Source organism: Astyanax mexicanus, chromosome 21 (genome assembly GCF_023375975.1).
Source record: "Astyanax mexicanus isolate ESR-SI-001 chromosome 21, AstMex3_surface, whole genome shotgun sequence".
Taxonomy (NCBI): Eukaryota; Metazoa; Chordata; class Actinopteri; order Characiformes; family Acestrorhamphidae; genus Astyanax; species Astyanax mexicanus.
Window position 1 is genome coordinate 16,842,903 of NC_064428.1, and position 243,793 is coordinate 17,086,695.

The window sequence follows — 243,793 nt, forward strand, 5'->3', positions numbered from 1 at the left end:
AGACCAGTGTGGATGTAAGACAGAAAGTGAGAAAAGGGGTTAAAAAGAGAAAGACAGAGAGAGAAAAGAAAATAAGACAAAACAAATGAAAGACAAAAAAGAGGGCGAAACTGGTGGGGGCGCTGGGAATGGAGAAAAGAGATGGAGAAAGAGAAAGAGCGAAACTGAGAGAAATAGAGAGAGACTGAAATAGGGAGAGTAAAAGAGAGAGAGAGACTGTTGGGTAGAACTAAAAAGACCAGTGTGGATGAGTGAAAGGAAGAGAGAGTGAGACTTGGGGGACCAGTGCTGATGCTTGAGAAACTGAGGGAGGTACTGATAGGGAGCAATTGGCTAAGGGGCTAAAGGGGGGACCATTGTGCTTATGAGACATAGAGAAATAAAAAAAGAGAGACCAGTGTGGATGTGAGACAGAGAAAGAGAAAGAATAGGGCTAAAGAAAAGTAAGAGAGAGAGACTGACAGAATATAAGAAAAAGAAAAACAGGCGAGAGACTATGACAGAGGGCGAGACTGGTGGCGGTGGGACAGGTTTAGATAAGTGACAGAGAATAGGAGAACGACTGAGAGAAAGAGATAGATGGAGAGACAGGAAGAAAGAGAGACTGAAAGGAGGAGAGACTGAGGGAAAGAAAGAGTGAGATACAAAGAAAAAGCAGGAGAGAGAGAGAGATAAAGAAAGAGATAAAGAAACAGAGAGAGACTGAGAGAAAAAGAGAGAGAGAGATAGAAATAGTGAATGAGACTAAAAGAGAGAGAGACTGAGAGAAGGAAAGAAAAAGAGAGTGAAAGAAACAGAGAGGTGTGGTGGTAAAGTCAGCTTCAAGTAACCATCACTAAAGAAGCCCTTCAAATTAGCACAAAATATTCCTGAAGGTCACACCAGAACATCAACATTCCTCTGATCCAAATAACAGACCATCATGTGAATATACTCCTCCACTGCACACACACACACCCTGGACTGGACCCTCAGTATAAAGTACCGCGATACCAGTACCCTCACACGTCAGTGGTTGCTAAGGAAAGAAAGGTGTAGGCTTCAGAGGGTAGCCATGGAGACACTGGGTACATCTCAAAATGAGCTGTAGGGAACCAAACAAGTGAACTTTGAAATCTTGAGCTATCTGCATGTAGTTTTATGACTTTCTGATGACTGAGATTCGACCAAAAACATGTTGTGTGTTGTGATGTCAGTGTTTTAAAAAAATAGAAATAGAAAAATACACAGCATGTGGACAAGGACCTAGAATCCAAAACTTTATCTTGATATAGTTTAATATTAAGAGTTTGGTCAAAATTGTTTACCTCAAAAACTGTCATCTCTTAAAGGCACAATAGGTAGGATTTCCTTGATTATTTAACTTTTTAAAGAATGGAAATTACATCTTGAAACTCACTGCAGCACTGCATTGAAGTGTAATAGGAGGAATAGCGGTGCTCTCATGCTGTGCCGGGCTTCTCTGAGCTCAAACCAGTAAGTTGTCCTAGGCGGCCGTGACCAACGCTCGCGAGAACTGCGACCTGCTTTCAGACCTGTATGTACTTCTAACAGTTGTACAAGGACTACAAAAACCCGTTATTTGGAGTTTGTTAATTCTTTACAGAAGCTAACTAGCAGTGATGGGCACAGCAGCTCTTTTAGATGAACTGAATCATTAGAATCCGTTCACTAAAAATATTTGTTCAAAAGATTCGTTCATTCGAACAAATCTTTTGTGCTGTTCGTCTGTGCTGTACCGGAGAAGCTCCAGATGAAGACATATTACAAGTAGATTAGTGGGTACTTCTGTGTTGTAAGAAGCTTAAAATGTTAATAAGCGAGTTAAAAGGTTAAAGGTTAAAACCAGAGTGTAAATATGTGAGGTATAAGTTTAGTTAAAGTGTTTGTTTGCTAAAGCTGTAGGCTAGCAGGCGGAAGCTAGCAGCGATTACCATTTGCGATTAGCATTAAGGATCGGGTTAAATGTGTAAATATATCATGTTAAGTGTAAAATATGGCTGTTTGTAAGCTTAGCTTGCAGTAAATTGCCCCAAACTGAAATATACATTTTAGTCTGGGGCTTTTACTGATACTGTGTTTTTGGTTTAATATTGTTTTAGGCTGTGCTTGTTTTGTGGTGAGGGCTAACAGTGCTACTCTGTAAACACGCTGTTTTACACATGCTTACACATGCAGGTGGATTTTCCACTATTTATGTATTACATAACAGTCTACTGTATATAGTAAAACAAACTATATATATATATATATATATATATATATATATATATATATATATATATATATATATATATATATATATGACAGTGCTGTATACATTTATTACACTCTGTAACTGTAGGGGGAGCCCACGAGCACAAAATCTACCTTGTGGAGCTTTAATTTAAAAAACAATCCAGCAAAAACAGTACAGACATGCAACACAGAGCAATTCCCCCAATCCTAAAAAATGTTACAGAACTTTTTGTTTCATTTTTCATTTTATTCACATTAAAAAAACAAAAAACATAAGAGAGCTTTTTGGAAAAAGCCCACATAAAAACCTAAATTACGTAGCTAGTGCTTTCAGGTGTAACTTGCCAACATCTATTTCAGTAGTTAGTTACCTCTTCAGATGTTTATGGAGTTGATTCATTAGAAGAGTATAGCTTCTTCAATATTGTATAGCTACAGCAACTACAAAGCACTTTTTTCTTGCTGTTGCAAAGGTTAGCAATGGTTAAATAAGCTGTGTTTACCTCTCAATATTTTTACCTCAACTTGCAAAGCATCACAGTGTACAGCAAATGATAATTACCATGCCTGTAAGGTAATTGTTTTTTTTTGTGTCAACTAGCAAAAATTGTTAAATCAGCACTGTTTGTGGTAAATCAATACTGTTGATGTTAATTTGACATTAACAGTGTTGATTAACATTGGCAAATATAGAATCCAATATGACACACAATATGTGTCCTTAAATAACGAGTGTTATTAATACAAGAATATCAAACAGATCTCTTATACAGTATAAGCTTTACTTAAGCTAGACAGTCCTATATTAGCGCCACTAGTGTTTGGACATGGAATTGCATCCATCCAGTACTCTGATCATCGCTCTCAGGCAAAGCACAGATGAGTGACAGGACAGGGCACTTCAGCTGAGGCCAATGCCCCTGTGGCCCTGGTCCTAGAACCACTAGTGTCTACAGCTCAGTAGAAAATAATGCAAAAGTTTTCTTGCTAGTTTGACCACAGAAAAAAGCAAAACCTCAGTACTGGTTGCTTATACTTGTTTTGTAAGACAGAAAGTGGGAAATTGATGTGAGGGCATTTATTTGTATCTATATCATTCTTCTGTAAATGGTCTTCTATTCACAATTATTGATAAATAAAAAAATAAAGGTAAACGCACAATGCCTGTCTCCTAAGGCAACTCATATTTCCATAACAGGCAAAGTCTGGTGGTGATAAAAACACCACATTCTCCTGAAGTCACTGTTGGTTTTATTGTCTGACACTGTCATGCTTTAGAAGATATAAGAAACATATACAATACTGATTAAGTTAAAAGGACATGTATGAAAAATGTGAAAAATAATTAACAACTAAGAATAATCTCTTTCTACAGTAAGAAGGCGTTTTTGAATGATATTCAAATGATTACATCTCATGTTACATATTATGTTCCTTCTTTCATAAGTAGAGGCTCAGGCCTGCTTTGCATATGTGCTGGGCCTGTCTCTCCACGGCCAGTTCATCAACGGGTAGTATGTCCGTTAGAGATATTCACATTGAGATTTAACCGTTCACACCTGCAGTCAGACACCTGATAAGGACTTACTCCCTTTAGTTAACACATTATCGTTAATGTTCAGACCACACAGAACAGCAAGAACAGTGTAGTACACTCGCTGCAATAATAAGGCATTATAGTGGTATTATATTTCAAATTGTTTCATGCATTTTTATAATTTTTGCCTATACAGTATTTACAATCATTTTAGACAATGTAGACTGTACAATGTTTTATTTATTGATCATCCAAAATAAGTTAAAATAAAATCAGAAAAATACAAAAAAGAGAAAAAGATCAGTTTAGTCAATGTTTATCAATGTTGTTCAGAAGGACAAGGTTTATTGAGCTACACATACAGAAGTATAGTGTAACATCCATTCACATTCCATTTTCAAACGGTAGGTCAAGCAAGCAACGCTGGCCTTGGCATAGTATCTGTTTATATTTTCTATCTGTATCAGTTTCATATTGCTAGATTTAATAGGACATTATCAGAACCATGCCTTTTGGCCAACATAACCCTTTTTTATAAAAATAACAAAGTACTCATCATGTTTCATTATTATTCTTTTTAATAATTTTTTCCCTTTTTTATTGTGTCCACCCTAGAGTTGCACACAATTTTTAAGAATTCAGAAACCAATATTTGGTGGAATAACCCTGGTTTTTATCACAGTTTTTATTCATCTTTGCATGTCCTTCTCCACCAGTCTTACACACTGCTTTTGGATAACTTTATGCCACTCCTGGTGCAAAAATTCAAGCTTGATTTGATGGCTTGTGATCATCCATCTTCCTCTTGATTATATTCCAAAGGTTTTCAATTTGGTAAGATCAAGGAAAAACATAATCATTAATCCCCTACATCAAAGAAAACTGGATAAAATGTACAAACAGTACTTTAAAGTGAAGGTTAACATTTCTCTGTTTGCAACAATGTGTTCAGTGTACATTTCACTAAAATGTGTTGTTGCACAGTGCTTGTATGTCATTTAAACCACAATGATGTGTATAAAAACTATATTTAACTTGATTTGACTAAAATGTAAAAGCATACAGATATAATGCTTGTGCGGATTTAAACTGTGATTGGATGTTTAGATTGTGACATCATGTTGATCCATTCTGAAACTAAAGGGAAACCTGAGCTTTGAATGTATCTGTGTTGCTGCAGTAACAGGCCACGCCCTTTTCCTCTTGAGTCATCTGTTAGTGTGAAGTTTGAGGCAGTTGCACAGTAGGGCTGGGTTGGGGAGGAAGTCAGAAGTGCTAGTTAAACTACTCCAGTCTCTCTTTCTGCTGTTAATGTGGGCCATTCTTATACAGGAAAAGGAGAGTAAAAACTACCTAGCCAATGGAGCAGCACTGTAATAATTGCTTTTAGAATTTACATTAATACACAGTGGGCTAATTAACCACTTTTTCACTAGCTCTGATACAAATATAATTTACACAGAAAGTTTAAGCTTTGTGTAAGCTGGAGAGTTTAAGCTAAAGGTTATGACTTTCTAATAGGAATACCAGTTCAGTTCAATATTCATTCAATTAATCAATATAATCCAAGTTTATTTGTTGTTCTTACTTTACATTAACTTCCATTCAAAAATAAGAGCACTGTCCTTTCTACTGTAAAGTCAATATTTTGTAAGTGCACATGTTTGTTGGACATAAAGTATTGATATAAAGTATAAAGCTAAAGCGATGAATGATTCAAAATACATACAGAGATAGTCACAAAAATATTATTAGAAATATATCCATTAAATGGGCTTAATTGTAGTTACGTTTTAAGCATAAACTGTTACCTATCATTTGTAATAGAATAGTTTACTGATTATTGCTTTACTATGTGCAATATCTAAATTTACCATGAATTACACAACCTGTTTACAATGTATACTGTCTACATACAATTTTACTGAACACTGATTACCACAACATATACATACTGGGAACCTTTTTCCTATGGTTTTCTTTATATCCTATAATTAATTTATATTTGCTAATTTTTATATATTTTCTTGTATTTTTATTTTGTATAGCTTTTGTATTTTTCCTGACACTTATGAACTGTCCTCTGTGCTGCTCTAATATAGCTAATATATTCACTGAGGTATTAATACAGGATAATCTTATCTAATTTGATCTTATCTTCAATGTAGCTACATCAGCACTACCCCATTATATTTTCTGAGAGTTTGCTGTAGAAAAAAAATCTTTAAATGGCATGAATCCCTTACATGAGCACACCTTCTTCCTTTTTTAGTCAGCTCTGTGAGTTTACCTGTCGATAGGCAAATGTGTACTGAGGGCGGTGCTCTCACGGGCTGTAAAGCTTTTGATCAATCAGGTTGGAACAAGCCCAAACCCTGCCCATAGTTTGTCTTCAGTGCCTTATAGGGGTTTGTCGTCACTGCGTGCTTACTTACACCAGGGAGGTAAAAAAGGCATAATTGAGGTCTGTTTTGTCTAGCTGAGGTTCCTGTGGGACCAAGCTTTGCCATATAAGGCTGTTTGAGCTGTTTTGAAGACTTTAATTATGTCTAGTTTTAGATTTAATCTATTTAATGTGAGGAATCATCTATGCTTTAATTGAATTTCGAATTTAATACTACACAAGGCCTATGATCACTTTGATATAATGGCTGGGGAGAAGGCATCAAGTAGGTTAGCCTTGGATATGATGGATATGTATTATTGTCAGTAATGGATGTGTGTGTGTATAGGTTTAACTATATATGTAAAGCATATGCCAGAACTTATTATCTTTATTCACTGCTGTTCACAACTGTCAGTTTTATTAATTGTAGGGTACATATTTGGTGCACTGTCTACTGCACTGTTTTACCATCAATGTAAAAAAAAAAAATAGAGAGACTGAGAGAAAGACTAAAAGAGGCAGAGAGAGACACAGAACGAAGGAGACAGAGAATGATAGAGAGAGACCCTGAGACAGAGGGAGAGGGGAAGATAGAGGCACTGAAAGAGAGACTGAGAGAGACAGAGACACTAAAAGATGGAGAGAGGTAGAAAGACTGAGACACTAAAAGATAGAGAGAGGGAGAGACACTGAAAAAAAAGACACTAAGTCTGTGTGTGTGTGTGTGTGTGTGTGTGTGTGTGTGAGAGAGAGAGAGAGAGAGAGAGAGAGAGAGAGAGAGAGAACCCACTCACTTTCTGATTTCCGCTTTGACAAATCATGTGACCTGGGCATTCCGCAGCACTGCACCACGTGACTCGCCCAGCTATGTCCATATTAGGTCATCAGCTGAACAGCTCTTAAAGACACAGGACCTCAGCACACAAAAGAGCAAAGCTGACATGTTTCAGACCAACACCCCACACATATTTCACTTCCAGCTGCAGTAAAGGTGGCAAAAGGGTCCGCCAACACTGTGAATGTGAAAAATGTACATTAAATGCACACTCTCTGATTTTCTGTATGATTTGGGAGATTCGGGAGCTGGGTGACCAGGATGCAGAGGTCATTCAGAAGTCAAGCAGTGTAAGATACTGCATAAGAAACCTCACAGCTTCTCAGGAGAATTAGAAAACGTTCCCAATGTTCCTTCTATGATATATTAGAATTTGATGTTTATGTGTCCACAGTGTAACATCCAGATCATATTTATGACTTTATTTCTTAAGGAAATTACATTTTTAATCTGAGATCAACAATAAGAACCTTATGGACTCCATGAGATCTGCTTGATCAAATGGTTACTAAATAATTGACAGTAGTTTCTGCATTAGGGTTAATTAAAGGATGGCCACCTTCGGTTCAACCGTTCAGTTTAAACAATGCTATCTATTCAGTGAAGCCTCAGAGGGGGTGGAAGTTCAGCTTCCCCTTTCATTTCCAGATTAGTAAAGTAGAGCAACTTCCTGTTTCAGATTTGCCTCATTGTATGATGACCCTTAGAGTCATTCTCTTCTTTTCATATGCCTCTTACTCCCTCCCTCTCTTTGTCAAGGACAGGTCCTTATAAGGCCTTCATTAGTGCTGAGAAATAGATTTTTATCTATTAAATCTATATTGATAGATTTGTAGACCTACACTCAGCTTACAATTAAAAGTGCTACAAAGACCTATGATTGAGATGTAGACGTGTGAACAAAATTTATGTTGGTAAAGAACCTTTAATTTAAGTTAAAGGTTTAGACTTCACTCTCATATGTGTTACAAACATGGTTACTTGTGGTACTTTTATTTTAAAGAGTGGTAGGCCAATTTTTTTCCAGCATCTTTTGGTATTTCTGCGATGGATTGGCAGCCTGTCCACGGTGTATCCTGCCTTCCGCCCGATGCCGGCTGGGATAGGCTTCAGCCCAGAAAATGTTAAGAAAATGTTAAACAGCTCGGCTAACTTAGCTACCCTAGCTCTTGACCAGCATGGGTTAGCTGGTCTGCAATCATGATCAACCTGACCAACCTAAACCACCAGTACAATCATTTTAGCTTGACCAAACAGGTTGACCAGCATGAACAAGTTAGTTGACCATCATGACAGGCATGAACAAAATCAAATACATTGTGCTAATGCTATACTAAGTTACTCAGCTAACTCACCAAAATATGGTATAATTTTCAGCCAATTTGACAATCAAAGACCAGTTTAGATCATGTGAAGCCAGCAAAATTTGGCCTTTAGCAGGATTGTTTTATTATCTTGCATTGGCAACATATTGAATAAATAAATTTCCTGTTCTGACTGCGTTGGCCTCTGAAGGGGCAGTCCAGAGGAAATGCTAATGTTAGCTGTTTCTAAACATGACAGTTTCTTCTCCACTATGCTCTCCTCTGGTATGTGTATAAGTTATCAGATACAACTGACATGCTACAGTAAATTGATCATAAAGTGTTACATTAGTGGACAGTTTGCAAATGCCTACACTTGTATAAGTTATGAGGTTTCATCTTTTACATTATAGACAGCATTAACACACACAGTGGACAGTGCAGTGGATAATAATGCTAATTAATGTTAGTCCCTGTCTAGAGTTGCCCATGCAGACAAACAAATAAATGAAATTACATCCACATTCAGTGCAGGTTTCCCCACACAAATACTGGAACATGACAAAAGTCATGTGATACAATACTAGGTGAAAAACAGGACAAAACTGTCACAAATCCAAATCAAGCTACACTGGGATCATTAAATATTGGTACATAATTCAAATTATCTAAATTATCATCTAATACTTTAATATTTAGAAAATATAGCGATACTGCGATATTGAGTACACTTCCACTCCTAACTACCAGCACACACACTCTCCTATGAAATAGCTCCATATCAGGACAGTGAAGGCCATAAAAAGGCCATCCATGCAAAACAGATTCTAGAATACTTATCATACTTGAGATACACACACACACACACTCTAAAGTAAATGCAAAGAGACGATCCCCATCCTTGGTCATCTTCTGAGTGATTTCATTACAAGGCCATGAGCAGTGAGTGAGTCAGTAATCTCTGTGACTCGCGCAATCATTACTACTGATACTCCCTCCCAGGTAGGAATCTGAAGTGCTCTTTTTAAGCCTGTGAGTCACCGTGCCACGCAAGAACGTGTTTTGGTTCAGGGCATGGAATGTCTTCTTGGGCAGACATCTCCAAACATACAGTATACAGTAAAAAAAAGGGCTCTTTAGATCACTAAAAATGTTCCTGACCTTTAAACATCACTGTTAGAGGCTCTGTACCCTCTGCTTTGAAACGAAACTCTAAAGGTTGAGAACAGTTTCTTTAAATAAGTCTTACTGACCCAAAAAAGGTAGAACTGTAACAGAATACTCACTTTAATCAGTTTAAAAAAGATATCTCAGTACATCTCAGTGTACTTTAAAAAAAAAAAATAAAAAAAAAAATAAAGGATTGATGAATTCAAAATAAAAACTTTATTTCCTTTTTAAGTATACAGTAATCTGTTTTTCATTCTTATTTTCTTTTTTTGCCAGATTTTCATGTGACTCTCATCCTGTGGTTTTCATTTATTGACACCGTTCCAACTCCAGATTATTCGTCCTGATGGTGTGACCTGAACTTGTTTACAGCTTTTTTGATGACATATGCAGTTTCTATGTAGCAACAAGCAATACACTTATAACACAAAGTCATTCAAATTTTGGACAATAGCAACCATATAGCAACAATTTAGCAGGACCATAGCAACCGCTTGAAATACCATAGCAACCATTTAGCAACCGTCTTTAAAAATACCTGCATGTAATCCCACTTTATCTGCACAGCTATTCCATGCTTCCTTTTGAAATGCACTTTTCTAGTTATATTTCTTTTTTGTATTACTTTTCTGCTTTATTTCTTAACTTAGTCTTATTTTTTGTTATCTTACATATGCCACCCTTAAGGTTCTTTGCGTGCTTTCTATTGAAGGCAGTGGTTTTATAAAGAAAAAGAACAATCTGAATGATTTAAAGGGTTTTTTGCCTGGTAAAAGGGTTTTCTTATAGACAAGGGAAACCTGTTATATAACTGTTTAAACTAGCGTGGTTCTAAATATAGCAAGAAAAGGACTTCCACTGCTGTTATAAATATTATAAAAATAAAGAATACATTTGATTCTATATAGAACCCCCTCTGTTTGAAAAGGATGATGTTGGTGCTACATAAATAAAGAACATGTTGCATAAATTAATGATGGGTTATTCATTTTAAAGTTGCTAGGGAAAGAAAACTAAAGAAAACAGAAATTCTTAAATAATACATTCAGAGGATAACGCACTTAAAAATGCATTAAGGAAGATTGCCACAAATTGTCTCCTTCACAAAGTGCTTCCAGCCAGTGACTGTCCAGAGCTTTGGTCATGTTTGGGCATGGCCACTTATCTATGTCATTTATCAGGATTGAGAAGCTGAATTTTTAACAGGCTGCATTCAGACATTCCACACATAGCACGACCACCAAGCCTTGTGTGGTATTACACAAAGACAAATAGTTTAAGACATCTAATTACTCCATTAAAGCATGTTAAGCTTTGTTAATTTTTTAAAGTGTAATTTAATATGAACGCTTTATTGAACTCTTTTATATCACTGGTGTATAATGGGTCAGTTAGGAACCTCACTAAAAAAACATCCACTATAGCAAAGCAGGGGTCACACACTGAGGCCCAGCCAACTGAAAAGCAGTGCTGATTGGCTGCTGGAATCATGTGACCAGCCTAAGGGCATGGATTGTCTGGACTAGCATCTCTTGAAAATCCTTTTCGTCTCTTGTGGACAAACTCATATGGTAAGTATTACTGTGGCTGATTCGACAGTAGTCTGCTCAAATGTGTGCTTTTTTCTTGCGCACAGAAAATGTAAAAATGGTAATGTTAAATAATCGTCTTTCTACATTTTTTTCTGATAGAACCACATGAGCAAGGGGTTACTTTGGAAAACCTTTGTCAAGCACTACAATACAGAGTTACTACATTCACATAAACCACTTACTTAAAAAAATTGCTGAGCTTAAAGGCATCTGGGACAGACTCCCACGTAATGAACATATCTTTGGTTTGAAAATTATATATTATGCCATTTACAAATAAATAGTATATGACAGTGTAATATTAGCTTGATTGAGTATCAATTTTAATAATGTTTGGAATGTTTAAATGTTTCCATTACTTAGTGTTTGTTTGAATGCAGTGCAATGCAAACCATTATTAGGTCACGTATGTCTTTAGAAGGTTTATAGAACTTTATATTTCTTAGGACCTGGTACTCATTTTAAATTAAAGCAATATATCAATAAGATGAATGCATTTTAAATTCATCCCAAAAAAGCCATGTGGAGAAAAGGCAGGCTTTGCTATGGAGGTGGACACACCCACCAGTAAAACAGTAACAATATGTCCACTAACTATAAAAGGCTAAGGACTGAGAATTTTCAAATAATAGCTAATAGAAAGGTCTAATCTTCTGTGATCTTTATAATTGCTGATGCTTGCTTGGCCATCACTCCAATGCATAATAATGTATTTTTTCTAAACATTATTAAGATACCAGCAGTGCATTAATTGTGTGTTTGTGTGTGTGTGTGTGTGTATGGACTGTGCATTAGACAGCAGGTCTTATCCTCTTGCAAATGAGTGCAAGCAGCCACGCCCACGTATTTCAAATCCCAAACTGACCCATATCAGAGACAATGCTGCAGGCAGGCCTGTGTGAATGCCTTTGTTGCACTGTATAGAGCCTGAAAGGCTGAAAAGCACTGCTTAGCTCAAAATAACCCAAAAGAGCTTCACTGCATGAGCTGGTTAGCTGGACGAGCTGCATGTTTTGATGGGACTTTCAGATTAGTGAACCTTTTAGCTAAAGATAAACAAACAGTAAACACATGTGTGAACTTCTTGTAACTGTGGGTCTACAATGATAAAGAATATTAACTAACTAACTTTTATTTCCTGTGGGTACTGGACAGCTATGTGGCTACTATTACAAAATAAAAAAAAGTGATATCTAGATTAGATAACTAACATTAAACATATGGATGGCATAATGTATACCCCAGGTTCCCCTAGGCCTGAGGCTGGCAACATTAACAGTATAAAAATGTTGGCCAACTAACAATTATAAACATAAACGTTGCTCTCTAAACATGTAATATAGTAAAAATGTATAGTAATGTTGATTTCAGTGATTTAATGTAATATATGGTCCATTTCACTCACAGCTCTGTAGTTGCAGTCATATAAATAGATAGATGGCTAAATAGTGAGACTGCAAATTTTTTCAGCCTTTGCTAAGGTTAAAAGGCATGGTCTTTAACATATGTCTTTTTTAAAGTATTCTAGTGTAAAGTTGGCCTAAAACATGTCACCTAAATCATATATTTATTATTAATACATATAAACATAAATATACCGCCTACTTCTGTCACAAATCGTGCTATTTTTCACAGTGTATTTAATAATGCCTCTCCTCACTGCACTTCTGCATCTCACAACTTGAATTTCAAGCAATAAGCTTGAAACACGCCAACTGGGTGACGGCTGGCCAATCAGATCGCTCGAAGCCGAAACGTTACCATATATGGAAGGAGCCGGCCACCGCGCCGGGTATAAAAACTTCAGCCCTCATTATACAGGCTACTCCGAGTTTTCAGTGCACCCGGACAGGAGCAGTTTCTCCCCCTTTTGGTTCCCTGCAAACCGATAAAACACAGGTAAGCAGCTTTTTGTTTGCCGGCTAATACGTTGTAACAACTTGCTACAGCTTATTTGTATATTTTATTTAGACGACTATGTACATTTTTAGGTGGTAAAATTATGTTAGAGAATCACCTTTCTTTGAATGTGAACGCCTAGCTGGCTTAGCTGACCTAACTCCAGCTTTGAGTAACGCCTTGTTCATGAATTTGTTCTGTTATTTTAAATTAAGCTGTTTGACTAGCTAACGTTTTATGTATAGTTAGCTGGTTAACTGACTATCTAAAGGATTAAGTTACAGATTAGCGTTATAAGCTTGTAAATTAACTACCTCGCGTTAACTCGAACCCTTTTGTCTGATGTGTCGAGGTGGCTGACCGTTAGCTTGTATAAGCTAGCTAGCTAAGGTTAGCCCCTCGGGTTAGTCTGCAGCTTCAGTGCATTAAGCCAACTTTGGTCAGCCTAATTAGCTAATGCTAAGCTAGATAACTGCTTTCTATTTTCTAAGTCCTTTAATAAATCATGTATAATTACAGGTTTAGCTAGCTTAACTTTTCGTCCTTTAGCAGAAGTGTTGGCTAGGATAGCTGGGTCACTTCATGCCTTGGTTCTTCTAGTGTAGCACCGTTCTGTTTCAATGGTGGGTGTGGCCACCTCCTTCAGAGGGGAAGCCGGCATCTCCTAGCCTTTTCTTTGAATGAAGGAACTTAACCCTCAAACATGATTTATATATGTTGAGAAAAAAAAACAGCCCCTTCCTTTTTTTTTTAGTAACTTTAGTGGGTCTCTTTTTTTTTCTTTTTTTTTTTTTATTTTTTTTTTTATTATTAATCAAACCCTCTGGGAGCAACTGATTCTGCATGATTGCCTTGTGTTTTGAGAGAATAATGTTCTCCTGTTAGGAAACAACAGCCAAAAAAGACTTTAAAATAGGCCTTTAAATATTTTTTACATATTAAACTGAGGGACGGTGTAAAATCACGTGGTTTGTTGCCTGAGGAAAATCGCTGCCATGCCATAGAGGGTTAAGATAAAGCTTTTTTTTTTTTTTTTTTTTTTTTTTTTTTTTTTTGGACTTGGCAGTGTAGTTTTTAAAGCTGGCCAGGGTTTTTAAGTGTTAATTGGACGCTGAGTTCTAATTTGACTTAACTGAATTAAATTGTGCAGACCAGGCATCTTCCCTTTTTTCTTGTTTTATAAATCTATAAAATAAAACTATGTAGTCTTGGAACCTAATGTACGTTTAATCTGATACTTAAAGATTAAACTAAACTGAGGTTATGCTTGATTGCAGTAAAAGCTTTAGCTTTAACTAGAGAAGGAGGCATATTTCACGTTTGGGATTGTGTAACAATCAGGTTGTTGAAATGGGGAGTGGTCCTGGATGTGCTGGTCTCGTTCTGTAAGCTGAATCGGCAATGGTGAGCAGGCCGAACTTATTGCCTTATAAGGCAATAGTGAGTCTGCCCTGCCACTTCCTTTGTCTCAAATCACTAGGTTTAGGGATGGCGCCTTTGCGCCACCTACTGGCCAACCATAAGCATTACTTCAGAGTGTTTGAGCTTTCAGTGATCTAAGCATGTTTAAGTTGCTGGAGGTGTGTTTCTTAATCCCCTTTTCTCCTTTTTTACACAGCCATGGATGAGGAAATCGCTGCTCTGGTTGTTGACAATGGCTCTGGTATGTGCAAAGCTGGTTTCGCTGGAGATGATGCTCCTCGTGCCGTCTTCCCTTCCATTGTTGGCCGACCCAGGCATCAGGTATGTTGTGCCTTAACAATCTTATTTTGACCAATTTCAATGTGGTGTTTACAAAGGTTTTTTTAAGCTAAATTTTTCAAATTTTAAGAAGTGTTTTTTTTTTTTTTTCTCTCTTAGGGTGTCATGGTAGGCATGGGTCAGAAGGATTCCTATGTGGGAGATGAGGCTCAGAGCAAGAGAGGTATCCTCACCCTGAAGTACCCCATTGAACACGGTATTGTCACAAACTGGGATGACATGGAGAAGATCTGGCACCACACCTTCTACAATGAGCTGCGTGTTGCCCCAGAGGAGCACCCAGTCCTTCTCACAGAGGCTCCCCTGAACCCTAAAGCCAACAGGGAAAAGATGACACAGGTATGCATGCCTTTTGCTAGATCTATCATTGGTAAATAGTAGGCTTTCTGTTTCTCTTCTGTTCATATTTTCATTTCTGTATCTTCCTTCTCAGGCTTTCCATTCTTTGACCTGATCATATTTTCCTTCATATGTAGAAGTCACAGGTTAATTTTATTTCCCCCTCTGCTTGAGATTTACTGCATGAATTGCAGTGTCTTTATCTTAATTTCTTTTCTGGACATCTGTTGCATGATTTTATGTACTAATGACACTTAAGCCTTTGCATTAAAACATTTACTTCCTAATCCTTTTAACTCAGCATACATAGTTTGAAGGGTTAAAAATCTCGTTATGATGCCAGATCAGTAAGTTAAATTTTTCTGTTTTTGTAAATTACAGATCATGTTCGAGACCTTCAACACACCCGCCATGTACGTCGCCATCCAGGCTGTGCTGTCACTGTACGCTTCTGGTCGTACCACAGGTATCGTGATGGATTCCGGTGATGGTGTTACCCACACCGTACCCATCTACGAAGGTTATGCTCTCCCCCATGCCATTCTCCGTCTGGATCTGGCTGGGCGTGATCTGACCGACTACCTGATGAAGATCCTGACAGAGCGTGGTTACAGCTTCACCACAACAGCTGAGAGGGAAATTGTCCGTGACATCAAGGAGAAATTGTGCTATGTGGCTCTGGACTTCGAGCAGGAGATGGGCACTGCTGCTTCATCTTCCTCTCTGGAGAAGAGCTACGAGCTGCCTGATGGTCAGGTCATCACCATTGGCAATGAGCGTTTCCGCTGCCCTGAGGCCCTCTTCCAGCCTTCCTTCTTGGGTAAGTCTTATGGTTCTCAGTTAAATTAAAAAAAAAAAATCCTTAAACACTTAAATTAGAAAAGGGTTTTAATGGAAACTTGTTTCTCTGCATGATAGGAATGGAATCCTGCGGTATCCACGAGACCACCTTCAACTCAATCATGAAGTGTGACGTTGACATCCGTAAGGACCTGTATGCCAACACAGTGCTGTCTGGTGGTACCACCATGTACCCTGGCATTGCTGACCGTATGCAGAAGGAGATCACCTCCCTTGCACCCTCAACTATGAAGATTAAGGTAATTAATTGCATTAGTGTTGAGAAACCACCTGGTACAGGTTATCAATCTTTCAGTGCATGTCTAATTTTCTTTCTCCCCCCTCTTCTGTAGATCATTGCTCCTCCTGAGCGTAAATACTCTGTATGGATCGGTGGCTCCATCTTGGCCTCCCTGTCCACCTTCCAGCAGATGTGGATCAGCAAGCAGGAGTATGATGAGTCTGGCCCTTCCATTGTCCACAGGAAGTGCTTCTAAATGGGACTAAACCACCTCAGCCAGCCATGTGGCTGGCTGATCCTAAAAGAACGACCAACCTTCCCCTCTCAGACAAGACAACATGGGCATGGCTTCTGCTCCGTATGGCGTGCTGCCTCGGTATGAGCAAACTGGAAAGGGGGGTGGTGTCTTACGGGGGAGGAGCTTTCCCCAAGAGGACTCAATGTACATTTCTTCTTTGTCATTCCAAATAGTGTCATGTTTTAATACAGCATCCACCACTTTGCCCCATGTCACAGTGGGAACACATGACCTTGTTAGTGTTGCTTATGTAAATTAAGTACTCTATTACAATGTCTGGTTTTGTTTTTGTACTTCAGCCTTAAACTCGTTCCAGTTCTGTTTGTTATGCAATGGAAGGGAAAAGCTTTACCCATTTGAGTGAAGATCTTGCAGGAGAACTTCCCTGGGGTTTGTGGGTAAGGGGACCACCTGTGGCATGTGAGCCTAGGAGTCTCTACACTGACATGTTGAACCCAATAAAATGTGCACATGTAAAACTCAACAACAGAGTGCTTTCTTTATTTTTTTCCCCCTCAATCACAATGTTTATCTTGCTGCATGGTTAATTAAACTAATGGTATTGAAGCTGTGGTCATAGCTGGCTTCTGTATTATATAATTACAGCAGAAACAAATCTCTACTCTGGCTTGTTAAATTTTAGCTATCATTTACTATTTACAGCTGTGTTCAAATTCCATTTCCACTATTATCACACATTCTGTGCTCTACATATTTGCCCAATATGAAATGTTTATCATGAACACTTGTTCCCAACAAGCTAGTATACCATCTCACATGAAAGGGTTCTTATCCCCCTGATATCCCTTAAATGAATCAATTGATTTGTAATGCTTAAGTTTTAAACATAAACAGCTTGGCCTGAAAAAAGCAGTGCATGTTGAAGTAGAAGTACGTAGCTCTTTTTATCAGAAAATTTACTTTTAAGTCCTGGTTTACTTGCCTTTTTTGTGGCAAGTTCCTAATTATTCAAAATTAACCATTATCAGAGGTTGAAGCTTAAGTCCCTAAAGGGAAACTAACGTGGATGTGGCCAAAATTTACATCAATAATTTTGTTTCAGTTAATGCTAAAACGGTATTGCTATGTATAGTATAAAAGCCACTGCCCTTGCTGAATTTAATCACTCACTGAGCGGGATAGTATAGCACAATATATCAGTATTTAAACACAATATTATGATTAACTACAGGTGGGGGCAGAAGGTGATCAAATTGGCCCTCTGAAGTGCCCCTCTCCTGTCACTCATCTGACCTTTGCCTTATAGGTGGATGCTATAGGTGGAACACTAGTGGTGCTAATGAGCCAATTTGGAATGTCCAGTGTGATTAGTTTATGCAGGAGTGATGTTTCAAACTGAGTTTGTGAAAAAGATTTATTTTTTTTTATTATAAAAAGCTGGATTTTTTCACATGCTGTGTGGTTGAGTATTTGGTCTATGTACAGTAAAAAGTAATTTAAAATACACATGCAGATAATATACATATAAAAGCAAAATCCACAAAACCAAGAAATAAAATGAAAGACTGGCACAATCAAATTGCAGATTCTTGATTCTTAAAATTTTGACTGCAGATGTTTGTGTGTAAAACATTTGGTACAAAATTAATTCCATATATTTTACTGTGTAAGCATTTTAAATTGCTTTCAAATGTTTGAACTTGTTGTGACTAGTGAAATAATATTGGGCCCTGTATGAATATTGTGGCCCCTTGATGGGCTCTTAAAAAATCCTAGATCCACCACTGTGATGCACAGTATTTCTTGTGTTTTACTCACAGACAAAATGCACCAGGAGTGGCTGATTCTTAAACTCACGTTCAAATAATCTTTCATGCATAATACATGATTTATATTATGTTTCCTGCATATCATCCAATTTAATATTTTTTACACACTGTAATTGTACAGTTGGATCTGTGTTCTTTAGACAGTGATAATATACTCAATAAGAATAATGTTGATACAATAATAACATAATTTATTTTCCAGCTCTAGATTGTCTAAATACGTAAAGTAGCTAAGGTAAAGTTTGTTCAGTAAAGTATGTATGGTTTTGGATGTTTCTGTATGGTTTGGGGTATGTGTGAGTCGACTCCCAAGTGCTGTAGAGTAAAGCAGAGAGAGGTAAGTCAGGTAATCAGCTGCATAATTTAGCCAGCCATGATTTAGATAAGATAAGATACTTTTATTGTCATTGCACAGTGTACAACGAAATTTAGCAGCAATCCTTACGGTGCCTGAGCAAAAATAAAATAAAATAAAATAAAATAATAACAGCTCTATGTACAGATACACAAAATTTACAGTGGATGTATGAAAATATAATCAATATAGTAACACGTTTACCCAATAATACAGAAAATACAGTGCGGGAAAATTCCGTTGTGTTGTGACTCACTTCCGTTGTGTTGTGGTTGTATTTGCAGCGTGTTTTGCTATTTGCAGCGCGTTTTTCTAGTTGCAGCGCGTTTTTCTATTTGCTGCGCCTGTGTTGTAATTTTGATGGATGTGTTTTGTGCTTTTGCAGCGCTTTTCAATTTGCACCGCGTTGGGCTTTCTCGGCCACCGTACAAAACACATCCATCAAAATTACAACACAGGCGCAGCAAATAGAAAAACGCGCTGCAAATACAACCACAACACAACGGAAGTGAGTCACAACACAACGGAATTTTCCCGGGGGACCTTAAAAGATGCTGTACCAGCTGTATACAAAGGGCAAACAAGCTTCTGAAAAGTAAGTTATGTTTATTACCTGTGATTACCACGGTTGTGTGCATATTATTAAAAGTTCTGCTTCACAAAATGCCTTGTTTGCCACTTTGTACCTTTGTACCTGCCATTGTCCTTTGTACACATAGTGAAGTCCGAGACGTTACTGAAGACGCAGCTTAGCTGGTACAGCATCTTTTAAGGTCCCCCGGGAAAACTCCGTTGTGTTGTGACTCACTTCCGTTGTGTTGTGGTTCTATTTGCAGCGCGTTTTTCTAGTTGATGCGCCTGTGTTGTAATTTTGATGGATGTGTTTTGTGCTTTTGCAGCGCTTTTCAATTTGCACTGCGTTGGGCTTTCTCGGCCACCGTACATTTCCTAGCCTTTAAAAACGCTTTTACTGTGGTAATTTCTGCCTCTGTAGCGCCCTCTCAGGTTCAGTTGTGACAATCAGCTCTCCCTTCTGCCTTGCCTCTAAACCCATACATCAGTACCTCTCCCAAAATACCTCTCCCTCGCTGAAGGTGGATTTAGCAAAAATCAGGGGGTTTAGTGCCCCTTTAATATAGGAAATAATCGTCAATGTAATTCATTAGCCTTTTTTTTTTTTTTACTTTATTTCATTTTTTATAAATATAGTTTACATTAACATCACTATCATACTAGCAAATGCACATTTTTAGGGTGGTGTACTCGTTTTGACCAATGACTTCTTTCATACAGTCAAACACAGAAAATGTTTTAGACACATCACCAGGTTTAAAGCCAGTTTTAGATGCTGCCTATAAACAAACAAAAGAGAGAGGGTACGTTCAGAAAACGAATACGCACTATGTAGTGTGAGTGTGGATTGAGACGCACCCATGAACACTCGTTCCCCGGAAGCCGGTACGGCTGCAGCACTGTTCCGACAGCGGTCCAGGATGCAGATAATAGATGATTCAGGGAGAGACTAAACACTTCCTTCCTCCGCCGCTAGAGGGAGCCCGCATAAGAGACTAACATGAATGGGACTTAATGGAGCTAAACGGCTAAAAACAAAAAAGCTTCCAATATGTTACTGTTTTCCACAGTAAATGAGTTTCAGGCAGTAAAGGCGCTAGCATTACTGCTAATGTAAGCTGATATACTGACTTTAAAAATGATTATATCTGAATTTGAAAAGCTTTTCTGTCTTCTGTGCTGAAACTTTGAACATTACAGAGCTCCGGAAGGGACACAGTGTATTTTTGTTTACGTTAAAAAATACAAAGTGGTGAGCACCAGATACTATGTGGTGAGCTGCAGATGACTGAAAATGAGTAAAAAGTTTCAGTGTTATTATTATTATTATTATTATTATTATTATTATTAATATTATTATGAACTCTGACTTTCATCAGTTGCTCCATAGGAACCCATTCATTTTGGACACACCCAGCAGCTCCCCCTGGTGGTCAAACTAACCCACCAGAGACTCTGAAGTGGGTGCTCTCCTGTAACAGACACTCTGTGGCCGGGTTAACTGCCGGGTGCATGTGTGTGATGGGGAGCTGAGCGGTTCTGAAGGTCTGGAATGTGTATCAGCTGGTGGATCACAGGCACACGGACAGCATGGACCATCAGATCGAGACGGTAAGATCCAGGGAAGCGGTCTCTGATCCAGCACAGCTGATCTGAAGTCCGGTAGTTAACACCAGACTGCTGGCCTAGCGAATTCACTCACTAACTCTCTTACTGCTGTTTATAACCCAGGGATACAGATCATTACTTACATTATATTTAACATGTGTTCAGTCGGGTTTACAGAGAGACCTGACCAACCTGTTCCACCATCATAACCATCCTGACTGATGATCCGCATGACCAACATCATCCCACTGCTCAACCAGTGTGATCAAGTCTGTTGTCCAGAATGACTGGCCTGAGCTTAACCAGCACGACCAGTATCAACAGTGTGAACCAGCATGGCCAGTACAGCCATCATGATAGACCTGAACATGATAGTCAACCAGCATGACCAACCACCATAATCATGGTTGACCATCATGACTTCAGCTGGATAATCAGTATGACCAAGTCGGTTGACCAGAATGTCACGCCCCACCACTCTGGCCAACCATTGTGACCATTATGAACAGTTTCAACAAGCTGACCAATTGACCATACTTTTAAGCCAGTATAACCATCATGACAAACCTAAACTAGCTTTTTAACCAGTAAAACTATCATTGCTATGGGTGGATAACCAGTATGACCAAGCTATTTGGCCAGTATAATGGTCATGGCAAGCCTGACCAGTATGACCAAGCTTGTTAACCACCATAACCATCATGACCATGTTAGTTGACCAACATGACCACACTGCCAACTAGTATGACCATCATGACAAACTTGATTTGTTTGATAACCTGTTTTAACCAGTTCTCCTCTTTTCTTTCTCTTGCGAATTTCCAGACCCTGTGCTTTTCAGACACAGCACCCCCGTCCCCTGTCACCATCTCAGACTTCTCAGACGAGATTCTGCTGAACATCCTGAGGTACATCCCGAGCCATGACCTGGTGCTGAACGTGAGCCGAGCGTGCAGGAAGCTCCGTACACTGTGTCTGGATAAGAGCCTGACTGCTCACATCAACCTGCACAAGGAGTACACGGTGAGATCTGCAGAGGGTTATTAACTGGAACAGAAGTTCCCATGTGATGAATTTCCAACCTTTACTAGCTTGTGAAACACAGGGGCACCCTGTGATCCAATATAATAATCAATGCAGTCATGGAATTACACCTAACTGTGTAAATGTGCAACACAATAAACACCAAACATGAACCAAAACGTTCATGTGGTCAGACTAAGGCCCAATCCCTTTTTACCCCTTGGCCCTACCACTTACCCCTACCCCTTGTTTTCGATTGTAACCCTTCCTCTTAGAACAGAGTTCTAATGGTCCCTGGAGGAACGTTGTTTCGTTTCACTGTGTACTCTGTATATAGCTGAAATGACAATAAAAACCACTTTGACTTTGACTTTGACTTTGAGTTGCAAGAGGAAGGGGTGAACTCCTTCCCCTAAGAATTGGGACAACCCTTCAAGCACTCGATACGTCATCAGGAGCACTAAAGTTCAGTAACCTAGCTGCTGCTGGTTAACTAGTAAACTTTATGGCGTCGTATGTCTTCAGAAAGGGGGGAGATTGTGCAGAAATGAATGGTCGTTTGTCTATGTCTTAATTTCTCTGTGATGGGGAGCTGAAATTAGCTTTGATTTTATTTTATTCTTCCGTTCCACCTTAAATGCTGCAGCCCCTGCCGTCTTTTGCGCATTTGGTGGAACGGGAAAGTTAGCTAGCTAGCTAGCTACCTTCTAAGACAAACTACTAGCATTTTTTATGCTTGTTATGAAGAATTTGGCCATAAAACATTGAGACTACACATTAAACTATGGCAATATAGTGCTAATCATCACTTATAACAAGGGGTAGAGAGGGGTAGGGGTAATGGGTAGGGCAAAGGGGTGAAATGGCATTTGGCCTAAGACTAAGGGTAAGGCACACTTACAGTTAGCAATTCTGAGCTTAATACAACATTCAACTGTCCATACCAATACAAATTTCGATTCCCATTCCGGCTCTGTATCGCTTTATTTGTTTAAACTTGGCAGCTCAATAGATATAGAAACTCATTTGAGCCAGTTTTTATAAAGCTCTTAAATAATAAGGTATATGGTCTGTGCATTTCAGCTCATGGTTGTGTTTGAGAGAATGTGCAATATAAGTAAGGTCTAGGGTTTTGTATTACAGTCTGTGCTGGGTTAGGGGGAATGTGTAAAATAAGCAAGTTCCAAGGTTAATGCAATATTTCTGATCTGTAAACGTGATGTTGTGTACAGTGTTGTGTGCAAATGTATGTTTTTTAAAAAGTATATTTCATCTTAACTTACTTAATATTAGTATAATTATTATATAATTTTTTTTTATATGAACTCTGTTATTGTCGGTGTTGTGCTTGAGGTGACATTCAAAGGCTGAAATACAGCAAATTGTATTAGAAGAGCAGAAAAATACAAAAATAAACTGAATTTAAATGCATTCCATTTACTAGTGACAGGATGAGCTCATATTCATGGGGATTGGGTACTACAAAACAGAAATAGGGTTTTTGTAGCCCTTTTAAAATCTTGGAACAATAGCACTGAATTTAATTTTAAGATGGTCAGCAGTTCTGTTGGTGACATTCTTGTTGGTACCCTGTCAAGTAACCTGCTGAGGTAGATAGAGGCTAAGTTTATATTTGGTTCAGAAAAAAAACCTGTTTAGAGTAGCTGAAATCCCTGGCCTGAAGATCCTTAGTCCAGCCTAGTGTGTCCATTTGCCTTTATAAAGTCATTAAAGTTCCAGGATAGTAAGGATTAACGTTCTGTTTTTCTTTCAGGCGACAGACGAAGCTGTCAGACATCTTTTGAAAGAGCTCTCCACTGAGATCCAGACTATGAATGTAAGCGGCTGCTATTGGCTTGCCGGCTCCACATTGGACCAGGTGACCCGCTGCAAGTGCTTGGTTCGGCTGGACCTGTCAGGCTGCCGTGTGACTCCTGTGCGTCTGTCTCGCTTGTTGACCTCACTGCAGTGCCTGCGCTCGCTGGCCCTGGACATTGGCCCAAAGTTTGACCTTCAGCAACTGAACGCAGAGGGCAAGGCGGCTCTGGCGCGGCTGCATGAACTGAAGCAAACGCTCCTGACGCCCTCATACGGCGTGGTGCCGTGCTGCAGCGCCTTGCGGAGCCTGCGCCTCTACCTGGAGGCCAGCGAGAGCTGGCAGGAGAGTGGAGCCTGCGCTCAACTAATGGTGGGCCAGAGCAGCGTGCCACATTACCAGAACTTGCGTTGGTTTTCTGCTCGTCTGGCGCCAGGCGAGGTCAACCGCACCCTGCTGGCCCTCTACCTTGCAGTCTTTAGCATGCGCGTGCCAGCGGGCCTCATAGGCTTGGTCCTGTTTGTCCCTGGCCCTGCTCCTCCTCGTCCAGCTGCGGTGGCAGCCCTTACAGAAAGCATGGCCTCTGCTGCAGGGAGCACAGTCCGTGCCCTCCAACTTCCACGGACTTGGCTTGACGGCGCAGGGTTGATGCGGGTCCTGGCTCATGGATGTCCTGCCTACCTGAACTTGTCCCGCTGCTCAGCGCCTGGGTTCAACCCTCTGCACGTGCTGCTGGCCACTGGCCGGGACCTATCACCCCTTCGTAGTCTTAACCTGCGTGGTTGTGGACGAGGAGCACTACCGGAAAACTGCAGCAGAGGGGAGGAGGAGATGGATGCGGAGAGCGTCAAATCACTTATTGAGTGCTGCCCTCGCTTCACACATCTCAACCTGTCTGCCACACACTACCATCACCATGCTCCGGCTGATCAGGATGGTCACCTGTGTGGAGCTCTGGGCCGTTTGACTCACCTCCGCTCGCTGGCCCTCCCTGTGTGCGCACTGGCACAGCGAGCACCAGTGATGGCCAACGAGTCGCACTCTGGTTCAGACCTCTCCTCAGGGTCGCTGCTCCTCGGGCTGAAGAAGAGCCGTCGGATCGGCGTTCCCATCTATCAGCCGGATGTCGGAGCTTTAGGGGAAGTTCGGGAGGAAGCAGCTGCGTCCTGCATCCGGCCGCTGCTGAAGGGCTGCCCACATCTGGTGGAGTTGGAGCTCATAGGTGCCGGCTTCCTCTCGGCCATGCCGCGGAATGAACCGGCCATCCGCAAAGACCCTGCTGCCTGTCCCTGGGCCTGTCAGGTAGGGGCTCCTAATACTTCTCAAATACAGCTTTGGAAAAAATTAAGAGGCCACGTCAGTTTCTGAATTAGTTTCACTCATTTTTCTATTCATAGGTATATGTTTGATTAAAATGAACATTGTTGTTTTATTCTATAAATATTCCTTCCAAATTCCAAATAAAAATATTGTCATTTAGAGCATTTATTTGCAGATAATGATGAGATGCAGCACTTTCAGACCTCTAATAATGGAAAGAAAACAAGAAAAACAAGGGGAATAACCCTGGTTTTTAATCACAGTTTTCATGCATCTTGGCATGTTCTCCTCCACCAGTGCTACACACTGCTTTTGGATAACTTTATGCCACTATTGGTGCAAATTTTAAGCTGTTCAGATTGGTTTGATGGCTTGTGATCATCCATCTTCCTCTTGATTAGTTTTCATTTTGGTCAATTTGGCCTATTTTCCAGATCTTTACACTTCTTGGTCTCCCTGTTTGTCTATATCTCTTAATAAAAAATGTTGAGCTCTGTAGAAACAAAATATCTGTTATGTATAAAATTATAAATTTTGTCCCATGGCGTGGAACTCCTCAGCCTGTTATTATTACAGTAAATTATGTAATTTTAAGAAGACTTTTATCTTGTAACAGAAGTGGCCCTCTCAAAGACTCTGGCCTTTTTTGCCTTCTCTGGTGAACAGTGCTTAAAATCCCAATATTGTCATTACAGTGCCTATTATAAATGTATGTATGTGAAATATTTAGTACACACTATGAATTGTAAAGATGTTAAATTATTTGCTAGGTCGGAGACAGCCAACTGGCAGCCTTGGGCAACCTGAGGTTTCTGCGTCGGCTCACCTTGGCCCACCTGCCAGGGGTCTTAAAGGGGACTGGACTTTTGCAGCTTGTGCAGGGATGTAAGGACCTTCAGATGTTGTCACTGGCCAACCTTGGGTCCATAAAGACTGTAAATTACACACAAGCCCTGCTGGAGGCGTTGAAGCTGTGCACACAGCTCAGGGATTTCAGGTGAATATACTCACTGCATAGTTTTAGTTTACATGACTTTTCTTCTGTAACACAAAGTATTGCATGGATGCCATATAAAACTTTAGATCTTCAAAATAGCAACATTACAGAATTAAATGTTAAAATATTCTGCTTTAATGGAGAATGTGTGAAATGGTCTTGGGTTGTATTGAAACATGAAAGTGAGTACAAACCTTTGTTGAATAGCCCACTTCTGTTTACCCCAGCGTTTCAAAATACTTTTAGTCAATGTTCCCAACAGGCTTACTATTCTAGCATTAGTGTTGCCCACACAAAAAAATAAGGTTTTTACACTATTAACATGCTCAAAGTTGACTGATGAGCACAATCGAATAGGTAGGATAGGAGAACAAATTCCAAAATTTATTCTGTGGAAATGCATGAATTCTAGCTGTTGTTGAAAATATCTCTATAATATTCATGCATTTCCATATAATTGATCTTGCTATCTGTTCTCCTAACCTACCTATTTATTTATGCTAGTGTGTTGATTTATCGTGACTTAATGTAAAGTTGTCTGCATTAGGGGTGGGCGATATGGCCCGATATAACAAAACACTGAGCATTTTATTATTGACAAATTACATATGATATGGAACACCCCTAACTAAGATATTTAAAAAGCATTTTATCAGATTTGTAACAGAATGTCATGATACTAATAATGCATTTCAAATATCTCAATATATACAGAATTAAATATATGATAAAATAAATGATACTGGACAAATATATCATGGGAATATATATATAATGGGAAATGATAACAGTGTGAATTTTTCTTTAGCTAAAAACAGCAACAAGGTAGTACCCTGATGTGATAATTAGGGGTGGTTGATATGGCAGGATATTTCAGAGTATAATATTGTTCACGATAAAAAAAACGATATATAGCATGCCCCTAGTCAGCATCCAGAGAACTACCTGAAGATAATGTGTGTTTAAATAGTGTTTTTAAAAAACTACCTGAAGATGTGTGTAAAAAAAAAATATATATATATTTTTAATAAATCTCTGTGCACTTTCAAAGAGCTCATTGCAGTGTTTTAAATGTCAGGGCCATCAGAATTCTACCAATGAGGTGTGAAGCTACTTTAAGCTTGTTAATGGCATAACAATAGTGATTTATTTGCATGGGCAATTTTATGCCCCTATCACTAGCACTGAAAGCCTGTTGGGAGCGTCGGCACTATATGTCACTAAATGTTGGAGGAGAACAGAGGTGGGCTATTCAACAAAGGTTGCCACATATCATGTTTTACTAAAACCCAAGATTATTTCATACCAGATTTCTCCTTTAAAATATTTTTGCCACATTTATTTTGATCCCTTCATCATCATGCCAGAGAATACAATTCCACATGTCTGCAGCTCAGCGCTGGGGGCTTTATCCCCTTCTAGTCTTACTGACAAGGGAAGACCTTTTGTTAGATGTTGTAGCATTTTTACGAGAAATTGACTGCATTGTAGGTATTGGCAGTACTTTTGTACTGCTGTCAGAAATGTGTGTAAGTTGAAATAGTTAAACACAATCATTAAAGTCCGTAAACATTTGGACACAGAGTGTACGTGAGTGTTCTTTAGCTGAGATTATTCTTTAGCTGTCCAGTAGAGGGGAGCAATGGTTTATTTTTTTGTTTTTATTTTATCTTTGTAACAGTAGAAATTAGGATTGATCTGTGGTCCAGGTGCTGTTTTAATTTAATTATTTTGCACATTATGATGATTGATATTAGTAAATGTTCTATATTTTTAGTTTTTGTTTGTTAAAAGTCTTTGGAGGTTCTGTTCGGCATTTAAAAAGTTTCAAATGAACTTTTATTAAAAAGTTAACATTAGGAAGAGTTCACAATCAGATCCTGGGGTATGGGCTAAGGGTAGGTGTGGGGTATGGGCGATGGGTAGGTGTGGGGTTGGGATAACACAAAACTGATGCACTGCTGATCATGATAGTTTACATTGTATGTATGTGTGGCAGATTTGTTAATTCCAAAGCAAAATATTATTTAAAATGTTCAAAAAGAAGGTACTAAAAATGCAAATTATAAACAAGAGCAGCATTTCTTACATACATTTTGGCTTTTATTTAATTGTAGAGAGTATGAACCCAAGATATTTCATGTTTTATCTGCTAAACTTCATTTCATTTATTATACAATGCTGTGTAAATGTATTTGCCCCGAATAGAATTTTTTTGTTTTTGCTTTTTTATCACACTAAAATAGTTCAGATTATCAAGCGTATTTTAATATCAGAAACATATAACCTGATTAAATATAAAAATCAGTTTTTAAAAGATAATTTTATTTACTAAGAGAAAACATCTATCCAAACAAACCTGGCCCTATGTGAAAAAGTGTTTGCCCCCAGTAACTTGGTTGTTAACCTCCCTGTGCAGTCTCACATAGCTTGTTTTAACACAGAAACACGCAGTCTACAATCTGATATACTCACCTCTAAATGAGTCTAAAGATCTAAAGAGCTAGCGATTAGCACGGTTAGCGGGTAATGCTAATGCTGTTCCAGCACTCCTAGTCTGTTTTTAGCAGTAGGCTACAGGCTGATAATAATACTCACCTCTGAATGGCAAGAGAGCTAGCGGTTAGCGGCTAATGCTTATACTGCTGTAGAACTAAACTGAAACTCCTTTATAATGCTGTATGGTACACCAGATTATAAGGCGCACTGATGATTATTGGGAAAATTAAAGAATTTTAAGTGCGCCTTACAGTGTGAAAAATACAGTATGTTGCTATGATCTTGATGATAGAAGTCTTGTGGAATCCTTGTTTATTTGTGTTAAAACTGTTTTGGCAGCACATTTCTCGCAAATGGTCAAAATGCAAATTGATTGTTGTATATTAAAAAAAATATATATAAATACTAGGTCTGGGTGAACTGATGACAGTAAAAAGCAACATGTCCTTACTCTCTGTGCTTTTTGTGTGATTTTATTACAGACTGGAGCAGCCATACTTCAATGCCAATGCTGCTTTCTTTGAGGCACTCAGTCACTGCCGCCTCCTTCACCGTCTGTGTCTGGTCTCACGCCAAGGAACCTTCCAGCTCCCTGCAGTGCTGACCTTCATGCAGAGCTGCACAGAGGTCATCATGTTTCATATGTTCATGGGCGGGACTCTGGCTGATTGCAAAACGCTGCAGAAGACCCTGGTGGAAGGGTATGTATAAGTCAGCAGGGATTCTGTATTTTCTCTGCACTTTTGCTGAACTTTGTCATTTTGTACAGTAACTGTCTGTACAGTTGTGGTGGAGGAGTATGTTAAAAACAGTAAACCATAGGAAAGTTTAGAGGTTTGAAGCAGGATAGCTGTGATGCTACCTGGGACAGAAGCCAGGATCTGCGGGATTGAAGTAGGTTATAGCGTTAATTTTGTTAACGTGAAAAATGATGAAAAATATTTGTTGACAAATTTTTCATGATGAAAACTAGACGAGATCCAAATAAAAAAAAAAATTAACCAAATTATAAGGCCCATTTTAGGTGATACTAGTAAGAAAATAGGGCCATGTTTCCCTTCTAATTCAACCAAGTAAAAGGAGCGCTGCATATTAATCTACACAGATCTACACAGATTTCTCTCCTGAAAACTGTTTATTTCCGTTTATTTACAGTAAGCTTAGATTTACAATATTTTAGTGCTGTTAGCAGCAGCACTAGCCTTGGTTAGCAGCAGGGCTAGCCAAGTTCAGCTGCTCTACAATGGAAAACAAATCTTGGTGCAAGTGCAAAATGTGAAATAATATCTTAAACAGCAAATCTTATGAGGCATATATCTAAATGTCCACCAAGAGGTTTTGCGCATATTGTCGCTCGGTTAGCTAGCTAGCTACTAGCTAGTTTGATATGTCTCCGATTTAGTTTTAGCAATGTTTAATGTCTAAAGGGGATCTGTGAAATCCATGATCATTAACTAAGGTGTTTAGGTTATATTGGCCACGAACACCTCATAAAAACTTATTTTACATACTATTAGCCTAAGTGGAAATGCACATTAGCCATATGAATTTACTTTACATGCAAGTAACGGATTAGCGCACAGAAGAACCAAGACTTTACGTCTTTTTCCTAACCCTCACTGTTTCTGTTGGAAAACTTTTTAATAGCTAGATTGTTAGCTGTGCTAGATATTTGTTTAAGATTAAAATATTACTGTCATAGTAAAGTTGTTCCACAGCTAACCACCAGTGACTTAACACTTTAACCACTGCTGTTACTGGACTGGATGAGTTTTAGAAATATGGATGTTGAGTAATGAAAGTATAGGCTAATGACAGCCAGTAACATTAGTATAAGCCTGCATCGGCACAGCAGCCAGATTGTAATACCAAAAGCCTGGTAGGTAAAGTTTTATCTAAGAAGCTTAAAGTGGCAGTCCTTATTGTTTTGTTTCTAAACTGAAAGCAGAAGCATTTCTGAGTGGAGAAGGGATAAAATATTGTGTTTAATGGTATCAGTGTGCTGAAATGACCATCCCTACTAAGCCTAATATATTAATTAAAAAAACTGGGGTGTCAGGTTGCTTTTCGCTGGAGTTCTTCTTCTGGCCACGTCATGCGTCTTTATGTACTTACGTCACACGTACAGCCTCTAAAAGAGGATCCGGCTCAGTTTTACCGCTGGTGGAGCAATGGAGACTTCAGAAGAGGAAACTCAGAGCTCAGTAGCTCATTCACTCATAGTAAAACAAAGTGTGTTGTTGAAGTGAAGTTTCTGACTGACCGCTCTCCCTCTCTCTCTCTCTCTCTCTCTCTCTTTCTTTCTCTCTTTCTCTCTAACTGAACATAACCTGGAATCAGATTCATCCGCTCTGAAAGGAGACCGCATCACACCCACCCAGTTTAAAACGATTCTTCCACATGCTCCATGCAATTACCCATTCTCACCAGAGAGGGCCCTAAATCCCGAAACCTCATCAGACATGAGCTCTAATATCATGTCTGTATTTTTTTCTAAAACAGATTTGTTGTTTTGGAAGTGAGAAGAAGTTCACTGGGGAAATCGGTACAAAAGCAGGCTTTCACATGGCATCATGTAGCACATTAACCCACAGATGTTATCCTATATACTTTTGCTTTGCAGAAGCTGGCATCTCAGCAGCTCCCAAAAATGCTGTTGGCATTAAATCTTCCCACCCGTGTCACTCCACAGCCCTCTACTAACAAGTGACTTCTTTTGTTTTCATTCCTTAAGCAGTTCCCTCCTTTTATCTGCAGTTTCTGTTGTCTGATTTTCATTCACATTTCTTTGCTTTTTGGCTACTCAAAACTTTTCCTTTGTTAAAAAAGAAAAACATAAGTTAGGTAACATCATTATGTTATGCTAACTGCTATGTGTTCTCTCTCTTTGTCTTTGTGTAGTCTGTCCGCGTCTCGCCCGGCCCTCAGCGTGGTGGTGCACCCTTTGCTGCACGAGGACCTGGGACGTGTGATCAGGGACACGCCACTCTGCCACCTGGACGAGATCACTCTCTTCAAAAGCCGCGTGGCCGAAGAGCCCACCGCTCTGTACGGGAGAGAGAGATCCCCGGTCTGAGAGCAGATAGTGTCCTGTGCTGGTGGATATTGACTTTCATGCTTCATCAAATATTGTTTACACAGTGTACAGGCAAACGAATGTGTGCAGGGGTTGCAGGGCCATCAGCTGAATGGACAATCATGTGGGAGTCGGTTCCATCCCACTGCATGGCAGCTTTGAAAAACTTCAGGATTACAGAGTGCCAAATATCAAACATAAAATAAAGTTACCTGCTGTATGTTTTTGTGAAGTAAATCCGCATTTCTGTTCTGATGAGGAATTTTTTTTTTTTTTTTTTTATTAATCGTGTTTCAAAATATACACTGGTCTTTTATCCAGACCCAGGAGCCCTTGTTTCATAGGCTTGCTACCTTTGGTGAAGTGTGAACGCTGTTTTTAAGCCAAAAAATGTCCAAATTATTGACCTCATATATTGACCCAATATGTCAGATTAAGCAGTTATCTTCATTTTGTGTCGTACTCGGGGGATTGGCAACACTACACGTTAGTCACCGACCAATCATCGTCCTCGCGTGAGTTCGTAGGTCATCGAGGGGGAGAAGCATAGAATCTGATAATCACGGCTACAGAAGCCCTTTGCGTGATGGTAGTGCTTTTGTGCTGAAAAAAGAAAAGGGAAAAGCGACTGTGGGCTCCTGGGTTCCTGGGTGACCCAAATGGACATTACATGCTTTTTGTACTCCAGAGAGAACGTAAGGTATGGTAAAGATGTAGCTACTTAGGTTTCAGTGCCTGTAAACAGAATATCTCATGAATGAATTAGATTATTAGATGATTATTAGATTATTCTTCTGTTTCTCTGGTCCAGAGAACTGCAGGAGCACTGTCCTGCTTTCTTTTCCCGTGTTTACATCTGTGCCCCACAGAACGCTCTGTCTTCCTATTGGTCAGCGTTAGGGAGCACGTCGCGGAGCAGCATGTCAAATTAGGCGATAAAATACAAAAAATTCTAACATGCTAGTCTTTCCGCCGCTCTTTGACTGTGTCACACTACACGGACCTATGAAGCTCACGACACGGAAATTCGGATCCGACGCACGCAATTTGTCGGCGCCGACAAAATCGGGTCAAAAACGGGCTAAAATTGTGTAGTCTGATCCGGTATTTTAGCATAAAAGCAGGTATTTGTAATGTGTAACAGTGTCCTGTATCATAACTAAACCTCTGTGAAAATCAGGTTTAAATTGGTAGAGTTGTGATTATTATAGGTGTATTTTACCCCCTTCCTAGGTGTAAATTATTGCACTGGGGGCACGTGGTTGACTCCTCCAATATAGCATCAATGATGACACGCCAGGAGGCAGGCTATGCGGCGTCTATGTATGTATGTCTATGCTCATGATCAGTACAGTGATGGCGGCACCCGGAGCTGTATCTAAAGCTACGGGATGTAAATAGATTTTTTTATAAGCTTCTTATTCACTTTTAAAGTCAGGGCTCATCAGATTTTACCAAGGAGGTGTGGAGCAACTTTGAGCCTGGATAACAGTGTAAAAAGCCATATATCAGGGGCAAAATATGCCCCGATACGGCCATTGTAAAGAGTGCTGGGCAAAAAGCACAAAATTACTGGATCTCAGAAAGCTGTAAGAGAGTGGAGGTGGGCTATTTTACAATGGTTAGTACTCTTTATCATTTTACACCACAGTTCTCCTTTAATCCCAAAAGTCTTTGGGATTAATAATAAGCAAATGGACAAACCTTTTCCCCACCATTTTACAAACTTACAAAAAAGTGCCACATGAAATTGTGCTGACCAGAATCAGTCCTGGGTGTGGACTCATTTATTCGGACGTGTAAAAATACCCTTAGACCTGCTAAAAATGAGCTGCACTAGAAAAAAGTAACCAGAGATCAAGAGTGGACGTTTGCCACCAGAGAAAGACAAGACAGTTGCTCCAACAATGTTACCTCAAAAAATGTCCACATTATTAGATAATTATCTCTGTAAACAGAGATGCAGAACTGCACAGAATAGTGATGTGCAGTAGTCGCACTGCAGGATATGGAATGTTAACTATAAATGTAACCTCAATTTCTTAAAAGTAGTGGATCTGTGAAAGTGTAAGTAAATGCATTTCATAAAGCCATGTTTTATTTACAAGACTGAAACATTTACTCCACAATTTTAGGACGTTCTTCTTTTTTGCAAATTGGTGAACCTTTGCCTAATTTACTTATGAGACTCTCTAAGGCTACGTTCACATTAGCAGGCTGAATTGAGTCTAATCTGATTTTTTGCTCAATGAGGCTCGGATCTGATTTTTTTCATGGCTGAGTCAACGTGCCAAATCCGATTTTTTCACATACGATTTGAGTCACTTTCATATGTGGTCCTAAATTGGATGCATATCTTTTTTTATACCCGTAGTGCATGCGTAACAGCAAAAAGACGCATACAGTCTGGTTTAACCATGCAACATGAATGTGAACGTTTGAACTGGAATGTATGCGTCTTTTTGCTTTTACGCATGCACTACGTGCTTCTCTCTTGTACCCTCACATCTCTTGGTGCAGCTGTGCAAAAAAAAAACAGCAAAAGCAAACCGCCTGGCCTTTTTTCACCTCCTCGACCTGAGTATGAGCTTCAGACCAGCTGTTTACCAGTTTCCACTCCAGCAAAAGATGCTCCATATGAGTCGGAAACATTTTTTTAAATGCACTGCCATCAAGTTCATGAAAAGGTAAAATGGTCAGAATATATAATTAAGAGAATTATAAGAAAGTATAAACTAAAAAGGAGGATGTGCTTGTCTTTTAAAGACAAAAAAATAAATGTTACAAAGTAAGATCATCAAATAGCAATGACTAATTAAAACAAGGAGTTTGCACAATCTCCCCGTATCTGTGTGAGTTTCCGCTGGGTGCTCCGGTTTCCTCCCACAGTCCAAAGACGGCACGTTTAGGCTAATTGGATGTCGGATAAAATTGCCCCCTAGGTGTGAGTGAATGTGTTTGTGTGTCTGTCTGCCCTGCGATGGATTGGCGGCCTGTCCAAGGTGTATCCTGCCTTCCGCCCAATGCCGGCTGGGATAGGCTCCAGCCCAGCCTTGCGACCCTTAAGGGATAAAGTGGTTGAAGATGATGATAAATTAAAACAAGAATAACTATCAAAAATTTTAACATTTTAATTTAAGTAATAAAAGACAATTATTATATAAATAATAACAGACAAATGAGTGAATGAATGTATTAAAATTACTAAAATAATAAATAATTAAAACGAAGGAAACAGTAAAATGTATAACATTATAATCTTCATGAAAGCATTTTGAACATGGTTCCCATTATAATTAAAACACACAGTATTATTATTATTATCAGTCTTTTGTTTGTATGAGACATTTTATTTGAAGAGTATGTTTAAATGCGCTAATGGAAAATTTGATCTGAACAAAAATGTGTAGCTTCATCCACATCATTCAGCCCTCTGTTCACAACTCAGGGTCACAAACACTTAATTCTAAAGTGGCGTATTTTCACATACCTTAAGACCGGAGCAGCATATCCTGAAGGATGAGAATGAGAACAGGAGTAAGGAACAAGCAGTCATTGGATGAGACCTCTTTGTTTGTCCAGCAGCGACAGGTAGGAGTTTATTCAAAGCTTCTATTTTTATTCAAAGGATTTTAAAATAACAGTTAGCAAATTTACAAATATTTAACTCTGAAAGACTGTTGAAATTAGAAATTTGCCTCGAGTAAGCAAAGACAGCAGGTGACTGTGACAGTGGTTGTCTTTATTACTAAGATATTAAAAGGGTATTTAGCCACTAATAACCTATGGAGGTGAGAAACTGTATCACTAAGGGAACTCTGAAAGACTGAAGAGAAAATGAGAATTATTAACACAAAAGCTAGCCTCAATATATTACCTTGTAGCTTTAGTATCTTATTCACAATATCTTGTGAACCCAAATTACACTGTTAAAAAAATGAATGAAACTCTTTAATTGCACATCCAATCTTAATGAACAAAATGTTTGATTTAAAAATATTTACTGATATACAGTGCTGTGAAAAAGTATTTGTTACCTACAAACAGATTAACAAGCACATTTTAATATCAGACAAAGATAACCTGAGTAAATATAAAAAGAGTATTTTGAATGATTTGTTTAAGGACAAAAATCTATCCAAACCAATCTAGCCCTGTGTGAAAAAGTGTTCGCTCTCTAAATCTAATATCTTGGTTGTGCCCCTCTTGGCGGCAACAACTGCAATCAAGCTTTACTGATAACGGGCAACAAGTCTCAATTCACATCTCTGTGGAGGAATATTGTTCCACTCTTCTTTACGGAATTGTTTTAATTCAGCTACTTTGGTGGGTTTTTGAGCATAAATTAACTGTTTAAGATCATCCACAGCATCTCAATCAGAAGTTTATTAGGCCACTCCAAAACCTTGATTTTTTTTTCCATCCCGAAGTGAACCTGCTGATGTGTTTTGGATCATTGATCTGCTGCAGAACCCAAGCACGCCTGAGCTTAAAGACACAAACAGATGGCTGGAAATTCTCCTTAAAGATTTCTCTGATAAAAGCAGAATTCATGGTTCCATCAATTATAGCAAGTTGTTCAGGCCCTGAAGTAGCAAAGGAGCTCATGACCATCACACTACCACCACCATGTTTTACATTCAGTATGATGTTCTTTTTCTGAAATTATATGTTAGTTTTTACGTCAGATGTAACGGGAAACACACTTTCTAAAAAGTTCCACTTTTGTCACGTCAGTCCACAGAATACTTTCCCAAATCCTTTTTCACAAATGGGCAGGTTGGCTTCTTTGCATAAATCTGGGCCATTCTTGTTGTTTTATCGATTGAAATATTTTTCACTTCCCAAGTTTGGAAAGCGTTTTTTAAACACATCATTGTGTTTGTCAGTCTCACGTCAGGTTTTCACTCAACATGTAATGGTCAGTGCGAAAGAGCAAACCAAGAGTTGGGTGATGAACGCTACTTCTGGTATAAACTTGTTTCAATATATTTTAGGCTACCAACCACCTATGGCTCCCTGGACTGCATACTCTACAAACATACCTGCTGTCAATGATTGGATGAGATGCAGAGAATGTGTCTGGGAGGAGACACATCACCACATCTACACTGTTCTGCAGACGTTCATGGAGCAGGCAGACAGGTATAGGAGTGCCACCCCCAAGTACTCACCAGGATCAGGTATGGTTGTCTTCTAAGGACTTCAGGCTTGAAGGTTTGTGTTGCAAACTGTTGCCTAAGTAGCTGGGCCCATTTAAGGTTATTTCAGCCATTAATGATGTCACTTATAAGTTGGAACTACCACCCCAGTATCGTGTTTACAACTTATTGTATGTCTTTCTGCTTAAGACTGTAGTTCCCGGTCCCCTGTCTGAGGCACGCCCTGACGTCATGCTGGATTCTCGTAAATGCAATGGAGCTCTCCAGTGCCTCAATGACTGGGAAGGTTACGGGCCAGACGAATGCAGTTGGGTTGCTGCCAGGGATGTGCTGTATCCAGGTCTCGTCGTGGACACGCTCGCTGTCTTGATCGGGCGGCACCCAGACCCAGAGGGCATTCTCAGCGCTCTCTTTCCAGTTTGCTGCCCATACTCCGGGGTGCTGGATCCCTGCTTTTGCGTCCGTCCGGTTCCTCCACTGGTTGTGGACTGGTTCCGTTCTCTCTCCCAGTCCATCAGTTGGTCGTCATCCTCGCCTCAGGCCCACTTTGGTGAGGAGGGGTTTATGTCAGGCCAGCAACTTTCTGGCTGCGTCCAGAAACCCCAAAAGTGTCTCCTTTTTCCTACCGATCCTCCTCCTCTCCTCCATGACCCGGAAACTGATTTCGTGACGCCATCTTGCCGCCTGTCCGAATACCATAGGAGACGAAAGGAGCCGCTTAAAATCCACCTGTAGTAGGCTTCCAACGGAGGTTACATCAGTGTATCCTACTCCGGAAGACTTTTAAGGATTTTCCAATGACATCACTGCATCCACGCCCACAGAGCACGCGAAAATGGGGAAGGCAACGCCCAAATATACGTCATAAACATATTAATTAACTAGGTTCCTTATCTAATTAAACAGCCAGTAAAGCAGTAATATAATTTATAGTTTAGATAAACTGTATGCTCAGTAAAACTATATTTATGACCCTATGTGTATCATTTTATAAATATAAAAACATATATTATTTATAATATATATATATATATATATATATAATTTTAATTAATTCATTTATTTACTTATTTATTTTAACTTAGGGACTGATGAGGAACTGAATCCCTCATAAGGCTGAGGTCAGACAGGGCTGCCAGAGTCACTGGTCAGAGATGCGGCCTAAAATGCGGCTGGGAGTAAACAGGATTTTATTGGAATATCTGAATTTTTAGCTGTGTGTGATAGTAATGTTCTGAAACGTGCTGAAAGTGAGCGTTGTGATTGGCTCAGTTCAACGGTAGTCAACATCCTATATAAAAGGGATCAGCTGTCCCATTTCCCCAATTACAGCTCCTTCCCTCCATTCCTCCTCCTCCTCTCCTCTCCTCGAGTCCTCTACCTTCTTCCGGGGTAGGAGAGGAGGAGTAGGAAAGGAGGAGTAGGAGAGGAGGAGTAGCAAAAGTTTCTGGACGCAGCCTCTGTCTGCCTGCCATGGACTCTGTGACTCAGAACTACACTCCCCAGAATTCCCCTGTGCTCTCTACCCCGGACTCTCTCGGTCACGGGCCACTGCGTCTCATGAACACTCCATCATACAGATTACTCTGATTGTTCTCACCTGTGCTGCTCTTTATAAATACCCCTCATTTCCTTTTCTCTGTGCCTTGAATCTAGTTTCCTAGCGCCTCTCGTGTATAACCTTTGCCTGTTTGTTTACTGACTACTGCCTTAGCTTAGCCCTTCTGTTTAGTATTGTTTTCTGGTTTGGACCCTTACCTGATTTTGGGCCTTGCTCATTGTTAGTCTTGTTGACCTTCTGTGGATGAACTTCAGCCTCAAACACTCTGGTATGTTTTTGGTTTATTTTTCCCTACTGGTTTTCCCTGTAGTATTGTTACCATCTTTAATAAATTATCTGATTCTAATCTGTGTCTCACACATGTCTGGCATTCGTGACATTATTTTTTAGGTCGTTATTTTACCTAATTACCAGCCATACAAACTGTCCTTTTGAGAGATTGTTGCAGGCCAGGAAAGCAGGAATAGATGTACATTAATAAATTAAGTTGTGCAAGCAGAACATGGAATATCTTGGGTGCATACTGTTTGCACTGAAATATCAGTCAAAGGATGTATTAGAATAATTTCAGCTCTTTTTTGCATTATAGTTTCATATTGTTCTTATTTGCTATAGTTCCCATTGTTTTATGATAATCCCATCTTTTCCTGAGAGCACTGAACATGGTCAGATTCATAGATAAAATGTAGAAGAACAGTTGATTTCTAGTTAAGCATATAACTAGTACCCTTTCTTTTGTTAGTTTGAGACATTACATGATATGTCTAAATGACCTGTGAGAAAAACAGAACTTTGCTGAACAACAGAGTGTAGAATCAGCCACAAAATCGTTACTCTTTTCACAAGTTTGTGACCAAGTTCCTCAGCAGGTTTCTCACCACATACCAAACATGTCATTACCAAGAAGCTGCAATCCTTCACATAGATAAGATCTCTGTATATAAAAACATGTTCTGTAACAGGAGAAAGAAAGAGTGCAATCAGTTGCCTTCAGAAGTCACTTAATTAGTTAAGTTAGAGTCCTGCAGCTGTGTGTAATTTAGTCTCAATATAAATACACCTGTTCTGTAAAGACCTCAGTGGTTTGTTACAGAACACTAGTGAACAAACAGCATCATGAAGACAAAGGAACTCACCAGGCAGGTCAGAAATAAAGTGGAGAAGTTTAAAGCAGGGAATGAATGGCCAAGAATGGTCGAATCCTGTTCATGTAGCTTGCCATCAGCTAACGGAGCCCTGAGAGAGCACAACTGGCCTTGCTCTCTCCGGGTGGGTAGATGGCGGTGACTGACTTCACGTGTCGGAAAAGGCATGTGCTAGTCTTCACCTTCCTGGTGTGTTCACTAGGCATAGGGGGAGTCCTAATGAGTGGGTTGGGTAATTGGCCTTGTAAATTAGGGAGAAAATAGCATAAAAATTAGAAATGAAAAAATATATATATAAAAAAAAAAACATGTCCCAAGCTTTGAGCATCCCAGGAGTGCTGTTTAATCCATCATTCAAAAATATATTCTACAACACAAAACCAAAACAGACATGGCATTTGCCCAAACTTACAGATTGGGCAAGGCGAGCACTGGTCAGAGAAACAGCTAAGAGGCTCATGGTCACTCTGAAGGAGCTGCAGAAATCCACAGCTCAGGTGGGAGAATATGTCCACAGTATAAAACTATACATTGTGCTCTCCACAAATCTGGCCTTTATGGAAGAGTGGCAGGAAGCAAAGCATTGTTGAAAAAAAGTCATTAAAAGTGCAGTTTCAGATTCAGATTAGTTTATTTGTCCCCAATTCAAAAGGGCATAGAGAGTAGCTAAGAGAAGGGCACGCAACTCCCTCCAGTAAATAATTCACACAATACACAAACACATTTACAGATACATATGCTCTATTAGATCAATGTTCCAGCGTCAGTTTTTTTGAACAGTCAGTTTTCTAGCATTCAAGAGCTGAACTGCTCTAGGGAGGAAGGTTTTGTTTTCCTCCTCTGCATCTTACAGTAAGGACAACAAAGTCTTCGTCCTGAGGGAAGCCAATGAAATCCAGAAAACAGAATATGAGATGGGTCCATCAAAATCCTGTGGGCCAACCTTACAGTTTGCTGTTTACATAAGGTGGTGAGAGAACAAATAGTTCATTCAATGATCTTAGAGCAGACTTTAACCATGTATATCAGACTATTCTGCACGGTGATGGAGTGAAACCAGGAAATGAGAGAGAAAGTTATATTTTCTAGTGATTGGTGATCCACTTTTTTCAGCTCTGATCCGATTCCGATATATAACTGCTGATACTAATACAAAAACTAATAAAAGGGCTCTTTTAGTTTATTATTAGTACTATGATTAAGGTTAAATAATGAGGCTGAAACAGACCACACAGCCCTTTGAAGAGTAAACACAACTGCATTTAATGTAAGTTATTTATTTGACACCTTTACATACAAACACAATAGTGTTTTTTTATTAAATATTTGAGGGCTCTAGACTAAACTTTTTGCACTGGTTGCACAGGAGACTTTTATTTTGTAGTGTAGTGAATTAGCTGCAATGGCTAACGGCTAACTGGCGATGGTCACTACATTTCCGAGCCGAATTAATCACTATTTTTTAATAACTGATATTCGATGGGGATTATGGCTGTAGTTACTTATTACATTCACAATGCCGGAATGCAGCTGTTGGCCTGATGCTAGCTAGGCTAACAGACTGCAGATGTTAATGGAGATTATCAAACTAAATTAATCACTGTTTTTAACAGAAGATGGGTGTGTTTTTGCTGGTATGTGTTTGTAGATCATGTGGTTTTATGGGATATGTGGATTATGACTACAGTTTACTCCAGTCTGTAGTTAATACCTTTACAACACTAGAATGCTGTCGGTGCTAATGCTAGCTAGGCTAATAGGCTGCTGGTGTTAATCTGTTCACCCCTCGGACGCTGACTGCCTCCGCAAAGCCACCAGCATTGTGGACGACCCCACCCATCCCTCACATGGACTCTTCGCTCTGATGCCGTCCGGCAGAAGATACAGGAGCATCCTAGCCTCCACTACTAGACTCTGCAACAGCTTCATCCACCAGGCAGTCAGACTTCTCAACACACAGAGACAGAGCTGAAGCCACACGCACCCAACACACTCACACAAACTGAACTGAACCTCCCCCCCACCACCACCCTTTACACACAAAGACTGAACTTCACCCACACAGTCATCTACTCAGCACACAGAGACTGAAATGTCTTTATTCCTATCAGCAATATTTGCTGCTACTCTCACAAACTATAAACTCTCTACCTCAGTAACTGCTGTGATTATATTTGTTCTATATGTTACAGTATGTCACACATCTCTGCACCTTATCCTCACTATACACCTTAATATACCGTATCGGTACTGCACTATCCTGTCTTTTAAATTGTCTCGTCTTTTGTATTTATTGTATTTATTGTTATTTAGTGTTATAGATTTTATGTTGCACTGTCGTCACTCTTGCACTTTATGTTGTCTATTGCTTGTTGTTCCATGTTGCACCATGGTTCCGGAGGAACTAATTTTAGTACACTGTGTACCTGTACTCAGATGTAATGACAATAAAAGCCTCTTGACTTGACTTGACTTCTCGCATAGATGATGCACAGGATGCTCATAAATTACACACTGCATGCATACTATATATAAAAAACTAAAACACAACAACAAACACGCTTTACCACAAGTCAGGTGGGAAATCAGCAAGCATGTGGAAAAAGGTGCTCAGGTCAGATGAGAACAAAGTTGATCTTTTTGGCCTAAATATAAAACGCTATATGCAACACTGCCCATTACCCTGAACGCACCATCCCCACTATGAAACATGGTGGTGGCAGCATCATGCTGTGGGGATGCTTTTCTTCAGCAGGGACAGAGAAGTTGCTCAGAGTTGATGAGAAGATGGATGGATGGACCTGGCTGAGTATTGATATAGGGGGGATGAATGCATTTGTATGTCACACTTTTCAGATTTTTATTAGCTTAAAATTTTTAAAACTATGTAGCATTTTTTTCCACTTAACACTTTTGGTTATAAGGTAACAAAATGTAAAAAAAAAAAAAAAAAAAAGAACAGTTGATTTCTAGTTCAGCATAGAACCAGTACCCTTTCTTTTGTTTGTTTGAGACATTTCATGATATGTCTAAATGACACCGTGAGAAAAACAGAACTTTACTGAACAACAGAGTGTAGCTTCAGCCACAAAAATCGCCACTCTTTTCACAAGTTTGTGACCAAGTTCCTCAGCAGGTTTCTCACCACATTAATTAGCAAACATGTCATTACCAAGAAGCTGCAATACTTCACATAGATAAGATCTCTGTATAGAAAAACCTGTTCTGTAACAGGAGAATGAGAGAGTCATAAACAAGAAGTCTTTGGTAAGAACTCTACATATGTCCCAGCAATGACAGGTAGGAATTAAGTTGAATCTATTGCTTTATTGAATTGATTTAAAAATAAAATAAAGTATATATAATAGTTGACAAATTTGACAATGCAATACAATTTTTGACTTTGATTAAGAAATTGGAAAAAAATGCATTAATCAAGAAAAGTAGCAGTACAGATTGTGGACCTGAGAATCTTATGAGCGCTATAAAGCATAATTTTGTGGCCACAATGTAACCTCAATTTCTTGACTGAGAAACAGAATTTTAAATGTAAGAAAAATCAGCAATTATGTAGCTTGTTTTTAATAATGAAATATACCTCAAGTTGGGTTGCTAGAGGCTATTCAGTATTATAGGCACTAAATAGTGATATCTTATTGCATCAAAATATTTTTGGACGGTCTCATGCTTAAATGTACTATCTTGCGGCATTAATACTTTATATATATATATATATATATATATATATATATATATATATATATATATATATATATATATATATATATATATATATGTTGTTTTAAATTAACACTTCATATATTATCTTAAAGCTTTAATATGTTTTCTTATGACCTCCATTAATTATCTGAAAGCTTCAATATGTTTTCTCATATAATTCTCTCCATGTAATATCCTAAAATTTCAAATAGTTTCTTTATTATATTAATCGAAAAAAAAAAAAACCCAAAAAATATAATATATTTAAAACAACGTGATAAATCAAACATCATATGCCTTTGTTTTCTTTTGCTTTTTTTGCTGTACAGGTGCTGGTCAACGAATTAGAATAATTTGAAATAGTGCAATCATGAAATTCTTTGAATGCATTTTTTGTGCAGAAAGCAAATCAGGTGTTCACCGCACCTGTCCTACTCGTTAGACTAATCACAGAACTCGTTACCTGGAAAAAAAATTGCTCAGCTGAGCTTTCCAAAAGGCCCATTTAGGCCATTTAACTGTGACACTGTTGTTTTATTGAATTAGAATAATGGAGAAACCGTTTCATTGAATTAGAATAAATGCTCGAATTTTTGTTTTCTGTGAAGAGTGTTCACTGTGCAGTATAAAGTCAGGGTTGAGTAGAATTTCTAAGTTGTAAAATCAATCATGGGTAAGCAGCGCGACCTCTCAACCGGAATAGTGGCTCAAATTCAAGCCCTTCGCCAACAAGGCTTGACCCAAACTAAAATTGCTGAGCAGCTCGGCATCAGCCAGTCTTCCGTCTGCAAAGCTCTCAAGAAAAACTGCAGCAAGCGCACCAACTGTTCCGGCGTCCGAAAAACTTCTGCTCGCGACAACAAGCAGCTGAGAAAGATCGCAGTCAGCAACCGGTTCAAGTCCACTTCCGAGCTCACCGACTTGTGGAACAAGCAGACCGGCGCTGACGTCTCCAGATCAACCACTTACCGTCGTCTGCGCGAACTCGGCTTCAAATCTCTCGTTCCAGCAGTAAAACCGATGCTGAACAAGAAACAAATGGAGAAGCGGCTGAAGTGGGCCAAAGAACACGGCGAGTGGACTGCTGAAGACTGGCAGAAAGTGGTCTTCAGTGACGAATCACGCTTCTGCATCTCCTTCGGTGACCAAGGTCCTCGTGTCTGGCGTCGTGGTGGCAAAACCTACAACCATGAGTGCGTGAAAAGATCCGTCAAGTTTCCCCAGAGCGTTATGGTCTGGGGATGCATGTCCGCTCGAGGTGTAGGGAAACTCTGCTTCCTCAAGAAGACTGTCAATGCTGCCGTATATCAAGATGTTCTGGAAACGTTCCTGATTCCAACAGTTGAGGAACAGTTCGGCGAAGAAGACTTCATATTTCAACAGGATCTTGCACCGGCTCATGCGGCAAAGTCGACCAAAGATTGGTTCACTAAAAAACAGCTTGAAGTTTTGGCATGGCCGGCCAACTCGCCTGACCTCAATGTCATTGAAAACCTTTGGGCCATCGTCAAGCGGAAAATTCGCAACAGAAAGCCTACTACGCTGGACCAACTGAAGCAGAACATCGCCACTGCCTGGGAAGCTGTGAGTGCGGAAACTTGCGACAAGCTGGTCAAATCGATGCCGCGGAGACTTCAGGCAGTCATACAAGCCAAGGGGGCAGCCACAAAATACTGAGAAAGTGATGATTGTAATTATAATAAAAATTATTCTAATTCAATGAAACGGTTTCTCCATTATTCTAATTCAATAAAACAACAGTGTCACAGTTAAATGGCCTAAATGGGCCTTTTGGAAAGCTCAGCTGAGCAATTTTTTTTCCAGGTAACGAGTTCTGTGATTAATCTAACGAGTAGGACAGGTGCGGTGAACACCTGATTTGCTTTCTGCACAAAAAATGCATTCAAAGAATTTCATGATTGCACTATTTCAAATTATTCTAATTCGTTGACCAGCACCTGTACAGTAAAGCTGTAGTGATATAATTTTTCTTTTCTTTCAGAAGATCACGTTCCTCCCCACATCACACATTTCTCCATCTTCATCATGATCGTCTGTGCAGTGCTGCTGCTGGCTCTCTCTGGATGTTTTGGTGAAGTTGTAGACGACTTTACTCATACGTGCCCTTATTTCTTCGCTGACCCAGGAGGAGTTATGTCTCCTCCAACTGTATTTGCTGGAAATCGGTATCAACAAATCTGCCAAGTTCGCCAAGGCAATTTACACGAATACGCAACCCTTTACGACACAGCAAACAAGATCCCCGTGTACTCAGCCTACAGGTTTGATGGTTTAATGAATTGCAGAAGAAATGAAAGTTGGTTCATTGAACCCCAGGTACGTAAAACAGCTTTATTCATGTCCAGTGCTTTCATACTGAGATGATGATCTATACCCTAAGAGAATGATAGTTTGTCTAGGATACACAGAGAAAATCTGTGTAAAGTGCATAATGACTATTCCTATTTTAAACTAGACAAGTACAATAATAGCCAAGAATATAAGCATAATACAAAATGTGGAATAAGTAAGATAAATTTGGTAAAAACAATAACAGAGTACCAATTAAAATATGCACTTCCGACTGAATATTTTTATATGAATAGTGAAAACTGTTAAAACTATGTGTAAAAAAGAAGAAGCACATAAAGCTCTGGAAAAAAAATAAGAGACCACTTAAAAAATAATTGAGTTTCTTTGATTTTACCAAATTGAAAACCTCTGGAATAAAATCAAGAAGAAGATGGATGATCACAAGCCATCAAACCAGTCTGAGCTGCTTTAATTTTTCCACCAGGAGTAGCATAACATTATCCAAAAGCAGTGTGTAAGACTGGTGGAGGAGAACATGCCGAGATGCATGAAAACTGTGATTAAAAACAGGGTTTTTCCACCAAATATTGATTTCTGAACTCTTAAAACTTTATGAATATGAACTTGTTTTCTTTGCATTATTTGAGGTCTAATTACTTAAACATTACTTTAATAAATATATAAAATATGTGCTTCTTTTTGTCTCTTAATGAATTACTCCAGCTTGAAAACGGAATGGCAAGTCCACGAATGGAAAGTGAAAACAGGTCCATCAACTACCAAAATCAAGCTGTCAATGCAAACTATGAGAAACGAGGATTTGATAAAGGGCACTTGGCTCCAGTCTACCATGCCAGGGACCAGATATGCTCTGATGCCACCTTCACCCTTACCAACGCCGCTCCACAAAACAGTAGTTTCAACCAAGGCCAATGGAGGGTGACGGAGAAGAATGTGGCTACCATTCTGACGCAGATTTGCAGCGGAAATTCTGCTTACATTGTCACTGGAGTGGTTCCTGGCAATAACAGACTGAAAAACAGAGTTAGTATACCCAGTCACTTCTGGACGGCTTACTGCTGCCCAGCCTAAACCAAAAAAAGGTTTCTAAATCGTTGAAGTAAATATGTTGGAAAACATCATAAGCATCAGCTTATTATGCTGTTTTTTTTTTTGCTTCTATAAAAATAAAAAGTGTGTCAACAAGCACTTCATAATCCAGCTTTTAGAAACTGGAGTGTGATGCAATGATGCAATAATATACTAACATACATAATATAAGCACATTAAACTTATTTTCCATGTACATGTTCATTACAGCCATTAAACCCAGCTGAAGTTAAAATAAAGGTTTTGTACATTTGTAAAGTAAAAACCAGGTAAACTCTAACCACAACATAACAGGATGGCTCAAATGAAGGTTCTTCACACTCGCAAACCTCTGTTACACACATTGTTTTTAATGGATCCTAATATAGTTCTTCTAAAGCATTAATTAAATGACCTTTTGCAGCATTTTTATTTTTAAGTGCACTTTCTGAAAAATTAAATGCGTTGATTCATCTTTGCTTTTTGTTCTTTTAAACAACTGTTGCTAATTATTCATTCTTTGTAAGCTGAAGTGTAATTGTTCTTTGTTCTCAATTTGAATCAATAAAGCAATTAAAATGAACCAAATCTTGCTGATCATGTTCTAGAATGACTGCCCGCAGACTCACAAGTCTTGTTGAATTAGGGTAAATACTAGGAACATGCCCCCCCCCACTGTTTGAGCCCTCCTTTAAATTCAGTTATGATCAATGTAGGAAAATACAACACTGTTATCACTAATCTCCCTTGAGGAGGCCACTCCCCCAAGTTGCTGACAGTAGCCAGCCAGGTTTGTGATTCCTGCAGTCCAGAAAACATGATCCTTCAGCCATCACGAAGCCAAGTAATCCATCAAAAAGCCATAAAAGAAAGTATAGAAAGAAAGAGGCAGATAAGATAGATAGCAGTATGTGATCATTTACATTGGATAAATTAGGCCAAAGTGTAAAAATGGTGAGATTTAGCAGCAGGTAGGCTAGCAACAAAGTAGCTACCTGCCTGGCAGTCAATGCTAGTAACAAACTATGGAGTTATATTTAGCTTACAAAATAGGTCAGCAACTAGAAGGCTAACAAAACAACAAAGGGCTAGGCAAAAAGAGTGGTCAAAAACACAACAAAGTTTCTGCAAACGCAAAAGAAACGCAGAGTAGAAGAGCTATAAAAATAGATTCAATACAGGGCAACATGGGACTGAAACAGGGGGCTCTTTATACTAATAGGACCAGATAAAATTGGTTAGAAGGCCGGCGAGTTAGAAAGCTGAAACATCACATGATCAGGCAAGTCTGGAAGGTTAGATGTAGGTGTATCCTGGGAATTAGAGTCTGTAGTGAGTAAATTAGAGTCCGTAGCAGGCCAACAGACAAGAGACATCTTCTCCAAATGACAAGAGCTCAAATGCTGATTACACTGAGTAACACCGGGATTTTTTCTCTCTTTCTGTGCATGTTTCTGCTTTCACTATGGTAGGCACTGTTTCTGTAGGTGTTTGTTCGACAATTATTATGATGTGGTTTGTTGCTGGACGGCTAAGCTTTTACATGAACTTTGATTCAGTGTCAGAATTTACGTACTAACCGTTGCTTATTAACCCCTTAACAGGCCAGGATTTTGTACATATTCTGCCTGACATTACACCCCTAAATCTCAAGGATTTCTATTTAAGCATTACATAAAAGGCTTTAATGTTTGATAGGGAACAGTACTAAAAAAGCATAATTGTAATTGTAATAGAAAATATGAAAAAATATTGAAGTAAATCTGCTAATGTCAGAATATAATGAATACAATAATTTCCTGAACTTCATTTTAAAATCAGTATTTTCAAACAGTTAATTTTCTCCAAACCTTAGTTCTGTAATGTTTGTCTAGTTTTTACGTTTATTTTCAAACATGCAGAATTTTGGCTTGATTCCTGTTACTGATCTGAAATTATTAAGTGAAGTAAAGAGAAAACAGGCAGCTTCTCCAAATGTCCTTTAGGAGATTTCAAAGTCCTCAAATGTCTAGACTGTAAATTTTAATAAAGATATTTTACTGCAAAAAAAAAGGGTTTGTATCAACAACATCTGTAGCCCATATACGGGCCAATGCATTTTAATTAGGTGAGAATAAATAAAGGTAATTTAAAGGTTGTTTTTAAAAGGATACTGGCTCTATACCACACATTTTAATTTTCTTTGGAATCAGCTGTGGCTCCATCATACTGGGGAATATGATCAATTACCAATCTAGTTTAAAAAAAAACATTCAGGAAAAATAAAGATTTTTACTCTTTTGCTCTGACCCTACTGGTGGCAAAGGAAATTTAGAATGCCGACTGTAGAATAAAACAGATTAGGATTTATTTTGTGCATCTATTACATTTCTGTGTTTATAATGTGATTAATGTTTAGTAATAGGGTGTGTGGTATATGGTGTACAAGGTTGTACTGGTGTGGGTTGCCCAATAAAAGTAAAGATAAACATTTCACAAGAAAATGGAACTTAATCTAAGTCTAAAAATTTGTCTGAAAGTAAATGATTTCTCAATAGTTCCTCAACACAAAAAATATACCAGCAAGTTCCTCACCAAGTTTGCATGCCTCTGCAAGTTCCTCATTATTTGCAGGATGAAGGAAATGTTAATGTCTATACACATGCAATGGCTTTTGCAGTGGTGTGAAAAAGTGTTTGCCACCTTCATGATTTCTTATTTTTCCTCTCTGTTTCATATCATCAAATTTAAAATATTAAATTTAAATATTAGTTAAAGACAACACAAGTAAACACAATATGCAGTTTTTGAATAAAGGTTTTCATTATTAAGGAAGAAAGAAATCCAAACCTACATGACCCTCTGTAAAAAAAAGTGTTTAATACATAACTGTGGTTATTGCACTTCAGTGAATCATAGTGTGAGCCACACATGGAAAAACGTGGAACAGTGGTGAACCTTACAAGGACTGGCTGGACTGATCAAAATTACCCCAAGAGCGCAGCAACGACTCATCCAAGAGGTCACAAAAGACCCCACAACAACTTCCAGAGAACTGCAGGCCTCACCTGCCTCAGTTAAGGTCAGCGTTCATGACTCCACCATCAGAAAGAGACTGGGCAAAATGCCCTGCATGGCAGAATTCCTAGACAAAAAACACTGCTGAGCAAAAAGAACATTAAGGCTTTTTAAAATGTTCTCAGAAAACATATTGATGATGTGCAAGTCTTTTGGGAAAACACTCTGTGGACTGACGAGACAAAACACAGCAGCAAGTCCACCTCTGAATGGCTTTAAAAAAAAAAAAAAATGAAGACTTTGGAGTGGCCTAGTCAAAGTCCTGACCTGAATCCGATTGAGATGCTGGAAAATCCTCTAATGTGAAGGAATTACAACAATTCTGTAAAGACGAGTGAACCAAAATTCCTGCATAGACATGTGAAAGCAATTTACTGAAAAGGCTTGATTGCCGTTGTTGCTAATAAGGGTGGCACAACCAGTTATTATTTTTAGGGTCGAACACTTTTTCACACTGGGTCATGTAGATTTGGATTTTTTTCTCCCTTAATGACAAAAACCTTTATTTAAAAATAGCATTTTTGTTTGCTTTCTGTTTGCTGTTATCTTTGATTTAATGTTTATATTATCTAATATTTAAATATGTTTGACAAAAGCAAACAATAAGAAATCATGAAGGGGAAAACACTTTTTCACACCACTGCATATACACATATGCACTAAAAGCAGACAAGAAGAGAACACAAAATGATAAATCATCCATCTAGTACTTAAAAACTGTCATGGAAAATAAAGATTTTACCCAGTAGTGACAAAGGAGATTTAGAATGCCTACTTGTAAAATAAAACAGGTTAGGATTTATGTTGTGCATCTATTACTTTTCTGTGTTTATAATGTGATTAATGTTTAGCAATAGGGTGTGTGGTGTACAAGGATGTACTGATGTGGGTTGCCTAATAAAAAATCCCCCGGTAAGATATTTAAGTAAGCCTAGTTCTAGGTATAAACATTTCAGGGGAAAATGGACTTTAAGTTCCTCAACAGATAAAAACAATACCATCTAGTTCCTCACCAAGTTTGCATGACTCTGCAAGTTTCTCATTAATCACATGGCTTCTAAAACTCTTCATCACTGATGAAGGATATGTTCATGTCTATATATACTCATGCAATGACTTATATATACACGCATGCTCTGAGAGCGGTGAAAAAGAGAACACAGAGCACTCTGGTGGCCCCTCTGCATTGACTCTGCATTCCAGCAGTGACAGGTAGAGATTGAGCTTAATTATTTTATTTGTTCTGCTCTTATGTTTTGTGGCTTATGTATTGTATGTGTATGAAATATGTTAATATTACAGAAGTGTGGAGGACAGGATAGAAGTGACAGGAAATACAAAATTAAATATATTTATTCAACAGTGGGGAAAATAAGTATTTGATACACCGCCAATTGTGCAAATTTCCCCACCTACATCAAATGAAGAGGTCTGAATTTTTTTCATAGGTAAACTTTAACTGACAAAATCCAGAAAACCAAACAGTGATTTTTTAATAATTAATTTGCATTTTATTGCATCATGAAAGTATGTGATGTGAGAGTATGTGATTCAAAATAAAAAACATTGTTTGCAGTTACAGAGGTCAGATGTTTCATATATATATATATATATATATATATATATATATATATATATATATATATATATATATATATATATATATAAAATACAAGAAATTATATTAAAAAATAAATGTAATTTAACAGTGTATATAAGAAGTGATATCTGATATTGCACATAATAGACAGTAAACTGTTCTGTGCATGGTGAAAGCCAATACTGCCCATAGTACAGCAGTAAAGCATTAATCAGTAACACAATGCCAGTCTTATTATAATAGAGTGTATTTATATTTTAATTTAATGTATTTTCCATTCTGCACAAATTACAAATAATACATTTCCTGTGATTCCTTTTGATGCCCAGCAGTTTATTTCTGTCATGCTTTCTATCTCTGCCATTCAAACTATATTTCCCTTTTTTTTTTACATTGCCCATTTTGTTTTGGTGCATTATTGTATGACATGTAACTGCAAATACAGACTGGTAACCAGTATTCAAATTAGGGTACAAATAAATGAGTCAGTTAAGTATCATTATTACCAGGCAAACAGTACACTGTAAAAAAAAAAAAAAAAAAAAAAAAAAAAAATCTGTGGAAAAATAAAATCTGTGATTATTGTTACAGTATATTACAGAATTCTATGAGTTCTAGTTTGTTCTGAGTGAAAGCTAAATTCAGTTTATAATGTAAAACTTTAAACGTCCACAAATGGCATGCTGTACTCCAGCCATGAGTAAACACATGCATGAGTGAACTCATGCTCAGGATTACAGTTTTAACTATGCTCATCTGATCATCTGATGTGTATATTAACCCATTTATTTCCTTTGTACTAAACCTGTTTTATTTACCTTATTTCTTTTAAATAAACAAGTAGCAATTATTAGTGTATTTATATAGTTGCTATATAAGCTATATAAAGTCCTTAGATTCGGTATGTAAGCCCACACATCAGTTCTTCACTCTTAATACAACATTATTGACATAATTATTATCTGTCTTTTAGGCCCTAAAATAGAACCATGTGTGACTTTAATGTATTTCTTATGATCCTAGTCTATGCAAACTAGCTATGGATATTCTGAAGTAAATGTAAAATACACTAATGTCAATGGTTACCAGATAAAATCTGCAAAAAATATAAAACTGTAAACTAAACATTTTTAATAATTACTATCCACAATATTTTATACACTAAAAAATGTAGTAGTGAAGAAGGTTTATTTAAATTTAACAAATGTTTAGAGTTTAAAGAGCTGTTTACACATGGAAATGTGTGAACCTTTGCCTTTAATAAAGAAAATGTGAAGAACTTACTTTTTAGCTCATATAAAACATGCATTTTGTGCATCTGTGCATATCATAGTAAAAAAGTAAAAATTTCTACTCTCAATGACTTTGTTCACATCCCATTGACTCATTACTTATTTACATAATTGTATGAATAATGAATTTTAAATGAGTAATAACCATAAATACATTCATATCATTTATATATTGGTTAAACCATGATCCAATGACTTGTTTATGAAGTAGTGTCTTATAGGTTTCTATAAGAATAGTAATAAGAAAAGTAATATTTATAAATGAATGATCAACAACTCTAAGCAAGATGTAAGACTAACAGATGTCTTAAAAATTATTCTTATAATAAATTGATCCCTATTTCTGTAACAAAAGGTAGAAAATTAATGGGTGCTTTTTATTCGGTCTGTATTGTGAGATATTTGTACGGTGGCCGAGAAAGCCCAGCGCAGTGCAAATTGAAAAGCGCTGCAAAAGCACAAAACACATCCATCAAAATTACAACACAGGTCCCCCGGGAAAATTCCGTTGTGTTGTGACTCACTTCCGTTGTGTTGTGGTTCTATTTGCAGCGCGTTTTTCTTTTTGCAGCGCGTTTTTCTATTTGCTGCGCCTGTGTTGTAATTTTGATGGATGTGTTTTGTGCTTTTGCAGCGCTTTTCAATTTGCACTGCGTTGGGCTTTCTCGGCCACCGTATATTTGTGCTTCTTTTCTGCACATCACAGAAAAAGTGAACAATATTTGTTTCTGTTTTTGTTTTTTTAGAAGATTCCACCCTTTGTCACGTAATACCTTTCTCCATCTTCATCATGACCCTCCTCATGCCAGTGCTGCTGCTGCTGGCTCTCTCTGGATGTTTTAGTGAAGTTGTAAAGGATTTTACTCAGTCATGCCCTCAATTCTTCGCTGACCCAGAAGAAGTTAGGTCTCCTCCAACCATTTTTAAAGATCCACAGTACAAACATATCTGTCAGATTAGAGAAAATAAATATGAATACGCAACCCTGTATGACACGGCAAACAGAATCCCTGTGTACTCAGCCTACAAGTTTCAAGGTTTAATAGATTGTACACAAAGAAATAAACGATGGTTTATTGAACCTCAGGTAAGTTAAAGAGTATTTTATGTTGGGATTGTTTGTATTTTAAACGTACTGTCATGTATATAAATTATATATAATCTTTTGTCATTATTATTTTTTTTTTTGCAGCTTGACGACCCCAATTCAAACAAAAAAAAAATGGAAAGTGATGGCAACAAGGACCAATTACCAAAACAAGCTGTCAACAAAGACTATGAAGGAACACAAGACCATCACTATGACAAAGGGCACCTGGCTCCAGTCCGCCATGCCAGTTCAACAGTATGCTTGGATGCCACCTTCACCCTCACTAATGCTGCTCCACAAAACCGTAATTTCAACAGAGGCATATGGAGTAACACAGAGAGAAATGTAGCTAATATTTTGACACAGGAATGTAAGAATAATGATAGGTACATTGTCACTGGGGTGGTTCCCGGCACTGACAAACTGAAAGAAAGAGTTAGTATACCCAGTCACTTCTGGACCGCTTACTGCTGCTTAGACAACAACCGTAAAGTGATCGCTTCAGGTGCTTTCATAGGGAGAAATGAGCACTCTTCCACTGTGGAAGAAATGTCAGTCACTGAGCTAGACAGGAAGCTTACTGTGGAGTATAGCAAAGGGGAGTTTACTGTTTTTGGTGGAAAGTGTAATAAACCAGATTCTAATAGGTTCAAAGTGGTTCATTCAAACAAGAGGCTACAAAACATATATGAGAGATATAGAAAAGAGAGGCAGAGAAAAAGATTAGTTGGAAAGGCCAATGCTCCTAAGATATATTTTTGTGGAAGGAAACATGAGTGAATTAATGAATTAAAAGTAAGAGTTTAGTTATACAAGCTTTATTTTCTTGTGTCAAGGGAAAATAAACAAAAACATTTGCAAGATATTTCTAGCTGGAAATTAAAATACATATCTTACTTATCTTAGCTTTACATAAATAGATAAGTTGATTGTCTATTTTTGTTCCAATAATGGCAAGAACCACTTAATTCAAAGTGTCTTTGTGAAATATTACCACATTGAGTTAATCATCAATAATTCTTTAAGCTTTTATAATATTTTCTGTATAATCTTAACAAACTAATAATCTCAGAATAACCATATTAGATATTTACAAATGTAAATGACCACCTTCTTGGCCTCAACTTCGTTTTCTATGTTTGTTTTGTTTGTTTGTTTGTTTCATAAAGGTGATTATCAGCTTTAGCCATTTTTCTAAAAAACTGTTTTAATGTTCATTTGTCATTTGCCCAACATGTCAGGACATACTTGCATTGAGATACTCGTGTTAAGGCTTAGCTAATTAAAGCTAACTGACGCTACAACAAGTTACAGAAATATACAGCAATAAATAAACGAAACTGAAGAAAATACAACATACACAGTAATATACAGAACTAAATTTGTAGAATTAAAGAGAAAATATTTTTAAAATACAGAAATACAAAATGTACAAAAAACCTGTCCTAAGAAACAGAACCCTCTACTATATAAAAACATATTGGACAAAAGAATCTGAAAGGAAGAAAAAAGTGTATTTAAATACACCATTGTATAGGCAGACAGCAGCAGCAATAGTAGTAGTAGTAGTAATTGCAGAATAGTGCAGTTTACTTTTTTTGCGCTTAAACTGGTACTGTTCATGACAGTAATAGGATCTTTAAGTAATAAAGTCAAATATGTATTTAAAGTGGTCAGGATTTGTTTAAACGTGGCTAATATTGTCCATCACATTGATACAACATGATACTACACTACGATATGATGTGATACATCGAGTGTTGAACAGTTTGCTGTACAACCAGATCTTTTTGATTTACTATTATTTTTAATTTTTCTATTCTCAATACAGCCCATGTTTTAAGTATGGAGTGTAAGTTTCACTTCATTTATGATGTAACTTAACCAATACATATAAAATACTTACCAGGTCTTACTGTACCTACGTAAATGTAGGTACAAATAAAGAAATGAGGACAACCAGGAACAAGAGAGTAATTGTGTAACAACTGGGTAACTTTCGGACATTTACATGTAATTTCACAATTCGTATGGTACAGTACAATCTCTGTATGAACCAATACACATAAATACTTAACAGGTCTTACTGGTATTTAATTATAGGTACAGCACCAAAAAAGAGGACAACCAGGAACATGTCAGTAACTCCCATTGCAATGCAATTTCCCAATGTATATTAAATACTGTATATTCTAGCAGGCCCGGAAGACTAGAGTAAGAAGAATACTTACCTCCAGAGCAGACAGTTATGAAAGGCTTGTAATATCAAACAATTACATGGTGAATATCAGAAGGCTACCCAATAGTTATTCTTTTGTCCTCAGTTTTATATTTGTACCTACATTAAAGTACATTTAACTTGTTATGTACCATTTTTGCTTAAACAGATCAATAAAGTAACCTAACTGAACAAGAGTGTGATGAGTTACTCTGTTGTTTATTCTGTATCTTCCTCATACAAACACGGCTGAGTGCTGGGTGGTATGACCAAACATATATATATATATATCACGGTACTTTGCAAGATTCTGATGGTTTCACAGTACATCACGGTATTTAAAAATAAAATATTATTTATTTATAGTTTTTTTTCTGCATGACTCTGCTTAAATATAGGTCTGTGACTTACTGTACTTTTAGGAGGTCATATAACATCAATAATTAAAGCTTTAAATTAAGCCTTTGGTTACTATTGGGTTTACTTTGTCCCAAAAAAATAAACAATATATGAGGAAATCAGACTTCATAAGCAGAAAAATAGCTGAAGAATGTAAAACAATACACCTTAAAAAGGGATACGGCAACTATTTTAACATGGGCTTTCACATATTTCTTTAAAGCTCTATAGCGCAAGTAAAACACAAGTTTATTATCAATTTACAATATTTTAGAGTCTTTGAAACATTTAAGATGCTGTTTATCAGAAATCCTTTGGTTCTCCAGGTAAAAATACATTTAGTTCAGTGTGCATCCTTCAAGCAATGAATATATTTAAAAGGCCATAGTAACTCATATTGTAATTAGTAGCAGCAGAAGCTCCTGGAGTTCTGTTCTCATGTTTCTCCAGGTAGACAAAAGCTGTTACTGTGCTATACAAAATACCGGTTCTTAGTTCCCCTACGGTATACCATATGAACTGGTATACCCCCCAGCACTAATGGACATATAAAAAAATGTTTAAATGTTTGTGGACACCATTTCAGTAAATGCATTTATCTATACTTTCGCTAGTAATTTTTTTTTCACAGATGTGTAAATGCACACACATATAAGCCAAAATAATAGGACTCTCTGGGTATATAAACATATGTATACCTATGAAAAAATATACTTAAATATCTGCAGAAATGTGAGGAGTGTGCTCACTTTTGTGATATACTGTATTCTACAACTGCAAACCATGCCAAGACATGTTTGTCCACCCAAACTAAAAGATCAAACAAGGAGAGCAGTGACTCTTCCATGCCTTCAAGGCAAATTTACATGACCATCGATTTTAAAACATCAGTGCAGACATTGACAGTAAAACCAAATATCAACTAAAACTATAATTAAAATTGATTATAGTAGGCTTAACTCTGAGCTGATGTATTTATAAGCTCAAAATATATATTCTCCATCAGTAAACTAAAACACAAGGTTTGTAGACCAAATTTCCATGACTTTTCCAAAACTTTCTGGGTATTTTTATTTTTCCAAACTTATCCAGGCCTGGAAACTGCCATTTTCAAAGTTTTCCAGGTTTTTCATGACCGTATGATCCATCTTTCCAACTTTATTTAGAAATATTCAGTAATCAGATTATTTTTTTCCAAAGTAACTATGCCCAAGTCCATTTCACAGTGCATTCCTCCTTTAATGGACACTAAGATTTGAGAGAAACATATGCATATGATTACTTGAATTTCTCCATAAATTCATGAAATGTGTTCTGATCTTCATCTTCGTCCCAACAATAGACAAACAAAATCTGATTAAACTAATAACACACAAAACATTATCTGTTTTTATTGAACACAACATGTTAACATTCACAGTGCAGAGTGGAAAAAGTATATGAACCTTTGGATTTAATAACTGGTTGATCCTCCTTTTTCAGCAAAAACCTCAACCAAACGTTTCCTGTAGTTGCAGATCAGACCTGCAGAACAGTCAGGAGGAATTTTGGATCATTCCTCTTCACTAAACTGTTTCAGTTCAGCTGAATATTCTTGGGATTTCAACAGTAAGTTGGTATCAAACTGAGAACAATAACCTTTGACTGTTTGTCTGGGTCAGTTTATTTTTAATGTATGATGAAATATTTCAAGTAAAAAGTGAATTGAAAGTAACCTACTGTGACCCATGTGACCATTAAATTCCTCTGAAAGTCAGATTCCTGGAAAGCGCAAATGTGATTACCTAAAGGTCATCATCCGACGATAGAAATGATAAAATGTGAAATCTTTTAAAACCTTTTTTTAACAAACAAACAAACAAACCAATACATGCATTTGTCAGACATTATCTTTGTCTGTTTGAGACAGATTTTAAAATGTTTATTAAATGTAAAAGAGGAACTGAGGAACAGCAGTTTGCAGCTACATCTGCAAAACTTAAGCTCATCCTCACCAAGTTTCTCTTTAGCAAACAAGGTTCCTATCAACAGCTTTTGTGCCACTCAGCAGCTTCTACATTTAGTAGAACACATGGTTTACAGAAACTGTTCTTCAGTGATGACAAATGCATTCCTGTACAATATATACAGCATTTTCATACCTGACCATAAAGCTCTGCACTGGTCCCAGCCGTGACAGGTAAGAGCTGACTGTTATCTTTTTGATATTTTACTATTTACCATTTCGTCTAGAGAGATTATAGAGAGAAATTAACTTCTTAGACATTTTATTTAAAATTTATACATATATAATTTTCACAAAATAACTTAATATGCTGCTTACCCAAAATATTCATTAAAAACCAAAAGAAGTTAAATCAGAATTTAATCCATCTTTACTTTTCAAAGCCTTTTGTGGATTCTGTTTTTGTACCAAATCATGAATAAAAGCATCTGTTTAAATTTACAGCAGAATTTGTTTGCTGTTTTTACAAAATTATTTGCTCTAAAATTCTTCCATCCCAACCTTTTATGGAGTGTGATGCAGGTCTTTTTTCCATACAGTCACAACTTTTTCTAATTTGAATTTATTTTTTACCTAACACAAAAATGTATGCTAAAATTATAATAAAATCATACTATTAAAACAAATGCTAAGCATTATTTTGTTAACTATTTTACAACTATTTAATATTAATATATTTCACAGTTTGTTTTTTGACATTAAAACTAAATCTGACATTTTTTTAATCAATAGCCCACTTCCACTGATGGACAGTAGCCTTATATTATTCTGGGGACCGTTATTGTAAACATTTAACCTTTTTTGAAGCCTGTACTCTAAACTAACACTAACAAATTTTCATTAATTTTATTTACACATTGTAGTATATTTTTTATGAATTTGTGGATTAAAAAATGGCAAACAATGAACTGAATTGGTGTGAATAAAGTTCATAAGGTGGAATATGGACTTCTCTTTGTTGAATCTAGGAAGTGAGACAGTGTTACAACTACAGGTGTAATAAAAAAATAATAATATAATTGAAAAGTTACTTTATTTCAGTAATTTAGTTCTAAATGTGAAACTCTATATATTATATATGCCTATATAATTTTTGTGTTTTGAGATGCATCTGTACCACCACCATGTATTGAAGGACCATTTTCGTCGCTCTCCTGTGAACCACAGACTGTATATGAGAGTAAAAATGTTTAAATGTGAAGCAAATTTATCTCTTATGCCCTCTAGTGGTTAGTTGTGTTTTTAACCACAGCAAAGCCAATGTGAATAAACAAAAAGTTTGTTCACAAATAGAAAGTTACTTTAATGTAATTTAGAATTAATTTCCAGATTTTTTCGTTTGTTGTGCTCTGTCATTTACACAAGCTCCACCCACATCTATCCCCTCCCAGTGTTTTTCTTCATAATAAACATGTTTTATTAGTTGTCTGTTAGTAATAAAAAGAGTGTAAAGTTGAGTTGATTGATAACACTGTTCAAGTTGATAGACAGCTTAATACTAAAAGTGTAATATCATAATCACACAGGAATTTCAGGATGATAAAAAGATGTATATAAATGTTATGTGCTTAGAGACTTGGCCTGCAGCTAATTGAGATTTCACTGTGGGGTAATCAGTTTTTTTTTTTTAATTTCTGATGAAAGTCAATTTTAGTTGCTCTGTTTACTCACAGTATTAGGACAGGTAAAGGGCTTATCATTTAGAAATGTGGGCGGGGTTTAAGTGGTGACGTGGCTGCCCTTGTAAAAGAAAAGTGTATTTAGTATATTTTTAAAAGTATGCTTAACATGGAAAAGTACATACTTTTTTCAAAATTAAAATACGTACTTAAATACATTCTAAATTAACTATTTTGGAACAATTTATGGCAACTTAATTATATATATTTCAGTTATAATTAAGCAACATAAAAGCATTAGGTTGTGCTTTTGAGTGTTTTTTTCTTTCGTAAAACACCTTATTTAATACACTTAATGTATATTGTAAATGTATTACTCTGCGTATGGATAAAATATTGTGTACACCATAATGCTATTGAAAGAAAAATACATTAGAGTGCACTAAGCAGAATTTAATGCCACAACATATATTTTCTATGAACAGAACATATAATTTAAAGCATGTGGCTCTAAAATACATTACCGTATTTTTCGGACTATAAGGCGCACTTAAAAACTTTTAATTTTCACAAAAATTGACAGTGCGTCTTATAATACGGTGCGCCTTTTGTATGGATTTTACTCGTCAGGTTGTAAGGAGCAGTAAACACACACTCCGTGCAGCGTTATAGAGAGTTTCAGTGCTATACAGAGTCCAGAGCCGTGCAGCTCCGAGGCTGAGCAGCAATAGCATTAGCTAGATGCTAACCGCTAAGCTAGCTAGCTTATTCACTGAGATCAGTATTATCTAAATTTTACCCGTCAGGTTGTAAGGAGCAGTAAACACACACTCCGTGCAGCGTTATACAGAGTTTCAGTGCTATACAGAGTCCAGAGCCGTGCAGCTCAGAGGCTGGAGCAGCAAATAGCATTAGCTAGCTTATTCACTGTTCAGAGATCAGTATTATCTAAATTTTACTCGTCAGGTGTAAGGAGCAGTAAACACACACTCCGTGCAGAGCAGCAATAGCATTAGCTAGATGCTAACCGCTTAGCTAGCTAGCTTTTTCACTGTTCAGAGATCAGTATTTTCTAAATTTAGCACTTTTAATACTGCTGGAGCAGTATTATTAGAGTTAGATGCTAATCGCTAAGCGTTCACCGTTCAGAGGTGAGTTATCGGCCTGTAAGTCTGTGCTGCTTTGCCTGGCTAGCATTAGCTAGATGCTAAGCGCTAACTCTCTCAGAGGTGAGTTTTATCAGCCTGTAATCTGCTTGTTTACAGTGTTAAAACAAGCTACGGGGGACGAATCGCTAGCTAATATCTCACTGTCTTACCAGAACACGCAGGATTACTCAGTGTAACGCTGTCGTTTAAGTTTGGGTTAACTTTACTAGTTTAGGTGACTAGCTAGCGTGCTAGCGGATAGCTATGCTAACGCTGGTGCAGCAAGCCTTAGTGGACATCTGGAAATCTAAGCTTACTGTAAATAAACTGAAGCACGTTACTCACCCAAATAAACAGTTTTCAGGAGAGGAATCTGTGTAGATTAATATCCAGCACTCGTTTGACTTTGAAAGAGCTAGATTTATATATACTGAGACGCTCCACCGGCAAGCGACCACCCCCGGTGGGGGAAGGGAAACATGGCGCCACCCCTGTTCACTTTGATATAGGCACCCTTTCTAGTGTCACTTAACGCGCCTTATAATGCGATGCGCCCTATGTATGGAAAAATAGCAGAAAATAGGCGTTCTTTGATAGTGCGTCTTATAATACGGTGCGCCTTATAGTCCGAAAAATACGGTATATGGAAATATAGAAAAAGTATACTCAATGCGTATTTTCATAAAGTACATTGAATTGAAAATGCACTTTTAGTATTCTTTACTTAATTTGAAAATACTTTTAATGCTCTTAAATTTAGTTCCTCTTCAAAAGAGTACGTTCACAAAAAGCTGATAAAAGTGTCACCAATACAATGTTTATTTTAGGCTGTTCAGACAATGTTTTCAATGTGCTCCATGTGACAAAACCTTGTGCTGCGAGACATGAAGTTTTAATGTCATCTTCGCCTTCCACTTCAAAAAGAGGTCTATTTAAGTGTACTTAAGTATACTTCGTTCTTTTAAACTTAAACTAAGCAAGTATCTTTAAAATTTAGTGTTTTGTACTAATCAGTGACATGCTATTTAAACTTAAGTATATTTGGCTTATATTGACAAGTGTACAGAAAAGTCTAGGTATATTTGGCATATACTTGTACTTAATCTTTTGATACAGATATACTTAAAGGTCTCATTCCATTGTTTTTAAATTCATTTTAAAATGTCTAGTTCTGGTATCTAACATGAATGAATACCATGTAAGCTGTTTTTTGTGAAACAAAGTGCTCAGGTGTTTCTATTTAGCCCTGCTTAGGTTGATGCTGAGTTAGTGGTCTCTGAAGAAAGACAGATTTTGGCTCTGGCTCATGAATTTATACATAAATACATGCAAATATATCGCCTCTGATTGGCTAACAGCACTGCAGCAGAGACCGCCTACCAGCCTCCCTCCACAGTCAATTTTACAGCTTTAAAACTCAAAGCACAAAATGTTTTCAGAGATACAGACTTATTTATAAAGATATAGCACTCTGAGTGCTAGGTAAAGTTTACCGTCAAACTTCACTTAACGCCAAACTCGAGCTGCCCCATGGCAAAGAAACCTTATCAACACCAGGAGCAGAGCCCAACACTCTCTCTCTCTCTGCCGAGCCCAGTGCTCTCTCTCCCTGTGGCCGAGAAACATTATCAACGGTGCGAACCGAGCCCAGAATACCCGCCCCGGAGGCAGTACTCTCTTCCCACGGCCGAGAAATGTTATCAACGGTGCCGAGCACGATCTACCACGATCTATGCCCACTTTGACCGGTGTTCTGTCGAGTTGTGCTACCTTGTTAAGTCATGCTCCCATAGTGTATATTTAAGGTCTCGATAAAACATTAAATTTTCCAGAGATCTGATTTAAACCTACAGTTACTTACACATGAAAGCTAATGCTAATTAGCTCAGTAAACAAAAGCTGTAAGCTCCTCCTGTGGGCAGTCCTGAGCCAAGGTGAGACAATGGAGACTGAGAAACAGTTTCATATGCAGCATCATATACAACTCAGAGAGAACTATAGTATTTTACAAAGAACACGAAAAAGTGGATTTTAGCAAAATGAGACATTTAAGAAAAGTATTGAATTAAACTTTTTTCTCTTTCTCTTTGTTTATCTTTCAGATATTCTCTTGCTTGTCAAGTCACACTCTTCCCAGTATTCCAGATCTTCATCATGATCCTCTTCACTCCTGGGCTGCTGCTGCTGCTGCTACTGTTGGCTCTCTCTGGATGTTTCAGCGAAGTTGTAGATGATTTTTTGAATAAGTGCCCTCAGTTCTTCGCTAACCCTGGAAAAACTGTTTGTACTCCAACCGTGTTTCCCGACAAAAATCGTTACAAAAAAATCTGCCAGTCTTTATACGAAGAGCAAGGTGTATATGTATATGAATATGCAACTCTGTATGACACAGCAAACAAGATTCCTGTCTACTCAGCCTACAAGTTTGAAGGTAAAATAGATTGTACAAGAGATGACACCTGGTACTTTGAACCCCAGGTAGGTTAAAGAGCATTGTGCCTATGCAGCTTTCATGTTGCTATCATTTGTCTCTTGAATACACTGTAACGTCTCTTCTTCTTAAATGCTTTCTTGCAGCTTGACAACCCTAAAGCCGAAGGAACAATGAAACGTGACAACAATGCGGACTTGTTATCAAACCAGTCTGTCAGCAAAGACTACATTAAATCTGGCTTTCATAAAGGACACCTGGCTCCAGTCTCACATGCCAGGACCCAGGAATGCTCAGATGCCACTTTTACCCTCACCAACGCCGCTCCACAAAACGGTAGTTTCAACAGTGGAAAATGGAGGGTGACAGAGGCAAAAGTAGCTGAGATTCTGGAAGAGAAGTGCGCAGGAAATTCAAGGTACATTGTTACCGGGGTGGTTCCTGGCACAAAAAAAATCAACAACAGAGTTCGTATCCCCAGTTTCTTCTGGACCGCTTACATCTGCCTAGACAACAACCAGCAAGTGATCACTGCAGGTGCCTTTCTAGGAGAGAACCGAAATGACATCCCGGTCTCAGAGCTTTACATTTCCTCGCTTGAATCAGCTTTAGATTCTCTCTACAAGACACGTTTTTCTATCTTTTGTGGATATCCTAAAGAGATTGAGGGCAGTTTCAGTTCAGCTGAAAATCAGATGCGGCTGCGTGTGCTTTGGTGTCAGAAGTGTTCACCAGCATATAACAGAAAAAAATGTGTCGAAAATGTCCTGCATTCCTTCTTACGTGCTAAAAATAAAAGGTGTGTGGGCAAGAAACTAATACATATACAGTAAGACCCCATCCACACGTATCCAGACATTTATCCATCTACACGTATTAATTTTTTAAAAACTGAGGAATTAGAATCCCTCCATTTAAAATGTCCAAGAAAATGTACCCATCGTCAAAGGAATAGTTTCAAAAATAGCTGCACCCAGTAGGACGTGTAGAATGTGATTTCAGTGCAATTCAGAAGGAATATAAAGGAGATAAAGGTTACCAGGAACAATAAATAATTAAAATAATTTGACTTATATTGGGAACCCTAGATCATATTTACTTGAGTTACACAGAAGTAGTGTGTAATGCATGTGTGACACAAAATGCCAGATCTCTCAGCAATGAGTTGTTGAGGTTCCTAATTGTGTCCTGCGCAGTATTTATGCAGTTCTTGCAGATTTTGCTGTAGGGTAGGGGTGTTGATTACCTGTCAAACAACAATTACAAAGACAAGTACAAATAACAAGCACAAATACTTTGTTACCTTAATTAAGTCAAAATTTTAGTTATCTGTACTTTACAGTAAATATTTTTCAATTGAATTATTACTTCTACTTCTACTACATTTTCACACAATTATCTGAGTGAATCTGATTGTGGTTGGCTGACATGCCTTATTGGTTTATACTATGATCCATCACACCTGCACATGTCCCCCCATTCACGTTGCATTAGGCTGTCAAAGTGCCTGTGACAAAAAAATATCAAATGTAATCTGGCATTGATGATCTTCGCATTGACCATGGTGCCTCCAAACCAAAGTCCTTATAGGCAAGTCAGTTAACATGGTAGCCAACTTTGCAATGGGTTTGATGCTTCTTTCCAGTCACGCAAGACCAGCCCTGCATCAGGACTTTATCCTTGAATGGACGCAATGATTAGCGTTACGAGAAATCACATTTATACTGCAGTTAGTGGCCTCATGCAGACTCCAACAACAGATTTGTTGGTTGTCGCCATTAAGAAAAAAGCAGGACTTGTCATCAAAGGTGACACACTGCTGTTCTACATCAGTCCATGACAGTCTGGTATAAGTACTTACAAAGTTTCACTCCTGTCAGTTGATTCCTTCTGAGTGCAACTATTTTTTTTCTTGATTAGTGTATTTTTGTCCATCCAGAGATGAAAACACTTAAAAAACCATACTAGCCCTCTAAGGGGTGTAGGGGTGTCACGATTCACTAAATCCTCTATTCGATTTTATTTCCAAATTTAGGGTCACAATTCGATTCGATTCTCGATTTTCTTTTTTTTTTTTTTTTTTTTACAGCAGAGAGGCCTATGCCAGTTTTAGATTAGTCTATGGTCAGTCATTGGTTTGATTCATCAAATTTACAATATCTTATTTCAAAAGGTGGTTACAAGTGATCTGTAATACACCACATTAGGCACTAACAGTCAAATTTAATCAATTTAATTAAGATATATTTGTAATGCCATCTAGTGGCTTTTTTTGGTAGCAGCAGTGTGCACATAACAAAATAAATAATACAAAAATACAGGAACTGTCATGTAAAAAATAATAGAACAATTAGAGCCTTAACAAACTGAACTCTATCCTACTATAACAGTTAAACATGAAAAATAAGACTTTAAGACTTTTTCGGTCCCTGAGAATGACAAGTTTCTTACTTTAACAAAGATATAATTTTTTCCATTTATTTATATGTCTAAATCTAAAATGTATTTAAAAATTGGCATATACTTTATAGTTTTATGCATTTTGTAGTGTAGTTTTTGAGTGATAAAAACACCATTTCCAAGTGAACGAGAGACCAAAATGTCTGGATACGTGTGGACTGGTCTGAATATTTCCAGAAAATCATAATCAAATCAATCAGCTTAATCAATTTAAACCAAGAGGTATAAAATTATACAGCTTATTAAACTTTGTACTAAACTATAATCAACACATGGGCTCCTCTAAGTGACTGTCACGATTTTAAGTAACTAATGTCCAATAAGCAAGGGGGGTCTATCCACCTTGTTTTCACATTCCTGCTTTCAAGAGTTCAAGAGAAATGGTTTATTGCCGTATTGTATCAAAGTGAATGCAGTCTGAAGTAGCTCCTGCTGTGGACAGAGATCATGAAAAAGCTAGCTATAGAAACCCAGCATTTTAACAGACCATTTTAATCTGTTATTCAGAGCAAAGCTAGTGTCCATGCTTCCATCCAAACGTCCATACATCTGCTCTTACCAATTCATAGAGGGGAAGCTCAGTAATGATGCTCCACTTAAGCAGACTAGGCTGGAGTTCTTGTGAGTCTTAGTGGAAGATGTGAACCTAAAAGTCATCCTAAACTAGATAATCTAACTAAGCCATTTGTTATATTTTTGTTTTATATTTATGTTAATTTGCTGTGCATCATGACTACCAATGAACATCTCAGCACTGTAAAGGCTTTTTATAAACAATTACAGGGAGATGTTCTAGCTACAGGAACTATACACATTGAATATTTTTTTAATTAGTTTTAATTGTATTTGTTATTAAAATAAGAATAACTGAAGTTCCCAAAAAAAGTGGTGTTTTTTGTTTGATTAACTATGACAACATAAGTCAAAGAGCCTATTCACACAAAGTGTGATTGTTGCAGATGGAAGATGGAACATGCACGTCAAGTTTTAAAATATATTGATGTTTTTCAGAAACTGAAAACGAATATTTTCAGAATTTGTGTTAAAATCAGGCTGACCAATCAGAACTTTGACATCACATCTGCAATCAAACAAATGAGCATCAAAATGCCAACAGAACAGAAAAAATCATCTTGTTTAGAGCAGAGAAATTACAAATAACCAAAAAAAACTATACAGTACTATTCCCTTGCTTGATAATGAGCACTTGTGTGGAGGAGCTAAGAGAGAGCTAAAGAAGACAGGGATCAGAGAACATGAAAGAGCACAGAAAGATTAGATTTAGTTAGATTTGGTCTGATGGTTGCACTACACTAAAACTTATATGACATAAATTCCTTTTAGCCCCCCCAAAAAATCATTATTGGTGTGAAGAGGCATTTATTCTTTTATCTTTTATGTATGTTAATCTTTTTTTTTTTCAAATTAATTGTCATCAAATTAATTGTATTTCTGTTATATTCTTTACTTGTATCATTTTTTCTTCAGCATCAAGAAAACTGTTTTTGTCTGACTATTCTCTGAATAAAGTTTGGACACATTCAATTCTCTTTTTTTTTTCTACATTTGTTGCAGATTAATATTAAAGCTATCAAATCAATGGCATATTAATTTACAGAGTTATGCAGTAAACAAAACATAAAAATAGTCAACAAAACCTTTTTTTATAACTTCTTAAGCTCCAAGCCTAATTTCCGCCTGAAAATACATACCCAAATAAAGCTTTTTACACTAATATTAAATTATTCAGTGAATTTTATTTTTTTAATGAATATTACAAAATTAACTGAAAACACTTAAAAATATACAATTGAACATGTAATATTCAAAATATGGTAAAAACAAGATTTTCAGTGCTTTTCAGATTTTCTAATTTTTAATTTTAAAATGAAATATTTATATGTGTGTTTATATGTGTTTTTACAGTTCTTTATTTAGCTACATGGTGTTTACATTCACCATGTAAAATTATAAACTGCTCTTTCACTGGTTAGATATTATAGTGATCTTCTCCTGGGATATTTATTTTTTTCTCCAAAGGACTGGAAACATTATAAGAACAAAAACTACTAATTTTGGAGTAAATAATGTGTTTCTGTATTCTATAAATCTGCTTAGTGACAGTGTCGGGTTCCAGACCCCGCCCCAGCTCTGACTCCGCCTAACGAGGCACCTGATTGGCCGACAGAGATTCACGTCTTTCTTCAGAGAGAACTCTGTTGTTTCTGCACATGTGCATTAATAAATTGTAAACCCAGACAAACCTTTAAATAAAGCGTTAAATTCGATATTATAAGCACTACTTTGACAAATATGAGGATTACTGGCGAATGCACTGATGGATTTACTTATTTATAGTGATTTTGAAGCAGCAGGGAGAGGTAAGTGCTGGTGGGGGCTGTGTGTGTGTGTGTGTTTACCTCTAGTAATGCAGGGGGATTAACCTTACACAAGCTGCTGTAAAACTGTATAAAACAATCTAAGGCACTCTTCAGGCTATAATTCAGGAACTGTACAGTGAAATGGTTTGCTGTTCCGTAATCCTGAGAGTTAGACAGTTGAATGATGTATAACATGTCCGCATTGGATCAAATATGGACGTACGTAAAAATCAAATATGCAAATTATAAGTAATATTTTTATAAATAGGCATATTTCGCCCTAAATGTTTATTTTCTAAAAGGAAATACAGCTAAATAGGCTAGACAACTGAAAACCACAGATTCTACGCTTCAATATATGGCATATAGTGTGTGTATATATTGAGCCTATAATTATTCATAAACACAGCCAGATATTAATTATTATATTTATCTGGCCCGCGGGTGGGCCAGGGCGCGTTTTAACGTTACAGTAGAAGCGTTTGATTTGATGCCAGTGTTGTCTACTCTCAACGCTCTCTTAGCTCAGCTTGAAACGCACACGTAGCTAAAAGTCGGAAATCTAGGTCCAGAAAATAAAAATCCATCCCAAGGATTAGGTTGAACTAGCTCCAGAGCCAGCCAGGCAATAGGAGCGAAATCCTGGGATGGATCTTTACTTTTTGAACCTAGATTATCCACCTCTACACCTAAACTCATAAAATTAAAAGCTCAAACGCGCTCTCAAAACGAATTTACAATAACATTGAATCCATAGCCTAGACCTAGCAAGCAAACCTCGTCATGTCTTGGTCTGTACCAAGCCATGGCAAACATTACAAATATACCATTAGTGCATCACTAGGTTACTACATCAACATATAACTGTAGGAAACATTCAGTTTACCTCAATATGCTTTTTCAAATTAGATGGTGAACTTCTGAAATCTCGTGCTGCTGAGCTGCATCGCATCTGAAAACCGTAGTTTTTGCATCCAACCATTCCAAGGCTCCTCGCTGGAGAAGGGTAATGCTGCAGGCCGGAGCACCAGTGGGCGTGGCTAAAGGGCGGAGCATGTGTCAATCATTTTTGACTGCAGCCAATCAGATACTACACTTTCGTTGTCAATCACTTTTTATTAAGCCAATCCTCAGACAGACCAAGCTGTCCATCATTTTTTACTGCAGCCAATCACCTTAACAGATCTGTTAAAAGAAGGCGGAAACTGCGGTGCTACCGGTTAAACGTATCGCGATTTAAACTTCTGAACAGCGGTGAAGCTGAATGAGTATAAGTATTTTACACAATACTACATTAACAGTTTAAACACATTTATGTGCTACTGTAGTTAGTTCTGCCTATATGCCGCTCTTAAACAGAAGTAACGAGAAGGGTATAGCTGCAGCCTGGAGCACCTCCAAAGGGAAGGAACATACCTCCAAACAGGCGGAGCCTACCTCCAAGTAGGTTGGTGCTTGGTGTTACGCGGTAGGGTGTTTTTCACGACGTTTTGTGCTTGTAAATAACCCCAAAGGTTAATTAATTAATCTATTTAGTTTATTAAATGTTTATTTATTTTAAAATGCATTTTCTAAGAGTCTAAAAGCATGTTGTGCACATTGCAACCACATTTTATTTATTTAAAACGTTTAAACATTTGCCATGCTGTGAATTTTTTAAATTATAAAATAGTAAATATCTAAATAATAAAGGCAGTTGTTTATTCATAGCCAATAATATTATAAATACATACACACTACACGTATTTTATTATATTGACATTTAAGAAATATAAATAATCATTAATTGTTGACTAATATATTTATTGACATCCATGAGCTTTTTAATCACGGAGGACTTTTTTGTGGCATTTGGCAGAGAAATGGAGCTGTGTTGAGGGAGTTCTCCCTGCCTTACGATGTAGACTTTTATATAATATAATATAATATAATATAATATAATATAATGTGATAGTACATTCTATATAACATTAAATCTGATGTAATAGCATAATAGTCATAATAATAATCACGGAAGACTTTTATTATGACATTCGCCGTAGCCGTGGTGAGAGAGGTCTCGCGCACAAACGCGCTCCCAGTCTCGAGCCGTATACTGTTGGTGGACTTCCCACTTGGAGGTAAGCCCCTCCCCTTTGGAGCTGTGGACCTCCCATTTGGAGGTGCTCCAGTCTGCAGCAATACATATACTTAAGCAATACATACTTGAACTTTCTCACTGGCCCAGTTCTGGAGTTTGACGTGACGTGCAGGTCATGCACAAAATACAAACCAATAGAGGGTCTGAATGGTACATGTTTAATGGTACATGTTTTTTTGTTATCCAACCACAAGCTTTCCGGATGGCGCAATTTATCTGTTTGTTTGTTTTATGTTGCCGGAATGAAATATAAGTAACGAGGCTATTTTATATGTGCGCCTTATAGTTTTTTTTTTATTATTTTAGTTCAGACAGTTTTTTATCCCAGCATTATTTTTTACTCAGTAACGAGGAGTTTTCCAATGTAGCGAAGTAGGTTACTTGTGTCAAAATGTACTTGAGTAAAAGTAAAATTACCTATTTTAAAAACGACTTTAAAAATTACAAATTATTCATAAAATCTACTTAATTACAGTAACGTGAGTAAATGTAATTCGTTACTTTTCACCTCTGACTATACTAGGGTGACCATATTTTTATTTGGGTAAACCAGGACACCTGGCTAAATGACGTCAACACCTAATTTGCATAATACATGTTTTTGAAGCTGTAAAGGATTAAGGTTGTGGAAGTGTAAAAAAGTGAGTAAAAAACACCCTAAATATGTTAGAAATGATACAAATGAACAACTTCTGTTGCTTTTTAAATAGGCCGTCACTTTTTTACAATAACTTAATTTTTACGTGAATTACATAAATGGTTTTTTGCCATGTTCTTAAATGTTATTATAAGAGCAGTAGTTAGACTGAACTGTTATTCCACGTTTTTTTAGTTTTTTTAGTTTTATAAAAAAAATTTTCGTTTGTTTAAGTTTTCTTTATTTTTAAAGCTATCATAGACAAATTGTTCAATGGTTCAATAGATATTTAGCTTTTTACACAGAGGCAGCAGACACTGTGGACGAGGTGAGTGACAGGCTGTGTGGTGAATGAGCTGAGAATACGTGAAATACGGACATGTCCTGGGAAATATGGACGTTTGGTCACCCTACACTATACACCAGTCCTTGAACAAGAAGTAGTCCAACATTACACTCTTATCTAACAGTGTAAAATGATTCAAATGTCTCTCTACAATGGTGTTTCTCAATCCTGGTTTTGGCGCCACCCTGCCTTACATATTTATGAGGTTTAACCCATTTTATCACACCCATGCATCTATGAAAGGGCTGATGAATGAGCTAATTAGTTGAGTAAGGTGTGTTGGCAAAGGGAAAAGCAAAAAGGTGTAGGACAGAGGGTAGGAGGTGGGGCTGCAGGATCAGGATTAAGAAACCGCTCTACAATAAATGTATACTAGACATGAAATAAACAGCCCAACGCAAACTGGCTAAATGGTGTTTATTACATCGAGACAGAACACATCGTCCTCACTTTTTCATAACTTCTGCAGCAGTGCAAACAAATGTGTGAATAAATATGTGAGTGTGTGAAGATTTGGAGTCGAAGGTGTCAAAACCCAGGTGTGTAGCTGTGTAGTGTGAGGGTTGAGTTGAGTTTGAGTGTATGTGTGTGTGGAGAGCGTGAGGTGAGGCTGAAGGTTGAATAGGACACTACAGACCCGAGCATCAGGCCAGCCATGTAGGACACGGTCATGGTGTTCCCTGCAAAAGAATAATAAAAAATCACTGGTTACTCGACCTTGATCATTCAAAGTGGGCTTTTCCAATTCTGCACATATGAGAAGAGAAGATTCTCTTCCACCACAGGAAACTTTAAGACATGTTTCCATTGGAGGAACCAACTATATTGGAACTGAAAGCTGTATTTTTATGTTGCAGTTGAATAATAAGAGTTTAGTAAGTAAGTATCAAACCTTCTTTTGAAAGAAAAATAACCAGCAGAACCAAAGCAGAGCTGTAAATCGGGCCAATCCAAAACAGTGTTTGACATTTATAGCACTGTATGTCTACACAACTGACATTTACATAAACTCCAGCCACTAGGAAAAGCCCTAGTCAAAATGTCATAGCGACTTTAGGAGAAAATGAATATGTATTGTTGATACTGAAGAGCAGCTTATCCACTCTAGACTCTGCTACTTATGGGAATACTAGTGACTATGGTTTATTCTATGCCAAGCTCTGCTAAAGCCAGGGAAGAAAACAAGGATCCATGTTAGTCTAAATGCTAATGCTATCTAACAGTCTTGTACCGTCTATTCTCTCCAATTGTTTGACCATTTAAAAACAATATTGAGTCTCTTAGTTAAACCAAACAGGAACTAAACACACACTACATTGGAAAGCATTGTATTTCTAACCAGTAAGATTCTAGTAAGACTACTAGCTAACCAGACAACCACTTCAGCTCGATGAAAGGACACAACAAAAGGATATAGAACACATATGTAAAGTGCCAGATTGTACGTTTTTGGTGAGAATGTGTAACTGCACCAAGCATACTTAAAATTACTTTTAAAATGTGCATTGTGGGGTAGACTATTCTCTTACAAACTCTTTAATGTTCTAATTCTGTGTTTCTTTGGTTTAACAATGCACAAAAGAGTAGATGAAGACTGAGTTTGCCATTCTGATATCCCAATGTTCGCAGTAGTTCTTTTCTAACTGCCAGTAACCAGGAAAAGTTGCTATAGCCAGAAAAATGGGACCTAACAGACACAGTGTTTTATAGAATGAGTATATAGTGTGTAGCTTTGCAGGAATGGTAGCAGAAACACATTAATGACTCCGGATCAGTAGATGTGAACCTGTCGAGAATAACATAAAATAACATAAAAATGATCAATGCAAATCATACATTTTATCCCATGGAGATCTGGATTTGGAATCATATTCAAAATTAAAGTGGAAAAACAAATAGCAGGCTGATCCAACGTCAGTGGAAATTCCTCAAGACAAGTTAAAGTGAGGCTCAGTAGTGTGTGTGGCCTCCACATGCCTGTATGACCTCCCTACAACACCTGGGGAATCCTGAGGAATCTCCTCCCAGACCTGGATTAAAGTGTCAGTCAACTCCTGGACAGTCTGTGGTGCAGTGTGAAGTTGATGGATGGAACGAGACATGATGTTCCAGATGTGCTGGATTGGACTCAGGTCTGGGGATTGGGCAGGTCAGTCCATAGCATCAATACCTTCATCATGCAGGAACTGACGACACACTTCAGCCACATGAGGTCTAGCATTGTCCAGCATTAGTCTCACAAGGGGTCTAAGGATCTTATCTCGGTACCTAACGGCAGTCAGGGTACCTCTGGCGAGCACATGGGGGTCTGTGCGGCCCCCCAAAGAAATGCCTCCCCATAGCATTACTAACCCACTGCTAAACCAGTCATGCTGGAGGATGTTGCAGCAGCAGATCGTTCTCCAAGGCATCTCCAGACTCAATGTGAACCTGCTCTCATCCATGAAGAGCACAACAGCGAATCTGCCGATCTTGGTTGCCAATCGTCCTGCACATTGTTCGGCTGTAAGCAAAAGCCCCTCTTGTGGACGTCAGGTCCTCATACTACCCTCATGGAGTCTATTTTTAACAGTTTGAGCAGAAACATGGATATTAGTGGCCTGCTGGAGGTCATTTGGCAGGGCATTTGCACTACGGAAAGGTAGCGGTCCTGCTGCTGGGTTGTTGCCCTCCTAGAGCCCTCTCTATGTCTCCTAATGGACAGGCCTGTCTCCTGTTATCTGGTCCATGCTCTGGACACTGTGCTAACAGACACAGCAAACCTTCTTGTCACAGCTTGCATTGATGTGCCATCCTGGATGAGCTGCACTACCTGAGCAACTTCTGTGGGTTGTAGACATCGCCTCAGGCTACCTCTATGGTGAGAGAACTGACAAAATGCAATAGTAACCAAAACATCAGCCAGAAAGGATGAGAACAGAGAAAAGTTCTGTGGTCTCCACCTGCAGAACCACTCCTTTACAGGGGTTGTCTTGCTAATTGCCTCTCATTTCTACCTGTTGTCTGTTCCATTTGCACAACAGCAGGTGAAATGTATTTACAATCAATGTTGCTTCCTTACTGGACAGGTTGATTTCACAGAAGTGTGGTTGACTTGGAGTTACGTTGTGTTGTTTAAGTGTATTTAGCAACACTCAGTAGTAAGAAAAGTGAGTCGTTTTTCAGATGAGCCTAAGAAATTCTGTAGCTCTTCAAAAGGTTCTGGAACCTCTTTGGAGGTATTATCTTTCTTAATGTACCGCTGAACTCACCTGCCAGCTCTCTTTGTTGTGGTGGTACATTCCCCGCTGCCTGGATCATTGGCACAGAGCCCAGATAGCCGTTGCTGATGCCCAGCAGTAGGGAGAAGGCACAGGGCCAGGCTGGGTGAGACAGCAGGGGGTGCTGTGCCGGAGACACACACATCACGAAGAGGGGCAGGAACAGGACACGGACGCAAGAGCACACCAGCAGCTGCACACCACCCCATTCATACGGGCACGCAGCCAGGATCTGACAGAGACACCCAAAAAAAAAAAAAAAAAAAGAAAATGATTAAAGTCCTACCTACTTGTTTTGTCCTCCATCTGTCAGAAGTTTCAAGAAAAAACTTTCCTAACAATGACTATGAACCAAGCCAGAGCTCTAACAATATAAAAAAAGTCTGTTTAGAGTTTAAGGGCCCTATATTACACCCTGCACAAAGCGTGTCACAGTGCTCATTGCTATCTTACACCCCTCCAACAGCCTATTTTCATGGCTTGTGTCTGCATCGTTGAAATAGCAGCAGTAAACCCCTGCTTGTTACATAAACAAGAAAAACCACAGTGCACAAACCCAACTTTTAAATCAACAATAAATAGAAAACTAAATAAAATAGCATTACTATTTCAGTAAATTACCTGCTTGCGCACCTTCACAGCGTGCAATTAATATGCACCTGCCAAAGTCAGAGCGCATCTGCCTCTTAAAGGGAATGGCAAGTGACACACTAATTGTTTTATTTCATGTTACGCCCAAAATACACCCATGAATAATTAAGAAAATTTGTACATGCCTTTTGCGCATTATTGGCTGTTGATTTTTTTTTTTTATTTATCAATTACTAATAGGATAAAAATGAAAAAATGAAAAAGTATGTTGTACTAAATGAAAAAGTACCTTGTACTAATGTTGTATAAGGAACACAAAACCTACCAATATAAATAATATTACTGTTTAATTTCATTTTAATATTATCGTTATTTAATAACACAACAAAGTCTATGGCATGTAAACATACACTGGGCTTTGATTCTCAAACACTTCAACACAACATCAAGAGTCAGAAAAGACTTTAATTGCCGCCGTATTTAAGGTGGAACGAAAAACTTGCTAAAAGCGAGTGAGATATAAATTTACTGAGAATGTGACATCTTGTTTAACTACTCTAGCAGGCTCTAGGGAAATTGAGTGAAAAAAATAGAATTAACTACAACCTTACCATGAATCTCCTTCACCCATAACATAACATGCTTTCAGATTAATGATGCTTTACTGCCACGGCTTTGGTTGGCTTTCTGCCCCACATTAGGGGGTAGCAATTGTACTTATGTGTATAATAACGTAGACCCAACTAATCGATTATTAAATTAGTTGCCAGCCACTGACCCATCTATTTGAGTAAAATTGAACCTTAAATGTGGCTTATTAAATCATGTCTTGATACTGAAACTAAAAAATGATTTTGATAATGTACACATGTTAATTTGTTTATTGCTATTGAATGATGTATATGATGTAATGATGTATATGAATTCTAACTAGTACGTCTTACCAAGGCAATACTTTAATGACTACAGTTGTAATGACTAGTTATAAAAAGTGTGGGTGAGTGGTTTGGAACAAAGCCTATGCTATGCTGAAGCTCCAGACATGTGACATTAAAGCAGAGAAAAGGTGGGCAGCTCTGAGTCTCACTTGTGATGAAATGGGCTGGCACAGACAGCAGGAAGTTGGTGGAGTGGGCGTGAAGGATTGATAATACGTTTTGTACAACTCCAGCTGCAGGAACACCTATAAAATTACCATCTTGTGACTTCATGTCCTGTGTTTGGATAGTTTTAATTATGTCCATAATTCAAGCAAATGTCCAGGACCCACATGCCCTAATGGTTTTAGTTCACTTTGTAGTGTTCACACTAAGAGTGTGTTTTTACTTACTAGCTTTGATTTGTTTAAAATGGATCTTGGTATGATTGCTCTGTAATTGTAAACACTGCCATGTGTTGATATAATATGATATGAACAGAGACAGGTGGGCGTCAGCACGTTTGTAATCAAACTCTGGTGGGGTTTCTTAATACAGTGTAAACGCAATGTGAACCTAATGCATCAAAATAAATTAATAAAGAACATGGTCTCACAATGCTCATGTCTGGCTTTCATACTTTTCAGTCTGGGTCCAAACCAAAGTAGCAGGTATGAAAGGGGCCACAAAGCACGGTCCTTACCAAAGGATCAAAATTTGTTCCAACCAAAATAGGTGGTCTCGGTCCAGATCTACTAAACCATGATCAGGTTTGTCTGCAGTGTGAAACCCTTTTGTAGATAGTTCAGATTTTTAGACCAATTACAGGAAGTAAAGCAACAGGGTACTTGAGACTTACAAAACCAAATTTTACCCACTACAAAAAGACATCTGTTCACCTTTCACTTTCAACCAAAATAGAATGTAGTTTTAACGAACATCACTGACGATGATTTTCAACATCTTTTTTTTTGTATGACAATGTGCTGGGCTGTGCTGGGTTGTGCTGGGCTGTGCTGGGTTGGAGGCATGGTCTCACCTTGCCCACGAAGTCAGCCATGTTAAACAGAGCCATAGTGAGAATGGGTAGCCACTCTCCCAGTGTGTCATTCTGCAGCTCGGACTCCAGCCCCGGGAACAGACACAGGGTTATGAAGTACGTCACAGAGATGGAGAGCATGTAGGGCCAGATCACACGGGCGACTGCACACCTCCGCACCATCACATCTAACAGAGGGAGAGAGGCCATGCATTGTTAACATTCTGAGATCTTCTGCACTGAGATCAGGGTCTCTACATCTGGACTGTGGGTACACTTGCATAAAAAAACACTTTTGGTTAAAAACATATAAATGTTATAGATGTGGAAAGAACCTTTAAAGGTTTTAATCTGTTATCACTGTGTTGTTTTTCCTACAGCACAGGCCTGTCACAATAACTATTTTTGTGTGGACTATATATTGTCCCAAAAATAATTGTGATAAATTATATTACTGTCATTTTAAGACCATTTTACACCACTGTTATGATTAATAACGGATTCGGAGGAAAGCTCAGCGACTCGGTTCTGATACATCAGCTCACAGACGCAGCCTTGTGCTGATCGCCATCACCTTTGAAGTGTTGTGAAGAGAAAGCACCATCTACCCACCCAGATAGAGCAAGGCCATTTGTGCCTTATCTTAGGGCTGATGGTGAAGTACATGAACAGGATTCGAACCAGCGATCTCCTGATCACAGTGGCAGCGCTAATCCTGCTGGACCACTTGGAGCCCAGTAGACACAGTTACTCCAACAAAAGCAGGATAACCTCTTCTTAATAACATTGGCTTTGAAAGAAACAGGTCTACAAATGGAAATAATTAACTGATTTTACTGTAAGCTCTTTATAGTGAATTAATAACAGTGTTTAAAATTCAGGTTTAGAACCATAACAGTGTCACTATTAGTGATGGACCAAATATATTGTTTAACCTTTGATACTGCTCCATGTCCTCTTGGTCTTTGGTTTGGAGACATCAAATCTGACGTACATTCCATCACCATTATTGAGGTTAGCAGCATCGGCTTCAACTGGGGTGCTGGAGATAGGACCATCCTGAAGGGAGAAGAGAGCGAGAGATAGGGAATGGGACTTGTGAGTTGTGCTGATATTAGTGCATCAGGCACTGCAGTGCTGCTGGAGTTTTTAAACAGTGTGTTTGAACACTAATTGTCTCTATTCTATTAGACACTTCTGCCTAAAGCTTCTCCACCTTGTAGATGTAAAGTCAGTATTGGCCATTGTTTACAGGACACTGCCTACAGGATGCAGCCAGCAGCTCATTAGCACTTGGCTAAATATTTATGGTTAATGGATATTTCTAAGAAAGGAGCCCCTAGGAACTTCTAAAAACTTTAAATTACTACTGCACTGTTCAGATTATGTAGTTCAGGAAATAATACTCAAGTATAATCAATCAACTGAGACCCAACCACACCTCAAATCCCACCTATTAATTAGCTCTCAGGTCTAAAATACACTGCAATATGAGCTTATAAATAAAGGTGCTACAAAGAGTTGTTTAAGCGATACAATGGAAGAACGACTTTTTATGTATTGCCCACTATTTAACCACAGTGAATATAATTAATAATCAGTTACAATTGTTCAATGTGGTGCATTTATCCATCTGATTGGCTGCCAAGCAATGTCAAAGCAAATTAAAACATTTACTGAAAACAGTGACTGTGAGAAAGGTCTGTGATTTATAGGTTTATTACACGGATTGGACAATGAAACTGAAACACCTGTCATTATAGTGTGGGAGGTTTCATGGCTAAATTGGAGCAGCCTGGTGGCCAATCTTCATTAATTGCTCATTGCACCAGTAAGAGCAGAGTGTGACGGTTCAGTTAGCAGGGTAAGAGCACAGTTCTGCTCAAAATATTGCAATGCACACAACATTATGGGTGACATAACAGAGGACAAATTGTTGGTGCACGTCTTGCTGGCGCATCTGTGACCAAGACAGCAAATCTTTGGGATGTATCAGGAGCCACGGTATCCAGGGTAATGTCAGCATACCACCAAGAAAGACCAACCACATCCAACAGGATTAACTGTGGATACTGTAAGAGGAAGCTGTCTGAAAGGGATGTTCGGGTGCTAACCCGGATTGTATCCAAAAAACATAAAACCATGGCTGCCCAAATCACAGCAGAATTCAATGTGCACCTCAACTCTCCTGTTTCCACCAGAACTGTCCGTTGGTACAATAAATTACTGTTGTCTAAAACCAGGTGTTTCAGCTTGATTCGCCAACCCCTGTAGATCTTCACGATACCTCATCTTCTGTGCTGGCATCTCTGTGTATCTGATATCTGCTCCTCTGCTGCACTGAAGCTGCACTGATCTGACCGTTGACCCAGGTGTCACCCAGGCGAGCCCTTTCAGTGTGGTGACGTACAAAGCGGGTCCGCCGCACCAGCATGTGCAACAAGAAGCAGAGGGTCTCCATGGAAACGGAAAAGAGGAAAAAAATAATGGTGTTGTTCTTCTCGTTCTCCACCAGCAGCTTGGTGAAGATCCGGCTGAGTGAGACGATCACTCCCGCCGTGCCTGAGCAAATAAACAAATAAACAGTAAATTAAAAAGGCAACACTTCAGGAAACCCACAGTGCCACCACAGAGCAGGTATTATTTGGGTGGTGGGTGGTTATTCTCAGCACTGCAGTGATTAGCACTGTTTAGCATGGTGGTGGTGTATGAGCTGTTGGTATGTGTTGTGCTGGTTTGAGTGAAACGACCCACAACATGATGCTGCCATCCCCGTGTTTCACAGTTGGGATGGTATTCTCAGGTTTGCAGGCTTCTCCCTTCTCCTTCAAATGTAACGTTAGTAACATTTGTAACAGTTCAGTTTTCGTCTCGTCAGACCACAGGACATGTCTCCAAAAATAAAGCTCTTCGATCCTGTGTGCACTTCCAAACATTAATCTGGCGTATTTTATGTTACTTTTGAAGTAATACCTTCTTTATGGCAAAGTGGCTGTTCAGCCCCTGTTGATGATTCACTGTGGATAATGACAAATTCTTACCAGCTTCAGCAGCATCTTTATAGACCGTTTCAGAGGAATATTCATGAGCGTAGGAAGTGACGTAGCTGTTCCTAGGACGCTTCCCTTTAGCGGTAAACAGCGTTCAAAACAGTACACGTAACTTTTTAATTTAACATGACTGCAAACTTCACTTAATCTGAAAGTCACAAACATTAAAAATCAGCTCAAATTGTTCTTTAAACAAGTAAACTATGGAGGACCAAAAATGACATAAGTATAAATAAATGCACATATAAATGTATAAATATCTAAATGAATAAATGAATAAATAAATTAATGTTGAAATTAATAAATATATAAATAAATGCACATATAAATGAATAAATAAATAAATATATAAATAAATACATGCATAAATAATTGTATAGGTAAATAAATTAATTAATAAATACATTTCTTACTTATATATTTATTTATTCATTTATATGTGCATTTATTTATGTCAACATTTATTTATTTATTCATTTATTTATTTCAACATTTATTTATTTATACTTATGTCATTTTTGGTCCTCCATAGTAAACACGCCTGCTTTTGTTTTTCACACTGCTAACCTGCCCTGCAGTTACAATGTCCGCTCACAACTTCTCCCTCCTTCTTATCTATAAACCATGCAGAGTACGTGTTGGACAGCGTTTGACTTGCTCCAACCTCACCATACACTACAGTGATGCCTTCTCTACTATAGGAACAAATATTTCCAACTTTTCCACTGAGAAAGTAAATATATGCGCTCAAACTGCGGTGCCCTTTCACTGCGTCCGTTTCAACAAGGTAGTGATCACATCTGGGTAGGTCACCTCTGGCAAGCGTTTTAAATCAGAGGAAAACTTCCCTCTTAAATCCTTATCAAAAGGATCAGGAAAAGAGGTTTGATCACTTTTTACTAATTTCTGACTGTATGTTTGCTCTGTTTTTGGGAGACTTGCAAAATATGTGCTCGTCATTTTGACAGCTGTATCCTTGAAAATAGCGCCACCGGAAGCGCCGAAGGAACAGACATGCGCAGTAGCTTTGTTATTGTTTTCCCCTCATTGAAACTGTCTATAAGATATTTTGCTTTTGTTCTTGGGTTGATGGACCAAAGCACATTCATTTCTGGTACACAGTACCCATCAGGTTCCTGAGCGGTATGTTGGCTGGACATTCCCATTTTGTTTGTACTCGCGTATATAATTGTTTGTTTAGATGAACGAGACACCTTCAGGCATCTGGAAATTGTACCCAAGGATGAACCAGACTTGTGCAAGTCCACAGTTCTCTTCCTGATATTTTGGCTGATTTCTTTAGACTTTCCCATGATGTTACACAAAGAGGCGGTATGTTTTAGATGTGCCTTAAAAATATGTCCACAGGTGTGTCTCTAATTTATTCAGATGTTGCTAATAAACCTACCAATAGCTTCAAAAGACATGACATCATCATTATATGGGCTGTCCCACATTGTTTAAAGGCGTAGTTAGTTTCTCTCTCTTTCTGATTTATTCTGTTTTTTCATGTCAGACAGTGAGAAACATGCATATGTGTCTTTTTATATCGTGTATGTAAACTTCTGGTTTCATATGTATAGTTGCTATGGTGATACAGAAGTTTCAGCTCACTTTCTCCAGTCATCACACCCTGGGTGTATCGCTTTGGCAGCATTCCGGTGTATCCATAGAAACTGGATTGCTGCACTGCAGAGATCAAAGGTCAAAACAAAAAAGATACATTTAGTTAGCTTTCAGTCCAGATATGGTATATGTTTGTGTGTGTATACAGCTCTGGGAAAAATTAAGAGACCACTTCAGTTTCTGAGTGAGTTTCTCTGATTTTGCTATTTCTAGGTTTATGTTTGAGTAAAATGAACATTGTTTTTTTTTTTCTTTAAACTACAGACAATATTTCTCCCAAATTCCAAATAAAAATATTGTAATTTAGAGCATTTGTTTGAAGAAAATGAGAAATGGCTGAAATTAAAAAAAAGATGCAGAGCTTTCAGACCTCAAATAATGCAAAGAAAAGTTCAGAAAGCATTATTTGGTGGAATAACCCTGGTTTTTAATCACAGATATCATGCATCTTGGCATGTTCTCCTCCACCAGTCTTACACACTGCTTTTGGATAACTTTATGCCAAAATTCAAGCAGTTCAGCTTGGTTTGATGGCTTGTAATCATCCATCATCTTCTTGATTATATTTCAGAGGTTTTCAATTTGGCAAAATCATCAAAGAAACTTATCATTTTTAAGTGGTCTCTTACTTTTTCTAGAGCTGTATATTTGTGTGTTAGTGTTTTTACCTGTACAGCCAAAGGCGACGATGGCAACGGCAGCGAGGGTTATGGCGTAGGATTGCTGTGAATTAAAAAGTTCTAGCCAAACGTCACACACACTCACAAACACCAGAGGGCCCAGTGCAAAGAGATACCCTGCACACAAGCACACACACACACACACACACATAGACAGAGGCAAAATGTCAAGCATTAGTAAGTTATTTCGCAGAAACGCAGCAGAAAATGTCACAACCAGAGAACCAGAGGCAACTCTTAATACGTTAAATAAAAAGCCAATAACCCACAGAAAGGGCATTGTGTGTATTAACCTATACTGTTTTATATGTGTGTGTGTGTGTGTGTGTGTGTGTGTCCTCACCAACACTTATGCGTGTGTGTAAACTCAATCTCTCCACCAGGGCGTTGTTTAGAATGACAGCACCAAGAGCCACCAGTATATACGTCAGACTCATATCAAACACGATAGAGGAGCCTGAGAGAGAGACAGAGAGAAAGAGAGAGAGAGAGAGAGAAAAGAGAGCAAGATAGAGAAAGAGAAAGAGTGTGTGAATGCAGTATAAAGTTTTCTTTAACATACTCTGTGCTTAAAACGATTTGTTAGTGAACAACAGACAACAGATAGATTCTGTCTATCAATCAACAGATACTTGGCATATCAGATTCGCCTTTTTAGCTTAAAACAGGAAATGCTAAGTTAACATTGTTAGAAAACATGGGATCTACACTCACCGGCCACTTTATCAGGTACTGTCCAACTGCTCATTAATGCAAATGTTAAATCAGCCAATAACATGGCAGCAACTCAATGCATTTAGGAATGTAGACATGGCCAAGACGATCTTCTTCAGTTCAAACCGAGCAGCATCAGAATGGGGAAGAAAGGTGAATGAAGTGTTTATGAACGTGGTGGCATGGTTGTTGGTGTCAGATGGACTGGTCTGAGTATTTCAGAAACTGCTGATCTACTGGGATTTTCACACTTAACCATCACTAGGGTTTACAAAGATTTATCCGAAAAAGAGAAAATATCCAGTGAGCGGATACAGTTCTGTGGGAGCAAATGCCTTGTTAATGCCAGAGGTCAGAGGAGAAAGGCCAGGCTGGTTCCTGCTGATAGAACAGCAACAGTAACTCAAATAACCACTCCTAATAACACCTACCTGAGTATTGTTGCTGACCATGTCCCTCCCTTTATGACCACAATGTACCATCTTCTGATGGTTACTTCCAGCAGGATAATGCTCCTGACAATGAGTTCACTGTACTGGAATGTCCTCCACAGTCACCAGATCTTAATACAATAAAGCACCATTGGGATGTGGTGGAACGGGAGATTTGCATCATAGATGTGCAGCCGACAAATCTGCAGCAACCGCATGATGCTCTCATGTCAATATGGATCAGTTTCAGAATGTTTTCAGTACCGTGTTGAATCTGTGCCACAAAGGATTAAGGCAGTTCTGAAGGCAAAAGGGGGTCCAACCCGGTACTTACAAGGTGTACCTAATAAAGTGGCCGGTGAGTGTTAAAAACTTAAAAACTCAAAGTAACACATTAACCTTTTGACAATGTAAAGTTTGTTCAACCTGAAAACTGGAGTGCAAAACATTTGTGGCAGAGCATGGATTTGATACCAAGAAATGAAGTATTGCAGGTGCTAATATGTTCCACTCTTCCTAAAAACACATCTTAAAGTGTACAAAAGTGCAGGGTCATCACTGCTGCATTTTACATTGCAAAATTCTCCACATATTTTCTTTTGGGGACATGTAAAGACTGCAGACAAGCCAGATCAGTACCCATGCTCTTCCCTTCTACATCCATGCCTTTGTCTTATTGAAAAATGCATGGACACAATACACATGTTAATTGTGTGATTGTCCTCCCCAGAAATCTCTTTGAATGTGGTTAACATAAGGCTTCTGTTTTGCACACTAAAGGTTTGAGTGACATTTGTGAATGTAACTGTATTGTAGTTAGTAGTCACCAATTTAAAGTACAGCAATAAGAATAACAGCCATTCTGGTGTATGACATTGCGGTTTTGTGGTTTCATGGTTGTTTTATCATACCGGCAAATTTGCGATGGAGGTAATCCACATCTGTTATGAAGCTATTGTATGGTAGCAGGAAGCCCACGCCAGCCAACAGCATGGCAAAGTAGACGCCATGGTAGCGGTCGTCAGGTATCGGCTCTTCTGAGTCTGAAAAGGGAGATAGATTGGTTTTGATTTAGCAGATTAATAAATCTTGATACATTGTAGGGGCAAACATATTGGAAAGACACTTCTTTATCACTAAGCTTAGATGGCTCATTTAGTCCCATTGCTAGAGGTGTAAAAAACTCCTGTAGGTGGGAAAAGTTATATTTCAATTCAACATCTGAATATTCTTAATCATCAAAAGTTGATTGCTCTTTAAAAGTCATGTGTAAAAGCAATATTATGTATGTATTTTCATATTAATGTCATTAATGTTGCTTTATATTGGTCTCAAATTTTTGTCTTTTATTTATTTATTTAACTTATTGTCAAAAAGCATTGGTTTGTGACAGGCCTAACTATATGTGAAAACATTTTGACTGTGGCATTCATCCATTAAGGCCATCAGGTATAAAGGTCATAAATTCACTAATTAATGGGGCATCTGGACACTTTTGGATTATACTCTTTATGATCACACCAATAAATACATTTCAGATAATCACAGTACACTCATGGCCAAAAATATTGGCGCCCTGCAGTTTTTATTTTTTATATTTTGAAAAAACATCACTTTTCTCAGAACACCGTTGTAGTTACAAACACTTTGGTATTGATTTTTTTTGTTTGTTGAACAACACAACAGATCTGACAAAAAGGTCAAATCATTCTACACAGAGGCAGAATTATTGGTGCCCATAGCTTAATATTTGTTAGCACACCATTTTGAAACAATAGATGATATAAAAGCTTCCTGTTACCATGAATGAGTTCAGAGATGGCTTATAGAGAGCCTGACAATTCCCATTTTCCCATTTATATCATAAAATGACTGTAATGCTTCAGAGTTGGAGGCAGGGTGCAAAAGCAAGTTAGTTTTATTAGTAGCCATACTAAAATCAAACAAATAAAAAAAAACTAAGACTATAAAACAAAAAACAAATACTAAAAAACTAATTACAAAAACAGAAACAGAAATCAACCCAACAAACAAAAAAAATAAAGATAACAAACCATAACAAACCAGTTACATGAAGGAAACAAACAAAGCAGGACAGTGGGGTCAAACAGCACAACAGAGAACAAAGGAAAACATTGGGTATATATACACAGACAAAGAACACCTGGGGAAGATAACGAGGGGGGTGGGTTACAAATGAGTGGTGGGGACATTAATGACAGGGTGGGGCTAAGGCGGAGACAAGAGAGAAACAAAAACAGAGCCATGTACTGCTGAGAACAAGAAGAAGGAGCCTGCAAGTGCTCAGTGAATGGGGTACATGAACCTAACCGCTCAAAATTCAGAAATGGAGGTAAATGAAGCTTAATGGCTGAACGGCTAATAACCGAAATTCAAAATTGTGTCGAACTTGTCCAAGATATTCCTTCAATTTTAGAAAGTAGAGGGAATGCCCTTAAGGGGTGGCATCTCATCAAACATAAAACATAAAACAAACAAAAGCAATTACACAAGTAGCGCTATTTAACACATACACAAGTCATGTCATAACAGGTAAGTAATCAGTAATTTTCTACACATGTATTAACTCATTTCCTTCCTTTTTCAGGTAAACAAGAGCTGAGGGACCCTCTTCCTTCTTGAAGGTGGATCTGTCCAACTAGGAGAAGCAGCCCCAGTTCCCTCTGCCTCAGTTTTGCCCCTCTAACCCTCAGTGCAGCAGCATTAAAAGGTAAGTACAATCTGGTAATGGGCGATGGGGCTTTTATAATAATAAAAAATAACAAATATGAATATTAATATTTTTATAACATTAAAAAAACTTTATTTGAATGTTTCAGAATTACTTTTTAAAATTTATTTATAATTTTTTTTTCCATCTTTTGCACAATTAAGCTAGGCTTGTCCCACCCATACAGCTACTACTGTACTGTATATCCTCCATCACTGGTGATGCCACAACATAAGAAGGGTGAAGCATAGTACATGCGTCCTCCGATACACGTGAATTCATCAACCGCCTCTTTTTGAATTGGCAGTGAGCTCTGAGGAAAGCGCGGCGACTCGTTTCCGATATATCAGCTCACAGATGCCTTGTGCTGATCGACATCACCCAACGAGTGATGAGGGTAAAGAGCTCCGTGTACCCACACAGAGAGAAGGCCAAATTGTGCTTTTGTCAGGGCTTCGGCAGCTGATGGCAAGCTGCATGACCGGGATTCAAACCAGAGATCTCCCGATCATAGTGGCAGTGCTTTACACTGCTGGACCACTCACCCTGCACCGCCCCCCCCCCCCCCCCCCCCCAAAAAAAGGCACTAATCATTAACCAATGATTATTAAATAAAGGTTGCTTTAAGGTTATTTCCCATCATCAACCAAAAAATTACAGTTTATTTATGTTCATTTCTGGATGATTTTTAAATAATTCTTTGTGTCATTGTCCTTTTCATCTCTGCACACATATTGTGACTTACCTCTGCGAATGATCTCCCTTTTCCGGAGGTCTTCATCTGGTAGTTTACTGAAACTGAGATTGGATATCGCACTCCTCTCTCCTCTAGGTCCCAATCTACTCCAATCCTCCGAGTACATCCCTAGAAAGGGACTGTCAGAAAGACATTATACTTTATCATTTGACATTTTATTACATATGCCAAATAAGGTATAAGGCACCATAAGTTGTGAAACTCTCTTGCAGATTACGTCTTCTATGTTCTATGTTCTTCGCTCAAAGAACATGGACTCCAAAAATCACATCAACATTCAATGCAGGAGGCCCCAGACTCTTACCCCACAGGCAGTGCAGTGGTTTTGACTTCCTTTTGCCCTGGGACATAGGCACATTTTAATGATTAATTTTTATTATTTTATCATTTGATACAATAGTAAAATTTACACTATTCATTTTTTTCATGAGATATGTACCAGTGGCGGATTACATTATCAGTCAAAAGTTTGGACACAACTTCTAATTGATTTTTTGTATTTTTATATTTAATTTATCTTCTGCATTGTAGATTAATATTAAAGACATGAAAATAATTAAGGGACACATATGGAATCGGAATTGCGTAGTAAATGCAAAAAAGCGGATTTGGGATGAGCTGGAGCTTTACAGCTTGAAGGAAAAGCAGTAACTATTATTGTTCAGCACCTCAAGGAACTAATTCCTTCAAGCCTCTAAGAAAATTATTCCAGATGACTCTACCTCATAAAGACAATGAGATTAAAATACCAAGAGTGTGCAGATCTGTCCTTAAAGATAAATGTGCTACTTAGAATAATCTAAAATATAAACCATATTCTAGTTTGTTTAACACTTTATTTAATACGGCAACACGTGGAATTATTTTGTATCACTTTAATATCTTCAATATCAAGTTTACTACATAAAAATGATCATGAAAAGAAATAAAACATGTTGAATGAGAAGAGAGCTGTTACCAAACTTTTGACTTGTACCGCATATCTGACCAATGGTACTTATTTTACTCCAATCTTGAATACCCAGAGTGCGTTAATAATACTGAGACATGTTGGACCAATATCTTCTGGTGAAAATGGGGGAAATTCCTGTATTTTTAAATCGTAACTTATATAACAGAAAGAAAATCATACAGCCCTGCTCACGAGGGAGAAGTGTGCGGAGTAAACAGACTAAAGCCTGTCTCTGAAAGAGGAGCTTCAGAATCACTCACCAGTCTGATACAGAGGGATGTAACGACCCTCTCTCACTGCACGAGCAACCATAAACCGCGAGCAGACAACAGGTCTCTTACCTCAGAACCACGACTCAGCTCCTCAGTCCCAACACCCCTCAGTAACCACAGTGAAGGTCAATAGTGCCGTGATTTACTCCCTGCACGACTGAATGTGTGTGGATTCTCTCTCGCGCCTTTGTTACGCTCTCTCTCTCTCTCCCTCCCTTTCTCTTTCTTTCTCTCTCTCTCTCTCTCTCTCTCTCTCTCTCTCTCAGGGCTTAAAGGGACCCTATCCTCTAGTGAAAGGTTATTTGCAGACATGATTACATGTCCAAAATATTGTAAACAGCAGTTTCTTCCCTGATTCATACTGTTTGACATAATTCATTTGTTCATACTGGTTGATGGATTGGCTTTGTTATGCCTGTAATGTTGATTAGTCAGTTTGGTCATGCTGATCATGATGGTAAATAAACCTTGGTCATTCTCGTGGATTGGCTTGGTCATGCAGATCATGTTGGCCACATTGGAACATGCTGGTCAACCAACTTAATCATGATGGTCAGCGACCTTAGACATGTTTGGTCAATCAGCTAGGTCATGATGGTCATGCTGGTCATATTGACCGGGATGTTCAGAAACATTCGTTATGCTCATATGGATTGGTACGTTTAATGCCAGTCATGGTCATGCTGGCCATTATGGTAAATAATCTTGGTCATGCTCATTAATTGGCTTGGTCATGCCAGTCATGTTGGTCATGATGGCTGATCATCTTGGTCATGATGGTCTTACTGGTTATGTTGATCAGCCACATTGGACATGCTGGTTACCATGGTAAATAACTTTGGACATGCTGGTCAACCAACTTAATCACACTGTTCAGCGACCTTGGTCATGTTGGTTAATCAGCTTGGACTTGATGATCATGCTGGTCATATTGTTCTAGATGTTCAGAAAAATTGGTTATGGTCATATTGATTGGTTTCGTTATGCCAGTCATGTCAATCAGTCAGCTTGTAAATAAGTAAATATGGTAAAGATGGTAAAGATGGTAAAAAAGCTTGGTCATGCTCGTGGGTTCGCTTGGTCAAGCCAGTCATGTTGGTCATGATGGTTGAAAAACTTTGTCATGATGGTCATACTGGTTTGGTCAACCACATTGAACATGATTGTTATCATGGTAAATAACCTTGGGCGTGCTGGTCAGCCAACTTAATCATGATTGTCAGTGACCTTGGTAATGTTGGTTAATCAGATTAGCATGCCAGTCATGCTGGCCAATAATCTAATCTAATAAACTTGGTCATGCTAGTCATGTTGGTTTTATTGATCGGGATGTTCAGAAACATGGATTATGCTCATAGATTGGATTGGTCATGCCGTTTATGCTGATCATGATAGTAAATAACCTTGGTCATTTTTGTGGATTGGCTTGGTCATGTTTGCCATAATAGTTGAACATCTTAGTCATGATGGTTTTACTGATTATGTTGGTCAGCCACATTGGTAAATAACCTTGTACTTGCTGATCAACCAACTTAATCATGATGGTCAGCGACCTTGGTCATACTGGTCAATCAGCTGTCATGCCAGTCATGTCAGCCAGCCACCATGGTCACGCTGGTCAATCAGCTTGGTCATGATTGTCTTGCTGGTTTTGTTGATTGAAAAATTTGTTATGCTCATGGATTGGTTTGGTCATGCCAATCATGTTGGTCATGATGGTTGAACATCTTGGTCATGATGGTCATACTGGTTATGTTGGTCAGCAACATTGGATATCATGGTTATCATGGTAAATAACCTTTGTCGTTCTGGCCAACCAACTTAATAATGATGGTCAGCAACCTTGGTCATTTTGGTGAATTAGTTTTTTTTTCATGCCAGTCATGTCATTCAGCCACCATGGTCATGATGGTTATGCTGGTCTGTCATCTTGGTCATGATGCTTGGTCATAATGGTAAACCAGCTTTATCATAATGGTCATGCTGGTCAATCATCTTTGTTAGCCAGTCATGTTGGTTAGTTTCCTTGGTCATGCTGGAGAATTAGCTTGGTCATTTTGGTCATACTGGTCATGCTGCATGTTCTGCCACTTATGTTATCGTGGTCATGCTGATCATACTAGTCATGCTGGTCAGCATGCTTGGTCGTGTTAATCATACTGGTAAACCACCTTTACAAAAATCTGATTTCATGTGGTTTCTGGCTGTCCAGAATATCAAAATAGATCTGGATAGAATCTATTAATAGCAAAAAAAATGTTTTCAGGCTGGCAGTGAGGAAATAGCCTTTGTTCTGTTAAAAGTGATTCTCTATATCTCGTTTGTTGAGGTCCCATTTGTTTATTTTATAGTCTATCTAATGACATTGACGTGTAACTCATGGAGAAAGGTGAAGGCTTTTCCCACTATTCCACTTAGACTAAGTTGAGAAAAGGAAAAAGAAAAAGAGAAAAACACACTCTGAAACATTTGTACACTCAATCAGAACAAATTCGTCTCACGACTAGGCCCCTCGGGTATCTTTGGGTGCTGAAGTAGAAAATAATTTATGGCAGGCAGCTAGTGTCAGAGTCTGTTCAGCCAGCTGCGAAGATAATAGGTTATAATTATGTAGATTTAAGGATGATCATCAGTACTTCAATTAAAGTGAATTAGTCTGCTGATGGAAGACCACTGGGACAGTATGTGGGCACTGATAAGAGGTACAGACCCTCATGATAACTATGTAACACCACATGTATTATGACGGAAAATGTTTGTATCATTTAAAGCAAAACCCATGATCTTCAACAATAAAATCTCACAAAATATGTACCGTACATCTACGTACAATTAAAGTACAACATTTGCACAATGACGCGTATACAGCTCTCTAAACAAAATAAGAGACCACTTCAGTTTCTGAATCTCTGATTTTCTCTATTTATAGGTATATGTTTGAGCAAAATGAACATTGTTGTTTTATTCTATAAACTACAACAACATTTCTCCCAAATTCCCAATAAAAATAGTAATTTAGAGCATTTATTTGCAGAAAATGGGAAATGGCTGAAATAACAAAAAAGATGCAGAACTTTCAGACCTCAAATAATGCAAAGAAAACAAGTTCATATTCATAAAGTTTTAAGAGTTCAGAAATCAATATTTAGTGGAATATCCCTGGTTTTTAATCACAGTTTTCATGCATCTTGGCATGTTCTCCTCCACCAGTCTTACACACTGCTTTTGGATAACTTTATACCACTCCTGGTAGTCAAACAGGATTCTAATAATGACCTGTTAACAAACATAACTTCAGCGTGACTCTTCCTCTAACTTCTTCCTCTGTCTCTTTCTGCTTCTGTAGTTTGTAGGTTCTGTGGTGGGAGATTTGTTTGCCTGCGGGCTGAACGTCCTCAGGAGCTATTGGAAGACTCGGAGCAGAGCTCATAAAAAATCTATTACTTTAATTTGGGTCAGGTTGTAAACCTCATGTTCAGCATTTTACTTCAAAGTTCAGATAAAACTTAAAAGACACTGCATAGAATTTAAACAAGGTTTATTTAACAGACTGCTCTGGGGCTGAAATCTGATTGGCTGAGCCACATTCAAAGCCATGATATACTATTAATAAAAAAGTACTTTGTTGAGATCTTAGAGCAACAAATGTTTTCTTTGAACCAAAATATTTTTTAGGGATGTCCATGCATTTTAAGAAAAGAATGCAAAACCATATGCTGCACACATTACAAATGCATATCTCTGGAAGAAGAGGGTCTAAGTACTGGAGCTGCCTGCCTGAGTTGTCTAATTCAGCAAATAAAACATTTTCTTTTTAAAGAAAACAAAACAAGCACTGGATGTTCATATACACAGATTTCGTCCCTAAAATCTGTATATTTGGGTAAGAAAAGTGCTTCTGTTTATTTACAGTAAGCTAAGATTTCCAGATTTCCACTGGGTGCAGCAGCATTAGCATTAGCAGCTAACTGCTAGTGCTAGCTGCGATTAGTGGCTAATGCTGCCCAAAAGCGCTACACTGAGGAACACTGAGGCAATATAAGCTAGTGGTACATCCTGTGCAGCTTGTTTAAGCACAGTAAATGCACAGGCAACAGTTCAATAATGCTCACCACTAAACAGCGAAAGAGATAGCACTTTTCTCTGTTAGCGGCTAACGCTGCTCCAGCAGTGCTAGTCATGGTTAGCAGCCGGCTATTAGCCAATAATCCTTACCTCTGAACGGTGAAAGAGAAAAATGCAGATTTTATTTATATGGAGCTAAATTAATGGCAAAACTATGTAAATAAAGACAACATATTCTGTAAATACTAAACTGTTTGCAAACAAACAACAAACACAACATATTTTACAAATATAAAACAGGACTATCTAACACACAGTGGTGATGGTTTTGCTGCAAATAGTAATTGTTTTCTAATAAATTGTTGCTAACACACAAATATAAGACATTTTACAAATTAATACATTTTACAAAAACAATTAAATACAACATGATTTTGAAACATTTTGGGGGGCTGGAGCAGGCATCGGGTAGAAGGCAGGATACACCCTGGACAGGCCGCCAATCCATCGCAGGGCAGACAGACACAGACAGACAAACAGACACATTCACTCACACCTAAGGGGCAATTTTCAATCAAGTTCCAATTAGCCTGAACGTGCCGTCTTTGGACTGTGGGAGGAAACTGGAGGAACCCGGAGGAAACCCACGCAGACACAGGGAGAACGTGCAAACTCCGCACAGAAAGACCCGGGTCGCCCCAGCCGGGAATCGAACCCAGGCTGTCTTGCTGTGAGGCGGAAGTGCTACCCACTCACCACTGTGCCGCCTGCACTACATTGTTATGAAGACTAATAATAAAATCTGTTGTATTGTGAAAATTGGTGTGATAAGAGATAAAAACATTTAGTATGAAATATTTGTGTATTTGATGTAATTTTGTCATCCTGCACATTATGAGTGCACCGAAGCACTAACTGTGAGCACTCTTCCTGCACCATATAAGGCCTTTTATTTCTGTCCTTCAGTCACGGCTTCCTCCCCATTTCATCAAAGCGCACACACACACAAACACACACACACACACACACACACACACACACACACAATCTGAATGCTGGGTCTCCATGGTAACCCATGGAGGGGTATTGTGTCAGAGATCTCTCAGGAGATGCTGAGAAAACAAAAAAAATCATGCAGTGTTTGTGTTTGTGTGTGTGTGTGTGTGTGTGTGTGAGAGAGAGAGAGAGAGAGAGAGAGAAAGAGAGAGAGAGAGAGAGAGAGAGAGAGAGAGAGAGAGAGAGACTATCCTTAGGGTCCACATAGAGAATGTTCTGCAATGCAGTCTGAAACAGGAGATTGATATACTTTACTGGGTTAACTGGAAGAAGAATGGGCACACACCCACACCAGTGTTTTTCTCACTAACAGAGCTTCTGAATGTGGGATGTGCTGTTCTGTAATCAGTTAAGCTGCAGAAACAGGAGAAGAAATGGAGTTTCAAGAAAGAATCTTCACTGCACGACTCTGGGCAAGAGAAGGAGAAAAACTCCACAACCACTGCAACAAATATTCCTCTAAAATTACAGTAAAGTGACAGCACTGTACTGTATTTGTACAGGGAATCACAAATTTATTACAGTATTTTTCAGTAGAAAGTAGGGGTGGGTATCGCCCCTGATTTCCCAGTTTGATTCCAACTCACAAAGACCTGATTCGATTCAAAATAAATTAATTTAGGGAAATTTCAGTTACAATAAAAACGTTATTTTGAAAATAAAATGTAACTATACAAGGAACATTGAATCGTCCATTATTAAAATTTTATATTATGAAGACTTAACACAACAGTTATTTTTTTTATTTTAATTCCATTTAATGTAGTATCATGACAGTCTGGAATGGCTACTTTACTCAAATGTTTAGATGTGGATAAAACATAACAGGGTTCTAGAACATAAATGAAGCTTTGGAATCCATCGTTTTCAACAACACTGTATGAACATATATACTGACATTTTAGTTACATAAAACAAAAACATAACATGCTTCATACATTTCTTCTCTTTATTTGCAATTAAGTGTGAAATTTACCCAGACCCACTAGTTTAGAGTTGATACTATAATTAGCATATTGACAGTAAAAAGACAACAAGCAAAATTAATAATATTAAGAGGGAAAACTTTATTAAATTTAAAGGAAAAAGAAGCCGGTCTGAGCGGAGTTCAGCTCCCCCATTATAAGAGCCTCTTCCGTGGCCCGATGATCGCGTTCATCCCTGGGGACAAATCTCAATCAATTAGTTCCTCTTCGTGGAAAACACAATCATAATTCCACTGTTTACACATTAAATAACTCATTTGCACGTTAACCTACGGTTATTTAAATGACATTTGATTACACACACAGAAAAAAACTGACAGCATATGTAACGAATGAATAATTGCATGTAAAATTAACGGTATGCTACTGTTGTAAGACAGTGGTTCTTGAAAATTTCGGAACCCATTAGAATTGTCTATATTTCAAGCTCAAGTTTAAAAAAGTTGGGAAGGGGCAACAAAAAATGCTGAAAAAGTATGAGATGAAACAGCTGGAGAAGCCATTTATAACTTACGTACATGACTTGGGACAAAATTAGCATTATTCTTCATTGCAAATCACTGCATGAGCTCAGGTACACATCATACTCACCATAAATCATTGTCTGTGAACACATTTTTCATGCTGTAATCCAAAAATGCAAGTTAAAGCTTTATCATGCAATAAAAAAGACATCTCAACACCTTCCTGAAACACTCCAGATTGCAGTGCTATTTGAGATGCAGCAACACATGCCCCACAAATGGTACTTTCACCACCATGTTTTATGCTGGAATGCATAGTTTTTCTTTCTTTATATACTGTTCAATAGTTCTCATTTAAACCAAATTGACCTACAGTATTTATGTTTCATCAGTTCACAAAACAGATTTCTGGCTTGTCCATGTGAACTTTTAGCTTTTGCTGGTAAAGCTGTTTATTGGGGTTGGGTTGGACAGTGTGCCTCTTATAACTTTTCAAGGTGACCTTAAAATGAAAATATTAATTTTTGAACTTGTAAAACTTTATGAATATGAACTTGTTTTCTTTGCATTATTTGAGGTCTGAAAGCTCGGCATCTTTTTTGTTATTTCAGCCATTTCTCATTTTCTGTAAATAAATGCTCTAAATGACAATATTTTTATAGGGAATGAGGGAGAAATTTTGTCTGTAGTTTATAGAATAAAACAGCAATGTTCATTTTACTCAAACATATACCTATAAACATAAAAACATAAAAAAAACTATAAATAGCAAAATCGGATAAACTGATTCAGAAGTGGTCTCTTAATTTTTTTTCAGAGCAGTATCTGACTGAGACATATATATATATGTTTTTTTTTTGTCAACGAGTTGATTATGATTATAAAATCGAATAATTATTTACTGTATGTCACACACACACACACACATCAAAGACGTGAAATGTACCCACAATTCTAAATAAACTCCACTAAAAAATATCACAAATCCGTGGTCTATATCTAGCTGTTCTGCTTCACAGAGTCTGTCTAAAGCAGTTAATCAGCACATGGCGGTGAATGAAGCTCTTGCTGTGGAAAACTCTCCACATTCTTCTCCACTGAGAAAAGTCTTCACACCAGATAGTGGCTGTTTCAGTAAATTATTCAGTCATACCCTCCAGTCCTGCTAGAACTGATAATGCACCGACGTCAATGCAAAGCCTGGGCCTTTATACTCCTTCCTTCTCAAATCCCTCACTAGACCCAACACTGCTGCTCTTCAGAGGTCCTACTCAAAACTTATCAAAGTTAAGATTCACTGAATCCATAGAGACATTTCAGAATGTTTAAGATGGGTTATATTGGTTTATTTCATGCTGATGTATTAGTTTCAAATGAATAATTCTTTATCATTTTTTCAGGTTAGGATTGTAGTTAGACTACAGCTTGCTGTTATAATGGGTCATTCAAGTCATCATTAATTTTATTTCATAAAATAACTTTTGTTCACAAAACAATCAAGTATTGTGAGAAGAATTTTGCTCAAATTGTAGTTATTTTTTTGAAGTGACACTTACAGAAAAAATACTATAGTATCACAAGAGTGAATATGCACCAGCACATGTATGGTGTCAACGTCAACGACAAAAGTCAAGGACGCAAAAATCCTAGGTGAAAAAAATTAACCAGCGTGTTTTAACATTTTGCGTGTGTAAATGAACTTCTCGTGAGCACAAATGTGAAAAAAAGGGAATCGTGTGCGCTAAACAGCTTCATTTTTCTCCTCTCGGGTGCTTTTTGGCGCTTGAGTTTTGAAAGGGGTGGTTTTGACACTTTGGGGGCGGGGCCGGGGTCACCTCCCTCAGCGAACGATTTGTGAAGGCTTGGGGCGTGCATGCAGTCATGTCATTCCAAAATCCTTAAAAGTCTTCCTGAGTAGGATGGTCTGATGTATCCTCCGTTTAAAGGATTTTAAGCGGCTTTTTTCGTCTACTACGGTATTCGGACAGGCGGCAAGATGGTATGGAACGCCCTTTGGGTCTTTACGTCTACATTGACGTCCGTGTTAACACGTCCAATTTGAACGTCTTAAGACGGCAAGTCTTACCGTGTTAACACGTTACTTTTGGACGTCTTAAGACGTTTAGATGATAGTACTTCCATACTATTGGTTGCCTCAAATGTACCCACCCCTTGTTGATGTAGGGTTTGCGTTGTGGTCACGTGGGCTCTACGCTGTGGTCACATGTGCTTTATGTTGTGGTCACATGGGCTCTACGTTGTGGTCACATGGGCTCTACGTAGGCTGTTTCTGAGGATACGTATGCATCACATGTCTTATACGCAGCTGTGAAGTTGTAATCGCAATGGTCCATGTGTGCCGGGTGGGTTTATCTGTGAGAGTAATTTGGGGCAAGGTCAGGGTGGGTCTTTGGAGGGGCTTTTTTGCAGTGTTTGGATTCCCCCCCTCAGATGTGAGTGCAGTGGTAGCACCCAATTTTAAAGTTACGTGTTAACGCGGCACATTTTGCCGTCTTAAGACGTTTGGACGTCTTAAGACGTCCAAAAGTAACGTGTTAACACGGTAAGATTTGCCGTCTTAAGACGTTCAAATTGGACGTGTTAACACGGACGTCAATGTAGACGTAAAGACCCAAAGGGCGTTCCATAAGATGGCGTCACAAAGTCAGTTTCCCGGTCACGGAGGAGAGGAGGAGGATTCGTAGGAAAAAGGAGACACTTTTGGGGTTTCTGGACGCAGCCAGGCATGTGGAGGCCACACGCACTACATTTAGCTTGTCTTAAGGAATTTCTACTGAAGTTGGATCAGTCTGTCATTTGATTTTCCACTTTGATTTTGAGTATGATTGATCATTTTATGTTATTTTGTTCTCAACGCAATGCACGGAATATTTTATTTACTGAGATCTAAAATGTTATTTTAGTTTTCCCTTTATTTTTGAGGAGTGTATTTTCCATAATGAAGGGTTGTTGATTGTAGTAACTGTAGCTAGGGGGCAGTATAGAGTGTTCAGACTGATATTACACCCAGAGAAGAGCAGCGCAGTCTACACATGCTCCTGACTGTCTGAGGCTAATCTGTTAGCTAGTTTAGCTAATTCACCCTTTAGAGGACAGTTTGTTAAACGGGTATGATTTCTCTGCGTCCGGGTTATGAGCGGTTGTGTTAATGTATCAGTTTAAAGGCGTTTATTTATCAGGAAACGGATTTATCTGAGGCTGAGCACAGAAATGACTTTACTCCTTTAAATCTCTTCTCCTCCTGACAGAGATTAATATCGTGTTTTAGCGCTTTACGGGGTTGAATAAAGCGGAGTAATGCTACGGTGTGTGTTACTGAGGGCTGTGAGCTGTGCTCATGGTGCTGTCAGGGTCTCAGCTCACTCAGTGTGTTCTCACAAGCCACCGGTTCAGAATCAGGAACAGCAGCAGCAGCAGAGGAGCTGTTACTCCACAACATTCACAAACCCCCATCACAGCCCAAACCCAGGACAATCCAAACAGCAGGACGAGGAAAAGCAGCAGTTTGGAGATTATTCCTCTGATTTCTTCTCCAGAACCACTTTCAGAAAGTCCAGTCCAGAGCAGCAGGAGCTGAAGTATCAGGAAGATGGATCTACAGGAGAGCAGAAGATCAGAAAGTTCAGGTCTAAGACAGGCAGGAGGAACACACCCTACTGGTACTTTCTGCAGTGTAAGAAGCTCATCAAGGAGGACAAGGTTAGTAGGGAAGATAACTCAGATGGTGAGGGCTTAACCCTTTCAGACCTGAGTTATATTCCAGTGAGGGAAAAATATAAAAAATGCTGTTTTCTGCTTGTAATGCACATAAAAGAAGAATCTAACACTCTGATATAAAGTTGGTGGATTATAAATAGGTCCTTTCACATAATTTCTACATATCTTTTGACTTGTCCATCCTAAAACATCAACTTTATCCTTCTTCAACCGTTCTTTAGTAAACGCAACTTGTGTGCTTAGGGTCGTTGTCTTGATGCATGACCCACACTCTCTTGAGTTCAGCTCTTCAGCTCACGGGCAGCTGTTTTGACATTCTTCTATAAAATTTGCTAGTACTGAACCCCCCTCAACACACACCTACAGGGACTGAACTGAACTGAACTTAACCAACTAAAAAAAACAACTGACTCCTGATTCCTGAAAGCCAAATTTCTAACGGTAATTTAGAAATCATTGTTCCAATCCCAGCTCAAATGAGGCAATACAGGGCCAAACGATGATGCAAACAACACTCTTCCACAGAGGATGGATAAGGTTTTTATGCTGGAATGTAGTGTTTTCCTTTTCCCCTCCAAACAAAATAATTCCATCCACAAAATACTGTTCCAATAGTCTTGGTCTATATAATAGTCTAGCCCTGGTTGTCTAGCTTGATCATGTTGGTTATATCTCTCTGTTTCTCTCTCTCTTTAGCTGGCTGAAGCGCTGGCGTTGTTTGAGGGTGATATGCTGAAAGGTGAACGCCTGACGCCTGAAGAGTTTAATTACACTGTACTAATTGGAGGATGTGGAAGAGTTGGCTATGTCAAAAAAGCCTTTCAACTTTACAACAATGTAAGTATTAATATATCAACAATCAAGAAAAACACCACAGGATTCAAAATACCTAGCAACAAGTTAAAGCATTAAGAAAGAACTGCATCAACCATAGAGAAACACCTTAACACTCCTGTTACCCTCAGATTTACTAACACCCTTCATTTTTAGCCCAGCAAATTAAACTTCCAAAACAATGATAAGGGCCTAAGCAGAAGAAAGATTTTTTGAAAATTGCATTATACAATTGCATTTTATTGTGACCTGAATATTTTCCAAAACAAATGTGTACAATATTGATATTCCTTATTTCCTAAACAGCTAAAACAACCTGGGGTCAAATTGACTAGTCACTGTAAATAAACATGCATACATTTATTTTTCTTTACTTGATTCTCCTTGTTTAATTATGAAAAATCAGAAGTTATGAAGAGAAAAAAAAAGTTTCTTTCAGATACCTTAAACACTGACTGGGGTCAAACTGACCACAAAGATCATAAAAGGGTTAAAAATATCATAGGCTGCTGAGTATGTTAGCATCACAGCTAACCCGCTTCATCCCTTCCGGGCTAGCTGCTGAGTCTGTTAACATCGCAGCTAACCCTGTGCCAACCACCATTAGTTTGTGTCTACCTCTGACCCTTTCTTCAAGCAGGAAGGTATCAAAAGCTTTTTTTTCCTCTCTCCATCACTCGCTTTCACCTGTATCCATTGTTTTAAAGTAAAAGTCCTCTGCAGGGTTTATATTGTGATATTATGGCACTTCATAAAATTCTGAATCCAGAATTTTAGTTTTGTAATATTTTTTTTATTTGAAAACTAAGATAACATTACATTTAAGTTTAATTTCTACAGTGGTGAAAAAAAAAATACAATTAATTAATACCCATAATTAATGTAAAAATGTGAGGAGTAACTGTTTAAGACCGCCTGTTGTTTTGTAATGTTAGGTGAATAAAGGTGCATCAAATTTGGCATACAGTTCTAAGAGATATACAGTATTTACAGCATGTTACTGAGTGCTATTCATTACAAGGTGTTTTTAAGTCATTGATTTTCTCAGCTTAAATTTGGTTAAATTGTACAGTCTAAAATACTTTTGTAGCAAAAAGTGATTGCGATTTATTTTGAATAATGTAGCACAGAGTGTGTAATTTTTTTTTCTAGTTTTAACAATTTTTTTTTGTTTAGATGCTTTAATATCACTCTCACTGTGTGGTTCACCTATCCATTCCTTTTGAACCTTTTATTATAATCAACAATTCGTACATTTATTATATGGTGAATTCAATAAAAAAGCAGGCATTAAGTGATATTAGCTAATTTTTTTGGTTAAATGTTCTGCTCAGATGAAAAAGCGAGGCCTAGATCCATCTGACGCCACCTACACTGGCTTGTTCAACGCGTGTGCGCAGTCTCCTTGGAAGCAGTCTGGTCTGGAGCAGGCTCTGAAGCTGCGTCAGGAGCTGCGTCAGAAGAACATTCCACTCAGTACAATTACCCATCATGCCCTGCTCAAGACCATGGCCCTCTGCGGAGACCTGAAGGCTTGCTTTCAAGTGCTGCGGGTACTGTCAGAGAAAGATTTACATATTCCTCCATTGGCTGATTAGAAAACATAACTGTATTATAATATTTTGTTGCTGTGATTTTGTAGGATATGCTTCAGAGCAGACAGGCCGTCACATCGGAGACCTTTCAGTATCTGCTGATGAGCTGCGTGGAGGACAAACAGCAGGGTTTCAGATTAGCACTACAGGTCTGCTTGAACATGCAAACACAAATGTAGACGAAAACATTTGTTTTAATATTAAAATATTTGTTTGCCAGTAAGTGTAATGTCATTGAAAAGTTACTTTATTTCAGTAATTCAGTTCAAAATTGTAAAACTCATTATATAGATGTTTTACACACAGAGTGATCTATTTTAAGTGTTTATTTATTTTATTGTTGATAATTTATGGATTACAGCCAATAAAAACCCAAAAATCAGTGTCTCAGAAAATTTGAATATTATGTAAGACCAATTGGTACTATTGTCAGTGTGGGCAGTGTGTCAAATCCTGCTGGAAAATAAAATCTGCATTTCCATAAAAGATGACAACAGAGGGAAGCATGAAGTGCTGAAAGATAATCTGTAAAAAACCCTGCAGTGACTTTAGACTTGATAAAACCCAGTGGATCAACACCAGCAGATGACATGTCTCTCCAAACCATCACTGATTGGTGGAAACTTCACACTAGACCTCAAGCAGTTTGGACTGTGTGTCTCTCCACTCTTCCTCCAGACTCTGCTCCCTTAATTTACAAATGAAAAGTAAAATTTACTGATGGTCAGTGAAGAGCCATGTTATCTGGCGTTGGTGACAGTCCAGCTCCACTGTTTGTTTGCAGTATTAGCTTAGCATCTTTTGTTTTGTTTGAAACTAAATAAGCACACACTAAATACCACACATATGTTAGTTGATTGATCACTCCTGTTCTTTTGATTATTTTTCACCTATTCCTTTAAAAAGTCAGTCAATGTCTAACTTATACTGGTTTATTCTGCAGGTGTGGCACCAGATGTTAAGAGCTGGCATAAATCCTGATCAGCAGAATTATAACATTCTCCTGCGGGCTGCAAGGGACTGTGGGATAGGTGACCCTGCCTTGGCTTCTTCGTTGCTCCTGCAAGTGCCTGAGGAGGCCGATCCTAAGGTCTCGACTCGGAGAAGAGGGAAAAGATTTAGGTTCAGAGAGACGGAATATTCTCAGCCTTTAGACATTGACGTCTTTGAGAAACACCTGTTGGCTGTGCCAGTCGATTTGAACACACTGGATATGCACTCAGATATCCAGTCACATTCCAAAGATGGCACTTTTGCCCTCTCTGAGGCAGAGACTCTAAATAGGGACGACAGTAATTCTCTAGAGGACGGTCACTTAAAAACACAAATCTCAAATTCTACTCAGCTCATGCCTCTGTCCTCCAGTTTTGATCTTGTGTCTGATCCACCATCAACCTCCCAGAGTTCTTGCCTTCCAAACCTGCTGGACCCCAGCACCTGTCACTCAAATGTAGTCACCTTGGGAACGGTCAGCACTGCATCTGATAGGCTGGCACTGATGGGCAATCAGGAGGGCTTTTTGAAACAAATGGCAAAAGATGGACTGAGCCCCAACATAAAAACTATCACTCTGCTGGCGGACATTGTGGAGCTCAGCAGCCAGTCAGTTCAGAGCCTGATCTCAGTGGCCGCTGAGAGCAGGATAAAGCTGGACGTGGCTTTCTTTAATACATTAATCAGGAACGCTGCTAAATCAGGGGACCTGAATGGAGCAAAGGTAAATTGAAGGTCACTTTATCTGCGTTTTAAATTGGTTTGTGTCAAGATGTATAAATCTGTAGCTAGGAATACATCATTGGTAATAATGTTCAATAATGCCTACTATTTTTATTTCCTGCCAGGCTGTAAAGGCCCTTATGCTTAATAGGAAGATGCATGCCAATGCCCAGACGTTTTGTTGCATTGCATTGGCCTGCAACAAGCAGAAAGATGGACTACAGCTTCTCTCAGACATGCAGGTTTGATTGTCGTTCTGATTATCATAGACTGTTGCAACATAATTAATCATATGTCTATACACTGACTTGTTAAAAGTAATAGGACAGGAACTAGTATTTAGGGCTACAAAAACGAATTGATTCAGTTAGTTGGCTTTACGTTATTATATGAATGTTACAAACTGACATGATTCACAACCTAAAGAGTTTGCAGAAGAATACTCAGATGGAAACTCCTTATTGATTGGAGAGCTCAACGGTGAATGGTAAGAATGGTTGCAGCTAATAGAAAGTGCTATAGTAACTCGGAGAACTACACTGTACAGTTATTAATAGCAGAAAAGCATCTTGAGATACACAACAGGATGCGGATTATTCAGGGTTCCCGCGGGTTCTTAAAAAGTCTTAAAATGTCTTTAATTAATATCTGGGTAATTAAGGTCTGGAATTGTTTTAAATTAACTGTAAATTTGCTGTAGGTATGAAAATTTTAGATGGTGCTTTTAAATCTGATGGAAAATTACAGTGGCCTATCATAAACAACTAATCAGGGAAGACAACTAAGATTAACAAACAAGCTTTACCTAGCTAAAGCGAGCTAGCTAACGTTACCAGGAGTAGGACTAATGTTAGCGGAAAGCCAGCTAACATTAGCAGCAAGTAAGCTAACACACTAACATTAGCAGCAAGCTAACTAAAGTTAGCAGCATGCTAGCTAACATACTAACTTTAGCTAGCTTAAACAAGGATAGAACTAAGGTTAGCAGAGAGCTGGCTAACATTAACAATGAGTTAGCTAACATACTAATGTTTGCAGAAAGTTAGAGGGGAGAGAACTAAAATAATTATGAGTACATTTTAGGTCTTAAATTAGATTTATCTTAAAAAAAGTCTTAAAAATAATTAAATTTGACTTTTAAAATGGTGCAAGAACCGTGTGATGGGCTGTAGATCACATTAAGTTTCACTTCTGTCAGCCAAGAATAGAAAGCTGAAACTGTAGTGACACACAAACACTGGTTAACAGAAGACTGAAGAGTCAGTACTAAAAGAATGAATCTGTTAACAGTCCAAGCTGGTGGAGGTGTGTAGTAATGTGAGGAATGATTACTGGCATGCTTTGGGCTGTTAATGCAGATCAATATTGATATCAAATGCAACAACAAATTTGAGCATCATTGCTGACCATGTGCATCCCTTCATGTCCACAGTTTACCTTCTTCTTATGTCTACTTCCAGGGGGATGATAGTAGAATAGTAGTGAGTTCTGTGAGATCTGTAGCAACTGTGTGATGCAGTCTTGTCGACATGGACTAGATACTTCAAGAAATGCTTACAACATCTTGTGGAAACCATGCCACAGAGAACTAGGTCTAGGCCCTAGACATTCGTTGGATAGTGTTTCTAATAAAGCGCTTAATTAGTGTTCATGTTCATACATGATTGTGATTGTGATGGTTGTTTGTCCTGATTGTTTTCAGGCGAGTGGCATTGAGCCCAATGCTCACGTGTTTAGCGCTCTGATAAGACAAGCATCCAAACGTTTGGACTACGCCTACCTGCACGAACTGCTGCGGCAAATGCACCAACTACAGGTTCCGCCCAATGAGGTGATCATCCGGCAGCTCGAGTACGCTGCACAGTATCCCCCAAGCTTTGATAAGGTCAGTCATCTTTACAGTTCTCACACACATTTATACTCTGTTATAATGATCCAGTCACAGATTCCATCATTTATAAATCCTTTATATTTGAATACATTCATTTTGAACTAGTTTGGACCCAAAATCTTTTAATTTTTACAAAAATCAACAGTGTGCCTTATGAATGAATTCTACCAGTCCTGTTTAAAGGGTACACCAACCCATTGATTTTCAGGGGTACAGTTCTGTTCTTGCTCTATCCATATTCTGTTGGCTTTTAAAGAGATACAGACAGTAGCCTTCATCCTTATCTGTCTCTTTATTTGGGCCATTTCACCAAATGGTTACCAACTAATTCCACACACCAACTTATTCCACACACTATTTCCAATTATGTTATAATCAGCAGATAATAAATTTTTCAAAATGTTGTATTTCTTTTCTTTTTGTGTCTCAAGTTAAAGTCCAAGAACCCGTACCTGGAAAAGATAGACGGTTTCCGAGGTTTCTACAAGGAGTGGCTAAATTTCATGCCAGGCCAGGAGACCCCTCACCCATGGGACAAATACCGCCTCCCCAAATTTGAGGCTGAAGAACCTGGACTCACCTCAGAAAACGAGCCATCTGAAACCAGTCAGAATACTAGTCTGACCAGTCACTAAATCTGTGAATAAGATCATTATAGACCTGAAAGATTGCATTGGGTTAGGGTTAGGACTGTTTTGCTGAATGGCAATGTGTAAATGTTTCAAGTAAGACTGGCTTCTTTTTAAATGTATTAAAGATTTGTGTTAAATCTGGATGTGTTGCTTTTTACTGCAGATTAAATGCAGATTGATTTAACTGGAGGTCTGAATTTTCCTCTAGATTACTGTTTATATTAAGTCAACATTATACACACAAAAAAAAAACAAAATTAAAAACGCAACACTTTTGGTTCGGCTCATATTTCTCATGAGCTGAACTCAAAGATCTAAGACTTTTCCTATGTACAAAAAAGGCCATTTTCTCTCCTATTTTGTTCACAATTGGGTCTAAATCTGTTAGTGAACACTTCTCCTTTGCTGAGATAAACCATCCACCAGTCACAGGTGTGGCATATCAAGATGCAGATTAGACACAGTGATTATTACACAGGTGTTTCATGGGCTGGCCACAGTAAAAGGCCACTCTAAAATGTGCAAGTTTTGAGGGAGTGTTAATAGTGTGTACATTTTTGTTCAGTGTATTTTGATGGAACGTGAAAATATACAGGTAATTAAATAACCAATTAAATTAAACATGCTTAATATGACCAGAGGCATGGAATTAAAAAAATGTCTATTTTGATTTTACATTGACATTATTGTTCAGTACCAGTTAAAAGTTTGGACACACCTTAAATTAAGTGTTTTTTTTATTATTAAAAAAAAAAAATCTTGTAGATTTATACTAAGGTAATCCAAACTATTTTTATTCATAGTTTAAAATAGTTCTAAACACAGCATCAAAAGTCACAATACTTGAAGGTTTTAAGTAAGCTCGCAGTAGCAGTAATGCAGCGCCTCTACTGCCTAAAACCCCTTTAGTGTAGAAAAATAAATTATAAATTAAAATCTCTTCTATTATTTCCGAATTTAAAGGAGAATTCAGAAAATGTAATTAATTATTAATAGAAATTAGAGTTTTAGCCGTTAGGCTCCCTCTAGTGGTCTGCAGTAATATATACTACTGCATCTCCAAAAAATGTAGTTTAAAATGTGAAACTCATATATAGATGTATTACACACAGATTGATCTATTTTAGGAGTTTTTTTTTTCTTTTATTGCTAATGATTGTGGCTTACAGCCAATAAAAACTCAAAAATCAGTGGTTCAGAAAATTAAAATATTATAATAGACCAATTGGTACTTTTGGCAGTGTGGACAGTGTGCCAAATATTACTGGAAAATGAAATCCTCATCTCCATAAAAGTTGTCAGCAGAGGGAAGCATGACATGTCATGCTTCTGGTGGGACATGTCATCTGCTGGTGTTGATCCACTGTGTTATATTAAGTCCAAAGTCCAGTGCAGTGTTTTCCCAGAAAATCTTACAGCACTTCATGCTTCCCCCTGCTGACAACATTTATGGAGATACGGATTTCATTTTCCAGCAGGACTTGGCACACTGCCAAAAGTACTAATTGGTCGTATATAATATTCCGATTTTCTAAAACACTTTTTTGTGGGTTTTCATTAGCTGTAGAGATCACTATGTGTGTAATACATCTATATGATATATGAGTTTCACATTTTGAACTGAATTACTGAAAAAAATAACTTTTTAAATTATATTCTAATTTTTGGGGATGCTCTAGTGCGAATAAACCATACACCGGCTCTGGCGTGGTTACTATGGTTACTACGCTTTTATCGCAGACTGCGCTGGCATTACGCCGTTTCCGTTCTCCTCCGGCTCTAGGAGTTCAGGAAGCGCCAAAGTTTGAAGGGGAAGCGGAGCGGCGCTGCTTGCGGTTATTAGTGTGTTATGAGCGCTGAGGAGCTCTGAGGGGTGCTGGGGGGGTCTCACACGCTCGGAATGAGAGCAGCGCGGATCTGCGGGGGGTTTAGTTTAGTTTAGCAGGGCGACGTTAGAGCTAGACTGGGTTTATCTACTTTATTAAACCTGAAAAAGTTAGCGTTAGCATCTCGGCTAACAGACACACATACACAGCGCTGCGGCTGTAAACAGGGAGCGGCGCTTCACTCCGACTGTTTACAGAGTTACCCGCTTTACTGAGGACTGAACTACAGGTTTGTGTAGTTATTCGTGTAGAAATGGCGCTGAACGCGTCAGTTATTGTTCTGAGCGACAGCGACGACGACGACAACAACTGTACGACGGGCCTCGACGACTCTGTCCTAATCATAGAGGAGAGCGAGAGGAACCGAGGTGAGAAAACGGATAACAGATAACAGTTAACTTTGATAACTAGTTAGCTAGGATAGGTTAACTAGCTAGCGTTAAGTAAGTTATGTTTCACAATATAAAAAACTATAACTACACTGTTTTTCGGTTTCTGTGACCTTTAACTGTTACTGCTTGTCTTGTTTGTTTAGCCAGCCCTGCTAACTAGTGGAAAGCAGGGCTGAGCAGTACATCGTAATTAAATACCGATATATTTTTAAAGACAAGATACAAAAAATACAAATATCGTGATGTCGTAGCTGCTACACAACTTAGTTAGACAACTTAACCAGTTAAAATCCTAAAGAACATGTAAGTAACCGGTTTTTGTGTGTAAAATAGTTTGTTTTCTTAAAACTCAAAATGATTCAGCTAAAAAAGCACAGTGCTTCGATGCACTGCTTTTAAGTCTGAATCAAAAATTAAAAGCCAGGTATTGGTACATTGCACAGTTTTGAAACATGTAGAATCTTTTTTTGCACAGTTTTGAAACATGTAGAATCTTTTTTGCACGTTTTGGTTCACTGTTAACAAAGTGTAAACAGCTGATCTGAGAGTTTTTAGAATATTTTGTCCATAAGAGTTTCTAAACGAGAGTTTAATTTTTTTATATCTGATCTCCGAGCTGTGTTTGTTGTCAACATGACACATGACATTTTAAAATGGATGCAAAGCCTTAAATATTTTTCCAAACCAATTCCTTTATTTGATTCAATCTCCCTAAAGCCCGATTTTGCCATCACTACTACTCAAGTACTTAACGTAAAAGTATAGTGCTGTGTTATGTAGTTATTACAGAAAGTAAGAAATTTATCTAGTTAAATGCAGAACAGTAGCAGCGTGCTCTTCTCATAAGACATGACATCTTAGTTTCTCTGAATAATAAATGTTAATAAATTCACTAGCAATGGCACCAGCAGATATGTACATGTGTAATATCGAATTTCTTCATTGGTCCAGAATTCTTACTTGGTTGCATCCCTACTAGAACTTGGATGCACTTTGGGATGCCTTTGGTATAAACTAAAACAGAATTTGAGAGTCAGGCCCTCTCATTTAACATCAGTGGCTGATCTCTCAAATGCTCTTCAGGGTGAACAGGAAAAAACTAGACAATGACTACATTATTTTTTTCTTAGTTTTTTTCGTTTAAATGTTTGTTTATAACAAAGAATTTGTTGGTTTGCCATATGGGGAAGTAAAACCCAAATAACTTTTGGATGTAATTGTGTTTTCTTTTGTGTCTGGATTTCAGCAGTGCCAGAAGTCCCAAAAAGCAGTGAAATTCTGGATGAAGATGTGACAATAACTTACTCACAGAAAGCACATGTTCTTCCTCATGCAAGATATGACTGTACTATCCCATTCTGGTGAGTCTTATTGAAGTCATCAATAGTTTAGTCAACGCATCTTCATGGCAACAGGCAAGTGAAGAAGGCTGTGAACCGGATTAGTCCTGGCACAATTTAAAAACCTATATATATTTACATATTATAGATCATATAGCTTCACTCCAAATCTCACTCTGTTTATATCTTAATATATTTTAACAACCAAAATACCGTCCAGCCCTAGGCTCACAGAGAGTGTAATCCAATGTATAGACATAAAGCACCTTAAAAAAAACTAAGTTTTGACTGGCAAAAAAATTATTCTTCTAAATTCTAAATTATTATTTATTCAAAAAAATCTCTCTCATAGGTGTAACTGCATGATTTACCATGATATTATTAGTGTTATGAATGCTCAGAAAATTGTAAGCAAATTCTTTGTCGCAATTATTTCTGGAAATATTTAGCTTCCCAAAAAAATGGCAAGCCCAATTAGATTCAGTTACAATAACAGTGGGACAAAACCTCCTGTCAAGACCCTTTCAGAAGAGCTGCTGTCTTTTAAGCATATAACATACACAAGATCTGATTTCTTGTTTGCTTGTTTTCAGTGCTACAGAGGGAGTTACTCTGGGGCCGGAGGAAAATAACGCAGACTACTGTGAGCAGTGCTTCTGCTATGTGTGTGATGAACCGGCATCACAGGTGAGTTTGATCATGGAGGAATAGCTTCAGCTTTTGGGTCTAAAGTGTCTTACACGCTGGTGAGTTTCAAATTTTTTAATTTTTGCATTTTTCGCACTATAAGGCGCGCTATCAGTAAACGTCTATTTTCACGTCTATATATACACATGTGACACTAGTAAGGCACAGGGGTGTCACCATGTTTTCCTTTTAATTTAATTTTAAGTCCACAAAACTGCAATTGTTACAAAAAAAAACTTTATTATTTTTTTTAAGTCAAAAGAGCGCTGATCTTAATCTATATAGATTTCTCACCTGAAAAATGTTTACTTGGGTGAGCAAAGCACTTCTGTTTATTTAAATTAAGCTTAGATTTTCACTATAGCTGGATACAGCAATATTCTCATTAGCAGCTAACCGCTAGTGCTAGCTACCTGATAGCGTAAAGAACCCTCAGTGTTCCGGTAAGCCAAGGTAAAATATTTTCTAGCTGTTCGTCCCAATAATATTTACCCCTGAACAGCAAAAGAGCTAGCGCTTAGCGCGGTTAGTCGGTAATGCTAATGCTGTTCCATCAGTGCTAACCAGATTAGCAGCAGGGTACAGGCAGATAATGCTCACCTCTGAATGATAAATGTTTAGCAGCTAATGCTAATACTGCTAGAGAGCTAATTGAAAAGCTGTACTTTATCAGAGGAACTTTACTGCTCTTTAAAACTTGACTGGTAGAATTCATACATAAGGCTCACCAGATTATACAGGCACTGACAATTTTCAAGAAAATTAAGTGCACCTTATAGTGTGGAAAAAATGGTAACCAAAAAATGCTGACTTTGACAGGAAAGGGTCAGCAGTGAGGATATCTACCATGATAACTGTCTGTATGTACAGTTGTGGTCAAAAGTTTACATACACTTGTAAAAAAACATAATGTTATGGCTGTCTTGAGTTTTCAATAAGTTCTACAACTCTTATTTTTCTGTGATAGAGTGATCGGAACACATACATGTTTGTCACAAAAAACAGTCATAAAATTTGGTTCTTTCATAAATTTATTATGGGTCTGCTGAAAATGTCACCAAATCTGCTGGGTCAAAAATATACATACAGCAACATTAGTATTTGGTTACATGTCCCTTGGCCATTTTCACGGCAACTAGGCGCTTTTGGTAGCCATCCACAAGCTCCTGGCAAGCTTCAGGTCGAATGTTTGACCACTCTTCTTGACAGAATTGGTGCAGTTCAGCTAAATGTGATGGTTTTCTTGCATGAACCCGTTTCTTTAGCACTGTCCACATGTTCTCAATGGGGTTTAAGTCAGGACTTTGGGAAGGCCATTCTAAAACCTTAATTCTAGCCTGGTTTAGCCATTCCTTTACCACTTTTGATGTGTGTTTTGGGTCATTGTCTTGTTGGAACACCCAACTGCGCCCAAGACCCAACCTTCGGGCTGATGGTTTTAAGTTTTCCTGCAGAATTTGGAGGTAATCCTCCTTCTTCATTATCCCATTTACTTTCTGCAAAGAACCAGTTCCACTGGCAGCAAAACATCCCCAGAGCATAATACTACCACCACCATGCTTGACAGTAGGCATGGTGTTCCTGGGATTAAAGGCCTCACCTTTTCTCCTCCAAACATATTGCTGGGTGTTGTGGCCAAACAGCTCAATTTTTGTTTCGTCTGACCAGAGAACTTTCCTCCAGAAGGTTTTATCTTTGTCCATGTGATCAGCAGCAAACTTCAGCCGAGTCTTAAGGTGCCTTTTCTGGAGCAAGGGCTTCTTTCTTGCACGGCAGCCTCTCAGTCCATGGCGATGTAAAACACGCTTGACTGTGGAGACTGACACCTGTGTTCCATCAGCTTCCAAATCCTTGCAGACCTGCTTCTTGGTGATTCTTGGTTGACTCTTGACCATCCTGACCAATCTCCTCTCGGCAGCATGTGATAGCTTGCGTTTTCTTCCTGATCGTGGCAGTGACACAACTGTTCCATGCACTTTATACTTGCGTATAATTGTCTGCACAGTTGCTCTTGGGACCTGTAGCTGCTTTGAAATGGCTCCAAGTGACTTCCCTGACTTGTTCAAGTCAATAATTCGCTTTTTCAGATCCACACTGAGTTCCTTTGACTTTCCTATTGTAGCTTTTGTAGCTGAGTCTAATCACTGGGTCAAATGAGCCCTATTTAAATGGGCTCATGAGAAGTCAACAGCTGTAGTCAATCAGAATCACTTACAAGAAGTGAAGAGGCCATGACATGAAGCTAATTTGATTGACACAACTCGCTACATCACCAAAATTGACAAATTTTGTTGCTGTATGTATATTTTTGACCCAGCACATTTGGTGACATTTTCAGCAGACCCATAATAAATTTATGAAAGAACCAAATTTTATGACTGTTTTTTGTGACAAACATGTATGTGTTCCGATCAATGTATCACAGAAAAATAAGAGTTGTAGAACTTATTGAAAACTCAAGACAGCCATAACATTATGTTTTTTTACAAGTGTATGTAAACTTTTGACCACAACTGTACATGTGGCACTTCTGTATTGCCAGATCAGACTTTGATTCTGTGCCCTGATTTTGTCCACAGTGTAAGTTCTGGACAGTTCCCGGCTTTTGTCACTGCAACGCCCACAAGCGCAGTGTTCACTGGAAATCTCTCAGAGACAAGAATATCCTGGGATACCTCAGTGAGCTCAGCTTCCCCTTCAGTCCACAGGATATGGATTCGGACCTCCAACGTGCCGGTATGTAAAGCTGTGTTGGGAAAACCGCACTACCCCTTACAGCGCCGTTTCCAGTGCGTTCCCCCTGGATTCTTTTAAATGGTTGAGATGAGTAGAGAAGTCAAGAGGAGTCAGGATACCAAAGTCTTCAGCAAACTTAACAGTTTATTTCAGGAGATCTTCCGGGAACAATGCTCCGCTCAGAGAGTCGGGGAGAATGTTTGAAAACCAAAAGACATACACAAGATTATATAGATCATCCCACTATGGTGTGAGTGAAGAAAGCTGGACAGTCCCCCTTGGTCCCATGAACTGTATCTTATCTTAACATGACGCCATGTCTCGCCAGCACCTGCGTCTCCGGTATAATAAATCTATTGTCCTCCCGTCTGGTTCTTGCAACATAAATTCAGTTGAAGTTCCCTTGTTATCTTGGTCTGAGGGGACGGCTCAGCCTTCCTCACTCACTCTCAAGGTCTAACCACGGATGGCTACACACGTGTTATGAAACAGTCCTGTGCAGACTTAATTAAACTATATTTGTTATATGATTCTAAAGAGTACTGTGTCTGTAGAATATGATCACCAACATGAATAAAGATTACCAGGGGCTAAATAATTCCCTTTTGAATACAGGTAACATATTGATTGATTAACATATTGATTAAACCTTATTAAAATCACTAATGGATTACACTGATTGGTTTTTCATTTTGTATGATTATAGAGCAACAATGTTTTAACCCTTAATTGATAGTTTCCATGATTATAAGGCAATGTTATAACCTTTTAATTCTCAACAGCTGATATTTAGTTTTTTCGAAACCTTTTTATTTTTTTTGCAATGTATTTAAAGAACAGGCAATGGAATCTCTTTTACAGATTGTTTTAAATAATCACAGAAAATGAGTATAAAATACTGACATAAAAAGTACAACAATATTATCTTACCTCAGACTTTCAGTGACATTACAGGATAATAAAGTCCCTGGCCTGTGGGGAAAGTAGCTCTTTCTAGTGTAATTATCCCAGTTTTCCTATTTCTAGTGAAGGCTTCCAAACTTTCCATACTTCACACCTAATTCATCATGACACCCTCACTAATAATGCCTTCAAAACATGCCAGTACAGAGATAAAGACTAAATGTAATAGAAATGCTAACAAAGTTGATCTTGTTCATGCAGATGTTGGCCAATGCCGCTTTTACAAAAATGACAATAATCTGCCCGATTAATTGGCCAGCCAATATACTGGTCGATCACTTATTTAGAGTGAGAGAGTTCAGTCAGCTAAACTGTGTATTTCTCTGTGTTGTGTCTCTGAGATAGAAGCCTCCCTACAGCAGTTTGCGTGCAGCCTGGCGTACCAGTACACAGCTTACTTGGCTGACTTTCAAAACATAAACCAAACTATCTGCCCTCACTCGACTGATGGCAGAAGAGCAGAATGTAGGACATGCAATGAACAGAAACAAAAATCTATACAAAACAGGTACGTTTAAAGCTTTGTCTTTTTTGTGGTTAAAATATTTCACTAATGCTATGTACCAGTACAAATACAGTATTGTAAAAACAAGTGTATAAAAATGTTACATGTTAATTGGCTGTTAATTGGTAATAACAAATTATTATAACCCAGATAAAGCCTATTTAACTTTTTCTCAGATTGGCTTATGTTTTTGAATAACATTATGTAACACCAGTCAAGCATAACGTTATGACTTTATGGTTTGTTTTTATACCCATTATATATTTTTTCAGCTTCGCAGAAAATATAGGAGTACTTTGTAGTTCTATAATTATAGACTGTAGTTCTTGTGTATCTCTCCATATACTATACCTCTTTTGCCCTGTTCTTCAGTGGTCATGACTTCACAGGCCAACCGAATAGCAGGTATTATTTGGGTGGTGGGTGGTCTTTAGCACTGCATTAACACTGACTTGGTGGTGGTGGTGTTAGTCTTAGTTATGCTGGTGTAAGTGGATCAGACTACGTGGTTGCTGTCATGATGGAGCTACTACAGAGTTGTGTCTTTTAAGAGTGGACAGTGAGTGGACACTGTGTATAAAAACTCCAGCAGTTAAATAGATTAAGCTAACCAGAGCAAATACCACTGTACACAGAATACATGTCCTTACTAGGGATATAGGGCATCATACGTGTCATGGATTGGATCATGTATTGGTTTTTGAGTCAATGGATCAAATTGTTTTTCAGATCACAGTTGTTGAATGTTCTTGCACCGAGCACAAATTATTAGAGCACTCATTTAACAGATGACAAATTAAGTCAGCAAGTCAAACAGTCTATTTTTATTAGTTACGTTCTGTTTGTTCCACAGTATTCTGTGATAAATTGCAATGATTCACACTTTAAGTTCCTTTTAGTTATGAGGTTTAATTAATATTTTATCATAAATAAAATATAATCTACCTTCTGGACTCAAGTCCAGATTAATCTTGTAGTTTAATTGTCTGTGGTCTGTTTTTTTCTGTGTTTGTAGCTACCTTGGTGTGATGGAACATGTATTTACATATCTGGATGAGGCAATGAAGCATACTCCAAAGACCTGCGTCGTCATGCTGCTCGGTGCAGTCAAGCTTTTCATCTCACACAGAGCACCTGGGTATCTTCCCCACTCACACACACACACACACACACACACACCATTTCAGTTGTATTGTCAGTGCCATACATTTTATGAACAAATTTATGAATAATGTATATAATTGTGTCTGTCCCCAGAAATTCACACTTGGCTGGTGTTGTGTCGGATGTCGTACTGAGTTTGCTTTGGAGGTAACAATCTTGTGGTGATTTATACAGTCATAATGTATGTTTTGTTACATTGTTAGACCTGTTAGCACACTAAAGAACTTTGCTATGTCCCAAACAAGGTCAACAATCAACATTTACACTCCTTTTACATATGAAAATTAATATTTCAGTTTTATATTTTTGTAATCAACCCTTGCTACATATTTCTGTATGTCTTTTATGTTGCTGAGGATTTTAAGTTAAGGGAAGTTGAGAATAAGAAGTGTCAGGAAAAAAATAAACATGACAACGAAGGAGGTTGTTGAATATACTTACTGTATTTTTTGCACTGTAAGACGCACTTAAAATCCTTTAATTGTGCCAAACATCGGCAGTGCGCCTCATAATCCGGTGCACCTTATGTATGAATTTTACCAGTCAAGTTGTAAAGAGCATTAAAGCCACTCCACTGAAGTACAGCATTATACAGGAGTTTCAGTTAAGTTCTCCAGCAGTATTAGCATTAGCCGCTAACTAATAAATAACAACAATAATAATAATAATTCCACACAGATTTTAACAAACTGACCGTGCTAAGCATGATTCTTTTACTGTTGAGAGGTGAGTATACTCACCCAAGTTTTTAGGATATAAATCTGTGTAGATTAACATCCATCGCTTGTTTAACTTTAAAAGAAAATATTTTTTAATTAATTACAGTTTTCTTTTCTTAGCTTAGCTTTACAGGTCTCACCACCCAACGACGAGACCTGCTGAATTAGAATGAAAACATGGTGACACCCCTGTTCCTTACTAGTGTCATATGAAAGCTGCACCTTATGATCCGGTGTGCCTTACAGTGCGAAAAATACAGTACTAAAAAAAGATGAAAGAGGCAGCTGTAAGCTGTCTAAAAGTCTTTCATCTTACATTTCTTTTCGGACAGAGTTTGTTTCTTCTTTGTTGTGTCCATTTGGCAGTGGACATGTTTGGTTTTGACAACTGAGTACACTGCCCCCACAATTTCCGGTGCCACTGCTCCATCCTGTTTATACACATGCTTTCAGAGAATTGGCAAAAATACAGAATAAATGAACAGAGTGAAGAGAAAAAGCTCAGTTTAGCAGTATCACTGTTTAATATTAAGTAAAAATTAGTCTTTAAGCAACAAGACTTTAAAACTTGAATGTTTGTGCAAGGGACACATTTAGACACATTTATTGAAGTAATTCAATGTGCTAATTACTTTTGGGTTTACTGTGTAAAAGCTGTATATCACTTTGTTTTAAGGTAAAATCATGCTAATATCAACCTGTTATATTTTGCTACTGTTGGGTGGTTTGAAGTAGTCAGATCAGGGGTTGTATCTAGAAGAGCAGATAACATTCCTTGGGCATTAGTGGTTTATTTAGCCTATAATTTATGAAATTATGTTTCCTCTCCTGAAATAAAATAAGCCGGTCAGTAAGATTAGTTGTTTTTGTCATGTTATCTTTCCTAATCACAAAGCATTTATTTTTCAGAGTAACCTCAAGGGTGCAGACGCTGTTCGTCAACTCAAATTTTCCTGCCTCCTTCACAAAACAGTTGCAGCAGTTTTTTCTGGCTCTTCCTTTTCCACCTGAATGCAGATGGCTTAAAAACAGGTAAATGTTACTGGCACATACATGCACTAAATTGTCTGTTCATTGACAATCAAATAACCGCAGAGTTACGATTAATGGTCATGTAAACAGCATTTTCTTACATTTCCTATATCACATCTTAGATACATTAAAATGGTTGTAAAGTTATTTTGAGGTACAAATTCTGCATAATATTGCTTAAAATGTTCTAAAGTTTGAAGCTTGAAAGTTTTTTGAGAAAATGTATTTATAATTGTTCTAGGTAGTAGCTTCAAAGTCGTGGTTTTTATTGTCATTTCAGCTATATACAGAGTACACAGTGAAACGAAACAACGTTCCTCCAAGGACCATGGTGCACATAAACACAGTGTAGACGGAACAATAGTGCAACAGTACAAAAGTGCACACAGACAATACAACACAATACAGACAAAGAATAATAAATAACAAAACAGTGTGCAAATTTTGCAGTGTGCAAAAAAGACCAGGTGAGGTAGTAATTACCTCTATTACACAGTGTGCAATAGAGTCCAGTGAGGTAGTAGGTAGCTTATCAATATTGTTAAGGAAGTCATTCTAATTTGTGCATCTGTTGTGTGTATAGTGACGTGTCTAAACCGTTAGGATGGTTGCCTCTAGAGGAAACCGGTGCTCACCACTGCTTACTAAAATTGTCTCTTTTCTTTAAGCATTAGCTTAAAGTTAGCATTTTTCTAAATACTCCCCTTAAACGATCTCGAAATTCAGAGGATTCAGTAATATTTAGGAGGTAAATGTATACAGCATAAAACGTTCAGGGGTCTAAACATATTTGTTTACCACAGAATGTGACAGAGGTCAGTTTTTGAAAAGCCCATTCAAATTCTGTATTTACTTGGACCACTTGAACCCCAAATATGGGCATAAACAACATGACTACAAAATGACGACACGACTTCAGTGGTCTATAAGTTTGCACCTGCACTTTGGCTCACTCCCCATCCAGATCCAAAACCCTTTCACACACACACACACATGCTTGAGAGGCCAGTTTGAGGAGTTTGCACAGAGGACTATGCAGATCAACACCTCTGCTGTATTACAGTTACATTGCATTAACATACAGTGTAAATATCTATAAGGTAACTTATTTTGTTTACCACAATAGAATGAAAATGACTTTTATTATGATAAAATCTGCCACTGGGGATTTTGTATTGACATACACTGTTACACTGTATTTAAGGTCAATTAAAAATAAACTAAACATGCGCTAAAATTAACATTTTGGCCATAACTGAACTAAATGAAACATTCAATAGCAATTACAATACTACAATTTTAAACATATTCTTTAAGCACTAAACATTTATTACCTCAGTAGTGCTACTATAATCATACATTTACCTCATCTGTATCTGTGCTTATCAAGCCACAGCTAGCTAAGATTTACTATGCTATACTTGTTCAGCTCAGATCTTTCAGCTAGAAGGCAGAAAATTTGTGGAGAGTAAACACACACACACACACACACACACACACACACTGAACAATCATTATAAGGAGCATGTGTGCTCTTGAATGCACAATGCTTTAAATCTACAGAGCTGTTCTCTACATGTTTTGTGCTTTTTTTTTTGCAGTGTAAACGTGCTTCCATGGGACGACCCTTTGCTCTCGTCTGTGCTAAAGGGTCAGAATGTCACCGGCGAGAGGCACACCAAAGGCAAAAAAACAGAGATTCTCTTTGAAAGCATTGTAGTGATTCTAGCCAGAGTCTCCATGCTTCAGCATCAAAACAAGTAACTTCATTCTTCTTATCTTGGATTTTTTTTGCTGTCTTTCTGTCTATTTTCCTGTATGTCTTAAATACTTTTGGAATATGATCGGTTTTACAAGGGGATGTGGGAGGAAATTTAATATTATAATTGCCCAAATGAATGAGATTTTAGTTGCAGTTCCATCTAAATTCTGTTGTTAAACATTCTGGGACACTTAGCTGCCAGAATCAGTCTAGAGAATTAACCAATATATATATACATATATATATATATATATATATATATATTTTTTTTTTTCTTCACTTTCTGTTGCCCAATTTATCTTAATATTCCTTAGCTCAAATATAAGAAAACTCATTTTACAAAATATTGAATATATTTTCTTGTATATACAATGCTTATAAAAGTATTAACCTTTTGTTTTTACCCTTTGTTGATTTTTTGATAAAATTATGGTCATTATGTTTTGTCTTTTTTGACGGGATATTTCTACGAAGTTCTGTTACCGTATTTTTTGCATTTCGCACACTATCAATGAATGATTTCCAGAAATCTTAATTGGAGATTAAAATATTAACATCGGATTTCATAAAAATCTGTACTTATAAGTCCAAATAAAATTAAATATGTTTCAGTTATGAAACTTAGAACGCTGGTGACTACCAGTGAAATATTGAATATTTTTTAAAATCATATTACTAGTTAATTATTGTCCATTATGAAATACTTTAAGCCTAAGTCAGCTTTTCTAAATTTCTAAATGGTTACTTTGAATTGTTTAATTGAAATTGTGTTTTGTAGGGATTGATTGACTTAAAATAAATGTGTGCTGTTTCATTTAGGTACCGTGAACTGGCACGCTATCTCAAAGTTGTTAAAAGTGACAGTGCAGCAGTGTAAGTCCTTTTTTACCTCAGTTTTGTCCTTAGTACCTGAGAAACTACTTTGGTCAGTGTTTTGCTATTTTAGCAGTTTTTCCAAACATTGTTTTTTTTGTTTGTTTTTTGTTTTTTTTAAGGCTGCAGATAATGAAAGACTGGATTCCTCTTTGTCTGTGTAAGGTAAGATTTTTTTTTCCCCCCATGGTCCTAATATGACATCTTGAAATCATACTCTAATTAATGACTTCTATATAGCACTCATTAATCTGCTCCTGAAAATATGTGATGTTTAAAACAATGAGTTAAAGCTGGGAAAGGAATATTGCAAAAGAAGCAGTTGAGAAAGTTAGGACAATTAGAGGCAAACATCTTACAGGGCCAGGAGAATTTACCTTACTTTGTGAAAGTGATATTTAGTAGGGATGCACCAAAACATTTTAATTAATTTTGTCAATTTTCTACACTGTACAAATTAAATGGCAGGTAGATAAATCTTAATGTAGAGGAGGAGACAACAGTCCTATGCCTTGTCTTCCCAATGCATATTTCTTCTATTCCTCCAGTACTTTAAGTGAGACTTAGGTGAGAGTATTTTAACCAATCTTATAAAACCTATTTTATAAATTCCAATTACTGAAAATAAAAACAGTTAAAAGTAGTGCTAGACGATTATGGCCTAAAAAAATAATTTCCATTTTTTTTCACAAAAAATCAGATATTTGATTATAATCTTTCCTTAAATATCCAACCAGAACAATACACTTTGTATTAACATGTAAATTGGAATTTGGCACTATTTACATTTGGATACCTTTTGATGATCAAGGGGCAATTCTAAACACATCAGGAGCCACCTCAGTAGAAATCTTCAAGCAAGAGGTGTCAACTGCTCTTTGGCCAGGCTTCAGATTTAATTTAATTAACAACTGATTAATGGTACATTCAACACAATGTCCAACGTTAGGAGCAGAGTGTGCAACGACAATTAGGGTACTCCCTTCAATAGCCTTACAGTAAAAATACAACATCACATCGTTTAAAGACATTTTTACAATACACAATATTTATCACAATTTGTGACTTGCAGACAAATGCAGGTCCACCTCCTTCTGCATATTCTAGTTATCAGTCAAGCCAAGTATTGTAACAGGAAGCAACAGGAACACCCCCTTCTGTGTTTATGCCCTGAAATCTTGTGGTGCAAAGCTGTAAACACTCATTTTTACTGCAGAACACTTTGAGAAAGATTTTCTTTAGAGTTATCAGAGCCTGAAGTGGTGCACTGTTCTACTTTACGTAAACACCTACACAAAAATAATGTTTGTGGATGAGTTGACAGAAGGTCATTTTTGTATCCTCCCCACAAAATTCACAATAACAGATGAACCACAGATTTTCAAGATTTTACATGCCACCGTACACGGTTACTAGTGTTTCAAAGAAGAAGTAATTACAAAACTACAATTAAAAAATAAAAAAGCAACAAAGAACAATACATTTACCTCAGTAGCAGAATTTACACAGAGAAAGTAACATTTTTATTCAACTAAACACTGAGGGTCTTTTTATACATATAAAATGGGGATAATAACTTATTATGCCCATTTTATATGTATAAAATTATATACTAAGTTTACACGCTGCTGATTTTGCAACTTCATCTGTAAGAAAAAAAAACAGAAAATAATATATTTGCATTTTACTGCATGCAATAAATATTTGATATAACAAAAAAACTTAATATTGGGTACAGAAACTTTTGTTTGCAATTACAGAGGTCAGGTGTTTTTGACACAAAATCGACAGTGTATCAAATATATATTTTCTCCAATGTATTTTTTGGAAAATATTCAATGCATCTCAAATGTTGGTCTTTTTTCCCTGATATGTAAAAAAAAAAAAAAAAAAAAAAGACCCTTTGATTGTGTGTATTTGTGTGTCCAGGTTGGCAATTTTGCCGGTGCAGTCGATGCCTTGTTATCCTCTAAGAGCGGCTCTTCATTGGCTGCTTCTAGGCTCAGTCAACCCCAATTTGCTGCTTATCTCAGAATACTGACTTCAGGCCAGGTACCAACACCGCGGCCCCCACAACTCGACTTCACTCCACGTTCTGGAGTCATCCTGAAGAGCCAGCCAGACCCCTTGCTAAGCACTGATTGGACGCCTGTCGGAGGTATAAATTCATGGTGGAAACGTTTCAGCATAGCAGGACTGATTAAAATTAGTGGTAAAAGTTAATAAAGAATTAATCAGATTGATCACAACAATATTCTGTGACTAATTGTGATTAATCACACTTGTTCTTGTATTATGTCACCAGGCTCTGTAAAATGGGTAACATGATTTTTTTTTTTTTTTTTCTTCAGATTATTCACATGTATTGAAGTGTTATTGTTGGCAGCAGTACTTTAAAAATAATCTGCCTTCTGAATGTTTAGCTGTAACAATGGCGTCACTAATGCATCAATTATGCTTAGACACTAATACAGGGTTTATTTGAAAATAGCAATTTCAAGGCCTGGATAAATTTTGGAAAAATAAAAATACCCAGAACGTTTTGGAAAAGTCATGGAAATTTGCAGTACAAACTTTAGTGTTTCTGTTTATTGCCTGAGAAAAGCTATTTTGGTTATAAAATAATGTAATGTTTGGGTAAACCCATTGCATCACTTCACTTTAGCTTTGTTCTACTAGTTGATAACCATATTAAACGTTAAATAGTACAGTAATAAAAAGTCTTCATGACCAAGAAAAACATTGTTTCATATTTTACATTTGTGCCAATATTAAAAGCAAAAAAAAAATGTATAAATGTATAATGTCCGACAGGTTAACTGTGTGATTTGAAATTATTTCTAGTTACTCTCTTATTCTCTTTGTTAGGGAAGCAGGCTTAGAAATCCCAGCCAACATTTTCTCCAACAGCCAAATATGTTTGCCAAATTACATATTTAAAAAAATATATATTTTAAGTTTTAAACTAAAAATTCAATATCATATTCTCTGAAAGTATGAACCACTGTTTACAGGTTAAACATTATAAATGCTTAGCAGCGTATGGAATCAGCTCAAGAGGTAATTCAGCACTAATATTTTAAAGGCCTGGAAAAGTCATGGAAAAAACATGGAAATGTATTAGTTAAAAAGTGTGTTAACCTTCTAATACGTCACAAGGCTCTGTAACTGTATTAAATTACTGCCAAAAAGGCCAACTGCTTTTAGCTTACAGCAGCATGTCCTGTGATTTTAGGAGAGTTCAACCCTCTGAGTCGACTGGAGGTTCTGAAATTTGTTCTGAGAGTTCTGAACTGTAACACTGGAGTCTTTACACATGTAAGTATCAACTGCATGTTTCAGGATGTTTTCTTTTTCATTTGAATCTTATTAATAAAATTAAACCACTGTTATAGAAGTGTTAATTTTAGTTTTTGTTAATGTTTTAATTATTTAGACTATTTCAGATTGTTTATATTTCACCTCCAGTGTCTGAATATTCTTAATCATAAAAGGTTGTTGCTTGTTGAAAATGTGTAACTGGATTATGCTTCTATAATATCATTATATCAGTGGAATAAAATTTCGAATTAGTCTTAAATTTATTTTAGCGTTGTATAATTATAACTAGACCTGTCACAATTACATTATTTAATTTTTCTGCAATGTATGGATGGAAAATGTTTATATGAGCTATCACATTAATGTGATCAAACCGGTATGCCAGTACCAGTCAAAGCTTTAGTGGTTTTCTGCACTGTAGATTGATACTAAAGTCATCCACACTATGAAGGAAAACTTATGGAATTATTTAGTGAACAAAAAGTGGGAAACAAATCAGGATATGTTCTATATTTTAGATTCTGTTAAAGTAGCACCTCTTGCTTAGATGACAGATTTGCTCATCTTGGCTGGATTTTCTCAGTCAGTTTTATGAGGTAGAGTCTGGAGTTCTGGAATTCAGGCTTTCAGTTAACAGCTGAAAGAGTTAATTACTTAACCTCTTAATGCCTCTTAATATGTTTGAGAGCATCAGTTGTAAAGTTGTGAAGAGGTAGAGTTGGTATACAGTGAATAGACCTATTTGAGTATTGGTCTAATCCAAAGCAATTATACCCTTTTGAAGAGATCAAAATATTAATTAATCACATGTTAGGAAATATATACCTTTTTTTCACCTACTGCAGTTCACACTGTGTGTCTGGAGTCTCAGTAATTAAAGCATTGGTCTGGTATTGCATGGCTGACTAAAATACTGTTCACTGTTATATATGTAAACAAACATACAAATACACACAATAGGTTGTATCAATATTGTTAAATATTATTGAGGTAATGTCTGTTTTTGTAAGATAAGTCGATTATTGTAATTATTGTGACAGGGCTATTTGAATTTGTTTTAAATGTGTATTGGGTTTGTTTACACTTGCATTTTTAATGTGGCCTGACCTAATTCTATTATTCAAAATACACAAAGTGGCATCACTGTATTCCATTGATTCCACTGATTTTATATAGTCACTGACACGCAAAAACCTTAAATCTCTAACTTCTTATTTTTGACAATAGTTAAATCATTTTTTTTAATCTTTCTGATCTATTTACTATAAAATTTTGACACAATGTGAATTTCTTAGTTTTACCAGTTCTTTACACTTTGTCAAAACTGTTGAGATATTTATGTGTATTTATGTGAGTCATAATATTTTTTATATGAAACGTGATTTTTTAATTGTCTTGTCTTGTAGCCTGAAAGCTGGGTGAAATTTATGAATATGGCCAGTGCATCCTCAGCTGGCCCAGATGGCGTCAAGGATGGAGTTGCTTTGGCAGAACCCGATATAAACTTTCTATTAGTAAGTTTTGCTTCAGAATTCTTTAAACATTTGCTGTTGAGATAAAATTTAGCTGTGCTGAATTTGTCTTGGATACACACAGTATCAACTGTTACAATACAAATAACAGTGGGCACACAACAATGTACTTAATAAAAAAAAATCTAATATCTTAAAGTATAACATTTGTAAAAGTATTACAGAGTTTAATATTTATATATGAAGAGAACATGTGTCCCTGACTGGTTTTGTATCATTTGTTCTGATTATTTTTGTAATCTGTTCCAGAGAACAAGAGAAATTGCTGATAATATTCTTACTGAACTCACTCGCTCCGCCCGCGTCCAGATCCCTAAAACCTTTCAAGCGGTATGAATTTTTCACAAAATCATAAAAACCTTGTTTTCCATGTGATTTTAGCTAGATTGTGTCCAGATTTAATTTGAAAGGTTTGTCCCTTTTATTGTGTTGTTTTTGCTGCGCTTTTTTTACACTAGTCCTCATTTTGCATTTTCTCATGTCCAGGATTATCCTGACCAGGCCCTATTGCTGTTGGCCACTCAGGCTTTAGCAACACGTATTCTCCACGCTCGGCTGTGCCCCATCCTGAAGGTCATCATGACATTTCAGGTATTCTCTCACTTTTTTTTCTCATTGTGTGTGTTTGTTTTATCTCTTATTTCTCCTGAGAATACTTTTATGCTTTCAGTGTATTTGATATAAGGTCATATTATTTCCCAGACTTATTTCCCAGACTATAGATTCTAACTTATAACTTAACACTAAAGTAGTTGCACGATGCACAGAACGTTCAATGCTATTTCAAGCCTCCTTGATCGTTACATTGAGCGTGGGCTTATTTAAAACAGTGAAATGTTGATTACCGTAATAAAACCAATCAATAAATGTTGAAGTTAACATAACCTTACTAAATGTTCTTCTCGCTATTTATTTTCCTTATTCAGAACTTAATTTCTGCCACTCCTTCAAGTTCATACAGTCAGGCTACCATTACATCTGTGCTACACAGACACAGAAAATATAATAAATCCTCCAAAAAAAGCAGAAAAACTAAACAGAGCTGTAGCTCAATACATCTGCATGGACCAAGTGCATGTATAGGTAATATTCAAATCCCGGTTTTGAATTCTGATACAGCAGTTAGACACAAAGGATGACAATTTTATTGTTGTGTTTTTTGTTTCTTCTTCTAAAAATATTGTTTTAGTATTGAGAATCGTGATAATCTGGTTGGTATTAGTGTCAAAGTTAAAATTCTGGTATTGTGACAACCCTACTTAACACACTAAATTCATAACCCATAATAATAGATCACAGTAAATATAATAAATTATTGTTTACTGATTATTTTTTCCTATCCTGTGAATTTCCTATTTTGCATGGTATTGACATAACAGGACAGTATGAGAATCTCTAAATGTATTTGTGATACATTTTTTTTGTTTTTACAAAATAGAAAATAGTCCACTAGATTTATGGAATTGTGTGTAATTAAATGGTGCAAACACACTATGTATTGCCGCAAAAGTGCAAAAATTTGGTCCCTGTATACAGAATGGTATACAGTTAATTTGCTAAATATATCGTAGTGAGGCATGTGTGACTTTACCCTGATCAACTTTCTTTTACTAAGATTTTGGTAGGTTTTTTATATTGACATGTTTATATTTAAAAGTAAAAGAAACATTTTTAGTTTAATTAAATGTCTTACTTACAGTATCTTAATATGTCACAATATTGTGACCCCTGTATCGTGATGCATATCTGATCACCAGGTTCTTTCCAATACATTTTTAATAGCTGCTGATTAATACATTTTTGCACTTGTATATGATTGTGATAATGTGTGTGTTTCAGCTTAATCCATGGGCGCTGCGTTGGCTGTTCTACAGTCTGACGGTGCGTTCTGGAGTGCTAGATGATCTGCTGTGTGTGGTCGTGGAGGAACTGATGAAGGAACCACAAAACGCCTGCCTGCCGTGAGTGCGCACATACACACACACACACACACACACACACACACACAAAAAAACAAAAAAAAAAAACAAACAAAGTTCTCATGCCTTTTAATGTTCTTGAGCTTGGAACCTTTTTATGTTAACCTGGCTTCTCACAGCCCATTTATATCTTCTCAAAGTCTAAGAAATAGCTCCGGTATTTCACCAGTATCAGTCTGCTTTCAGTTTAGAGTGAGTCATCCTAAAAGTGAGCCAGGTTTACATCAGCACACCCTTAGCCTGGCTTTGCTATCTCTTTGGGTTTAATCAACCAGAAGAGCTAAAGCTACAGCTAAACCTGAAAAGCTAAAGCTAATTTGGCACAGCTAAGGCTAAATCTGCACAGCTAAAGCTCAATCAGAAAGCTAAAGCTAAATCTGCACAGCTAAAGCTAAAGCTAAATTAGCACAGCTAAAGCTAAATCATCACAGCTAAGGTTAAATATGCAAAGCTAAAGCTTTATTAGCACAGCTAAAGCTAAATCTGCACAGCTACAGCTAAATCAGCAGAGCTACAGCTAAATCAGCAGAGCTACAGCTAAATCGGCACAGCTAAATCTAAATCGGCACAGCTAAATCTAAATCGGCACAGCTAAATCTAAATCGGCACAGCTAAAGCTAAATTAGCACCGCTAAGGTTAAATCTACACAGAAAAATCTAAAGCTAAATTAGCACAGCTAATGCTAAATCTGCACAACTAAATTAGCATAGGTAAAGCTAAATCAGCACAGCTAAGGTTAAATCTGCACAGGTTAAGCTAAATTAGCACAGCTAAAGCTAATTCTGCACAGCTAATTAGCACAGCTAAAGCTAAACCAGCACAGCTAATCAGCACAGCTAACTCGGCTCTCGATTGTTCCAGACATTGAGAGACATTGCGCAGATGGGGGCACGGCTGGTGATGTCACAGGTTTTGCATTGTTTAATATATATCCACGAAAAAATTACATTTGAAATGTACAGTTTTTCAAATATCATGCAGCCCTAGTGAGTTCTCAAATGTTTTCCCGGGGGCTTTAATAATGTATTATGTGCATGATTTTTTCTTCTTCTTCTTATTATTTCTCCAGAAAAGAGGACCGATTGGGGCAGTCCTTCATTGCTAGTTTCCTGTGCTTGTTCTTCCTGGAGCGCAGTGTAATCCTCGATCCCCACGAATATCCTGCAAGAACACTGCTTGCTGGTTGGAATGAGTAAGTGCTGAAAACTTTTATTCACCATGATAAAAGCTTCAATAAATCATGTTAATTGTAGGTCATCTCTCAGGTGACCAATAAGGAAACAAACTACAGTAATGAACAGCAACAGTCACGCATTATCATGAACTTAGAATTACTTTGCAGAAGAGTGGGCTTTCTTAATGTTTTTTGTAAGTGTAAAAAAAATTTACAAATCCTCTACAGAGAATGAATCAATATAAAATCGTATGGTGATGAATCTTGTGATTTACAACCCCTAATGTACACACTGCTAGGTTAATTACTGTGATTTTCCAGAAGGTGGTGCCACAGAGAACCTCAAGCTCAGTAAACTTTTGGGTGTTTGCATGGTATTGTGGGAAGTGGAAAATGCATTGTTCATTGTTGTATCTGTAGTTAAAGATATTGAACTGTGTGTATTGTTGTGTGCGTTTTTAACTTGTTTATTTTATTTTATTTTAGTTTGTTTTAGTTTAGTTTATTTTATTAACCTACATGTTTTCTTGTGTACAGATCACACCACCCCTGGCAGCACTTTCTCAGGAAACAGCTTGAGTTCAATGTAAGAAACTTTTACTCTGTACATTACCACATTGCTAGCTACTTAAATTTTCTTAAACTTGCACCCATCATTTAAAATGAAAAAGTTTTTTTTTAATGCCAGTTTGTAGACAACAGATGTAGAAATATAGTACATTACAAACAGAAAATGTTTTACTACCCCTTTTAAATCCCATTCACACCCACCCCAGCCACAACCAACCCACCACACCCACAACCAACCCACCACTTACAGTTCACCTTACCCACAACCATACCTCCCCACCCAACCACGACACGTATACACAATATACACATACAAAAAAACAGACATACTCTATTACTAGAAAATTATCTTGATAAAAGAAGGATCTTCACATCTTTAATTCCGTTCAGCAATATCCTCATTATATCTGGATTTGCTCTATTGACTCTAGCTAAAGATAATTCTAAGTAAAGATTATCTAAAAAGGAATATAACCAGTGTGTAAAAATAAAAGATGGAGAGATGGGCTTATTGGAACATTTGTATCAGTTAATGAAGAGAGAAATCTAAATACTTTAGTACAGAACGCTGATACTTCTGCACAATTAAAAAAATATGCATAAAAGTACCTAAAGTATTATTATTACAGAACATACAGTAGGGATGGATGGTTATTTCCATCAGGTATCTTTTCTGTGGGGTTATATACATTTTATGACATATTGAAATGTGTAAACTGGAGGTTTGGATTGTTAGAAGAAACAGTAATGTTATGACTTATATATTATAACTTTTCAATCTAACTCTATATCACTGAGAGGGAGATTTGCCTCCCAGTCTTTCCTGTTATGTATCTTTGTTTTTATAAAGGGCATAATTTTTCTAGGGGTTTTCTTTATCAATTCTATCATTGGGTGATATTTAACACTGCACCCCATAAAATGTTTTGGGTTTTTAAAGCAGATTTCAATCTAAGATAAATAAAAAAAGAGCATTTTGGAATATTATATCAAGAAATTAAGTCTTGAAAGCTTAAAATGGTTTCTCACTATTAATGTCTTCCAGTACAAAATATACCATGGACCTGTTGTAAATGGTTTATGGTTATGGTTTCAGTGAGTAAATGTCTAATTAACCATAACAGAAAGTCTTTGTCATGTTATGTCCACACCAAGATACCTTTCAACTATCTTAAAAGTTATCAACATACATGTTAGGAAAGATAAAATAGATAATATAGATAAAATAAAAAAGTGTTTTAGGGGTTGAGTGAAAACTAAAAGGAATTTTTCTACCCACAATATTTTAAATACCTAATAAAAAAATTTAATCTGATGAGTGTTGCTTCTGTTTTATACAGGTGGCTCTTCTGACCCCCGACAAACAAAGAATCCTTCATATGATTCGACAGAACCTACAGTGATGTCACCTAGAGTTATTCTCTCTCTCTCTGTTTCTCTCTCTGCACCAGCCAGTGTTGTGTATAAAGTGTTCTTGGGCAGTGTTGAAATTCAGATGCAGTAAATATGACTCAGTTCTTTTTGAAAAGGCTAATGCTGAAACGTTTAGTTTATGTTCTTATCTTTTTGTCACTAACACTTTAAGCTGCACTTTTGGGAATATTGTATCCTTCAAAAGCGTTGGGAATTATTTGTATTGAAATTTTCTTTTTTAAATATAAAGAAGAATAAATAAACCATGTTGCGGCTGCAGACCGCAGTGTTTAGATTTTGTCCCCCTTCTTTTTTTGACCATCAGATTTTTGTGCTCAGTAGACACATCTAACAATGTGTAGTGTGTGTATATAATGTTTCCAGAATGATGAACAAAACTATATCTATACTAGTGTTACATAATAACACAAATAGAATACAGTATGGTAATAACCATATATTTCTTGCTCATTTAATTCTTGTTAAATTACAGTGTTCACAGCGCCCTTTGGGGCATTTTATCCTTTTACTGCTTTTATAAATGTCATTACCAATATAATTAGGGTTTTTTACAAACATATATAAAACATTTGAACAAATTACTACCATTACATTACTTTACAAATAATGTAAAATAAGTTCATAAATATTTTCCTTAATGCAGTTAGTCTAATCTCTGTTGGTAAAATGAAAATTTGCTAATTGATCAGCAGATGTTGTGGGTCATGTGACTGTTCTATGCCAGACCAATCAGTGAGCTCAACCTAAATGATGATTTATTTTTTTATAATTTATATTAAATTTGTAAAACAGTATTTTTAGCCAGCGCCCCTGTAACCGTTTCAATAACCAATCAGCAGAACTGGCTCACAGAATAAAAACCACTGCTCTACAGATAACAGCTTTTATTTTTTTATGTATAATTCTGTAAATAAACTGAAAATTTTGCAGTTCATTAAAATGTTCAGTGAATTTAAAAAATAATAATAAAGGGCATTTTTTTCTCTCTTTTTTTTAGTTTTTGGCCAAAATGTATTGTTTTTTTTCACAGGTTTTAATTTAAGAGATTTTCACTTTTTTTTTTTATTTAAGCAGTATTTTTTTCTTTGCATCAATTTCGGTCCTAAATTTATGTTGTGTGTAAACAATAGACGCAACTCAAAAAAGGTTATTCTAGTTATAAAAATACCTCAGTAGTGCTGCTTAAGTCACATGTGACTTGTATCTTTTACCTTGAAAAACCTTGTAAGTGTTAAGCGTTAAAAGTTTATATTTCAATTAATTCAGTTTTTCATTCAATGTTTCATTTGATTATGAGTATTGCACTCTGATATGCAAGAAGTGAAGAAGGGGGTATGTGATCCTTTTTTTTTTTTTTTTTTTTTTTACTTTTTTGGCTGAATTTTTTTTGTATTTTTTTTTTTAATCCAAACTATTTATAACAGCATAGGCAAGCAATCAGGGTCATTTTCCATCTGTTTAAGTACAAAATCAACACAATTTACTCTGAATCCAAGATGTTCTCAGATAAACACTGCCCCCTGCTGAAATATCTCAATTTAAAAATGTCACTTTAACTGGCAGTTTAAAGTACACAGTAAGAAAAATGGATTTTCAACTCTTTATTAAATATATTTTTCACTTAAAAAAAAAAATACAGATTGAGATTTGACAGTAACATAGTTTCTCACATTTGTATTTGCATGTTACACCACAAGCCTCTTCATACTTTACAGTGCAAGACAAAACCTTTTATACTAGCCATTCTAATATTACATATAAATACTCTTTTCTAGTTGTTTTTAAAGGGCAATGATCTCATATTTTATTGCACATATCCTTTTTTTACCATGAGCCCCTTTTTAGTTCCAAATATTGCGACTCTTTGAATGAATCTAATCGAAGAGTTGAGTACAACGAATGAGTGAATGAGTCTGGATTTAATAAACTCTAAATATTGTGCGGATCTGATTCTCTGCACCATTTTGCTGAAAAAAAAAAAAAAACATTAATTAGCATCGTTTTCATAAACCCTAAAGACAGTTTCAAGACCTCCAGGTTAATCATTTTTGTTTATTCATTCATTCATTTCTCTTTATGTACCAAAAATATTTGGTACATAAGTTGTTGTTTTTTTTTTAAATAATCTTGCAGTCTCTTTTTTGTTGCTATTTTCATACCTGCATGTTTAGTCCAGTTAAACTAGACTAGTTATTTTATTTTTTAAACAACCATTGGCATAATTAGTTTTTTTGCAGACATAAACACAGTAATCACAATAAGTTAAAGTGTATATGGACAAAAAAAAGTGCAGAAATTCATGAAAAGAACACCTATCCAGCGTTAGGAGATAGTGCTTTGGGTTTGTGCTGCAGCCTGTTACAAATCCTACAGTATTTGAAGGAAGAAATGAATTAAAAACAGCAAATTCTTTTAATCTTGTAGGGCGTTTTCACACCTGGAAGTCCAAATAAGGTTGATGAATGTTACATTGTGTACATTTGGTTTCACTGTAGTTCACTGAGCGCACTAAGAGCTTTACTTTGTCCTGTCGTCAGATTTTAGCACAGCGCCCTATCTTTTTGTGAGGTAGGATGGTGGTCATCCAACAGTTTGACCTCACTAATGGTACTGTCACTGACTGTAATGCATGTAATTTACAAGAGCTGACCAAATGGATTGGGCAATGTTTTGATTTCTCTGATTGCAAAACCTGACATGGGTCTTTTTACAATCTGGGTAAAACCTATTTTTGAGAATTGCTGCACAGTCAGCAGTCCCACGTTTGTTTCTGAGTGCTTTTATATTTACTCTGATTGGACTGGATTAATATAGCAGATGTGAAAGTGCCATGAACCACAGTCTGTATCAAAGGACCAGAATTGTATTTGACCAAAGAAAGTGGATGATCAAGAGAAACTAAAAGGGTCTGGTTCAGTTTGCAACACTTTTTTTCCATGGTTTGGACTTTTGAACCAATAACGGGAAGATGAGGCAGGCTAACTATATCCATTAAAAATTGAAGAAGAAAAAAAATGGTGTTTTGTACGTGCATTGTGCAACAGTATGGGTGCAACAGATTATTCTGCTTAATTATTGGTGCCTATATCTACTGTAACTGTAGATTAACCCTTATTTATCATTTTAAATGAAAAAAGGGGAAATCTTTTTACACTCATTCTGCTGCATGAAGCGTGTTCAACACCAGGAACTGGCAACGTTTTACAAAAGCAATCCTCAATGTAAAATGTATAGAAAAACAGCCAGTGTATGTGATGAAGACAGAATATAGGAAAGTTCTTAAGTCTTCTTACACATTAAACTTTAGTGTGAAACTAAAACTAACCGGACTAAATGTACATAAACTTTGGTTCTCATGTGCCTAAAGCCATTTTTTGTAGGTAAAAGGAATAAGCATACTAAGCATAAGCAGCTGACAGTGACTTAGCATTTAGAACAACCCTGAGTAATGCCTGCTGATTATAAAGTGCTGAGTTCACTGTATGACCAGAATTATAATAATAATCCACTGCTATAATACCTCATTATTTCCTTATTAATCAAAAGCAGCAAGGATCACTTTTATCCGCACTTGGAAAAGATCTACACATTCACAAACGTGAGCCAATCCAAGGACCTGGACGCTCTGAGCCAATTCTGCGCCTGCATGTTCTACCCCAAGCACATGTGCACCTGTACTGCCAAAAAAATAAAATAACTAGTTGGAAATGCAGATTTTGGGATTAATCATATTGTTGCTGCTGTACTTTGAACAGTGTATCCTGAACAGCATTGAACTGACTGACCACCAGGTCTTCAGAACAGTAGCACTCAACAAAGGCTACATTTACACTGCAGGTAAAAGTCCCCCAACATTTTTTCTTTTTTTTTATGTGTTCAGTAAGCTGAAATTCAGTGCATACACTATTTGTTGGTTTTCCCCGACACAGATTAACCCTAGTTCTAGACTATATATCTCTTTTAATGGAGAATCTCCATTCACAGTGATGTGACCAACTTCTACATGTCCAAATGTTTGTGGACACCCCTTCTATCAAATTTAGCATAGAGTCACACCCACTGCAGACACAATTGTGCAAATAAAGAGAATAATAGTGCCTGTAGAGAAGTATTGGTAATAGAACAGACTCTGGAATATGGGGGGAAAAACAGCAGTAAAACTGTGTTCCCTGCAGTTATGATAATACTTTATGGATGATATTTCTTTTTGAAACTGTACCATGAAATAGACACTTTTGGTAACCCCTAAGGAATCAGTAGATGCTTTTTTTTTAAAGAGCGAACATGAACATTTTAAATGAAAATTTGAGATGGATTTTTATGGCTATATTGGGCCATAAATAACTGGGATTACTGAATTTTATTGTCCTTTTAAAACCATCGCTTGCAAGCAAGATGCTTAGAGCTACACCAAGTTTAACTGGAGTCACCAGTGAAGCAACAGGAGCTTTATACAGTGTGTAATTTTGATAATGGTAACACATGCAGTCATTTTTCAAATGTAACTTTAGGAGGTCGACACATTTCCTATGCGTATTATTCTGACACGCCAAAAGTCTGTACGTAAATTGATCATGAAACATTAAGCTCAGTGAACGACTTGGGATTGGCCCAACTGTAAAGGCTGTGAGGTGTTAACTTTTTTTGAGTTTAAAGTTTGTCAGAGTGCTCATGGCAAGTGGACATAATTTATCAGATTGAGCAAAACCTGATAGTGGGTGCAGATGGATGGGACACTGCATTTTTTAAGTTTTTTGGACACTTACCATTCTTCAATCCACAGTGTAATTTGTGTACTGGCATTACATCATAGAAGACATTAATTACCATCCACAGTGGACAGCTCAGTGCAGTGGGTGGTAATGATCGTGACCGGCGGAGTCTGGCTCGAACTGTCCATGTGAACAGATAAGTGACTCTCGCAGAAATCACATCGACATTCAATACAGGAGATCCTACACCCTATCCCACAGGTCAGAGCAGCGTTCCACTTATAACCCAAACCCAGGTACTGATATCACTGCCTTAATGTCCTTCCACCACGAAGAAGAAGATGAGCTAGCTCATTGTTTAAATACTGTACTGGCAGTGTAATTGAAGCGGAGGATTTTGGGAGTGCTGCCAGACAGACGCTGAGAGATGAGCTTAGAAAGGAAACGTAATATTTTCAAATCGTCATCATGGAGGTCACAGTGGAAGCGCTCTGCTCTGCTCCTCTTACTGGGACTGCTGGGAAGGTGGAGGCTGTGACAGAAAGTAAGCAGGAACGCTCTGGACACCAGCTTGCTGATTACACTCTGGGCGTACAGGTAATAGGTGGTGCCGTGGACAATCTGACTCCGAGGCTCCATCAGAGGACAGATCAGAGAACCTCTGTAAGCCGGACACCGCAAAGTCCTCTGATCCACATCCAGTATGCTGAGGTACCGGCCGTAACGAATTAGGCAGGGAGGCGTGCTGGAGGATAAAGGTGGTGCCAATCTAAAAAAAAAAAAAACAAATGTAGAGATAAATAGTAAATGGTTAGAATATGTTTTGCACACATTGAAGGTGCATCTAAAAATGTATATCATTAAAAAATGTTCATTTATTTCAGTAAATCAATTCACAGCTATATTTTGCAGTAAGGAAATTTTTAATTTGATACACTGCCGATTTTGCAAGATTTCCCTCTTACAAAGAATGGAGAGGTCCATTGGTGGACTGATTGGTACTTACATAAGTGTAAGCTAAGTCCTGCTGGAAAATGAATTCTACTTCTACTTCAACTTCATAAAGCTTGTCAGCAGAGGGAAGCATGGAGATGCTGGGCTGACACTGGTCTTGATGTAACCCAGTTGACCAACACAAGCAGAAGACATGGATCCCCAAACCATCACTAAATGTTGCATTTAATTCAGAAATCAAGGTCCCAGAGTCTGATCAATCAGTAATGGTTGCCTACTAATTGTAATGGTTGGTTATTTTGAACAGCAACACCAAGGGTGTACCAAAGATAAACACCCAGAATTTAATTCAAATTATCTAAATTAATTGTGTTAACAAAGGCATGGAAGCATATGATAATCAGATTAAATGAACACAATTTTCCAGAGAGAAAACTTCTAAATCCTACCTTGTACACACTATATTTTAAGGAATGTATAATCTAATCTAGAACATCTAAATCTTTCCAACAGCATCAGATAAATGACTTAAGCTGTAGGAACTTATCCAATGTTTTCCCTTTTTATTTGAGATCTGGGAAATCAGCCCACAAGCAGAAACCCTGGTTTTGCGGAGCTGATTCAGCTTTATTACATTAGAGCTGACCTTCCTGAGTAAGAACCACATAAAACCAACACCTTAACAAACATCTAAAAAGAAAAAATTAGATCATGTAGACAGCAGACTTCATTCTCTGGGAACCTTCTCTCAAACAATGAGATTTATTTATCATTTATCCTTCATCCTTAAAGCACTAACTTTTTATAAGCCATTATAGAAAAAGATTTATAGTAATGAAGTAGAACTAAATCTAAAACTACTGCATTTAAGTAATAAACTGCCTTTTTTCCTCTCACTTCCACTTTTATTTCACTACATGTTTTGGATGAGTTTTATACCTTTACCTTTTACACCTTTATGTGCTGCTGTTTTATGCTTTATGATTATAAAAATGTTAAGAATTATTCCAGAGTCACCCACTTTATCACTAAAGCAATAGCGGTAGATGCTCTGCACTGTCACCGGGTTTATTGAAGCTGCTCATCATCAAGTGAATCAAGAGATCAATGTGAATCTTATAAGAAGACCATGCTGCTCCCACTCTGCCTTTCACTCTGAGAACTCTTCACTGATTTCTGTAATAACTACACTAATAAAACAGTACTGTACTTTCAGTACTTGAGTACTACATTTTACAACTCACAATTCTTTCATACTTCCACTTAAGTGTGAAGCTTAAAGAACTCTTTAACTTCTACTTAAGTCTTTTTTTTTTTTTCATAGAGCACTTTTATTTTTACTCAGTCTGGGTTTCTAATACTTTAAACATGTCTGATTATGGATTACAAAACCATTCACTAACAATAACACACCTTATCAGATTCTCCTCATTGACTGGATAACTCTTTAGGTAACAAACTCTTTTGCTAAACTAGGAAAATGTGCTTTTAGCTCAAACTTAAGGTAAGTTTAAATAAAGGTTGATTGATTAACCGTTTGACTTCTTGATTGTCTGATTGATTGACTGATTTTTTTTTAGCACTCTCTGTTGTCCCTGATGTGTGTTACTGCAGTTTAGTGTTAACAGAAACAGACTACCCACTTCTTATCTTTGCTGTTATATCCCTGTAAATAGCTAGAAGGAGCTTGGGAGTGAATCCAAAATGAATGGGGATAAATTGAACTTAATGGCTAAAACACAATTTAAAAATAGACACTATTCATTTGTCCAGGACATTTCTTTAACTGTGTATGATTATTATAAGTATAATTGAATACTTACAAATATATATAAATAGAATATATAAATAGAATACAAATAGAATACTTATATGTATATTTTATTATATATTTTTTCAACAGTAAACTGGTTTTAGGCAGTAAAAAAAAAAACTGCATTACTGCTACTGTGAGCTGATTGACTGGGTGTTGTGATGATGCTGGAGTTTAAAAGGTTTATATCTGGAGTTTAAACGCATGAAATATTATGTCTGCAGTGATAAACATTTGATATTGTTCTGTGTAGGTTTCAGTATAAATATGATCAAATAACTCTGATTTTGATCCATTGAACCCATTAATTTTGGACTCACTCGGGTGCGTCCTCTGGGAATCAAACAAACCCACAACACATTCTCAACTAGGTATTCTAATCTCTGGTGGTACAGTAAAGCAGCGGTTCTTAAACTGTTACAACCAAAAGCCCCCTTTGTGGAGGTAAACACCCCTTTACTCTACCTGCTACAAAAAACAATTGCAGGTTGTGTAACATTTATCTGTGACTGTTTAATCAGCCACTACATATTAAGATATGGGCAAATCTGAAAATTCTAAATAGAAAAGATTCAACCTCTAATATTTTTTATGTGGTCCCCAGTAGTAAATCTACACAAATAAACAATAATGCACAGCAGGTGTCAGCTCAAGTGGTGAGGTTAAGTAACAGCTATAAAGGAAAGTAGAGCAAACGTAAAGACCAATAAAATAAACTGAGACAATAAAAATACAGTATTTTGCACTGAACCTGAGCACACAATGAAATGTTTCAGTTTAGAAGCACAGAAACAGGCAGGTGACTCAATGTTTTCACTCATTTACAGCAGATATTTTTGGAAGGCCAGAAATTGTGAAAATTAAACGTAGAGTTATCAGGTTTATCGTGATAGATCAAACTTTTTTTACCTTAATATTTAGCTTTTATAAATGGGTTAAATAAAAGAATCTGTGTTAGATCGTCAAAATGAAATAATATTTTATTAGTGGTGTTAATTGTTTAAAAATAACTGTACATAAATCACAGCTGTGATCTTCTGTGATCAGAGAGATAGAGGGAAATAGAGAACTTTTATCAATATATCTGTAAGAATAAAATGTAATCTACCTTCTGAACTCTGCCATGTTTAGTTGCTAAATTAAACTGCTATTAAACATCAGCAGGCTCTGTAAAATTAATGACTTATGGGGGGAGGTTGCAGTCAAACTTGGCCACATAAATAATTTATGTAAAAAATACGTATGTAAAAAAGTATGTTTCCAGGTTAATTGCATTCATAAATGTGTTAACGCTGACAGTCCTAAAATAGTTATTGAGACAGGCAAAGTAACTGCATTATGCAATTATCATTTTACAAAAAAATCTTATGATCTTAAAAGGACAATTGTTTTGTTTTGTATTGTTTATCACAATATCTTTCAGCAATATAGAGTCCAAAAAAAAAACTGTTCAACAAAAACTCTACTAAGGTTAATCACCACCAGCAGCCACTTATATATCTTACAAAGCTGTAAATACTGCCCAAAAATCACCAGACATTTATTATCGTCACAGTAAGGAGCTCTACCATTTTTTTTGTATTATAAATTCGTCCACCGTGACCTTGACTGTGACCTTTCCTCATGCCCAAAAAAGCTTTTGATAAATACCAGGCTATTATTTCCTCAGAACATCAACCCAACGTAGATATTGGTTAACAGGTTAGCCAACTACTGATGCTATTTATTTAAAGCTCATAAACAAGAGGTGTGTCAATAAACTGGCAGCAGACAAGCATCCGTAGCATTGCCAAGCTTCTAGGACATGGTGTTACAGGACAATTTAGGAATGCAAAGCTCAGGGGGACACATTTTTCTGGCTTAGAAAGGACTGTTACCTTGTGTCCCCTTGTTGCTCTGGGCTTTAAGCAATACTCAGGCAATATTTCTTATGCTAAAATTATTTATATGAGGGATGAAGCAAAGGCTATGTTCAGACTGCCAGCCCAAAAAACATATTTCGTATACCTACATTGTATCCAGATTGATTTCTGATATTCTGAACAGTCAGACATGACTTGAAATCTAATTTTGGCACATTTTGTGGTTTGAAATGCAATTAGAATCAGATTTTTACAGATGAATCTCAGTCTGGTCACTAACATCAGATTTCAGTGTCACAAGTCAAACAGCAACCTCATCAAATCTAGAGAGATGGAGGTGTGGGGGTCCAAAATGAGCGCCAAAATGATGCCTCATTACCACAGTAGCCCATGCAGATTAATTTTTGATATCCAGACATGTATATCCAGTCCAATCACTTGAAAATAACAGTGTGGACATTTATCTTGACAGATCTGATTTGAAAAACAAATCCGATTGGCCTCCAGTCTGAACATGCTAAACTTTATACACACATGCTTGCAGTAACGCCATTCTTAACGTAAATCTTACCTGTTAAAGCCGATGAGCTTCCAGGTTAGTAAGTCAGAAATCTGCAGAGGCTCTGACGTCCACGGCTGGATACTCTCTTTGTACTTCCCCACATGTGGTGTATAGATTGTCAGTGCTGAGACCAAATGTCTAACAATCGTTTCCTCACTGCCCAGCACCACCAGTGTCCGGCCGCTCAGCAGGCTGTATACTGCATGCACAGCAAATGGAAACTGCCGCAGGAATCGCAGTGCCGCCCGTCCTATCCTGGCACGCTTTCGCCGACTTACACCTGTACACTTCTCCCCATAGACACCTGAAGAGACTGAGGCTGTGGAAGTGAGGCTGAGGTAACTGGTGCAGTCCGACAGGTCATCTTGTAAGAGCTGTAAAGGCCCGTCAACCACAGGAAAAAATGGCCCTGCCATGGCATACAAATCCAGATAGTTGACCTTATTCAGAGCAAAATTTACACAAGCATCAGGTGGGGTTAAAACAAGAGTTGGTGAATCGGGGGTACAAGGTGTGCCCTGGCAGTCTATGTGTAATTTCTTGGGAACTACTTCTCCAGTGCCACAAAGGTTACCATCCACACTTTCGTCCTTCTGACCTGATGTTCTGTCTTTCTCCTTTTCCTCACACTCTGTGGTTTCCTCAGAGATAGCAGAAGGATAGGAAGCCCGCAGATCATCTTGAATGATGGAGTCTGTGATGCTTAGTACCTCAATGCTGTCTTCGCTGTTTGCCCGCTGGGTTGCCACTCTCCGCCTTCGCCCCTCTAAAGCAGGCACGGGGAACGACAGAGGTCTCTGTGGAACTACTTCCACAGGAATGTGAGTTCCCTGAGTTCTAAAGGATTTCTCTGTGCCCAGCACCTCAATACTCTCTCCACTGCTAATACTGTCCTTCATCTGCGAGGAAACTGCCTCTTTGTCATCACAGTCTCCTTCTGCCGGCACATGTTGTGTCATAGGGAGCTCATCACAGCTAGGAGATGCTGGGATGTTGTTGTGCTCAGCTACAGACTGTCCATTGATTGCAACGTCAAGCTTAATTGGTACCATTTCCACACAGGAGGTGTACGACTCCAGGCTTACAGGTTCACTCTGCAGTGGAGAAACAGGCAGGCGCAGCAGTGGTCGCACTTGAGGTCTGTTGAACTGTTGTTCTGACTCAGCAACCAAGTCACATGGATCTTCAAATAGAAAATTAGTGGTTTTGAGATGCTGGAGTAAGTTTTGGGTGAGCTGCCGTGTAAGGAGGTAGCTGTTGTCTCCACGGAAGCTCCTCTCAATAGAGCGGAGCTCTTTCTGAGCTTGCTGGAGAAAATATTCATCACATAGCTCCTCCAAATTCTTAAGACGCTTGTCAAACTGTTTGCAAGAGCTGGAGCTGACCAGCTTTGGAGTGTGTGATGATGTGTAGGTGAAAACGCTGCACTCCACTCCTGGCTCAGGGATTTGCGGGTCCAAGTCAGGTTCCAGAGAGTGAGGTGCGTCGTATGGCTCATATGGAAAAAACTCTGGGTCTCTGAGCTTTCTGGCTGGGTAGGAGGTGACCTGTTTCAAAAGGCTTCTGTGTTCCCGAATGGCTTTTTCTACACTAGCCAGCTCTGCAGCTTTATCAGGCCACCGTAATGAGGTACATCTTAACCTGGAACTTTCTTTTAATATATTTTTTTCTGACAGATCATTCACTTGTCTGGAAGTCACATGCACAAATGAACCATCATCTTCATTTTGCTCTTTGTCAAAATCTGAGCTGCCGTTATTTCGCTCTTCCTCAATTGAAAACACACTTCTGTCTTTCTCTTTCAATTTCTGTTCCACTGTGGTCAGCAACAAACTGCTGTTCCCTTTTTTATCCTGTTTTTCTCTGTTCCATGCAGCTCCATCATTGATTGAGCCTCCATTGATCTCGCTGATGGGTAAACTGTTTAGCCTGTCCCGCTTTATCTCTCGCAGCAATACTAATCTGGTGTACTCTAAGTCTCCTAGCTTTTTGTCCAGTTCGTTGGCGAAGTTCTTCCTGTTTCCAGTCTTAAGACACTCGGACGCCTTGGAGAACTCAGCTGAAAGCTGAGGGAAATGAGTCATGATCTTCTTTTCTTGGGAAGACACGTAGGCCATGCAGAAGGGCCGCACGAAACCACGAGCCTCCAGGTCGTACAGCGTCAGGTGGTGCACATAAGCGTAGGCTCCTTCTCGGGAGTCACCTAGAACCACTTTGGCATCTTCTACAAAGTTCAGCTTGGGACAGCCAGCACCACCAGGGCCTGTGAATGAAGTCTGATAGTCCATTGACATTATCCTGAGAGAGAAGTGATTGAGGTCAAACGACCCACAAACCTTGCTTCCATCAGGAATTGTAAGCACTGGCTGGGGGCCAACCTGTTCGGAAAACTCAGCTATGAGAATGAAATCTTTGTTGAATTTAACTCTGGATGTCCAAGACCAGGGCGAAGATTCACTTGATTGAGGGTATTCAGGGACTGACAGTTCTTCTGGAAGTGCAAATGGATCTGTGGGAGGTTCTCGAAAATCCGTTTCTGTCGTAAACGCCAGCAAATCTGGAGATCCAATCATGGTGGTAGGTATCGCAGTTTTACACACATATATAATGTAATATAATATGAACAGAAAGCATACACGCAAAAGTTCTGTAGGTCTGGTCACCCTCAAAAGGTCCTCATATTTAGGATACTTGCCCGGTCTGCTGACCCACGCCTGGAGGGCTAGTGACTCAGGGTTTCACCCTGTGGTTGACCCAGTATTTGGTGTGCTGTAAGACACAAAAACATCACCTAAAACATCACAGTTTATCCATGTGGAAATGTTTTACAGTCCATTCAATGTTTCTATACACACCCTGAGAGCTGTCAAAACTCCCTCCTACATACCTCCTCCAAACACTTCAGGTCCAAACCAAAGCCATGTCCGTCCTCCTCCAGAAGAGAAGCCCTGAGGCTGTCAGCAGCAGGACAGAACTGAGACTGGCCGTCTGCTCGGGGTTAGGAGAGAGGAAAGGCGGGGGTAACCTTTGCTCATGTTGTCAGGTTTAGTCTGAAGGCTGAAGTAAACACGGCTGAGGGAGAGAGAAGTAAGCAGAGCTGAGACTCCCATAGCTGCTGCCCATGTGACAGGGCTGAGGGGGGCGGGGCCAGAGCGCGCGAGCCATTCCCTCAAACTCGCTGCAGCTCCGTTTCTGAGGGGGAAAAAAAATCACCTCAGAGTCTTTTACCGCCAAAATTCTCCTCAGAAACTACACGAGCTGCTTCAGCGTGATTTAAGTTTGGATAAACGACGTGAACGCGCCTCTTTTCCCTCACTTTTCCGCTTGTGAACGCGCATTTATCAGCAGGAAGATGGGAATGGGGAAGGAAACTCCTGAAAACGAGAAACAAACTCTTAAAAAAGTAGAAAACTGTCTAAAATAAATTAAATCTCATTATTATTACATATTGTTTAACTGGGGAAAATTTGAAGTACTAGATTTAAACAACCCATCACTGATAGCAAAGAACACCTTTTATATTTATTATATACAGCTCTGGAAAAAAATAACAGACCACTTCAGTTTCTGTTCAGTTTCTCTGACTTTGCTTTTTATAGGTATATGTTTGAAAATATGGTCATTTAGAGCATTTATTTGCAGAAAATGAGAAATAGCTAAAAAAAAAAAAAAAAAAAGATACAGAGCTTTCAGACCTCAAATAATGCAAAGAAAACAAGTTCATATTTCTAAAGTTTTAAGAGTTCAGGAATCAATACTTATAATAACCCTGGTTTTCACGCATCTTGTAGTGTTCTCCTCCACCAGTCTTACACACTGCTTTTTGATAACTTTATGCCTTTACTCCTGGTGCAAAACGTCAAGCAGTTCCGCTTGGTTTGATGGCTTTTGATCATCCATCTTCCTTTTGATTATATTCCGGAGGTTTTCAATTTGGTAAAAATAATATAAATAAATAAATAAGTGATCTCTTTTATTTTTCCAGATATGTATATATGTTAAATATTTTATATTACTAATAAAATCTATTCATTTTATATTTAACATTTGTTTAACATTTCCCTTGGCCTCCTTCCTTGGCCTGCCTAAAATGTTTTTGCCTTGAACTTCTGTCTTCTATTGCTAACTTCACATCATTAATTGTAAGTTGCTTTGTATAAAGGCGTCTGCCAAATGTAATGTAATATGTCAAAAGTTTACTAGAACTAGAACACACTACAAGCTAGAAGTACTACCAAACCATAACTACCAAAACAAGGCTATGGAAAGAAAACCGGTGAGTCAGCGTTAGGGTGATCCATGTAATACTTTGAGACGCACCTCTTAACCTCTAACAGGAATTGAAGGATCTGCTGCTGAAGTTATTCTTGATGCCAGACGGACATCTTGTGGAGTTCATTACTCAAGAGGTCAGAGCTCATGCGGCGATACTACATAGTGGGGCCTACTCAACATTAGACATGGTGGTAATGTTATGGCTAATTGGTTTATATTGTTCAGTCCAAACATTGCCCTCAAGACAAAAAATGGTTAATGGACTGCAGTTGCTGGAAACTGGAAACCAGTTCTCAAAGCTTTCAACCTAAACATGTTGTGACTCTGCAGCTAAAAACAGAAACTGCTTGACCAGCAAGACACTTGTACAGACTTGTATGGAATATGTACTTAAAATCTTATCTTTTGCCTTGATCGGTAACATGACATGTAGCAATGACGTAAACTAAAATCAGTTAAAGCATGTGTTAGGTATTGACAGAGTATCCTGCGACAACTATTCATAGCTTTTGTGTAATTCAGTGATTAAGATATAAACAGCGAGTTAATTCAGACATAAGGTTTGGTTTCACAAGCTACAATAAAGTTATAGAACCAACAATAAATACAATCAAGTCTGCTCTGCTCTTTTTATGTACTTTGATCAAAAGTTTACAAGACTGGTTTGAAATCTGAAATTTTCCAAATATTTATAAACTGCAACCATTTGTTCAAGAGATGCAGCAGCCAAAGTTTCAACTTAACTGACCAAGTTATTGTTGTACTATTTTTTTAGCACCATCTATTGTTCAATTGCTGTTAAACTTGGATGCCTTCCACAGAATAACGCCTTTCTTTGGAATGCAGGCAAAACATTCTGATGTTTAGCCATTTATGTTAACTAAGCTCCACATGAAGAAGAGTAAATGGCTTGTAGAGGGTGGGCAACTGGTCTACGGCAGGTAGCAGTAGGTGGATGGTGGGCAGATGGTCAGAGGTCGGTAACAGAAGAGCTCAATGGTTGAACTTCCATCAGTGCCAGTCCAGACACTGGGCAGTCAGTACCTTCTGAAATGATAATGATATATTATTAGTTCTGTTTTGATTCTTGAAGTACAGAAAACATAAAAAGGATTGTTCCTAACAACTTGGAGAGCAAGAAGATAGCAAAGACATAAAAGCACACTAAAACACTGGCATCCATCTGCTCCACTGTTCACAAACATGAGCGATAACAAAAGACGACATATCCAGCATATCAATATACTATAATTCCCTACAGTGACAGAAGAGAACAGTTCTTACTGAAATAAGCTCTTTATTTAGGCACCGTTACACAAAGATGAGGATTGATTATAAATAATTTCACACACCCTCATCAAAATTTTGTATATTCTGACAGACTGTGTCCAACACTCACACATACTCACATCCACCCCTCCACCCAAAACACTATTACCATGACGCTCAGTTTTTCCATTAGAAGAAATACACTCAGTAGTCTGCAGGGAAAAAAAAAAAAAAAAAAAAAAAAAAACATACTTTGACAAAAAACCAAGAAACAAAAAGCCATCCATCAAGTCCATCCAAATAAAATCAGAGAATGAACTGCAGTCTCGCTTTATTGCTTTTTTAAAGTCAAACATGCTTCCAAGAGGAGATGAAGATTCATTCAGTAAAGCTCCCTAATATATATGTGTCAAGCTAAGCATAAAGTGCTGCTGGGTAATTAGAGCTTCATTTATGGCTACAACCAGCCCAGTATAGACCAACAGATTACAGACTGGGGGAAAAGAGAATAGAAAGGAAGAGACACCATACACACAAAGGCCAATCTGCCTGCTGCCACTGATGACATGAGGTTAAAGGGGAATTCCACTGTTTAGCAAAACTTCTACAGAAATAAATGGTAAATAAATTATCAAGAGGTAAAGAAAGTCATTCAGAGTAGGTTTGTGTGAAACACTCAATTATAAATCAAGTAAGAAATTTTACACCTGGTAACTTCATGCAATTAGTATTTGGATTGTATTCAATCAAATGTGTACAGTAATTTTTCAAGAATTCACATGTGAAAACAATGTTTTACACAGACATGCCAAATGCCAAGCCTGTACGGTACGTGGGTGTATGATCCGCACTGAATGCTAGAATGCTAGCTTGCCTGTTTGCATGGACAATTTAAGCCAGAAGCTGCCAATCACGATCATTACCACAAACTATGCTGTCCACTGTGGGTGATAATGCCTTCTATGATTTATTCCAATTATACTGTGGATAGAGGAATATTAAATGTCTGCAGAAATTTGGAATATAAAAATAAATGTTTGAGTTTAGTAAATAATGTTGACCTGCTGTGAGGAGGTTTGCTTCTGAAAACTCCTTTCCAACAGTTATTAATTCAAGAAATGGTTAGAAATGTGCTTAATAAACCATTTCACACCAAATCCACTCTGAAAGACCATTAATGAAATTCCCATTAAATTCAATGTAATGTATATATTCACTTGTGTAACAATACAAATTTAAGGCAATGCAGAACTCACATATACCTGCTAAATAAGTGTCTAGCATTCGTACTTTACCTCGCTCACTGCATAGTTGATAATATAATAACACTATATCAAAGGTTTCTTAAATATGCTTTTCAACAGAAACATGTTGTGCCAGTAACACACTTGGAGCTGGTTCTGGAAAACCCCGGTCCTGCATGTTCTCTGCTATTTTCTGAACTAATCAGCTCCAAACCTCCAAAATGCACAGAGTAGGAGGACTTTATCAGGACTGAGATCTGTCCACTGATTTCGTCACTTGATGAGATTAACACTTAATAGCCTGTGTGTGTCTGTGTGGTAGAACAACACCCATGACCCCCATACACATGATCACTTCATGTGACTCATATGATACAATCCAGATACTAGATGTTAGGCACATGCATTTACATTTATTAGTTTCATGCATCTCCAGCTGATTACTGTGCTGAATGGTGTTTTGGTTTTACTGGGAGGAGATCTGGTTGTCAATTGCATATACTGTACAGTACTATAACATGTGGCTCAAATGTGTATAAGACCACCTCCTAAAGTAGTCTGAGTGATTGGATTTGTATCTGTTTTAAAAGCATCCTGGGTGCATTTATGTGCAATTTAAAAAATTCCACTGACTTTTATGAAACCACACCACAATTAATGAACTAGAGAATTGTTAATAATGCTAATGGATGTCAAAAAGCTTTATGCTTCTAAATGATACATTACTGAGATTGATATTACAAGACATAAATTTACTGTCTAATGACTGACACAGATAGTTTTTAGAGAAGGTTGTGGCCTAAATGCAAAAATGTTTATGTAGATGGTCAGGGTGCAAAAATACACGTACTGCTGGGTTTTATAGTAAATAGCTATATTTGTGTTGTAGTATGGCCCTATTATTTCGATTATTAACACTGACTGAATTAACTGAAATTTAAACTAAAGTTTAAAACAGATTTCAGATATAAAGACAGAAACACAGCAAAACCTAATATTCTAAATGGGGAGACAAAAACAAAAAAAATCAAATCAAGAAAAAAAAAAAAAGAGATTCATGCCAAACTCACTCTGCATGACCATTACCAATTCTACCATTAAATGTGAAAGGAATTTGGATCAGTGGAATTTGACCAAGACACATGGAACATATCATCGCTTTGGAAAACATCTCATTGCTCCTTTTGTATTCAGGAGAAAAGGGAAAGTTTAATGCTAGTTAACATAAAAGATTTTAGTGAAAGCCATTTCAGACCATTTCTGTCGGCCCATTTTCTTAATCGAAAGTCCACACAATGTATAGGGCAGATAAAAATAGGACAATACAACAGCGATGATACAGTTCCATGCATTCTAGTAGTACTCAGGAAGCTCATATTAGCAGTATCTCCGGCTCGCTGACAGCACAGTAGAGCATGAAGCCCATCTCGTCAATGTCGTCCTCACTGAAGCCCTGAAGCAAGTTGACAGCAGGCTTAAAATAACTGGGCAGGACCCCCATCTCCAAGTAGCCGATCAACTCTGTAATGGCTTGCTGGAACCGATCTGCAAAAGCCGATTCGGACCAGTCAGATTCTTTCTCACTCATGTGTAGAATGACATTGCTTAGCTGTGCACCCGTGAGCCTGTGGAGAGCGGGACAGTTCCGGCACACGGCTTTTAACGTTTTGAGGCACTTTCTTCGGACCTCTGATCCTCCACCTGATTGGTCGAGGCTGGCCAATCGGGCCGTTTCGCTGGTGTACAGGCTCTGGTACCACACGTAGTCAAAGGAGCCGGTGATCTCTGGCTGCGCCGCCAACGTCATCTCCCCCAGGCGCACCATCGGCAGCACGCTGATAAACAGCTTCTCCTCGTCGTCGCTGGAGTTCTCGCTCAGGCTGCGGATTTCTAACTTGAGCGCTGGAGAGCCGAGAACTGGCCGGACCTCGCACTCCAGCGTTCCAATCAATGACGGCCAGTTCATTGACTCCATTATGGACTTGCCAAGCTGCTCTGCGACAAGTCGGGATGAAAGGTACCCGCCCAGGAGGTGTCTGTCCCAGTAGCTCCGCCCACGGGGGAAATACTCGAGGTTTTCTCGCCGCACCATGCAGTACTGAGGATGGCCCAAGAAAGTGTCCTCTCCTGCTATGGGGGTCCAGAGACTAGACTCCAGCTGTAAACAGACAGACAGGAGACAGCACAAGATCTATTATTTAGCAACTACTCGAAATTATTCAGTACAACTATAAATTTATTCAGTAACCACCAATTAACTTTACGTATCTGGTATGAACTGTTCAGTATCCAATACAATTTACTTTGTATTCCCCAAAAACTATTTAGTGCCTATTTAGTTAATAACTATGTAGCATCTGCTATGAACGAGTCAGTATCTGCAAAGAGCTAGTCAGCAGATACTGAGTGATTAACAGTGGACACTGATTCATCTATAGCTAACTACTAACTGATTTTTTTTAGCATCCACAAGAATTATTCAGCATTTACTTTATTCAGCATCAGCTAAGAACGATTTAGTATCCACTTTGAACTTTTGAGTATCTACTATAAATTATTCAGTAACTATAATGAATACCTTCGGTTTGAAAGTTAGAGAATACATAAAAATGTATTGTCCTATACCAGGGGTGTCTAATATTATCTGTAAAGTGCCGGTGTGAATTCATGGTTTTCTTTAAATTCAGATGGAGCTCTCCTCATCTCACTCGTGTAATCAGTTAGACTCAGTCTTATGTGGTGTAGCGAACACCTGCAGCCACACCACAGTGTCTAAACAGGTAACATGCTCTCCAAACTTTTCAGTCTAAGGGTCTTAAAGTTAAAACATTTACAGTACCTGCAGCGGAATTAGAAGGCAGGCATGATCTGCTTTGACCACCTGCAGGTCATCGAGCAGCGATCCCCCTAAAGTCATCTCTCCCAGAGGCATGTCGGCGTGTTTTGAGTGCAGGAAGGCGTGGATCTCTGTGGCGATGTCCAGAGCACGCTGCTTAGCCCTGGACACCTCATCAGCGGGCAGACACACGCGCGTACGGTAATACTGCTGCAGGCGGTCTGCAAAGGTCAGCACACACAGGTCCATCCGCCTGCGACGAGGATTGGCTTCAGCCTCATTCTTCTGGGGCTGGGGCAGTGGAGCTGGCTGAGACAAATCTGCTACAATAAAACAAGAACACACACAAAAGCACAAGTCACTCACAGCGTAATTAATAGTAGTAAGAGTGACCACAGCTCCACTGCAGTAAAGAAATTAAATCCTTTAAGACCTATTTAAGTGTTTATGTAATGCTTAAAAAGGTAAATTCAGTTAGTTAGGTATAAAAGACAAGCATTCTTTCAACAGCAGCCAGTATGTGAGGTACCTTTCTTGGTTGCTGCAGTGATCTGTTTCATGACCACGCCCTCAATGCCCTTCCGTAGGAGTTTGGGCGAGGCACCAACCAGACCAAGCTCTTCCCAGCTGTCAGTCATCTTCTTAGCAGGCTTCTCATCATCAGGAGGCCGGCCGGCACGTTCTATCAGCTACAGAATACATTAATAAATACAATTATTTATATATATTTAACAAAAATGTTATATAATACCTACAAAAAAACACTATACAGATCTGACATTCTACACCCATTACCCATTTTATCCAAGCATATATGAGCACTTTGTAGTTCCATAATTATATTCAATTAGTAGTAATTCTGTATCTGTTTCTCTGCATACTTTATTATCCTCCATCCACACTGTTCTTCAGTTCTCTGTCAGAGACAGAGGTTGATCTGTAGCTGCACAGATTAGCCTTAAATCAGTGGTCACAGGATGCTAACTACAGGATGCTGCTGGTGGACTATTCTTTGTCCAGCAGTGACACTGAGGTGTTTAAAAACTCCAGCAGGACTGATGTGTCTGATCTACTAGTACCAGCACAACACATCCTAACACAATAATCACCAACATGTCAGTGTTACTGCACAGTTACTGTTGCAGAACAATGAAGTGCTTCTATGCAGAAGTATGAAGGAGTGGGTGGTTAAAGGTTATTACATGAAATTTCCACTGAGTTAAGAGTCTGGGTTAATTTGTGTCAAAAGCCATATCAGTGTTTGCCTACTGAGTACCTGTTCTATATTTTTATTTCAGAAGTAATTGATTCATTGTGGAACCAGGCTAAAATGTTGACATTGTGTGTAGAAGTGGGACAAATTAGTGATGGGACGATACACTTTTTTCAGCTCCGATCCGATACCGATATAAAACTGATATAAGATTGCCGATACCGATACAAATCCCGATACTTTTAGTTTATTAATAGTACTATGATTAAGGTTAAATAATGAGGCTGAAACAGACCACACAGCCCTTTTAAGAGTATCCACAGATGCATTTAATGTAAATTCATTCAAAAGTCATTTATTTGACACACTTCATATGCAATTACACAATAGTTTCCTTTAAAATAAAATGTTTGAATTTTTGTAAATATAAAAAAAAGTAAAATATTAAATACGTTAAACATTAAATTCAGGGCATTTTTTGCAACGGTTGTGCAGGAGACTTTTATTTTGACAGGTAGCATAGAGGATTAGCTGCAATAGCTAACGGCTAACTGGCGATGCTAACTGTATTTCCGAGCTAAATTAATCACTGTTTTTTAATAACAGATTGATTTCTTAGTGCTGGTTAGGGTTGGTAGGATCTGTGGTTTGATATTAGATGTGGATTATGGCTGTAGTTCACTTAAGATAGTTATTTATTACATTCACAATGCCGGAATGATTTTGCTAGCTAGGCTAACAGACTGCAGATCATAATGGAGATGGCTAACGGCTAAGTGGCAATGCTAACTGTATTTCCGAACTAAATTAATGACTGTTTTTTAATAACAGATGGGTGTGTTTGTGCTGGTTAGTGTTTGTAGATGCTGTGGTTTTATAGGATATGTGGATTATGAATATAGTTTACTCCAGTCTGTAGTTATAATACCTTCACAACACTGGAATGCAGCTGCTGTCAGTTCAGTGCTAGCTAGGCTAACAGACTGCTGGTGTTAATCTGTTTACCTCTCAGACACTGACTTTACGTGTACCGTTCTGCTGTACAGCGTTTCCAAAGTGAAAACTCTCCAGATAATGGACTTTTTTTGTAGATAAACAGTTAAAGTTACTCAGTCAGCCGCAGACTGAAGCTGCTGGGGGTTCAGGGTAAACTGTTAAACTGGAATCCTGATCAGGGATGCGTTTTGTGTTAACGTTATGGCGGATTTATTGTTCAGCTCTAGCTTTGGACTGGAATATGGATCGGTAAGTGGATCGGCAGCGCCCGCCCGATATCCGATTCATCGGATTACGTCAATATCGGCCCCGATACCGATATTGTATCGGATCGGTCCCATCTCTAGGACAAATGCTGCAGGTTTTTGGGAGTAGCAGGTAGAAACTGAACAAATTTGAGCAGGAGCAGGTGGATTATTCAGGAAGAATAAAAAAAATGGTCTCACAGATCTTTAGTAAAAAACAGAACACACTTACACTGTGTAATGCAGATATCTGTGTGTTTTAGGTTTGAGCATTATAGCCTACATATTAAGGTGATTCTTTAGAAATACAAAAGGCCTAAATTAAACAAAAATATTATAAAGCTTGGTAGTTTTAAAGGCAAAGCATCAGCTGAGTGTTTTACACAAAGCATATATATATAGTTTCTACAGTAACAGAAAACCAACTGACACTAAATCAGTGATCAAGAGTCTGTGGGCTAGAGAAATGAAAGCCAGAACATCAGACACACAAACTTTCAAATCCTCTATAGAAAAACATTTTTGCTTCTAATAATTTAACAGCACAGTTTCTATAAACAACAAACTGTGGTTACAAACATATAAAGAGAGATGGGCAAAATAATCATTCATATTAATACATTTCGGAATGGTGATAAACAATGCATTTATGGTGATGATCATCTTCTTTAACTACTTCTCATTTGTTTAGTCCAGTTTGCAGTGACAGTTGGGTAAGCACTAAAGCCAGGTCACCTCTGTCGCTATCAAGCTCTACCAGCAAATGCTAAGGTCTTCCTTATGTCTCCTCCTAGTTGGTCATGCCTCCTCCTACAAGAAGTGCCCAAGAGGCATCCTTATCAGATGAACAAGCCAGTGCCTCAGCTGGCTCCTTCCTCTTAATGAGAACACACTACCCAGGCCCCTCCTGAGACCCTTTCAGATATGAGCGGTAATCAAGGAGTTTTACGGAAATTACCCTGAGGTACCTGACTGTACTGACGTTAAACAGACTTTATAGCTTTGTTTGTGTTTAACAAAGTTTTGAATTTATGATCCTCCTTGTTTGTTGACCAAAAAGCCTTTAATTTCCCTATGATACTCCCAACTCACATGACCTCTGGTTGCAGCCAGACAGTGCTGGGCAAGAGTGTGGTGGTATCACTGACTTCCTGAATTTACATCTGAACATTTCAAAATTACTATTCTTGGACTGAATTTTTCCAACAAAAAAAGCTCCATTCAGAATACTGTCAAGTCCTACTGTCAATGCTTATCTACAATGTGTTTCTGGGGAATAACACAGCCAATAGTCTTTAAATTTCATATTAACCACAAGGTACCGGCCAAACTCCCTCATAAAAACACAGCTAGGAAGTAATCAGTTCACCTTTTTCACAGCTAATGTGGCGATTCCCAGCACTGCAGCCCCGCCTACTCCAAGCACCAGCCTGGCATTTGACAGGAGGAAGTCGATGATGGCAGCGATTCCATCTTCCCCCCGCCTCTTACTTGAATAATACATCCCTCAGCCTGTAGGAGCACAGAAAACACAAACAAGTCAGAAATGTAGAAGTTAAATGATCAGACCTATTTAGAACTAGGTGGGCAGAAGTGTGAAAAGCATGGGGGCCTTTAAATCCCCTATTTCCTACATTTCTCTGCTCATTTCTTTCCACTTTGTGCACTTACATCTGTGTGGAATTATTTAACATAAAAAGTCATCATTTCTTTTAATAATTTCTGGTCTATTTTCATATATAAGGCGCACTGAATTGTAAGATGCATTTTAAGAGACACTATAAGGAACTTCTAATTCAACAGATCTCACCGCTGGGTGGTGGTGGTGGGAGGTTGCTGGCTTGACTAAGTTAAGTAAAGCTAAGCTAAGTAAACAAAACTGTAATAAATAAAGACTTTCTTTTAATGTCAAACGAGAACTGTATGTTAATCTACACAGATTTCTCTCCTATTTGGGGGAGTAAAGCACTTCCATTTATTTACAGTAACCTTAAATTCCCGAAATTCTCCAGCACTAAGGCTGGAGCTTTAGCATAAGCAGCTAATTGCTAGCCCGAGTGTTCCGGTAGGCCAGGGCGATATTAGCTAGCAGTTTGTCCCACTGTTACGACTGGTCTAGGGATATAGGCCAGAAATGTTATAGTGGGGAAATGAGGAGTGTAAAAAGAAGAATTAACAAAAAGAAACACACAAGACAAGGCTCCAAAAACGTTTCAAATATCAAAAGTGTATTAACAATTATTTACAAACAAATAAGCCATCTCTCCAGGGGTAAGCAAGGTCAAAATAATAAACAAAACCCACTCTAACTCTACCCACAATTCTAACTAATCTAACCAAATGAAAAGCAAAGAAAATACAGAAACTAACCCTAACTCCCTAACTAACCATAAACAGGAGAAAATATATGTACAACACAAATGGCACTTACCCCCTTCCGGCACAAACACAGTGAACACAAAGTTAGCTTGTTTTAACACAGTAAATGCGCAGGCTACAGTCTTATATACTCCCCTCTGTATGGCAAAAAAGCTAGCGCAGCGGATAATGCTAATGCTGCTCCAGCAGTACTAGCCGGGGTTAAGAGCAGGCTACAGGCCGATACTACTCACCTCTTAATGGCGACTGAGCTAGTGCAGGTAGTGGGCAATGCTTATGCTGCTCCAGCAGTGCTAGCTGGGGTTAGCAGCAGGCTACAGGTTGATAATATTCACCACTGAATGGATAAATAGTGGTTAGCTGGTAATACTAAAGCTACTCCAGCCTCGGTGCTGAAGAACTAAACTGAAACTCCTGTATAACACTGTACTTCAGCGGAGTGGCCTTACTGCTTCTTACAACCTGACTGGTAAAATTCATTTTAAAAAGGTGCACTGATTAAATTAAAGGATTTTAAGTGCACCTTATAGTGCAAAAAAATACAGTACTATATAATGCTTGAACCTAAATATCATATTCCATGCATTTTTTGGCTTTCAGACAGACTGCCTAAAATGGGACATGCTGGAAAATCAGGGTTAAAAGTGCCTGTCAAAACAAAGCCAAAGAGTGGGTGTGATATCTGCCCTGCAGCTATTGATATGAACTGCTGAGATATGAAGAGTTGAACAGAGTAGAACAGACTGGTACAGAACAAGTTAAGAAAAATAGCATAGACTTGTGAACCACTAAGGCTAGCATAGACTACTGAACAACTAAGGTAAATACTGTCATGGACTACTGAACCTCTTAGGACCTAAAAATCTAGAACCTGAAGGAAAAGGTCATATTTCATGTGCTTTTTAGCATTTACTTTGACAGCTTACATTTTTTTAATCAAATTTGAAATGCCTAGATGAACGTAGAGTAGCAGAGGGAACAATATTCACCTTACAGCTAGTGCTATAAACTTCTAAAACATTACTATAAAAACATATGGACTACTGAACCCCTACCATAAAGACAAGCATAGTCTACCAAACTACTAATGTAGAGGCCAACATAGATTACTGAATTTCTTCTGTAAAAACTAGCTTAGACTACCAAATGACAACTATGGAGCCTAGCCTACAGACTTGCATTGACTACTGAACCACAAGCATAAAGGCTATCAGACTACTACACACTATTGTAAATGCTAACAGACTACTGAACCACAACTGTAAAAACTAGCTTAGACTACTGAACCACAACTCTGAAGCCTTGCATAGAATAATGACCCACTATTGTACAGACATTCACAGACTATTGAACCACTTTCATAAAGGCTAACAGCCTACTAAGCCGCTATCATAAAGGCCAACAGACTACTTAACCATTACTGTACATGCTACTGAACCCCTCTCATAAAGGCCAACAGACTACTGAACCCCTATCATAAAGGTCAACAGATTACTGAGCTATTATTGTACAGACTACTAAACCACTTTTGTAAAGGTTAATAGACTCCTTAAACACTACTGTAAAAACTAGTATAGACTACTGAGTCAATGCTGTAAATCCGATCCTAGAAGACTGAACCATTAAGGTAAAAACTAGCATAGATGACTGAATGTCTATTTTAAAAACTAGCATAGACTACTGAGCCGAGCCTAGCTTAGACTACCAATTCAATACTGTAAAGCTTATCATACACTACTGAATTACTAAGGTAAAAACCGGAATAGATGACTAAACCTCTGACTAACTTAGACTACTGTATCACTAAGGCAAACACAACACACACTATTAAAAATATATTTTTTAAACTGAACTTGTACCTGACTGTCAGACACCCTGACACACCACAAAAAGGGGGTGAGAGTTTATGACAAGTGACTGTACCTTTCAGATTTAGATCCTGCACCTGACACTTGCATGGGGTGAATCAGAAATAGCCATAGTGGATCTCCACCGCACTGCATGCAACATGGACCCAGAGGACATCACCACAGCAAAACGTACTCAGTTTTTCTCAGCAGCTGCTACCCCACCAGAGTTAATTTTAGACTCGTCTCAGCCTACTGACTTTGTTGTAATGTTGCCATGATGAACCTTACATGAGCTGTAGCAAGACATCGGAGTACGGTTCAAAACTTGACCCAAACATTACAACCTGATCAGTAGAGGGGCACACAGGGTTATAGACCTACAGTTTGGACCCATGTTTATACAGACCAGCCAATGTGAGTTGGACAAGCTTTACAAAATACTGACAAAAAATCTAATTTAATCAAACTAAAAAAAATAGCTTATAGTGCACAGGTCAGTTTGTGTGAAAACATTTTAATGCAGAGGGCTGGGTTCCTCTTCATGGCTTAAGCCTGGTCCTGGACTACATTACTTTTTGAATGGAAGGCAAATACAGTACACAAACAGGCTTAATCCCTTTCCAGGAAAGCAGCCCAGAATGTGTTATTCATTTCTTTTCTTTATTTTGTATGTGAACGATCACACTAAGCACCCAGCATAAACCCAAGCATAAAGCCTATTATAGACGACTGCAACACCACTGGAAAGACTAACCTACACTACTGAGTCACTAATGTAAAGACAAGAATATAATACAAAATCAAATACTAGCCAGACTTCTGAATCATTAAATTAAAGCCTAGCAAGGACTTTTAACGATATATGCCTAGTATATATTTTTTAATCAATATTGTTCATGCCTACTGAACCAGTACTTCCACAGCCAAGCACAGACTACTGAATAATTTCTGTAAAGCCCAGCGTACACTACTGAATCATTCTGTAAAGCCTAATATAAACTAATGAATCAGTACTGTAAAGCCTAGCATAGACTACTAAGTAATTTCTGTAAAAACTGACAGACTACAGAATCAGTACGGAATCAACCTTGCATAAGCTACTGAATCAGTACTGTTAAGTCTACAGAATATTCACTGTAAAGCTGAGCACAGACTACAGAATCATTATTGTAAAGCCTAGCATACACTACTCAACTACTGCTCAGTACTGTAAAGCCTAGCATAAACTACTAAATCATTACTGTAAAGCCTAGCATAAACTACTAAATCATTACTGTAAAGCCTAGCAGACTGCTAAAAAAAGAAGACCATAGACTACAGAATCAGAACGGTACTGTAAGGCCTACCACAGACTACAGAATTAACACTGTAAAGTCTGGCATAAACTACTGAATCATTGCTGTAACGCCTAGCATAGACTATTGAATCACTGCTGTACAGACTAGTACAGACTACTGAACCACTATTATAAAGGCTAGCATAGACTACTGAATAGTTTCTGTAAAGCCTAGCATACTGAATATACTACAGAATCAGCACTGTAAAGGCTAGCATAAACTACTGAATCGGTAATGTGGAGCTGAACATAAACTACTGAATAATTTCTGTAAAACCTAGCAAAGACTACAGAATAATTACTGTAAAGCATTGCATAGACTATTAAAACAGTACTATAAATGACTACTGAATCAGCACTTTAAGGCTTAGCATAGAGTAGTAAATAATTTCTAGAAAACCAAGCATAGACTACATAATCATTTCTGTAAAGCCCAGCATAAACCACTGAATCAATTCTGTAAAGCCTGCCATAGATTTCTAAATGATTTCTGTAAAGCCTAGCATACTGAACAGACAACTGAATCAGTTCTGTAAGCCTGCCATAGAATACTAAATCATTTCTGTAAAGCCTAGCATTAACTACTGATTAATTCCTGTAAAGTCTGCCATAGATTACATAATTCCTGTAAAGGCTAGCAAACTGCATAGACTACTGAATCAGTACAGTAAAAGCCTAACCTAGGCTACTGAAGCAGTACTTCAAAGCGTACCAAGTACTACTGAATCGCAGTAAGCCTAGCACAGACTACTGAATAGACTAGTTACTGAATCACTCCAGTGATATCAAGCACAGACTACTGAATCACTGCGGTCTTTGTTATTCAGTTATCTCTGCAGTAGGAAGAGAAGGGTTTATATAAACTAGCTAACACATCTAGCTAAGAATAAGATAGTTAGACAGCTAGCTTAGCTAACGTTATATATATATATATATTTCAGAAGTGCTGTATCAGTCTGATGTAACTTGCTGAGTGGAATATGAAAGGTCTCTCGCTGCGTCAGGCAGGGTTAACGTTACCCAAACTTTTGAATCCAGGAGCTGGTAAGGCGTGAGTTTGTTAGGTTGTTAGCAAGGTTAGGTTAGTTTGATAGCTGAAGAAAGTTTTTTTTAAATCAGACCTCTTAACCCGAGTCTATCTGTAGTCCAAGTTAACCCTAGGACTTTAGTTTAGAGTGTTTTAACCCCAGTTTAACCCCCTCTCTCCGGGTCTGCTCAGCTCGGTCTGCCGTTGTTGTTGTTAGCATTTCGCAGCTAACACGCTAACTATAGCTTAGCGCTAACTAACTGCAGCGCACGCGCCTCTGTTCTGACCTTTAAATTCATATTAAATATCTCTTACCGTCTCTCTCAAACTCCCCCGCCGCTCATACTGAACTGTCCGGCTCTGTATTCACAGGTTAAACTCGTTTAATAGCGCTTTATTTTACTCCTCTACTCCATTCTTTCCGTCGCTCCGGCCACTATTGTGAACTAGCAGAGCGAGCACGCAGGGGCGGGGCTTGGGTGATTGACGAGCGCTTGGGCCAATTGTAGGCCAGGATTGTGACGCAGCCGCTTGTCCTGTTTGGTATCAAGACGTGTAGTACGTGCGTCAGGACTGACCAGTTTTAGTTGAAACACATTACTGTCATTATTCAAGCTTATGTTTTACTGATAACACTCGCTAATATTTTATTTAAATAAAGTATTTTTAAGAAAAATATTTACTATGATAACTAACATGATAAATTAATAATAATAATAATAATAATAATAATAATAATAATAATAATAATAATAAACTAATATAACTTTTTTAATTATTTATATTAACGTTACTTTAAAAGGACAGTCCTTTTTAAGGATTTGGGGATTTTAGTGCCCCCTCTGGTGGGGGCGTGTAATGACACACAGTATGTCAAGTCAAGTTTGTCAATACTGCGTAAAGGGCATACATAAAATTTAAATTACGTTACTCTCCTTCCCAAATATTTACGGAGCCCGTAAGGGACCGTGAATTAAAAAAATAAAAACAGAGCGAACGGTATAGCAGTTCATGCTCACGTTTTCTTTAATTCTACGGAATGATTTGCAATTAATGCTCATGATTTCTTTATTCCGTGCTCAATGTTTCTTTAATTTGAGCAAACGATTTCTTTATTTTAAGCTAACGATTTTTATGTGCACTAAGTCAGGTGACTAAGTCACTAAGCTCAGAGGGAATGGGCTCCCCCGCTGCGAGATGCCTCCTGTGTGGGAAGAGTGCGCGCAGACATTGCGGAGCTTTTTGCAACCAAAGGGACACAAATACAGTCAATTCCAGTAATGAATAAAGGAATGATACTGATGCAGGATGACTGAACCATTCATAGATAGATCCCTGTCACACACTGCATTATATACATTTTTATATAATCTTTACTTTTCAGTGCGCAAGTCTTATAGCTGAATATTTATAAAACAATATTTCTTTACGTTATATTTTTGTTGAAAATAAGAAATTAATAAACACAATTCCACATTGTATCATAGCTTTGATATAGTTTATACAACACGCATGCAGTCAGTCATCTTGCATCGGGGCTCTTATGGGTCAATGAAGGGAAATATAAATAATTTGCTGTAGGAAATTCTGTTTTTTGAGCAAAAAGGAAAACCATGAAAATTATCTAGGGTGCACAGATTGTCCACAGATAACTTCCTCACAGTGCATTACACTAATGCTGGGTAAGACCACATTTTACTCAAGGCTTAAAACCTTTTTGCTGTAAATTTCAAAAGAATCTGCTCCATGCAGCAAGATGCAACAGGATTGGGGGGTTACTTAAAAAAATTTAATCTGTAACTGGAATGTAATCTAATGGATTCTTATATAAAAGTCATCGTAATCCTTTCAATTATGTCGAAATTATTTTTTTCCTTTTTTTAGAACCACATATTTAAATAAAGAGAAAAAACAAAAATACACCAAACAAACCAAACAACACACTAAATAGTCACTATGCCCTCAATACTCCTAAGGTAATGATGGTCAGCACAGGCATCTCTGTCAGTGGATGTATCAAAGCTGGAGATCCATCGCTTAGTCCTCCGACTCCATGGAAAGGCAGTTGCTAGTCTTCACTCTCTTCTTAGTGTTGAAAGTATTGGAAAAAATAAATTAAGCTTACTTGATTAAAAGCCCTATTATTCCTTTAGATATAGAGAGGAACAGCTGGATCAGCTAGCTGTAGTCTTACAACTAGTCTTTACACCAATGCTTCAGCAAAACAACATGTATTTTTTTTGGCTTTTTCTTAGATTTTTAAAAATAGCCACAGCATGCAACAAAGAATAAAACACTCATTTTCTTTTTTTAAACTTTTATATAGCTTCTCTTTAAGTTCATTTCTTCTCAGGCCTGTACACCTTTGATGCAAAAATACACACATGTATACAACAAACCATACCTCTGTCCTTCGAGGCACAATCTCATTCAACACTTTATAGTAGAAATTCGCTACAGGCATGAGGAGCTCATTTGAAAGCAAACTCAGTCTTGCAGGTTTAAAGTCCTTTGTGTCTTTTCATAGCACTCCTCCGTTTTCAGTCTTGCACAAGGGACGTGAAATGAAATGACTACAGAGTCAGTCCAGAAGCCCTGTGGACTTTGAGCTGTGGTGGGGAGGACAAAAAGATTAGGTTGCTGTGAAGAAGAGGTTGCTTTGCTCCTCCTCCTCCTCTACTGCAAATAAATGGAACACATGTTGAATACATGTAAATTCATATATTTAAAAGCTGCTACTGCAAAATGTATATAATTAACTATGAAATAACCTTAAATGGATAAATAGCTTAGTTTAACCATCGTTTCCATGACCACTGGAAAACGAGCGCATCTGTGTGACATACATGGCTACTTGCTTGGTATAGTATAAGCAGCTGTTTCCAAACTCTGATCAAACAAATTTGCCTCAGCTGTCGTTAAAAGGACAAGCTGGACTGCTAGTATACAGTTTCAGACCTCATTCTATGGCTGGACCTTCTCCAAAATGCAAAAAGAAGGAAAACAAAAAACTCAAAAACCAAAAGGAAAAAAATGTGAGAAATAAATAACCACACAAGCGATGCCAAAGCCAAGTGAGGCTATCACAACACTCATTTCTCATGTTTCAGAAACAAATCCTTGCATATATGTCAAGACATATCAGATCATATATGACTTCACATCTTGAAAATTACTTTAACTTGTACTGTTACAGTGGGAGACAAATGAACTAAAATAGTTTTTTTCCCCGTTTTAACACATTCAAATTCAAGACAAAATCATTTTTCTGCCTCAACCGTGGTGTAAGTTCATGCCAAATAGCGTAAGATTACTAAACTTGCTCTTTTCTCATGTCATCACACAATAACAGATAAACGCTAAAAAATCCTGCGTTATAGCAGCCTCAAAAAGCACAAGAATCCATAGACATGTATTTCACAGTCCATGATTTACAAAGCTCTTCTTTTTGTTGGACTGTGTCACTGTAGAGGTCTTCTTATGATGCTTTACAACATCCAAATGGTTGTACGACAAGAAGGCTAGCTGTGACTGAGGCTAAACTGCTCTAGAGCTGAAACTGAAAGGTTCTGTCACGTCTATGCCATTCTTCATCGCACAAACATAAATAAGAATACCCACCCTCACTCCACACTAGAGTAGAATAGCACACGTCCACCATGCTTTCTGTAGCTGTAACCTATTGGTAAGTGTTAGTCTATGGTCTGGGCTTTCCTCGATATCCTTTTGTATTAATACTGCCTCATCCATCATAGTCTGTAGAACAGTCTAAACAAACTGATCAGCTTTTTAAAGGCCTCCTAAAGAAATGTCTCATAGCTTAGAGTAACCACAAAAGTGGCCTTCACCGGCAGCTGTTCTGCAGATCATTTCACTTCATGCAGATTTCACTGACTGACGGTACTGCAGCTCCTCAATGACGTCTCATCTTGACTTGGCGGGAAGGTGTGTCAGCATGTGCATGATGAGAGTGTTTGTAAAGGGACGAGGCCTCCATCCTCCTCCAGGAGTTCTCGGAACCGGAGTTCTCATGCCGATTTTGCCGCGAGGAAAGCGAAAGCCTCTGTTCTTCCTTGTCCATTTCTAATACCCGAGGCCTGAAAGGGAAAAAGAAAGGTGTGCATCAGTTTTGGGAACATAAATCATTAAAAGCTGCCTTAAATGCCATTATTATTTATTTGCCCATGTTCTTGAGCAGATGCAGACCTGTATCCTTAAATCAAGACAACCAAATGATGTGTAGGCACCAAAAAAACATTTATTTAAAATGAGCTAACTAAATTAAGTAAAGCTAAGCTAGATAAAAAGAAAATTCAAATGAGCGCTGGATGTTAATCTACACAGATTTCTCTCCTGAAAACTGTTTTATTTGGGTGAGTAAAGCACTTTCTTTTATTACTGGATAAGCTTAGATTCCCAAATTTCTCCAGTACTAAGGCTGGTGAATCAGCATTAGCGGTTAACTGCTAGCGTGTTGCCACCCGACAGCGATAAACTGAGGAACCCTATGTGCTCCCGTATGCGATATTAGTTAGTGGTTTGTCCTACGTAGCTTGTTTTAACATGGTAAACACACAGACTACAGTCCGATATACTCTCATCTAAATGGCAAAAGAGCTAGCGTGGTTTGTAGCTAATGCTATTGCTGCTCCATCAGTGCAAGCCGGGGTTAGAAGCAGGCTACAGGCCGATAATACTCACCTCTCAATATAGAAATAGTGGTTTGCGGCAGTCTCGGTGCTGGAGAACTAAACTGAAACTACTGTATAACTCTGTACTTCAGCAGAGTGGCTTTACTACTCCTTACAACCTGACTGGTAAAATTCATACACATGGCACACCAGATTATAAGGAGTACTGACCATTTTTTGGGAAAATTAAAGAATTTTATGGGCACCTTACAGTGCCAGAAATACGGTATCCTAATGTTCAATCCACCAACCATCCCAAGCTTCCCCACACAGGCTGCAGTCTGTGTTCCTTTTCTATTCCTTTTTATAAAGCTTTCAAGAGTAGAGGTGATGATACAGGACCTGCTGCTTACTGAAAATCGATAATCTGATAGTAGATCACCTCTGAAAAGCTTTTAAAGCCTTTGTCTGGAAATAATTGCTTGTAAAACACACCATTTCTGACAAGTGAGTGACCCCTTTTGTTTTTTCCTAATTAAGAAGCTTCTGTACTTTCCTGCTTCCTCCAACTGTACTATGGAAAACAATGCATAGGGCATGTGGCTTTAAGTTAAATCTTCATACATTTCAACAAGAGTGCTTTTCACATCTATGCAATTTCGTGTTGTTTTTCCAAAGAACTTTGCCAGAATATTTTGGTTCTGTAAATAGTGTGAAAGTGTAAAGTAAACCCAAGAGAGACAGCAATGTACCTGTGTAATTTGAGATGGTTAATTATACAAAGATCTTAGATGTTTAAAACACGTTTCTGCACATTGGCCAACCTACCCAGCAGACATACATATAGAAGATACACAAAATTCTGACCAATATGATACAGAGGTCTCGATACATTTTAACCCATATTGGTTAAGATGTTCATCCTCCTACCTGTGAGCAGCATCTGGGTCAGCTTTGCGATGGGATCGTTTTGCTTTAAGTTTGTGACGCCTCTCTGGAGGAGGGCTGATGGAAGGGCTCAGAAGACTGGTGTCCAGACGAGGTGCGTTCGGTCTTGTCCTGGAAAGAAAAGCATTGTGGTCAGGACTACACCTCAATCTTCCTTTTTGTAAACATGTTTTTTGAGGTCATGAAGATCCCAAAAAAGATGAAAGGACTGATTGTCTGTTCATCAGTTTTTATTAGTCCAAATATGAGACTACTCCATATGTCTCTGACTAAACCTAAAGATTTGATCAGATCATGTGGAATGTTTTCATTGAGTTTTGGATTTGTTGTGTAAACATAGTAATGGTCACATCGTTCACTACTTACTTCCTGAGGATGATGACCGCTCTCCTCTCCTTGATATCCTGAGGCCGGATGCAGTGAGTGATGTCATCAGCAGCATAACCACTGAAATGGTAAACAAAAACAAGTTAACACCTTAAAATGTCTCTGACCTCCAAACAATAATCCCCATCACAATCCTTCTTCAATCCACAATACTTCTGAAAAGAAAAAGTATTAGGAGATAATATTTTGTTGCCTTTCTTTGCTTTTCCTGGCTGGTACTTTTAACAATTAATTTCCTTACTTTCCAGTGTTTTTTAAATAGTCACCCAAGTCTGATAATTGGGGTTTTGTACTTTTCCAGATCTGGTAATAAGCTCTACAATTATTATTTTTTTTACTTTTCCAGCCATTTTAAGCCCATGAAACCCATTTCTGTATATTAACACTAAGTACAAAATTGAATCAGATAAATTCAGTGAGCATCTCATTAATGTTTTATTTTTATTGTGGGCATGATTGAAACTGTAGAAGACAATTTTTTTAAAGGAGCCAGTTTTATCTCCAGCACTAACCAATTCCTCCTATACTCTGTAAAAATTGTCAGATAATTGATCACAGAATCACACACTGTCCTGTGATGCTCTGAGGATGTTAAGTATGTGTCACTTAGGGACTTAACGAGTTAAAATCACATAGAAAGTGAACTTTACACATCTTTTAGGTTCTGTGATACATACCTTATCATGGGCTCTTTTGAGTTAAAACGTTTAAGGTTAAAAGAGAGTTTATAAAACGTTGAAATATACAGCTCTGGAAAAAAAATTGTTTCTCAGATTTTGCTATTTATAGGTACTTGTTTGAGCAAAATTAATATTGTTGTTTTATTCTATAAACTACTTACAACATTTGTCCCAAATATAAAAAAAATGCCATTTAAGCAGTTAATTGCAGAAAATGATAATTGGATGAAAGAACAGATAAGATGGAGGGCTTTCAGACATCAAATAATGCAAAGAAAACAAGTTCATATTCACTAAGTTAAGAATTAGGGAAATTGGGAATCAAAATTTGGTGAAATAACCATGTTTTTTTATCACAGTTTTCATGCATCTTGGCAAGTTCTCCTCCACTAGTAGAACATCAGCTTGGTTTGATGGCTTGTGATCATTCATCTTCTGAATAAGCTCTCCAATGAATTTCCTAATGTGTCCCTGTCTGGAAATTAGAGTTTGGGAATTCGGTACTTTCCAAATCTAGACATAAACATTGCTGTGTTTATACCTTTCTGTGTCTGTGAGTTTTTCAGGATTTTTAGGTGCTTTCGCAGATCTGAAATGAGTGCCTTTTATTAACTTTGGTACATGTTCAGATATGTGCTGGAACAGAACTTTCCTACTGAAGTTCCTGCAGGTGTGAAGCTGCAGATATCCCCTCACCTGAGCACGGTGACGCTTCCGCGGCGCACAGGGACACTCAGCACGGGCTCGGACACGCGGATGGGCCGAAACTGGAACTTGCAGCCGAAGCAGAGCGCGCTGTCGCTGAAGAAGGACACGGAGACGATGGGCCGCTCAAAGATGTGGATGGGGTCCACGTGCGAGACGATGCAACCGCCCGGCTGGTAATCGTTGATGACGGCGCTGTCCACGAAGCCCTCGGGAATGAGGCCGCGCGCCACCAGGCGGCTGATGACCAGCTCGTGCACCCAGGCGGGGATCTCGTCCACCTCGCCCTTGGAGTAGAGGCGCTCCTGGCCGGGACCGCGCCGCTCGAGCCGCGGCCCGTAGGTGTAGCCCTCCCCGAAGAAGTACTTGTTGCGCAGCGGCGCGCGGTCCACCGTGTGCTCCCGGTACAGCCCCCGCTGCGCGCGCGCCACCACCTCGTCGATCTCGGCCTCGATGCGCGCGCACTCCTCCGCCGTGAACACGGGCGCCTGAGTGATGCCACGCTTCACCTTGCGCGCCTCCGACTCGTGCTCTCTCTCGCGAACGCGCGCCTCCTCCTCGTCCTCCTCTTCCTCGTCCGAGGGCGGTCTCCTCCGGCGCTTCTCCCCGCCGCTCCGAGGCTCCTCCCGGTGCGGAGTCATGGCCTTCAGCTTCTCCCGCAGGTCCGTGAAGCCGCTCACAGACATAGTTATTCTCCCGTCACACCAATGACTTCAAAATCACTCTTCAGGTACCCATGATACGAGTTACCCGTCCTAATTCACCTTAAATCCCACATAAACCACACGTCACACTATATGACCGTGTGGGCAAGTCTTAAAATCAACCTTTACTGCGTATAACCTACAGACTGCACCTGCGTTACACTATATGACAGTCCAAAATCCCTTCTGTGTAATTTGAACAGTACTACACGGCTGTGTCACTATATGACAGTCCAGAAACCGAAATCAAAACTATGGTACACTCCTATATAACACTATATGACTGTCCTAAACGAGCTAACAGTATGTAACATAAACCACAGTAACTACAGTGTTACACAAGGGCAGTTCAAATCTAACTTTATGCCACATAAACTGTGTTGAACTGTCAAGTATCCTAGCCCTAAATTAACTAACTAAATGTTAAAGTAAACACCTAATTACGTTACACCGTATGACACTCCAAAACCAATTACATGGAACATTACCCGTAGTAAACTGTTGTAACACTAGCTAAATAACTTCGAAATCACCCTATGCAACTTAAACCTTATTAAACGCCCATGTCACGTTACACTGTATGACACTCCAAAACAACCAACTAATAGATGGCCACGTTACACTATATGAGACTATAGTCCAAATGCAATTTTAAACTATGCTAAATGCTCTTGTCACACTATAGGACAGTCCAAATAACTACTTGAAATATAAACCTTAGCAGACAGCCACGTTACACTATAGTCCAAAATCACCTCTTTGCATTAGCTAACGTTACTCAGTGTCCCGTTAAACTTGAATCACATCCTAATAAGCTTTGACAAAAATAACTGGCTTTGTGGCTACGTTTCACTCTAAATGTGTCCTTTAAAGCTAAATAAACCGTATGTTGGCTGCAGTGTTACACCCCCCGTCCCTCAGTGCCGCTATCTGCGCGGCTAGCTAAGCTAAGCTAAGCTAACGTGCTAAAGCTCCGGCTGGAGGGACGTGACAGAACTCACGCGCAGCCTCAGCGGCTACCGTTAGCATGTTAGCCGGCCGGCTGGAGGAGAGCCCCGGACCGCAGTTTTTGTTTTAAAGACTTAGATAAAAGTGGGCTGTGTAGACTCGCCTTTCTAAGCGCGTTTAAAACTCGTATTCTCTACTGAAACAACTAAAGCTCAGAGTCGGACAGTCAGACTGGCGAAGTTGTGTTGTTAGCTAAGCTATGCTAACGCTAACTCGGCTAGCGCTAGCGTTCACAGCGGCTAACTCCGGCTCGCTGAGGGAGCAGCAGCGCTGCGGTAGAGCCGCTGTATCAGCCCGCTGCTGAACTGACCGTCTGTTAGAGCTAAATCCGGCAAACAGCAGCTCAACACATCCTCCGTGTAACGATAACGGTAACGTGAAAAACAGCTTTAGAGGAAAATTAACGCCACTGTTTTGTGGTAGTGCGCATGCGCAGACAGGCAAGCCCACGGACCCTCAAGGTCTGCCTGCCTATGGACGCCGTAGAAAATCAGGTCCAGTCCCAAATATCTCCATGCCCCCTACTTAGTGCACTATATACGTATTAACTGCTGCTTTTGCACCGTGACAAGGGGCCGAGGCTGTGTCCCAAACGAAAACTACACAATAATGCTAGGAGTTTAGGAGTATGTGTATAAACTATGTGCATGTACCAGGGGCTGTATGTACTATGTACTTATCTTAATAGTGTAGGCATCGCAAGTTAGTACAATAAGTATTGTTAATTTATAAAATTATAGATGTAGCATTTCACAAAAAAAATGACTGCAACAGTCTTGCATTAAACTAATGAGATGCTTTGACTACAATAAACATTTGTCAGCAAAATTACGGCATTGTTTCCACATCAATGAGTGGCGGTAAGCCATAACTTTGCGGGTAACACAATCAACATGCATTGTGGGACATGTAGTTTTTGGTCAAAAAAACGCTTCTGACCTATTTATTTTAGACACTAAGACCTTTCACGCTCTCGTGGGCCACATAAAAGGGACGCGGAGAGCCACATTTGGCCCGCGGGCCTTGAGTTTGACACGTATGTTCTAAATAAATCAATATAACAATGCAATGTAAAAATCTGTTTTGTACAAACAACAAATAAAGAAATGCTGCTATGTCAAAAACATCCCGAATGCTCTTGCACTACTGCCTGATAATAGTACTCGTACCAGACATATACAGTCAGGCCCATAAATATTTGGGCAGTTAAACAATCTTCATGATTTGTGCTCTGTATGCCACCACACTGGATTTAAAATGAAACAACTGAGATGCAGGTGAAGTGCAAACTTTCAGGTTTAATTAAAGGGATTGCACAAAACTACCCTATAAACTAGCCCATAAAATAGCTTAGGACGTAATTTTTCCAATTAATTTTGAGCTCCTGAAATGAGGAGGCTTTGTAGAAAAATGTCTGCAATTCCTAAACGCTTCATAGGTTATTTATGTTCAGCCATTTTAATTAAACATGAAACTCTACACATTATTCTCATTAGTTTCATTTTAAACCCAGTGTGTTAATCCAAGTAGAAGTGCTTAAGTTACTTAACTTTTGCAAGGTCTTAATTGTAAAATGTAGTACTGAAGTACTGAAAATAAAAGTACAGTACAGTATGTAGTTATTACAGCAAGCAGTGGAAAGTTCTTGGAGTGAAAGGCAGAATGGGAGCAACAAGGTTTTCTTATAAGTTTAGTCTCTTGATTTTCAATCATTGATGAGCAGCTTAATCAAACCCAGTGACAGTGCAAAGCATCTACCTCTCTGGCTTTAGAGATAATGTGAGCTTGGAATGATTTTATTAAAAAAAAATTAAAACTCATCCAAAACATGTATTAAAGTAAAAGTGTAAGTTGGGGAAAATAATACTGAAAATGGCGAAAGATTTTGATGCCCCCCGTGGTGAAAAAGCATCACTTAAGTGCCATCTAGAGTGATGATAAAAGACAAATATCTTTACTGGCTGCTTATCTTGTGGGTAAAAAGCAATAAAGAAATTTTCATGCAATAAATTATGTCCTTCAAATAGACAAAGGTGTTTCTTTAAAAAAAATATTCCCTCCCCTTGAGTCACTGCCACTGGTGTTGACACTTTTTTGAATTCAGACCGACCCCAATTTATACATGTGCACCAAATTCAAACATATATGTAGTGCTATTTTGGCCCCGAAAAATAACAATTGTCTTTAAAATGTCTTAAAAAGTGTTCTTTTATAGCATCAGTCCAAGAACCACCTGAAATACTTTTTAAGAGTGAAGGGGTTAATGCTTACCCACTAAACACATCACAGGATTAATAAATCATATATCATAAACACACTTTTTAGTAAAAAATTATAATTAATTTATTTGATTGCATTTTTTCAATTCACAGATGTAAGTACAGACTTTTACAAAAATAAATAGTAAGTTCAAAATACACAAGTTACAAGAGAGAAAAGCAAAATCTTACATTCATTTTTAATTATCCTGAGTAATACCCTTTTCTTGCTTTGCTTTTCATGAATGTGTCTCTGTGTGTAAACATGTACTAAATTATACAAACATGATGCAAAAACATAAAATTATAACATACATATCTGTGTATAAATTAATACAAAAATATTGTTCATATAAAAGCTGCAGAAAGCCTAAGACTTAAAGACGTTTGCAGATACATACTATAAATGTGGAAAAGTAATCTGATATAATATCTGGTATGTGTGTGAACAGACAGTAATCTGTTATCAAGTGATTTTAGAAATACGGAAGACACAATAGCAGTTTTGATTAAAATACTTCTAAAAACCATTAACTGTGCAAAAATGTATGAAGTCATCCTTTGACATATTTGCACACTTCCATTAAAATCACTAGTGTTTTGCTTGCTCTGATTCACACTGATTCAACAGCTGGTTAGTGAAGATCCACAGTAAAGGCCTCCTCATGGAGGTTTTGAGGAAAAACAGAAACTGGAAACTTTGGAAAACCTATGTTTTCAATTGGTCTGAGGCATTTAATAGACCCAAGCACTTAGACTGTTGCTCCACTCCAGCATAGCTTGTTCTCATAAAGTTTAGAAAACCCTAAATTAGATTTCTGACCTGTTGTCGTGTTGTTGCTAAATCAAACTACAAATTAGCCTCTTCCATGTGACAAGGACTGGCCTCCTCACTGCCTGCTAATGTAATCACAGGGTTAATCACAGGTCCTTTGACATGTTTTTTTTTTTTTTGCTGTATAAACAGGACCAGACACTCCATAACTCTCATCAATGCTCACTCTTTCTGTTTCTATTCTCCCTGTCAGATTCTGCTCTCTTTTTTCTGTTCCCTGTAATTTCCAACCATGTGAGTGCTTATTAAAGAAAGGAAGCTATAGTTCACGGTATTTTGTGGATATAACAAAATACTGTAAATAACTTAAATTGTCATTTCCAAGCATGTCAGCCCTGCCATATATTTTCTTTAACCACTGCATATTTATAGTCATTGTGTTGCTTGAAAGACATTAAAGACTAATTTGCCATTGATGTTTGGTTCCAACCCATTTTTTGATGATCACAGAAAATGCAGTACTGATATTTCACTACTATTTAGTCAAATAGTCAAACTATTTTACCCCTGAGTTTATAAGATTGTAGCAAAAATACTTACACATTATACACACTGATTAGCTGTAACATTAAAACCACTGACAGGGAAAGTGAATAACACAGGTTACAGCAGCAGCTGTTAAGGGGTGAGTACTTCTAGTGCATCTAAAAACGTCATTAAAAGTTAATTTATTTCAGTAATTTAGTTAAAAATGTGAAACTCATATATTATATAGATCTATTACACACAGAGTGATTTAGTTTATTCATTTTATTGTTGATGATTATAGATAGAAAAATCAGATTGGAGAGTCATGCCATCTGCTTGTGTTGGTCCTAAGTCAGTGCAGTGTTTTCCTAGAAAATCTTAAGCACTTCATGCTTCCCTCTGTTGACAACTTTTATGGAGATTTCATTTTCCAGCAGGACTTGACACACTGCCTACACTGCCAAAAGTTCTAATTGTTCTTATACAATATTAAAATTTTCTGAGACACTGATTTAGTTTTTTTTAATTGGCTGTAAGCCAAAATCATCAACAATAAAATAAATAAACACTTAAAATAGATCACTCTGTGTGTAATACATCTATATAATATATAAGTTTCACATTTCCAACTGAATTACTGAAATAATAATAATTTTGGTGCCAGATACCACAGGAAATCTTCTGAGGACATCCTGTGGAGCTCATGCTTTGAATGGTTAGAGATGATCTGGTTGTACAAGGGAGATCTACCAATATTAAACAAGTGGTTTTAATGTTATGGCTGACTGTTATGTTAATGTGATGTATATAAAATGTGTTAGAGGAGGGTGATTTCACTGGGAGGCAGCGTGAGCCTCTTCTGTCGGAGTGACAGCAGATTCTCAATGTGCATGGCCATGACCCGACAAAGCTCCAAACCCTGCAATCAAAACACAACATTAGAAAACAGCAACAACATTACAAAACGTGTAATGAATATGAAACTTTTGGTGCTGGTATTTAACTGTTCTGTTGTGTTAATTTCATGTGTGTGTGGGGGGCATCACCTGCTCCAGCTGTAACTGGGTGACCCTGGGGTTTGTCATCTCCCCTAGCAAGATGTCCACATAAGGGTAGCTTGTTCCTGCAGTAGGCCGCTGGGTGTGTGTTGACTGAACCAGCTTCAGTGGAAACTTCACTAAAACCTCCTACAAACAAACAAAAACTACAGTCACACAATGTTCTCCTAAACAGGATTTGAATTAATCAGGATTTGAGCTAATTGCTACCACAAGTCATGATAATTACTATATTTATAACACTATAAGCAGGTCTTTCTTTCCTGAAAACTGTTTATTTGGGTAAGTAAAGCGCTTTATTTTATTTACAGCAAGCTTAGATTTCCAGATTTCCACTAAAGCTAGCTGTGGTTAGCATCTTATTCTGCCCAATAGCGCTACACTGAGGAACCCCGCGCGTTTTGGTAAGCCAGGGCGATATCAGCTATTCGGGGTTAGCAGCAGGCTACAGGCGGATAATACTCACATCTGAACGTCAAAAGAGCTGGTCCAGCCTCGGTGCTGGAGAACTAAACTTAAACTCCTGTATAACTCTGTACTTTAGCCGAGTGGCTTTATTGCTCCTTACAACCTGACTGTCAAAATTTCTACATAAAATGCACCAGAATATAAGGCGCACTGACAATTTTGAGAGGATTTTAAAAGGGTATAATTGCTTTGTTACTGAATTATTGATGTCAATGGCATATAAATGGTCTTAAAATGACAATAATATTGTTATCTTTATTATTTACCAATATTTGATTTCACATATTCAAAACTTCATATATTTGAATTTCACATGTCTTTATTAGGGGTGTGCCATATCGTATCGTAGGCAATAATATCATCAACATTTTTAATTATTGCGAACGATAAATACCCTGAAATATTGGGCCATATCACCCACCCTTAATTATCACATCAGGGTACTACTTTTTTGCTGTTTTGAACAAAAGAAAAAATCACACTCATTTCCCATTATATATCAACTAGAGACTACTAATCTAATCTAATCTAGAAACTAGATTATATCTGTCCAGAATCATTTATTTTACTTTAATTCTGGATATATGGAGATATTTGGAGTGAATTATTAGTATCATCAAATTGCCCCATAGGTGTGAGTGTGTGAGTGCATGTGTCTGTTTGTCTGTCTGTGTCTGTCTGCCCTGCGATGGATTGGCAGCCTGTCTAGGGTGTATCCTGCCTTCTGCCCGATGCCGGCTGGGATAGGCTCCAGCACCCCCTGCGACCCTTAATGGATAAAGCGGTTGATAATGACTTGACTTGACTTGACTATTAGTATCATGACATTCTGGATCATTGTTTCTGTTATAAATCTGATAAAATTCTGTATTTTTTCATATCTCAGTTAGGGGTGTGCCTCATCATATCGTATGCAATCATAAAATTTTATTTTCATTTTGTTTCAGTAGTGTATTCTTGAAATAACTTTTTAAATTCAGTGTTTTGTCATATCACCAAGAGTATTGTTATTGCTAAAAAAACAGCAAATATCGTGACATTATTTTAGGGCCATATCGCCCTCCCCTAGTCCTTACTGAACTGAGATTTCTATGGTTATATTTCCTCGCTCTGTCTGAACTCAGTTCTGTGTGCTGCATGGTGGGGGTGAAAAAGTGGGGAAAAAGTGGCGATAGTCAGTTATTTTTACACATAAAGAGCTGTAGATTTTGGACCACATGTAGATCAGTTTTGTATAAGTGTAGACAGTTCATACATGAGTGTCTGTATCCAGGAAGTGGAGGCCATTTTGATTGACAGCCAGGATGCAGGGGGTGGGGATTGTGCTGTTGCTGCTACTAAGGATGTAGAAGAAGGACGATCCAAACATGGGGAATGCACACACCAGCCCTAGAACAAAGACAGACACACAGTAATTCATTTAAATTCACTTCCTGTGCAAATAAGAAACAATGAAATGGAAATGTGTTGTCTGCCTAATTATTGAAGACCTTAATAATTAAAGACCTTGGTTTGCCTCCAGGCTATACAATTTTTCTTTACCTTTTTTCAACATTTCTGCATAATTACAGTTTGAGTAAGGCCTGATAGGGGTGCCAGATGGATAGAACATTCTATTTACCAAGTTGTGTGGGCATTTAACATTCCCTGATCCAGAGTGTCACATGTGTATTTAACATTACCACCCACAGTGGACAGTGCAGTGGATGTAAATGATCATGATTGGGGTGTCTTGATCATGTGAACAGACAAGTAACTCTCCCCACACACATTCTTTAGCTTCCAAGGCATATCACAGAGCACAGCCACTTGATATGATCATTGTTCCTGTTCTGTCAGTGTAGGTAATATTTTGTATTTTTCATCTAATTACTTCCTTAAACATGTAAGAGTACATGCTTGTGTGTATGTGTGTGTCTACTGAAGAACGTACCGAGGAACTGTGATCTGGCCTGGTGAGGATTGAGGCTCTGGACGGCGTGAGTGTGCTGCGCCACCAGGTGCAGCCACTGCTGAGGGCCCTGTCTGGTAAACAGCTGGGCTGGGATGTACTCCACTATCTCATGGCTACAGAGAGAAAGGGAGAAAAAGACAGAGAGAGACTAGATAAGCATTGTGTTAGCAAACATGACAAGTTTTTTATAGGGGTTAGAGCAACAAAAAATATAGAAATCTTCCAAACCTTTAGAAGATTTTTTAGAAATCTTTAGAAACATACATTGTGCACCATCTGTAAATAACTGTTTTCAGTCTTTAAGAGAAACTTTACAGTGTTTGACCATGTTTAGCCATTTCTTTAGCAACATGATCTGGTTGTGACACGTCCAAATATTTAGTGTTACCTCACAATCCCACCAAAGAACCCCACGCATGGCGCACCAGCTTGGCCAAGATAGACATAAGCATCTGATTGTTGAATGTTGTCAAGGTTTTAATCAGTCAGTGGCGCACCTGTGTTCTCCACTGCCAAGATAGCTATACTCCAGATGCCCATCAATAAAGATATGTTCCTAAACTCTGTCACTATTTTAACAGCGCAGGTGCAAGGCGTGAAAATATACAGTTGGCGAGGTGTAAGATAACAATGAGCATTGTGACACACCTTGCAAAGAACGTAAGATAGGTCCCAATGTCTCAAAAGCTCACAAACATGAACAGTTTAAATGTGAAGTGTTATAAACATACATAGTCGGTGCATAGAGGCTGTCCTTGGTTCTGTGCTGCAAAGCTGCAAGTTTGGCAATCTGGTTAAACTGCTGCTCGCTGACCTTCCCTGGCGGCAAAACGTTCAGCAAACCCTTCAGATAGTCTGGAAGAACCTGTAAAGATAAACAAATACATTTACTGATATAGTGCTGAAAGAGATGTTTCAGTAAGGAGAGGTGTTTTACTTGAAGAAGGACCAGTGAGTGGATGTACAAGGTTCCTGCTACTAGTGAGTAAAAGCAAGGCTGGTGTTTTTTAACAAAGTGAACAGTGAATGGAATCAGAAGGTACATATTTCTAAAAAGGGTCCAGTAAGTGTTATGTAATTTAAATACATAATGTATTCTTCTAAAGATGGTGATAATGCACGGTTCATACTTGATTGTAGTGAATTGTGACGCTGAGTTCGTTGTCAAACTTGAGGGGTTGAGCCCAAATAACCCGACGGAACCAGAAGCTGTAGTTGCTGTCAATCTGCTCTGCCTCTGTGGCGATGTCCAGGATGTATTCCCTCTTATTCAGAGGCCGCACATTTTGACCTGCAACATGCCGACAAATGTTCGCATGCCACTGTAAGATTTGCCATTCATAAACTGAAATGCGTATGCACTCAAAAGTGATGTGATAGCAACATGTTAATTAATCATGAAGGGAATTAATTCTAGTATTACTGTTTACTTGTTAGGTGTTATCATGTAAACATGGTTGAACTTTGGCCACCATGCTCATGGCAAGGCTACAAAAATCCGATTTTGCTATGAGTTTGAGTGAGACCTGATAGTGGGTGCCAGCTGAATAGGAAATTTACTTTCCAAAGTTGTGTCAGCCTTAAATATTCTATAGTGTCACATACAGTATGGACTTGGAATATGTTTTAGAAGGCATTACCACCCACAGTGAACAGTGAATTACAGGTCAGTCTCATTTAAGCTTTCATGGGATAGAATACTAGTTTCAGTCACATGACTTTTGACATGTCAGTTTATTTTTATTTACGTTAACTGAGTTGTCTGGGTTCAAATGTGTACCTCTGTTTGTAACAATGAAAATGGTGTACTCGTCCATGGCCTCCAGTCTCTGTAAAGACATCTCATAACACAACTCCTCTATGACATCTAGAGCCACCTACAAACACACACAATGCTAATATTAGTACAAACATATTCATATAAAAATATTAACACAAACATGATAGTGTAACAGAGTTGAAATTATGAGTTAATAAAATGATTGAGTTTCACCAGAATGGCTCCAATATTTAAAAAGGGGTTAGAACTTAAAAAAGGATTGTTCTATTGCCTTATAAAAACATGTGGTGTTTTGTTTATGTCATAGATTTATTTAGAAAGGCTTACTTCCTCATTTTGTTTTTCAGACATGTGCATCACATAATCAAGCATTGTAATATAACTCATGCCCTTGGATGTAAAAGTTGACTAAACTTCTCATTTTTTGTTGTATACATTTGGTCTGTTTAGATTTGTCTGATTTCAGGACCACAGAGCAGCTATTATTTTGGTGGTGGTGAGAATTATTCCCAGCACTGCAGTGCCACTGGCATGGTGGTGGTGTATGAGGTATTGCACAAGTGGATTAGACACAGCAGTGCTGCTGGAGGTTTTAAACACTGTATCACTCACTGTCTCTATTCTATTAGACACTCCAAACTAGCTGCTCCACCAGTTTGTATTGGTCATCCTCTAATCCTTCATCAGTGCTCTCAGGACACTTTTTACAGGATGCTGCCCACAGGATGTTGTTGGCTGGATATTTCTGGTTGGAGGACTAGTTCACACTGACAATGACACAAAACTTTACACACAAGACACACTAACACACCACCACCATGTCAGTCTCACTGAAAATTTTGAGAATGACCCTGTCGTCCTGTGGGGTCCTGACTACAGTCAGTAATTATAGAACTACAAAGTGCTCCTATATGCTCAGTGGACCTAAAACATGGACAGTGAGTGTTTAAACAAGGAGGTGGTTTTAATGTTATGGTTGATTGGTGTATGTATTACTACTAGCATAAAGCACAAAGTGAAAAAAATATTTACAGAGCAGGTTTTGATCTTGAGGTGCCGCTCAATTCCTCCAGGGAACAGAAAGAGCTGCCTCTTTGAGCTTCGACCAGCCTGAGGAAACACACAAACACACGGTAGCAAAAATCACATGACTGATCTGTGTACTGAGAGTGTTTGTAGAACATATTTCAGTGGAGTAATAGAGTATTTGCCCTCTTACGGATTTATTTAGTTTTTGCATTTTTGTCATACTTACCTTTTTCATATTAACAAACTTTTATATCAAACAAATATAACCTGAGTAAATATGAAAGCAAATATAAAAAGATTTTTAAACTATGATTACATTTTTTAAGGGAAAAAAACTATCCAAACCAATCTTGTCCTTTGTGAACAAGGGTTTGCCCCTCTATAAATTCACTGTGATTATTCACACTTTTTGTAAAGCTAAGTTCAATTTCACTACTAACCTCAACCAGACCTGATTACTGCCAGACCTGTAGAATCAAGAAATCACTTAAATAGAACCTGTCTGACAACATGAAGCAGATAAAAGATTTAAAAAAGCAGCACATTATGCTGCAATCTGAAGAAATGTAAAACCGATAAGAAAACAAAGTCATTGATCAGTTAAAGACAGTGTTAATGATTCAATAATAAAAAAGATACTGGTCAAAAATGGCCTCCATAGGAGAGTTCCAAGGCAAAAAACACTTCTGACTAAAAAGAACACAACAGCCTATCTCAGATTTGTATGGATTGGTTTGGATAGTATTTTCCCTTTAAAAATTAAATTACCATTTACCATTTCTTTATATTTACTAAGATTATTTTTGTCTGATGTTCAAGTTGATTATTTGATATTGGATAATCTGAAAAATATCAGTGTGACAAAAAGGTTAAAACAAAATAAATCTGTAGAGGGCAAAACCTTTTTCACACCAGTGTATATAAGTGTGTCTGAGTGTTCTGACCATAATAGCTTTGAGTTCCATGCTGCTGGGGAACACGCTCCTCCCACCAAACTGGAAGGTCTTCCTTAGGTTCTGCTCACATGCTTTAGCAATACCTGACAAAAAAAAACACAACACAACACAACACTCAGACTCAGTTCAGTTCCTTCTTCACTGCAGTTCAAAATAATGGAAACATTAGCTGTATTTATATGTAAATAATATGAATAATATAACTGTTTTGGGACAAGCAGTATATATACACTCATCAAAAGGGAGTGTCAGATTGCAATGCAATTCAGAAGGAAGATAAAGGTTACTAGGAACAATAAATAATAGAAATTTAGACTGATATGGGTGATATTTACTGAGCTACACATACAGAAGTATGTATGGCAACATGACAGATGTCTCGGCATAAAGTTGGAGAGGTTCCTAACAGTGTCCTGCGACAATCCATCCCATGCAGCCCGAATATTCCTGCAGATTTTGCATTCAAATAGCATTCCACAAATTTTTAATCAGACATCCTGTTGGAATAGCTGGACTTGACTCTGAGCACAGACTCCGGTGTGCTATTCCACAATACTTCTGTAGGTGTAGCTCCATTAATATTGCCCATATACATCTAAATGTTTAATCATTTATTGTTTAATTGCTCTTTTAACTTCCTTAAAATAGTGTTTCAGTCGTTCCTTTGGCCCAATCTTATTTCCCCATTTAAAGGTGTCCTTCTGCTAAAATCCACAAAAAAACACCACCAGTGAAGTACAACTGAGATAGGTAGGTGTATGTTTAAAACAGTTAAACATACACCTATGTTTAACTGTTATTTAGCTTGCTCTCTTGTGTGAGAAGTCCCGGTCCAGAAAGTTAAAATCCACCCCAGGGTTCCAACTCCCTGGACGGCTCAGCCACCACCCCCCAAAACCCCGGGGTGTATTTTTACTGTCTGGACATGGACTACCCACTTCTGTGTGCAAGTAACTATAGGTTTAAATAGGATCTCCGGAGGATTTGGAGTTTTACAGAGACTCTAAGACTAGGTCAGTGGCTGAACTGCACTTAGCAGGGTATTACACATGTTGTAAAGTAACATATGACACTGCAAAGACCGTTATTTGTGTTAAATGTCTTTATTTTAAAACATTTCTAATTGTTGTCCGTCTCTCTGCCTTGCAGTGCTGTTTTATCCAATCAGAGGTGATAAGTTTCCATGTATGTATATTCATGAGCAAAAGTCGAAATCATATCATTTCTCTCCTCCCCCCCTCACTCCTCCATCAGATTAAAGTAACCTCATTCTGACAGCAACACAAATTCTACCTTGAAATAGAGCTCCTGGACTTTTGTAGGCGTCCTGTAAGAATTTGACCAGGAAAGGTTTCAGCACTTCTGAGCAGCGGCAATATGCTGTGAGAGTGTAGAGCAGACGCCATCCCTTCTGAGAGCTATCACTGAAAGAGAGAGAGAGAGAGAGAGAGATTCACAAACATATATACACATACAGATATATACATACAGATCTCATAGTAAATATTCTTATGTCCAAGGAATAAGAGTATAGTTCACATTATTGTATCTTACGTTTTGGAGCTGGTGTTGGCCGTGATCTGTTTTAAAACTTGGCAGTATGCTTCATCCCTCATCAGCCCGTACTCCCCAATCAACTGTAAAAGTGTAAAATAATTTATTGGTATATCATAAATCAGCATCAGCACTACTTTAAATCTGCTTATTCATTGTTTCTTACCAATTCAGTGTTTTTGGAGTATTTTTGTGATGCTTTGTTGGCATTCAGAGCATTTGTGAGGTCAGGGTTTTGGATGATCACCAACCCACCTTATCTACAACTCCCAAAAGTATTGGATGCATCATCACCCCATACTTCACAGCTGTTAAAGGGCATTGTACCCCTCTAGTCACACATGGCATTAGGCATGGTGCCATTAGGGGAATGTTTATTTGCTTCAGAGAGCCCTATTCTATTGGCAATGCTTTTAAACACAGTGTATATGTGTGTGTGAGTGCATTTGCACATCTATGCTAGCAGCTAAATGCTAAATTCATTAGATTGAATTTCCACAAACACACACTGCAAATATGTATACTAAGTTACATCCATTGCTGCCAATGGCTTGTATATTATAACATCCATAGGCAAGCATTACCAATAGGAAGGGATGGTCTGGAGAAGCAAAGCACTGGCTAGAGGAGTATACAGCCTTCAGAATTATAGTGTAAAGATGTGCAGCTGTGATCTCTGGAGTGATTTAGTTCTATTAAATGTCTTTGGGATGAGTTGAAGTGCAATCAATTCATCAATCAATGTGCTCCAGTGTCTACCCCTCTCAAAAGAGCAGAGACTGTGAGCCCTAGTTTAGTGATCTATAGCATACTGGTCAACTGCAGATCACGCAGCTGGATTAAGGGTGTGTCCATGTGTCTTTCTTATCATGAGGGCACAAAAAATACACCTAGCCCAGCTTGAAATGTACAAAAAAAGGGATGTACTTATTCTCTTAATAAATCATGGGTGTGTTTTGGGTGTGATGTAAAATAATCCAATCAGTGTGTCAGTTGTCATTCCCTCTCTTAAGAGGCAGGTGAGCTCTGACTTTGGCACATTTGTATCTTAACAGTGTGGCACTTTGTAAATGGACAATTGACTGTTGTCTAGGTTCATTTCAGTCAGTGGCGCACCTGTGATTTCTGCCACCAAAATAATAACATGCCAGTAATTTACCTGAACACACCTCACTTCCAGACCACTACACCCATCAGTGTAGATTTATTCCTAAACTCCGACACTATTTTAACAGTGCGAGTGCAAGGCGTGAAAATACACTGTTGATGGTGCTGCTGACCTTGCGCAGGGTGTATGATAGGGCCCTGAATCTCTATTCTCTTGACTTTGGAAGAAGCAGTGGATGAGTAATTGTCCACAAAAGTATCTTTACCTTCAGAAAGGTGCAGAGTACAAAATGTTCCGATTGGCCTCGGAGAGGATGGTCCCCCATGAACTTCATTATGGCTGAGCAGACAAAACAAAAAGTGTTGTCAGACAAGTTCTGACAGAGGGGCAATTACTTTATATATAACTTTTATATTAAATCCAAAGTTGTCTACTTTATAGCAAAAAACATAATAACTACCTTTAACATTGCAATATATTTAAAGGAACTGATCTCTACTCACCCAGGAAGATATCTGAAGCGACTCTGTTCATGTTGGGGTCATTGAACTCAATTAGGGACTCCTGGATCGGGGTCTGAAAAAAAAATGTAAATGGTTGCAATACAGAGCCAAAAAATAAATATTGCCTATAGCAGGGATCGGAAATTAAGTTTGGCTGTGGGCCAGATATTTTCCATTACGTGGCGGGCCACAAAAATTCTGTTTCTGGAAATGTAAAGTGTAATGGGATAGAGTGCTACAGACTAGAAGCTCTCCAGCCCAGAGGGTTGTTGAACCCAATTGCAGAACAGTTGATCTCAAAGCAGGTAAACCCAAGAAGAAAGAAAACAAATATATAATATAATATTATAATGTGTCGTCAGGATTGTGGTCCAATATACTATCGCTGCCCCGGCTAGTGAACTGGGACAAGGCCGGGAAAAACGCCCTTATAAGGAGATAGGGTGATAAACTGAGAACGGGTGAGAACAATAAGTAATATCTGAAGTTATGTTGTTGTGTTTCCTCTAATGTTAGGATTTTTACAGCTGTTGCAGCAGGTCCAAACTGAATCCATTTATTAGAAGGTGTGTCCACAAACATTTGGACATATAGTGTACTTTAAATTAATTTATAGGGATATACATTAATATGCATAAATTAGATTCACAGTTTAAGGTTTGTGTGTGTGTGGGGGTTTCTGTGTTTGTTACCTTGCTGAATTTGACCATTTCTGCTGGATCTTTCCCTTTGCCCTTCTTCGATTTGTCTCTGAATGAATCACTGAATACATGGAATACATAGAAAGATTTAACACAGGCCTATCAACCTTGAGATCTAGATTATACCTATGTTTAGGTTTATGTTTAAAACCTTTTGCTCCCATTCGACTGTCTGAAGTATTTCTTGGCAAACTCCACCATGTTGTACTGACTGTCCAGAAGGATGCTCCCCTCAACTTCAGGATTACCAAAATCACCAAATTCATCGCCCTGTAGTAAGACATGCAGATTGTTAGTAAAATTCTATCTCACCATAGTGATTAACATCTTTTAACACTACAGAACATTTTTGTCTGTAGTAAATCCGTGCTAGAACAGATATTGTTCCTGCACCCTCTACTGCAGCATTTACACACTTACACACAGCATATTGTCACTTTTATCATAATAACTATAAAAAGACACAGAAACAGACCCTTTAGAGAAACTACAGATAAAGCCAGAGAAACTGGAGAAAACTGGTACAGGAAAAGGTCTGGCTGACTCACATGGCAACAGCACCTTTAGCTCAGCTTAATACTGGGCTAAGAGAAAAGTGAAGAGAAGAATTCGAGGTCTGACATGGGGAAGAAGTTAGCTAGCCTATTAATACTGTTTATCATGCTGTTAGCAGTATGTATTACAGATTAACACGCAGACCTCTAGTGTTGGGTCCAGTTCGTGTGCAGCAGCACTGGATGCTACAGCGAGAGCGACAGCTCCTGATGCCACCATTCGGCTCTGTCTGTCCGTCGGTTCACCTTTCCTCTCCACAGGCAGACTCAGAAAATCTGGAGCTGCAACAGGAACAACGCAGTCGGATGGAAACGCACCACTGCGACCCATCACTGCTCCAAACCTCCAGCCTGGAACAAACAAAATTTGGTTAAATAAAATTACACCAATTTTCTGCCAATTTATGTGTTTTAGAGTTAATTTGTGATATTTATAACATTACTTGTAATATTTATGATATATGCATGTGGGTGTATGTGTCGTTTATAAGGCCTATAGAATGCTTACAACACTGCTAATAAATATTTAGACAAAAGTATTAGCTTAAAGCATAGCAACACCTTAGTAATTACATAGCAAAAACATAGCAACAACTTAGCAACCAACTCCAAATGTGTAGCAACAATTTAGCAATCACGAACTCTACCATAGCATCTTCCCAGTAGCTAATTAGTAACCTCATAGCAACCATTTAGCAACATCTTAGCAACCAAGTTCTATACCGTAGCAACATGTTAGCATTAACCTAGCAACAGCTTAGTGTGGGAGCTTATAAATAATTGTCTGATGGTGATTATCCAACATTCTGATTTTCTTGTCACTAAATGCAATTCAATCCTCATAGAAATCACCTTCCCTGGACAGTAGAGACAGTTACCCCAACAAAAACATGAGATTACCCTGGATGGACAGTGTTTTCTCTCTGACTCCCTCTGCTGGCCAACACTCACTTAGTTTTAGCACTTTTGCCATTGCAGATCTTCTACTACACCCATCTGAGGAACTCACAGTAAGCTGTCTTATCTTTCTTAAGTGTAAGAACCTCTTGTGATCACCGTCTTCACTATGAATGCACTAAATATTTGGCAACTACAATTATTTGTCCAGAAAAGACGAAAAAATAAGTAAAAAAGCTAAATAATTTGTACCAATCTGTAATGGTCAGGCAGATCACAGACAGAGATGGCTTCCTGAAGGGGTCATATGCAGAGTCATGTGATTGTGTGGGCTAAATTGTATATTCTGTCAGAATCCGACTCCCCTTCACGTACACACTCCCCCAACAGCAGAATGAGTATGAGAGATTATCCTCAGTTTATTTTTATTTCTGTTTATAAATAAGGGTTTATCTACTGTTACAGTAAATAAATTAATTCCAGCACCAGAAAAGGAAGTTGGATCTCGGCACCAATTCTTCACCGATTCTCTCTGGTTTGTTTAAAGACTGACTCAACTTCCTATAATTATTTCGAAATTTGTGACCCTTTCACACTTAAAAGTACTCCTCTTTGTTAACTAGTTTGTTAACATTAGTGTAGTTAGATGTGCTGGACTATGTAGTAATTGAAATCAGTCTAATCCAGCGCTCTCACTAAGATCCGATACAGTTAAAACATTTGTTTTAGTTTTCTCTGTTATTAAACACGTCTTACCAAAGTCTGCTGTGTCTCTCTTCATTTCCTCCAGGTAGATGACCTTCTTTTTAACCACACATCCATACAACTGACCTAAGGTAAAAAAAAAAAAAAAAAAAACAAGTAAGAGTTTAAATATATTATATTTTATATTTATTATACTATATATTAATCAAGCACTTTCTTTACAGAAGCAGTCAAAAGTTTAACAGTGTGTCTTACCCTCCTCTAATCCGTCCATGGCTTGTAAACGAATGATGTCTCCTTTATGGAAGCTCAGCAGAGCTCGGTCCTCTGTGATATAATTCCTTTCAGCTACAGCATATTCAGAGTCCTGCAGAGAGAAGGAGAACAAGGGGCAAATATTTCTCATTTGTTAAAAAGATATATTAAAGAGTAAAACGTACAGTTTGTTGACATGTACTTAATTGTTTTTAATTATTTGCAGATAATATTATCAATGAATTTGTGATGAAATTCAAACTGAGAAATTGGAGTATGCTCTTTGCATGAATGCAGAAATTCAATGATCAGATTAATGAATAAATGTATGCACTCTGGTAAAATAATAGGGTGGTAAATGTGCTTGTAAAACTGCATCTGAGCATTTTTCTACCAACCAAAATTATTACTAAAATAATTATTAAATAAGCCTGAAGTAACAACTTAAATATTCAATAAATTAATTATATTACATATATAATAGAGGAACATTTGGTTTGTAAAATGGTCTCTACTGTCCAAACATTTGAATGTATTTATTAAAAGGGATGTCCACAACCATATGTAATGTAGGTGCAAGAAACATGACACCTAGTTACTGTTTTCAAGTCTGTAAACTATGCACAAATCAACTATACTTTTTCTGTCTATGGCTGGACTGCAAGAAATGAAAATAGATCACACAAAGTTTAAATGGATTGTGGATATAAAAAAAAAACACTTTAGGTCTGTACAAGGACTAAGGTCTGACTAGTAATAATCCCTGCTATAGATAGTTTAAGCCAGTGGATTATTGAAAATGAAATGAATTGTGGAAAGAAAAAATGAAAGAAAGGAAGGAAGGAGGCAGCAGACCTTCTTGAGCTGGGAGATGAAGAGGTCGACCAAGTGTTTGATCTGTGGAGCTTTAGCTGAGAAGAGGATCAGCTTCTCACTCATCAGGTTAAACTCCAGCATGTTTGGAGATGGGATGGTCACGAATAGAATATCAGTGTAGCTGTGGGACAGAGAGATAGAAAGATGATAACATTAAAGATACATCTTAGTCATGGGTGTAATGATACAGTGTTTTTTTACTGAAATACAACATATGTCTTTGGCACTGTGTAAACAAATATTGGCTTGTTTTCATGTTAATGATCAGACTATCGTCAGTGTGCCTTATAATCCTGTGCACTTTATTAATACATTTTACCAGTCAGGTATTAAGGAGCAGTAAAGCCACTCTGCTGAAGTTCAGTGTTATACAGGAGTTTCAGTGAAGTTTCTCCAGCACCGAGTCTGAAGCAGCATTAGCAATAGGTGCTAACTAGGCTAAGGGCTAGCCCCTATGCTGTTCAGAGGCAAGTATATCGGACTGTATCCTGTGCATTTGCCATGTTTAAACAAGCTCTCATTTGACTTTAAAAGAAAATGTTTTTTTTTTTTTTTATTACAGTTTTGTTTACTTAGCTTACCTTTACTTAACTCTGTAACCCATCCTCCCTAAATTCTAAACCATACAGATGAAGATTATATACAGGCCAACACTTCAGTAGCCTTTAGCCTCTATACTACATATTTCTACATGTAGCATCAATTTCACAAACTCTAAAATCAACCCTGTGTACCTGTAAGGTCGAAGTACTCTGAAGTAATCTGGAGCTGTGGTGCTGCTTTTTACTGTTTTCAGAAGTTTGATACCAGAGTGAGACACCGCCAGCACCTGAACTCCAGTGCCCACACTGCCCTGCAATCCACACACACACACACACACACACACACACACACACACACACACACACATAATGAAATGTTGTGTATGTAAATGTACTAATGACATATGTAAGTTATATTATTACAAAAAATAAGTTGGTAAAAAAATTACAACTAAAAAAAGGCTCTCAGTTAGCCTGTAGATCCAGTACATTCATAGGCAATATGACGGACATATTCCTGGGAAATCCTTGCTGTGTATTTTTGTTCAATTAGTTGATTAGTATCGATTATATTTGTCTTGCCTTCCATTTAGTGTTCCTACTAGTATGACCCCTGATGCAGTGCATGTTTTACTGCATCTTGCCAGCTAAACTTTTAGGGACCTAAACAGATTTTACAGAAGACTTTGATAGTTTATGTACCTATATAAAATTACAACGAATTTTATAGAAGATTTTTACACATGCATGATGTTATTTTTCAGGAAAAATATCAGGACACTTAAATATGTAATCAATGTAAAGATTATCAGAATTCATATACTACTTTGAATTTGATCATATTTTGATCAAAAATGTAATTGATCTATTTTTATTGTGAGAAAGAATGACAGGGATATGTTAATTCTTTAATTTAATAAGTAATAAGTTAATTACTTATGTCATTTGTTTATTTGTCAGTATTTACTTATTTTTATTATTAATATTTATAACATTAATAATACAATAATATTTATAATATTAACATTTATAGTACTGCACAATACTTTGGCCAATCACATGATCAGCCCCTCTTCTATTTGCTCAGTCTTAGTCAGAGTTGCAAGGTTTTTGGGCTACTTTTAATATTTTCCACAGCTGGCAAAAAAACTCCAGTGCAAAATGAAATTTTACTGTGTTGTGAAATGTCTGTGGCAACCATAGATATCAGGCTAGTTTTAGCTTTTGAAGGGCGGGATTTATACAAGATTTTGGGGTGGATAATTTTTGTGAATCTATTAATCCTGCTCCCATAGAACGTCTCTGATGAAGATATAGCTCATGGTAGACTCACTCTCTGCTTTTCTTTATCGCTCTACAGTTAATGAGCTGATGCACAGTGAGTATGAATGTTGTCTTGTCCCTTATCTGGTTTGTGTTAGTCATTTTTGGGGATACAGAGAGTGAGTCGGGTGTGTGAGCCTATTACTCCTCACATTTACCTATCTGCCTGAGACATGAGTGAATGTTTATTTGGGCAGCAATCTGTGGGTAGCTGTTAATTTCACATAAGTACTCACTGAAGCAGGGAAAAGACGAGAAAAATAAATATCCCATGATTCCCGAGCAGCCGCCACCACAGCTTTCTTTACACTCTCGTCCTGAATATCCGCATTCTGATCAATTTTGTGTTGCGCTGTGAAATCAAACACAGAAACACATATTCAAAATATAAAGGCAATTTAAGCTGTGGCATAAACAGGCTTGGGGTAAGAGGAGAAAAAGAAGGAAAAGGGGGTAGAGTGAATAAAGGACAAAACTATATCTCAACAAGACAATTACACGGTTCTTAAAAAAAACATCATCTTAGAACCTGAAAGTCACTTACTGAACAAAGCCTTCATCTTCAGTCGCTCTTCTTTGGTGATTCGAACGCAGGCTTCGGAAAACGTGTCTGTCACAATCTGAGGAAAAACAACAGCAGTGTAAAATATAGACAATTTTACAATACAGGACAACTGATTCATTAGGAACAAAGATCAGCTCAAACTAGTGCTGCAGCTATTGAATATTTTATTAATCAGATATTCTACTGAAAATTGATGTGATTAATCGAATAATCAGATACAATATTTTTGCTTACTTAAAGAACAATTATAAATACACAAGAGAAATTTCACTTAATAATGAACAAGAAATAGTTTCCTCACACTGTGCAAATCAACAAACTGTTATGAATAGCGATGCTCATTGCTACATTACACCCCACCAACAGTCTATTTTAAAGCCTTGTGCCCGCACCTTTAAAATATCATATGAGTTTAGGAATATAAAACTCTGAAAAAAATTAAGAGACCACTTCATTTTCTGAATCAGTTTCTCTGATTTTGCTATTTATAGGTATATGTTTGGGTAAAATTAACATTGTTGTTTTATTTAAAAATATATATAATATTAAATTGTCATTTAGCATTTATTTGCAGAAAATGAGAAATGGCTGAAATAACAAAAAATATGCAGAGCTTTCAGACCTCAAATTATGCAAAGAAAACAAGTTCATATTCTTAAAGTTTTAGGAGTTCAGAAATCAATATTTGGTGGAATAACCCTGATTTTTAATCACAGTTTTTATGCATCTTGGCATGTTCTCCTCCACCAGTCTTACACACTGCTTTTGGATAACTTTAAACCACTCCTGGTGCAAAAATTCAAGCAGTTCAGTTTGGTTTGATGGCTTGTGATCATCCATCTTCCTCTTGATTATATTCCAGGGAATCATTTTTCAGTGGTCCCTTATTTTTTTCAGAGTGTTTATAACCAAACAGATCATATTTCCCCGTCCTCTTTAACTCAAAATCTTTTAATAAACAGGGCATCAGATGACTCTTTTAAAAGACAGTGGCGAAAACAAGGGATTGAAAGAGAAGGAAACTGAAAGGTTTAAAACAGACTATACTGTATCAATGAAACTATGACTGGATCAATCTCAGTTTACTAGAATTGGATATACCAGAACTGTAATATTCTTAATTTATATTACCAAATAAGGATCACATACAGTTAAGCATACATAATCGTTTTTCATACAAAACATCTGAATTTTCCTCAAACTGTAGAGGGCAGCATGGCTCTCTTACCTGTTTGAATATGATGTCCAGCACTAGAGGGTGATTCCAGCTGTCCTTGGGGTAGAACACCTAATAAGAGTAATGTGCTGTAAGATCACACATGACCAAAAAAGCACCCAGAATACATAGCTTATATTTTTTATGTATAAAAATATGCTATACATCTAAAAAGCTACTTTCACTTTGTTGCATCTTTATTTATATGAAACCCATAACTGTCTATTAATATTTGTACAGTGTACAGTGTAAAAGTAGATAAAGAAAGCAAAAGGAGTTGCAGCCAAAGATACTGCAAGTTTTTGGAATGGTGAGCTTGAATTATTCACATGACCTTGTGCAATATTTATTATTTATTGAAGGAAATTATCCAATATTACATATTTGTGAATGGCAAAATGTTATGAACCTTTGCTTTCTGTATCTTAGCCCATTCCTCTGTACAGAACAGCTTCATCTCTAGGATGTTGGTGATTTTCTAACATTAACTGCTTAATTCAGGTCCTTCCACAACATTTTTATTAGATTAAGGTCAGAACTTTGATTGAGCAATTCCAAAACAATAACTTTATTCTTTTTTTTTTATCATTTTTTGGTGATTACAAACATGTGTTGTATAGAGCAGACTTTGATAGATTCTGTTCTTTTAATAAAACAGGCTCCGCCCACTCACACCTGAGTATCATCCCATTTATTGAAAACACCTGACTCTTATTTAAAAACACCTTCAAACTAACTGTTTGAATCCTTTAGGTTCACATACTTTTGTCACTTATGAAATATGAAATACGAAATATTGGATCATTTCCCTTTATAAATAAATTAACAAGTATAATGTTTTTGTTTCATTTGTTTAACTGGATTCTCTTTATATACTTTTAAGACTGACCTGATGATGTTTAAGATCATATTTATGCACAAATATAGAAAATAAATAAAACTTAAAAATAACTGAAATAATGATAAAATTAATATAATGTCCACTACAGCGTGGACTTTGCCCACAAAACACTGCATCTGCCCCTGTGTTAAACCTATTGGCTAGACACTCTGAAACATTTTCCACTGACTAGACCAGATTCAGACTTTTATTTTTCAGTGATCTGTCACCTAGAAAAATTAATAGTCCAAATAATACACTTAAAATATTTAAGACTTTAATATAAACACAAACCTCTTTCCTGAGGAAGATCTTCCAAGGTACATTTGTGTATGTGTAGTGTTCTTCAGTGCTGCTACGATGGAGCTGTGTTTGAATGGTTTCTAATTCCACTGGCAGATCTCTGGACACTGGATCTGGATAAATGGTATTAAGAAAAAGCAATAAATGCTAGAAACAAGGTGCCTTTACCCAACTTTTTAGATGCGGCTGAACCAAAAATAAAAACAAATCTTCATCGAAAATGGTGCATCACTTACTCTGTAACAAAAATAGACCTCTTCATTTAATTAAACTCATTGTTCTCTATTTTTGCTACAGAGTGAGTGGTGCCCCATTTTGTTTAATAAAAACAGCAAAAAAGCTAAAGCAATAAAGGTTTCTATGATTAAGACTGCAACTTTTAAAACATTGATTAATATATATTTTTGATTTATTTAAAAATAGCAAAATAAACTCACCTCTGAACAGCAAAAGAGCTAACTAGCGCTTAGCACGGGTAATGCTAATACTGTTCCAGCATTGCTAGCCCGGGTTTGCAGTAGGCTACAGGCTCATAATACTCAACTCTGAACTGCAAAATAGCTAGCACCTAGCGTGGTTAGCAGCTAATGCTAATACTGCCCAAGTCTCGAGTCTCGGTGCTGGAGAACTAAACTATAGAACGAAACTATAAAGCTGTACTTCAGCAGAGTGGCTTAACTGCTTCTTACAACCTGACTGGTAAAATTCACACATATGGTGCATTGGATTATAAGGCACACTGATGATTTGGGGGAAAATTAAAGGATTATTGTGATAAAGGGAACAATGTGTATTTAAATGTCTTACCGGGTGGGGGTGGCATATATAGTGGGGGTTCTGGTGCTTTCTTCTTTGTGCTCTTAGTTGGTTTAAGACCGGGTTCTCTTGATCCAGGTATTGGAGCTGGGGCTATTCTCTACATACAAACACAAAAAGAATGTTTTGAGAAAAACTGAGTGACAGGCTTTAGCACAAGAGGTGTCAGCTTAATATGACTTGCATAAATGGTGAAGGATGGAAATTAGTTGTCAAGGCAGCCCCCCTGCCTAGATAATGCTGCAGGAAACCCTGCTTTTATCACCACTAACCAGATATCCCTCTCCAGAGTATACCAATGACCCCAGTACAGTGAGTATCAGAAATCATAGCACATGTACAGAAACAACAGTCAGAAAGCTAAATGAATCACATAATGGAGTCGTTAATATTTGATATGTAGCCCCTTATTGTTTTGATTCCACTCTGTGCTCCATAATGCAGTTCTCCACAGGAATTTGCAGACTCTTTTAGCTTGAGGCTGGAGTTCTGCAGTGTTTAAAATAAGGCTAATTCCAAAAGTAAAGTAAATTTCATATTCACAGAAAATTTATGGAACATTACAGAAGCCCTGCACGATGATGCATTAACAAGTTTGCCTGGCAAGGTTAATGTATTATCCTGCCCCACCCTCAATTGTTTTCGCAATCAAATTATTATATTGGACAGTGATCATAAACCAGTATCAGACCAAAATAACACTTTTTTAACACTCTCTATAATTTGCACCTGTGGTGGAGGTGGGTTATCCATCTGGGATTGTAGAATCTGCATGGCTTCATCGTGGGGATTCTTCTTTTTCACAAAACCTTTGCGTTCCCTCCTGAAATACAGAAAACACCACGTAGTAGTTCCATTCTTACAAAGACACTGCGCACACCATAGTATCCAACAGTAGCAACAGCACCAAAAACAACTCACCTCCTATTCTCCGGCGCTGGCTCTGGGGGTGGGGTTTGGTACTGTCTGATGATGTCCTTTATGTTGTGGCTGGGAACAATGTGCTCAGAGTTGGAGAGAGAATATTTAACCACTTCTGTAGCTGGAGCTGGAGGTTCACGCTTTGGTCCAGAGATTGCTTAAAAAAGAGAGAGAAACAGAGATAGGTATTAAACACACAAACGCACACACACTGAATCAGTTTCTCTGATTTTGATATGTATAGGTATATGTTTGAATGTTGTTTTATTCTATAAACTACAGGCAACATTTCTCCCAAATTACAAATAAAAATATTGTCATTTAGAGCATTAATTTGCAGAAAACGAGAAATGGCTGAAATAACAGAAAATATTTCAGACAACAAATAATGCAAAGAGAACAAGTTTATATTCATAAAGTTTTAAGAGTTTTAAAAATCAATATTTCGTGAACTAACCCTGGTTTTTAATCACAGTTACAATGCATATTGGCATGTTCTGCTCCACCAGTCTTACACACTGCTTTTGGATAACTTTATGCCACTCCTGGTGCAAAAATTCAAGCAGTTCAGTTTGGTTTGATGGCTTGTGATCATCTTCTTCTTGATTATATTTAGAGCTTTTTAATGTAATAAAATCATAGAAGCTCATAATTTTTAAGTGGTCCCTTATTTTTTTCCAGAGCTGTATATATTACCACCTTTCAAAGGCTTATTTTTACAGAGAGAGACAGAATATCAACAAAAAATCAAATCCAGAATAAAAACATTAAATAAAGGTGTTTGATCCTCAAGCAAAACATGACTTAATTATTGTTGGAGAAACCCTTGTTGGCAAGCACAGAGGTGCACACAGGGCGGATTTTGGCTCACTCCTCTTCACAAATATCTCTAAATCCTAAAAAATTCAAGGAGGTTTTGATGTTTGAGCTAATTTCATTTTCTATGGGATTAAGGCCTAGAGACTGTATAGGACACTGCTTCTTCTTAAGCCACACTCTGTTTCAGTGGTTGTATGTTTTGGGTCATTGTCATGCTGGAAGACCCATCCATGAGCCATCCTTACTGTTATAAAACAGGTACTCATTCAAGATTTTATGGTAGAAAGCCCCGTTTATCAACTTCTCAATGCGGTGAAGTCTTCCTGTTGTTTAGCAAAGAGACAGCCCCAAAATGTTTCCATGTCCATGTTTGACAGAGGGGATGGTGTTCTTAGGGTCATATCCAGCATTTCTCTGCCTCCAAACACGACAAGTTGAGTCGGTGTACCTGATGTCCAAATGTTTGTGGGGACCATATTACTAATTATTACATAAAACAAATGCATCCATTGCTGACCATATAAAAAAATAAATTTATAAGCCTAAGGTTATCTAAGTTTTGTTAAGCACTGACTAGAGTGGTATAGTAACCAGCAATGGGCTGTGGAGCACTGGAATGATGGAGAGCCATCTTTGGGATGAGTGCATTCAGATCCTCACAGCAATATTCCAAAAGTTTGACAATTCAAATACACACATACACACCTGACGTCATATGCAAGACAGAAAATGCAGTTGAAGAATGACATACTGTGTTTCTTGGCAGGCTTGTTGTCTATGGTAATTGGTTTGACTGGAGTAGGCGGAGCTTGCTTCTTTCCAAAACTCCCCTTAGATCCCTGAAAAACAGTATCACACAGTGTCAGGTTGGGTATTTCTAACAATGTGGCAGTAAGTGACAGCAAAATATAGATATTTCTAATAAATTGACCAGTGAGTGGAAGCACAAGGTACAATATCTCACAAAAGTAAGTGCATCCCTCATATTTTTGTAGTTTTTGAGTAAAGGTTTTAATTTTTTTTATCTTTTTACACTGTATAACAATGCGTGCCCAGCAATGTCAGAGATGAAAGCCTCTTCTGAAGTTTATACACAAGAAAGCCCGCAAACAGTTTGCTGAATACAAGCAGTCCAACTGTGTAAATATAACTCAACACACAGCTAATTATGTCTAAAGTGCTGGCAACAAAAGTGAGTACACCCCAAGTGTAAATGGTAAAATTGTGTATTACCAGCACTGCTGCATAGCTTACAGAAGTGAACTCAGACTAAACTCATAAACTCTGTCTGCACGGCACTGTCCTAGAAGGTAGTCTCTTCTCTATTGTATCAGAGTGTTGTATCTTCAGTGTTGTCCCATGAAAAGATATAATAAAATATTTACACACATGTGAGGGATGTACTCAATTTTGTGATAAAATGTATTTAGGATGTTACTAGTAAAATAGCCAGTGAGTGAAGATACGTTAAGATAAGTAAGTTGTTTCTAATATAGTAGCCATAGTGTGTGGAAGCTTAATATAGACATTTCTAATAAAATTATCGCCCTGTAGCCTGCTTCTAACCTCGTCTAGCACTGCTGAAGCAGCATTAGCATTTCCCGCAAATGGTTAGCCGCTAATGTTAATGCTTTAGCTTTAGTGCTGGAGAAATTTAGGAATCTAAGCAGGAGAGAAATCTGTGTAGATTTATATCCAGTGCTCGTTTGACTTTAAAAGAAAGTCTTTTTTATTACAGTTTTGTTTACTTAGCTTAACTTTACTTAACTTAGACCTGCTGAATTAAAAGTTCCTAATAGTGTCTCTTAAAATGTGCTTTATAATCCGGTGCACTTTATGTATGAAAAGAGACCAGAAAATAGTTATTCATTGATAGTGCGCCTTATAATCCAGTGTGCCTTATAGTGCCAGTGAGCGTAAGCAGAAGTGTAGGTAGGTGTTTCTAATAAAATGCACTAAAAGTGAACTGAACCTGTGCTGGAATGGTTTTCCGTAGCTGAGGGGTCTTCAGTGGGCCGATTTGACTGGTTGGACTCTGAGTTTCAGGGCTGGTGGGGGATGAAGGCACTGGGTTTGGGGTTGCGCTGGGGTAGGGGCTGACCAGTGAACCACTGTAGGAGGATGAGGGGGTGACATGGGCATACGGGCTGGGAGGGATGTTGGCATAAGGGCTTGGTGGGATTGCAGGGTAAGGGCTAGGGGGAAGGGTGTTGTAAGGAGTTGGGGGTGGGCTGGTGGGTGGGCTGGTAAGTGGAGACATGGGTGGGCTGGTCACCATAGCCATGGCCTGCATGGTCATCTGCTGGGCCTGAATAATAGAGAGAAAGTGTCAGCTTGCAAATACAGACCAGACAATTAAATTTCTTGAATAGAAACCGAGGACCAAAAAAGGAGTTTAATGTGTACTATTAGTATACATCTTTTAAACTAAAATTAAGCAAGTATGCTTTCAGTTTTCACTTTTTTGTACTTAACAGTGACATACTAAACATAATTATACTTAATAGTATACTATAGTACACTGTCAAGTACACTGGAACCTTTATAGCACCAGTATAAGTTCTTGCCAGTCAACTAATGTTAGCTTTAGCCATTCCACAGGCTCCAGTGTGTTTGATAACTGCATCAGCCCTTGTTCAGTTGACCTAGTATTAGCATATAGCCACTACAAAGGTTCCACTTTGTTAAAAAACTGAATCTGTTCTTGCTTTGTTTGGCTTAACATTAGTTTTCAGCAATTCCAAAGGTTCCATTGCACTAGATTACCTCACCAATCCAACCTTTTGCTTTTTGCCACTGTAAAGAATTCAGCCTACTCGATATTAGCATCAGTTCTTGCTTTTAGCATGTCAAATAACAGCATCAGTCCAGCGTGGATTGCCATAGAGCTAGTTTTTAGCCTTTTGCAAAAGCTCCAGTGAACCAGATAATAGCATCAGATCTTGTTTCAGTTCCTTATTTAGAATTAAAAACTTTCTTTGCAGAGTGTATGTAAATTTGAGTGGTGTAAATATAATGTGTCAAGACGTAAATGAGATGTAAGTGTTATGTTTCTGCTATTTTTTTCATTGAATAGACAACAATGGTTGTGGTTCATAGTTTTTCACTTCCATGAACTTTTCGTGACATGATGCATTTCGATGGAAAAATTTGATGATGAGCATCACGGGAACAGGTGATTCCACATTATGTTACTATGAAATTGAATGCAGTTCAACTGTTTGAACACTAGAGGTCAGAATTCTCCTAGTGGAGGCCTGGAGAACCAGTGGGCGTAAGCAAAAGGCAAAGAGTATACAGAATGTCAATCATTTTAGAATAAATCAATCACACAACAGTTTTTTTGATGTCAGTCACTTTTTTAAGCCAATCAACAGCCAGAGAAACCTGTCCATCATTTTTCTTTGCAGCCTCCTAAAAGGGTTTGTATTGGATCTGTAATTTCTTTTGGCTTGTGGGAGCAGAAATAGAGGTCTGGCTTGCCTGGGGTTCGTTGGGAGGGTGCACAGGGTGGTCAGAGTGCATCGTTACACCCCTAGATTGAATGAATGGCATTTTGGGCACAATGTGTGTGTGTGTATGTTACATACCATAATGACAGCTTGCTGGTTGATGATAGCCTGCTGCTGCTGGGCCATTACAGTATTAGCATCTGAGCGAGACAAGACACAGAATGAATCAGCTTCATTAATCGAACTTTTTGGCAGCTTTACTGATTTTGTGTGAATTTGAAGCTATTGTATTGATGCTACCTGGAGTAGCCGGCACTGCAGCTGGCACTACAGCCGGCACTACAGCTGGCACTGCGGGAACACTGGGCATGATCGCTGCTCCAGGAATAGGCGGAAGCACTCTCACCGCTACAACACACATATAAATTAGTAAATGAAGTGGATGATCTGATTTCATTGTGCTGTGTGTGTGTGTATGTGTGTGTGTTTTACCTCCTGGGTGTAAAGCTGCTGAATAAGGGACGCTGGCAGCAGCTGGAACTCCAGTACCTTGGAAACCACCCACACCCCCTCCTCCTTTCATTCTGCCAGACAGCACAGATGCATCCATATCCTGAACACACACAGACAGAGAGAGAGAGTGGTGAGGGGAGGGTTAAGAATTGTATTGAATGATATAATAAGGCGCACTATGAATAAACTTCTATTTTCTAGGCTTTTTTCATACATAAGGCGCACCGAATTATAAGGCGCATTATGCAACACTAGTAAGGAACAGGGGTGTCGCCATGTTTTCCTTCTAATTCTTGCCACTGGTCTCGCCACTGGGTTGCCACAGTTACCGGCTAAAGCTGCCTGACAGTGCTACACTAAGAAACCCTGAGTGTTTCGGTAACCCAGGGAGATATTAGGCATTATCGGCTACAGCAATCACCAAGCAAGAACAAGGAAACCAAATAGAAACATATAGAAATCACCATGCAACACCTAAGAAACCACCAAGCAACCCCACTGCAACCACTTGGAAACCACATATGAACCACCCTCCAACACCATAGCAATCGCCTACCAACACCATAGCAACCACCTATCAACACCCTAACAAACAGCAAGTAATTCCAGGGCAATCACCTAGCAACAACTTAGCAACCAAATAGAAACATATAGTATTCAACATGCAACACCTGAGCAACCACCAAGCAACTCAATTTCAAAAACCTACCACCCCCTGAAATACCATAGGAAACCTTAATAGCAAAACCACATAGCAACCACCTACCAACACCATAGCAACCTCTTACCAACACCAAAGCAAACCAGCAAGCAATGCCTGGGCAATCACCTATCAACAACATAGCAACCAAATAGAAACATTTAGCAATCACCATGCAATGCCTGAGTAACCGCCTAACAACTGCATTGCAACCACCTATGAACACCATAACAACCACCTAAAATACTGCAGGAATCTTTCGTAACCTTGTAGTGAAACAACATAGCAAACAGTTATCAGCATCAACCCACTATCAATCAGCAAGCAATTCCAGGGCAATCACCTAGCAAACAACTTAGCAACCAAATAGAAACATATAGTATTCAACAGGCAACACCTGAGCAACCACCAAGCAACTCCATTTCAACCACCTAGCAACACCATAGCAACCACCTGAAATACTATAGGAATTACTTGATACCTTGTAGCAAACGTTTCTGTCTCTCTTTCTCTCTCTCTCTCTGTTTGCTATCTCTCTCTCTCTCTCTTGCTCTCTCTCTCTCTCTCTCTCTCTCTATCTTTCTCTCTCTCAATCTATCTCTGTCTCTCTCTCGATCTCTCTCTCTCTCTCTCTCTCTCTCTCTATCTTTCTCTCTCTCAATCTATCTCTGTCTCTCTCTCTCTCGATCTATCTCTCTCTCTCATGCTTTCTCTCTCTCAATCTATCTCTCTCTCTCTTGCTCTCTCTCTCTATCTTTCTCTCTCTCAATCTATCTCTGTCTCTCTCTCTGTCTATCTCTCTCTCTCTTGCTCTCTCTCTCTCTCTCTCTCTCTCTCTCTCTCTCTATCTTTCTCTCTATCAATCTATCTGTCTCTCTCTCTCTCTCGATCTATCTCTCTCTCTCTCTTTCTCTCTCTGTCTATCTCTCTCTCTCTCTCTCTGTGGATCAGAGTTCATTAAAAAGTAACTCCCTCATTTGCTGAGTGTCACTCTCCTGTACTGTGTGTAAAATGATCAGTGTGTGGCGCAAGCAGACAGGATATACCAATGAAATGCAGCTGTGAGAATTACCGTAACTCTGAAACTGAATCAGACACACACACACACACACACACACACACACACAGGTCAGGTAGCATTTACAGAGCACTCACCATTCCTGTATCTCAACTTTCCCAATTACACACCTGATATACAGCCAATTCAGCACTGAGCAGGTGTGCAGGAGACCGAGCACGTGTGTATATATGTGATTGCACACGTGTGTGAAAACATGCTCTTTGTGTGTGTGTGTCTCTGGCTTTCAGGCTGGTTACTCCTGAAACTGAGCGTAGAAACTCAGAACTGTTGGAATAATCAATGTAACAGGACATACCTGGGCAACAAAATAAAGACAGTCACGTGTTTCAAACTTTTTGCTCACAAGAAAAATGTGTGGGTTCAGATAAAAGGTGTTATCTTCTGACCTATGTATAATAGCCAATTTAAATGTTTTTTTTTTTTGCTTCATTTTCATCTTTTAATGTCAAACCCAAATGGTTTCAGTCTACAGCATAAATAATGGGATTGGCCTCACTGTTTTAAAACTTTTGAAGGGGACTGTATGTATGTATGTATGTATATATGAGCACAAGATATCTCCATACCCCATTTCTCTCTGACAGTACAGGATCAAACAGGCTGTCCAGATAGCGGTCCATTCCTTTATGAGCGCCATCATAGAATGAATCTCCATCTGTAAGAGTGCGAGAGATGGAGACATACACACAAAAAATATATATATTACAGCATATAGTATTATTATATCACCTTTTTATCCTTTTTAAGTTGATTTATGGCATTAACAGTTTGATTATTATATTTTAAATTATATTATATTGAACACAGATAGGAGTAGGGCTGCACAATTTAGAAAAAAAATTGACATTGCAATGTTTTTTTTTCCGAAGATATATATGTCGATATTAAAAATGCAGAACCCGTGACTTCACCAGCCCTGCCCTCACCTGCACGCTGTCTCGCTTTAGAGTCAGCTGATCACTCAAAACCCAAGGGAAGCAGCAAAACGACAGTAATCGGCCCTTTAAATCGGGCATCTAAATGGCCTTTTAAAAGGTAAATGAGAGCATTTTTCAGGGATTAAAAGCATGATTTTGGCTGTAACTGGAAATATCTGCGCAAAACTGTGCCGAACTGAGATGCACAGCTTTCTTAGGCAGCAGCAGCCTGTCACTCACACAGACAAAGAGACAGCGCTGTTCACACAGAAAATTACTACACTGTGTATCTACTTCTTGTGTCAAGAACCAAAACATTGCAACATGATGTGCTTGATTTAATTGCCTTAAGTCACATTGCATGTCCTGCGATCTGACTACTGTGCATGCGCACATCATGATGACGATGCTTAAACGATAGATCGTGCAGCTCTATATGGAAGCTAATGTTACTGAAGCAGGAAAATCTTTTTAATAGTCACTGATCTTCACATGTTCTCCAAGGTTCTATAGGTATATAAAGTTACTCTGCCTGAACGCATACACATCAACATGCCCTGTATATAATTACAGTAGGCAGTGTAGATTAGATGGACTGCTGGACATGGAATGATATGGGTATGATATGACTGAAGTGGACAACAGGCGTACATTACCATGACTGAAGTGGCCTTCAGAGATTGGCAGACTGTTGGTTGCCACAGCACTGACTCGATTTGCATACGAGAGCGGCACTTCCTCATCCTCGTCAAATCCACTTCCAAAAAGACTTCTGTGAACATACAGATCCACACAGATATATGTTTAAACAGTAGCCAATGAAATACACTTTATGTACTTAAATGTGTACATGAGTCATTTTACTGGAAACGTCAGACATTTTTACTGGCCAAGTTTGATGAGATGCCATCAAGTCATAAAATATAACATAAACTCTATCCGGACGTGATTAGCCCTGTCCTGGGGTCATTTTCTTTTTTATGGGGGGGGGGGTCCTCTGTGATTTTATTCCCGTCCGGAAGGACCATGTCTATATTTTTCACAGACCATTAAATTTCCTACTGTATTTTGCTGAAACCCGTGATCCTCCGGTAATTTTAGTCCTGTCTAGACTCAAATCTCTGAGTTTCGTCCCCTTGTGTTTAATAAAATAGCTGTTTGTCCACTGTCACGCACTGTAATTACACTTTGGGCGCACGTTTCCACAGAGATCCATGTAAAACACAACAGCGAGTGGAAATGGAGGAGCTACTGAACGCGATGTCATGTGACTGATAAAGCCAAAAAACTCACTGGTCCTCCTGTTTTTTCAATTGTAGTCCGGATCCAAAAGCTTTATCACTGAGTAGAAGTGTGAAATATTTTTCACAGAAGACCCCCTGAAAAAACGAGTCCAGTCCGGATAGGGCTATAGTGTGTTTACAAAGCTAAAAAAACTAAATCTTATTGTAACCAGTGATGTCAGTAACACGCTACTTAGTAACGCATCACTCATGTAACCTCCCCCCCCACCCTCCCCCCCCCATGCTCTATGCACTATGTACACGCTATAAACACCCCACCACTGAAGCAGATCAGCAGGAATTGTGTAAGAATATTCAAGCTGCATAGGCTGGATTATTGTGTGGCATGTTGTGTTACATGTGCATTACACACTTCTTCTGTATGGAAAGTGGTAGACGTACATGCTTGCATTGGGCCGTGCTCTGTTGGGATCGTGTGTAGAGATGATGAAGTGAGTTTTCTGTTTGGGGAACTCTGAAAGCAGCTCGAGATCACACACCAAATCCATCACGTAGTCGTGACCCTCCAGCTCCACCCACTGGCCTGGCTCCTTCATCAGCACAGACCAACCACATCGACCCTCTGAGGACACGCCTCTGCATCCAAAAAAACATTTTTTATCATTAGGATTTAAATAAAAAAAACACTAAGTGCATCATTTAACTGCATCGAGTAACAATAATCCTACTTCTGTACCAATTAGCCAAAACATTACGATGCTCAATATCGACATGTTGAAAGTAGATGTTGATTAACACTTTTGGATATCTTAATATCAGTGTTAAATGAGATAATTTTAGATCCAAAATTAGTTCAAGCTCTTAAAAGCCTAAGAAGTAGTTTGGTGTGTGCTTTCATTGTGGAACTCCACCTCGCTCTGCCTCCAGCCTAGTTATGTCACATGAGCCTAGGCTGTAGTGTGAAGAGCTGTTATTTAAGGTGTTATCATAGATTTTTCTGTTTTTATCAAGAAATTCTAATTATTTTTTTACATTTATTTGTTCATTGTAAATTAATACTGATGTTAGTCAGGCAGTAAAGAAATGCATAAGGAATCATTTAGTAACTTAAAAAGAACCGACAAAGTTTCTGCAGTTCAGTAATAGAGCTTTTTCAGTGCATGGTACTGTATCTAAAAAACTACCGATCTGAATCTGGTTATCGGAACTCCAGAGACTCCTATGGGTAAACGATGCATAAGTTCCCAGCTGTACATGTGACAGAAAAGATAATCATCTTCTATTGGTTTATGATCTGGTTCTGACACTCGCCTGTCCAGTGTAGACCCATACATAACAAGGGTGCTATACAATGTGATGTTACACATTCCATCAATAAGCATTTCTGTAACTTCTGCCACAATAGTCCTTCTATGGGTCTGGATTGTTTGTAGTAGCCCTCTTTGAGCCTTGGGTATCTGTTTTAAGGTTTGTTGCTCTTTGTACCACTGTCTGGTGGTCCTCACCCCACATAATGTTTTGGCTTATTGGTTTCATTGGTTTTATATGAAAAATATGACTAACCTGTGCTGCAGAACATCTCCGGCCAGGTCCTCACCTCTGGTCCAGGAGTGGAGTGGACACAGAAAAGATGCTCCTACACAAACACATAAATATATATATGAACAGGAATACCTTGGACAGAAATATAAAAAAAAAAAGTCATGTTACTACATTCAATGACAATAAAATGTCTCGAAAAAATTAAAATGAAACTTTGTAAGTGTATTATATCATGTTCTGCCACTTCTAGCCTAGATACAAGATGAGATATGGTTAGGCATGGGGGCATACATGTTCTATTTGGCATCCTGTAGCACATTTGTCTACAGTAGAGCTTGTAGATCCTGCATTATCCTGCTGAAAAAATGCTAGTTTAAAGCCCTGCCATTAAAGAGGCAATACATGTGGCTGCAGAATGCCCTGCACATATTGTTTAGCTTTTAGTCTTGTTAGTAGTGATATGTAGAAGAACACTGTCATATCCAATGGCTTCCAGAAAATAACACCAGCACTTGGGGCAATTGAAGAATTGAGGACTGCCAATATGATCAGGAGATTGCTGGTTCGAATCCTGTTTATGTAGCTTGCTACTGGCTACCGGAGCCCTAAGAGAGAGCACAATTGGCGTTGTTCTCTCTGGATGTGTAGATGGTGCTCTTTCCCCTCATCACTCCATCATCCATCATCACTTGGAGGATGTGCTAGTCTTCACCCTCCTGGTGTGTTGGAGCATCACTAGTGATAGAGGGAGTCCTAATGAGTGGTTTGGTAATTGGCCGTGTAAACTGGATTAAAGCACTCACAACAAGGCCTCCATACTCGAACCTGACCACTGGTGGATCCCAGAGCAAACCTTGATTTGTTGCTAAAGAGTTCCTTTTTTTTGTCAACGTGGAAAAGTTCACAGTTAAACTTCATTATAAATGATAAAGCTGGCCAGCCCAATTTTAACAATAAAAATGCAATATATATCAATGAAATAACAAAGTACAGCTCCAGAAGCCTTAGGGTTACAACAGCCAGAGCCTACAGAAAGAGTACCCTCTCAATAAGCCTGCACACCCCCACCACCCAAACACACACTATCAGATATCAACTAATCTGGATCAACCCAACCAGGCGAAGACAGAGAGACAGTGTGACTGAATCACACAACAGAGACTGCAGAAGAGAGAGAGAGAGAGAGAGAGAGAGAGAGAGAGAGAGAATGAAATAAAGGGACGGGGAGGAAAGATAAGGTATTGAAAGAGTAACAGATTAGCTGGAGAGATAAATGACACCAGTCCTGATTTCTATGTCCACCTGATGACCATTGCAATCATTTGATTTAACCCATTACAAACTACATACATGCACTGACGAAAAAAAAAAATGCTGTATGACCTAGTTATAATGCAGTAATATCCCTTGTGAAAAAGTTGTGTATTTAAATATAATTATAGTGTACTTAAACTACATGCAGAATAATTTAAGTATACTTTTTCTACTTATACTTACATTTTTATGGCTTAATCTGTACTTGAGCATACTTTAAAAAGTACACCTTATTTGGCTGTGCTAATTTCGTACTGTTAATATACTTAATAAAAATACATACTTAGTATTATTTTACGAAACTGTGCTTTTTATGATAAAACTTTACTTTTACTAAATGTGTCCTAGCAGATGATATTTCTGCAATGAAACTGTACCTCACTGAAATCTGCTACCACAACTTTTATGTGTTCAAATTATACTTAAAAAGTTAACTTTAGTTAGTATAGTGTAGGTAAAAGAACTTTAACAGCTGATGCTTGCAGCAATGAGTTTTTGCCACTTTATATGCACACCTCAAAATGTGTATTTTAAACACACTTTTAATTTGTTTTTAATGATCAGTTGGAAATAACATATGACTAGTATACTCAGTATAAATTTAGTGCAAATGTATTTAATTTTACTTACAAACAAGTAGTAATTACATATAAAATAGTGGTTGCAAAATTACATATCTTAAATACAGATCTATTTCAGCAATAATTAAGTATACTTTCTTTCACAAGGGTTGCAAATGATTATGGGTGGGGGGTCTAAATATACACTAGGAGTCTTGTCACTGGAGGACAAAAAACTGCCTACTTAAGGCTTCAAGGGGCTACTTTTGGGTATTGATTTTTATTTATAAGACAATCTCTGGCCATTTGCCAGAATACATCACTTCACTGATGAATGTAAAGAACAGCAATGATCAGACTCGCTCTAGTGTCTGGTTTTTAAACATTTATTTATTTATTTTTATTTTTATTGTACGATGTAAAAGGTTTTTTTTTTAATTGTTGTATTAATCTTATATTCTTTTGATCTTAATTTCTTATCAATTAAACCAAATTGTGTTATTATAAAAAAATTGTGTTATTATATAAATCTATTTTTAAATTTTATTCACTGTTATTTTAAAATGATTAAATGTAGTTATTATTTTCTTTGTCATGTTAATCCCTGTATTTGTAAATGCTCGGCTACATTGAAAATGAGGGTTGCCGTCAATGTACTTCCGAATCAAAATAAGGGTTGATTGATGTCATGATATCAATACCATCATATATGTCCTTCTGAGGACCTGCGCTACCTCAACTGCAGCCTACGCTTTAGAACACAACTACTGCCTTGATTTGGGATATCCTGATGGCTAGCCATGCTACATTATTGGATTTTACAACAAACAGCAGCTTGTAAATTCGCTCTCCATCACCTAAACTGAATAATAAAAGCATGATTGCACTTTCGGTCTGGGACGTTGGTGTGTTTTAACAGTGACGAAAACAGCTGCTAATCTTCAGTTAAAACCAAAGTCTACGGCATTACAACCTGTTTTCTGCTCATTAATGTTAATTTGCATAAAGTTGAGCTGAGCTCAAGCTGTTTGCCCTGCTGAAATTGCAACACATTTACAGTGTGTACGCATGGTTATGCAGTAAGGAATGGATAGTATGTGTAAAAAACTGTTTACAGCAGAAAACAGCTGCATTTCATTTGTTTTCACCTTAGAAACAGTTGACCTAAAGTTCAACACAACTTGACCTTTTTCAAACTGCCATACCATCAAAGCAGTGCACCTGCAGGACCATGTGGGCTTTCTTGCGGTTGGCTGTCCACTCCAGCAAGGAGAGGGGGTAGGTGCGGGCTGCCTCTGGGCCCAGGTGGGACTTCTGCATGGCCTGGAGCAGCTTGTGCTGGCACAGTGCCTTAAAGCCATTAAGAGCGTAGTCTGAAACAAACCTGTGAGAAAGCAGGAGAGAGATTAATTTGCCCCTTCTGGCTATAATGTATAATTCCTTTCATGTCAGTATAAATGTGTGACTGTCTCTGCTTTCTGTGAAAGAGTTAAAGGGTCCTATCGTGATGCCATTAAAATAGCATCAGAGTTTAGGAATAAATCTACACTGATGGGAGTGGTGGTCTGGAAGTGAGGTGTGTTCACAGGTGCACTACTGACTGAAACGAACCTAGACAACAGTCAATCATCAGAGTCCATTCCTATAGGTGCACCCAGCTCACGTACACCCCCACTCCATAAACACAAACCTCAACAATAAACAGAATAAAGAATAAAATAACATTTCTGTTCCCTTAAATATGCTGCTGGTGTACAGTGTAAACACGCATGTCAGTATCCTCTGCTAAGACACACAAAGAGTCACGCCGTTAAGATAATAAGATTAAGATTGAGACTGTATATTTCACATTACACCCAAAACACACCTATTATTATTTAAGACCTAATAAAGACCTATTATTAATTAATTAAGTACCAAACTATAAGGCGCAATATCAATAAACATTTATTTTCTGGTCTATTTTCACACATAAGGTGCACCGGATTATAAGTCGCATTAAGCGACACTAGTAAGGATGCCTAAATCGAAGTGAGCAAGGGTGTCGCCATGTTTCCCTTCTAATGGGGAAGCTAGGGAAGTGCCTGGTAAACAAAACTGTAATTAAAAAAATATATATTTCAAAGTCAAACGAGCACTGAATGTTAATCTTCACAGATTTCTCTCCTAAAAACGGTTTATTTGGGTGAATAAAGCTCTTCCGTTTAATTACAGTAACCTCAGATTTCCAACATTTTGTCTAAGGGTGAGTTTTCAGTGAAGTTTCCACTGAAAATGCCACTACAATGCTAGAGGTTTGTCCCACGTAGCTTGTTTTAACATGCATGACAAACATGCAGACTACATTACAATATATTCACCTCTGAACTGCAAAAGAGCTAACGCTGTGGTTAGTGACAAATGCTAATGCTGCTGCACTCAGCCTTAGTTCTGGAGAAACTACACTGTGCTTCAGTGGAGAGGCTTTACTGCTCCTTCATACCTGGCTGGTAAAATTCATACATGAGGCGCACCGGATTATTATAAGGCACACTGTTGATTTTTTGGAAAATTTAGTGAAATTAAGTGTGCCATATAATCAGAAAAATATGGTACATGCCTTTTGTGCGTTTCGAGCCGCTCAACATTCATAATTAAAATATGAATTCTAATCAAAGATTAGACTTTGTCCATGGTCCTAAAAACATTTGCAATAGAAACTTTTGACTGAATTGTTTTCAACATGTTTGTGGGTTCTGTGGAAAACTGAAACTGAACTGTTTTTCAAGGCTGCTTTGGGCTCCACATCCAAAAGCACAGTAACTCTTTGTTAGCTGTTACAGCTAACTAATTAAGTGTCATTACAGCTAGCCTACGTTTTGTTTAATCAGCTAAAAATGCTAATCCATGGTCAGGTGTGGCCTTACTCTTTCTGGGTCAGTAAGATAACCTTCCTTGTCCCCAATTATTCAGAGTGATGCTAGCCAGCCTGGGCGTCTGCTAGCTTACATAACAGCACTGGCAATTAGTGCTCCCTTTCAAGCCTCTGCTCAGCTGTCCAGTGACGTTATGTTAGCAGCAGAGAGGAACTAGCTTGGGTTGGCCGTCCTTACGTCTCTTAAAGGAATAAAAAAGTATCTTCAGACCTTCAAGCGATGTCACTGTCGCAAACAAATTTCAAAATTTGGGATTAAATCATGCGAGTCTTGCTGCAGTCGAGTTGCGGTCGGGTCATCTCGATCGTTCAGGGTAAGGTATTTAGGATTAAAAGTTTGAATCAGTCTTTTTCACAACCTGGCATTCAGATAAAATCAACCGTGTTTAATATTATCGTAAGTCTTGAGACTTGGCTCACGCAAATAGTGACGTGAACAGTGTCAACAACCAATAGGAGAGAGAGCTACGAGAAGACGCAAGGCAAGAATATTTTATGTGACTCTTTACAGAGGATTTGAAAAAGAGCACATTTTGCAGTTAATATGCCTTATATGGCTCTTACTTTAAAATGTACAGTATTTTAAACACAGGTGGCACTTTAAAGTCATTATATTAAAAGTTAATTTATTTTGCACAACTTTGTCTTATTGTGCATTGTTATTTTTGCTACAAACTAATTTAATTTGCAAGAATGATGGCCTTTTATTGCATTAATTCTATCTAAAACAAAGCTAAATGCATAGCCATAAAACTATGATTCTTTGCTATGCAAAAAAGGGAGGAAAGAAGCTTATAGGCAGAGTTGAACACAAAATAAACATAAAAGTATTCTATAAAAAAAATATCAAGAACTAAAAGTGTGGCAGAAAAATAAACTGTTGATGAGTCTCTGATAAATCACAATATATTTAAAACATTATTTATAACTCAATATATGTAATATGTATTGTGCATGAACTCCACCAGAAGCATGATGGGAAATCATCTCAGTGAGAATCTAGTTGCAGTCTCGCAAATAGTGATTTTTGCAAAATCTTAGTCTGTGAGTAAAAAGTTTGTAACTTATATTTATATATGATATGGTTAACTGCCTACATTTAGGTTAACAGTTATATTAATCCAGTTGTACTTCATTTTTATATGCTGTTATTAATGCTAGGCTGACTGGGAAAGGGAAAAAAGCCCCTGAAGAAAGTAAAACGTTCTAATTGTTATGTCCCAGGTTATCATTGCAAGAAATATCAGTTGATAACAATGCATTATATGGTATTTTAGGTAACTTATAAAAGTTGGATGGATTTAATGACACACAAATAGATAAAACTGCTACTTTCACTACTGTTGATGTGATTTCTTAGTTCCTAAACTCAGTTCAAAGTTGGCCAGGCTTTCTTTTACAGCAGGACATCTATCCTGAGTGGACATTCCAGTTCAAATTTCCTACTTGAAACAAGGAAATTCTGACATCTGAGCTCAAACGGGATGCAGACAGACAGAGAAAGAAGAACATCATGTTTTATATCTTACTTCAGGAGATACTTTTCCATTTTCTCACTCGGAGCAAAGGAACTCAAACAGGCCGCCATCAGCAACCAGCCTCTCTCCGCATTGCGCTGGTTTTCGTTCCGCCACACCTGATTGGCCACCTGAGCCAAAATTTCATCCCTGATTGGAGGGGTGGCCAGGCCCCGTTGGATGATGTAGTTTCCAAACAGGTTCTCTTGAGCACCATTTAAGTTGGGGTCTCCCATGAAACGCAGAATCTATGAAACAGATAAACCAAACCATTGAAACGAAGTTACATTACCAATCCCAGCTAAATTCAAGTAAACAGTAACTGAAGTCATGTTACCAATAGAAAGACATCAACAGCATCTTGATTTAGGTCATCCTCCAGACGAGTGAGAGGAGCCTCCAGAGGAGCTGTCAGCATCCCAAACTCCATCTCCTGTACACACACACACGTCAATTATATACAGTCCAGTCAGAATAGCATGACCCCTCCTTAATTCTTCATTCACTGTCTAGTTTATTAGCCCCACTGACCATATTGGAGTATTTTGTAGTTCCATAATATATACAGACTGTTGTCTGTTTCTTTGTGTATTTCATCATCCTCCATCATTATTCTGGCACGGTGGTTTCAGACACAGCAGTGCTGCTGGAGTTTTTAAACACCTCAGTGTCACTGCTAGACTGAGAACAGTCAATCAACCAGAAATAACCAGTCAGCAGCTTCCTGTGGGAATAGTCCAGTAGACAGCGTCCTGTGGGCAGCATCCTGCATGACCACTGATGAAGGACTACAGGATGACCAATACAGTGTGCCGCAACAGATAAGCTTCTGTCTCTGACTTTACTTCTACAAGCTAGTAATGGATAACATTTTGACCCAGCTCACCGCTAACGTTAGTATGTTAATGTGTTAGCTAGCTCGCCGCTACTGTTAGCTAGCTCTTCGCTAACCTTAGTTCTCTCCCTGTTAGTATTATGCAGCTCTCTGCTAACCTTAGTTCTCTCCCCGGTAAAGTTAGCTAACTCTTGCTAAAGTTAGTATGTTAGCAAGCTCGCCGTTAATGTTAGCTAGCTCTCCGCTAACCTTAGTTCTCCGCTAATGTTAGTATGTTAGCTAGCTTGCCGCTAAAGTTACTATATTAGCTAGCTTGCCGCTAATGTTAGTATGTTAGCCAGCTCTCCAATAATGTTAGTACGTTAGCTAGCTTGCCGCTAAATTTAGTATGTCAGCTAGCTTGCCGCTAAAATTAGTATGTTACCCAGCTTGCCGCTAAAGTAAGTATGTTAGCTAGCTCACCGCCAACGTTAGCTAGCTTTCTGCTTACCTAAGTTCTTTCCCTGGATTAGATGTTTACGTGTGTTTTCCCACCGGTATTAAACACACCGTCTGAAATGAAATATCTACAGCAAATTGTACAGTAAATTTAAGACAATTTAAGATCTTAATTACCCAGATTTTAATTTAAGACATTTTAATACTTTTAAATGAACCACAGAAACCTTGTAAAGGAGTGTAAAGTAAGTGTTTATCCAAAAACTCCACTCACTGTACCAGCACAACACACACTAACACACACAAACACCACCGTGTTAGTGTTGGTGCAGTGCTGAAAATAATGACCCACCGCCCAATCTGCTCTGTGGGGTCCTGACCAATAAAGAACAGGGTGAAAGGAGAAATATAAAGTGTTCAGAGAAACAGAAGAACTACAGTCTTTAATTATGGAATTACAAAGTGTTCTCTATGGCCAATGTGTAAAAACAAGGAGGTGGTCATACTATTCTTACTTGACTGTGCAAAAGCACATTATATACATGGATTAATATCTGTGAGAGTGTTTGTATGTGCATGTGGTCCTCACCCTAAAGTTGGAGCGGATGTATTTGGTCATTAGATGGTTGTTGATATCCAGAGGCAGAGTGAGCTGATGGTCAACCTGTACTTTCGGTGCCTGAACCAGAGCCAAGCACTCCGAATGCAACTCCCTACCAGCTGTAAACACAAGACCATCTTCACATTAAAATACAAACAGTAATGCAACTGTGGAATTGCCTGCCATTTTAAAGATGATTCTAAACAAGCCATAACCTTACCCAGTAAATTGCACTCTGAAAGTTGGCCAGAGCCTTCTGAGAGCTTATCGTATTTTACGCACTATAAGGCACACTTAAAATCCTTAAATTTTCCTGCTGAATTACAAGGAAAACATGGCGACACCCCTATTCCTTACTAGTGTTGCTTAAAATGGGCATTATAATAGAGCGTGCCCTATGTATGAAAATAGGCTTTCATTGATAGTGCGCGTTATAATACGGTGCGCCTTTTAGTTTGTAAAATACGATAAATGCCTAAATCTAAATCTCTTGGAGTGACCAAACTTTTGTATTTTGCTCCTTTTGCCTTTTTAAATAATCCACTACTCTTTCATACATCAGTTCATCTTCTACTCCCTTAACTGTTCACAATAACAGAAATGTGCACCAGGGCTTTTACTGTTAGCTGCTGAATTGAAATATCACACAGTTGTGTTTAGTAAGTGAATGACCTGCTGTAGCCTGCAGCAGTCCTCCCAGTTCAGCAGGGATCACCAACTGCGATACATTAATCACCTCTCGACTGGCTCGCTCCTGCAAAGATAGAAAGAGACTCCTCATTAAAGCAATAATATAACGAATATTTAAATTAGATTAAAAAAAGTCAATCAGTCAAAATTTATGATCAAAGTTTGCTCCTCTGATTTGCAATGGAGTTAGAATTCAAGTGTATGATTATTTAAGCATGCAGTTTGAATTTGCACATTGCTTATTAGTGCCTTTTAACCCTTGTGTGGTGTTCGGGTTTGTAGGACCCGTTTTCATTTTTCATCAAATGATACTTTTTTGTGAAAAACATATATCAAAACACATTTTCGATAACGTCCCCCCCCCCACACATTTATATTACATACGCCCCCCCCCCCCCCTTACACATTTATATTACATACGCCCCCCCCCCCCCCCCCCCCTTACACATTTATATTACATACAGTATGTTTGGCCAAGGGCTAATACACTTTGCTTCATTCATAAATTTGAAACTAAACAAATGTTCTACTCATGTCTTGAGTTTAATTTATTTAAATTCATTTTCTTTTACATTTTATTAAAAAAACTAATAAAAAAGAGTAGCACTTTTTGAAAGAAATGTAACATAAGAAAGGTAAAGGACAAATATTAACCATGTAAGCTGTTTATATTGCTTGCAATTTAGGTGAAGCAAGCATGTGTAAAGCATTTTAATGTAAAATTGCTTAACTTTGCTGAATTAAATACAAGTAACAAAGTAAACAAGTAACAAAAATATGAACACCACACAAGGGTTAAGCTTCCACTGCATTTGGATTTATGACATTTAGCATTAGTGAAAGCAATGATCATGGTTCAGATCGGCTCATCGTTTTTGAATTATGGACAGGATCATTTTTTAGATCAAAAACATTTGTATTCCATCCCACATTTAAAATATGTTAAGAAATCCCTCATAGCCTATTTTGGGTAGTTTACCTCCTGGTGAGAGATTGGCACCCTAAACACATTTTATGCCTAGTTGACAGACTCTGTCAGGGGTGCACTATTGGACTGAGAGAAGCTGGTAATTTCCATGAACTGCCATTTTTTGCAATGTAATTGAAAATATAAAAGAACAGCTGAGGCTCCAAATGTGTCAGCCTACAAATAGGCAGGATCTGTCCTGTGACCAAACATGCTGCAGGACACCACACAGAACTTGTATGTCTTCACGCTCAACCATATCTCATCTTATATTTAGGCTAGATGCAGCTCAACATGATTCTAAGGCCTCCTCGCAGTTGTACAGTTTTCTCTAATAAACATATCCTTTCACTCTTACTTTGTAGATGTGAAAAAAAACAGCTGCAGATTTTTTCACAACACTCCCACCACCATGTTTATCAGATAAGGTGGTATATTGTGTAGGTTTTGGATCCATGGCAGAAAGAGCGGAGACCCAACCCAACATCAAGAGGCTAGTGGTATGAGTGAGTGCACTGTATAACATCATTTATCATACACAGCACACAGCCCTGGTGGCTCCAGTGTAAACCTAAAAAGCTAACTTTGGACACCACATAAAGCAAAATACTTTTATGCTTTATTTATTTGTGTCTATAAGGGTGAGAATATGGTACTTTCTAGTACTATATTGTAAGTATTTCTGAATCGTATAGAACAGGGGTGTCCAAACTTTTTTTGTTGGGGGCCAGAAGGAGAAATATATTTGAAGTCATGGGCCACACTCCGTAATAAAACAAATAATGAAATATACCACTTTCAATAATACATTTTCCTGATTATTTCATTTATACACCATCTTACTTGACTAACTGTCGTTATCTCTGACAGTGTTGTGTAAACTAAGATTTTTCAAATTGATGTTTATTTCATGATGTCTCTTAATATAAAACTCCTTAATTACGGCAACTTTTAGACTCTTTGACCCGTTTTTCTGCGCTAGAAATGCGCACTCTCTCCGCTTTTAGACTCTTTTGCCCCGATTTTTTGCGCTAGAAATGCGCACTCTCTCCGCTTTTAGACTCTTTTGCCCCGATTTTTTGCGCTAGAAATGCGCACTCTCTCCGCTTTTAGACTCTTTTGCCCCGATTTTTTGCGCTAGAAATGCGCACTCTCTCCGCTTTTAGACTCTTTGGCCTGTTTTTTTGCGCTAGAAATGCGCACTCTCTCCGCTTTTAGACTCTTTTGCCCCGTTTTTCTGCGCTAGAAATGCGCACCCTCTCCGCTTTTAGACTCTTTGGCCTGTTTTTTTGCGCTAGAAATGCGCACCCTCTCCGCTTTTAGACTCTTTGGCCTGTTTTTTTGCGCTAGAAATGCGCACTCTCTCCGCTTTTAGACTCTTTGGCCTGTTTTTTTGCGCTAGAAATGCGCACCCTCTCCGCTTTTAGACTCTTTGGCCTGTTTTTTTGCGCTAGAAATGCGCACTCTCTCCGCTTTTAGACTCTTTTGCCCCGTTTTTCTGCGCTAGAAATGCGCACTCTCTCCGCTTTTAGACTCTTTTGCCCCGATTTTTTGCGCTAGAAATGCGCACTCTCTCCGCTTTTAGACTCTTTTGCCCCGATTTTTTGCGCTAGAAATGCGCACTCTCTCCGCTTTTAGACTCTTTTGCCCCGTTTTTCTGCGCTAGAAATGCGCACCCTCTCCGCTTTTAGACTCTTTGGCCTGTTTTTTTGCGCTAGAAATGCGCACTCTCTCCGCTTTTAGACTCTTTGGCATGTTTTTTGCGCTAGAAATGCGCACTCTCTCCGCTTTTAGACTCTTTGGCCTGTTTTTCTGAGCTAGTAATGCGCACTCTCTCAGCTTTTAGACTCTTTGGCCCGATTTTCTGCGCTACAAATGCGCACCCTCTCCGACTCTTTGGCCCGTTTCTGACACCTAGCGTTCAAACTTTGAATCTCACATTATAAAAACCTGCTTAACAGCGGGCCAACTTTCATTCTATTCCTAAAATACCTCGTGGGCCGCTCCAAAAACGGAAACCGGCCGCAAATGGCCCGCGGGCCGTAGTTTGGACACCCCTGGTATAGAAGAATAGAATAGAATACTCATAAACTGCAGCTAAACAATCTACCATAAGATCATAAGTATCTGTGTTGGTTTACCGCTTCCAGTCTCCTCCTCTCCTCCTCTGCCCTTCTAGCCAGGAGGACATGTATCTGTAACAAACACAGAAGAGGTTCAGTTAAAAAAACCCACATGTTTAGTGCAAGTGGAACTGTATCGACAGCATTCATTACTCAGTTCATCATCAAAATATATAAAATAAAAAAATCACTTGTTTTGTCCATAGTGTGGATAGTGTAAACAGTATTTGAAGGTCAAACTATTTATAATAAGACTATTTAATTACAGGACTTTTTCCTGGTAACATCTTATAAATAGACACTACAACACCACTGATTTGGTGGTTTACTGGGAACAGCCCTAATACACACTCACACACACAGAGTGTTTTGTATCAGATTATGGAATGCCCTATTAATTTGGCATCTACTACTAGGTCTTAAAACTCGTAAACTTGTCATGAGCATGCTGGCCAGTATGTAATCTTACTCACAAGATAGCACCTCACAACAAAGTGTGGTTGTTCCCAAGCTGTTGTCTAAAGTAACAATGTACAATTAACACACTGCTGACTTCTGGCATATCAGTGTAATTCTGATACAGTTTAATTCTAATTCTGATACAGTTTCATTCTTATTCTGATACAGTTTATTTCTAATGCTGATAATGTTTAGTTCTAATTCTAATCCTGTAATGTTCTAATTCTAATACACTTCAATAAATAATTTTTATACAGCTTAATTCTAATTGTTATACAATTTAATTTCTAATTCTGATACAGTTATTTCTAATTATGATACTGTATATTTCTGATTCTAATCCAGTTCAATTCACATTGTGATAAAGTTTTTATGTTTTTAGATATGATAATGTTTTATTCTAATAATCATCCTGTTTTATTCTGAATCTAATACAAAATCAATTCAGATTTTGATACAGTTATATAATTCTAATGCTGATTCAGTTTTATTTTAATTCTAATCATTCTAATATTATTTTATTCTAATTCTAATACAAATTAACTGTAATTCTGGCACAAATACATTTTTATTCTGATCCTGTGTATTTTTACTCCTAATACAGTTTTATTTGAATTCTAATACTGTTTCATTCTATATCTAATTTTGATACTGTTTAATTCGAATAGTTTCATTCTAGTTTTTATACTGTGTCATTCTAAAACAAAAACAGTTTAACTTTAATTCTAATAGTTTAATTCTAAATTGTAATTCTAATAGAGTTGAATCTATGTCCTGTAACGCTGTGTAATTCTAATTCTACTATAGTATTATTTCAATTCTAATACCGTGTCTTTGTAATTCTAACTGACCATATGCACCTTAAAAAATAAAGAAAAACAAAAACAAGAACAATCCTGGCAGACAGCTTACCCTGATGTAGCGTTTGCGGTTGGTAATGAGCTGAATCATTGAGCGGAACCTGATCAGGTTCACACGCATCTGAAGAAACCAGCGCCTAAACAGCAACACAGACAGGGTTTAAATGTCAGTAAAGCAGAGTGATGTCATTATCATGCTGATTATACTCTTTATGCTAGCTAAGCTCATGTTTAAAGACTTCTCTATCCTAAATGGCAGCACAGTTTTACACTTAGCAATCCTGAGTCTGATAGTTTAATATTTATTAAATGATAGATTTTAAGTTATGCATATTGATTGGAAATAACAGCAGATGACGTGAGGTAAACTAAAGGCTAATCCTTCTATCTGTCTGAAAACAGTGTTGGTATTTATGGAAGTTGTACTTTACCTTACAAGGAAGCCTCGGCAGTGGGACTGAAGTCTTGACATGACCAGGCGGAACTTGAGGAATTTTTGACGAGCGAAGTACATGCGAATGTACCGCTGTAACGTCAGTGCAGCTATGTGCCTCACACGATCACGCTTGCTTTCCAACAGCTGATAAATTTCCTCTTTCAAAAATAGCTGAAAAAAAGGCCACACCAAAAAACATTCAGATAATAACAGGTCTTTGCCATTTTTTACACCTGCAGTAGGAATAAACTGAATATTAGGCAACTTTCTTTTTCAGAATTAGTGAAAAGACAGAATAGTTTATAATGAAAAATGGCTACTATATAGTTTATATACAGTAAGTCATCCTACAGCATTTACTCTAACAGTTTAAAAAGATTAGGACACTAGGATTGTTTTAGACAGAAGCAGCGGCTAGTACAGCACTGCTGATATAAATGTGTGATTGTAACAACACTGCTGAGGTTAATGTGTTGTGCTCTGTTGGTTTGTAATAAATAACTGTTTTGTAGCTAACAGCTTGAAAAAAAAACATATTTAGGTCATGTAATTTGGGAAGTCATGGGAAAAAAGTGGCAAATTTAATAAAAACTTGCAAAAAAACATATTTGGAATTCGGGATTTAAACAAATGGACAAAAATGATCATTTTGGTGCATTCCTAATGTACAGCCATCTTTACCACCGGTTATGCAAATTTACCTTCGACACGCCCACTTGATAATCTCCTTTTTGGATTGGACAGAGCTTTGTTAGCATAAGTACACAGTTATCTCCATCTGGAGGCAGGGCTGTCTTCAGTCCCAGCAGTGCTTTATATCTGCAATTAAGTCGATAAAGCCATTTTACAGCACAAAATACAATACAATACAATACAACATTGCAACATAGCATAGGCGTAGGAACCGGGGGGGATGGGTGGGACATGTCCCACCCAATATTAGAAACAGGTGGATTTGTCCCCCCCAAAAATGATATCAGTTCGCTCAGGTCAGCTGTACTATTAATGAGGAGACAGACCGGACCAATCACGGAGCCGGTTCAGGTATTAAGTCACGCCTCTCAGTAGAAACAGCCAATCAGCTTGCTGGTTTTGCGGCGCGCGGAGCAGAGGCAGTTTGCTGTTGGGGAAGCCCCGCCCCCTCGCTGTGAGATTTAGCAGCGGGATCGGGACGCAGCAGCTTCAGCTGATTTTAAAACAGATATGGATATACGGAGATGTTTCTAAAATAAAGGTAACGATAGGCTAACCACTTAAACTGTGATGATATGTTTCTGATAGCTGGTTAAAAATACACGTCTCTGAATCAGCACACAGTTTAAACCCACTGTGATTAATAAACTGCAGCTGTGTTAGTGTGTAAGCTTATCTTTGGAATTAGCTAGATTGGGAGTCAGGGTTAAAGGAAAAAAATAAAATATATATGTAATGTTTCCCTGTACCTGATCAGCTAATCACTTTAATTTTCAAACTGTTTATTCATTTAGGATTACAGGACTTACTGTGAGCTATAATGAACGAAAATTGATTTAACTAACTAGTTATCTAGAAGCTGGATGTAGATGATCGCCAGAATTTCGTACAGTACTTTAAGTTGGTAGTTTAAAGCAGTTACTTAACCCCGATCACTGCCCTAAACTAGTGTCATTTACTGAGTTTACCTGTTAAAATCCTTTAGCCCCCTATGGAGCCTAAATTAATCATGTATATCCACCAGAGGAAGCTCTAGAATATGCAGAAAAGTTTTAATATGCAGTAGAATATATAAGAACTGGGTTGAGAAACACTGCTGTAACGTGACTTCTGTTCATTTGTATTTCACAGTAAGACCACATATCCTGACGTTTATAAAAGTCTCTATGAAACGTAAAGTTTAAAGTTTTACATAAAAGGACACCATCTTAAGAAGAGCTCTCAGTAGAAAAAAATGTGCAGGAGAAAATGTAAATATACAACAGAATTGACATGCCAATACATAATAATAATAATAATAATAATAATAATAATAATAATAATCTGTTATATTATTTTAAATATTAGGTGATAACTCAGACATTGCTTGCATAATTTTTCTAACAACAGTAACTGTAATGTGGAGTAACATGTTTAGGTTGTAAAATCACCTTATAATAATAATTTACTTTTAATTTAAAGTAATTTCCACAAATGTTGTTCTAGGAAACTATAGGGTGGGCTTGGGTTCATATTGGCAAATGTGTCCCCCCCAATATCAAGCCCGCTCCTACGCCCTTGCAACATAGAGAGAAATGTGCAACAGGCAGGGACCACCCCTCAATAATTTAGTATCCAGACTAAATGGCCATTAGGTATGTACAGTAAGTAGGTTCATAGGTAGTACCGTATTTTTCGCACTATAAGGCGCACTTCAAGGATGGTCAGTGTGCCTGATAATCTTATGTATGAATTTTATCAGTCTGGTTGTAAGAAGCAGTGAGGCCACGCCGCTGAAATACAGAGTTATACAGGAGTTTCAGTTTAGTTCTCCAGCACCGAGGCTGGAGCAGTATTAGCATTAGCCACTAACCGCGCTAAGTGCTAGCTCTTTCACCATTCAGAGATGAGTATTATCGGATTGTAGCCTGCTGCTAACCCTGGCTAGCACTGCTGGAGCAGCATTAGCATTAGCCACTAAGTACTAGCCCTAAGCACTAGCTCTTTTGCTGTTTAGAGGCGAGTATATCAAACAGTAGTCTGCGTATTTTGGGACGAAATCTGGAAATCTAAGATTACTATGTAAGTAAATGAAAGACCTTTACTCACCCAAACAAACAGTTTTAATGAGAGAAATCTGTGTAGATTAACATTCAGAGCTCAATTACAATTTTGTTTACTTAGCTTAGCTGTACCGTGGCGAGACCTGCTGATATAGAGGGAAAACATGGCGACACCCCTGTTCCTTACTAGTGTCGCATAATGCACCTTATAATCCAGTGCGCCAAGATTATAAAAAAAATAACACGAAAACATGAAAATAGACTAAAAAATATATATTTATTGATAGTGCAGATAGAGTTTTTTTTAACTGTTCCACTTCTGCCTTTGAGATACGAATATTAACCTTGCGGATGACCTCAAACAATGGACTAAGCCCTTTTTTTAAGGTGTGGAAAAACACTCCCACCACCATGTTTAACAGATGAGGTGATATGTTTTAGATCTATGGCAGGAGATGTGAAAAAATCAGGTGAGTCTCCTAAAAAGAGCAAAGGTTGAACACTTTAAATAATATTATATGCTAGTTTTCTGCTTTCTTTCCTGAGGCTGATACCTAAGGACCATTCAGATGTGTAGTTTGCCTGTTGCACAGCTTTACAGGTACGACACAGATACTCCAGGAACCATCTCTGTCTGACATGACTTAGCTGTGTTCTTACCTGTCTAAGAACTTTGGGAAAGGCACTCTGACTGGATATCCTTCCTTCCTAATCTGGATAGTATCCATGATTCCTAAATATCGGAGCTGGGTTGCCACCAACTCTGGGTCAAACATACCTGGTTCCTAAAATGAGAGTAAAAAGTACATAAAGTAAAATCATACATGCACAGGTGGACACACAAATATACACACTGTTTTGACCTTGTAGGCTTCTGTGGACATCAGAAATGCTCAGTCGGGTCTTTTGATTTACAGATTTGTTATGGACTACACACTGAAAAAACCCTCACAGATAAATGGGAAACCACAGCAACCCCACTACAACAACATGCAATACATCCAGCCATCCAGCAACAGTGTATACTAGTATGGGCACAGTAAAGCTTTAAAATACATATTGGAACATTGCTATGAGGATCTAATTGTATTTAGCCACAAAAGCACTGAGGTTGTTTAGGTACATCCACCAGTTTAGAGGACACAGCTGCTTTAAACAATTGCATGATTGAAATGCTGTAAATACCTTATTATTATTTGGCTTTATGCAGCGCACAAAAAACGGGTTACACCTAGAAGAGAAAGCACAAGAAACATAATGGGGTTAAGCTCTCAACAACTTTGTGTAACATTTTAAAATTTCATGTTGTTAACTAATTCTTACTCTTAAAATTCTACATACCATATTTTTCACACTATAATGTGCACTTAAAATTCTTAAGTTTTCCCAAAAAATCTTCTAATCCGCTGCGCCTGTTTCAGTTTCAGTATAGTTCTCCAGCCCTGAGGCTTGAGCAGTATTAGCATTAGCCGCTAACTGCGCTAAGCACTAGCTCTTTTGCCGTTCAGAGGTGAGTATATCAGCCTGTAGTCTGCGCGTTTACCGTGATAAAACAAGCCATGTGGGACAGACCACAAGCTGAAAATCACCCTGGCTTACCGGAACACTCAGGGTTTCTCAGTGTAGCGCTGTCAAGCGGCATTAGCCGCTAACCGCTAGTGCTAGCACAGAAGTGCTTTTTTTACAGTTACAATTACAGTTTTGTTTACTTAGCTTATTTAGCTTATGAGACCTGCTAAATTAGAAGGAAAACATGGCCACACCCCTGTTCCTTACTAGTGTTACATAATGTGCCCTATAATCCGGTGCACCTTATGTATGAAAATAGACCAGAAAATAGACTTTCACTGATAGTGTGCACTTTAGAGTGTGAAAAATAAGGTACATTCAAAAAAATACGGTACAGATCAGCCATACTTTCTTAATGTATGCAGCATATGGTTGTGCATTGTCTTGTTCAAAAATACATGAAAGGGTACAAATATGTTGTTTTAAAAGAAGACGTCAACACAACATAAATTAACCCAGAAAACACATTATGCAGTAGTCCCTTTGCAATCCTACATCTTAAATAAAATATTATTTTATATTTGTTATATATTTGTAGGACAGACCTCTCCATCTTGTCCAAAAGCTCCTGTAGAGAGTGCTGGAACTTGGCAGCGACGGTGGACGGCTGATATCTCCGGGTCACTGTGCTCTCTCTCTTCATTCCCCCTTTCTGCTGGTTCAGGGTCTCGGCATGCTTTATGAAAAGATTGGAAACCATCTGCACACACACACACACACACACACACACCGAACACACACACAGAGTTATTTACATTATTTTAAGGGATGATAACACATACAGAGAGCAGTGTAGATACAGAACTTCCACACATTCACTGTAATTACATATAGACAGGTTTGGACACACTTACACTGTTGTGGCTCTTGATGAACAGGTCCAGGACCTCTTGCCGAACCTGATCATAATTCTTATCCAGAAACTTGTGGACCTAAAAAGCAACAAATTCCTTGGTATTCAGACCACATTAGCAAAACCAATCAGTATAAAACCAGTGCGGCTTAAAGGACTAGTAGAAAACAGATTTTTCCACTGGATACTTGGGGTGTAACAAAGCATTGTTTGACGATGTGCATGGTGGGAACATATGACTCAGTGCTGTGTTTATGTTCATGTATTTGATTCGTGTGGGTCGGGAGAGATGACAGATTTCCAATAATGTAGTGAAGTGAAAATTAAGATGTTCGAATCTTAAATGCAGCCCAAAAAAATGTAATACTTTGTTAAAATACACAAAAACCCATTTAAGTAAAGTAATTAATTATATCTCCTTTATTATTATACACTATAACAATGATACTTAAACTCTAGATTAGATTGCCTAAATAAACAAATAAATGAAAGGGATTTGTTGAGAAACAATATATCAAACTATTTAAACATTTTCTTAAACTCCTATCCATCCTGTCATCTTGGTATAACCCCACCCCTATTAAGAACGTAACCTTTGACAGCTGTGAAATCATAACCTTCACACTGTTTTACTGTCAGTTTGTTCTCACTATTTCACACTTGCTGCATGTTCAGCAAAATTAATACTATTTCACCTAATTTCACTGTTGTATGTGTCACAGAGCCTTTATATCTGTGTAAAGCTGCTTACAGCACGCTGTCCTTCACTTAAAGTCATGAAGATCCTAAGTGACACATACTGAGCATCCTGACAGCAACACAACAGCAACAGGACAGTGTGTCAATATGTGTTTGTTTACCCTACCTTTCTTACAGAATGTGTGTGTGTGCTGAGAAACTTCTGGAGATAAAACTAGCACCTTTCAACAGTATATACTTAGCAATATAGCAATATATATATTTCAATGCTTTAGTGAAGTGGTTAACCCCCCGTATAACTAGTTCCGATCTGATTTCCAGAAAAAAAAAAAAATTAAATAGAGGTCATGAAATTGGTTTTGTACCATTTATGTTACATCAGGAGTTTAATGTTAAAACCTTAAAATATTAATATACATGCGTTATTTTCATCACAATATGAGAAAAACATGAACGAGTTGCTCAATTAATTTAATTAATAAAAAACTTTAATTTATACAAATAAAATAACTTTATAAAATCAATGTTCACCATGAACAATTCAAAATGTTTGCAACTCTTGGTCAATTATATTTTCATCAAATCATAATATTTGCTAAAATTGTCCACGCTGTCATGAAGCTTGTATGATATGAAACAAAAGGTAAAACTATAACGTTTTTCGAATGGGAAAATATGATCTCTGTGATATTTTGAAAAATAAATAATAATAATTATTATTATTATTATTGGTACCTGATACGTCACTCGGCCTGCGTAGTGCTTCACAGTGAATTCTGGCAGTGGCATTTTTGGCCTGGAGTAGAGCGGATTTTCGCCATGGTGATAGTGGCACTTCTGAAGGAAGGTGTGGTCAGTGGCCTGGGACAAGCAGGAGATATAAATGGTCAGTAAAATGATATCTCTCAAAAGTTTGGGAACACATAAAGAGCCCCCACATAGTGTAACACTTCCGAGTGTAACTTATTTAGCAATACTGTACACTCTAGCAACAGAGATTATTAACAAAAATAAGAGCTTATATATTAAACAATAAGGGAAAACAAATCATAACAAATCATATACAATTGCAAATCTGAATTATTCTACTTGATCAATGATCAACAATGTCAGAGAGTAAAGGTATTACCTGAGGAAAGCAGCTTTGGTCATCTAGAATACGAAATATCCCATGAGGCTTTGAAGCAATAAGGTCTATGCACGCCTGGTTATCGGTGAAGGACAGTTCCCTCCATCCGATCTGCTCTCGCATGTACTCTTCCTGTAAGAGACACCGGCATTTACAACTAGGTCAAGTCTTTCAAACAACTGGGTCAAGAGTTAAAGGTTTTAATAACAGGAAAACTGACCTTAAACAAACACAGGGCATCATTTTTAACCTAACCCCTAGGGATGCAACCAAAACCGAACAAAATAAAATTGTCCAATTTTATACCTTTAAACGAATTACACACAAATTGCCTAAGAGTATTTTTTATCTTCTTAATGTCCGGCGTGAGACACGTACATTTCAAACAGTTCACACGCTCACAGGCCACACCTTGTGTCCCTCACAGAAATAACTAGGAGAACACCCACCAAGGTGCTGTGCTATTTTTTAACTGTGAATGAAGAGCAAAAGCAAGCATTTTCCTACAGAATTCAAATGAAGCTTGCCACACACTAATCAATAAATTGAGAAATGTAGCTACCCAACAGCCAATTAAAAAAATGCATTGTTGTATCCTGATAAAAGTTACGTGATCCCGCCAATTAACTTTCTAAAGAAGACGATGCAGACTGACACAGACCGGATGATGCAGGAGCGCCATATTGGATGAGTAGCCTACAGTACAGTAAATCACCTCATCATTAGATTTTGCATTTCCTGATTAAAATTTGCACTTGCATCATAAAAATAAGGTGAGATGATGTTGTTAAATATTGTTTCCAGTTAATGTTAACTATACAATTTATATTAGTTTGTGATTTAGTGATTTCACACAGACATAAACCTAAACCTAAAACAAACCGTGTATTCACTGTGTGAACGTGCAGTGCAGATATAAGCAGTAAACACTACACATTACTGCATGTGTAAACAGCATGGAGCAGCAAAGACAGCATTGATTCATAGCATCTGGCTAATATATCAGATTAAACAATGCCTTATCAGCAGTTAAGCTCTGGTAAAAAAGAAATATATTTTATTTTTGCTGGATCCAGACCAGAGACCGTAAATAAGTGCGTTGTGTATAACTGTATAACTTGTTACTGACAACAAATAAATTGAGTGTGTCAACACTTTAAAGTTGACAGCCCTAAAAGAAATACAGAGTCTATTCTAGGCACACATTTAGCACATTTAACTAGGTTAGCTAACTAGCTAGCTAGGTTTGTTAACTAGTTAACATAAATACCTGATCAGGTCTATTTCAGTCATGAAATTTACCTGAGCACCTCAGCAGTTCTATTTCAGTCATAGAATTTACCTCAGCAGTTCAGTTTCATTCATAAAATGTACCTAAGTACTCCAGCAGTTCTATTTCAGTCATAACATTTTCAGTCATAACATGATGCTCCCTCCACCTTGCTTCACAGACATGATAAGGTTTGGATTTGGAATGCACAGTTTTTTTAGCTTTTGGTGACCATATTTTAATTTGGGTAAACCAGGACACCTGGTAGCGGGGGGGGGGGTAGAGCATTGTGTGTGTGCTCTTACTGTGAGACTGCACCGGAACGCTGACAGTCACGCTGTCTACTGCTCTCTGGTCCAATAAAGGTAATTTAAAAACCAGGACATTTCCTCACTTTCTGAAAAAAACCTGGGACGCCCGGGACAGGACGTGAAATACGGACATGTACCGGGAAATACGGACGTTTGGTCACCCTATTTTAGCTCCAACCATATTGAATATTGAATAGTGAATTTGTTCTAATAGTTTTCCTAGAAACATTGTGAAACTTCCAAGTGTGAAGTGAATAGTATTTCACTTCATCAGAATTCAAAACTGACATAGCTATTCCTTGTTTCCAGGTGTGTGTTCACTAGCATGAGTGTAAGTCTGTGTTCAAAGCCACAGATGGTCAGATGCAGAGGTTCAATTCTGTTGAACTGCTACACATCAGAAGATGTTAAATACAGTATGATCAGATAGAGTGTTTCACATTCATCTGCATCCAAGTGTTGAGAGAGTGTGTTCGTGTTGCACACTGACCTGCTCTTGCTTGAGGATAATTTTTGTAAAGAAGTACTGGAGCGTCTCGTTGGCATAGTTGATGCAGAGCTGCTCAAAGCTGTTAACTGTCAACTCCTGAAAATGGGAAAACACTGGTAAATAACTGTACATGGCAGCATGACGAGTACAAAAAAAATGCAAGAGTGCTTTTACACGTACCTCAAACCCATATATATCCAATATGGATATGGACTGCGCCTCATTCCTAGGGTAAACACGACCATTGATCCGCTCCGTTAGCCAACAAAAGAGCAGGGAATAAAGGATCTTGGCAACAGCGTCTCTATGACAGGGAAGAAAAACAGGCCAATAAAAAAGCCATTAACTAATAAGGATACTCATTATTAATGTATTAGGCTGAATCAATAGTGGTGGCGATGTAATGTGATGGTTCGTGGATGTGTAGATGTATGTTTTTGGTTTGAGTACTGTGTGTACTTTCACCGGCCACTGTATTTAAAACCGCTCTCTTATAGTTCTGGCTTACAGGTGTTCAGTTAGAGACTGTAAGTTTTTGGTAGTCATCCTCAAGCCTCTAGCCAATCTAATCAATGACCTGACCAGTCTGTGATCTGAGAGATGCTCTAGTGTGGACATACACCAGCATGTACCAGCAATGTCAGTGTCAGTAGTGCGAAAAGAACGGTCTACCACCAAAAGGCCCTCTGATCAGAAAATGGACAATAATGAAAGGTTAGGTAGAGCATCTCAAACAATTAGAATATCATCAAAAAGTTACTTTATTTCAGCAATTCAGTTCAAATTATACAGGTGATTAAGGCTTACAGCCAATGAAAATCCAAAAATCAGTGTCATGCTTCCCTCTGCTGACAACTTTTATGGAGATGCAGATTTCATTTTCCAGCAGGACTTGGCAAACTGCCCACACTGCCAAAAGTACCAGTTGTTCTTGAATAATATTAACATTTTCCGAGACACTGATTTTTGGGTCTTTATTGGCGGTAAGTCAATCAACAATCATCAACAATAAAATAAATAAACGCTTAAAATAGATCACTCTGTGTGTAATACATCTACATAATATAAGAGTTTCACATGAATTACTGAAATAAAATAGCTTTTCAATGATATTCAATTTTTTGTAATATTTTTTTTCTGATCTAGTGAACCATGTCATTTGTTAATACATGGAAGCTGTGAACCATCCACACTGTGATCAGCTACAAGTCTAGAAGTTATGACAGAGTCTGTGGTAATGTGGGGTTGCGTCAGTACACTTCTATGACTGCAGCTTTAATGCAGAAATGTAGAGAGAATACAAAATTGAGATCATAGTGATTAAAACATGTCTTATTTAAATCTCAGACATTTAGTTTGATTTGGTCTTGATTTCTGAAGTCAGTGGATCACCAAATAATTTACAAGTTAAACAACTTGGCCAAGTCAGCCCACCCTAGAAAGTTCAGGTCAAGAGCAAACCGCAGGATGTGTAAAGAAGCCTTGTGAATTCCTAAAATCTCCTCTACATCTTTTACTACACACTCTAAAAAACAGAGGTAAGATATAAGTACTTTTTTGTTCTCAAAGGTACACTTTTCATAATTGTACCCTCAAAGGTACAATACTGGTCTTTACAGGGTCAGATCTGTTCCCTTTGGAGTACAAAGTCTTTCCTAACAGCATTAAGTACAGATTTGTACCATTTAACCAGCCAAAAAGGTACATTCAGTATTCTGTATTACTGCACTGATAAAAATATATATATTTTAATTGCACATTTTTTATTTGAAAGCCAGAAATGTTTGGATCATCAAGTTTTTGACACATATTCAGTTGATGATAATGTTTATACTCTTTATAATCTTTACTGGCATGAATCTTGAGTCTTGCTTTCATGTTTTTTTTCCATTAAACTTTTTTTGGTCCTTTTCTGATGGTGGATTCTGTAACCTGACACAAGCTGTGGTTATCTCTCTCTCCCCCTCTCTCTCTTTGGTCAGGGACAGTGTTCACCAGAGACCTCTAAATAAATCAACCAGCAGAAAACCAACGAAGAAGAGCTCCAGTTCCCCCAAGACTGTCTACTGTAACAAGAATCCACAAAGTTTTTGAACAAATCCAAAGCTACAAACGTGCTAAACCGCAAAGTGTAGGTTTCCCAGACAAGGATTAAGCCTAGTAATAGACTGTATTTCCCTTTCAATGGAAACTCTGCATTAACAACGCTGTGTAGGCCAAGCCTAAGCTGAGAAACTGCCCCTAAAAGTGTACCTGAAAATTATTTGTATATAATTATTTACAGTTATTGGGAAAAGTAAGAGATTTCTATTGGTCTCATTGGACTTCAGTATCAGATCTGAAAACTGGAAACAGTGTTAACTCCTGGGAGGTCATGCGATTAATGACACAAAATGAATTTATGCAGTTACAGAAAGTGTGAGCTTACCTGGCATCAACAGCACTCTCTACAGACAGTGGAGTGTAGATTTTCTCTTTCACTGCCTCCTGTAAATAAATATTTTAATATTAGCATGTTATCATTTAATGTGGATCAGAAATCAGAAAAATATTTTTTTTTATCTTCCTTAATTAGATAAACAATGCCTTTCAAAAGTTTAGACAAACCTTAGATTTAGTGGTTTTCATTATAATAAACTGATCTGCATTTTTAGAGTAATACTAAAGGCATCCAAACTATGAAAAAAATCATTTGTAATTATTTAATAAACAAAAAAGTGTCAAACCAACCAGAATATGTTTTATATTTTAGATTTAATGTAGGCACCTCTTGCTTAGATGGCAGCTTTACACATTTTGGCATTTTCAGTTAACAGCTGTGCTGAACTCTTCAAGAGAGCAGGGTTTAAAAGAGTGTTGTGAAGAGGTAGAGTTGGTTTACAGTAAATAGGCTTATTTGAGTAATGTTCTAATCCATATTATTAGCAAAAAATACTCATCTAAATAATTTAAAAAATCTTTAAGAAATTTCAAGTGCAGTCGCAAAGACTATCAAAACGTTATGATGAAACTGGCTCTCATCAGGACCACCCCAAGAAAGGAAGAGAAAGAGTTACCAGCCTCAGAAACCGCAAGTTAACAGCCCCTGGGATGTGAGCATCTAAATAATTCATAAATAAGTATGTTGGTTTGTTTAACACTTTTAATTTACTACATGATTCTTTATGCATTCCTTTATAGTCGGGATGACTTCAATAGTCAGTATTTACAATGTAGCAAAACAGTTAATGAGAAGGTAAGTCCTAACTTTTGACTGGCACTGTATTTAATACTAAAACAGGACAAAAAATAAGCAATGATAAAAGCAAGTGGCAGAAGCCACCTCAGAAGTGGGGGGAAAAGTATTCCATCAAAAACAAATTTAACTCTAAATATTTGTGAATATTACATATTTGTGAGAATTACAGACACATTTTAATGATTTCCTATGAGAGAAATTTGGCCACAATAAATGTTTTTTTGATATGCGCTGTATAGAAGCTAGAACAGTATTTTAAAAATTAAAAATAAAGACAATGTTTTATTGTAAATATAATGTAAAGACAAACAGATGTTTAATTTTCAAGTAAGTGTTATTTAAAGAGCAGAAAATATGGCAGTCATAACCCCGAAATTACAAAGAAAAACTGGAACAAGAATGAAGGGTAGCATTTTTTTATTTACAGCTTAAGAAGGCAACCCTAACCCAGAAGTTGGGCTTTGGCCTGGATTACATATCAGCCATGCGCACACACACACGCACACACACGCACGCACACACACACAGTTACCCAGAGCCAGTGGAACTGATACAGGTTTAGGTGACAGTTGATTCAGACTGATAGAGGGGTAAACCCAAAACCTGTGGCCTCTGGATAGCCGAGCTTTACTTATTAAATGAGCAAGATGCTCAGCATGACACATCGACACACACAAACACAGAGGGACTGCTAACATTTCACTGCCGCACACACACACACACACAGAGTCAGCTGACAGACTAGTCATGATGCAGCAGTGCAGTGTCATACGCTTTGATAGCATATGCAGCTCGGGGTCTTTATCCACTAGTCCAAATTTGCATTATTAAGCGAATCTTGCAGGTAACACCTGGATAACACCACTACCTGCTAATAAGCTTCCACAGCATGTGGGACTGCAACTAATAATTATTTTGGTATTCAACTAAGCTGATGATTAATAGATTAGTCCATACATAGCTTTAAAACCCATTTATTATAAAGAACTGATACAGCAGTGCAGTTAACAAAAATAACAACAATAAGTTAACAATAAGTTGAAATTCATCATTGTCAATTATAGCAATTAATCATAATACAGAGCAAGGGTTCTCAACCTTTTCTACCTTACGGCCCACATGTTTACAACTTGAAAGGCTCCCCTTTGGAAATACGATGGAAATGATTGTTTTCTTTTGGAGCTGCAGTCTGTCGTGTTTTCGTTGAAAGTACTCCATTGGCTTTGCAAAGTATTGTTCTGCAGGCCGCAAATAGCCCGCGGGCAGCTAGTTTAAGACCCCTTATTTAAAGTCTACACTACAGACTACTGTCTCCCTCTGAGGATGAGACTGCAGACCCCTAGAGGGTGCTTTGCGGCCCTGGTGTAGAGTATCAAACTTTACAATCTATATTAAAGTTAACCCCCAATATCATGACATTCATAAACATAGATTAAACTTTGTTTAAAACCACGGTTGCATTTTCTGTTTACGTTGCAGCTTCCATTATAAAATGTGTTTAGATCCTACTTTGTGATTTGAATGGTAGTTATCATTAACAGTTACTTTTGCTAGTTAACAGTAAAATCACAAAAAACTGTGAGTGAAAATTGGGGAAGAAATAGTCATGTTTAGAATACATCATAGAGGGCATTACCGCCAACAGTGGATAATAATGCACACTGTGTTGTAATGATTGTGATCGGCAGCATCTATATATATATATCAAAGATTACACTGGAGTCATGCGTACTAATGGTCTGCAAGTTACGTAACCTAGGGATCCTTTCACAGGGACACAATGCAACTGCTAAGCTTCTTATAGGTGTAATAAGATTTTAATGAAGTTTGACTTCCTTAATCCTTTGAGATCATGGTGTGGTGTAGTGATAAGGGTTTCTTAAGACAGCAGTGCTTAAGCCTGTGAGCAATACCTGATAAAGTTACAGAGGTTTCCATAACACCAGTCCTGCTGTAATAAACTTACTGGAATTTGTTAAGATTAAGCTTCAGTATCATCTGTACAAGACAATTTTGCTCTGGTTTTCCAGGTTAGGGACATCAGATCTTATCAGTGGTTACGATTACTTCAGAAATCTTTAGAAATTGAAATATAACAAGCTGTTTGGAATTAAATATAAAAAGGCTATTGTCTTGTTTCATTTTTGACTAAAACTGGTTTAATATTATACATTAGAGGTACTGTATACAATTTTTGAGCACAACTGTGCAAAATAAGCATACCTCTTTTCTACAGTAGTGGGTTAAAAAACTGTCGCTATAATTGGCGTCTTTACACCACACACTGAAGAGGGCCTCTTAGTATCAGTGTGACCGAGGAAATCCAAGGTTTCATGTCTGCTAATCGGTTTGAGGTCCTCACCTCCATACCTTTGTCCCCTTCACCTCATCCAGGAGAAAATCTACTCAGGGCAGTATTCTCATTTTTGAAGACTACATTGTTAGACTTTAAACATCAATAACCATATACCCCTCTTGAGAGTGCATTACTCAGCTAAGTACAGTAATTATCAGAACCCAGCAGAGCTAACAAACATCACTAACTGCACTAAGTGTACATTTAACCATGACAAAAATACAACAGCAACAGTCTGAAAGGTAAAGGAATCACATCCAAAGTGATTTTTTTTAACAATGGATAAGCAGCCTTTTTCATTATAGTGGGGAAAATTTGCCAGGAGATCAACCAATCGTACTAAAGATCAGCAATATGTATTGGTTCATATCTAATATCTCACATTACTCTAGAGACTACAGATGAAGGTTAGATGGTTAGATTTTTCTTACCGTGACTTTAAAAGTGATGGCTCTTTGCAGGCCCTCAGGAGAGATCTGAAGCAGTTCGGCCACTACGCGGATCTCCTGAGCGCTCACTACCCCCGCTGTCTCCTGCACCTCCGTCTGAGAGAGAAGGAGAGAGAAGGAAACATATCCATTCTAGTTTATGTACATGTACAAGTTTCCTATGTAAGTTTTTTTATGTTTTGTGTGTGAAATACCTCAATTCTTTGAAAAAACACATTGCCCAGGTGCAGTATAGACGACAGCACTCTGAACACATTGCTCTGATCCTCAGGGCTGAACTGGAGAATCTCCATGGCACTCTGTAACCGCCAGAAATCCTCCCCGTCATCCTTCCCCATAATCTGACAGTTGCCACCCTGACATATTAGAAATACAGAGATAAGGATACATTAAGTGAGAGTATCTGGATCAACTACAATGAGCTACACTGCAAAAAATCAATTGGCAAAAACTAGTTGAAATATATGCAAATTAAGACAAATATATGTATATTAAGCAAAAAAATCTGCCAATGGGGTAAGCTAAATTTTCTTAGTAAGATTTTTTACAAAAAGCAATGGCAAAGTCTCAAAATGAGTGAAGTAACACCTAAATAACGCAAAAAAAAGTCACTGTTTGTGGACACAAGAATCAGAATAACTTGATTGCTGCTTGATTGTGCTTATTTTGAGTTCAAATTACTTAAAATAAGGTACAAATTCTAAGTAAGAATGATTAAGATAATTATCCCTAAAATAAGCAAAATAATCCAACACTTACAATGCTTAGTAAAACAAAAAGTCTTATCAGAGAAGAAAATAAGATTTATTGCCTTAAATTTAGAAAATTTCACTTGCTAAGATTTAGTTTTTTGCAGTGTACAAAATGCTGACAAGTGATTTTTTTTTAAAAAGCTGAACATGTGAAAAATTGTCTTAATACTCTCAAAAGAGTGAGCCTCCCTTTCTCCATCACACACACACACACACACACACACACACACACATACGTACACACAAACACATGCACTCCTGCCCAGCGCCCCCTACAATCTCCTTCAATCACACACTTGCCTTCTACCCTAAACACAACAGTGCATTTTTTACAGGCAGTAAACTAAGAACGTTACTGCAGATTCACTACAGTATATTTTTACTTTCTTCTTGCGTCTTGGGGAGTGACATCTGGTCTATGCTGCACATATGTAACACCACGCAGTGACACAAAAACTGGAGGAAGGAGAAAGATGTGCGTTTTCCAGGGCTGGACTGGTAATCTGGCGTACCGGCAAATGCCTGGTGGGCCGACAGTCCTCGGGGGCCGATGCTTTTCTTAGAGACCGGCCCACAATTTAGAGGGGGTGGCCCATTGGCCCATATTCAATGTAGACAGTGGACTGAACCAATCTAGATAAAGGACGAAAGCGGCCACACCCTTTCTCTGCGTGGTTTAGCTCTGAACACATGGGCGACTAGGTCTGGCGCTAGAACCGTCTCTGTCTCTTTCTCTCTCTCTCATGTAAGTGATTGACACCACTAATATAATTTAATTTTATCAATCTTAAGCTGATATTTCTTAAAAGAACTCAAACACTAAAATCCAGTAATTAGTAAAAAATATTTGTAGTTAAAGTAATGCCGTTGTTTTGTTGTTTTGTTTGTTGCCTGATACAAATACATGTTACAACTGTTTAAAGGAGGAACTTTTTTTTTTGTTTTTTTAGAAATTTTTTAATTGAACTGTTGTATCAGATAAATAAAAAAAATACATATTAGAGATGATTTCAATAAAAGGATAAAAAAAATCCATTGAACTACACAGACAGACAAACATGGTGGAGTTAATAAAAGACACTAAACGTCTTATATTTAATATGCTGATGTACATTATGCTTCTCTGTAACCCCACATACATAAACTACAAATCTGTTGTGCTCCGCTAATTATCAGGGGCCTGTCTAAACCAAAAATGCCAGGGCTGATTTTTTGTACCAGTCCAGCCCTGGTGTTTTCTAGCTGAAAATTGAGACACTATTCTGAGCTTGAATTAGCTAAAGATTACAATATCATGGTTGGTTGTTCCCTCTGTCCTGGAGACCTAGATTCAAAAACACAACGTCAAAGTGTAACGTAATCTCCGAGTGGTTCCTTCACTGTAGTGATCATGAATTTACTTTAAAATGGCTGGTCTCATGCTATAAGAGACAGGCAAATGTGTGTGTGTGTGTGTGTGTGTGTGTGTAGCTTACTTGGTTGAGATAGTAATAGGTTTCAGCTTCCTGCAGGTAGAAGGCTTGTCTCTGGTGAGTGGGGAGTCCGGCCAGCATCTCGTAAAAGATGTGGTAGTTCCTCTCACTTTTGGCCTACTCACACATTTATATACATATATATGTAATATCACATTACCACATCACACACAGTTTTTACACCAAACAGTTTTCTAGCCACAGTTATGTTTTTATATGATAAGCAATGAAGTGCTAAACCCTGTCTGTGTACTGTCTAAAGCAGGGGTGTCAATCTCATTTTAGATTAACAGGCCATGATTAGAAAATCTATCTGACTGATAAATGCCAACTGGGACCTAGCCTGTCTGAGTATTTTTTTTATCTTGATATTTGTCTACTTCTGATAACCAATGTCTTACTTCTCACTTCATAATGGTGACCTTTGTTTTAAAAACGTGCTTCCTTAAGAAGCTTAAAAGCTGACAAAAGTGTCTGAATCTGCATTTTGTATATTTTCAATTAAATGTATGTCACTTTTAATAAACCTTATGTTTTTAATAGTCAGTCAGAGAAAGTGAAAAAAAATCTGAAAATGTATGGATTTTTTTTCTGAACATGTTGAAATCTGATTTTGTTTTATTTGTGATTTTTTTAATTCTGAAAATATTTGTATTTTAATATTTTATGTCTAAAATTTTCTGGATCTGAATTTTTTCTTATCTGAAAATGTTTGGTTTTGAATCTGAAAAGTTATGTATCGATTTTTTTATTTATGAATCTGATTTTTTTTTTTTTAAACAATTTGGAGGTGAATTTTTGACAATGAATCTGACAATTTATGAACATTTTTTTTAACTGAATATTTACGGATCTTATATATTTTTTATTTTACAAAAAATATGGGTCTGTTTTTTTTTATTCTAACAAGTTTAAGTTGAAAGACAAAAAAAAGATAAAATTCAGGTTTATGAATTACGTTTAAAAAAGTAAGATATATTTTAGTCAAATACACAAAATGCAGACTCAGATACTTTTGTCAGCTTTTAAATTCCATACTCCCTTAACTGCAACTCAAGTCATATTTTATCTGGAAAAAGGGCTTTTGATTGGTTGGTTGGTCCCAGTGTCTGGCTGTTCTTTGTCCTATCTTAATTTAAATTAAGATTTTGAAATCTTACAATCAGCAGGCTGTGTGTTTTACACCCCTTGTCTAATGATGCATTTGTGAGTGCAGATCAGAAGTCAAAGGGAAACAAAGCAGCGGTTACAACATCACCTGAAAAACTATCCTGGACTTCTCCAGTAGATACTGCGAGGTTATGGCACCGCTTATCACTCCGCTTTAACACCGCAACAACAAAAACAACAACATGCACAGTGTTCAGTAACATGCTCGAGGGCCAGCCACACAAATACACACACCCAAAGTCTTTGTGTCTGAATTACTTAACTGACCCTGCTACTCTACTTTCACACGAGGGTGAGAGCAAACACACAGATCCAGTTCCACTCCTCAACTCTATCACTTCTATCTCTAACAGACTCTGAGCAGTTCTCTTCCAACTTTCAGCTTATATTCTACAGACAGTGGCTCAGTTTCTGTGTGACGATTTTTATTCACTGTACAAACACTTATAAAGCTTGAGAACCTAAATCTTTTTTTTCTAACTGAATTGTGTTAATTTGGCATTTTTCTGATACCCCTGTGTAAATATACAAAGCATTTCTTATGAACATTTTCCCCAAATAAAATATATATTATTGCTCCATTTCACCAGCATCACTCTCCTCTGGATGTAGAATGGGCGTGGCCAAAAAAGAAGTCAGGCTGTCAGTCACACAGCTTGATTTCATTGTAATATTATGACTACGCCCACTGAGTTCACAGTGCATTTCGGTGATACCTAAGGAGTGTTTTATCGTATTTCTGCTTTGTGTTTAAAAATTAATATAAAAATTTGGGGTGTTAATCGATTAAAATATGTAATCAGATTAATCACAACAAAATTCTGTGATTAACTGCAAGTTATTGCACTTGTTCTGCTTAAGACTCAAGTTTTTATGGTAGATATTTAAATGTAAATAAAAAAAAGGAATGTAAGAAATGTAAAATGCAATTATATTTATCTTAGTGGTCAAAACTTGGGGTGCTGCAATAATGAATGCATAATAAATTGGATACTTTTTTTTACGTTTTTTGGAGTTTGGACACACGTACACCCCTGCACCGTGTGTATATGGGCGAGTTTTGCGGATAACGCGTGTACAGCACAGCTGCTAGTGTGGGCGTGGCCCATGTGAATGGGATCCACATGGTCACATGCTTCCTCGACTCGGCCCTGTTGCCTTTGAAAGGTTTCATTGCGGCTTTATGGAGCCACTTTTGATTGCTTGATTGGTCAATTTTACATATAATCAATTTGTAGTGAGGATTAGTCATTTTGACAGCAACTGTAAAACGATTAGTGATTACTTCATAGCCAGTACGTAATGTTATCTGTGGTGACGCTCTGTAATGAGTGTTAGTGGGTACGGGAGAGGCAGTGTGTCACAGAGTGTCAGTTTGCAGGATGCTAATGAACAGTGGAAGTATTTATTACTTGTTAGCTACTCTATCCTGGTAGCCCCAATGTGAAACTGCAGAAGCAAATGTTAGACAATAATCATGTCTTGGCTGACTTACTGTGTGATTTATCTGTACATCTGACATTCTGGGTAATAGTTTTACTAGTTTTAATAGTTATACTGAAGAAAGACTCACTCCTCCAGGAAAATCTCCACAAACTTCCCAAAGCGACTGGAGTTGTCATTCCTCACTGTTTTGGCATTCCCAAAGGACTCCAGCAGAGGAGTTGCTTCCAGGATCTAGAGAGGATGAACAATTAATTATATCAAGCTCAGTAAAATGTAAAAAAAAAAGAATGAATCAAAAACTTTTAATAATGAAGATCTTACCTCAATCTGAATAAAGAGGAGCAAAATTGGTAAAAGAAAAAGAGAAGATATTAGATTTGGTTGTAAATAAAAAGACACATCAGCAATTCAATGATAACTACATCCCCCAAGTTTCCTCTACAGTTCACTCATTCCTAATTCCAATCCACCAGTCAGATTCTCTATATCATACATTGTCACCAGTGCAGAGACAAACCAAAGGAAAGCGGTTGCATTAGTAAATCAGGGAGAGTAAAAAGAAGAAGTAAGCAGTTGAGATCTAAACTAGCTTTTGGATTGTTCCTGAATGCCCCCAGCCAACACCCTAGTGGATGTGTTTAATCACCAGCTCAACTAATTTACTCTCATTTAGCACTGATTTATCAAAGCAGGCCTTGATATGCTGACAACTAATTAACTAGCCAACTAACTAATACTAGACTACTACGATGAGAGTATTGGAAATGTTCTAATATTGGAGTTTTACTGAGAAAAAAACAAAAACTTCCTGCTTAGATACACGTTTTGTGTTTGAGTGTGTGTGAGTACCTGTTGTGTTATGTTTCTCTTATGATGAATGGCAGTGAGATACCTCAGGACCAGTTTGGTAGCCTCTGTCTTACCGGACCCACTCTCCCCACTGAAATACAAACACATTAACAGTGCTTAGTGTTATGCCATTAAAGTCATATGCAAAAGTGATGTATGTCCAGACACACTTTTTACGGACCTGACAATAATGCACTGGTTCCGCTTGACGTCCATCATTGTTGTGTAGGCCATGTTAGCGATTGCAAAAAGATGACTTTATAAGAAAAACAAATAAAATAATGTCATCAGATATACAACCTTCACAAGATGATTTAGCTTTAACAATGAATACTAAAAAGTAAAAACCTTCATTAAATAACAGTTATAATTATTGTTAATTACCACATGTAATTAACAAAGAATACCTCAGGTATCCTTAGGTTAGCATTTCGTGAGGTTACTCTATCCTGAGCCAACACACTAACACACATACACAATCTGTGGCTCGATCTCATGTTACATGATGTAACACACTGGATATGTGTCCTTCTGGTTAAACATGTCCACACAGCTACTTTGAGAAATTTGAGACAGTCTCTGTCTGTCTGTTCACTTCTTACTTTACTAATCCTGATATTGATTTGTTCATGTCTACTATATCTAATTAACTATAATATACACACACGGTCAAAATTGTTGGTACCCTTCAGTTAATGAAAGAAAAAGCCACAGAAATGTTCACAGAAATCTGACAAAAGAAATAATAAATAGAATTACTGCAATCAAACAATTTCTGTAACTGTCAATGAGACTTCTGCACCTCTCAGCAGGTATTTTGACTGACTCCTCATCAGCATACTGCTCCAATTATCTTTATTTAATGGGTCATTATCCTGTTGCAAAACCCATGACCTGCGACTGAGAACAAGCTTTCTGACACTGGGCAGCACATTTCTCTCTGGAATTCCCTAATTTCATTGTACCCTGCACAGATTCAAGACACCCTGTGTCAAATACAACATAGCAGCCCCAGAACGTAACAGAGCTTCCACCATGTTTTACAGGAGAGACAGTGATCTTTTCTTGATACGCTTCATTTTTCCGATTGTAAACATAGAGCTGATGTGCCTTCGCAAAAAGTTCCATTTTTTTTAATCTGTCATAGGACTTTCTCCCAGAAGCATTGTGGCATGTCACCGTGTAGTTTGGCAAATTCTAGTCTGTTTTTTATGTTTTTAACAATGGTGTCTTGTTAAAAGGCTGTATTTTACACTATATGTAAAAATCGAAAAATCTTTTTTTTTTAAATGTTTTTAACAATGGTGTCTTGTTAAAAGGACGTATTTTCACACTATATGTAAAAATCGAGAAATCATTTTTTTTATGTTTTTAACAACGGTATCTTGTTAAAAGGCTGTATTTTACACTATATGTAAAAATCGAAAAATCTTTTTTTTAATGTTTTTAACAATGGTGTCTAGACCAAAAAACAGATGTTAATTGATAGTGCGACCCATATAACCTAACTAGTTAGCTAACCTTGCTAGCTTAGGTTAGCTAAAACTAACTAACGGAGCTACATTACATTGAGTTTGTTTTTCATGGTAGCGCAGCTGAATTATCCCACTGTGTAGTAGGGGTCTGTGTGTCAGAGGCTCAGGTTAACGCTGTGGAATAAATGTTGTCGCAATTACTTCAAGTGATTGCAAATCAATTGACAGCAAAAAAAAAAATAATAACCAGTCCGATGGTAAATTTCCTAGTAAAAGTGATTCTTTTAAGGCATTGCTTTAGTTTTAAGCACCTACTTTACTTAATCGGGTCTTGTGTGTTTTAGTGTTGCGCTATTGGCTACTGATATTTTATAGTATGAGAAAATTGCACGCTGTGATTTCACAATTAAACTTACGGTGGATTCTCCCCTAAGCCATGGCCTTCGTACTGGAGGACCACATCTGTGCCATAGATGTTGAACAGCTTGTATGGGTTCACTGATATCAGAATACTGCCAATATATGTCTAATCACAAAGAGAAAGAAAAAAGATATAAATGATTCCAAAGTACAAACATGTTTATATATTTATATATTTTTTATATATTTGACACAATATGGACAAAAGTATTGGGACACATGTTCGTCTTCTAAAATCAAGTGTATTGAAAAATGCAGCACCATTATCCTATAAAACAAAGTTTTCCTGTTTCACAGCTGAGTGCTGCATGTTTTATACACCTTTAGTTCACACCTGGCATTTGACATGTTGCCAATAGGTTCATGGTTAATCTCCTTATGAGATCACTGTTCTACTGGCAGTACGTCTCTAGAAGGACTAGACCAGCTGTGTGTGCCTGTGCATTTATTTACATATCTCAGCAAGGATGCAACTTTAAGTAGCCGAGTAGATGAATGCATTTATTAGAAGAGGTGTCCACAAACATTTGTCCATATAGTGTATGTATTTATGCATAGCCCCTTACATAAATTAGTTCCTGGTCGAAGCGAGTCTTCAAGTTAATTAAAACGGACATCTCTGTGAGGTTCCTGAGGATACAGGAAAGAAGGTGAGAGAAGGTTCACAGTTTAGCAGATTTTAAACATTATTTTGACTTCAACTACTAACATCTAAAGGAGTAGAGCTGGGCGGTATCCACTTTTTCATAAAGCCATACTGTATTAAAACATTACTGCAGTATATGGTATTACTGAAGGGCAGGGATATGCATAAGAAGCGCAAGTCCTGTATTTACATGGCTACAATACAATCAAATTCTGGGTTATTTTTAAAATAAACAATTGTTAAATACAAAGTTTAGTTTGTCTACAGAGTAAGTGTTGCAAGTGAATAATGCACACACTTTTAAGTCAATCATACAGTAAATGTTTAAGCATCATCAGTCTGATGATAAAAAAAGAAAATATTTAGCATAGCTAATCAGAGCACTTCAGTTATGTTAGCATTGTTAGCTAACATGATAGCCAAGATTCTGTTCACTACAAAAAACACTCAAGTCTGTCTGACTGAAACTTCACTTATAAAGGTTTAGATAAAACTTATAGAGCAAGTGAACTGACAGAATGCAAAAATGTGCATTTTCTTCTGGAGTGTTTGGTTCTGAAGCTCAATTGCTAAGCTGGCCTCTAGCTCAGTTCAGACAGTATCAGACAGCTCAGTATAGCTGCTTCTGACTAACTAACTAAGTACTGATGATAAAAACTCATTTCTGAGAGTGTGAAGTCTTAGTAAGTAAGCCAAGAGACTAACTGCTAACAGGCTAACTGCTCAATCACATGAACGAATTAGCTATTTTGGCCTGTATTAGCTAGACACAGAGCAGAAATGTTACCTGTCAGATGTGGCATGTCATATTTTATATATCTTTGTATAAATATTAACTGTTAAAATGTTTTAGCACCATGGTATACAGTACTACCAATTTACCATTTTTTTTTCTAATCTGGAGTGCGCTTTATCATATTTACAGTATAAGTGTTGTGAGCATGTGAATAGATAATTATGGTTTCTTACGCCAACTGTGTCATATCCTCAAGTCCATCACCTTCTCTTTTCTCTCGGTATCTCATAGTGGGCATACTCCTTACAGAGTACATCTGGTTAAAGAACAGGAATTAAAGGATTTCAAAGAAGGTTAATTGAATAACGCAGTTTTGTTCATTTATGAAATTCTGTCAAAAAGAAGAATGACAGAACAAACCTACCAGACCACTGTTTATAGAAAGAGTATATAAAAACATTGCATGGATGGTTAGGCCATGACCCATTTTGTCTCCTCCCATCTGAACTACTGCTACTTATTCTCTAAAAGAAAAAAAAATCTTCTGCTTTAATCTCCTAGGACCTGGTATCCACATGTGTGGACATCACATTTTGGGTTGTCTAGACCAACACTGAATTTTGCTCTACAAGGCCTGGTGTCCTCTTATGAGGCTATTACTATTATACTGAAGAGTTTAACATGTTACAGCTTTGATTCTGTTCGGAAATTCTGTTAGATCAACAGTAAATACAGTACATGTATATGTTTTTTTACGCTGTTATGTCCGTGTTAAAGAAGCATTTCAAATGTGCCATATTGATAAAAACTTCAACTGTGCCAAATTGATCAAACAATTCACTGTAAAACCTGACGAGTTAAGTAAACTTTAAGAGAAACCGATTGCCTTAAACCATTTAAGTTAAACAACTCAAAAAACTTGAGCATAAATTATTTTCTAAAATGAGTGTGAATAATGCACATAGTCATTGTTATATAGAATTGAGTAAATCATGTGACTTGTACTAACCCTGTTCACAGTGTAATTGTTAGATTATTTAAGTATTTTGGACCCATGTGCACTGTAAACCCCTAATAAGTTAAATCTACTCAGATGATTTGAAGTAATTCTCACTTTTCCTTTAATTAATTGTAATACTGTGTGGAGTTGAACAAATATTCACTCTCAAAATCATTTTCTCAGAAACTACATCATGTAAAAAGATAATTCTTTGTTTTTACACTAATCAGGTGCTAATTAGCGCAAATAGAAAATAAAAATAAAGAAATGCATGCCATGCAAGAGTTTGAGTCTTAGGAGGTTAAATATCTTGAGACAAAAGATTACCAATGCATATACACTGAAAACTGAAATCCTTTCCCACCATTTCTCACCAGTGTTAAGAAACAGGACACAGGACGATGTAACAGGACTGACCCTGATTAAGTATTCTGTAACCTTAGTTAGTTCTTCTGAGAAATAGGTCAGTGGGTGACCTCACTGGCCTGAGCCACATTAAGTAGAGATGCTACCAGCATCGGCAGCGTAACCTGAGCATGGTTATAATCGGTCTTGTAAATCTCATCTGACATCCGATGTAGTCGATGCTCTGAGGCTAAACCCTGATGGAGATAGTTAAGCTTGGTCAGGCCTATTGTTTAGACTCTATCCCAGCCTGACTTTCAGCTGTGATGACTGTCTTACTGCCAACAGGCCTGTAAGTTATACCAGGCTTAGGTTAATTAAAGCAATTTCTTATCTTTAAATCTTTCTGACATACAGGGCACTATATCTGAAATTGCAAATCAGCAGAAACATTCATTAAGGCATTACCTGTATGAGCTTATCAACTAATTACACTCTGAGTCAAAAATACTCTCAAATAACCTTTTTACTAAAAGGCTGTACTACCATTCAACACCTACTTCTAGAATGGCCTAACACATGGCTAATTCTCCCAAGATCTGGTGAGAAAGATCCATTAGTGTGATGTTTTAGTCTAAACCACAATATACAGTCCAGTCACAATATTTGACCACCTTCTTGTTTTTACAATATAGTCTTTATGTTTCTCTACAGACTTTATTTTCTTCTTTTGAACCTGTTGCTCACTGGCCATTAGGTTGTAGATCATTCTCAGCACTGAAGTATGAGTAGGAGTGGATCAGGGACAGCATTGCTGCTGTAGTTTTTAAGCACTGCCTTCACTCACTGTCCATTGTCCATGTCTATTACACACTCCTCCCTGGCTGGTTGAGCTTGTAGATATAAAGTCAGGGACAAAAGCTCATCAGTTGCTGCAGTTTATGTTGATCATCCTGTAAACCTTCATAAGTAGTCAGAGAACATTGCCAACGGGATACTGCTACCTGGATATTTCTGGTTGGTGAACAATGTCCAGTGCAGCAGTGACACTGAGGTGTTTAAAAACTCAAGCAGCAATGCTCGGAATGATCCACAACCATGTCACTGACACTGCAGTGTGGAAAATGATTATCCTGACCAGTGAAAAACAGAGTAAAATGAAGACAAAAAAGGATGTATAGAAACATATAGTCAACAGTCTTTAATTACAAAATTACAACATGCTCCTATATCTTTAGTGGAAAAGATATCATAATATTGTGGACTGTGAATATTTATGCTATATCTTTACTACTATTTTCCATTCATAACTTTTTAATTTATTTATATAAAGAATGTACTACTGCTAATTAAACTAAGGCGAATTACCTTGTCATACCAGTGACCAGTGGGCTCGCCTTGCCGATCTGGGACCCAGTGTACTTGTGCCTCCTTGGACCCAGGGACAAAGGGTGGGGGTGTAAGGTGGTCCATTTTGTCATCACGATAAACAGACCACTTGATAAGATTCTGCACTGTACCATGAGGCAGAACCTTCTCTGATGCCCACATATCTTCTGCGCTTTGTCCTTCTCTCTCATTCTGGGCCCAGTGGTCCTCAGGACCTTTCCTCTGTGGGGTTACCACTGCATACCTGCCATCTGGCCCAATGATCAAGCCAGATTTTGTCACAGTGCACATTCCTGAAGGCAACTGATAACTGGCCTTTTTGAGTTCAGCATTCATCAGAGCATCAGAGAGGTGAGGTGAGGTTGCAAAGCCTTTTGTGAGGATGGATCTGTCAGGTAAACGGTATTTAGCATTTCTGAGATTTTGGTTTAACAGGGCTTGTGAAAGTTGTGGATTTCTATGCCTACGAGGATCTGCTGATATAACAGAGCCATCGGGTAGTGTGTATGTGGCATTGCGAAGGTCATCATTCATCAAGGCACTTAAAATGTTGGGACTTCTTGGCTGATACATAGCACTTGGGGAAATGACAGATCCATCTGGAAGCCTATAGGAAGCACTTTTGAGATCTATATTTTTGAGAGCACTAGACAAATTTGGCTGCCGAACAGGATGAGCACTGATTATTGAGCCATCAGGTAGCCTGTAGGCAGCACTACGAATGGCTTGATTCTGAAGGGCATTTCCTAAATTTGGGGAGGTTGGTACCTGTGTGGTTATAATAGAACCATCAGGTAATCTATAATTAGCATTTCGCATTTGTTGGTTCTGAAGAGCTTTTGATAAATTTGGGGAGGTCGGTTTTGGCGGTCCATAAATGATGGAGCCATCAGGCAATCTATAAGATGCATTTCTGAGGTTTGGATTTTGAAGTGCATTAGACAAAAGTGGAGAAGTTGGCTCAACTTCTTGCTCTGCAAACACTATTGTCCCATCAGGCAGCCTATAAGATGCCTTTCGAATGTTCTCATTTCTAAGTGCTCGTGACAAGTTGGGAGATGTTGGCTGCTGATCTGCCATAATTATTGTCCCATCTGGAAGTCTGTAGGAAGCATTTCTTAGGTTTGGATTTTGCAAAGCATTTGACAGATTTGGAGATGAGGGCTGTTGTTGACGGGGGTCCATAATTATACTTCCATCTGGGAGTCTATAAGAAGCTTGTCTTAAGTTTGGGTTCTGTAAGGCATTCGAAAGGTTGGGCGAGAGGGATTGCTGGGGATGTACGCCTATTACAGTTCCATCTGAAAGTCTGTATGACGCCTGTCGTAGCTGTTGATTCTGTAGTGCATTCGAAAGCATTGGTGAGGTGGATGGAGGTATCACTTCATTTCCATGCACCAGTGTGCCATCTGGGAGGCGGTAGGTGGCACCACGGACTTGAGGATTATGTAGAGCATCTGTCAGAATAGGAGAC

General features: G+C 37.9%; 12 protein-coding genes across 17 annotated transcripts; 7 read left to right on the forward strand and 5 right to left on the reverse strand.

Moving 5' to 3' along the window:
- Positions 1-12,819: 12,819 nt before the first annotated feature.
- On the forward strand, positions 12,820-16,927 carry actb1 (actin, beta 1). The gene is made up of 6 exons (XM_007260267.4): positions 12,820-12,961; positions 14,580-14,704; positions 14,822-15,061; positions 15,443-15,881; positions 15,980-16,161; positions 16,255-16,927. Exons 2-6 carry the CDS (start codon positions 14,582-14,584, stop codon positions 16,396-16,398), a joined length of 1,128 nt encoding a protein of 375 aa, XP_007260329.1. The 5' UTR covers positions 12,820-12,961; positions 14,580-14,581; the 3' UTR covers positions 16,399-16,927.
- Positions 16,928-20,516: 3,589 nt separating this feature from the next.
- On the forward strand, positions 20,517-31,718 carry fbxl18 (F-box and leucine-rich repeat protein 18). The gene is made up of 6 exons (XM_007260268.4): positions 20,517-20,769; positions 21,592-21,789; positions 23,564-24,907; positions 25,696-25,922; positions 28,904-29,122; positions 31,323-31,718. Exons 1-6 carry the CDS (start codon positions 20,749-20,751, stop codon positions 31,495-31,497), a joined length of 2,184 nt encoding a protein of 727 aa, XP_007260330.3. The 5' UTR covers positions 20,517-20,748; the 3' UTR covers positions 31,498-31,718.
- A 10,839-nt stretch (positions 31,719-42,557) lies between these two features.
- LOC111193483 (endonuclease domain-containing 1 protein) lies at positions 42,558-46,490 on the forward strand. The gene is made up of 3 exons (XM_022674391.2): positions 42,558-42,665; positions 45,088-45,422; positions 46,122-46,490. The coding sequence occupies exons 1-3, from the start codon at positions 42,659-42,661 to the stop codon at positions 46,488-46,490; spliced, it is 711 nt and encodes a 236-aa protein (XP_022530112.2). The 5' UTR covers positions 42,558-42,658.
- Positions 46,491-50,506: 4,016 nt separating this feature from the next.
- Positions 50,507-55,942, forward strand: LOC125785960 (endonuclease domain-containing 1 protein-like). The gene is made up of 3 exons (XM_049470158.1): positions 50,507-50,756; positions 53,183-53,523; positions 53,629-55,942. Exons 2-3 carry the CDS (start codon positions 53,227-53,229, stop codon positions 54,304-54,306), a joined length of 975 nt encoding a protein of 324 aa, XP_049326115.1. The 5' UTR covers positions 50,507-50,756; positions 53,183-53,226; the 3' UTR covers positions 54,307-55,942.
- Positions 55,943-58,236: 2,294 nt separating this feature from the next.
- Positions 58,237-65,136, forward strand: LOC103040708 (endonuclease domain-containing 1 protein-like). Its single transcript, XM_049470154.1, has 3 exons — positions 58,237-58,322; positions 63,018-63,393; positions 63,493-65,136. Exons 1-3 carry the CDS (start codon positions 58,249-58,251, stop codon positions 64,177-64,179), a joined length of 1,137 nt encoding a protein of 378 aa, XP_049326111.1. The 5' UTR covers positions 58,237-58,248; the 3' UTR covers positions 64,180-65,136.
- A 6,577-nt stretch (positions 65,137-71,713) lies between these two features.
- slc29a4b (asolute carrier family 29 member 4b) lies at positions 71,714-89,286 on the reverse strand. Of its 2 annotated transcripts, XM_022674896.2 has the most exons (11): positions 88,400-89,286; positions 87,095-87,225; positions 84,530-84,661; positions 82,817-82,930; positions 82,462-82,590; positions 81,782-81,856; positions 79,405-79,679; positions 78,053-78,176; positions 77,118-77,305; positions 74,562-74,802; positions 71,714-71,990 (listed from the first exon to the last, which is right to left on the reverse strand). In XM_022674896.2, the coding sequence occupies exons 2-11, from the start codon at positions 87,210-87,212 to the stop codon at positions 71,839-71,841; spliced, it is 1,548 nt and encodes a 515-aa protein (XP_022530617.2). In that variant the 5' UTR covers positions 87,213-87,225; positions 88,400-89,286; the 3' UTR covers positions 71,714-71,838. The 2 variants fall into 2 exon arrangements, with proteins under 2 accessions (XP_022530617.2, XP_022530618.2); XM_022674897.2 differs by lacking the exon at positions 88,400-89,286 and having other exon boundaries at positions 87,095-88,393.
- An 8,475-nt stretch (positions 89,287-97,761) lies between these two features.
- ptcd1 (pentatricopeptide repeat domain 1) lies at positions 97,762-105,448 on the forward strand. The gene is made up of 8 exons (XM_007260272.4): positions 97,762-98,621; positions 99,336-99,476; positions 100,808-101,026; positions 101,116-101,217; positions 102,012-102,785; positions 102,910-103,026; positions 104,487-104,669; positions 105,107-105,448. The coding sequence occupies exons 1-8, from the start codon at positions 98,220-98,222 to the stop codon at positions 105,308-105,310; spliced, it is 2,142 nt and encodes a 713-aa protein (XP_007260334.3). The 5' UTR covers positions 97,762-98,219; the 3' UTR covers positions 105,311-105,448.
- Positions 105,449-107,068: 1,620 nt separating this feature from the next.
- Positions 107,069-129,649, forward strand: zgc:112980 (uncharacterized protein LOC503706 homolog). 3 transcript variants are annotated; one of them, XM_022674894.2, is made up of 20 exons: positions 107,072-107,561; positions 108,835-108,946; positions 109,519-109,612; positions 112,192-112,348; positions 113,657-113,819; positions 114,832-114,954; positions 115,074-115,127; positions 116,609-116,731; positions 118,333-118,491; positions 119,313-119,366; positions 119,489-119,531; positions 121,296-121,524; positions 122,602-122,684; positions 124,094-124,201; positions 124,469-124,549; positions 124,706-124,810; positions 126,059-126,180; positions 127,269-127,391; positions 127,911-127,959; positions 129,284-129,649. In XM_022674894.2, the coding sequence occupies exons 1-20, from the start codon at positions 107,447-107,449 to the stop codon at positions 129,344-129,346; spliced, it is 2,160 nt and encodes a 719-aa protein (XP_022530615.2). In that variant the 5' UTR covers positions 107,072-107,446; the 3' UTR covers positions 129,347-129,649. The 3 variants fall into 3 exon arrangements, with proteins under 3 accessions (XP_022530616.2, XP_022530615.2, XP_015464078.3); XM_015608592.3 differs by having other exon boundaries at positions 107,073-107,561; positions 108,832-108,946; XM_022674895.2 differs by lacking the exons at positions 127,911-127,959; positions 129,284-129,649 and adding an exon at positions 127,061-127,108 and having other exon boundaries at positions 107,069-107,561; positions 108,832-108,946.
- Positions 129,650-131,618: 1,969 nt separating this feature from the next.
- Positions 131,619-142,889, reverse strand: smcr8b (Smith-Magenis syndrome chromosome region, candidate 8b). Its single transcript, XM_022674893.2, has 3 exons — positions 142,168-142,889; positions 139,290-142,049; positions 131,619-134,858 (listed from the first exon to the last, which is right to left on the reverse strand). Exons 2-3 carry the CDS (start codon positions 141,851-141,853, stop codon positions 134,441-134,443), a joined length of 2,982 nt encoding a protein of 993 aa, XP_022530614.2. The 5' UTR covers positions 141,854-142,049; positions 142,168-142,889; the 3' UTR covers positions 131,619-134,440.
- Positions 142,890-144,832: 1,943 nt separating this feature from the next.
- Positions 144,833-158,434, reverse strand: mief2 (mitochondrial elongation factor 2). Of its 3 annotated transcripts, none has more exons than XM_022674892.2 (5): positions 158,266-158,434; positions 152,728-152,870; positions 149,434-149,593; positions 148,908-149,224; positions 144,833-148,226 (listed from the first exon to the last, which is right to left on the reverse strand). In XM_022674892.2, exons 2-5 carry the CDS (start codon positions 152,860-152,862, stop codon positions 147,441-147,443), a joined length of 1,398 nt encoding a protein of 465 aa, XP_022530613.2. In that variant the 5' UTR covers positions 152,863-152,870; positions 158,266-158,434; the 3' UTR covers positions 144,833-147,440. The 3 variants fall into 3 exon arrangements, with proteins under 3 accessions (XP_022530613.2, XP_022530612.2, XP_007260336.3); XM_022674891.2 differs by lacking the exon at positions 158,266-158,434 and adding an exon at positions 155,661-155,681 and having other exon boundaries at positions 148,908-149,227; XM_007260274.3 differs by having other exon boundaries at positions 145,049-148,226; positions 148,908-149,227; positions 158,266-158,433.
- A 1,816-nt stretch (positions 158,435-160,250) lies between these two features.
- Positions 160,251-167,479, reverse strand: alkbh5 (alkB homolog 5, RNA demethylase). The gene is made up of 4 exons (XM_007260273.4): positions 165,293-167,479; positions 163,896-163,976; positions 163,512-163,640; positions 160,251-162,047 (listed from the first exon to the last, which is right to left on the reverse strand). The coding sequence occupies exons 1-4, from the start codon at positions 165,985-165,987 to the stop codon at positions 161,864-161,866; spliced, it is 1,089 nt and encodes a 362-aa protein (XP_007260335.3). The 5' UTR covers positions 165,988-167,479; the 3' UTR covers positions 160,251-161,863.
- A 1,894-nt stretch (positions 167,480-169,373) lies between these two features.
- myo15ab (myosin XVAb) lies at positions 169,374-239,901 on the reverse strand. The gene is made up of 64 exons (XM_049469476.1): positions 239,819-239,901; positions 238,770-238,833; positions 238,200-238,309; positions 236,490-236,564; positions 236,309-236,399; positions 235,587-235,690; positions 234,102-234,165; positions 232,847-232,960; positions 230,814-230,975; positions 230,602-230,715; positions 227,005-227,063; positions 224,757-224,880; positions 224,577-224,672; positions 222,506-222,637; positions 222,112-222,237; positions 220,679-220,756; positions 220,370-220,524; positions 219,441-219,486; positions 218,916-219,040; positions 216,222-216,339; positions 215,516-215,691; positions 215,137-215,221; positions 213,784-213,837; positions 210,658-210,739; positions 209,974-210,104; positions 208,449-208,544; positions 208,124-208,359; positions 204,886-205,064; positions 201,828-201,900; positions 200,706-200,900; positions 199,677-199,792; positions 198,670-198,758; positions 196,302-196,422; positions 196,110-196,217; positions 195,948-196,009; positions 194,330-194,665; positions 193,109-193,196; positions 191,539-191,695; positions 191,347-191,440; positions 190,609-190,717; positions 189,793-189,914; positions 188,631-188,690; positions 187,382-187,457; positions 187,074-187,189; positions 185,707-185,825; positions 184,952-185,093; positions 184,097-184,208; positions 183,893-183,967; positions 182,385-182,590; positions 181,837-181,955; positions 181,677-181,746; positions 180,985-181,057; positions 180,747-180,820; positions 179,374-179,456; positions 179,113-179,243; positions 177,808-177,902; positions 176,867-176,944; positions 175,835-175,931; positions 175,185-175,345; positions 174,786-174,919; positions 174,034-174,167; positions 173,356-173,489; positions 171,621-171,761; positions 169,374-171,493 (listed from the first exon to the last, which is right to left on the reverse strand). Exons 1-64 carry the CDS (start codon positions 239,899-239,901, stop codon positions 171,392-171,394), a joined length of 7,281 nt encoding a protein of 2,426 aa, XP_049325433.1. The 3' UTR covers positions 169,374-171,391.
- Between the last annotated feature and the right edge of the window lie 3,892 nt (positions 239,902-243,793).

Bases quoted from the DNA above. Each gene is read 5' to 3' on its own strand.
- actb1 (XM_007260267.4), top strand. From the start codon at position 14,582: ATGGATGAGGAAATCGCTGCTCTGGTTGTTGACAATGGCTCTGGTATG. The intron at 14,705-14,821 runs GTATGTTGTGCC...TTTCTCTCTTAG, and splicing joins TTGGCCGACCCAGGCATCAG to GGTGTCATGGTAGGCATGGG. The intron at 16,162-16,254 runs GTAATTAATTGC...CCTCTTCTGTAG, and splicing joins CCTCAACTATGAAGATTAAG to ATCATTGCTCCTCCTGAGCG.
- fbxl18 (XM_007260268.4), top strand. From the start codon at position 20,749: ATGGACCATCAGATCGAGACG. The intron at 20,770-21,591 runs GTAAGATCCAGG...GCGAATTTCCAG, and splicing joins TGGACCATCAGATCGAGACG to ACCCTGTGCTTTTCAGACAC. The intron at 25,923-28,903 runs GTGAATATACTC...ATTTTATTACAG, and splicing joins ACACAGCTCAGGGATTTCAG to ACTGGAGCAGCCATACTTCA.
- LOC111193483 (XM_022674391.2), top strand. The intron at 45,423-46,121 runs GTACGTAAAACA...GAATTACTCCAG, and splicing joins GTTGGTTCATTGAACCCCAG to CTTGAAAACGGAATGGCAAG.
- LOC125785960 (XM_049470158.1), top strand. From the start codon at position 53,227: ATGACCCTCCTCATGCCAGTGCTGCTGCTGCTGGCTCTCTCTGGATGT. The intron at 53,524-53,628 runs GTAAGTTAAAGA...TTTTTTTTGCAG, and splicing joins GATGGTTTATTGAACCTCAG to CTTGACGACCCCAATTCAAA.
- LOC103040708 (XM_049470154.1), top strand. From the start codon at position 58,249: ATGCATTCCTGTACAATATATACAGCATTTTCATACCTGACCATAAAG. The intron at 58,323-63,017 runs GTAAGAGCTGAC...TTTATCTTTCAG, and splicing joins ACTGGTCCCAGCCGTGACAG to ATATTCTCTTGCTTGTCAAG. The intron at 63,394-63,492 runs GTAGGTTAAAGA...GCTTTCTTGCAG, and splicing joins CCTGGTACTTTGAACCCCAG to CTTGACAACCCTAAAGCCGA.
- slc29a4b (XM_022674896.2), bottom strand. From the start codon at position 87,212: ATGTACTCGGAGGATTGGAGTAGATTGGGACCTAGAGGAGAGAGGAGT. The intron at 82,591-82,816 runs GTGAGGACACAC...GCTTGTGTGCAG, and splicing joins ACACACACGCATAAGTGTTG to GGTATCTCTTTGCACTGGGC. The intron at 71,991-74,561 runs GTGAGTTCAGCG...ATTCTTTTGCAG, and splicing joins ACAACAAAGAGAGCTGGCAG to GGAACACCATGACCGTGTCC.
- ptcd1 (XM_007260272.4), top strand. From the start codon at position 98,220: ATGCTACGGTGTGTGTTACTGAGGGCTGTGAGCTGTGCTCATGGTGCT. The intron at 101,027-101,115 runs GTACTGTCAGAG...GTGATTTTGTAG, and splicing joins CTTGCTTTCAAGTGCTGCGG to GATATGCTTCAGAGCAGACA. The intron at 101,218-102,011 runs GTCTGCTTGAAC...TTTATTCTGCAG, and splicing joins GTTTCAGATTAGCACTACAG to GTGTGGCACCAGATGTTAAG.
- zgc:112980 (XM_015608592.3), top strand. From the start codon at position 107,447: ATGGCGCTGAACGCGTCAGTTATTGTTCTGAGCGACAGCGACGACGAC. The intron at 119,367-119,488 runs GTAAGTCCTTTT...GTTTTTTTTAAG, and splicing joins AAAAGTGACAGTGCAGCAGT to GCTGCAGATAATGAAAGACT. The intron at 127,392-127,910 runs GTAAGTGCTGAA...TCTTGTGTACAG, and splicing joins CTGCTTGCTGGTTGGAATGA to ATCACACCACCCCTGGCAGC.
- smcr8b (XM_022674893.2), bottom strand. From the start codon at position 141,853: ATGATTGGATCTCCAGATTTGCTGGCGTTTACGACAGAAACGGATTTT. The intron at 134,859-139,289 runs GTAAGATTTACG...TTTTTTTTTTAG, and splicing joins AAGCTCATCGGCTTTAACAG to ATTGGCACCACCTTTATCCT.
- mief2 (XM_022674891.2), bottom strand. From the start codon at position 152,862: ATGTATTATTCAAGTAAGAGGCGGGGGGAAGATGGAATCGCTGCCATC. The intron at 149,594-152,727 runs GTGAACTGATTA...TGTATTCTGTAG, and splicing joins CCACATTAGCTGTGAAAAAG to CTGATAGAACGTGCCGGCCG. The intron at 148,227-148,907 runs GTACTGTAAATG...GTCTGTTTACAG, and splicing joins GCCTTCTAATTCCGCTGCAG to CTGGAGTCTAGTCTCTGGAC.
- alkbh5 (XM_007260273.4), bottom strand. From the start codon at position 165,987: ATGTCTGTGAGCGGCTTCACGGACCTGCGGGAGAAGCTGAAGGCCATG. The intron at 163,977-165,292 runs GTGAGGGGATAT...TTACCATTTCAG, and splicing joins GGAAGCGTCACCGTGCTCAG to TGGTTATGCTGCTGATGACA. The intron at 162,048-163,511 runs GTAGGAGGATGA...TTTCCCTTTCAG, and splicing joins GACCCAGATGCTGCTCACAG to GCCTCGGGTATTAGAAATGG.
- myo15ab (XM_049469476.1), bottom strand. From the start codon at position 239,901: ATGTACTCTGTAAGGAGTATGCCCACTATGAGATACCGAGAGAAAAGA. The intron at 238,834-239,818 runs GTAAGAAACCAT...CTGTATCCTCAG, and splicing joins GAGGATATGACACAGTTGGC to GAACCTCACAGAGATGTCCG. The intron at 175,346-175,834 runs GTACACATTTGA...GGCATGTTGCAG, and splicing joins TTTCATTGTTACAAACAGAG to GTCAAAATGTGCGGCCTCTG.